This window comes from Heptranchias perlo, chromosome 3 (genome assembly GCF_035084215.1).
Source record: "Heptranchias perlo isolate sHepPer1 chromosome 3, sHepPer1.hap1, whole genome shotgun sequence".
In the NCBI taxonomy this organism is placed as follows: domain Eukaryota; kingdom Metazoa; phylum Chordata; class Chondrichthyes; order Hexanchiformes; family Hexanchidae; genus Heptranchias; species Heptranchias perlo.
This window is the reverse complement of record NC_090327.1, coordinates 134,084,959-134,373,316: the sequence shown is the minus strand read 5'-3', so window position 1 is coordinate 134,373,316 and position 288,358 is coordinate 134,084,959. Positions and strand designations below refer to the sequence as shown.

General features: G+C 42.0%; 3 protein-coding genes and 1 long non-coding RNA gene across 25 annotated transcripts in view; 2 read left to right on the top strand and 2 right to left on the bottom strand.

The window, feature by feature from the left end:
- Positions 1-18,723, top strand: part of LOC137320244 (arf-GAP with SH3 domain, ANK repeat and PH domain-containing protein 1-like) — a 417,474-nt gene extending 398,751 nt beyond the window's left edge. For both annotated transcript variants that reach the window (XM_067982012.1, XM_067982011.1), the window contains 3 exons: positions 4,321-5,012; positions 12,019-12,141; positions 15,958-18,723. In XM_067982012.1, coding sequence (XP_067838113.1) covers positions 4,321-5,012; positions 12,019-12,141; positions 15,958-16,032 — 890 coding nt within the window. In that variant the 3' untranslated portion in view covers positions 16,033-18,723. The remainder of the gene's footprint in view (positions 1-4,320; positions 5,013-12,018; positions 12,142-15,957) is intronic.
- Positions 18,724-43,145: 24,422 nt separating this feature from the next.
- On the bottom strand, positions 43,146-49,956 carry LOC137320243 (elongation factor 1-alpha, somatic form-like). Its single transcript, XM_067982009.1, has 7 exons — positions 49,700-49,956; positions 49,274-49,453; positions 48,503-48,799; positions 47,962-48,112; positions 47,195-47,451; positions 45,855-46,089; positions 43,146-43,407 (listed from the first exon to the last, which is right to left on the bottom strand). Exons 1-7 carry the CDS (start codon positions 49,841-49,843, stop codon positions 43,295-43,297), a joined length of 1,377 nt encoding a protein of 458 aa, XP_067838110.1. The 5' UTR covers positions 49,844-49,956; the 3' UTR covers positions 43,146-43,294.
- A 26,814-nt stretch (positions 49,957-76,770) lies between these two features.
- Positions 76,771-87,338, bottom strand: LOC137307315 (uncharacterized). The gene is made up of 4 exons (XR_010959105.1): positions 86,775-87,338; positions 83,504-83,765; positions 77,155-77,238; positions 76,771-76,829 (listed from the first exon to the last, which is right to left on the bottom strand). It is a non-coding gene; the product is annotated as an uncharacterized lncRNA (long non-coding RNA).
- Positions 87,339-116,204: 28,866 nt separating this feature from the next.
- On the top strand, positions 116,205-281,833 carry fam49bb (family with sequence similarity 49 member Bb). 21 transcript variants are annotated; one of them, XM_067982005.1, is made up of 15 exons: positions 116,205-116,298; positions 150,596-150,738; positions 208,727-208,794; positions 218,464-218,499; positions 239,938-240,050; positions 245,267-245,349; positions 256,599-256,720; positions 260,299-260,404; positions 269,205-269,341; positions 272,168-272,245; positions 274,166-274,282; positions 274,937-275,016; positions 277,525-277,651; positions 277,960-278,030; positions 281,070-281,833. In XM_067982005.1, exons 6-15 carry the CDS (start codon positions 245,277-245,279, stop codon positions 281,131-281,133), a joined length of 975 nt encoding a protein of 324 aa, XP_067838106.1. In that variant the 5' UTR covers positions 116,205-116,298; positions 150,596-150,738; positions 208,727-208,794; positions 218,464-218,499; positions 239,938-240,050; positions 245,267-245,276; the 3' UTR covers positions 281,134-281,833. The 21 variants fall into 21 exon arrangements, with proteins under 21 accessions (XP_067838106.1, XP_067838107.1, XP_067838093.1 ...); XM_067981992.1 differs by lacking the exon at positions 245,267-245,349 and adding an exon at positions 245,916-245,998 and having other exon boundaries at positions 116,206-116,298; XM_067981990.1 differs by lacking the exons at positions 239,938-240,050; positions 245,267-245,349 and adding exons at positions 233,475-233,642; positions 245,916-245,998 and having other exon boundaries at positions 116,206-116,298.
- The last annotated feature ends 6,525 nt before the right edge of the window (positions 281,834-288,358 follow it).

Below are 288,358 nucleotides of genomic sequence, written 5' to 3'. Positions count from 1 at the left end.
AAAAGTTTTGCATCTGGTATGTGTCCAGTGTCTCCATAGGGTACAAAGCATGCCAATTGGCTCACATTTCACACTCATGAAAGAACACATACTCACAAAGTCACAATGCACATCACTATCTCAACAAAAAAAAATCCCATTGGAAAGGAACCAATCACACCCCTGTAAAATTCTTAAATCATTTTAGCACCAGGCTGGTTCCCCACCCACCCACATTGTGCCCCAAAAAATAAAATTTGTAACATAAAAGCACACAAAATTTTAAAATTTGAATTGAAAAAAAACTAAATCATCAACTTGCAGATACCATCTTCTAAAATTTCCAACAAATGTTGCTTGCACAAGCCTCCTCTCTCTTGGGGTGGGGGGGGGGCTTGGCCTTGCATTCTGCTTAGTTCCTTGGGCCAGATATCTATGAAGTGTCCAGGACTACAATTCCCTTGTGGCTCACCAAACACTACAGCACATGCACATGACCCTTAGCGGATCCCCATGCTGCGTAGAGCCCTATGTCTTAGCTTCCCCACTTCCTTCCAGCCCCCTCTCAATCTAGAATGCTGCAGACATTCAAGTGCAGTCAGCCATTTTCTGCGCCGCCTAACCCCAGCCTCTCATTCCTCCCCTGCCTTCTCTAAATGCTGGCAGACCCCGGACTCCTACACCCTAGTTATGGCATCCCTCACTGAATGCTGGCAGATCTCAGGACTCTTTGTTCCCCCCCCATCCCCAGAGTGTTGCCAGACCTCAGATCTCACATTTCATTTTCAAACACTGTCCGTATGCCAGGGTAACCACTGCTATGTTCCTCCTAGCCTGAGACCCCATTCCCAACGTCCCAAGTTAATTTGCTCCAGCTCCCATTAGCCTGTTTCTACCATCCTGATACCGATCTCTGACCATGCACATGGTGTTTTCTGTCATGTAGCGTACCCTGGACTTAAGGAAAGGTAAGATATAGAAATTGAGAACGTCAGGCATATTGGGAAGGAGAGACTTACAGAAAGAGTGATAGAGAGAAAGAAAAGAGACAGAGAATCAGATATGAACAGAGATTCAGACACCACGATAAGAAGTTTCAAGAGCCATATAGAGTGAAAAATAGGTTGGAACACGGACCAAAATAAACTTACATGGAAAGAAGTAGAATGTTAAGAAACGAGGGAAACAGTTACAAGAGAGTTCTTTTTCTGCCCTTATTATAGGAGACCAATTTTTTTTTAAACTTGCATTTATATAGTGCCTTAAAAGCCCTGTCTCAAAGTGCTTCACACATAATTGATTACTTTGAAATGTAGACACTCTTGTGCAAGTGAAAGTAGCAGCCATTTTGCATACAACAAGGCTCCCCAAACAACAGTGAAACAAATGATCAGCAGGGGAGTTCTCCTGGTGTCATGACCAATATTTATCCCTCAAGGGAAGTGAAAAAGGAAATAAGAGGGGCAAAAAGAGAGTATGAGAATTGACTGGCAACTAACATAAAAGGGAATCCAAAAGTCTTCTGTAGGCATTTAAATAGTAAACGGGTAGTAAGAGGAGGGGTGGGGCCAATTAGGGACCAAAAAGGAGACCAACGCATGGAGGCAGAGGGCATGACTGAGGTACTAAACTGAGTTCTTTGCATCTGTCTTTACCAAGGAGGAAGATGCTGCCAAAGACACAGTTAAAGAGGAGGTAGTTGAGATAATGGATGGGCTAAAAATTGATAATGAGGAGGTACCAGAAAGGCTGGCTGTACTTAAAGTAGATAAGTCACCAGGTCCTAATTGGATGCATCCTAGGTTGCTGAGGGAAGTAAGGGTGGAAATTGCGGAGGTACTGGCCATAATCTTCCAATCATCCTTAGATACGGGGGTGGTGCCAGAGGACCGGAGAATTGCAAATGTTACACCCTTATTCAAAAAAGGGTGTCAGGATAAACCCAGCAACTACAGACCAATCAGTTTAACCTCAGCAGCAGGGAAATTTTTAGAAACGATAATCTGGGACAAAATTAACAGTCACTTGGACAAGTGTGGATTAATAAAGGAAAGCCAACACAGATTTGTTAAAGACAAATTGTGTTTAACTAACCTGACTGAGTTTTTTGATGAGGTAACAGAGAGGTTTGATGTGGTATATATGGACTTCCAAAAGGCATTTGATAAAGTGCCACATAATAGGCTTGTCAGCAAAGTTGAAGCCCATGGAATAAAAGGGGCAATGGCAGCATGGATACGAAATTGACTAAGTGACAGGAAACAGAGAGTAGTGGTGAACAGTTGTTTTTTGGACTGGAGGAAAATGTACAGTGGTGTTCCCGAGGACTCGGTACTAGGACCATTGCTTTTCTTGATTTTTATTAATGACTTGGACTTGGGTGTACAGGGCACAATTTCAAAATTTGCAGATGACACAAAACTTGGAAGTGTAGTGAACAGTGAGGAGGATAGTGATAGACTTCAAGAGGACATAGACAGGCTGGTGGAATGGGTGGACAGGTGGAGATGAAATGCAAAGTGATACATTTTGGTAGGATGAATGAGGAGAGGCAATATAAACTAAAGGGTACAATTCTAAATGGGGTGCAGGAACAGAGAGATCTTGGGGTATATGTACACAGGTCGTTGAAGGTGGCAAGACAGGCTGAGAAAGCGGTTAAAAAAGCATACGGGATCCTGGGCTTTATAAATAGAGGCATAGAGTACAAAAGTATGGAAGTCATGATGAACCTTTATAAAACACTGGTTCAGCCACAACTGGAGTATTGTGTCCAGTTCTGGGCACCACACTTTAGGAAAGATGTGAAGGCCTTAGAGAGGGTGCAGAAAAGATTTACTAGAATGGTTCCAGAGATGAGGGACTTTACTTATGTGGATAGTCTGGAGAAGCTGGGGTTGGTCTCCTTGGAACAGAGAAGGTTGAAAGGAGATTTGATAGAGGTATTCAAAATCATGAAGGGTCTCGCCAGAGTAGATAGAGAGAAACTGTTCCCATTGGAGGAAGGGTCAAGAACCAGAGGACACAGATTTAAGGTGATTGGCAAAAGAACCAAGATGACATGAGGAAAAACTTTTTTACACAGTGAGTGGTTAGGATCTGGAAGGAAAATAAATTGCAGGGATAGGGCGAGGGAGTGGGACTAGCTGGATTGCTCTTGCAGAGAGCCGGCTCGGGCTCAACGGGCTGAATGGTCTCCTGTGTTGTAACCATTCTATGATTCTAACCAGCATCACTAAAACAGATTATCTAATGATTTATCTCACTAATGTTCATATGTCCTTGCTATGCTGTCACACTTCCCCACATTACAACAGCGACTGCACTTGAAAAATACTTCATTGAGAGCAGCAGGGATTCCAAAAATTGCATTCAGTCTCCATGGGTTAAGAAGGTGAAAATCAGCCAGAATTCCTGTTTCTAATTATTATCCAATGACTGCTGCTGGAAAGTGCGTGTGTAGATGTTGGATGAGAACGATGCTGGGGTCAGCTGTAATGCCCTCCAGTGGATGAATAGCCTGCCAAGATTCACTGTCTGGGCTCTCACAGGAAGAATGGGCATTTAAATAACATACTTGGGGGGATGTGACACCTATGAAGCTTACCCCAGTATGGGCCAACAACTTTTAAGATAGGAGAAAATTGAAAAAACAAATTTGAAGTTTTGGCAGGGAAGTAGCTGAATATTTGGGAGGAGGGGCTAGCAAAGAGGAAATAGCCTTGTAGTGAGAGTGTCCTGGAGTCCTGCACTGGTCATAAGAACAACGGTTCAAATGCCAACTTCAGTTGACATTCAAATCCTGCTTACCCCAATCATTGAGTGAAGTTTTTGTTTCCCAGTTTTCTGCTAGGTCATTATATTGAGCATCTCTTAGTAGCAGAACATCCCATCTCAGGGAGAGTGAAAATCTGCAGGAGAATGAAGTTTGCTTTCTGTCAGGTGATATGGAGAGACATTAATGGTGGCTTTAGAAAGGTCCACATCCATAAGTTGAAGGAGAGCTAGATAAATTATGGGAAGGGGAGAAATGGTATATATACAAAATATATATATATATACATACATACATAAAATATTTTATTATATATATATTTATATATACACGTTAAAATAAAAGTTTTATATTTTGATCAGAAAATTATTTTCATTTCGAAGCAACCGTTTATTATATTTGTCTCTTATTACATTTCAACTGCTCGTAGAATGTTTTCCATAAGCTCTGTATTTGGTACTCTTTGCTAAAAGGTGGAGGAATGTTTTTAGTGATGCTTAGTTTTATAACTACAGTGAGCACCTTATCAAAAGAACGCTAATCTTTGTACCCATCTTTATTGCTAGTATCCCTGAGAAAGATCGATAGTATCCATCACAGTTCAGTGGATAAATCCAGTCCAGAGACCTTTCAGAAGCCGCCGCATCCCGGAGACTTGCCCCAGAAGCCGCATCCCGGAGACTTGCCCCAGAAGCCGCATCCCGGAGACTTGCCCCAGAAGCCGCATCCCGGAGACTTGCCCCAGAAGCCGCATCCCGGAGACTTACCCCAGAAGCCGCATCCCGGAGACTTGCCCCAGAAGCCACATCCCGGAGACTTGCCCCAGAAGCCGCATCCCGGAGACTTGCCCCAGAAGCCGCAGCCCGGAGACTTGCCCCAGAAGCCGCATCCCGCGGACTTGCCCCAGAAGCCGCATCCCGCGGACTTGCCCCAGAAGCCGCATCCCGCGGACTTGCCCCAGAAGCCGCATCCCGCGGACTTGCCCCAGAAGCCGCATCCCGCAGACTTGCCCCAGAAGCCCAAAGATCTTCCACCAAAGCCACAGCCAGGAGAAATCCCTCAAAAACCCCAGGTGGGAGAAGTCATCCAAAAGCCCCAACCTGGGCTTTTGGATGACTTCCAAAAGCCACAGGCTCAAGAGATTCCTCCAAAACCACAGACAGGAGACACACCACAGAGACAACCATCCGAGGATGCCAATGGTACATCTCCCAGTCTACCCGAGACCCCTGTGCCCCTACCTAGGAAGATAAATACAGTGAGTGTATTTTTTTTTCATGTTGAATTTAATTTGTAGTCATGCATTTAGGGAGGTAACTAAATGGGGCAAGCAAACTCTAATTATTTATGGCTATTATTACAAAAAAAATGCATAATTTTTCCTTATTCAAGCACCATATATAAGTCAGAACTTCGGTCATCCAGGGTGTGGGAAAAAACAATCAGGACACGATACTTTTAAGAACTACACACATGCAGTCTTCTCAATCAGAAACTTGCTCCATTCTGCTGTATATAAAGCCTCAGCTTTTCTCCTGCCAGTCAGCAACCCACTATTGTCTCCAACAACAGAAAAAAAAAATTCACCTTTTCATTGGTTTTGCTTTTTGAACCCACTATTTTCTCTACAGCTTGAGAAAATGTTGAAAATTTTCAGTTCTCTAAATGTTTGGGTAATTTTGTTTCACTCAGCCTTTGCCAGTTTTGATTTACCAGTTCCTGTGTCTCAGTATCAACCCACCAAAAACTATTTTGATCGGTTCCAGTTGAAGGAGAGCTGACCTCGGAATCTGTGTCAATTCTCAGTTTTAAAATCTACAACTAATGTGATTCCTTCTGAGTGATAGACGTGCAAAATATATATCCCATTTCTAAATGTGAAAGCTGGTCCAAATACAGGGTAATCAATTTATTCACTGGAAGGTGACAGATCCTGGCTGTCCTTCAGTCTCAGCGACTAGTCTGGTGCCAGTAGTTTGACCAAAGTATTTAATTCACTGACTGGTGCTCAGGCAATTTTATCACCCTCATTGGCATAATGTTTGGCACTATCTCAAAGCATTGTCACGGACTCACCTCCGACATTGATTTACGTCACTGATAATATTGAGACCTAGCAGAAGAAAGTCTTCAAATCACCATTCGCACCTTCTTTACAATAGGAAATCATTTTCAGCACTATAGAGAATATCCTCAGCTATTGAAAGTTTACGTCACTATATGACTGGTTTTATGACCATGGCTGCTGTAGCACTTCTTCAATTATATATTGACCTTCAAAGCAGCAGTCCCAGGACTGACAGTGGTTTTACCACAAACAGAAGCCACGGCAGCTTTAGCATCACTCCAAGGTATTGGAGATATTTGTATCATCCAAGTCTTCTGCGATCAGTGATATTTTGCTGATCTCCAGGTATATTCTCCAAACTTATCAGAAAGAAGAGGAGGAGGATTAAATGGAGGTGAGGGATTTGCCCTTCAAGGGCTTCCTCGGGCAAAGAGCTCAGGCTCCACAAATCCTTTTCTGCCAACTCAGAGTTCCTTGGTTACTGACCAAGTATATTTTTCTTTGAAGACTACACTTGAATGTTGGAAGTACAAAGTTTTTGCAGGTTTTCATTTGATTCCATGTGAAATGCTAAGAAAAATATTTTGGGACATCTATCACATCACCAGTGACTTTGAAACCAAGTAAAGTTTATAGGATTTCTTTAGTAATGAAGGGTGACCATGTTTACTCAACCGTTTCGCCTATGCAGTTTGAAGCTCTAATGAGTATGGGACGTTTCCTGTTCCAAGAACCTCTTACCCATTCACTATCAATGGAAGAAAATATAACCTACTATTCACAGAACAACCTGATTAACACAAAAATAAATAACTTGCACATGACTTCCCCAACAATACAGAAAGAAGGTGGCTTCTTATGAGGCTCATTGAGTGACATTTTTACATAAGCAAACTTCCCAGATTAATTTTGTCACAGTTTCTACTTCGCCTATAGTTAGAAACAAAGTGCAAGCTAGTGAAGACAATATTGGCTAAACAGTCAGATTTGGATGTACTAGATACTGACCAGCTCAAAGTATTTTCTTCCAGAGATACTGCTATCTGGGGATTTCAGGCTTCCAAAAAGGCTGGAAAAAGTCTTATTTGGAGACCAGGTGGATGCTACTCTAATATATATATATATATATACATACACACACACACACACACACACACACACATGTACACACACACTTATTAAGGGAAGAAGCACCCCTCTTGGATCAGACCGTGTTCAGTCCAGAATTATCCAGAGGGACACAGGAAGAAGAAGCCTTCTTTTCCCTGAATCTTCTCTTATCTAACAGTGTTCCAAGTCACTATCACCCCCGGTATTGGTGAAACTCTTATGGGTTGCTAACTGTCCTAGGTGTTGATCCTGCCAGAACACATTAAAACCTCCATTTTGAAAGCCTGCAGTGAAACAGCCTGCGTTTTGTCAAGACCGTGTTCCTTACCCATTGGGTGCAATGTGACAGCTGCTCTGTTTTTATTTTCTCTTCTCCCCTCTGCTTCTGAAAACACTGACTCTTTGCTGTGGTGCAGTTGAGTACCTCGTCCAAGTGGCCATTATTCATGTGTGAACTTTGACAAAAAGTGTTGGTAGGCTATTCAACTGTAGAGACCAAGCCCAATCCTGTGCTCACTCAACTACTACACACCAACACTTTGTGCAGGAAGCTGGATAATGGTCAGAGCAGGAACCATGGCTCATTTCCCTTCCCTAACCAATAATGCTGAGGCTAATTTTAGGGATGCTACCATCACTCTAGCTGAAGCTAACTAACTCAGCACTGACAGGATTGATCCTATGTACTTCCTGGTCTGTATAGGTCAGCAGCTCACTAAATAAACTTTCTGTATTGTTGGGGAAGTCATGTGCAAGTTATTTATTTTTGTGTTAATCAAGACAAAAGATCTGTAGCGCGGAGGAATAGAACAATTACCATTTCAATCATCCAGTGTCAGCATCAAGTGCTTCCAGGTCACATATGGCAGAGTCTATTTTGCCTCAGCACTTTTTTTTAGCCTTAACTTCAGAAGAACATTCTGCACTGTTATTTCCATTGCCAGAAGAATTCTTCAGTTTTTCTCTGAATGATGTCGCATGCATGCAACAAAGCACTTCACTGCACATTCACGTCATACTGTATGGCAAACAAAGGAAAAAGAATTGCAAAACACTTGATTATAGACGCCATATCTAGTTCATGAAACGTGAATTGGAAGTTACTTCCCTCTTTCTACCCAGCAATTCCTGACTTTGAAAGAGACTTGTATTTTTTCTGTGTCCAGTTCAATTATATGGACAGGATGAAGATTCCTTGAAATTCACATCAGCTATTTTTTAGTTTATGATGTAGATTTTTGCTTCCCAGGTTTCTAAACAACATGCTGCAGTTGGGTTGAAAGATTAAGTACATCTTACTACCAGCTTGTGGGATATTAACACCCTAGAGAGGGTTTTATTCAAATATTCTGCCAGTTTAAGTGGGACTAGGGCACGCAGCACAGAAAACGGGCCAGCGGCCTGTTACGCCACACCTTTGCCCCTTGTTGCCTACATCAAATTTTCTATTGGAATTGACGGCATGTGCCAGAAGTTCTCACACACTTGCATACAGATGTAGTCAAATGACGGGACTGATGTTGTATGCTAACATCTTCAATCATAACCACCATAGGAATGCTGGAAGTATGGCCTGTATACAAGAGGATTGGTCAAGGCCATTGAAAAATTAAATTGCCCACCAGAGGAAGTGCAATCATATTGATTCATTGTTCCCTACCAGCCCATCATGCTCAAACATGGGAGAGACCAGGGGCTCGATTTTACCACCCGCTATCGGGTGCGTTCTCAGCGGGGGGGGCCCCGGAAATCGCGAAATCCAGGAGCGGGACTGGATCCCGCCCACTTCCGGGTTCCCCGCTGACGCGCCGGCGTGCGCGCGCAGCCCCCGCTGGTGGGAATCCCGCAGGCAATTAAAGCCAGCGGGATGCCACTTGACAATATTTAGTTAGGTATTTCAGGTCATTAACTGACCTGATAAAGGGACTATGTGGGATTTTTGAACAATATGGGACTGTTTCCCACACTGGGGGAAACACTCCAAGCTCAAATGGACGTGTTGTAGCTTTCAGCCTGCGGCAGCTGCAAAGGTCCATTTGACAGGTTGGGGGGGAGACCCTCACCCATTGCAGGAGGCCACTCTGTCACTTGGGACAAAGTTTGGCCTCCACCATCCTCCTCCTGACGGTCAAAGTCACCAACCTGCACACTTACCCCGGGGTCCGGAGACATGTACCTACCTTGCGGACCCCCTCAGATGTACATCTTCCGGATGGGGGCCGCCGTAGCTGCAGTCATGACCCCCTCGGAGGGCGAACAGCATCACCACCCTCGCCATCCACGCCGTCCACCTCTGACACGTGGAGCTCCACAACAGAGTGCTGTGCCACATCTACCTGTACAGCAGGAGGGAGGGCTACCGCAGAGAGAGATGCGTCGCGGAGGGCACTACCCTCGCCACAGGTTCCACAGACCGAGGCTCAGCCTCCTAGACCTCTCTGAGCAGCAGTGCACACAGAGGCTCAGAGTCACTCGACATGTAGCCGTGGACATCTGCAGCCTCTTTCATGCCGAGCTGCTCCTGGCTGGCCCGTGCACCATCTTCCTACCTGTCGCTGTCAAAGTCACCACTGCCCTCAACAACTTCTCCTCCGCATCCTTCCAGGGTGCAACCGGGGACATCGCCAATGTCTCTCAGTCATCAGCGCAGAAGAGCCCTGCAAATACACCTACACCCACTCTGCAGTGACACAATGGGTGGCATCAGTGGTGGATCCTCATAGTGATACCCAGGAGCGGGCATTATTGCACAAACCGGACAGGATTCGCGAAGACATGGCAGTAGTGGTGCCAATATAATGTGTGATGTGAGTTGTTCTGAAATTCAATATAAGTAACAACCATGACGAACCCTCAAACACCCTTGTGCATCCCCTTCATGCTCACGACACGTTTGCCTTACGCTGCCTACTGCGCATATGTGATGCATGCCCTGTGGCTGCAGCACAGGTGGTGGCAGGTTGAGTGAGGCTGGCCGTGAGAGAGATGCACGAGAGGGTGAGTATGGGATAGAGCCATGAGATTGTATGAGGATTGGGTTGCGTGGTAGTGGCGGGGTGAGTACTGGCGAGGTGAGTAGGTGCAGGTAAGATGAGGATGAGGTTTGAGTGGGTATGAGGGGTGATGTGACAGAGTAGTGTTGGCAGTGCCGAAGGAGATGTGGGGTGGGGGCAGTGATGTGGCAGACGGAGTGTGGGGGAAAGACTACGTGTACTCACTGTGGCTGACCTACTGAGGTCATTGGACCGCCTCCTGCACTGTGTGCAGGTGGGCGATATGTTGGTGGTGCAGGTGACCTCCTCTGCCACCTCGAGCCAGGCCTTCCTGGTGGCGGAGGCGGGCCGCTTCCTCCCGCCCGCCGGGTGGAAGATCTCTGTCCTCCCCCTCCTCCTCACCCCATGTATTGATACCTGGGGTGAGGCATCATTAAACTGGGAGCAGCCTTCCCCCTGGGCTGCTCCATGCAGTCATCTTTGCTATTGGTTGCAGCATCTGTCAGTGGAAGACTGCCCCTTTAAATAGAGCGCCTCCAGCTGACAGATCTTACTGCGCATGTGCAGCCCGCCCGACGCGCAGATCAGCAGCGGGGAACCTGGAGGAGCAGGTAAGTGAATTCAATTAGTGGGTTGCCTGCTACAATCGCGCGGGAAACCCACTAATTTCACCGGGCGCGTTACCCACGCGACCACTAGCCCATCCGCCGAGAACCCGCAGCCCTGCTAAAATCGGGCCCCAGGGGTTTTTTCTGCACCTTCAAGTTGCTGCAGGTGCTAGAATCTATATTACATTATAGATTCTCTGTTTCCTTAGGAAAATATTGGCATCATGAAAAATGATCTCCCAAACAAAGAAAAATCTAGAAATCCAATTTAATAAAAAAAAGAATTTAAATTATTTGGTCACCTAAAATCAGTCATTCTTGATTATAACTTGTCAGTGCAGAAATTTTGGCACCACACAGTGGCAAAAATAAAGAATTTCAGCACAGTACAAACCTTTCTAAGACATTCCTGTTGCTCTAGGCCAAAACACAGAAGATCTTAGAATAGTATGATTTTTGACTCCTGGTGTAATTTTAGTTCCAAATGTCACTAAACCTGTATCCGGAAGGGCCTGTACCATGAAATTGTTCAATAATTTCAGAATGATATCTGATTGCCCTAAATATACCATTCTCCTATATGGGAGGTGAGGAGAGTTTGTGTAGAAGCAGTACTCATTTTCTTTCATCTTGCATATCTCTGCTATAATTCAGAGCTTATCAAACAACATTGGTTTTCAACATATTCAGCTCTTATAAAATGCCACATAATCATTGCAGTAGAATTTTTTTTATAAGTCATTGATTTTGATAGGTTCCCAGATGATCACTAAATCTGAAATTGGAAATCCCACAATGTCCTGCAGGCAGCTTTCAACCCGAAATTGGCATTGTGGGTAGAGTGCTGCTTCACTGTTTACAGTGGTAGTGAGCTTTGATGAACAGTGAGAGCAGGTGCTTCCATTAAATTGAAAATTAACCTTGACAATTTTGAGCAGTACATCAGCAATTTACTGATGAACTGTTAATATCCTTGATGCACTGTTCAAACTGACAGTATAGAGAACACATCTACAAAGAACACATTTCCACTTCCCTCCACCTTTGAGTCCATCACAAACCAATCAGTACAACCAACTTACTGTGGTTTAATTTAAATGGGCAAACAGGATTTCATACTTGTATCTGCAAGATCCCTACAAATGAATTCCACTGCGTTATGAATAAAAAGTCATTGTTGACATTGTTTTATAGATCATAAAATTACATTGAAAAATGATCTGTTTGCCAACACACACAAGTTACACTATTGTAGTCATAATTTTGTATTCAATATGGGACTCTTACAAAAATTAAGCTTCTATTTTTTTTAACACTTTTTATATTGCAAAGTTGTGTAAGTTATGGCAACATAAATGGTGCTGCAAAACCTTTAAAATCTTTAAATATTTGGTAATAGTGTGTATATATACTATCAAGATATGATGTTGCAGTTGCTGACCATGACAGAAACGCATTCTTAATAAACTTGGCTTCTCTTCAAAGGCAAAGACCAAGATCCGCCGAGTAAAAACCATATATGACTGCCAAGCGGACAACGACGATGAGCTTACATTTATTGAGGGAGAGGTGATTGTTGTGACAGGTGAAGAGGACCTGGAGTGGTGGGTAAGTGCCTAAGAGCAGTAGTTTTGGAATGTTCAACTTTGGCATTTTTCATAGACATTTTATTAGAATAAGGTTTTTACAAGGCAATCCTAAAGGTTTTCTTCATATCAGTCCAAATATAGATGTATATCATTAGAGTGTAGACTAAGAAATTATTTACAAGATCTCTGAAAAGCTTGTCTAACCCAACAACAATTTGCATTTATATAACACCTTTAATGTAGAAAAACGTCCCAATGAGCTTCACAGAAAGCGTAATCAGAAAAAAAGGACACCAAGCCAAAGAAGGAGATATTGGGAGGGGTTACCAAAGGCTTCATCAGAGGTGGGATTTAAGGAGGGTCTTAAAGGAAAAAGGGGTTAAGGAGGAATTCCAGTGTAGGGCCTGGCAGCATATAAACATCCCTACTTTCTCCTTTTTTGTACAAGACACTTTGACCCTTAAGACTGAGTTTATGGTTTCAGATACCAGACAGTCAAGCTGACAAAAACGAATTATCATTCATGACTTTATTAGCAGCACTGCAAAATATAGAAAGAGTATAGTTACTCATTCTGGATAAAAGATGGTTCCAGAGCTCCCTTCTTCCTAGGTCTGTTGTAATAAACGGCGGCTATCCTAGCCAAATTTATACTTAACTAATTTACTGCAATCATGACCTGGCCTTGCTCAGCTATGTCATTGTCTCACACAGGTACTGTACCTTGCAGACCAAGACCATTTATTTACGCTAACCCCTTCTGCACAATATCAACAGATAAAAGTAAAGGCGTTAGGTAATTATAAGACATACACCCAAACATTCCTTATTCCACAACCCAAGCTCTCACTGGTGTAAAATGGTCGCAACAAGTCCAATTTTCGGGATCAACACCCAAAGGACGCCTGAAAGACGTCCGACCCAATATTGGATCAGTCCATTTTTCAGGCGTACCTGGTAGCCGTGTAAAACAGGTGTTAGGCCTCTCATTTGCATAAGAAATTGGAGAAGCCGGGCTTCTCCACTTCACATTCAGTGTCCGCCAACAAAAGCTGAGGTTTTTTTTAATTTAAACGTTCCTCTGGCACCAGGAGGAGCAGAAGTGCTCCCCCCGACTTCACGGTATCCTGTTAAGCCCGGCCATCCATCCAACTCCAGACTTGCCTCAGCCCGACGTTCACCTTTGTAAAATGTGTGAGCTATCTGTGGAGGCTTAACAGGCCCATTCCAACCACTTCTGTTTCTCCATATTAAATACCACTCCTCCTTCTTGGTCTTATTTTGAAAGAGATGAGAAATGCTACCATGCAGGACTATCCCAGCTCCCTTGCAAGGACTATTAAAACTATAGGGAATAAATCAATTTTGCACAGCAGGACAAGCTGGAATAGCACAGCTTTCCAATCATAAGCCTGATTTTCTCACTCTTAAGAGTAGGAGCCAGCAAGATGCAACATGCACATTTAGTAATGGAGATTCAGATATGCATTGGACAAGTAATGAGATTCTGATTTGAAGCCACACTAGGGGTTCCATAGGACACAAGTTGGTTGTGAGCTGTAAAACAGTATAATGTATACCAGATTTTACATTTCCTTTTAATCAACCCAGGTAGGGAAGGAGAATAGATATGGGTTTTAATACGCCTTCAGGTTGTTTCATAAAATCCTTTGACCTATGTCGTACAATACTTGTCATATTCAAACATCGGAAAACATGTCCTATCAAAGAAAAAATACCTCTGCAATAATGACAGAACAAAGTTTAAATGATTTTTTTTTATCTATCATGCATTCTCCATTCTCCTTTATTTAGTAGCACAGATTTGAGAGTTTGCCTTCGATTTCAACTTGGCTTTTATTTAAGTGCTCATAAAAATTTGTAATCAAAATGGGCGACACTGCATTTTGCCATTACTTCTAGTGAAGTGTATTTTTGTGTATATCTATAGCAAAATGAATGTAGTTGAATTTAGTAAAAGAAATGTTGGCAGTTGCAGGTGCTGTATTAAGGTGGTTCTGAAGTTTAGCAGTATTTCTGAAAAGTTGCGGTAGCTATTTTAATATCATTAAAAGTACATACTTAAAGGTGATATATTGGCACGATGCAAGGGAATTCCATCACAATTAAACATGCGGTGTTGAATAGCCACCTGTTGAGCATCATGATGTTGTCCCTGGCTGAAAAACGATGGCTTTGTCCACAAACGTGAACATACAAAAAAATGACAGACAGAAAAAGGCCTACTGGTCCATCCAGCCTGTCCCATGCAGTTGTGATACCTTATGCATTACAATACATGCACTCCCCACCCCACTTAAAAACCTAAGCCAATTAGGGCAAAAAAATCTGGAAAATTCCTCTCCTGCCCCTTCAAAACTAGTCCAGGAGACCACTCTGGCCCAGATTTATGTTACAAAGGTACCTTACCTCTTGTACAAGGTAATGTCCACCCCAGCCAGAAACAGGTCCAACTCTCGCTTGAAGGAATTGAGCGAATCAGCTTTCACCGCACGGGCCAGCAACCTGTTCCACAGGTCCACTATTCTCTGGGGAAAAGAAGAATCTCCTAATATCTAACCTAGTTCTGCCCTTACATAACTTAGAGTGACCCCTGGTCCTCCCTAATCTATTGTTGAAACAACTGGTCTACACAAGCGGATTCTAGTCCCTTCATTATTTTATAAACTTCGATCAAATCACCCCCTCATTCTATGCTTCTCTCAAAGTATGGAGATCCAGTTCTTTGAGCCTATCTAGGTAACTAAGATGCTTTAAACTGGATATTAATATTGTGGCCCTCCTCTGCACCCTTTCCAAAGCCTCACCCACCCTGTGAGACGACCAAAACTGGACACAGTATTCTAACTAAAGTCTTGTACAAGGACAAAATGGTTTACTTTGTTTTATAGTGAAATGTCCTGTAAATACACCCCAGCACCTTATTGACTTCAACTATAACTTCATGGCATTGGTCACGAACCTTTACAGATAAAACGCCCAGATCGCGTTCTTTCACCACTGGCTTTAATTTTTTTCCCTGAAGGGTGTACGTATGTTCGGCATTTGACCTGCCCACATACATAACACTGCACTTTCGTAAGTTAAATGTCATTTGCCAATCACGGGCCCAATCCTCCAGCACATCTAGATCTGCTTGTAGTAGTCGAGCATCATCTATAGTCCTCACTCTCGCATATGTCATGATACCATCTGCAAACTTGCAAATCATTCCCCCAACACCAACACGAAATGCAAATTAGTTGGCTTGTCACCCCGGGCTGAAAATGCACACCTCCTAAAGGTTGTTGAGAGGCTTGGCAGCAACTCTCCAACTGTTTTTGGTTGAGAGCGATGTAGCGCATGAGACCAAAGGGAATAAAATATGGTGCATTAGAGCTCAAGGACACAAATGAAACACATGGCCACTATTGTGCACCTCTTTAATGGCTGGTCTACAGAGCCATTGGTGGAGGAGCGGGCGCAGGTCAACCATAGGTGTGACCTGGGAGAAAAAATGGACTTTACCAACTTTTTTTTTTAAAAGTTGGTTGAAATAACAGTTTATATTCAAATTAGTTTCACTACTTCTAAGTTGCTACAGCAATTTGTCTGTTGTGCTTAGATGCAAAATTACTAGTAGCTATCGCTTGCTGGAAGAGAATTTACACCAAATGATGAAAACTTAACATTGCATGCCAGAACTATAGTTAGTTGTAACACAAGTGTCTAGTGAGGATTAAATAAAAATGTATTTTTTGTGTGCACCATAAATGCAAGAGCAATTATCTGCTGGTTAGATATTAAATCTGTGCGCTCTTTCTAATTTTGACAGATTGGCTACATTGAGGGGCAGCCTGACAGAAGTGGCGTCTTTCCAGTGTCCTTTGTGCACATTTTATCTGATTAACAGCCTATGAACTCCAGCGTCACACGTTCACAGCTGTGGATGCTTCCATTTGATGTTGTAAAGCGGCTGCAGCTTCCTTATTCCTGTGCATATTTTGTACATAGATGATCAAAAAATCATTTAAGGTCCACCTCATGAGGTGACCGTATTGTAAATACTGTGTTACTCGCCTTTGCCAGTATTATAATAGCCTTGGAACCTGGCACGCCTTATTCGGTGTACTGCAGCCATCCATGGCATATAGCACTTACTAATCTTACCTATGCTGTTGATGGGATATATCTCCTGCCTGCTTGTCAGATTATAGGCAGCCTCATTTAGTAATTTAACTATATAAGCTTGACTTTTATTCTTGACATCATCTCAGTATTCTGAATAAAGTAAAAATAGTGGTTTTGTTGAGGATAGGTTCAGGTTTCAGTTTGCACTGATCCTCTTTGTCCTTCTGCTTTTAACATGGATGCTGTGCATACTGTTCTTAATGTACTCATGGGATTATATGTGGTTTTAATTGTAAGTGGTCAGACATAATTACTTGAGAGTGAATGACTGGGGAACTTGTTAAAGTTTCTTTTACCTCATTCTGAGGAGACAGATGTTGAGAATTCTGCACAAGGATTTATTGCCTGTTACAGCAGATAAACAGTTTAACAAACTAAGTTGTTCCAATGGATCCTTTTGGAGGACCGGTTGAGAATAAATGAAAATTAGAGATAGGTCTGCAATTTTTTCAAGTCTGGTGTTAGGATTTTAGAGCAGTGCTTGGGTTACCCTTTTAAGGGTTAGGTTGTTGAGGATGAAAAATGTCCACCTCCTCACCCTCCATTCACTTTTTAAATGTTATTAACCTAAATAAATAGGTTAAGTTCTGTCTTGATCATCAATGCAATTGTGTTAGTTTAATTTGTAACTGTAAGATTAGGAAGTTTCTGAAGAACCTGTATGATTTTACATATAGCTGGCTAATTGAGTTACAGGACTCTAGCAGAAACAAGTCCAGTCTTAACTGTGACAGAAGGAATGTCACTGCCTCCTACAGCAGAGATGGCTGTTCTGGAGTTAACTCTTCGCTGTGGTATCAACACCTGGGAGGGGGGCCCTCAAAAATTGATGTTTAGTCACATGATACTTCAAGCGGTATATAACGCAGGCAGCAGCTGTACACACATTATGAAAGGTGTGCAGTTATCAATTTTAAATATATTGTATTAAATATGTTTACATACTTCATTTGGAATAGTACATCATTGATGCACATAAAACTGTAAGCTGAAGATACTGTTCTACAATCTGCTAATTACTTAATTCTCCCTCCTTTCTCCTGTTATCTGAAGTACATTACCCTTGGACTCTGTAAAGTGTAGTGTTTCACTGCAAGTAAGATGTTGAAAGTTGCTGTTCATAGTACAGCATACATTCACATGAAACAAACTTTGTCTATGAATGTATTAAATTAGTCATCGTATGGATAATTGACCATTTCGGTGGGGGGGGTGGGGGGTGCTGACTTTACATGTTTTTAAACAAAATACCGACGCATTCAACCTGGTTACTTGTGCTCTGTGTCATAGAGAAGAAATTGCATTTTTTGCACAAATCTTGAACTGCTTGGGGAACAAAGTGACACAGTGGATCTTGGGTTGCTTAAGGCTTTAATGACCTTACACCTTCACAATCTTTATTGATATTCAGTTACTCCAACTTATTTTAGGGACCAAAAAATAAAATGCAATTCTGAAAGGAGGTCTGCTTACATTTCATACCTTTCCAAGAAAAAAAAGATAGGTCTTGGTATGATTCTTAAAATGTTCAGTTAATGTGGGGGTTAAGCTTAACTCTAATGATAACTGATTACATTATTCTTTAAAAGGATGTAATTTAATTCTTAATAAAGGTACATATTTCTGCAAGTAGATTTAGATGAAAAGGAATTAAAAACTTAAATTGAGTATCATGTATGAGACAAGACTTCTGGCCTGGTGCTGCAGAGGTCTTGTACGATGCTAAACTGTTGCCAGTACACTTCCTATATTCATTCCTTAAATTTTCATGTCCACAGAAAGTGGCTGGGTCTCAAATTTTTCCTGCAGCAATTTGAAATTTTCAGTTTAATTTTTGTCTTGTTTTTGTCCCAAATGGAGATGTGGACAATTTATTGGATTTTGTGATGAGTTCATTACACGCATCTGCCACAGTTACTGCATCAAATTGGCAGAGTTTGGTTTGCCAGAGCTTTTTATATAAACAGTGTGTATTCATGGACAGCTGAAGATTAATATTTGGTTAAGCATATTCAGAAATTTGAATTCTGTTCGGCTGTGCATTGTGCTTAAAGCCACAATTTTATGCTATTACTTCATTTTAAAATTGTTATAAATGCAAAACTTCTAATCACACAGAATGATGAGCAACTATTGTGGATTTTAGCACTTTGTTCTGGTTCTTTCAATAATGTATCCCTTTTATCCTGGATTAGGCTTCCCTTAAAAATGTATGTATTAAGTAAATCAGGCGGTACTGTCAACCTACTGGATGTAAAGGTGTGTGATATGACCGCAGCTTACCATATCATGTATTTGTAGTCTGTTTTTTTTAATTATGTACAAGATTTGCTATGGGAAGATATTTTAAAAAGCAAAATTGTTTGTGTTCCAATATTGTTATATTGCAACATAAAATCCTGTGACATGTTCTAAGCTGAATGTAGTTATTTTCTCTCAGTCCTTTCTTCCTCCCTCCATCAAAACAAGCAAGAATTTCATATGAATACTGCTACTTTCTATGTGTTTCCCATAGCCAGTGCCATTTACAGCAATCGGTCACAAAAAGCATTGTCTACCAGTTATCACACAAATTTGGTTGATTGCTGGATAATATAGTAGTTGAAATCAATGTCATTGTTCGAATGATTGTTTAAACAAAAGTGGTACAACAGAATTGGCATAAAACTTGTCAACCACGTTAATTTGCATGGTCAGTTTTCAGGTAAGAAGGAAATAACAGTGGTTCTGCTTAAAGTATACAACAAATGCATTTGAATCGCATTGTGGCTGCAATCTAAGTTTACATGCTTAATATTGCAGTTAACGAAGTGTTAATTAGTAGCTGGAACTACTATAGTCAAAATGTATGCTGCAGCTCATGCTGACATTGGACTTTTTCCAATGACAGTAAACTTGTTCTACAAAAATAACTTTGAATGAACTGTTTTCAATTTCAAAATATATACTGAACTGTTAAGTGAAAATTGTAATATCACCTTCTTCCATTGATTTTCCATTGATATTCCTGGTGTAAGGAGAAAAGGGGAGGAAGAGAATACCATAATTCCACACTGACCTCTTATTTTACCTTATATGGCAAACAATGATTGCATTGTCAGCATTAAGAACTAAAGCACAATACTAATATTCAACTTTAACCTGCACATTAACAACAATTAGACAAACTGGATTTAATTTTAAAAGCTACCAAAAACTATGGTCTTGATAGTGAATTTGCATCTTACCTTTATTAAACATTGTTAAATACTTCAGACATCAAAATATTTTGTTAGTTCAAATACATTGATGCCATACAGAAATGTTCCTTTTTTCAGGAGAAAGCTCGACTATAATTTGATCATACGTGTAGCTAGGTAGCTTTGGAAAAATATTCAATTACCCATTGGATTTCTTCTAATCTATACAAAATATTAAAATTTGAGTATATTTAAGGGTTGAATTTATGAATCTGACACCTCAGCAATCCTACCTGATTACATAACAGGAAATCACTGGTGCACTCTGCTCAATTTTCTATTCATTAACTTTAATGGACAGACAATCATGGGGTAATTTCCCAAGATGCACTTCTGACGGGTGAGTCTCAATTGAGGGCATGGATCATAAAATCAGCCCTAGTGTGTAATAATTGAGTAATGCACTTTAAGTGGCGTTTGCCTTATATCAATACTGACTTAACAAGTGTTCTTTGTTAATGCATACCTTATTAATTATTGCTGAATTGCAGCTTAGACTATTTTAAGAGGTAGTATCTAAGTTTACCCAAGCTCTCATTAGATGCCCTTTTGTTTTTAGCTGGTCTGGGAACCAGTTCATTCCACAAGTGAGGGTGATCATAACATTGAATGTGAAAGCTTTTCATTCCATTGCTGTACTTTTTAGGTGGAGGTGCACTTGAACACTCAGTTATCCAAAAATAAATTCTGTAATTTCTAAGATAATTCAAGCAAACTTCAGGAATTTTTTTTTTAGCCAATCACACATGACGCATCATCAAACTACTTTTTCACTTCGTGAAAATTTTCCCAATGCTTTTTTGGAATATTTCAAAAGGGGTGAGCACTTCCAAAATATTAAAACCAAATAGTCTTCTGGCGTGAAGCTGGTTTGGACCCTGGATCTTCCTTTTCCAACGTAAAGTCATAGAGTTCCTAGACTCCGTGCCAATGCCCACAATAAACGCACATTACCACTTCACTCTAACCCTTACACTGATGGCAGATCTGTTTTAGCCATTTGCCCATCCTGCCTGGATGTCATGCAGACGTGAGTTAATTGCCATAGCTACTTTTGATTTTAAAGATCTTCTGTAATGATCGTGGTCATTTTTTGTGATGCTCCACAAGTTGGCGCATTGTTCCAGATGGATTCACACTCATTTTGGATTTAACTTAGTCACCTTGCTAATCAGTATTCTATTTCATTGTGCAGAGAGTATTTTAGCACCAGAGTCCAGACAAATTGGTATGGACTGATGATACAGTAAGGTATATAAATGAGAAATATGGTAAAGGAGTCTTCAGGAACCCTATGGACAGGACACTGGTGTAGGAGACCTCATATTGTTGACAATTCCACAGCTGGTGGACATGAAGAATTCCATAATGGAATCCCTCAAAATAGCATAATTCAAATCAACAGTAGACATGACATGGGTAGAGAAAAAGGATGAGGGTGAACATTGCATTATAGTGACCATAAAAACCGGGTTTCTCTGCATTTCTACCTCTTTTCATTCCTTACAATACTAGCTATCCCAGAAAATTAGTTCAGTGTCAAACTCCAGCCAATCTGTAGTTGACTACCAGATTACAGAAGGGATAAATTGAATTTCCCTGGCATTGCAATTGCAGCCTATTAATTTTTTGCTACTTATGCTCCTGGTGAGGAGCCTCGCCCACTGGAAATTTGAGCATATGCATCACGTGGTTTTCTGGCAGATAAAAATGGTTGGAAAATCATGCATGAGCCTAAATTTCCAATATGTACTTTTGCTTTGTGAGGCTCTTTGCCAGTAGCACGAAGTTGACACTAACTCATGATTAGGACTATGGCAGTAAATGTAGGATAGTGTATAATATATTAGGAAAATTAGCTTAACAATACAGAAGTCAGTATTATTGGCCAAGAATTTGCTGAAGCAGGGTATGCTCCGTTTGTTAGGTTTTTTTTGCTTACCCTTCAGCTCGAACATTTTTTGTGCTGCATATTGCTGAAAGTGCAAGCTGATAACGGTGCGATGAGGTCAACAGGACATCTCAGACCTTGGTGAACGACGGGACCAACAATCTGTCTCCTTAAACAATGAGATTTAAGGATAGAGAACAAAGCAGAGGAGGGATGGAGCAGGAAATAGGGTAGAATTAGAGTAAAATTAGATACAGAAAAAAAAGGGAAAGAAAGATTGGATTAAGAAAGAGACAAAGGAAAAGTAAGAAAAAAAATTTAAGTTTTAAAAACCAAGAACAATTTACTACCTGCAAGATTGAGACTCCAAGGTTTCAATTGTGCCCTTTCTGGGCTGGAGCAGTTGAGTGGCATTGCAGGAATATAAATCTAATTAAAAGGGTCCTTGCTTCGTTGAGCACCAGCCCTAACTTTCTTCGGCAAGTTTAAATCGTTTTAACAATACAAATGCAGCAATTTCTTAACTCATGGAGAGGTTGACAACGAACTGCCATTTTCGCGAGGCTAACTGTGGAGCAGCACAAATGGTCCAGCAATTTGTGGCAATTCACAACTGACAGGGTATCTCTTCCTCGCCACAAATTGCTGGGTTATTTACTCACTAACGGCATGCAAATTAAACTCGGTAATTTTCCCAGCAAACTCTGGGCCAATATCTTTGTATTATGTTGTGGAGATGCCGGTGATGGACTGGGGTTGACAATTGTAAACAATTTTACAACACCAAGTTATAGTCCAGCAATTTTATTTTAAATTCACAAGCTTTCGGAGGCTTCCTCCTTCACATCGTTCACCTGACGAAGGAGGAAGCCTCCGAAAGCTTGTGAATTTAAAATAAAATTGCTGGACTATAACTTGGTGTTGTAAAATTGTTTACATTTGTATTATGTGTGATAGAGGCCAAAACATTGTTTAGATTAGGTCGTTAGGATGCCACAAGGGATTGCTAAGGAAGCAGGTGACAAGTTAATGCAATTTAAGAAACATCAAAGGGTTTGTGTAAGAATTGTAACTAGTTTGGAAACAACATGTCTCGGTTTAAGCAGTTACCAAACTGGTACAGTGTGATGTTTATAAACGTGCAAAATTGTGTTATCTTCTACCTAAATGATACCCCCATTCCAGTGAGTGGTGTGAAAATGAAAATAAGGAAATTTTAGACTTCTTGTCAGTCTTCACAGTAAAGGAAGAGGATAATATACCTGATATTCCAGGGAAACTAATACTGAATCAAGGACTGGAACTCATTAAAGTTAATGTAAGCAAGAAAACAGTATTAGAAAGAAGTAATGACACTAAAGACTGACAAATCCCCGGGACCTGATGATTTCCACTCCAGGTTTGTAAAGGAAGATGGTGAGGAAATTGCAGATGCTTTAGCCATAATCTTCCAAACCTCAACGATTCAGGAAGTGTCCCTTCAGCTTGGAAAATTGCAAATATAACTCCATTATTTAGGAAGGGTGAGAGAGAGAAACCAGGAAATTATAGACCTGTTAAACTAACATCTGTTGTGGGGAAGTTATTAGAATCTTATAACTAAGGACAGTGTGACTGAGCACTCGGAGAAATTTAAGCTGATTAGAGAGAGCCAACATGGATTTGTAAAGGGTAGGTCATGTCTAATGAATCTAATTGAAATTTGAGAAAGTAACTAAAGCAGTATACAGGGGAATATCTAGGCATGTCGTTTATATGGATTCCAGAAGGCATTCGATAAGGTTCCACATAAGAGACTGTTAGCTAAAATTAAAGCTCATGGAATTAAAGGCAAATTATTGACCTGGTTAGGAGATTGGTTAGGCGGTAGAAGACAGAGTGTAGGGATAATGGGTATGTACTTGAATTGGAAGGAAGTGACTAGTGGTGTCCCACAAGGATCTGTGCTGGGACCTCAACTATTCACTATATTTATTAATCACTTAGATAACACAATGGAGAGCCATATATCCAAGTTTACCGATGATGCAAAGATTGGTGGCATAAGTAGTGTAGGCGGGAGATAAAATTACAAAGAGACATTGATAGATTAAGTGAATGGACAAAACTGTGGCAGATGGATTTCAATGCAGGTAAGCATAAGTTCATCCATTTTGGACCAAAAAAGGATTGATCCGAGTATTTTTTAAATGGTGAAAAGCTCAAAACAGTGGGGGTCCAAAGAGATTTAGGGGTCTGTGTAAACAAATGACTAAAATGTAGTGGTCAGGTACAAAAAATAATCCAAAAGGCTAATGGAATGTTAGCCTTTATACCTAGAGGGCTAGAATATAAAGAGGTGGAAGTTTTGCTACAGCTATACAAAGCCCTGGTTAGACCACATCTGGAGTATTGTGTTCTGGGCACCGCACCTTAGAAAAGATATAATGGCCTTGGAAGGAGTGCAGTGCAGATTCAACAGAATGTTTTTTCTTATTTATTCATGGGATGTGGGTGTCGCTGGCAAGGCCAGCATTTATTGCCCTTGAGAAGTTGGTGGTGAGCCGCCGCCTTAAACCGCTGCAGTCCATGTGGTGAATGTTCTCCCACAGTGCTGTTAGGAAGGGAGTTCCAAGATTTTGACCCAGCGATGATGAAGGAATGGCGATATATTTCCAAGCCGGGATGGTGTGTGACTTGGAGGGGAACGTGCAGGTGGTGTTGTTCCCATGTGCCTGCTGCCCTTGTCCTGGGTGGTAGAGATCCCGGGTTTGGGAGGTGCTGTCGAAGAAACCTTGGTGAGTTGCTGCAGTGCATCCTGTGGATGGTACACACTGCAGCCACAGTGCGCCGGTGGTGAAGGGAGTGAATGTTTAGGGTGGTGGATGGGGTGCCAATCAAGTAGGCTGCTTTGTCCTGGATGGTGAAGAGCTTCTTGAGTGTAGTTGGAGCTGCACTCATCTAAGCAAGTGGAGAGTATTCCATCACACCCCTGACTTGTGCCTTGTAGATGGTGGAAAGGCTTTGGGGAGTCAGGAAGTGAGTCACTCATCACAAAATACCCAGCCTCTGACCTGCTCTTATAACCACGGTATTTATGTGGCTGGTCCAGTTAACTTTCTGGTCAATGGTAACCCCCCAGGTTGTTGATGGTGGGGGATTCGGCGATGGTGATGCCGTTGAATGTCAAGGGGAGGTGGTTAGACTCTTGTTGGAGATAGTCATTGCCTGGCGCAAATGTTACTTTTCAGCCCAAGCCTGGATGTTGTCCAGGTCTTGCTGCATGCGGGCAGGGACTCCTTCATTATCTGAGGGGTTGCGAATGGAACTGAACACTGCAATCATCAGCGAACATCCCCATTTCTGACCTTATGATGGAGGGAAGGTCGTTGATGAAGCAGCTAATGATGGCTGGGCCTAGGACACTGTCCTGGGGCTGAGATGATCAGCCTCCAACAACCACTACCATCTTCATTTTTGCTAGGTCTGACTCCAGCCACTGGAGAGTTTTCCCGCTGATTCCCATTGACTTCAATTTTACTAGGGCTCCTTGGTGCCACACTCGGTCAAATGCTGCCTTGATATCAAGGGCAGTCACTCTCACCTCACCTCTGGAATTCAGCTCTTTTGTCCATGTTTGGATCAAGGCTGTAATGAGGTCTGAAGCCGAGTGGTCCTGGCGGAACCCAAACTGAGCATCGGAGAGCAGGTTATTGGTGAGTAAGTGCCACTTGATAGCACTGTCGATGACACATTCCATCACTTTGCTGATGATTGAGAGTAGACTGATGGGGTGGTAATTGGCCGCATTGGACTTGTCCTGCTTTTTGTGGACAGGACATACCTGGGCGATCTTCCACATTGTCGGGTAGATGCCAGTGTTGTAGCTGTACTGTAACAGTTTGGCTAGAGGCGCGGCTAGTTCGAGAGCACAAGTCTTCAGCACTACAGCCGGGATGTTGTCGGCCCATAGCCTTTGCTGCATCCTATGTACTCAGCTGTTTCTTGATATCACGTGGAGTGAATCGAATTGGCTGAAGACTGGCTTCTGTGATGGTGGGGATATCGGGAGGAGGCTGAGATGGATCATCCACTTGGCACTTCTGGCTGAAGATGGTTGCAGATGCCTCAGCTTTGTCTTTTGCACTCACGTGCTGGACTCTGCCATCATTGAGGATGGGGATGTTCATGGAGCCTCCTCCTCCCGTTAGTTGTTTAATTGTCCACCACCATTCACAACTGGATGTGGCAGGACTGCAGAGCTTTGATCTGATCCGTTGGTTGTGGAATCGCTTAGCTCTGTCTATAGCATGTTGCTTCCGCTGTTTAGCATGCATGTGGTCCTGTGTTGTAGCTTCGCCAGGTTGGCACCGCATTTTTAGGTATGCTCTTCGACACTCCTCATTGAACCAGGGTTGATCCCCTGGCTTGTTGGTAATGGTAGAGTGAGGAATATGCCGGGCCATGAGGTTACAGATTGTGCTGGAATACAATTCTGCTGCTGCTGATGGCCCACAGCGCCTCACGGATGCCCAGTTTTGAGCTGCTAGATCTGTTCTGAATCTATCCCATTGAGCACGGTGGTAGTGCCACACATGTTGGATGGTGTCCTCAGTGCGAAGACGGGACTTCGTCTCCCACAAGGGCAAGGGCAGTGGTCACTCCTACCAATACTGTCATGGACAGATGCATTTGTTGCAGGTAGATTGGTGAGGACGAGGTCAAGTAAGTTTTTCCCTCGTGTTGGTTCGCTCACCACCTGTCGCAGGCCCAGTCTGGCAGCTATATCCTTCAGGACTTGGCCAGCTCGGTCAGTAGTGGTGCTACCGAGCCACTCTTGGTGATGGACATTGAAATCCCCCACCCAGAGTACATTCTGTGCCCTTGCTACCCTCAGTGCTTCCTCCAAGTGGTGCTCAATATGGAGGAGGACTGATTCATCAGCTGAGGGAGGGTGGTTGGTGGTAATCAGCAGGAGGTTTCCTTGCCCATGTTTGACCTGATGCCATGAGATTTCATGGGGTCCAGAGTCAATGTTGAGGACTCCCAGGGCCACTCCCTCCTGACTGTATGCCACTGTACTGCCACCTCTGGTGGGTCTGACCTGCTGGTGGGACAGGACAGGGATGGTGATGGAAGAGTCCGGGACATTAACTGAAAGGTATGATTCTGTGAATATGGCAATGTCAGGCTGTTGCTTGACTAGTCTGTGGGACAGCTCTCCCAATTTTGGCACAAGTCCCCAGATGTTAGTGAGGAGGACTTTGCAGGGTTGACTGGGCTTGGTTTGCCTTTGTCGTGTCCGGTGCCTAGTACTCTGTCTGGTTTTATTCTTATTGTGACTTTCTGTAGCGAGATTGTGTTTTTTTATTCGTTCATGGGATGTGGGTGTCGCTGGTGAGGCTGGCATTTATTACCCATCCCTAATTGCCCTTGAGAAGGTGGTGAGTCGCCGTCTTGAACCGCTGCAGTCCGTGTGGTGAAGGTTCTCCCACAGTGCTGTTAGGTAGGGAGTTCCAAGATTTTGACCCAGCGACGATTGTACAACTGAGTGGCTTGCTACGCCATTTCAGAGGGCGATTAAGAATCAACCCCATTGCTGTGGATCTGGAGTCACATATAGGTCAGACCGGGTAAGGCTGTTAGGTTTCCTTCCCTAAAGGACATTAGTGAACCAGATGGGTTTTTACGACATTCTCATGGCCACCATTACTGATAGTAGTTTTTTTTATTCCAGATTTTATTTAATTAATTGAAAAATTCCCCAGCTGCTGTGGATTTGAACTCAAGTCTCTGGATTATTAGTCCAGGCCTCTGGATTACTAGTCCAGTAACATAAACACTATGCTACTGTTACCAGGACTCCACAGGTTAAATTAAGAGAAGCGATTACATCAACTAGGCTTGTATTCCCTGGAATATAGATGGTTAGGGGGTGATTTGATTGAGGTTTTTAGGATTTTGAAAGGGTAGATAGAGAGAAACTTTTTCCCCTGGTGGGGGAAGTCCAGGAAAGGGGACACAACCTTAAAAGAGAAGTTAGGAAACACTTCGTGACACAAGGGGTGGTAGAAGTGTGGAACTCTCTCCCACGAAAAGTAGAGGATGCTAGTTCAATTAATAATTTTAAATTTGAGATTGACAGATTTTTGCTGGCCAGGGGTATTAAGGGATATGGAGCTGGGATACAGATCAGTCATGATCTCACTGAACAGCAGAACAGACTTGAGTGGTTGAATGGCCTATGTCATCATATGCTACTACACCAGGAGATGGCAAAGATCACATCTCAGAATTGCTACAGCAAGTCATGACATTGGTATATAAATAGGCTCACTTTCAGTAATTCTTTGGTATTCTATGCTTGAGCACGTGCCTGGATTAGTTAGTTGTTTGCAAACCCAATGGATAATGTACTAGTAAGTAGAGACATAACTTACTTGTTTTATTAATAGCTAGAAAGTACAAGTTGATGTATTTCTGGTGTCCAAATCTATATAATTAGATTAATCTATTTTGTTGATCTAACACCAGATCAAAAGATCAGCAGAAAAGCCCACAATGCAAAATAAGGAATTGTTCCACACTGCCAGTGGGGAAATTACTGAGTGCGGTATGGAGCATTTGCTCTACAGCATGGTAGCCTTACGTCTAGCCCTCACTCAATACAAGTACTGCTCCCCAGTGCCCTTTGTGCCCATGTCTGATTTGAGGGTAGTTGAATTCAATTTTTTTGACTTTCCATCTCCTTGAGACACACCCCAAAAATCTGTCCATTTTAAAGAAGCACTCTGGCATATCCAGTTATTTTGAACTTGGTTAAGTACAACTTTCCTTCAAATCCATGAGTGTTGTGAGGTTATGTTCCTCAGTTAGAAAACCAGGTTATAATATTTACATTATGAAGCAGCATCCCAAGTTACTGAAGTAGCTTTATTTAGTGACATAAATATAGACAACTAACACACCCAATGTTTGCTGGATTGACTTAGGGATTTCAGTTCTATTTACTACCCTGCCTTTTATAAATATATGCTCCATTGCATGGATACGAGGAGGGCTGCCCATTATGAGCCATATCTATTCATAGGACTATGTCAATGTTTCCTATAGAAAAATGTATATGCTAGTGGGTGGTAGAGTGATCAGCTTTGACATTAAATACAGATTTCTAAACTCACATCTGGCCTGTCAGTAAAAAATCCAGGTCTACAGATGGCTTAGATCTTTCTTTTTGCCATAAGTTACTCAATATGCTTTGAAATGCAATCTTTTAATGCCTTCATTTGTGTTTTACATGAAGGCCTTAGCCTCATCCAGAGAACTAGATTTGCAATTTTTGCACAGAACTGTAATTTTGCTAACTAAATCCAGAGTGATACATCAGTAGCATTGGCTCTTAACTTGAGAATTTTTCTTCAGCTTCAACTGTTATTTTCCTTCAAATAATTAAATAAGAACAGATTTTATGTTCTATGAACTTCACAATGTGCATTATGCTGAGCATTTTAGTTCATATTCCAAACAAAGCATTTGGAAGATAACAGAAGTCTAATTATCTCACTTGTTTTATTGACCATTAAAACAAACATTCTAATTAAACACCTGAGAGTCAGAAACCAAGAGCAATGCATATAGAGTGAAAGAGATTGTCTCTCATTCTAATGTGTTTTTTTTAAAAACTCAATTTGAAAACCATCAAAAAATCTTTGAAGGAAACAGGGTGAGGGGCATCTGGCCTTTTCGCACACTCTTGAGGGGAGCAGATAGAGGGTTAAGGGTGGGTGATTGACAGCAAAATGAGAGGGAGGGAAGGATACAGGGACTGAGCAGGTAGTTCATAATAGAAAAGGTAGGATTAGTTACAGTGGAAGTTAGAGTGTGAAGTCAATGGGGTGGAGGACACGAGGGGACGCACCAGTTGTGGGGTAAGGGAGCCCCTGTGGGCCACATTTTCTCCACAAACCCTACTGAAAATACAGCCTGCAGCCATTGGTGTCTGATTTCCCCTCCACTTCCCACATAAAAAAGGGAGAGAAGTGTACAGAGAAAAGCAAAGAGTTGGGGAAAAGAAAGCTACAAAAGCAGTAGAGGAGATAAACCACATCATAAAGACAGCTAAGAATCTGTATTCTGACAGAAATTACATGGAATTGACACTGAAACATACCATTCAAACTGATGTCCATGTTGGTGTTTCGACTCCACACAAGCAGATAGTTTTAATGCCATTTACCCACACTGCTACCATAACCTTTGAAATTCCTTTTCCTTCATCCACTCTAATCTTGAATGTTGACACAGCTTCTGCTTCAACCACCAACCCTGGAAGTGAATTCCAGAGCCTCAGTTGTAAAGAAATTTCTCATGCCTTCTATTCTAAATCTTACATTTAATCTTTTATCTATGTTCCTGACCCCTCAGTTGCTGGGGATCTGCATCTATTTACCCTATCCCATTGTTGCATAATTTTAAAACACATCACCCCATAATCTGCATTGTTGTAATGAAAAAAAGCCCCACCTTTTTCTAAGTCTTTCCTTGTATTCATATTGTTAAAACTGGATAGCCGTGTGGTGAAGGACAGAATACTGGAGCCTGGTTTTTAAGTTGTTTCCAAGCCTTTATTCAGAGATTCCCCTTACGCACACACCCTCGCTAAGCTTTCCTATGAAAAGGTTCCAAGAGTCTCCAATTGATACAAATCATACAATTAACAAATATTTCCTCGATAGAAACCATCTTAATGAATCTTTTGCCCCCCTCGCTAAAGCCTCAATATCCTTCCAAAGTGTGTAACCCAAAACTGCAGATGGAATTCTGCAGTCTTAAGGTTTTATATAGGCTCATAATTACCTCTTACAGGCTTATGTTTTATACCTCGTGATAAACCTAGAATTCAATTTTTTTTTATATATAAAAGCAGCCTTACCAACCTGTGGTGCTGCGTTTACTGGACGGTCCCAAATCCCTCTGCTCTTCCACAGTCCCAAGCCTACTTCCAGAGTACAATTACTGTTTTTTAAAACCAAAATACATCACCTCACACTTATTGACATTGCATTCCATTCCCCCATCTTATCAATATCCCTTTACAGCTTCCTTTGGTCTTTTTTGAATTAACTATGCTTCCTAGAATCATAGAATGGTTACAGCATGAAGGAGGCCACTCAGGCCATTGAGTCCAGGCTGGCTCACTGCAAGAGCAATCCAGCTAGTCCCACTCCCTCACCCTATCCCCGTAGCCCTGCAACTTTATTCCTTTCAAGTACTTATCCAATTCCCTTTTGAAAGCCACAATTGAATCTGCCTCCACCACCTCCTCAGGCAGTGCATTCCAGCTCATAACCACTTACTGTGTGAAAAAGTTTTTCCTCATGTCACCTTTGGTTCTTTTGCCAATCACCTTAAATCTATGTCCTCTGGTTCTTGACCCTTCTGCCAATGGGAACAGTTTCTCTGTCTGGACCCTTGATGGTTTTGAATACCTCGATCAAATCTCCTCTCAACCTTCTCTAAGAAGAACAACCCCAGTTTCTCCAGTCTATCCAAGTAACTGAAGTCCCTCATCCCTGGAATCATTCTAGTAAATCTCTTTTGCACCCTCTCTAAGGCCTTCACATCTTTCCTAAAGTGCAGTGCCCAGATCTGGACAAAATACTCCAGTTGTAGCCGAACCAGTGTTTTATAAAGGTTCATCATGACATCTTTGCTTTTGTGCTCTATTCCTCTATTTATAAAGGCCAGGATCCTGTAGGCTTTTTAACCTCTTTCTCAACCTATCTTGCCAGAGTCAAAGATTTGTGCACAAATACCCTCCACATCTCTGTTCCTGCACCCATTTTAGAATCGTACCCTTTAGTTTACATTGCCTCACCTCTTTCTTCCTATCAAAATGTATCACTTAACACTCCTCAGCGTTAAATTTTATCTGCCATGTATCCACCCATTCCACCAGTCTGTCTATGTCCTCTTGAAGTCTATCACTATCCTCCTCACTGTTCACTACCCATCCAAGTTTTGTGTCATCTGCAAATTTTGAAATTGTACCATGTACACCCAAGTCCAAGTCATTAATATATCAAGAAAAGCAGTGGTCCGAGTACCAATCCCTGGGGAACACCACTGTACACCTCCCTACAGTCGAAAAAACGACTGTTCATCACTACTCTCTGGTTCCTGTTACTTATCCTTTCGTACCCATGCTGCCACTGCCCCTTTTATTTCATGGGCTTCAACTTTGATGACAAGCCTATTATGCAGCACTTTATCAAATGCCTTTTGGAAGTCCATATACACCACATCAACCACATTGCCCTCATCGACCCACTGTTACCTCATCAAAAACCTATTTTGATATCATCTGCAAATTTCATAATCACTCCCTCTAGGTTTATATCTAAATCATTGTGTATTCACAGTGAACATAAGAAGTGGTCCCAGAACTGAACCCTATGTGACACCACCACCCACTTCCAAGCATTCTGAAAAGCTGCCCTCAACTTTTACAATTTTCTCCCTTCTAAGTAACTTTTAATCCAGTTTGCTATCCTCCATTTCCAAACCCCTTAATGTTCCCTAGTAATCTTTCATGTTACTTTGTGAAAGACTTTCCTAAAGTCCACATACACTAAATCCACTGCCTTTCCACCATCCACATCTGTTGCATCCTCAAAGAATTCTGAGGTTTGTCAAGCACAATCGTCACATTTGAACTCTGTGCTGGCTACTTTTAACTATTTTCTCTATATCTAGATACATGGTAATTTCACTCTTAAAAGATTAGAATTTCCCATACCACAGATGTTAAGGCTGCAATCATCCAGATTAGTTCAGTCTCCCTTTTTAAAAAAGGGTACTACATTAACCATTCCAGACTTTCAGCACACATCCACTCAATGGAGCCCTGAAATATAATTTCTAGGGTCTCAGCCATTTTCTCCCTCAGAATCCTAGGATTATATACCTCATCTCCCTTTAGCTGAACTAACAAAATGTTACTTTATCCATCATAATATTGCTTTGTGCAACACCACAGGAAATGGTACACAGAACCATGTTTATCTCATGAATGATGACTGAGGCAACAAATAGATCATTGTTCAGTCAAGCACATGCTTGCATGTCAACCGGTGTCAGTTATTTTCAGTAGAGCAGCTATGCAACCTTATCTTAAACACTTGCCTTTGTAGAATACGCCATTAGGAAAATATTTAAAAGGAGTGCACAATTGTTTTAAATGAGAAACCAAACTGAAGGTCCAGGCAATAATGGCACCAACAAAAAGAGTAAGAGTGAAGGAGTAAAGAATAATTAAGGGAGGTAAACAGTTTAGAGATTCTGGGAAAGATTGTGGACTGTGCAGTGATTCTTGATTTCATGGAGAGAGGAGGAAGAGGATGGAGACAGTGGATTTTAAAAGGCAGAGAGGAAAGTTGAATAATAGCATAACCGTATGGTTAAATTAGGAAGATAATGAGCAAATATGGAAAGAAGCTGGAACTGCCAAAGACTAGATTTTCCTTGCATTCCGTTCTGAGATACGAGAAAGGTATTAAGAATCATCACTGTTACAGGAACCCAAATCTTGGGCTTTATACAAGAGTGTTAAGAGCTGTTGAAATAAAAGTAAGCATTTGGCATAGAAGAAACTGAACTGAGACAACATTAGCAATGGTGAAAATCAGGGAATAAAAACAAAATTCTGGAAGTATGCAGGTCAGTCAGCATCTATTTTTTAAAAACTGAAGTTTCAGGTGTGTGCTCTTCAATCAGAACTGATGAAGGATGTCCACCTGAAACATCAAAACCTGCCATTTCTTTTTATTGACGCTGACTGACCTGTGTATTCAACATTTACTGTTTTTATAGCAGTTGAGAAAATGTAAGTTTGTTGAAGTCAGAAAAGATGGTGAAAAGGTAACTAGATGGAGCAGAAAGGGCAGAGGCAAAGGTCACAAGTGGTATCTGTTCGACTCACTGTTTTCAGCTCCTTCAACATTCTGCGCTCCATCAGATTGTATTGTAAAAGAATTGGATGTGAACACTCACACTGAATGTAAAGTGGATTAATCTAAATAATTGGATACGATTGATGTGAAAAAGGAACGAAGCAGAGCTGAGTTAAGGGAGAGAAAAGTTACAATGAGATCACCCACAGCACAGATAATTACCCAATTTCCATTCTAATTATTTTATGGGCATAAGGGCTATGGGGAAAGAGCAGGGGAGTGGGACTAATTGGATAGCTCTTTCAAAGATCCAGCACAGGAGCAATGGGCTGAATTCCTACCTTCTTTGCTGTATCATTCTATGATTCTAAGCCATATGGATGGTAACCAGTTTTAGAACTGCACAGGGATAGACCTTGTCCAAGGCAATAATAGATCAAAGTGTAAAGGGCAAAGTTCCAGGGGCATGAAACATGGGTAACAAGGCCACCAGCAGAATGACTATGGCTCAGAACTAAGGTTTCCATCTCTGAACCACTGGGAGAGCAGAGGGCAGTTCTTCAAGATCAAAAATTAAATGTTGGATTCCAAAAAAGGTCAGCTTGCAGAGTTAGTAACTGAATCTTCAGGACAGAAGTGAAGAGACAGTGATGATCACAAATTACAACAGACTGCTTTAGCAAGGGGCCAATTCACCAGCAGCTGAAGGGACAGGAAGATAACAATTTGTAATCTCCCCCCACGGTGAAATAACATTCAGCAGATCAAAGAGTGGATTTACAAATTATAAGCTGAAATAAAGATGGCACAGAATGCCTCAAATTAACAAACACACCAACTTTCCTGCCAACTAGAACACATACTTCACTAACATAGACAGGGGTTCAGTAGAGTGAAGGCAGCAAAAAATTCTTAAAGACTGCCTCAGTGGGCAGACTTCTTCTAAGGGTAGGATGTTCCAGCACTAGTGTTGGGGCTACAGGATGTTTCAAGCTTTGCATCCACATGATCCAGGAATGGTTGACTCCACTGGACCTTCTCGTTTCATATGCATTGCAAGCTTTGGATTGAGCTTCCTGCTGGTTGTACACTGAGGGCAGTGGAATATCTGACCTATTAACATCTCTAAAAGGGCTGCAGCTGAGAATTAAAAGGTAAGGGGCCACATGTGGAGCCAAAGAATTTTTGCACATTTTCCAAAGGCTGTGTTGGCTCAGTAATTTAAGGTGCAGGCAAAACCGATGTGGAGGCAGAAAAAGGAGTCTATGGGCAAGTGAATCCCTAGGTTGCTGGATGATAGGTGCTTCTGCAGGAGATAGGAAGGCTGCCCTGTTAGGCACAGTGACTTTAAAATGCAATTAGCTGCTGGAAGGAACTCCATTGTCTTAGGGCCTAACAGTAGGGGTAAGAGCCCAACTAACCTCCCATAGGGGAATTATTTAATCTATTAACAGCATCAGGAATCATCACAGCTTTTGGTGTGTTGGAATAGCAAACTTGCATACAGACAAGGAATGCAAGTGTTATCTATACTACCTAACCCTGCAGGGAAATCCTAGGTCGTTGGTCTCAAAATGAACACCAGTGTAATTCAGGTGAAAAGTGACCAAAAAGGCTACTAGGATTTAGACTATGAAAGGCAAGGAAGCACCACAACATTTCTATATAGAGGATTGGTCAAAACCTAATTAGAATACTGTATTCAGCTGCAGGTACCCCACTTTTGACAATACTGGCTCAGAGAAAGTCCAGTGACAATTTACAGAATAGCCAAGATGAATGGACAAAGATGATTTAATGAGGAACTGGGTGAATTTGTTTCATGTTCTAGAGTTGAGATTGGGTGTGATCCGATTGTGCTTAATAATGAGAATAATTGACAATAGATAATAACCCTTCCATTTAGTAGGTTGAATCAAACATACGAGCACAAAAATCTTGAATAAGTAAACTGTAAGTAAACTGCTTAAATGTAAATCCAGTAAAAACTTCATCATTTTTTTTTAAAAAGGTTGACAGTGTGGAATACACTGTCCCAGAAGGCCATAGATCCAAAGCCAACTGAGATATTTAAATGCAATAAATAAAAAGGGATATGAAGAAAATGCAGTGAATTAGAATTAAAAGATAGATTTGCAGTCACTAGCAAAACAGCCAAGCACGCTGACTGGGCCAAATCACCTACTCTTCCTAGGACATAAAAATCTTTAGCCTTGTAACTGTCTTCCAGACAGCAACGGGACAACTGTTCACATTCCCATCTACTTAGAATCATAGAAAGTTACAGCACAGAAGGAGGCCATTTGGCCCATCATATCCCTGCAGGCCGAAAAACACCTATCCAGCCTAATCCCACTTTCCACCACTTGGTCCATAGCCCTGTAGGTTACGGCACTTCAAGTGCACATCCAGGTACTTTTTAAATGAGTTGAGGGTTTCTGCCTCTACCACCCTCTCAGGCAGTGAGTTCCAGACCCCCACCACCCTCTGGGTGAAAAACTCTCTCCTCAGCTCCCCTCCAATCCTTCTACCAATTACTTTAAACCTGATAATTAATGACCTCTCTGCTAAGGGAAATGGCTCTTCTCTATCCACACAATCTAGTCCCATCATAATTTTATATACCTCAATTAAATCTCCGCTCAGCCTCCTTTGTTCCAAAGAAAACAACCCCAGACTATCCAATCTTTCCTCATAGCTAAAATTCTCCAGTTCTGGCAACATCCTCGTAAATCTCCTCTGTACAATCACTTTTTCTGTAATGTGGTGACCAGAACTGTACGCAGTACTCAAGCTATGGCCTAATGTTTTATACAGTTCTAGCATAACCTCCCTGCTCTTATATTTTATGCCTCAGCTAATAAAGTATTCCATTTTATCTACCTGTCCTGCTACCTTCAGGGATCTGTGGATATGCACTCCAAGGTCCCTCTGTTCCTTTACACCTCTCAGTCCTCCCATTTACTGTGTATATTCCCTTGCCTTGTTTGCCCTCCCCAAATGCATTACCTCACACTTCTCTGGATTGAATTCCATTTGCCACTTTTCTGCCCACCTGACCAGTCCATTGATACCTTCCTGCAGTCTACAGCTTTCCGCCTATCAACCACGTGGCCAATTTTTGTATCATCTGCAAACTTCTTGATCAAGCCCTCCACATTCAAGTCCAAATCATTAATATATACCACAAAAAGCAAGGGACCTAGTACTGAGCCTTGCGGGACCCCAATGGAAACAGCCTTCCAATCACAAAAACACCATCTACCATTACCCTGTGCTTCCTGCCACTGAGCCAATTTTGGATTCAACTTAACCACTTTCTCTTGGATCCCATGGGCTTGTACTTTTTTGACCAGTCTGCCATGTGGGACCTTGTCAAAAGCCTTGCTAAAATCCATGTACAATACATCAAATGCGTTACCCTCATCGACCCTCCTGGTTACCTCCTCAAAAAATTCAATCAAGTTAGTCAGACATGACCTCCCCTTAACAAATCCATGCTGACTGTCCTGATTAACCCATGCCTTTCTAAATGACGATTTATGCTGTCCCTCAGAATCGATTCCAATAATTTGCCCACAGAGATTAAACTGACTGGCCTGTAATTACTCGGTCTATCTCTCTGTCCCCTTTTTAAACAATGGTACAACGTTGTTTACTTGAGCGATTTATAAATATTTATAATTACTCGCCTGCTATGAAAGAGCCAGGGGTTTCAAAGAAACTTCCCTCCACTTTCAAGTAATTGAAGGGCAAGAGATCTAGGATGTTCATTTCCCCTATATTTTTACATTAATGTGGTGAGAACACTCCATGGGCAGAGGCATACATCCACATAGATCAAAATGATTGTGGGAAAAAAAACTCAGCTTCCAGAACAGTGTTGCTTTAAAGTCAGGAATTAAGTAATGCGAAAGGTAAAAAGTTCTGTTTTGTGCTTTTGCTTTGGAATGAATTTTTGTAATACAAGTTCAATTTATAGTTTTTAACCTTACTATTAAAAGGTCAGGAGCACTCAATGGCTATCTGTTGCAATATTTCTGGCATGAATTATCTCCATTAAAGGATAATTGTTAATCCTGTGGTACTCATCCACTCCACACAAGATTTGGTTCATAGGATCTGCCTATGGAAACTGCCTTGTTACTGTGAGCATGAGCAGAATGAAGAAAGCCTGCATCATAACAGTAATCAGGGTCATTGTTGCAAACAATACCTTCAGGACCTGAACAGATATAGATGGCAGACCTTAAGGTACAGCTATGGAATACTATAAACTAGGTAGATGGCCCAAATATGCATGATGCAAAGTGTTGCCCTTCAATCTGCTACATATTTACTGCTGGCCTATGCCAAGCACTCAAACAATCTTACAACTTTTAGTGCTTACCATGCGTGCCCATACTCTAGCAGGGCATACATTCAAGCTGCAAATTACAACTGCAATCATTAGCACACTGACATCTTATAACTGCTTCACAGTAAACCATTGTAACACAGCCTAGCTTCACTGTGCAAGGTCAGCCACTCATACAGGATGGATTGCAAATTGGGCAAATGTTTCATTATATGTGCCCCCTCAACTTACAACATTGAGATTGCTTCAATGTGTAATACAAGGGTACAGACCCAAACTTAAAGGGGGCAGAAATCAAGCCCTTGATCCCCTCATGACCACCCTCCTCACCTTTGACTTTTAAGCAAGGTGAAGTCTGAAGCCTTCAAGCTCTGGGCTAGTACCAGCCTGCTGTTATGTCTTGGCCTTCAAAAGGCATACACAAGCATCAGACAATATCTTGCAATGCAAAAGATGTATCGTGGAGCCAACATTCTAACATATCTGTCACTAGGCCTGGATCAGCAGCCTGCAGGCAGCCCAGCACAAGAAAGCAGCACAATGCACCCACTCTCACCATATGAAAGTGGACAGGGAAAATAAAAAACAAACAGTTGGCCTGTCCCATACTATTGTGGTGCCCTCCCACCATCCAGTCATGCAATCTGCTGGAGAAGCAAAAATCTTAGACCAATTTGGGACGGGGAACACATTCCTCTGACCCCCACCCAAAAGGCAATGAAACAAGTTCTAGGTGACTATAATGATTGGGAGACATCCCCCAGTACCTTGCCTACCCTCTATCTATAGTGAGGAAGTTACCCAGCTTCCTTCTGAATGTTTGCAGCAAATCCACACTCACCGCACAAGCTGGCAACATGTTCCAAATGTCAACGACTCAAAAGTAGCATCTGCTGATATCTAACCTGGATCTAGGCTTATGAAACTTATACTCATGTCCACTAGTCCTCCCCAACCTAAAACTCGATTCATTGACCAAATCTAATGAACCAACAATTGTAAGTGCAGCTACTCCCATTCCAGAGGCTGCAGTTGGGGAGCTGGAACAGATAGCACCAGGTGGCAGGTGGCTCTCAGGTGTGTAGGTGAGGAAATGCCCATAGCTACCAGTGTAGTTTGGGAAGAACATCAATTTTTCAACTGGGCATCTATAGCACACAGTTGTTACTATTGGTGGAGAAGGAAATTAATGGCACTGATGCACATGAGCTGATGTTGTATATGACCCCTATACAAACCTGGAAGGAGGCAGAAAAATTGAGGCCAATGCCACCCATTGCAGATTGGCTGCAACTATCCCTCCAGCAGATAGCACAGCTCTGCAGCTGGCTGTGTTGACTGAGCCCAACAAGGCAGATGTCCTCATTATCAGGTAGGCATACCACAGTCTGCAGCTACAAATGGTATAGCGGCAGGTGTAGCCATTCTAGCTCAAGTACCAGGTGAACTTTGACACACTTTTTACCCTGTACCACTCACCCAAGATTTGGTGTGCTTTAAAAGCAACAGGCATCATTACTCAATTGACCTGCCAAACAAGCTTGCAGTTAATCAGCATCATTGGAAAGAACAGAATCTGTGAGCATCCTTCTTCAGAACTGAAACAGAAATGGATAGGAACATCAAAAAAAGGCATGAAAATGTAAATTAAAGACAAAAAAAAGTGAAGCATAAGAATTTTACAACAGATCAGTCAAACAGAAGCACTGAATAAAACAAAAGGACATATTGTAGCCGAGTAATGGGAATGCTGCGGAAAATGAAGGGTCAGGCATAAAATTGAAACAGGTTCCTCAAGAGGATTATAGTTCAAGTCTGAAGCTACTGAAGTTAATGATCAAACTAGAGCGTTGCAGGGTTCCTAACAGATAAACTATTATTCCTGAAGCTCATGTAGGCATGTCTTTCACTTCAGTGCCACATTCAGCCACTGCTTCAACAGTCCTATCCACATACGCACTAGGCAGTGCCTCAGTACATCTTCACCAGATGTGTCCTCCATACTAAATCAACCACCATCTTAGATTTTGCATGCACATTTTCTGCACTAGCCACAGTTGCAATAAAGTAGAAGCAACTTTAAACTCCTGACAAGCGAGTATGGTATTATTGTATTTTTGCTACTATTCTCTCCTTTATACAAGACGACTTACTCAACTTGACCTACTGCTCCTTCTAGGTAGTGCTCAAACAAGAACAGGTGGTTGGCTGCTGGGTCTCAGTGGGAACCTCTTGAGATGGAAATGTTCTTCTGCCTCCTTGCCTTGGGTCACAGAATGGCCCTGCAATTGCTTCTGCCACATCCACTGAAGTGGACAGCTGGTCCAGGCTACTTAAGGCAGCGGTGGGGGGACAACTGGGCATGATGGGACAGTGCTGAGACAACAGCCTTCTCCAAGTCAATCCCCTGCTGCTCAGCTAACAGTTATCTACATGGGAACAGACCTCTTGGTCAGCAAAGCACTATATAATACACATGGCTGCAGCTGCAACAACACTTGGAGCTCAACACCATCCAGGACAAAGCAGTCCATGTTATTAAGACCCCATCCATCAGTTTAAACATCCGCTCCCTCCACCACTGGGGGCTGTAGTATGTACTAGCTACATGATGCATTGCAGCAAATTGCCAAGGCTTCTTTTGCAGGACCTTGCAAACCTACGACTTCCACCACCTAGAAGGACATGGGCAGCAGGTGCATGGGCACACCTACAAGTCCCCTCCCAAGTCACACACATCCAGACTTGGACATATATCACCATTCCTTTGTCACTGGGTCAAAATTGAGAGAGTACTTTCGCCACACGGACTGCAGCAGTTCAAGAAGGTGGCCCACCACTACCTTAGAGGGCAGTTAAAGATGGACAATAAATGCTGGCTTTGCTAGTGATGCCCATAAACAGATCTTGCAGAGTGGCCACCTTAGATGGACAAGGGTTTTGTTGTAAGGCCCTCACCTCATGTGTTTACTGTCTAGTTATTTATTTGTTACCCTATTCTACAAGCACAATAATATTGACGATCACACCCAACACCCAAATGTCCACCCTGCATCCTAAAATTCCCTACCTTTTGCCTCTAGGAAGAATGAAACTACCCCTGCCCCATTAAAGTCATTATCGATGACTATGAAGGAATTGAGTGCTGTATATCCAAGTTTGCTAATAAAACCAAATTAGGTGATGCAGTAAGTAGATTAGATGGGAACAGAAAGTTGCAAATAAGTGCTTAAGTGAACAGGGAAAATTGTGGCAGATTGAGTTCAATGTGGGAAAGCATTTTGGACCCAAGATAGACAGATCAGAATATTTTCTAAACAGAGAAGTTAACTATGGAGAGGCAGAGATTTAGGACCCATGTACAGAAATCACAGTCAGCAAACAGGTACAAAAAAATTCAAAAGGCTAATGGAATGTTGGCCTTTATCTCAAGGGGGAATACAAAAAGGGGTGGAAGTTATGTTACAGTTGTATAAAGCTCTGGTTAGACTGTAGCTGGAGTACTACATTCTGGGCACCATATCTCAAGCAGGATATATTGGCCTTGGAGTGAGTGTAGTGCAGAGCAGATGCACAAGAATAATACCAGGACTAAAATATGGAGGACAGGTTACAGACAATCTTGTATACTCAAGGGAATACAAGCCTAAAGAGGTGATTACAATCATAGAATGATGTACATGAGGTGGTCATTCGGCCCATCGTGCCTGCGCCGGCTTTGAACGAGTTATCCAATTAGTCCCATTCCCCTTGCAACTTTTTCCCCCCTTCACTTATTTATCCCATTCCCTTTTGATAATTATTGAATCTGCTTCCACCACCCTTTCAGGCAGTGCATTCCAGATCCTAAACTTGCTGCATAAAAACTCATCTCACCTAATTCTTTTGCCAATTACCTTAAATCTGTGCCAGTAGTTACCAACCCTTCTGCCACTGGAAAGTTTCTCCTTATTTACTCTCAAAACCCTTCATGATTTTGTATACCTCTATTAAATCTCCCCTTAACCTTTTCTGCTCCAAGGAGAACAACCCCAGCTTCTCTAGTCTCTCCACGTAACTGAAGTCTCATCTCTGGCTCAATTTTAGTATATCTCCTTTGCACCCTAAGGCCTTTACATCCTTCCTGAAGTGTGAAGTGTGTTGCACAGAATTGAACACCATACTCCAGCTGAGGCCTAACAAGTGATAAAAAGGTTTATCTAACTTTCTTGCTTTTGTATTCTATGCCTCAGTTTATAAAGTCAAGGATCCCATACACTTTTTTTTTAAATATAAAAAAGCCATCAACTTGTCTTGCCACTTTCACAAATGTGTATATACAGCCCCAGTGTCCTGCACCCCATTTAAAATAGTACCATTGTTTATATCACCTCTCCTCATTCTTCCTTCCAAAATGCATCACCTCATACGTCTCTACATTAAACTACATCTGCCATGTGTCTGCCCATTTCACCAGTATGCCTACATCCTCCTGAAATCTGTTATGAAACTCGTGTAAGCAGTGAGGAGGATAGTATCATCTGCAAACTTTGAAGTTATACCTAGGTCCAGGTCATTAATATATATCTCAAGAGCAGTGATCCTAACACCACTGTATACTTCCCTCCAGTCTGAAAAACAACCATTCACCACTACTCTCTGCTGGCTTAAAAGATTTAATAGTGAAACTATTTCCTCTGGTAGTGTCCAGACCAACAGGGCATAACTTTAAAATTAGAGCTAGGCTGTTCAGGGGTGATTGTAGGAAACACTGCAGACAAAGCTGTGGAAATCAAACTCTTTCTTCCCCCAAAAAGCTGTTGAGGCTCAGTCAATTGAAAATTTAAAAACAGATTATTAAGGGATTATAGAACCAAGACAGAAACAGAGTCAAGATATAGATCAGCCATGATCTAACTGAATGGTAGAACTACTCTTGTTCCTATGCCCCAAATCCCTCACCAATTCATTAACTCCCACCCATCATGGCACCATAGTCAACATTAATCTACTACAACTCCTTCCTGTGTGTTTTCAATGGTCTAATTCCCATTAACCTGTTTTCCCCATTTGAACCACCTTTGCACTCAAGTCCAAAGGATTGTGGATCGATTGTCAAGTATTGCTGCATTTCTCTTTTCATGGTCAAATCCTCCTACTATTCTTGGGAGGATTATGGAGTGCAAGAACAATGCACAGCTCATTTTCATGTGGAAAACTACCTCCTTAAACTTTACCATCACCCCCAACACAAGTGCAAAATGGACAAGTGTGTGTGCCACATACTGACTGGATTACACACTATAGCTGGGCAGTGCCTGAGCACTAAAATTTCCAAGATTGAAGTGCTTTAAACAAAACCCATGTGCCAAATTGCAGTCTTCAAATAGGAATGAGAATGATGTGAATTAGACAACTTTCATTAACCACAACATATCACATGCACAAAAGTTTATTATTGGTTGTAGCAGACAATGAAAGAAAAAACACTTCAACTGCAGTGAATTATAAACCTAAATCATTCCAACCAAAATTAAAAGGATCTGCTACTTGTGTTTTGATTTTAAGTGCCAAAATTGCACTATTTAGAACACCTTAACTGACTTTTGCATCAGCTTCTTAGCACTTGAAGCTTTATCCACAGATTTAATTACCCCAACAGCAACAGTCTGCTTTAAATCACGGGCAGCAAAGCGACCTGAGAAAAAAAATTGGATTGAGTCAGTATATATTTTTTTAAAAACAGGAACACTGGACTATAGATCTAAAGTAGTTAGGCCAACACCTTAAATTGCACTGTTCAGACCACACTTTTCCTTTCTCCCCTCCCCCCATTTGAGTTAGGAAAGAATACAGGCCAAATTATGAAAGTCTCCCATTTGCTTGGAGGAGAGTTTGAGCAGCCTCACTCCAGTTCTTAAGCATGCTTAGATCTACAGCAAAAAATGCCTCTAATTCAGCACTACACAGGACAAGCCCAAGGATAGTTTCTTGATTGCACAGCAACTAAAACTTGGAAAGGGAAGGTAATGGCACAATAATTTGACTACAGGACAATGAAAATTGAAGCATTTAGAAGATACAGGAAAAACAAGCATGATCAGGTGTTAATCAAAAAAGTCATGAAGGCAAACATTGGGTTTATTTAAAACATTTAGAGGTCAATGATGGGAGCATTTAATACACAAGTGAATGGTCTTATCTAACTTTAGTGTTTGTATACTACACAAGACTTTCTAATTAGTAATTGAACCAGAGTGGATAACCCTGAAATACCTTCTAGATGGGGTGAGAAAATGATAAAAGTTCACTCTTCTGACTAACAGCTCCAAGTGCTGCAAGCCAATTCCATGTAGCAAAGACTAGCAATTGATTTGGTAGACTTCAAGAGGATATCGACAGGCTGGTGGAATGGGTGGACACGTGGCCAATGAAATTTAAATGCATGATACATTTTGGTAGGAGGAATGAGGAGAGGCAATATAAATTTAAAGAACAATTCTAAAAGGGGTACATGTACACAAATCATTGAAGGTGGCAGGGCAGGTTGAGAAAGCAATTTAAAAAACAGGATACTGGGCTTAATAGAGGCATAGAGTACAAAAGCAAGGAAGTCATGTTGAACATTTATAAAACACTGGTTCAGCCACACCTGGAGTATTGTGTCCAATTCTGGGCACTGCACTTTGGGAAAGATGTGAAGGCCTTAGAGAGGGTACAGAAGAGATTTACAAGAATGGTTCCAGGGTTTAGGGACTTCAGTTACGTGGATAGACTGGAGAAGCTGGGGTTGTTCTCCATGGAACAGAGAAGGTTGAGAGGAGATTTGATCGAGGTATTCAAAATCATGAGGGGTCTAGACAGAGTAGATAGAGAGAAACTGTTCCCATTGGCGGAAGGTTCAAGAACCAGAGGACATAGATTTAAGGTGATTGGCAAAAGAACCAAAAAAAGGCAGAAAAACTTTTTTAAAAAAACCAACAAGTGGTTGTGATCTGGAATGCACTGCCAGAGGGGGTAGTGGAGGTAGATTCAATCATGGCCAAGGGAGCTGGGTAAGTACTTAAAGGAAAAAAAATTGCAGGGCTACAGGGATAGGGCAGGGGAGTGGGACTAGCTGGATTGCTCTTGCATAGAGCTGGCATGGATTCGATGGGCTGAATGGTGTCCTTCTGTACTGTGACCTATGATTCTATTTCATTCCACCTTGTGGATGAATCAGTTTGTACAAACTGAATAAACATTTGATGAGCCACACAACTTCAGGTTTATAGCGAAGGGATTGTATTCAGATCTATTTCATTCAAACTAGTACAGGGGGAAGTGGTGTCCCCCTCTGGAAATGTGAAGCCATCTTATTCTATTGGCCTTCTAAAAAGGAACTGGTAGAAGTTTGGAACTCATCATCCTCACTTTCTAGAGTCTGGCAGCTTCTGATTAAGATATTTAACTAGAAGAATTCAAGTAAAATGAAGAGAAGTTGAATTCAGTATTCCATTTCAGCAAGAGCTTGTTGTTGAGTGGAGTTAAATACCTGCTGGTCAGTCATGTGGAGCACAGATTGATTCACTTCCAAACTTAGAACCCTCTAATCTGAGTAGTTCTACAATTGTACAAAGGATTAGACACTTTACTCAAAAACATAGGTCATGTCCTTCAGGAGGAGAGGAGAAAGCTATCTTCAAGAGTGTACATTGTTTTCTGAATTAGACAGCATGTGTGGCAGTCTGGTTCCCACATGCCTTTTCCAGCAACCATTACAGACAGGATAGCAATCAGGTGCAGGAAATTGGACCTTTCCCCCATTCCAACCCCGGGGTCATTGAGGCCAGTTCTAGCAACCCAAATGCCACCCCAGCAGGTAGAAAAATTAATCATGACCTTTTCTTCTCTGTTGCATGCCACCTTTCAAAAAAGAGCAATCATCCTTCACCCCCAACCCAACCATTGGTTATTTTGCCTACTTTATAACTACTTACTTAAAAGTACTGAACCAAAAAGGTTTGTTATCCAAACTAGTTGTTCTTCCCTTTAAGCTAGGTACCAAACTTTATATGCTACTGCAAAGCAAGAATAAATAGATGTTAAAGTGTGAAATTTACCAATGCTTATACTTTTGAAGCAATGGAACTGTACAGTACTTACCAAGAGGTGGATATTCAAAAAAGGTTTCAACACATAGTGGTTTGATTGGGACAAATTCCACTGTGGCAGCATCTCCAGATTTCAAGAACATAGGATTATCCTCTAGTTTTTGCCCAGAACGTCTGTCAAGCCTTTCCTTCAGCTCAGAAAGCCTGCAAGTAATGTGGGCAGTATGGCAGTCTACCACTGGAGAATAACCAACCTTGATAAAGCCTGGGTGATTAAGGACAATTATCTGCAATGAAGAAAGAATTATCTGCAAAGATGAAAGGATCTATGATTGAGTATCCTAGTTTATATGCACATCAACTTGCAATTGACATCACTTAATGGGCAGTTATATTGTCCATTAATTTTGAAAGCACACATTCAGCCTGAATTATTGAGGTCTCAGGAGCAGAGTAGTAATTCCTCCAAGTGAAAATGATTAGTCTCCAAGTACATGCCATCCCCCTGAACAGATGGATGCAAGTTTACTTTCAAAAATCTCTCCCCACCCCCACACAGCAGTTTGCACCAGATACTTCAGTCTATTGTGATTATATATAAAGTCAAAACAGATGTGGTAGTACAGATAAGGCAACTAAATGATCCTTCATCAAAGCAGTAAGTGCTTAAAGACTTCAACAAAGTCTGGCACTATACTCATCATATGGCCTCCCACCAGCATTATGCTATCCTGTTTCCTCTTATGTAGTGGATGGCTCAATTTTTCTTCACCCTTCCTCAGCTTCTAATGGAATCATTGACATCTACTTGATGTCACTACAGTTAGCATCCTCCCGACTGCATACCCTTAGTGCAATTGTTGAAACAGTCAACCTCTTGTATGCATTTTGAGGGTGGATGAAATCTTGTGTTTTCAGGTCTTTGCAGTAAAAAGACAGATCCCCTTTATCAAGGCAACATTCTTTGTCTCAATGTTCACAACACCCCCTTCACTTCATTTTCTTCTGAAGATTTTCTCAACTCAAGAGCTCAAATCCATCAAAACTTGAAATGATTCCAACAGCTTTGTTGGACTAAAAAACTAGTAATCTAAATTTATCTAGCTTCCAATTTCAGTTACAATCCCTCATCTCTAGTTTAGTAATGTCAATGCTCCTGTGAACTTCTCATTCTAACCCCCAAACACATCCTTTCCAAGTTCCAAATGCACCATTGTACATGCTTAGTATTGAAGTTAGCCAAGTCAGTCAGATACACTCAAGGTCACTGAAATTTAGGATTTTAAAGAAAGCCCAAGCCCAGTCTACATTTCCCAAATTATTCATTTAACCTCAAGATGTCCTGCACTATGGGGTGATCATTTTGTTTTTCCAGATACTGCAATCACTTACTTGTGCAGTGAAGCGGCTGGTCTCAGTTGGTGGATCATTCCTGCAATTCCCAGCCACGTTACCGCGACGAATAGCCTTCACAGATATATTTTTAATGTTGAAACCCACATTGAAGCCAGGCAAAGCTTCAGCAACAGGTTCGTGGTGCATCTCAATAGATTTCACTTCAGCGGTCAAGTTCACTGGAGCAAAGGTCACCATATTACCAGGCTTCAGGACTCCAGTTTCTACCCTTCCGACAGGAACAGTGCCAATGCCTAATAGGCAAAAAAAAGTCTTCATTATAAATCTTTAAAAATCAAAATTAGAACACTCGTCAGTAACATGCCAATCTTATAGCACAGGAGGCCATTCAGCCTGTATTGCCTGTGCCAGCTCTTTGAAAGCTGTCCAATTTAGCCCCATTCCCCAGCTCCCCAATAACCCTGCAAATTAGTCCTCTTCAAGTATATGTATATAGTTTACATACACGATGTGTACAACCAACACCTAAACGCATATTTGGTCATTATGGCATTGGTCTGCGGGACCTTGCTGCAGGTATTTTGGCTACCACATTTCAACACTTCAAAAAGAACTTAATTGGTGGTAAAGCTTTTTGGGTCGTGAAAGGCACTATATAAATGCAAGATTTTTTTTTCTTTTATATAAATGTTAGCCTTTGGAGCAAGAACGAGCCACAGTGCCATGACCACTATAGGACCAAACTTACGATCAGGAGTTAATGCCTAAAGTCTATCTCCAGATTAAGTCCTGCACGAGGTTACCTCCGATTTTGTAGACGTCCTGCAAAGGCAATCGCAGGGGTTTGTTAAAGGATCGGCCAGGAGGGAGGATAGAGTCTAATACTTCCAGCAGCGTGTGGCCACTCGTATGCCCTTCTCTCCGTTTTATCTTCCACCCTTTGAACCAAGGCATCTACAAATAAAATCAATGTAGGATTACATTTCAAAGACTAATTTAACCAATGGTTGCAAGAAAAAGGGAGCCATTTAAACCAACTGGGCTAATAAAAAGATTGCAACAAATGTATAGAACCGCCTGCGTCAGATGCGAACATCAAGTTTCCAGCCTCTTCTGGATAGTTCACAGTTCAGGAATTATGGTGGATCTCGTGAAAGGTTAACAAGCACACTCTCCACTTGGGCGGCTGTTGGATCAGGGCTCTCGGCTAATCTCACTTTAATCTTAACTGGTAGTCTTGTTTCAGATGCCATTGAGAAAGCTGTTCCTTCGAGTAACCAATCTAAGGGTTGGTTTGCTTAAAACAAATTCCCACCACAGTTGAATTGAAGGTTAGGTCCTTACCTTGGGACTGGGAATCAGCATATTCTCCCCATTCCAACCAGAGACAGGGACAAACGGGGCACTCGCCACATCGTAACCAATCTTCCGGATATAAATAATCACATTCTTCACCACCTCCTCGAACCTTCTCTGGCTGTATGGCGGTTGAGTTACATCCATCTTATTGACACAGACGATGAGTTGTTTCACCCCGAGTGTGAAGGCTAGGAGAGCATGTTCCCGGGTCTGGCCCGACCTAGAGATCCCAGCTTCGAATTCACCCAGGGCGGCAGAAACAACCAGGAGGGCAACGTCAGCCTGCCAAATACAGACATGGTGATGGAGTGAAAAACAGGATAAAAATCCAAAGACAGACCACTAGGTTATTAAAAGGAAGCAACTGGACACACTATCCTATGGGGACAGGAGACAAGTACTTGCAGTAAACTGAGTCTCAATGTCTGACCAAAGCTTTCTTTAATCTGAATGTGAAAAGGATAAAAAAAAACACTGCTAATCTATCTCAAAAGTGGAAAACTTAGTTCTTATGAATTATTACATCTAAAAAGTTAACCTGCTGCACAGGTGCGAGAGATCTGAGCGTCTGTAGCATCTTCCACGCTCTGGTCTATTAGAGAGAATAAATTAGGATTTAGTGGCTCTCTAACTAGCCAGAAACACTTCCATAACCAGTCACCTAATCTGGTTGAAGCATCTTAAAAAGCATTTCACAAGTTTATTTTCTTTTTAAAGTGCAGGGATTTGTTTTGAAGTTTAGCGTTGAGCCTGTACCTGGGATGTCCCGGTGAGCATGTTTTTGATGAAGTCTCGGTGGCCGGGAGCATCTATTATGGTGAAGTAATATTTCTGGGTGTGAAATTTCCAGAGTGAAATATCTATTGTGATACCCCTTTCCCGTTCAGCCTTTAGCTTATCCAAGATCCAGGCGTATTTGAAAGAGCCTTTCCCGATCTGTAGAAGTAATGGGGGAGTGACGTTAGGAAGTTCAGTGTTGAACAGTAAGAGCACTTTCCAGATGTTCTAGGAAGGGGATAACTCCTGTCTAAATTACTGTCTTAGAAGTTTCGTTGTGTTTGTACCAGAAATAACAAGCATCTAAAACAGCTTTGAGACAATACAATTGATTATGCATTAAAAGTATTAAATAAAGAGGAATAATACACGTTAGAATAGCTTTGTTAAAAAAGGACATCGCACCTGAACCGCTGCTTGTTCCAATTTTTCTACAGTTCGCCGCTCAATGCCACCACATTTATAAATAAGGTGGCCTGTAGTGGTGGATTTACCAGAATCCACATGGCCAATGATTACAAGATTGATGTGAATTTTCTCTTTCCCCATCTTCGTTGGTTTTTTAGAAAACAGAAGGGTGTTTTTTTCCGTCGAGTTTTTATAACGGAATCAAACACCAGGGCTCGGCGATGAACGTGAGATTCCACGTGGAGGCATCACAGACTAATCGACATGTCGTGGTAACAGATCTCAGCTAACAGGGAAAACACAACTCATCCAGTTCCTTTATTGAAGCATTTCATTTGAAACTTTATAGCTGATTAACCTGGTCGTTTCAGACCGACCGTGGATTTAATTTTCTTACGGACCTTTTAGGGGAATGATTATAGCTGTTGTGAATTGGTCTTGCCTAGTTGTGCCTATTATTGGTTTGTATGAACCGGCTCACTGTATGAATCAGGATAACCATAGAAAAAAATTGAAGATTTAAACAACGAACATTTTAATGTATTTCAACTGGCTATGGCTTGGTTTAAAATTCTATGCGATTATTTTCTTTTATAGTTATCTTTGTACAATGGAAGTCTTGTGAAGAAAACATCTAAAGTTTTGAAATATATTTAATAAATGTTTTGTTTGCTCTTCTGTTTTGTTTTCTTTTGAAATAATACATTTAATTCAGTTTAAAACAGCTTCGAAAGATTAGAGGTGTGATTATGCTTTTGACCCGTTAGGAACCTAATTTCACCCAAAAGGTTGAAACGGGATTAAACAATCTCTTTGGGGGGGGAATGAGTTTCCTGCAATTTTCTGGGAAGTAAGCACGACCGCAGATCAAAAGGAAATTTTATATAGGGTGTACTGAAGGATATGCTTAATTTTTTTTCTAATGCAAGGAACATTGAGAATAAAGCACTAGAATTAGAGGTATTTGCAACCTTTGAAACTATTGACATTATTTAGCATCACAAACATGGCAGCTTTAATGTAATAGATGAACCAAAATGCATCACAGAGGCAAAGGCAGGTGCTGAGTAGAATTACGGGATGTTAACAAAGGCATGTTCAAATAAATAGGTTTAAAGGAGCTGGTTGAAGGTGGCAAGAGAGGTAAAAAGACCGAGGAGTTTAGAGAGAGAATTCTGATGTAGCACCACACGTGGGAGGGGTGTTACAAAGGAGACCAGAGTTGGAAGAAGGGTGGGCATGTACGAGCACATATAGCTGGAGAAGCTTGCAGGCATAGGTAGAACAAGGCCATGAAGGAAAACAAACTTGCAAAACAAAGATGAGGATTTTGAACTTAATGTGTTGGGGAGCCAATGAAGGTTGACTGGGTATTAGGGAAGTGAGACTTTGAGATAGGATGCAAGCAGTGGCGTTTATGTAAAGTGGAGCACAGTGGGCTGATGAGAAGAATACTGGAGGTGTCGAGGTGGAGGTGAACAAGCCATGGATGAGGCTCTCTGCGCCAGTGGGGCTGAAGTAAATATAGAGGCATGCACTGTTGTGAAGTATTTTGGTGAGAGAGTTAAATTCATAGGTGAAAAGAAGCCTATAGCAGTTACTAAAGAGGTAGAAAATGGCTTAACTTGCGTCAGTTGAAATGTAAATTATTTCCAACTTGAAAATGTCACATTTGCATATTTTCCTAGTGTGAACATTCAGAACAAGGCACTAATATAATGGGATACAAGTATGATTCATAATCATTACACAAACTGCATCACAATAATGTGGAATAAAATTATCAGTTTGATGTCTCCACATACCCCAGTAAAATACATTCATTTTATGTTGTAAATTCTGGCAGATGTTAATTATATTTGTTTAAGTCTGGTAGTGGTAATGCCTGATCCCAATGTAAGTTATACACTACTGCAGTATGACTTTTAAAATTCAGAAGATGTAGCATGATTTATGTTAATTGGATCCACACCCTGGCCCCTCCCCCACTAATTAGCTCAGTTGGTGTTTTAGTCCACTGGTGTAAAATGTTCTTTTGTCATGTTATGCCTACATCAAAACATACAAATTGACAAGCCTGCAGAAATCGAGATGGTCTCCTAAGTCTGTTGTTTTTTAGTCCAATGCAAGCTAAAGCCAACAATAGCCATATGGAACCATTTCATAAAATTGAGTTATGTTCGAGTCAACATTGTAATCAAATGAACCTTGCAGTGGTGGGGCTGCTTTTTATGTTTAATATCAGATTCTAAATCAGAAGAGATAAAGCTTAAAAAAGAAAAAAAGCATTACCCTGTCATGCCATTGCATAAGAATTGTACTTTCTAAACTGTATCAAATTTGGAGGTGTTATCTAACACTTTTTGGCATCAAAAATTACCCTTTTGAATATGTGATTTTAAGCATGGATCTCACTGTCACATGTATTTGGTCACATTCTTAAGATAGGAAGCTTCAAAATATAGACCTATTACTTTGTTAACCCTTGCTATGAGCCAACAATTATATTCATCATTTGCACAATCTTAGAGGAGGCAAAGTACTTGGAATTTTCTGTCAAATTAGAAAGAATTTGGATTTTTTTTAGTGCCTTTCATGACCTTAGGACATCCAAAAACACTTCACTGCCAATTAAATACTTTTGAATGTAAAAACAGAAAATGCTGGAGAAGCTCAGCAAGTCAGGCAGCATCTGTGGAGAAAGAAACAGAGTTAACGTTTCAGGTCGAAGACATTTCGTCAGAACTGGAAGATGTTAAAGAGTTAAAGTTTTTAAGCAAGTACAGAGCTGGGGAGGGGAGGAAAGATCAAAAGGGAAGCTCTGTGATAGGGTGGAGGGCACGAGTGATTAAATGACAAAAGGGATGATGGTGCAAGGCAAGGGAGGTGGTAATGGGACAAGTAAAGGAACAAAAGATTGATCAGGAGTAGCTGTTAATAAACAGCAGCGGAACCATTACCAGCACTTGCTGTCCGAAAAAATAGGAGCAGTGGTTCTGATCTGAAGTTATTGAAATCAGTGTTGAGTCCGGAAGGTTGTAAAATGCCTCGAAAAATGAGATGCTGTTCCTCGAGCTTCCGTTGAGGTTCATTGGAACAGCGTGAGAGGCCGAGGACAGAGAGGTCAGAGTGGGAGTGGGATGGAGAATTAAAATGGCAAGTGACCGGCAGGTCAGGATCACACTTGCGGGCAGAACGGAGGTGTTCAGCAAAGCGATCACCCAGTCTGCGTTTGGTCTCCCCAAAGAGGCGACTGCATTGTGTGCAGCGGATACAATATACTAAATTGAAATAAGTACAAGTAAATCACTGTTTCACCTGGAAGGAGTGTTTGGGGCCCTGGACGGTGGGAAGGGAGGAGGTGAAGGGGCAGGTGTTGCACCTCCTGCGCTCGCACGGGAAGGTGCCATGGGGCGGAGAGCAGGTGTTTAGTATACTGTATTCGCTGCACACATTGAGGAGACCAAATACAGACTGGGTGATCGCTTTGCTGAACGCCTCTGCTCTATCTGCAAGTGTGACCCTGACTTGCCATTTTAATTCCCTTTCCCACTCCCACTCTGACCTCTATCCTTGGCGTCTTACACTGTTCCAATGAAGCTGAAGAGAAGCTCGAGGAACAGCACCTCATCTTTTGATTAGGTACTTTACAACCTTCCGGACTCAACATTGATTTCAATAACTTCAAATCAGAACCACTGCTCCCATTTTTTTGGACAGCAGGTGCTGGTTATGGTTCTGCTGTTGCCATTTACGGCTCCTCTAGACCAATCTTTTGTCATTTAATGACTCCTGCCCTCCACCCTATCACAGATCTTCCCTTTTGTTCTTTCCTCACCCCCCACTCCCTTTCCCAGGCTCTGTACTTGCTTAAAAACTTTAACTCTTTTAACATCTTCCAGTTTTGACGAAATGTCTTCGACCTGAAACGTTAACTCTGTTTCTTTCTCCACAGATGCTGCCTGACTTGCTGAGCTTCTCCAGCATTTTCTGTTTTTATTTCAGATTTCCAGCAGTATTTTGCTTTTGATTAAGTACGTTTGACTTGTTGTCAGTGTTGGAATGTAGGGGGGGATACCTTTGAATGAATTGTGGCACTAAAACAGATTAGCATTGTCTTTCAGAAACTGATTCAGATAGGCAGCTGCAGAGCCAAGTAGATATTGTTCAACCATTGCAGTAGGCTGAGGACCTATGTGCTCCAGGATTTAGCTAAATCAGCCATTCGGAAGTCCAGGATGCTTAAAATAAGTGGGCATGATGTCTCTGATTGTTTAGAGCCTTTGAATACTGCCAGGTGGTGCCTACTGGAAATCTCCTGCGACTAATGAGCAGTACACGGGATTGACTCCCTTCATCCACTCAAACTGATAATTGTAATTTAAGTTACTTTCTCTTTTTTTTAGAATTTCTGTTTTAGTAAATGTTGTGTTAGTGTTGTAGTTGCTTCAAGTGGGATTGATTAAGACCAATCCCACAATCACCAACTTGTACAAAATTGTCCGGAGCCAATATTCCTGTACCAGTATAAACCAGGTCTACAAGGTCAAGGACTGGTCCTAATCCCACTTGAATGGTAATGAGCTATTTGCTGGATTGGCTCATTTGCATTTTCATTACTCGATCCAGGTGCAGATTTGGGCAGGTATGGGAAGCACAAAAATGGTGGGTGAAATTTAAAGGAATCGGAGCAAATAAAGGGAAGTGTCACAGTGTGAGGATAACAACTCTGAAAGGCTCCAAAGGCATCGCTACCCATTAGCAACCTTTGCTAAGGTTGAAGGGACAGGATATTAAGAAGTGAGAGACAAAAATGAAGGGGAAGGAAGCCCCATGTGCAGGCTTGGGACTGTAGCTGACTAGTTGTAGCACTGGCTGGGCCAAACCTGTAGTGCATGTTAGCAGCAGCTTTTCTGACCTTGATCACGTGAAGACACTTCCCCACATTAAGAAAAATACGTTGCTTCAAAAGTACATTTTTTTTTATTCGTTCATGGGATGTGGGCGTTGCTAGCAAGGCCAGCATTTATTGCCCATCCCTAATTGCCCTCGAGAAGGTGGCGGTGAGCCGCCTCCTTGAACCGCTGCAGTCCGTGAGGTGAAGGTTCTCCCACAGCGCTGTTAGGAAGGGAGTTCCAGGATTTTGACCCAGCAACGATGAAGGAATAGCGATATATTTCCAAGTCGGTGTGTGACTTGGAGGTGAAGGTGCAGGTGGTGTTGTTCCCATGTACCCGCTGCCTTTGTCCTTCTAGGTGGTAGAGGTCTTGGGTTTGGGAGGTGCTGTCGAAGAAGCCTTGGCGAGTTGCTGCAGTGCATCCTGTGGATGATACACACTGCAGGCACAGTGCGTGGTGGTGAAGGGAGTGAATGTTTAGGGTGGTGGATGGGTGCCAATCAAGCGGGCTGCTTTGTCCTGGATGGTGTCGAGCTTCTTGAGTGTTGTTGGAGCTGCACTCATCCAGGCAAGTGGAGAGTATTCCATCACACTCCTGACTTGTGCCTTGTAAATGGTGGAAAGGCTTTGAGGAGTCAGGAGGTGAGTCACTCGCTGCAGAATACCCAGCCTCTGACCTGCTCTCGTAGCCACAGTATTTATATGGCTGGTCCAGTTAAGTTTCTGGTCAATGGTGACCCCCAGGATGTTGATGGTGGGGGATTCGGTGATGGTAATGCCGTTGAATGTCAAGGGGAGGTGGTTAGACACTCTCTTGTTGGAGATGGTCATTGCCTGGCACTTGTCTGGCGTGAATGTTACTTGCCACTTATCAGACCAAGCCTGGATGTTGTCCAGGTCTTGCTGAATGCGGGCTCGGCCTGCTTCATTATCTGAATGGTTGCGAATGGAACTGAACACTGTGCAATCATCAGCGAACATCCCCATTTCTGACCTTATGATGGAGGGAAGGTCATTGATGAAGCAGCTGAAGATGGTTGGGCCTAGGACACTTTTACCTCTCCTTCCTTTAAAGGACCGACTCATGTTGGAGTATGGTTCCAGAGCGGTCACCTCTCTGAAGTAGTTCGCCTAGGTGGTCATTCTTTGAGTGTAAATTTAAAGCCAAGTACCAGCAGGCTTTCAACTGTGGAGGGCATCATCGCCATGCCCATCGCCATTCTTCCCCAACATTCATATACATGCAATTCCCAGCAAGGAGCACTGGCTGGCATCAGGTGTAGGAACATTGGTTGATTTTTCCTTTCTCTAGCTCATATCAATCATTTGGAGCAACCCTACTACTACCCCAGCTAACTCGGCATAGTCTGGAGATTATCATAGAAAGGCTCGTTTCTGCCCTGTAACATTCAGCCCATGAAGTCTACAAAAGTGTTTTTCTCCCGATGAGCCACCTAATCTAACCCCAATCTTCTGCTTGTTCCCCATACCCTTTAATATTTCTCTTTTTTTTTCAAGCAAATATCTAATTCCCCTTTTTAAAAAAAATTGGACTCTGCTTCAACAGTCTGTGGCAGAGAATTCCACATTCTAATCAGCCTCTGTATAAACACTTTTTTCATAACCTTCCCTTTAATTTTTTGCATGAATATCTTGAATTTGTGCCCTCTTGCTACTGTTTTGCCAATCAATGGAAACAATTAACAACTTGCATTTATGCAGCATCTTTAACATAGGAAAATGTCCCAAGTGCTTCACAATGGTGTAAGGAGAATTGATACTGATTCAAAGAGTGAGAAGTTAGGAGCGGGTGATCAAAACTTTTGTCACAGAGGAGGGTTTTAAGGAGGATCTTAAAGTGGAAGACGGAAGTGGAGAGACAGCGGGAATTCCAGAGAGTGGGATTTAGGCAGCTGAAGGCACGCCCACTAACGGTGGAGCGATGGGAGAGGGGGATGCACAAGAGAATCAGAGGAAATGAGAATAGAGGTGGTAAGGCTCAAGGGCTGGAGGAGGTTAGAGGTAGGGAGGGGCGAGGCCATAGAGGGATTTAAACACAACAATGAAAATTTTAAACTTGAGGTTTTGGAGGACTAAGAGCCAAAGTAGGTCAATGAGAACAGGTTTGATTGGCGAGCAGGTCTTCGGAGAAGATAGGATACTGGCAGCGTAGTTTTGCATGAGTTCAAACTTGTGGAGGATGGGAGATCAACCAGGAGAACATTACATTAATCCGGTCTAGAGGTGACAAAAGCACAAATGAGTGTTTCAGCAGTAGGTGGGGTGGAGGCCAATGATGTTATAGAGATAGAAGTAAGCAGTCTTTTGATGGAAAGCATATAGGGTTGGAAGCTGAAGTTGGAGTTCAATAGGACACCAAATTTATGAACAAACTGATTCAGCCTGGGACAACAATCAGGGAGGAAGAAGGTAGTCAGTGACGGGGGTATGGTTTTTGAGACGGGGGCTGAAGATGATGGCTTCTGTCTTCCCAGTGTTTATCTGGAGGAAATTACAAGCAGTCTGACAGCACGGAGGCAGTGGAGGGGTTCAGAGAGATGATGGAGAGCTAGAGTTGGGTGTGATCTGTGTACATGTGGAAGCTGACCACGTGTGTGGAAGAGGAGGGAGCCAAAGATGGATCCTTGGGGGATTCTGCAGGTGATAGTGTGGGGGTGGGAAGAGAAGTAATTGACAGAGATGGTCTGGCTATGATTGGATGAGTGGAACCAAGCATGGGCAGTCCCACCCAGGTGGACAGCAGAGTAGAGGTGTTGGAGGAGGATGTAGAGAGGTTGAAGAGGAGGAGGAGGAGAGATAATGTACCATGGTCATAGTCATGTCTTTTCTCACTGTGTTTAGGGACATTTCAGTGCTATTGGAGGGGCAGAAACCTGATTGGAGTAATTTAAATAGGGAATGCGGGAGACATGGGCATGAATCTGGCAGTAATTAGGGAAGACCGAGGGATTGAGGGTTGTTTTTTATTTGAGGTAGGGGGGGGGGGATATGATTGTAGTTTTGAAAGTTAGGGGTCAGTGCCAAAGGAGACAGAGCCATTTACAATATTGCATAATGGAAGGGAAGTCAGATGATCAGGACTTTAATGGGAGTGGGTCACAGGAGCAGGATGGAGGTCTCATTGATGAGATGAGCTTGAAAAGGGTGAAACTAGAGAGAGATAAGTTCAGGCTAGGTGGAATGTTTAGCTTAGTGGGCAAGGAGAAGGCAGAAGCAGCAGAGGGAATTAAACTGATGGTCTCTATCTTGGAGACAAAAAAAAAATCCATGAGATCCTTGCACATAATCTGTCACTATTTACCCTATCATGTCAGCCACAACCTTCTTAGCTTCAATAAAAATAACCCTAACTTCTCGAGTCTCTTCATAACTAACCCCTCATCCATGATAACATCTTAATAAATCTACACTGTACCTTTTCCATTGCTTTGATATCGTTTCTATAACGGGATGCCCAAAACTCTACACAATGCTCCAACTGCAGCCTACCTACAAGTTTAGGATTGCTTCCTTGCTTTGTATTGTGTGCCTCTAGATACACAACAAAAGATTCTGTTTGTCTTTTTTATGATTAAATCTACTTGCGCTGGTCACTTTAAAAAAAATGTTTGCACATCAACATCCCTGTGCTCTATTTAAAATCTCAACTTTTAAGGTGTATTTCCTTTCCTTATTTTTAATTCCATTGGCCCAGAACTTACTTACCTTGGACGCCGCTCCGTAATGGCGTCCATCCCAACCGCCGTCAAATCCATCGAAGCAAGTTCGTGAATGCGCACATGCATGTTAAAACCCGGAAATCACAAACTTGCTCTGATTGATTCAACGGCATTAAAGGGCCAACTATGCCACACTCGTATACAATCAAACATAATCACCAAACAATCGTAAACTTACCCATCTGCCCAGCTGGAACGAAGATACTTACGCCATGAGAAGGTACGCTTGAAAACACCAGCCCTACACTACCTTTTAAAAGCACGGAGACTTAGAATGACTGCAAAACAACAAAAAATTACATTTTAAAAACGTGGAATGTCAAATTATTCCCATTTTGTTTTTTGACCATTAAAAAAAATTATTAAAAAATAAAAATTTTATTTTTTTAACTTTTAATTTCCATATGTTTCAGCACATTATAAATCATTTCCTTGCCTTTTTTAATAAGCTATGTTATTATGTTAAATTTTTATTTAGACTAACATAGGGAATGTCACTTTAAATTTACGAGTTTAACTTGCCGGCTTGTGGGCGAGGCCTGCGGTCCCACAGTGATTCCATGCACACGTGACCGGCACTGATATCTGAACGTGCCACCGAGGAAGTACTCAGAATCCAGCGTGGACCACGCAGTAAGTACATTCGTACTTTTTTTTATCTGCAGGAGGTACGGAGAGCCTTGCCACGCCGGTCGGAGCAGGTTCCGGCACAATATGTATTCCTTCACATTTTTCTACACTGAACTGCATCTGCCACCTATCTGCCCATCCTGCTAATCTACCCAGATTGTCCTGCAGTCTTTTACAATCGTTACAATTTACCATGCCCCCCCCCCCCAGTTAAACCTGGAGACTCCATGATCTATATGGCTCAGGTCTACACTTGGAAATGCACGTATCGCATGAGCTAGCAAGGAGCTTAAAGCTGTATTTATTACTTTTTAATGGTTGCAATACTTATTGAAGGAAAAGTGTGGCTGTGATATAAGTTTCTCCATGGACAGCACAGTATCTATTACATTGTCACCTATCTCTGTAAAAAGGTTTTACAGCATTGGCCAGTTGAAAATTGCAAATGTTTTAAGAGTTAAGTGTGTGTTACATTTTATTATTTTTGGAGGGGGGGGGGAGGGTCATTAATGGTGGCTGCCTACTGTTGGTGTTTAGAGGATAACAGAGGAAAGAAAAAAATGGGATTTTAATGTTACAACTGGTGTTTAGTATATTGAGGATACAAGTACGACTGTCTGACATTGGTGGATCTAAAAATATATACTGTTCTGAGGCCCATTTTCAGGGCAGAATTAGGTAAGCCAACATTCCAAACAACCTGCATTGTACCTGACCTATGAGCACTGAAGACTTTTATTTGACACAAACCCTCCCACTTCTTTAATCCCTTTCCTTAATAAGTAATTACAAGAAAAGAACAATGAGCATGATCTTGTGGAACATGACTTTGCTCCACAAAAAGCAGTGAACCTGGATTTGTTATGTAAACCTACCCTCTTCCCCCCACCAGGCTTTCAGGAGATTGTTATGTTAAATGAAGCTTAATAAGAGTGCATTTTCTCTCTCGGCAACATCCTTACAGGAAGTGTGGTCATAAAATATTTGTCTACATTACCAAATTTATTCATTTTAAGCTAATCATAAAATTTGGCAATGTGACTAAAGCAAATTGGCCTAAGTATCAAAGACAGTAAAAGGAAGCAACAAACCATTAGTGTGTAATTTTAAACAAAACACAGTGCTGCACTGAAGCAGAACAGCAATGCTGCTATGATGTGATATATGCCTGCTGATAGACTAGTATGCTTAATAACATTTGTGGCATATTTTAGTCAATTCACTGCAATAAATTAGATTGCAATCAAGCATTTCAAATATGGGCACCAAAGTATTTTCATTCTAAATATTTTTCTCTGAGGGTCAGACTCCCTCTTTTTCAGATTCTTTCTCTTGGTTTCCCATGCCATGCACCATCCACCAGCAAAAAGGGTCTGTCGCTCTGAAGCCTGCTCCTGGGATGCCTGTGAGACTGTCCTGGAGTGAAGTCCCATGGATATTCCCTCCCTTCCTATAGGGCAGTGCCTGGCCTCTGGTAGCTACTTCCTCACTGCAGAACTACTGAGACCAGTAACTCAGTATGTTGGAAATCATGGGGACATAGAATCATAGAATGGTTATAGCACAGAAAGGAGGCCATTCGACCCATTGAGCCTGTGCCAGCTCTTTGTAAGAGCAATCCAGTTAGTCCCATTCCCCCGCTCTTTCCCTGTAGCCCTGCAAATTTCTTCTCTTCAAATATTTATCCAATTCTTTTTTGAAAGCCTAAATTGAATCTGCCTCCACCACCCTTTCAGACAGTGCATTCCAGATCATAACCACTCGCTGCGTAAAAAAAGTTTTTCCTCATGATGCCTTTGGTTCTTTTGCCAATCACCTTAAATCTGTGTCCTCTGGTCCTCGACCCTTCCGCCAATGGGAACAGTTTCTCTTTATTTATTTAAACCCATCATGATTTTGAACATTTCTTTCAAATCTCTTCTCATCCATCTCTGCTCTAAGGAGAACAACTCCAGCTTCTCCAGTCTATCCATGTAACTGAAGTCTCTCATTCCTGGAACCATTCTAGTAAATCTTTTCTGCACCCTTTTTAAGGCCTTTGCATCCTTCCGAAAGTGCAGAGCCCAGAGTTGGACACAATACTCCAGTTGTGGCTGAAACAGTGTTTCATAAAAGTTCATCATAACTTCCTTGCTTTTGTACTTTATGGGCTCGATTTTTGGACGTTCGAGTGGGTGGGATCGTGGCGGGGGGGCTCCGAAAATCGGGGATTCCCGGGGCGGGTCCGGAGCCCGGCTCCAACTTCCGGGTTCCCCAGTGACGCACTTAGATGCGCGCACAGCCCCCGCGTGCGGGATTCCCGCCTGCAATTAAAGCCAGCGGGATCCCACTTAAACCAATTAATTTGATACTTCAGGTCGTTAGCAGACCTGATTTGTAGGAGGGGTGGGATTTTCATCTAAACTGAGCGTGTTTCCCGTACTGGGGGAAACACTCCCAGTTGAAATGGACGTGTTGCAGCCACCAGCCTGTGGGAGCTGCTAAGGTCCATTTGACAGGTGGGAGGGGGAGACCCTCCCTCATTGCAGGAGGCCATTCTGTTACTTTGGACAAAGTTTGGCCTCCACCACCCTCCTCCCAACAATAAAATTCACAAACTTGCAACCTCAACACCGGTGTGCAAACACATTTACCTACCTTGAGGACCCCTCAAACATACATCTTCCGGATGGGGGCCGCAGTAGCTGCAGTCATGACCTCCTCGGAGGACGAACAGCCTCACCAGCCTCGCCATCCACACCGTCCACCTCTGACACGTGGAGCTCCACAACACAATGCTATGACACATCCACCTGCACAGCAGGAGGGAGAGCAACCGCAGAGAGAGATGCGTTGCAGAAGGCACTACCCTCACCTCAGGGACTACAGACCGAGGCTCAGCTTCCTGGACCTCTCTGAGCAGCAGTGCACACGGAGGCTCAGAGTCACTCGACATGTAGTCGTGGACATCTGCAGCCTCCTTCATGCCGAGCTGCTCCCAGCTGGCCCGAGCACCATCTTCTTACCTGTCGCTGTCACCACTGCCCTCAACAACTTCTCCTCCACATCCTTTCAGTGTGCCACTGGGGACATCGCTGGCGTCTCTCAGTCGTCTGTACAAAAGAGCCCTGCATATACACCTACACCCACTCTGCAGTGACACAATGGGTGGCATCAGGTGTGGGTCTTCATGGTGATCCTCAGGAAAGGGCATTATTGCACAAACCAGACAAGATTTGCAAAGACGTGGCAGTAGTGGTGACAATATAATATGTAATGTGAGTTGATCAGAAATCAAATATAAGTAAAAACCATGACAAACCCTCAAACACCTTGTGCATCCCCTTCATGCTCATGACACGTTTGCCTTACACTTCCTACTACACATATGTGATGCATGCCCTGTGGCTGCAGCACAGGTAGTGGCAGGTTGGGTGAGGCTGACCGTGAAAGAGATGCACGAGAGGGTGAGTATGAGATAGAGCCATGAGATTGTATGAGGATTGGGTTGAGTGGTAGTGGTGGGGTGAGTACTGGCGAGGTGAGTAAGTGCAGGTAAGATGAGGATGAGGTTTGAGTGGGTGTGAGGGGTGATGTGACAGAGTTGTGTTGGCAGTACAGAAGGAGATGTGGGGTGGGGGCGGTGATGTGGCAGACGGAGTGTAGGGGAATGAGTAAGTGTACTCACTTCGGCTGACCTACTTAGGTCATTGAAGCGCCTCCTGCACTGTATGCAGGTGGGTGATATGTTGGTGGTGCAGGTGACCTCCTTGGCCACCTCGAGCCAGGCCTTCGTGGTGGCAGAGGCAGGCCGCTTCCTCCCGCCCGCCGGGGGGGAAGAACTCTGTCCTCCCCCTCCTCCTCACCCCATCCAGTAAGACCTGGAGTGAGGCATCATTAAACCTGGGAGCAGCCTTCCCCCTGGGCTGCTCCATGCTGTAATTTTGCCTATTTTCTGCAGCATCAGTCAGTGGAGGACTGCCCCTTTAAATAGGGCTCCTCCAGCTGACAGCCTATGATGCGGGTGCGCAGTCCGCCCGCTGTGCAGCTTTCCAGCGCGAAACCCGGAAGCCAAGGTCATTGGCTTCATCTCACGACACGTTTGCCTTACACTTCCTACTACACATATGTGATGCATGCCCTGTGGCTGCAGCACAGGTAGTGGCAGGTTGGGTGAGGCTGGCCGTGAAAGAGATGCATCAGAGGGTGAGGGCAACCTTCAATCAGGCTGCGTTCGCATGCGGAGCACCCCGATTTCACTGGGCGCGTTACCCATGTGCCCAGTCGACCCCACGCTGCCAACCCGCCTCCCTCCTAATATCGAGCCCTATGTCTCTATTTATAAAGCCCGGGATCCTTTATGCTTTTTTAACGGCTTTCTCAACATGTCCTGCCACCTTCAATGATTTGTGCACATATAACCCCAGGTCTTTCTGTTCCTGCACCACCCCCCCCCCCCCCGTAAACTTGTACCATTTAGTTTATACTGCCTCTCCTCATTCTTCCTGCCAAAATGTATCACTTCGCACTTCTCTGCATTAAATTTAATCTGGCATGTGTCCGCCCATTCCAGTCTATATCCTCTAGAAGTCTATCACTATCCTCCTCATTGTTTAATACACTTTCAAGTTTTGTGTCATCTGCAAATTTTGTAATTGTGCCCTGTACACCCAAGTCCAAGTCATTAATATATATCAAAAAAGCAGCGGTCCCAGTACCGACCCCTGGGGAACACCACTGTACATCTCCCTCCAGTCTGAGAAACAACCGTACACCGCTTCTCTCTGTTTCCTGTCACTTAGCCAATTTTGTATCCATGCTGCTACTGCCCCTTTTTATTCCATGGGCTTCAACTTTTCTGACAAGCCTGTTATGTGGCACTTTATCAAATGCATTTGAAAGTCCATATACACCACATCAACTGCATTGCCCTCATCTACCCTCTCTGTTACCTCATCAAAAAATGCTATCAAGTTAGTTAAACACGATTTGCCTTTAACAAATCCGAGTTGGCTTACCTTAATTAATCCACACTTGTCCAAGTGACTATTCATTTTGTCCTGGATTATCATTTCTAAAAGTTTCCCCACCACAGAGGTTAAACTGACTGGCCTGTAGTTGCTGGGTTTATCCTTACACCCTTTTTTGAACAAGGGTGTAACATTTGCAATTCTCCGGTCCTCTGGCATCACCCCCATATCTAAGGAGGATTGGAAGATTATGGCCAGCACCTCTGCAATTTCCACCCTTACTTCTCTCAGCAACCTAGGATGCATCCCATCCATACGGGTGACTTAACTGCTTTAAGTACAGCTAGCCTTTCTATTACCGCCTCTTTATCAATTTTCACCCCATCCAGTATCTCAACTATCGCTCCTTTTACGGTGACTCTGTCAGCATCTTCTTCCTTGGTAAAGACAGATGCAAAGTACTCATTTAGTATCTCAGCCATGCCCTCTGCCTCCATGCGTAGATCTCCTTTTTGGTCCCCTAATCGGCCCCACCCCTCCTCTTATTACCCGTTTACAATTTATATGCCTATGGAAGACTTTTGGATTCCCTTTTATGTTGGCCGCCAGTCTATTCTCATACTCTCTTTGCCCCTCTTACTTCATTTATCACTTCTCCTCTGTACTTCCTATATTCAGCCTGGTTCTCACTTGTGTTATCAACCTGACATCTGTCGTACGCCCCCTTTTTCTGCTTCACCTTACTCTCTATCTCTTTCGTGATCCAGGGAGCTCTGGCTTTAGTTGCCCTACCTTTCCCCCTCGTGGGAATGTACCTAAACTGAACCCGAACCATCTTCTCTTTAAAGGCTGTCCATTGTTCAATTACTGTTTTGCCTGCCAATCTTTGATTCCGATTTTCCCGGGCCAGATCTGTTCTCAACCCACTGAAATTAGCCCTCCTTCAATAAAGTATTTTTACTGTAGATTACTCCTTGTCCTTTTCCATAACTAATCTAAACCTTATGAAACTATGATCACTGTTCCTTGACCCACCTCATTCCCCGGAACTAGATCCAGCAATGCCTCCCTCCTCATTGAACCAGAAACATACTGATCAAGAAAGTTCTCCTGAACACACTTCAGAAATTCCTCCCCCTCTTTGCCCTTATATTATCACTATCCCAGTCTATATTAGGATAATTGAAGTCCCCCATTATCACTACTCTATACTTCTTGCACCTCTCTGTAATTTTCCTGCAAATTTCCTCCTCTATCTCCTTCCCACTAGTTGGTGGCCTATAGAATACACCCAGTAGTGCCCTCTATTGCTCCTCTATTGTTCCAAATAGATTCTGTCCTTGACCCCTCCAGACATCTCCTCTCTCCAACACTGCAATATTCTCCTTAATCAATACTGCCACCTCCCCCCCCCCCCCACCTCCTCTCCTTTTTTCCCTTCCCTTTATATCCTGAACACCCTGTATCCAGGAATATTTAGTACCCAATCCTGCCCTTTTTTGAGCCAGGTCTTCGTTATCGCCATTACATCATATTCCCATGTGGCTATTTGCGCCTGCGGCTCACCAACCTTATTCACCACGCTTCGTGTGTTTACACATATGCACTCTAAACCTATCTTAGACCTTCTCATAGTCTGATCCCACCTAATACTGTACTATTTCTTATTCCAGTGCTATCTGTCTCTTCCGATCCTTTGTGCACCTCATTTCTCCGTTCCAATGCTACATCCTGGTGCCCATCCCCCTGCCAAATTAGTTTAAACCCCTCCCACCCCCCCACCCAACAGCACTAGTGAACCCCCGCATAAGCACAATGGTCCCAGCTCTGTTGAGGTGCAACCCATCTGCCTTGAACATAGAATTATAGAAATTTACGGCACAGAAGGAGGCTATTCGGTCCATCGTGTCTATGCTGGCCAGAGAAGAGCTATCCAGCTTAATCCCACTTTCCAGCTCTTGGTCCGTATCCTTGTAGGTCATGGCACTTCAGGTGCACATCCAAGTACTTTTTAAATGCGATGAGTGTTTCTGCCTCTACCAGCCTTTCACGCAGTGAGTTCCAGACCCCCACCATCCTCTAGTTGAAAAAAGTTTTTCTCAGCTCTCCTCTAAACCTTCTACAAATTATTTTAAATCTATGCCCCCTGGTCACTGACCCCTCTGCTAAGTGAAATAGATCCTACCTATCCACTCTTTCTAGGCCCCTCATAATTTTATACACCTCAATTAAATCTCCCCTCAGCCTCCTCTGTTCCAAAGAAAACAACCCCAGCCTATCCAATCTTTCCTCATAGTTAAACTTCTCCAGTCCTGGCAACATCCTCATAAATCTCCTCTGTACCCTCTCCAGTGCAATCACATTAGGTCCCTGATGGATGAACAGGTCCCTCCTGAACCAGAACTGGTCCCAATGCCCCATGAATCTGAAGCCCTCCCTCCTGCACCATGTCTCTAGCCACTCGTTAACCTGCCTTATCTTCCTATTTCTGTACTCACTAGCGCATGGCATTGGGTGTAATCCAGAGATTACTACCTTTTGAGGTCCTGCTTTTTAGCTTCCTCCCTAGCTCCTGAAACTTTAGCTGCAGGACCTCATCCCTTTCCTTTGCTATGTCATTGGTACCCACATGGACCACAACTTCTGGCTGTTCCCCTTCCCCCCGCAGAATGTTCTGCACCCTCTCCGTGATGACCTTTACCCTGGTACCAGGGAGGCAAAACACCATACCTGCATCCACCACTAAATGGTACAGCGCTGCAACATACGTTATCATCCAGTGCCCTCCTTCAATGAAGCTTCAAGAACTGTACACATTATTTTGCTATTAAAACCTTGTCACTGGTAATTCAAATCCTATATTTTAAACTCCAATTTTCTCATTTGTGCATATGGCTATATATACATACGGACATAAGAACATAAGAAATAGGAGCAGGAGTAGGCCAATCAGCCCCTCGAGCCTGCTCCGCCATTCAATTAGATCATGGCTGATCTGATCCTAACCTCAAATCTAAATTCATGTCCAATTTCCTGCCCGCTCCCCGTAACCCCTAATTCCCTTTACTTCTAGGAAACTGTCGATTTCTGTTTTAAATGTATTTAACGATGTAGCTTCCACAGCTTCCTGGGGCAGCAAATTCCACAGACCTACTACCCTCTGAGTGAAGAAGTTTCTCCTCATCTCAGTTTTGAAAGAGCAGCCCCTTATTCTAAGATTATGCCCCCTAGTTCTAGTTTCACCCATCCTTGGGAACATCCTTACCGCATCCACCCGATCAAGCCCCTTCACAATCTTATATGTTTCAATAAGATCGCCTCTCATTCTTCTGAACTCCAATGAGTAGAGTCCCAATCTACTCAACCTCTCCTCATATGTCCACCCCCTCATCCCCGGGATTAACCGAGTGAACCTTCTTTGTACTGCCTCGAGAGCAAGTATGTCTTTTCTTAAGTATGGACACCAAAACTGTATGCAGTATTCCAGGTGCGGTCTCACCAAGACCTTATATAACTGCAGCAATACCTCCCTGTTTTTATATTCTATCCCCCCTAGCAATAAAAGCCAACATTCTGTTGGCCTTCTTGATCACCTGCTGCACCTGCATACTAACTTTTTGATCTTCTTGCACTAGGACCCCCAGATCCCTTTGTACTGCAGTGCTTTCCAGTTTCTCGCCATTAAGATAATAACTTGCTCTCTGATTTTTCCTGCCAAAGTGCATAACCTCACATTTTCCAATATTGTATTGCATCTGCCAAATCTCTGCCCACTCACCCAGCCTGTCTATATCCCCCTGTAGGTTTTTTATGTCCTCCTCACTCTCCACTTCCCCTCCCATCTTTGTATCATCTGCAAACTTTGATATGTTACACTCGGTCCCCTCCTCCAAATCGTTAATATAGATTGTAAAGAGTTGGGGACCCAGCACCGACCCCTGCGGAACACCACTGGCTACTGGTTGCCAGTCCGAGAATGAACCATTTATCCCAACTCTCTGCTTCCTGTTAGATAACCAATCCTCCACCCATGCCAGAATATTACCCCCAATCCAGTGATTCTTTATCTTGAGCAATAATCTTTTATGTGGCACCTTGTCGAATGCCTTCTGGAAGTCCAAATACACTACGTCCACTGGATCCTCTTTATCCACTCTGTACGTTATGTCTTCAAAGAACTCAAGCAAATTTGTCAGACATGACTTCCCCTTCGTAAAGCCATGCTGACTTTGTCCTATTAAATTATGATGTGGAGATGCCGGTGATGGACTGGGGTTGACAATTGTAAACAATTTTACAACACCAAGTTATAGTCCAGCAATTTTATTTTAAATTCACAAGCTTTCGGAGGCTTCCTCCTTCTTCCTCCTTCGACGAAGGAGGAAGCCTCCGAAAGCTTGTGAATTTAAAATAAAATTGCTGGACTATAACTTGGTGTTGTAAAATTGTTTACAACTATTAAATTATGTTTACCCAAATGTTCTGCTACTGTCTCCTTAATAATAGACTCCAAAATTTTACCCACCACAGATGTTAGGCTAACTGGTCTATAATTTCCAGCCTTCTGCCTACTACCCTTTTTAAATAAGGGTGTTACATTAGCAGTTTTCCAATCTGCCGGGACCTTTGCCGAGTCCAGAGAATTTTGGAAAATTATTACCAAAGCATCCACAATCCCTACTGCCACTTCCCTCAAGACTTTCGGATGTAAGCCATCAGGTCCAGGGGATTTATCCGCCTTGAGTCCCATTAATTTACTGAGTACCAATTCCTTAGTGATTTTAATCTTTTCCATATGCCTCTAATATTTTGTATATGATTATCTTTGCTTTAGTGTAGGGTTATTTCTATTTGTTTAGAAAGGAATTTCATCTACCTTAGATGTTATGATTTTAAATAGGATTAAAATTAGAGTGACCACAGTGCAATTAAAGATAAAATGGCAGGTAATGATTTTGCAAAGGGACGATTTGGCACCTTCTCAAGGAAGAAAATAATTGATTGTGTTATTGCTGTGCCCATGACTGCAGATGCCAGTTTAATTGGTTTCTGTAGGCTTACTGTTCATAGGTGGTGCATGTACTGGAAGTTAACACCACAGCCTGCATTGTTAAGCGCATAACACTTATGAACAAATTTTATTGAACTCTATCTATTCCTTGTGATTGAAATGATAAAATATGCTGAATGTTAAAACTTCAACAACCATTTCCCTTTCAGTAAAGTGCTGCAGAAAGCTTGTAATCAGCTAACAAGTCCTTAGCAACCACACAGCTACCAAAGAACAGTAGGTTACACCAATCAGTTCAGTCATTGGCACAATCAATGATAATTTGCACTTACATTGTATCTTTATCAAAGTTATAACATCCCAAGGCATTTTACAAAGTGGTGGTTGGATTGGAGTCGGAGAAGAGTTAAGGGAGTTGGCCAAATGTGTAGTTGAAGAGTTAACTTTTAAGTAGGCTTTTAAGGTGGGGAGAGATGTAGTAAGGTAAAACAACAACATTTATACTGCACCTTTACAGTGAAAAATGTCTCACGGTTCTAACCAAAGGAGTAATCAGAAAAAAAAATGCTGAGTCAAAAAAATCTGACAGCTAGCATGGGGGCCAGGAAGGAAAATTGGGTGGTCAGCAGTTCAGTGGGAATGGGGTCAAGGGAGCAGGAAATGAATTTCATGGACAAGATGAGCTTGGAGAGGGCACGAGGGGAGATAGAAGAGAAACAAGAGAAAGATGTGGATGTGGGTTCAGGGTTAGGCTGGGGGAGGTTTGGCGTGGTGGGGAAGGGGTGAAGCAGCAGAGGCAGTTAAAGTCCATAAGCTCCTCGCACTTGTTAGAGGTGAGAGTGGAGGCAGCAGGGGAAAAGGAATTATGGTTATGGTGGTAGTGGAGATAAGAAGCCAGAGGTTATCTGATCCTCGAGTAGTGGGTGGTTTTGACAGAGGCGAGTGAAGCCACTGGAGCTTGATGTGGTCCAGCCAGATGTGGTGATGGATGGTTAAACCAGCTGTGCAGCAGATATACTCGAATTTTCATCCCTTTGACTTGAGGGAGTGAAGGTGGAGGCCATACAAGGATAGGAGAGAGTAAAGCTTTTGCTGGGGACAAGGGCATCAAAAGTGGAGGTGAGGGATTGGTTGAGCAAATCAATTACTGCAGAAGTGTCACGGCGAATGGAGGGCCAAAAGCTGGGCATTTGGGAGTTTGAAAGTGCAGTTGTAATAAACTTGGGAGAGAGTTTTTTCCAAGGGTAGACACAGAATGAGTGGGGTTGAAAGGGGATGTGGATGGTGAGGGACACAAGAAAGTGGTCGGAGATAACTTTGCCTATGATCAAGACCGTGGCAGTAGAGAGGCCATGGAAAATAGTAAGATTGAAGGGGTGGCCGGTAATAGGCGCAGAAGAGTTTTTATTACCGTATCATAGTCGATACAGCACAGGAGGAGACCATTCGGCCCATCATGCCTGTGCCTGCTCTTTGAAAGAGCTATCCAATTAGTCCCATTCCCCTGCCCTTTCCCCATAGCTCTGTAAATTTTTCCCCTTCAAGTATTTATCCAGTTCCCGTTTGAAAGTTATTATTGAATCTGCTTCTACCGCCCTTTCAGGCAGTGCATTTCAGATCATAACAATTCACTGTGTAATACAATGTTTCCTCATGTCACCCCTGGCTCTTTTGCCGATCACCTTAAATCTGTGTCCGCTGGTTATTGACCATTCGGCCACTGGACACAGTTGCTTCTTATTTACTCTATCAAAACCATTTGTGATTTTCAACACCTCTATCAAATCTCCCCTTAACTTTTTGCTCTAATGAGAACAACTCCAGCTTCTCCAATCTCTCCACATAATTGAAGTCCCTCATACCTGGTATCATTCTAGTAAATCTCTTCTGCACCCTCTCTAAGGTCTTGATGTCCTTCCTAAAGTGTGATGCCCAGAATTGGACACCGTACTCCAGCTGAGACCTAACCAGTGTTTTATAAAGGTTTAGCATAGCCTCCTTGCTTTTGTACTCTATGGCCCCGCTATTAGTGGGGAGGCAGGACGGCAGCGGGGGGGGGGGGTGTGATCGGGCGTGTGGGTAATCCGCCCAATAAAACCTGTCCCTTCCCCACGCGATTGCGGGTAAATTGGAGCCACTTAACGTGGCTTCCGGGTTTGCCGTCCAAAAGCTGCGCAGCGGGCAGACTGCGCGCCCGCATCACAGGTTGTCAGCTGGAGGAGCTCTATTTAAAGGGGCAGCTCCTCCAATGGCTGCTCCTGGAGCAAACACCCAAATAACACAATGGAGCAGCCCAGGGGAAAGGCTGCTCCTAGATTTAGTGATGCCTCACTCTGGCTGCTACTGGATGGGGTGAGGAGGAGGAGGGATATCTTCTACCCGGCGGATGGGAGGAATGGCCTGCCTCTGCCACCAAGGTGACAAAGGAGGTCACCAGCAGCAGCAACATCTCCCGCACCTGGATCCAGTGCAGGAAGCGCTTCAATGACCTAACTAGGTCAGCAAAAGTGAGTACACTTACTCATTCTCCTACATTCCATTTTCCACATCACTGCCCCCACCCCACAACTCATTCTGCACTGCCAACACTACTCTATCACATCGCTCCTCACACCCACTCAAACCTCATCCTCAATTTACCTTCACTTCCTCACCTCCCCATTACTCACCCCACCACTACCACTCAAACCAATCCTCATACAATGTCATGGCTCTGTCTCATACTCACCCTCTGATGCATCTCTTTCATGGTCAGCCTCACCCAAATCCATGCATTCATCGGTTGGCCACGTCACCATCACTCACTCACCCGTCTCTACTTTCTCCCCTTATCGGAGAAGAGAGCCCAGAATGCACGGGAGAGGGTGAGGACCGGATGGGGGCTGCAATGGACAGTCATCCTCACAGACACGGAGCAGGAGGCGCTGGAGCTGAGCCGCACCCTCAAGTGCCTGCCCGTCGGGGATGCCGAGACTGCCACCCGACAAACGTCCAGTAACAGAACTTTAACATTCAGCACACACAATATCAATTGATGTTAACATGCCTTGCCATCTTCAGCACCTCAACATCTGTCATCATGCTTAATATTGCCTTCTGTTCTCTTGCAGGGCCTTCAGCGACCGCTGTGACGGCGGAGGGCGATTCCTCAGAGGAACTGCCGGCCACTAAGGGTGCACCATCACATCTGAGCGAGCCATCCACCAGCGCAGATACAGACACCTCGGTGGGTCCCCGTCCACAGTTAGTTGGGGTCGCACATGGTGAATCACCACACACGTGAACACAAGCAGATACTGGTGGCAGGGGCAGCTGTGGAGAGTCGGTGGGAGCACTCCTCTCCAAGCTCTGCTCAGCTGGACACAGATGCTGAATCCTGGGGGCATCCTTTAAAAGGAGAATGACCGAGGGGCAGCAGCAAATTTGCGAGGTGCTGGAACAGGTGCCAAACGCACTCTCCACAATCGCACAGAGGATAGAAGAGTCCAACTCCTGCATGAGTGGAATGGTGGCAGAGGTACAGGAGGGAATCTCTGAGATACTGTCACAGGGATGTGAGGGCATCTCTGAGATAGTGTTGCGGGTAAGTGCGGGAATGTCTGCGATGGAGGGAAGGCTAGCCTCCATGGAGCTTCAAGCACGGCTCACAAATGAGTCCATTCAGGCCCTGACAACGGTGGGTCGGACTCAGACTGAACAACATTCTGCCGCCTTAAACAGGCAAGCAGATACACTCTGGCCTTCCAAGACTTCACACATGTCCTCCAAACTGTTGTCAAGCAGGGTGGTAGGAGTGGTGTGGGCCTGGCCCAGGGGTGGGATGATGCCAAAAGGGGACATGGAAGTGGGGACGCCACTCAAAGCGTCCCCAGGTCTCACCCATTGCCCTCCTCTCAACCAGTACCCACAATGCTGCCTCCTCTCCAGGTGGCCGAGTCTGCCTCTGCACAGGTGCAAGTGGAGCAGTCTTTGGCATGTCCCTCGTGGGCACCAAAACCCAGAAGGTGTAAGCAGAAAGCATCCAAGCAGTCAGGACATGAACATGAGCAACCTGCCACTATCTCTGCTGCAGTCACAGGGGATGCACCATGTAGAAGTAGTCGGAAGTGAAAGGCGAAGGTTTTGTAAGCAAAAGGGGATGCACAAGGGTGTTTGACGGTTGGCCATGTTTTTTATTTATATTTGCTTTTTGTTAAACGCACATTAAATATTAATATTGTCACCACTACTGCCACGTCTTGGCCATTCTTGACTGGCTTCTGTAATAAGGCCCTTTCATGAGGTTCACCATGAACGCCGACACTTGATGCCACCCATTGGGTCACTCTAGAGTGGGTGTTTGTGTAGTTGCAGGACTGTTTTGTACAGGGAAAGGTGGGGGGGAGGGGGGCTGCTCTATCCAGGTGTTGAGGACTGGACTCTTCACACTGTCTGATGTTAGGAGAACCGTTCACATATCAGTGACTCCCTGGCCTTACGAACAGCCAGGTGAGCTGCTGTTCTGCCCATGGGTTGCTCCTCCTCCTCCTCCGCCTCCTCCTCCTCAATGTGGGTGGTAGATGTGGATGGGCCCTCCTCAAGCGGCACCCCTCTCCGTTGTGCCATGTTGTGCAGGGCACAACAGACGACTATAATGTGTCCCACTCTGTCTGGTGCGTATTGAAGCGCTCCCCCAGAATGATCAAGGCACCTGATGCGCATCTTGAGCAGCCCTATAGCATGCTCAATTGTAGACCTGGTAGCGATGTGGCTGTCATTATATCGACACTGTTGCTCGGTGTTGGGGTTCTTCAGAGGTGTCATGAGCCACATGTGCAGGGGGTATCCCTTGTCCCCGAGGAGCCAGCCCTTAAGGGTGTTCAGTGCGTGGAAGAGGGGCGGGATGTTGGATTCCCGAGGTTGAAGAAATCGTGGCAGCTGCCAGGGTATCTGGTGCACACGTGAATGAATCCTTTGCAGCGGTCACAAATGAGCTGAGTGTTGGTGGAGTGATAGCCCTTCCTGTTGATGAACAGTCCTGGCTCGTGTGGAGGTGCTCGTATTGCTATATGGGTGCAATCGATTACACCCTGCACCCGTGGGAAGCCGGCCACGGCGTGGAATCCCACTGCCCTCTCCGTCTGGCTGAGGTCGTCCATGGGGAAGTTGACGTAGTGCGAGGCCCTGCGAAACAAGCCGTCGGTGACCTGCCTTATGCACTTGTGTGCAGACGACTGAGAGACCCCGGCGATGTCCCCGGCGGCACCCTGGAATGATCCGGAGGTGAACAAGTTGAGGGCAGTGGTGACTTTGACAGCGACAGGTAAGGAGATGCTGCTCAGCCCAGCCGGGAGCAGCTCGGCATGAAGGAGGCTGCAGATGTCCGCGACTACCTGGCGACTGACTCTGAACCTCCGTGTGCACTGCTCCTCAGAGAGGTCCAGGAAGCTGAACCTCAGTCTGTAGACCCTGTTGCGAGGGTAGTGCCTCCTGCGACATCGCTCTCTCTGTAGTTGCCCTCTGTGCTCTTGTGCGGGTGCCTGTGGCGCAGCACTGTGTTGTGGAGCTCCACAAGGCGGAGGTGGACGGCGTGCCTGGCGAGGCTGGTGATGTTGCTCATCCTCGGATGAAGTGGTGAATGCAGCCATGGCGCCCCCAGTACTGACGGTGTGAGTTTGAGGGGGTCCGCAAAGTAGTTAAATATGTTTGCACTGCAGAGTTTTGGGTGGGAAGTAGGAATTTGAGTGAAAACACAAAGGTCTTGCAGCTAAAACTTTGTCTGAAGTGACAGAGTGCCCTGCTGCAATAAATGAGGTTTTCTCCCCACCTGAAAAATAATCATTTGCAATCTCCCATTGGCTGCTGGCTGAAACATGTCTGCTCCAACTGGGAGTGTTACCCACAGCACGGGAAACTCAAAATTGCACCCCTGCCAAAATGTCTACTCAATCAAGTAGTTCAAGTACCTCAACTATCGGAGAAACTATGCAAATTATCATCCCGCTGGCTTTAATTGCCGGTGGGACTCCCGCATTTGGGAGGTGCGCGTGCACCCGAACGCATCACTGGGGAATCTGGAAGTCAGCGGGTTGGAGCCGGGCTCCGAAACCACTCCGGATTTCAGCGATTTTTGGAGCCCCAACGCACCCGCTCCGTCATCCAAAAATCGGCCCCTATGCCTCTATTAATAAAGCCCAGGATCCCATATGCTTGTTTAACAGCCTTCTCAACTTGTCCTGCCACCTTCAAAGATTTGTGTATGTGCATCCTCAGATCTGTCTGTTCCTGCACCCCCTTTAAAATTGTATCATTTAGTTGATATTGCCTCTCCTCATTCTTCCTGCCAAAATGCATCACTTCACACTTCTCGGCGTTAAATTTCATCTGCCATGTGTCTGCCCACTTCACCAGTCTGTCTATGTCCTCCTGAAGTCTGTTACTATTCTCCACATTGTTTACTACATTTCTGAGTTTCGTGTCATCTGCAAACTTTGAAATTATACCCTCTTCTCAAGTCCGGGTCATTAATATATATCAAAAAGAGCAGTGGTCCTAATACTGACCCCTGGGGAACACCTCTGTATACTTCCCTCCAGTCTGATAAACAACCGTTTACCACTACTCTCTGCTTTCTGTCCCCTCGCCAATTTTGTATCCATGCTGCCACTGTACCATTAATCTCATGGGCTTCAATTTTGCTAACAAGTCTTTGGATAGCAGCCTTTAATTTTGCTAACAAGTCTATGAGTAAGCATCCTTTTTAAAATGCAAACTATGTGAGGCCGAGATCGCAGGCCTTTGCAACTGAAGAAGGACACAAGCTGGTTCTTGCTCCTCCATGGCACTTGCCCAATATGTATCACCAGATACACCGATTTCAAACTGAATAAATCACCCAAGGGTGCATGTAGTTGTGCTTGCTTACAAATGGAGTGAGTGAGGCTGAGTCTTGGTTTCATGGGAAACGCTGAGCCTGTAGTTTCTTTAAGGACACTGATAGAAAGAGAAAGATATGTCAGAATGGTGACCGAAAATAACCACTGAGGCAGAGTTCACATAGCTAAAGTGTGTCACAGTGGTTTGATGCAATATACATGCACAAGTGAGTGAGCAAGAGGAGGAAGAATAACAAAAAAAAGATGGTACTAGCACTGAGATTTGGGGAGTCCTCCAGCTTCACTATGGCCAACTCTCACTATATTCTCAAGTGCCACCATCCCCCGTCTCCGCCCCTGCCCCAGCTCGCCTGCTGCTAAAATCCTCGTCCATGTCTTTGTTACCTCTAGACTTAACTATTCCAATGCTCTCCTGACTGGCCTCCCATCTTCCACCCTCTGTAAACTTGAGCTCATCCAAAACACTGCTGCCCGCATTCTAACTCGCACCAAATCCCGTTCACTCATCACCCCTGTGCTCACTGACCTACATTGGCTCCCAGTCCAGGCATGCCTCAATTTTAAAATTCTCATCTTTGTTTTCAAATCTCTCCATGGCCTCGCCCCTCCCTATCTCTGTAACCTCCTCCAGCCCTACAACCCTCCGAGATCTCTGCGCTCCTCCAATTGTTGCCTCTTGCGTATCCCCGATTTCCATCGCTCCACCATTGGTGATCGTACCTTCGGCTGCCTAGGCCCTAAGCTCTGGAATTCCCTCCCTAAACCTCTCCACCCCTCTACCTCTCTCTCCTCCTTTAAGATGTTCCTTAAAACCTACCTCTTTAACCAAGATTTTGGTCTCCTGTCCTAATATTTCCCTATGTGGTTCGGTGTCAGATTTTGTCTGATAACGCTCCTGTGAAGTGCCTAGCAACATTTTACTGTGTTAAAGGCACTATATAAATGCAAGTTGTTGTTGTTCATACTGACCGAGGAGCACTCCCTCTGACTTTGGTTTGCTTTCTCCAGTTATGCGGCACCTTTTCCTGCAAGCAAAAACACAGTCCTGAGACGTTGCAAGTTTGAAGAACAAGTGACTATCAATCGTCCACCCTGCATCCCAGCTTGTGTGTGAGAATGTGGTAAGCTTGCTTTGTGGCTTCACCTTTCCAAATGATAATACAACAATTCCAGTTTTAAATGGCAGTAATAAAGTGTGCCATGTTGCAATATGGGTAATGAATGGAAGCCTAGAAAGAGCTGTTTTCTGCGGCAATCAGCTTCCAGGTGTAATAAGGTGAGTTAAGCACTTTTAGTGGCCTGCATACTTTGTCCGTCTACTGAATGTAACGCGATGTTGGCTCGCCTTACCTTGGAAGACTTCCTCAGGCTGTTAACTTTTTTCCTCATTTGCCTCTGCCTGTTGAAGACTGCATTTACTCTGGTAGCCACCTCCTGTGAAGCAAATATTTATTCTGAGAGAATGGGTACCCTGAGATGCCAAAGAGAGCACCCCACCTCTGCTGCACTTCTGTGACAAGCACCTCCAAAACACATAAGAACATAAGAACATAAGAAATTGGAGCAGGAGTAGGCCAATCGGCCCCTCGAGCCTGCTCCGCCATTCAATAAGATCATGGCTGATCTGATCCCAACCACAAATCTAAAGAACACAAGAAGTCGGAGCAGGACCCGGCCACATAGCCCCTGGGCCCTCTCCGCCACCCACAGGGCATTGACCGATCCGAACTCAGCTTCATGTCCAATTTCCTGCCCGCTCCCCGTAACCCCTAATTCCCTTTACTTCTAGGAAACTGTCTATTTCTGTTTTAAATTTATCTAATGATGTAGCTTCCACAGCTTCCTGGGGCAGCAAATTCCACAGACCTACCACCCTCTGAGTGAAGAAGTTTCTCCTCATCTCAGTTTTGAAAGAGCAGCCCCTTATTCTAAGATTATGCCCCCTAGTTCTAGTTTCACCCATCTTTGGGAACATCCTTACTGCATCCACCCGATCAAGACCCTTCACAATCTTATATGTTTCAATAAGATCGCCTCTCATTCTTCTGAACTCCAATGAGTAGAGTCCCAATCTACTCAACCTCTCCTCATATGTCCGCCCCCTCATCCCCGGGATTAACCGAGTGAACCTTCTTTGTACTGCCTCGAGAGCAAGTATGTCTTTTCTTAAGTATGGAGACCAAAACTGTATGCAGTATTCCAGGTGCGGTCTCACCAATACCTTATATAACTGCAGCAATACCTCCTTGTTTTTATATTCTATCCCCCTAGCAATAAAAGCCAACATTCCGTTGGCTTTCTTGATCACCTGCTGCTCAGAGAATGGAGTAAAAACACAAAATGCGAGACATACTCAGCAAGTCAGGCAACATCTGTGGAGAAAGAAACAGAGTTGATGTTTCAGATTGTTGAGTTTTCGTCAGAACTGGAAGATGTTAAAGATTTAACAGTTTTTAAGCAAGTACAGAGCAAGGGAAAGGGGGAGGGGAGGAAAGAACAAAAGGGAAGGTCTGTGATCGGGTGGAGGGCAGGAGTGATTAAATGACAAAAGGGATGATGGTGCAAGGCAAGGGGGGTGGTAATGGGACAAGTAAGGAAACAAATAATGGGGCTAGAGGAGCTGTAAATGGCAACAGCAGAACCATCACCAGCACCTGCTGTCCGAAAAAATGGGAGCAGTGGTTATGATCTGAAGTTATTGAAATCAGTGTTGAGTCCGTAAGGTTGTAAAGTGCATAGTCAAAAGATGAGGTGCTGTTCCTCGAGCTTCCGTTGGGCTTTACTGGAGCAGTGTAGGAGGCCAAGGACGGAGAGGTCAGAGTGGGAGTGGGACGGAGAATTAAAATGGCAAGTGACTGTAAAGCCAGGGTCACGGTTGTGGACTGATTGGAGGTGCTCAGCAAAGCAATCACCTAATCTGAGTTTGGTCTCCCCAATGTAGAGGAGACCGCATTGTGAGCAGCAAATACAGAATACTAAATTGAAAGAAGTACAAGTAAATCGCTGTTTCACTCCTGGAAGGAGTGTTTGGGGCCCTGGATGGTGGGAAAGGGGGAGGTGAAGGGGCAGGTGTTGGATCTCCTGCGCTTCCACTGGAGGGTGCCGTGGGGAGGAGAGTGGGTGTTGGGGGTGATGGTAGAATGAACCAGGGTGTCGCGGAGGGAGCAGTCCCCTCGGAATGCTGAAAAGGGAGGGGAGGGGAAGATATGTTTGGTGGTGGCATCGCACCGGAGGTGGCGGAAATGGCAGAGGATGATACGTTGAATGTGGAGTCTGGAGGGGTGGTAGATGAGGACAAGGGGGATGGAAAGGGGTGAGGGCACAGAGAATGGAGGTGGCCTGTCCCTTTCTCCTGTCTTTTTATCTTCCTGCCAAGCGACAACAAGCCCTTTCAATAACAGCTGTAGCTGCATGCTATTTCCCACCCCATTGACAATGAGCTCCTGCAGGCCGGACGTGTCTTGGCTGGGAACTTTCTATGAATAGCTAATGATGCTGATCTCAGGAAATCCCATGAGATCAGCCCAGCTCAATTTTGCTGAAGTGAGATCTTACTGCTTCAATGCTTGGACCAGAAGATTTCCTCTTTTGTATGTGACTACTAATCCACAGCAAGCCCACCTCATTTTTATTCCTATTTTCTGACCTAATCTTTGCTGTAAGACTTGAGGTATTTTTGTAGTGTGAAGGTGTTGAAGATCCATATTCTTGAAGCATTTACTGGATCAACACCCAGTGTAAACTCAGGAAGGCAAATCACTCTGATAGTTTTCTGGCAAGGATGATTTTTCACAAATAATTCTTTTTCTAACTGATTCCCTGTGTTCTCTCTAGAAGTTTTCCAGTCTCCTGGGTGAAGGCTGGATTCAGCCTTTCCCACCTTATTTCTACTATCTCTGGTTTTGCTTGACTGCTCTGAAAACAATATCACACTTCAGCTCAGAACTTGAAGGGTTTGATTCCTGATGACTTTGATCTTTTTGGGCAGTAGGCTAATAGTTTGATGGGCTGTGCTGGTCTTGGTCAATTAACTCCTTGAGTAACTAAAGTGTTTTTGGCATGCTGCATAGTTTCCCTTTAACTTTTCATCCTATAAACTTAACGAAAGTTAAATTGGTATGTTTTTGTTTTTTTTCCACAAAATCAAATCGCCCCTTCATCTAATCTGCTTGAAATGTTGTCTGACCTCTGGGGATAAGGTTTGGAAAGTGGTCAGGTTTTAGGATGGCACACTGTCAGTGTACTACGCCAAGGAGGGCTAGGATACAGATTGAACCCTGTGGTTTCCTACATGCCAAGTTCCCAATCTCGGTTGGCATTGTGTAGGGATGAGTGCTGAGCAGAGCAGCTTATAGAGAAGGAAAGAACATTCAGTGAGATGCTTATCGCAGGCAATTTGCAGGCACCTCCTAATGGCTTATTACATAGCAATGCTGGCAAGTCTCCAGGAACAGGTTGCTTATCTGACTTCTTAACCAAATAGTGATGTATGATAGAGAAGAAATTTAAATAAATGTGCGTGTCGGGAGAAACTTTCTTAAAATCATAATTTTCTTACTGTAGTATGTTTTTGCCAATTTATTTCAAATCATTTTACTTTCTAGATGCTTCACATGGCTATAAATATACTGACAAATGCATACTGGTATCATAAAATATTAATTCACATCTGTTATAAATTTGGCAATAGCTGTTAGTATTTAGAACAGATCTCCAAAGATTGTGTAAATTCAAACCTAGTTTATGTTAATGTAGAAAAGATTATTTTCAGCAGAGCTGAAATTGTAGGAGTCTGTAGAGTGTCACTGATCATTTAAGACATTCCTCTATAACAGGGCTGAATAGCAGTTAGCAGTAAAGATGTTAATCACAGTTTACTCATTCAAATATATACTGAATGTTTTTTCCCTTTCTCATTTCCTTCTGTGCAATGTAATAACATTGTTGTCATTGTGAAAATTGGATATAAACACTTTGTTTTTTAGAAATATTGTTTTCACACAAACCATTACTTTGAATGTCTACAGAAAGCAATTCAATTTAGTAACCTTAGTAGTGAGACATGATGGCCATATAGGGAAATTACAACACAGGAACTGCAGTGTGTTGCTATAACACTTCAACGCACCTCTTCCTGCTTGTAGAGAAGGATACCATTAAAGGACGCCCAACCATATACTCTGCAGAGCTCTTCCTGTTCATGTGACCACAACAACATTGAACAACTGTGATGTAGCTTATTGCAATAATTGCAAATAAATATTGCAATATTGCAAAGGCTGCAATAGCAGTGCTGGCATATATGTCTGTGTACTGGTACTTGAACTTATAAATGTGGTAGTGTTACAGAATATAAATGCATGCTTACATTCTGTTTTGTTTGCATTAAAGTCCAATTGAAATTGTATCACAATTTGATTTTTTGCTAGATAATATAGGTAAATATATTTTTACCACTTTGAATAACAATTACAATCATTTAACACACAAAAATAACGTACCCATGAGTTAAATTAGTGCAATTCCAATTCACATTTTTCACTTGCAATATGCTACGCTTGGGAAAAGTGAATTAAGATCTCCTTCCATTAATGACAACTGAATGAGGAGGTCCAGCTCAAAGGCCATCACCATCAGCCCTTTTTAAAAATCAAGCAGTTACAAAGAATTATCATTAACTATAAAACCCTTTTCTTTATTTCTATCTTTCTGTTGGTTTTTACGAACATTTTTTTATAAAGCACTGAGTTGCTAACGTCATAGTTGAGTGGAACTGGTTTGGTGAAGTTACTGAGCCAGAGTATACGAAGCCATTGAATTAACATCAATTAGAGATATACAGGGTGGACTCACCCTGCACCTGTTCTGTGCTATTCCGACTCTGCAAAAAGTTGTTTATTGGATATAAAATTTAGTTTGTGCATTGACTACAGTACAATTACAGGAGTTTTAAGATTTGTACACAAACCGGACATATAAGGATAGATTTTGCAAAGCCCTGTACTGTTGTGATAGCCTCACATGCAGCCAGTGCATATCAGAGACAGGTGAGTCCCTTGTCTGCAATTTTCTATCCGTTACGATCAATAGACAGAAACTCTTTCCAATATCTGCAAAATTATAGACAAGTATTTTGTGTACTATGCTTAAAGGTGCAATATATTATACAGATGGAAATTCTAATCTGGCCAAATATTTTCATCAAATACCCGATACAGGGCAAAGCACCTACTCTCTGCATTCATTAAAGAAATAAAATCCCACAAGATAAAATGTTAACCAATTTTCTGACCAGGGTGAAGGACACAAACAGACAAATAGTGAAAATGTCTTTTCACCTAATGAGTATTTAATTACAAAAGATTACAATTTACATTTTATATAGGTTTTTTCTAAATGTACTCAACTCCACATCTACTTATCTTTGAGAGAAAACTTCTTGCAGTTGAGCTTTGTCAGAGTTATCAGCCCCAAGAACCTTCTATAAATTCTGGCCTGAGATTCTGTGGGTTTCCCTTGGTCTCCCACTGGAACTCCAGCTGGGGACCGGCAGAACTCTCGGGCATAAACAGCCATCTACACCTTTTCCCTCCGGGTTCAGCCAGTCTCCTGCCAGAGTTACAGCTAGCAGGAGACCAGTAGAACCCTGGTGGAATTTCAGAGCCTTGGTCTCAAAGAGCAATGGCACCCAAACCAACTCTTTCACTGGCCTGACCAAAGGAGATATGGCAGATGACCATCTCCAACAAGAGAGAGTCTAACCACCTCCCCTTGACATTCAATAGCATTACCATCACCGAATCCCCCACCATCAACATCCTGGGGGTCACCATTGACCAGAAACTTAACTGGACCAGCCATATAAATACTGTGGCTACGAGCGCAGGTCAGATGCTGGGTATTCTGTGGTGAGTGACTCACCTCCTGACTCCGCAAAGCCTTTCCACCATCTACAAGGCACAAGTCAGGAGTGTGATGGAATACTCTCCACTTGCTTGGATGAGTGCAGCTCCAACAACACTCAAGAAGCTCGACACCATCCAAGATAAAGCAGCCCGCTTGATTGGCACCCCATCCACCACCCTAAACATTCACTTTCTTCACCACCAGCGCACACTGGCTGCAGTGTGTACCATCCACAGGATGCACTGCAGCAACTCGCCAAGGCTTCTTCCACAGCACATCCCAAACCCCCGACCTCTACCACCTAGAAGGACAAGAGCAGCAGGCACATGGGAACAACACCACCTGCATGTTCCCCTCCAAGTCACACACCATCCCGACTTGGAAATATATCGCCGTTCCTTCATCGTCGCTGGGTCAAAATCCTGGAACTCCCTTTCTAACAGCACAGTGGGAGAACCGTCACCACACGGACTGCAGCGGTTCAAGAAGACGGCTCACCACCACCTTCTCAAGGGCAATTAGGGATGGGCAATAAATGCTGGCCTTGCCAGCGACGCCCACATCCCATGAACGAATTTTTAAAAAAAGATGATGGCCAGTGCAGTCAGAAAACTGAACTCATAGCCAACATGTCTGTCAAATTGTGCCCAGTAAACTTGAATAGTGTGAAACAATAATGCAATGTCCCTATGCAGCTGATTGCACAGTAACAAATAGATTTTTCATATTCTCATCCCTTGGGCTGCTCCCTGTCTCAGGGTATGATGTGTAGGGAAGATGGGCAGTTCCTTACCTCTGATGCCCATGTGTCCCATTTTCAGGTGCAAGAATGGCCTGATCTTTTATCAAGAGAGGAACATCCTGCAAGTGCGGCTTTCTCTCTTTTCAGTTGTTACGCCCCTTGGATACTGGATGATCTTCTACAATGCCATTGGTGCCCACTTCCTGCACTTCTTCTCCCCCTCTTCTCTCTCAGTCTTAATTCTGCTTTGTAGACAAAGCAATTATGGCTTCTTCAGAAGCATCAAACATGGATTTCAATGAAGGTGAATTATCTGTAGACATGAAAATATGATTTATGAAAGTTTGATGTTGAAATTTGAACCATCTGAAGAAGTATTTGAAAGATTGCATCATAACACATTGAACTATATGTTTTTTATACAAAATTTATGGAATGCAAATGAAAATGTACAATGAATGTTGTCTTAATGATTTGGGTGTAGTCTGTAATTTTTGCATCCAGATTGTAACTCTGTCAATTACATTGGGGTGAATATTTTAAAAGAGTGAAGGGCAAATTATATCTGATGTAAAGGAAGTCCTGTAATTAGTCAAGAATCAGGGGTCTGGCTCTCCTGTTGCTGATCAAGTGGGACAGTGGCCACTTTTATTTCTGCCATTGAAAATAATTTTGGATGCTGGAACTCCATCTGTTCCCAACCCTTTATTATGGACCATTTTGTGCTTTGCCACCCATTTTACATCACTGAGACACTTCCTACAGTCTTTTGTGCTCCCCTTGGAAATTACTTTTTGGGCAATATCAGCTAAGGTCATTTTGATGCCTCCCTTTTGGCTTTTTTTAAAAATTCCATTATTATTTCTTTTGTTTCCATAAATTCTTCAACTAACATATCAAGCTCATTGTTTATGCCTTCGCAGGATTCTCCACACCATTTTGCTTCTGTTCTCATCAAGAGGAAATAAAGTCTGAGTCATTACCAAAGGCAAATGGTTGATTTCCTGCTGTTAAGCAGTTTAATGTGCATGATTACATCTAATATTAGACTGGATTCTTTAATTTGCTATAAGAGGAAAATTAAGATTTAAAAAAAAAATAATAAATTTTGCATTAGCACTTTGCTGGTAATTGTGAGTAATGACCCTGCACTTACAGGTCCCACACAGGACAGTTCCGCCCACAGTCATTATTTCTGGTGCTTCAGCTTCAACTGTGAATGTTAATTCAGCTCCCTCACATTTTCTGCACGAGTGACTATCAGTAACCCTTTGAAGACCATTTTCTCAATGATGTCAGTAGCACTCAGAGTTTGAACGATAAATATTCAAATAAATCAGCCAAAAGATTAAAAAAATTAACAAAATCGTCTTAAAGTTAATGGTAATTCTTAGTGAATTTTGTGTGTTATTTTTAAAGTGGACTGACGTTATCAGTTCCATCTGTAGTTCTCAGTGGATGTAAATTCACAATAGAAAGATGGCACCTTATTTAGCAACTAAAGCAACACCACAGACCTGACAGGGCCAGTGTGAAGAATGGAAATAGTGAGCTCATGTGTGTGGGACGGCACTGACGGAGTTAAGTGTTATTTTAAACCGAATTGTTAAAGAAATGCAGTTCAAACTGACCACACTTATAATGGCTTGGTGCTTTTTCACTAGATGCAAATATTTAAAGTGTTTTTTGTTCATTGAGCATATCGCTGCTGCTTTTCAGAAGCAGTTCCACCTTCTGAATCCTGCTACTTTAGTCAACATTTTCAGTTTAACCATTTTCTACATTGTTGTCATTTCAATTACATAATTAATTTAGATCAATATCAAGTTTTGTCCCTTATCCTTCTGAGGGAGAGATTTCCCCAGTGCATGGTGTATTAAAAAAAATCATGAACTCATTCTTCATATACACGTATGATATTTTGTTATGCATAACGTACAAAGTGAATCGTCCTCCTCCCTCCCAGGTTGTCAGTAGGGGTATCATTGAACTGGGTTATAGAAATAAATATGCATGAATTAGTGGAACCTAATCTAACTTTGCCAATTAGTGTTAATAATTGTTACGACCATCAGATATTCATGGATATTTGGTTCAAAATCCTTAGAGATTTTGCTCTAAAAGCTGTAGAACTCCTTAGAGCTGATGTGATTGTGAGGTAGGATCTTGGATTCTCAGGGAACGTTTTCTCACTCTCCTCTATCTGTCTCTATTCTCCCTGACTCCAGGCATTGTGATGACATGTTTTTCTTCCTGGAAGTCTGTCCCTCAATCCCAGCCCAAGCCATGTTCAGACTTGTTGGGCTAAAAATAAGTTAGGGCACGTTTCTGAGTGTAGAAAGGCTGGCGGGCTCCCAGCGCGTGCCAGAAGCTGGAAGCTTGCCCAGAATTAGGCCTCGGGCCTCATTTCAATATTACTTATGAACTGTTGGCGCCTGTCTTGCCTTCAGAGGCAGCTCGCTAGTTTGGGAATCTCTAGTTTGGGCCATTCCCCTCTTCGGCAGCGACCCTCAGGTAAGTCTTGAGAGGGAGGCAGACTGGGGAATAGGAGGAGGCTAAAGCGTGCTGGTAGTGACCCGCAGTAGTGCTATGGAGCTGGGAGGAGCACTCCTGCTTCTCCTGGCTCCACATGAAGGCAAGTATAGAAAACATATTTACATTTTCGTTGTGGCCTCCAGTGGTCGCTTTAAGGACCTCTGGTTAAGCCACACGTAGAACCGGTAATCCTGAGCAGAGCAGGCCCAACACCAGATCTGCGCCGGGCAGATGAATTTCAGTGCTACCTCTGAGCCAAGGCTGACACAATAATGCCTAAACTCTTTACATATAGCAGACAACTCTTGCATTCAAAAGACAGTGTCAGCTACCTAAGTATTTGTGTGTGCGATCACTTTTGATTTGTATATGTATACAATATAGACAACAACCTGCTCCTAACTCAACATACTGCAATCTATGACTTTATCAACCCCTGGGCATCCCTTGTGGAACTCCTAGCTTTCAGGGACCCCAATTTGAAAACCTATGTTGAAAACTAAAAGCAAAAACATTATGCAGCATCTCGAAGGCTGGCAACCCTTTCAAAGATTAAGAAAAATATAACTATAAAGATTTATTTTTGAACTTGCGTGTAAAAGGATAAACTGAAGGTGGAGTTCCAAAAAGAATTAATTTTGACATGCAATATGGACAAATTTTTTTTTTAACATGTTGGCTAATTTCATCTTCCTATTGTTCTGTGGAGCTCTGGGTAGAGGCATCAGTACTGAAAAGCTGCTCTGGGGCTCCCTCAGATTAGATATTTTGGGTCAGTGGCACTTACACAACCTTAGCATTCCTTTTAAGCTGGTCAGCTGCTGTCTCATGGGACGTCTGAGTGGCAACAACTGTGAGATGAGGAGAGTGTCTGGAAATTTGTCCATCCAGTGACCAAGATAATCAGCGAGTCAACTTTCCGGAACATTTGTGCTCAGATGGTTGGCATATTTGTATATATCTGTTGCAAAGATATTATCCATCTGGGTAAAGGCAATCGGGATTGCAGCCTGAGATTTCTTTTTGGAGTAATCCAATACTGTATCCTCCTTCTGCTGTCATGGCTTATCGTAGAACGATGTCTCATTATGGGAGGAAGTTGATGATCGGGGTTGGAGGCTGATCTGATCCACATCCTCGTCCATTAAGCTGCCTTTTGTCTTTCATGCTGACTTCTGGCATTTTCTGTTTTTATTTCAGACTTCCACCATTCACTTTTTTTATTTTGGATCTCCACTATGGTGGGCTCCTGTAACTCCGGTGGTTGTGAGATTTGAAAAGGTCTCGCAGCATCTGTATGGATTTCAAAAGACAATTATGGCGGAAATTCATAAGCAGACCATGTACCTTAGCCTGTGCCTTTTTGTCTCTGTCGCACTGAGCTAATGTAGGCCAGATCCAACAATTAACCTTGATCGTGATTAATTGTTTATTGAAGAATACGTACGACACTCACAACATCTCTTGTTAGTTCAGAAGATGGCAAATATGTTGGACAAGTTTGTAAATAAATTCAGAACTGTAGTTTAGCATCTATAAATAAAATGATTTATGAAAGTAAAAAAAGACTTAAGTGAAATACCAAGACTTATACAATCCACCCATTACAGAAAGCTGCTTTTAACAGTTTCTTGGAATGGAACAATTTCTTTGGATGAATTAGCTAAGTCTTCTCTTATTCCTTGGTACACAGTCCATGCCTCAAGGTATGGTCTTTTGGGATGAGATGTCGCATGTAGAATATGTAAACCGTAAGCATCCACAGAGCTTGGTGCATCCTCAGCAGAACTAAAAACTAATAGCCAGATCTGTGATATTTATCTCGTGGAACCTTTTTGATGTATTTTTTAAAGCAGTCAAGCAAACCACAATGTTTACTTTTCTTACATTGACAAAAGGATAATGGCTTGCAACAGTTATGTTTTACAAAAAATGTACAGCATAGAAACAGGCCACTCGGTCCATGCTGGTGTTTATGCTCCGCGTGAGTCTCCTCCCACCCTTCTTCATCTATCCCTATCAACAAACCCTTCTATTTTCTTCTTCCTCATGTGTTTATCTAGCTTCCCCTTAAGTGCATCTACGCTAGTCACCTCAACTACTCCTCGTGGTAACGAGTTCCACATTCTTACCACTCTCTGAGTGAAGACGTTTCTCCTGAATTCTCTATCGGATTTATTAATGACTATCTTACATTTATGGCCCCTAGTTGTGGTCTCCCCACAAGTGGAAACAACGTCACTACGTCTACCCAACAAACCCTTTCATAATCTTAAAGACCTCTATCAGGTTACCACTCTGTCTTTTTTCTAGAGAAAAGAGCTCCAGCCTATTCAATCTTTCCTGATAGGTATAATCTCTCATTTCTGGTATCATCCTAGTAAATCTTTTTTTGCACCTTCTCCAGTGCCTCTTTTTATTGTGTAGAAACAAGAACTGTTGGCAGTAATCCAAGTGTGGTCTGACCAAGGTTCTGTCCAAGTTTGGCATAACTTCTCTGCTTTTCAATTCTATCCCTCGAGAAATGAACCCTAGTGTTTGGATTGCATTTTTTTTAATGGTCTTATTAACCTGCATCACTAGTTTTAGTGATTTGTGTATCTGTACCCCTCCAGCAGGAGCATTTTCCACCGGACTATTTTCACACATGGCCACAACCAGAAATTTCTTACCTGTCTGATAAAAGCTGCATCCATTAACATTTTAAACATGCTTCCCTGTCATTAAAGTGGATCACCTCCCAACTATTTTTTGGATGGTAACCCTGCATGTAAATGGAATGTCTCTGGTCTATCATTTTGTACTGAGCAAAATGAACAATCTCAAGTGTTTCAATAATATAAAACCCAAATACCTATTCCTATTTTTAATCATACCATCCAAATCCTCCAGCCTCCATAACAGATTCTGGAAAATATCAAACAATTTATTTTACTCATAGCAGATGGTATTGTCCAAGGAATAATTCTTAATCAATTGAAAAATCAACTTGCACGAAAGCAGATGTATTTTTACATCTTACCTAGTGCCCACTTACTAAAGTATCTAAGTGCAATTTATTCCTGGTGTGGCATTGAAAGTGACTGTGCTTTTCTTCTTTCTGCAGCTCAATCTGGACCATTTGAAGTTTTGCTTACAATTCATCAATAGCAGTACCAGCTAAGAGTCTATGGGGGAAAAATTCGATAAGGGTCCGTTTTGGGCGGTGTTAGCCCGATGCGCTACCACCCCGCGTCCGACGGACCCTGTGCAGGTAGGACGCAAGTTTGGATCCAACGGAGGACTTGCCTGCAATCAGCGTTCCTTTCCAGGCCTTGCACGTGGAATCAATGCAATTCGTACTTTCCACCACCAGAGGCAGCTCAATCTCTTAAAGGGAGGCTGTTTCTTAGAAATCTTTTAAAGGTAGCTGGTACCTGTTATTTGCTGAAAATAACAGTCTACTGTCTGCATGGAGTCAGAACAGAGATCAGACATCGCACATGTAAAACACAGATGCAGATCCCATCCCTATGTTTACACACTGATGAGTTTGTTAAAACATTGAATAAAGGTTACACACTACTAAATCCCACATCCTCCAATCTGCACATCAGATCTCTCCAATCTGCTGATCTGAGTTGGTACCAGGCCTGCGAGAGTGCATACACCAAGGTTCTCTGTTGATGCACGAGAGACCTTGGGTGCAAAAGGAGGGACATCCTTTATCCGCAGGGTGGGTGGGGTCAAGAGGCCCTCCAGGCATATACTCAAAAGACAGTGGGAGTCAGCAGGGGATGAAGTCAATGCCAGGTGCACAGCATCATGAACATGGATGCAGTGCAGGAAGTGACATGAATGGGCAAGGTGAGTGAGGTCAATTGTCAAGTGGTGTCTCCTACCAACTGCACCACGCACTACACCCCCATCACCCACATATCAAGAATCTCTTTCCATCAGTACTCAACTCTTCCAATCAGATGCTTCCTCTCACCCTTACATATTACCACTGTTTCAAGCCGCCCACCCACAACTTACAGGCCACACACACTGGCAGCTATTCAACCATGACAGGCACAGGTCCTGCTTTCTTGCAGAAGAAGGTGGCGCATTGCAAGAGGCAGGAAATGGCTGTGGCATTTCGCCCCTCGAGCCTGTTCCACCATTGAATGAGATCATGGTGGACCTGTGACCTAACTCCATAGCCCCATATCCCTTAATATCCCTGGTTCACAGAATTCTATCAATCTCAGATTTAATATTCACAAGTGAGCTAGCATCAAGTGCCACCTGCAGAAGAGCGTTCCAAACATCTCCCACCCTTTGCGTGTAGAAGCATTTCCTAACTTCACTCCTGCATGTCCTGGCTCTAAATGTTAGGCTATGTCCCCACGTCCTAGTATTGAAGTCTAGGAGACCTCCAAAAACAGTTAGAAATGTCTCTGCAGCCAGAGGCAATAATCCAGCCACCAACCTGTAAATCCTGCATGGTCCCTTTAAATAGCACCGGTTGTGGAGGGTCCTCCAGGCACTCTATGACACGTATAGATGGTCGGGGTTAAGACTGTGTGTTGAGTTGAGCGTTAAGTCCCAAAATGGCATCTATCACTTTAAATCAGCGTTGCACACTGATTGAAGCAATTTTCTCCCTACTTTACATGATTCCAGCGTTTGTTATCTGCGCCTGCGCAAACTCCTATACCAAGATGGCGTCCGGCGCATGTCACGCAGGAAACATGCGTGCGCATCCAAGACGCCATCTTGGATGTCGGAGAGGCCGTGTAGCGCCGAAACAATGGGCGCTACACGGCCCAATTTAGTGCCCAATGACTTCAGGGGAGATAAGGGAAGGGGAGGAAAATGAAACTCTTAACACAAGATGAAACATTAAAGGTAATTTTCTAACTTTGTGCTTCCGCTAGGGAAGGCTTGCCTGACGCTTGTACATAATGGAAAATGGAACATGCGCTGCACATGATTTTCAACCATTCATTTAAATACTTTGGAAAATCATGTGCAGCATGCAACCAAGTTTCCAGTAGGGGCCCCCGACTGTCAAACCTTCTCCAGCAGAGAAAATTGTCCATATTGATTTCCAACGGTACAAAATGCTTTTGAAATACAGAAAATGTTGGGAACACTCAGCAGGTCAGGCAGCATCTGTGGAGAGAGAAAGAGAGTTAACGGGCATGATTTTAGCATGGAGGTGGGAAGTCAGCAGGTGGGTCAATAATAACATGGGAAACCCGGAAGTAATTTGAGGGCGTCGGATGATGCGATGCCACTCTGAGGAATCGATGCCTCCCATTTCCCCTGATTGTTCTTGAAGTCATGAAGGTCCCGGAAGACAACAGAAAACAATATGAATATTCATCGGAAAGGTGACAATTTTTCCAATGACCATACTGAGGCCTGGCACAGTTCACTCATCGATAAAATCAATTCATTACGTGTGTGAAAGATGTTGAATTTCCGTTACCAGCCATCTGCGGGTTCCCAGTCTCCATCTCCGATGGCGAGTCATGCAACTGTTTCACTTATTTCCATGTCCTCCTCCTCCACACTTGTCAGCTCAACAACAACAACAACTTTCATTTATATAGCGCCTTTAACGTAGTAAAACATCCCAAGGCATTCATATGTGGTGGATCACCTCCAGTTCTGGTTCTCTCCCTTGCGTTTTGTGCTCTCTTCTACAAGGGGAGAAAGAACAGACCTGAGTGACTGACGGTGACATTTTCACCTTATGAATGCATTGCTTTGGGTGAGGCTGACAATGAAACAGATGCATCAGAGGGCGACTATCAGACAGATACGTCACATTGCATCAGGATTGGGGTGAGTGGCAGTGGTGGGTGTATAAATGGGGAGTTGAGGAAGTACATAGAAAGTGAAGGGTGGTTGACGCTGTGAGGAGTTATGTGATGGAGTAGGCTTGCCAAAACAGAGTGAAAGAAGGGGGGGTTCTTGCACAACACAGGATGTGGATGAATCAGCAAATGTACTCACTTTTCCTGACCTGCTTAGGTCACTAAAACACTTCCAGCGCTGCAGCCTAGACCTGGGCACCGTGCTCCTGCTGCTCACCTCTGCTGCCACCTCCAGCCACGCTTTCTAGATTCAATTGAAGGCACTTAATTTTACTTCCGGGTTTTGCGTTTCCAAGCTGTGCAGCGGGCGGACTGCACACCCGCATGACGCAATTTAAAGCCCACTATTTAAACGGTCAATGCAACAATGGATTTTGGAGGAAAAAGCGAATTGGAAGGACAGAAAGAAAAGGCCACACTCAGACACCTCCCTTAAGAAACTATTGGCTGCTGTAGTAGCGGCAGGAAAAGCAGGAGGAAGGTGCTACACCCAGGTGACAGGAGGAAGAAACCTGCTTCTGCCACCAAGGAGGTGTGGCTGGAGGTGGCAGGAAAGGTGAGCAGCGGGATCACGGTGCCTAGGTCTAGGCTGCAGTGCAGGAAATGTTTTAGTGGCCTAACCAGGTCAGGAAAAGTGAGTACATGTGCTGATTCACCCACATCCTGTGGTGTACAACAACCACCCCCCTCCTCTCACTCTGTCTTGGCAAGCCTACTCCATCACATAACTGCTCACACACAGTTAAGTTGCAGCATCAACCACCCTTCACTCTCTATGTATGCAACCCCTCAGATAATGAAGCAGTCCGTGCCCGCATGCAGCAAGACCTGGACAACATCCAGGCTTGGGATGATAAGTGGCAAGTAACATTCGCGCCAGACAAGTGCTAGGCAATGATCATCTCAAACAAGAGAGATTCTAACCACCTCCCCTTGACATTCAATGGCATTACCATCACCGAATCCCCCACCATCAACATCCTGGGGGTCACCATTGACCAGAAACTAAACTGGACCAGCCACATAAATACTGTGACGACAAGAAAAGGTCAGAGGCTGGGAATTCTGCGGCAAGTAACTAATCTCCTGACTCCCCAAAGCCTTTCCACCATCTACAAGGCACTTGCCTGGATGAGTGCAGCTCCAACAACAATCAAGAAGCTTGACACCATCCAGGACAAAGCAGCCTGCTTGATTGGCACCCCATCCACCACCCTAAACATTCACTCCCTTCACCACTGGCGCACCGTGGCTGCAGTGTGTACCATCCACAGGATGCACTGCAGCAACTCGCCAAGGCTTCTTCGACAGCACCTCCCAAACCCGCGACCTCTACCACCTAGAAGGACAAGGGCAGCAGGCACTTGGGAACAACACCACCTGCACGTTCCCCTCCAAGTCACACACCATCCCAACTTGGAAATATATCGCTGTTCCTTCATCGTCGCTGGGTCAAAATCCTGGAATTTCCTTCTTAACAAAACTGTGGGAGAACCTTCACCACACGGACTGCAGCAATTAGGGATGGGCAATAAATGGTGGACACACTAGCGACGCCCACATCCCATGAACGAATAAAAAAAAGCTTCCTCAACTCCCCATTTATGCACCCACCACTGCCACTTACCCCAATCCTGATGCAATGTGATGTATCTGTCTGATAGTCACCCTCTGATGCATCTGTTTCATTGTCAGCCTCACCCAAAGCAATAAGGTGAAAATGTCACCGTCAGTCACTCACAGGTCTGTTCTGTATCCCCTTGTAGAAGAGAGCACAAAACGCAAGGGAGAGAACCAGAACTGGAGGTGATCCACCACATATAAATGCCTTGGGATGTTTTACTACGTTAAAGGCACTATATAAATGAAAGTTGTTGTTGTTGAGCTGACAAGTGTGGAGGAGGAGGCTATGGAAATAAGTGCGACAGTTGCATGACTCGCCATCGGAGGTGGAAACTGGGAACCCGCAGATGGCTGGTGACGGAACTTTCACACACACATGATGAATTGATTTTATCGATGAGTGAACTGTGCCAGGCCTCAGTATGGTCATTGGAAAGTTTGTCACTTTTCCGATGAATATTCATATCGCTTTCTGTTGTCTTCCAGAACCTTCATGACTTCAATAACAATCAGAGGAAATGGAAGGCATTGATTCCTCAGAGGAGCTCATTCCTTCTGAGGGTGCACTGTCACAGGACATACTGCCTTGCACCAGTGCAAATACTCACACTTCGGTGGGTCCTGTTAGACAGATGGTTGGGTTTTCACCTAGTGATTCACCACTCACGTGTGCACGAGCAGACACTGGTGGCAGTGGCAGCTGTGGAGTCTGCGCCAGGGGGCGCACTCCTCTCCGAGCTCTACTCAGCTGGACACAGATGTTGAACCCCGGGGGCCATCGTTGAGAAGGAGAATGATTGAGGTACAGGTGCTGGGAAAAGTGCCATGCTCACTCTCCACAATAGCCGAGAGGATGGAGGAGTCCAATTCCATCGCTAGTGGATGGTTGTTGCAGGTAATTGCGAGAACATCTGCAATGGAGAGAGTGACAGCCTCTATGGAGCTTCAAGCACAGCTCTCAAATGAGTCTATGCAGGCCATGACCATAGCCGTGCAGACTCTGGATGCCCACATGTCTGCCGCCTTAAACAGGCTGCCAGATACCTTATCCGTGACCTTATAATGTGGCACATCTGGTCACCGACCTGCTGTCCAGCAGAGTGGTGGGAGTGATGTGGTGCTGGCTCAGGAGAGGAATGACGGCGAAAGGAGACATGAAAGTGGAAACTCCACACAAAGCACTCCCACAACTCACCGTTGCCTCCCCCTCGATCAGTATCCACAATGCTGCCTCCTCTCTCAATGGCCTCGTCTGCCCCTGCAGAGGTGCAGGTGGAGCAGTCTTTGGCGTGGCCCTCACGGGCTCCAAAACCCAGAGAGCATAGGCCGAGAGCATCTCAGCAGTCAAGGCAGGGATCTGAGCAACCTGCCCCTATCTCTGCTAAAGCCACAGGGGATGCACCATGCAGAAGCAGTCGGAAGAGAAAGGCTAAGAAATTGTAATTCACCAGGGGTATGCACAAAAGTGTTTGATGCAATGTCATGTTGTTCATTTATATATTTTGTTTGTTATGCCACATTAAATTTGATCATTATCACCACTGCACATCTTGGCCGTTATTGTGTCCCGTCTGTGACGTCATCCTTTCATTTGATTCATCATGAATGGCCTCCTTCTGTGACAGAAATTTTCTATGATTCTATGATTCAATGCACATCTCATTATGAGAACCTGTCAAATATGAGGGCGGCCATGTGCGCGGCTGCTCTGGCAATGGATTCCCTGTCTTCATTTTCCTCCTCCGCGTGATCCTCCTCCTCCTCGTCATCCTCATCCTCTTCTTCAATGTTGGCGCCAGCAGAGGATGCTTGATGAGCGCATTCGACCTCTCTACCTGTAACCCTCTCTGCTGCGCTTTGTTGTGCAGGGCGCGGCATGCGACGATTATACTGGAGACCCTCACTGGCGAGTACTGAAGGGCTCCCCCAGATCTATCCAGGCACCTGAAGTGCAACTTCAATGCTCAATGACATACTTGGTGGTGATGTGGCTCTGGTTGTACCATTAATGCACTTCGTTGATGGGATTTCTCACAGGCGTCATGAGCCCTGTCTGCAGGGGGTATCCCTTGCCTCCAAGGAGCCAGCCCTTAAGTTTGTCTCCTGTCTGGAAGTGGTCTGGTGTGTTGGACTCGCGCAAAATGAATGAATCATGACTGCTGCCAGGTATTCTGGTGCACAACTGTAGAAATCTCTTCCAGTGGTCGCAAACCAGCTGTGCATTGATGGAGTGATAGCCCTTTCGGTTTATGAATATTCCTGACTCATGTGGAGGTCCTCGGATTGCTACACGTGTGCAATCGATTGTACCCTGCACCCGTGGGAAGCCAGCCAGAAAGGCAAAACCCACTACCCTCTCATTCTGGCTGATGTCATCGCGGGCGAAGTTTATGTACTCAGATGCCCTGGCAAACAACCCATCCGTCACCTGCCTTATATACTGATGTGCAGACGACTGTCACACCCTGGAGATGTCACCGGTGGTGCCCTGGCAGGATCTGGAGGCAAAGAAATTGAGGACAGTTGTGGGCTCTTCTTGAAGGAGCCTGCAGATGTCTGTGACCACCTGCCGGCTCAATCTGAGCCTGCGTAGGCACTGCTCCTCAGAGAGGTCCGGAAGCTCAGCCTCTGTCTGTAGACCCTCTCACATGGGTAGTGCCTCCTGCGACCTCCGTTAGTCCCCCCTCTGCTCTTCTGCCAATGTCTGCAAATAAGGTCTTAAATGCTTAACACGACTGGATCGTTTCCTGCAGCAACACTTTTGCGGTCCCTTGTTTAAAAAGAAGCACAGGAAATCCATTGTGGCTCTTCTTGAGAGCCCAAGGGGTTAAAAATAACAAACAATTCATTAATTTCTTTCTGTCACCCTTTATCCCGGGACCAGAGAGGACTCCATGCACGTTTCCGCGAATTAATCTAATGACCTCACTCCAGGAGGAATAGTCAGCGAAAGGAGCACAAAAATAACGCCCAAAATTTCCTTCTATCACATGGGGAAATATCCACTTAAATTAAGAAACTTATTTTAAATAACAAGCCAAAGGTTGATGTTCAGTGCATTAAAAACAGATGTTAGTGTCCTCGGAAGAGGTTAACTTCTTTGCAGAAAAATAAACAACTCACACAGCAAGCGTCGTTGCAACTTTCACGTAAATTTTAAAAAATATTCTTGTCCTAGATTTACAAGATAGAGATTCTTTAATTAATCTTTTCATTTTCTCTCGGTCACTTTTTTTTCTGACCACAGTCAATCTAAAGATAAAAGGGGTCCTGATAGTTTGCTAACAGCTATCAAATTTCAGTACAACCAATTAATCCCAATTGAAGAAAAAGTAACACTACACAAACGGGAAATACATACATTGAAAAGGGGGCATAGCCCGCAACAGAGAAAAGAAAGCATTAATACAGGCTTTTAAAGTGACAGTACACTGAAAACAAAAGAATACATGCTGTAGCTAGTAACACTCTCCCTTTCTCCTTCTTGATTCCATCATAGACTACCCTTTTTCACTTAAACCAAATTTCAATTTCTGATGTTTGTGACTTAATCCCATTCTGCACTGATGCAAAGTCTCAAGCTCACAGTCTCAAGCTCTCAGTCTGTGTCCTCACCTCCGATCCCTCCATCTTTCTTTTTGTTCTTCTCTTCTTCCTCATCTTTCAACCTACATTTCAGAATCAAGGGTATACACAACCCTAATGACTTTTCCACGTATGTGTGGATTGTTGAAGATAAACCATCCGGTGCACTCACCATGGTTATGCTTTTATCTGCTTGTGGGGGTGGGGGGGGGGGGGAATGGGTGGCGAGGGTGGGGTGGGGGTTAGTGGCTACCTTCAGCTCACTCGGTCACAATCCCTTTTTCCTGTCTCATCAGAGTTACTCAGTCAATCTCTTAACACTAGTTATTTTTAAATGTTTAATTCTCGTGCCATAAGACCATAAGAGATAGGAGCAGGAGTAGGCCATTCGGCCCCTCAAGCCTGCTCTGCCATTTAATGAGATCATGGCCGATCTGATTTTTATTTCAACTCCACTTTCCTGCACATTCCCCATATCCTTTGACTCCCTTGCTGATCAAAAATTTATCTAACTCAGTCTTGAATGTATTCAATGACTCAGCCTCCACAGCTTTTTGGGGTAAAGAATTCCAAAGATTCACGACCCTCTGGGAGAAGAAATTCCTTCTCATTTCCATCTTAAACGGGCGACCCCTTATTCTGAGACTATGCCCCCTGGTTTTAGATTCCCCCATGAGGGGTAACATCCTCTCAGCATCAACCCTATCGAATCCCATCAGAATCTTATATGTTTCAATAAGATTTTCTCTCATTCTTCTAAACTGCAATGAGTATAGACCCAACCTGTTCAATCTTTCCTCATAAGGCAACCCTTCCATACCCGGAATCAACCTAATGAACCTTCTTTGAACTGCCTCCAATGTAAGTATACCCTCGCCACAGGGTCTACAGACCGAGGCTCAGCTTCCTGGACCTCTCTGAGGAGCAGTGCATACGGAGGCTCAGAGTCAGTCGCCAGGTAGTTGCGGACATCTGCAGCCTCCTTAATGACGAGCTGCTCCCGGATGGACCGAGCAGCATCTTCTTACCCGTCGCTGTCAAAGTCACCACTGCCCTCAACTTCTTCGCCTCCGTATCATTCCAGGGTGCCACCGGGGACATCGCCGGGGTCTCTCAGTCGTCTGCACAGAAGTGCATAAGGCAGGTCACCAACGGCTTGTTTCGTCGGGCCTCACACTACATCAACTTCCCCATGGACGACCTCAGCCAGACAAAGAGGGCAGTGGGATTCCACGCCGTGGCTGGCTTCCCACGGGTGCAGGGTGTAATCGATTGCACCCATATAGCAATACGAGCACCTCCACATTAGCCAGGACTGTTCATCAACAGGAAGGGCTATCACTCCATCAACACTCAGCTCCTCTGTGACCACCGCGAGAGATTCCTTCACCAGGTACCTGTGCACCAGGTACCCTGGCAGCTGCCACGATTCCTTCATCCTCAGGGAGTCCAACGTCCCATCCCTCTTCCATGCACCCAACAAGGGCTGGCTCCTTGGGGACAAGGGATACCCCCCTGCACACGTGGCTTATGATACCCCTGAAGAACCCCACCACTGAGCCACACCGTCGATATAACGACAGCCACATTGCTACCAGTCTACAATTGAGCAGGCTATAGGGCTGCTCAAGATGCGCTTCAGGGGCGTTGATCCTTCTGGGGGAGTGCTTCAATACGCACCAGACAGAGTGGGACGCATTATAGTCGTCTGTTGTGCCCTGCACAACAAGGCACAACGGAGAGGGGTGCTGCTTGAGGAGGCCCCATCCACATCTGCCACCCACATTGAGGAGGAGGAGGAGGAGGAGGAGGAGGCCGAGGAGGAGGAGCAACCCATGGGCAGAACAGCAGCTCACCTGGCTGCTCGTGAGGCCAGGGAGTCACTGATATGTGAACGGTTCTCCTAACATCAGACAGTGTGAAGAGTCCAGTCCTCACCACCCGGACAGAGGAGCGGCCACACCAGCCCCCTCCCCCGCCCCCTGTACAAAACAGTCCTGCAATTACACATACACCCACTGTAGAGTGACCCGATGGGTGGCATCAAGTGTGCGTGTTCATGGTGAACCTCATGAAAGGGACTTATTGCACAAGTCAGTTAAGAATAGGTAAGACGTGACAGTAGTGGTGATAATAATAAGATTTATTGTGAATGTGAAAGAAAACAAATATAAATAAAAAACATGACAAATCGTCAAAACCTTTGTGCTCACAAAACCTTTGGCTTACACTTCCTACTACTCCTACGTGGTGCTTCTCCTGTGGCTGGAGCAGAGGTAGTGGCAGGTTGCTCTTGTTCATGCCCTGACCGATTAGATGCTTTGCACAGACGCCCTCTGGGTTTCGGTGCCCGTGAGGACCCTTCCAAAGACTGCTCCACCTGCAGCTGTGCAGGGGTAGACTCGAGCACCTGGAGAGGAGGTAGCATTGCGGGTACTGGTTGAGAGGGGGGGCAACGGGTGAGACGTGGAAGCGCTATGAGTGGCGTCCCGAATTCCATGTCCCCTTTCGCCATCTTCCCTCTTCTGGGCCTTCTGGCATCTCTTCTCCTATCAAAGCAAAACACAGAGAGGCGTGATTGAGTGATGGTTGCATAGTGACCCGCTGCATGCATTGGTGTGGGTGGGGATGACCGTGAGGGAGATGCATGGGAGGGTGCGTGTGAGACATAGCCATGAGATTGTATGTTGCGTGGCAGTGTTCAAATGGGAACTGGGGCGGTGAGTAAGTGCAGGCAAGGTGAGGATGATGGGTGAGTGGATGTGAGGAGTGATGAGAGAGCGTTGTGGTGGCAGTGCAGAAGGAGTTGTGTGGTGGTGGAGGTGATGTGGAAGACGGAGTGTGGGAGAATGCGTAAGTATACTCATTTTGGCTGACCTGGTTAGGTCATTAAAGCGCTTCCTGCACTGGACCCAGGTTCGGGAGATGTTGCTGCTGCTGCTGACCTCCTTGGCCACCTCGAGCCAGACCTTCTTGGTGGCAGAGGCGAGTTGGCAGCAGCGCGTCGACTGGGCTCGTGGATAACGCGCCCTGTGAAATCGGAGTGTTTCGCACGCGATCCCAGCCTAATTGAAGGTACTTACGCGTGCTTCTGGGTTTCCCGTTCCAGACCTGCGCAGCGGGCGCACTTCTTCCCGTCCGTTGGGAAAAAAAATGTTTCCTTCCTCTTCCTGACCCCATTGAGCAGCAGCTGGTGTGAGGAGTCTGAGAACCTTGGAGCAGCCTTGCCTCTGGGCTGCTCCATGCTGCCAATTTGGTTGTTTGCTGCAGGAGGAGCATTGGAGGACTGCCCCTTTAAATAGGGCTCCTCCTGCTGACAACCTGTGACGCGGGTGCGCAGTGCGCCCGCTGCGCAGGTCTGGAACGGGAAACCCGGAAGCACGCGTAAGTACCTTCAATTAGGCTGGGATCCCGTGCGGAACACTCCGATTTCACAGGGCACGTTATCCATGAGCCCAGTCAACCCCCTGCTGCCAACTCGCCTCCCTTTGTGTCCTCCTCGTAACTTGCTTTTCCATCTATCTTTGTATTATCAGCTAATTTGGCCACAATACACTCTGTTCCTTCATCCAAGTCATTGATATATATTGTAAATAGTTGAGGCCCCAGCACTGATCCCTGTGGCACCCCACTAGTTACAGATTTCCATTTGGAAAATGACCCTTTTATCCTGACTCTTTGTTTTTGTTAGTTAGCCAATCCTCTATCCATGCCAGTATATTAGCTCCAACACCATGAGCTCTTATCTTGTGCAGTAACCTTTTATGTGGCACCTTATTGAATGCCTTTTGGAAATCCAAATATACTGCATCCATTGGTTCCCCTTTATCCATCCTGCCCGCTACTTCCTTAAAGAACTCTAATAAATTTGTCAGACATGATTTCCCCTTCATTAAAACCATGTTGACTCTCCTTGATTGTATTATGAATCTCCAAATGTCCTACTACTACTTCCTTAATAATGGATTCTAGCATTTTCCCAATGACAGATGTTAGGTTAACTGGTCTATAGTTACCTGCTTTCTGTCCCTTCCTGCCTTGTGTGTGCAGTTTTGATCTCCTTACCTAAGAAAGGATATACGTGCCATAGAGGGAGTGCGACGAAGGTTCACAAGACTGATTTCTGGGATGGCAGTACTGTCGTATGAGGAGAGGTTGGGTCGACTCGGCCTGTATTCACTCGAGTTTAGAAGAATGAGAGGGGATCTCATTGAAACATATAAAATTCTGACAGGGCTAGACAGACCGGATGGAGGGAGGATGTTTCCCCTGGCTGGGGGGTCCAGAACGAGGGGTCACAGTCTCAGGATACGGGGTAGGACATTTAGGACTGAGATGAAGAAAAATTTCTTCACTCAGAGGGTGATGAACCTGTAGAATTCTCTACCATGGAAGGCTGTGGAGGCCAAATCACTGAATATATTTAAGAAGGAGCTAGATAGATTTCTAGACACAAAAGGCATCAAGGGGTATGGGGAGAGAGCGGGAACATGGTATTGAGATAGAGGATCAGCCATGATCATATTGAATGGCAGAGCAGGTTCTAAGGGCCGAATGGCCTACTCCTGCTCCTATCTTCTATGTTTCTATGTCTCACTCCCTTTTTGAATAGGGGTGTTACGTTTGTGGTTTTCCAATCCGCTGGGACCTTTCCAGAATCTAGTGAATTCTGGAAGATTACAACCAATGCATCCACTATCTCTGTAGCCACTTCCTTTAAGACCATCGGATGCAAGCCATCAGGTCCATGGGACTTGTCAGCCTTTAGACCCATTAGTTTACCTAGTACTTTTTCTCTAGTGATAGTGATTGTTTTTAGTTCCTCCCTCCCCTTTTCCCCTTGATTATCTACTATTATTGGTATGTTATTAGTGTCTTCTACTGTGAAGACAGATACAAAATATCTGTTCAATTCCTCTGCCATTTCCTTGTTTTCCATTATTATTTCCCCAGTCTCATCCTCTAAGGGACCAATGTTTACTTTAGCTACCCTCTTCCTTTTTATATACTTGTAGATGCTTTTACTGTCAGTTTTTATATTTCTTGCCAGTTTACTCTCATAACTTATTTTCTCCCTCTTTATTATTCTTTTAGTCCTCCTTTGCTGGTTTTTAAAGTTTTCTCAATCTTCGGCTTTACCACTAATCTTTGCCACATTGTATAGAAACATAGAAAATAGGAGCAAGAATAGGCCATTTGGCCCTTCGAGCCTACTCCACCTTTCAATATGATCATGGCTGATCCTCTATCTCAATACCATATTCCTGCTCTCTTCCCATAGTCCTTGATGCCTTTTGTATCTAGAAATCTATCTAGCTCCTTGTTAAATACATTCATTATAGATTCTTTTTCTTTTAACCTGATACCATCCTTGACTTCCTTAGTTAGCTATGGTTGGTTCACCCTATTTGTGGAGTCTTTCCTCCTCACAGGGATATATTTTTGTTGCGATTCATAAAATATCTTTTTAAAGCCCACCCAGGAATGCCAATGTTGGTGGATTTTTCCATTCTTGTTGCAACAAAAGGGTTATTAATCCTTCAACAATGACATCTGTGTGATTCCGGCACAAGTGGTAATTAAACAACAAGCGTTAATATTCTGACTCACAACAGTATTATAATACAACTGACTTCAGATTACATTAAATGACAGGCAAGTAATACAACCTGGTTACCGCGGACCCAAGACGATCAGACTTAGCCTCCATAGACTACCTGTGGCTATGGACTTCCGACTGTCCTCTCGAGAGCTTTAACCTTTGGGAGGGAGTATGCCCTAGCTTTATATTATTTGGCTGCTATGTTCTGTACAAAAGCATCTCTGGCCTTATCTTCTGGTTGTAAGCCATCCCACTGTGCTGACGCCATGTTAGCAACTCAAGATAAGCTGTTTTACGTAACATAACTAATGGCCTCAACCTTCATCTGTGATTACAAGCTGTTTGTTCCTCTGAGGAATGCACAGGTCCTTGGTTACCACACCTCTTGTTTTGGTGTAGACCGCCTTCTGACGTTAACATGTCTCCATAATTCTTATTTGTGTAAGCAATCTCCCAATGTTATCTATTCTATGGAATATTGGCCTCGTGCTCCCTGCTGTTTAGCCTGCCAGCTGTCCTTGTTTTCACAGAGATGCTGAACCATGCCCCCCTCAACATTGCCCTCTTGCTAAATGTCTGGGGAGCTATGCGAGATGGGATACTTAACTATTCCTAGTTTTAAACCATATTCTTACAACGTGTTACATCTGAACAGGCAGGGAGCTAATGAATGAGCAAAACAGGTAAATAGGGAAGTGAAGAGCCATATAAACTAGGAAGGAAGGGACAAAAAAAGAAAATCAATCAGAAAAAGAAATCGATGAGGCAAACAAACAAGAATTTATCAAAATAGATAGCATGAGGAAGAAATAAACGGAGTAGAGGGGGGAAATCGAATTGACTAGTTATAAGCAAGAATAAGATACAGGAATTAGGTGTACCAAAAAAATCCAGGGAAAGGGAAACGCATCAATACAAGCAAAAAAAGATAAAGTGCATATATTGCATTGTTCAGAGAGTGGGAAATAAACTGGGGAAATTAGAAGCAATTATGTCACAGAGAGATGTAAATTTAATAGCACTAACAGAAACTTGGTTGAAAACGGCATAGAATTACATAGAAAGTACAGCACAGAAACAGGTCATTTGGCCCAACAGGTTTTTGCCGGTGTTTATGCTTGACACGAGCCTCCTCCCACCCTACTTCATCGAACCCTATCAACAAAGCCTTCTATTCCTTTCTCCCCCATGTGTTTATCTAGCTTCCCCTTAAAAGCATCTATGCTATTTGCTTCAACTACTCCTTGTAGCGAGTCCCACATTCTGACCACTCTCTGGGTAAAAAGGTTTCTCCTGAATTCCCTATTGGATTTATTAGTGGTTATCTTATATTTATGGCCCATAGTTTTGGTCTCCCCACAAGGGGAAACATCTTCTCTACGTTTACCCTATCAAACCCTTTCATAATTTTAAAAACCTCTGGAGAAAAGAGCTCCAGCCTGTTCAATCTTTCCTGATAGATATAATCTCTCATTTCTGCAATCTTTTTTGCACCTTCTCCAGTGCCTCTATGTCCTTTTTATAACATGGAGACCAGAAATATGCACAATACTCCCATGTGTGGTCCAACTAAGGTTCTATACAAGTTTAACATAACTTCTTTGCTTTTCAATTCTATCCCTCTAGAAATGAACCCAGTGCTTGTTTGCTTTTTTTTATGGCCTTTTTAACCTGTGTCACTATTTTTAGTGATTTGTGTATCTGTATTCCTAGATCCCTTTGCTCTTCTACCCCATTTAGACTCTTACTTTCCAAAGTGTATGTGGCCTCCTTATTCTTCCTACCAAAATGCACCACTTCTCACTTATCTATATTGAAATTCATTTACCAATTACATGCCCATTCTGCAAGTTTATTAATGTCTTCTTGTATTTTGTCATAATCTTCCTCAGTATTAACCACACCCCCCAATTTGGTGTCATCCGCAAATTTTGAAATTGTACTTCCGATCCCCGAGTCCAAGTCGTTTATGTAAATGGTGAACAATAGGGCTCCGATCCGTGTACCCCATCTTTTGCCAATTTAAGTAACTACCTTTAACCCCTAATCTCTGTTTTCTGTTTTGTAGCCAGCTTGCTATCCATTCTGCTACTTGTCCCCTGACTCTACATGCTCTGACCTTAGTCATGACTCTACTCTGTGGTACCTTATCGAAGACCTTTTGAAAATTCAAATATATTACACCTACTGCAATACCCTTGAATGCTCTTTATTGAATTTTTTGAAAAAGTAACAGAAAGTTGATCAAGCATGACCTTCCCTTTTGAAATCCGTGCTGATTACTCTATTATATTTTCAGTTTCTAGATGTTTTTCTATGTATCTTTGAGCAAAAAATTCCATTATCTTACCTATCACCAACGTTAAGCTAACTGGTCTATAGTTCCCTGGACTTGTTCTATCTTGCTTTTTAAATATAGGAATCACATTATCTGTCCGTCAGTCCTCTGGCACTTTGCTAATTATTTTTTATATATATGTAATAGTACTTCTGCTATTCCTTCCCTAACTGCTATTAATAAGTGTGGATGAAATCCATCCGGACCAGGGGCTTTATCCTCTCTAAATCTGATTTTATCAATTATCTCCCCCGTTTCTATCTTAAATGGTTTTATATCTTTTTTGATCTCTTCTTGTAATGCCATGTCCACCCTGTTATATACACCCTGGTAAATACTGAGGCAAAGTAACTATTCAACATTTCTGCCATTTCACTGTCATTACCTGCGAGTTTATCTTGTGCATTCCTTCATGACCCTATCCCTATCCTGATTTTTTCTTTTGTTATTTATGTGTCAGTAGAATACTTTACTATTTATTTTTATATTCTTCGATAATTTAATTCCGTAGTTCCTCTTTGATTTCCTAATTGTTTTTTTGACCTCTATCCTAACCTCTTCATATTCCCTTTTGTCATCCTCTCCTTTATTGGGCAAGAGTGGAAAAAAAACATTTGGGTTATATCTTTAAGAGGGACAGAATCGGTATGAGAGGAGGAGGAATGGCTGTGCTGGTGAAAGACGGAATACTTGCTGTACAGGGGACCGGTGTACACAAAAACAGAAGTTCAGACAATCAATATGGTTAGAGATCAACAATAAAAAAAGGGATTGTTACATTTTTTTCCCACTCTTGCCCAGTAAAGGAGAGGATGACAAAAGGGAATAGTGGGGTTGCACTACAGACCCCCCTAGTTGTAGGGGGGAAATGGAAGAGGAAATATGGAGACACATCAGTGAGATGAGTAGGAATAACAAAAGTATTGTTCCAGGAGATTTTAATCACACACTCACTGATTGGGATAAGGAGAGTAAATAGAATTGCTAAAAAGTGTGCAGGACTCCTTCTTCAAGCAGGATGTTAGTATGCTTACCAGGGGAGAGGCATTGCTGGATCTGGTTATGAGTAACAAAAAAGATCAGGTAGATGAGTTCATTGTGGATGAACACCTTGGGAGTAACAAACACAAATGAGGTCCAAATAGAAAGGGGAAAAGTTAGAAAGGGGAAAAGTTAATACAAAAATCGAGGGCATCAGATTGGAATAGGGCAGCTTCTAGAGGGATGAGAAGTGAGCTGGCTGAGGTGAGGTGGAAAGAGAAATTGGCACGCAGGACTACAAATCAACAATGGGATATTTTTAAAAAGGAGATTGGTAGTTGCAGAATATATAATATATATGTTTTAAAAAAGGAGACAACTTCAAATTTCAGAATTGCATGGCTAAATAAAGAGCTTAGAAACAAGTTAAAGAAGAAAGCATATAGGTATGATAAAAAATGAGAGAATACAAGAAAATAAGGAAAGAGTTTAAGGAAGGGATAAGGAAAGCAAGGAAAGACTTTAATAATTCAAAATCATTAAAGAACAGTGAGGTATTCCACAAATATATCAGTAAAAAGAGACTGGACGAGTAATCCAGAGGCCTGGACTAATAATCCGGAGTCATGAGTTCAAATCCTGCCATGTCAGCTGGGGAATTTAAATTCAATTAATTAAATTCAATTAATTAAATAAAATCTGGAATTAAAATACTAGTATCAGTAATGGTGGCCATGAAACTACCGTATTGTCGTAATGTCCACTGTAATGGTTCACTAATGTCCTTTAGGGAAGGAAACCTGCCGTCCTTACCCGGTCTGGCCTATATGTGACTCCAGACCCACAGCAATGTGGTTGATTCTTAATTGCCCTCTGAAATGGCCAAGCAAGCCACTCAGTTGTACAATCTCGCTAAGAAAAGTCACAATAAGAATAAAACCGGATGGACCACCCGGCATCGGACCACTAGGCACCGGACATGACAAAGGCAAACCATGCCCAGTCGACCCTGCAAAGTCGTTCTCACTAACATCTGGGGACTTGTGCCAAAATTGGGAGAGCTGTCCCACAGACTAGTCAAGCAACAGCCTGACGTAGCCATACTCACAGAATCATATCTTTCAGCCAACATCCCACACTCTTCCATTTCCATCCCTGGGTATGTCCTGTCCCACCGGCAGAACAGACTGACCAGAGGTGGCGGTACAGTGATATACAGTCAGGAGGGAGTGGCCCTGGGAGTCCTCAACATTGACTCTGGACCCCATGAAATCTCATGGCATCAGGTCAAACATGGGCAAGGAAACCTCCTGCTGATTACACCTACCGCCCTCCCTCAGCTGATGAATCAGTCCTCCTCCATGTTGAACACCACTTGGAGGAAGCACTGAGGGTAGCAAGGGCACAGAATGTACTCTGGGTGGGGGACTTCAATGTCCATCACCAAGAGTGGCTCGGTAGCACCACTACTGACCGAGCTGGCTTGAGTCCTGAAGGACATAGCTGCCAGACTGGGCCTGCGGCAGGTGGTGAGTGAACCAACACGAGGGGAAAACTTACTTGACCTCGTCCTCACCAATCTACCTGTCGCAAATGCATCTGTCCATGACAGTATTGGTAGGAGTGACCACCGCACAGTCCTTGTGGAGACGAAGCCCCGTCTTCGCACTGAGGACACCATCCAACGTGTTGTGTGGCACTACCACTATGCTAAATGGGATAGATTCAGAACAGATCTAGCAGCTCAAAACTGAGCATCCATGAGGCGCTGTGGGCCATCATCAGCAGCATTGTATTCCAGCACAATCTGTAACCTCATGGCCCGGAATATTCCTCACTCTACCATTACCAACAAGCCAGGGGATCAACCCTGGTTCAATAAGGAGTGTAGAAGAGCATGCCAGGAACAGCACCGGGCGTACCAAAAAATGAGGTGCCAACCTGGTGAAGCTACAACTCAGGACTACATGGATGCTAAGCAGCGGAAGCAACATGCTATAGACAGAACTAAGCGATTCCACAACCAACGGATCAGATCAAAGCTCTGCAGTCCTGCCACATCCAGTCGTGAATGGTGGTGGACAATTAAACAACTAATGGGAGGAGGAGGCTCTGCAAACATCCCCATCCTCAATGATGGTAGAGTACTGCACGTGAGTGCAAAAGACAAGGCTGAAGCGTTTGCAACCATCTTCAGCCAGAAGTGCCGAGTGGACGATCCATCTTGGCCTCCTCCCGATATCCCCAGCATCACAGAAGCCAGTCTTCAGCCAATTCGATTCACTCCACGTGATAGCAAGAAACAGCTGAGTGCACTGGATACAGCAAAGGCTATGGGTCCCGACAACATCCCAGCTGTAGTACTGAAGACTTGTGCTCCAGAACTAGCTGCGCCTCTAGCCAAGCTGTTCCAGTACAGCTACAACACTGGCATCTACCCGACAATGTGGAAAATTGCCCAGGTATGTCCTGTCCACAAAAAGCAGGACAAATCCAATCCGGCCAACTACCGCCCCATCAGTCTACTCTCAATCATCAGCAAAGTGATGGAAGGTGTCATCGACAGTGCTATCAAACGGCACTTACTCACCAATAACCTGCTCACCGATGCTCAGTTTGGGTTCCGCCAGGACCACTCGGCTCCAGACCTCATTACAGCCTTGGTCCAAACATGGACAAAAGAGCTGAATTCCAGAGGTGAGGTGAGAGTGACTGCTCTTGACATCAAGGCAGCATTTAACCGAGTGTGGCACCAAGGAGCCCTAGTAAAATTGAAGTCAATGGGAATCAGGGGGAAAACTCTCCAGTGGCTGGAATCATACCTAGCACAAAGGAAGATGGTAGTGGTTGTTGGAGGCCAATCATCTCAACCCCAGGGCATTGCTGCAGGAGTTCCTCAGGGCAGTGTCCTCGGCCCAACCATCTTCAGCTGCTTCATCAATGACCTTCCTTCCATCATAAGGTCAGAAATGGGGATGTTCGCTGATGATTGCACAGTGTTCAGTTCCATTCGCAACCCCTCAAATAATGAAGCAGTCTGAGCCTGCGTGCAGCAAGACCTGGACAACATCCAGGCTTGGGCTCATAAGTGGCAAGTAACATTCGCACCAGACAAGTGCCAGGCAATGACCATCTCCAACAAGAGAGTGTCTAATCACCTCCCCTTGACATTCAACGGCATTACCATCGCCGAATCCCCCACCATCAACATCCTGGGGGTCACCATTGACCAGAAACTTAACTGGACCAGCCACATAAATACTGTGGCTGCAAGAGCAGGTCAGAGGCTGGGTATTCTGTGGCGAGTGACTCACCTCCTGACTCCCCAAAGCCTTTCCACCATCTACAAGGCACAAGTCAGGAGTGTGATGGAATACTCTCCACTTGCCTGGATGAGTGCAGCTCCAACAACACTCAAGAAGCTCGACACCATCCAGGACAAAGCAGCCCGCTTGATTGGCACCCATCCACCACCCTAAACATTCACTCCCTTCACCACCGGCGCACTGTGGCTGCAGAGTGTACCATCCACAGGATGCACTGCATCAACTCGCCAAGGCTTCTTCGACAGCACCTCCCAAACCCGCGATCTCTACCACCTAGAAGGACAAGAGCAGCAGGTACATGGGAACAACACCACCTGCACATTCCCCTCCAAGTCACACACCATCCCAACTTGGAAATATATCGCCATTCCTTCATCGTTGCTGGGTCAAAATCCTGGAACTCCCTTTCTAACAGCATTGTGGGAGAACCTTCACCACACGGACTGCAGCGGTTCAAGAAGGCGGCTCATCACTACCTTCTCAAGGGCAATTAGGGATGGGCAATAAATGCTGGCCTCGCCAGCAACGCCCACATCCCATGAACGAATAAAAAAAAATTGTTAAATGTGAGATGGGACCCCTGACAAGAGAGGATAGTGAGTTAGTAGAGGATAAGTGAAAATTGGCAGGGATACTTAATAAATACTTCACTTCAGTGTTTACAAAGGGGAAGGATTTTAGGGAGGAGGTAAATTCTAAATTGCTTAGATGCAAGATGAGGTATTATAATAAATAAAAGGAAAGTATTAGAGATGTTAGTTAAACTAAAGGGAGACAAAGTGGCAGGACGTAATAGGATACACCCAAGGATCCTGAGGGAAATGAGGCAAAAATGATCATAAGTCCTAGAAATTATATTTGAGTGTTCTGTTAAGAGTGGGTGTGTGCTGGAGAATTGGAGAGTGGCTGATGAATAATACTCATTTTCAAAAAGAGACAGAGCTAACCCTTGTAATTACAAGCCAGTTAGTTTAACTTCTGTGGGAGGGAACATTTTGGAATCTTCAATTAAAGAAGTTATGAAGTATTTAGATGAAGAAAAATAATTGTAAGCAGCCAAAATGAATTTCAGAAAGGAAGGTAGTACTTGACAAACCTAATGACCTTTGAGCAGACCACACTGTGGAGGACATGCAGCCAGAGACATCTCCCAAGTTGAAGGTGAGTATTGTCCTTGTCTTGTCATCTCTTGCCCTTGAAGCAGATAACATGGCAATATGTTGAGTGTCATGGCATCTTTAAGTGCTCCTTTCTCAATGTTGCTGGCCTTTAATGCCCATTTCAAATGGAATTGCATGTTAAACATGAAAAAAAATTGAGAGTTGCATCAAAGTACCCTCATTAATGTGAAATATGAATGTCAAATGAGGCTCGCTCTCATTCTGTGCAACAGCCAATATTGCTGGTTGGAAACCAGGAGTGGAACATTGCACAAAATGAGCACACTGCACTAAATGAGCAGGGATCCTGCAGGATCTGGTCGGATCCTGGAGAATCCGGTAAGATTGCCTCTTTATTGGCGTCAGCTGTGGCTCAGTGGTAGCACTCTCGCCTCTGAGTCAGAAGGTTGTGTGTTCAAATCTCACTCCAGAGACTTAAACACATAACCTAGGCTGACACTCCAGAACAGTACTGAGGGAATGTTGCACTGTTGGAGTTGTGGTCTTTTGGATGAGATGTTAAACTGATGATCCAGCTACCCTCCCAGACTGACGTAAAAGATCTCATGGCACTATATCAAAGAAGAGTGGGGGAGGTCTTCCCAGTGTCCTGACCAATATTTATCCCTCAACCAACATCATTAAAAAATAGATTATCTGATCATTATCATATTGCTGTTTGGACCTTGCTGTGCGCAAATTGGCTGTCGCTGCCGAAGTGACTACACTTCAAAAGTACTTCATTGGCTGTAAAGCACTTTGGGACATCCTGAGGTCGTGAAAGGCACTATATAAATGCAAGTCTTTCTTTTTCTTTTACAGTTCCTGTCTGCACAGTTACCACTGGTGGAATCATTTCTGCAGAACGGAATACCTCTGCCTTTTGCAAGTACTCTGTCTCCTATCAGCTTCTTATGCAGTCCCATATTCTAGATAATTGGCCAAGTAGATGAGGATAATGGACAAGTCTCTGTCCGGTGATTAGTGACTTTTGTAGTTCCATATAGTTCTGTTCTGGGTCCATTTTTGTTTTTACTGCTTATGAATGATGTGGAACTAAGTACTGTGTTTCTCTCTCCACAAATGCTGCCTGACCTGCTGAGTGTTTCCAGCATTTTCTGTTTTTATTAACTGTTCTACTAATGTTATGAGATTTGCTGATTACACCAAGCTGCGTGTTCAGATGCCCAGTGTAGGGTAGAACAAAAGTATTGAAAGAACTGAGACAAATTCAGTAAATGGGCCGAGGAATGGCAAATAGAATTCAATGTGAGATAATGAGTATTGGCTCAGGAAACAAATGTCATGGGTTTATAATGGATGGGTCCCATTTTGTGATAGGCTAGTGAAACTGTGCAACTGCCAAAACTCAATCCTTATGTGGTTAGATCAAGCACTTCCGCTTAAAGAAAGGGCACCGCTAAAGCTTCAGGGAGAAGTGGCCCACCCAAAATGATCTTTGAAACAAAAATAACCGGGTTAAATTAAAATGGTAACATTGTAGGAAAATCAAAACAACAGTACTACATGAGGCCTACCAGTCACAGAAGGATACAATAGATGGATCCCATTTTAGATAGCTATCAGGAACTGTAGGATTGGGTTTGCCCAACCCCACTGGAATACAACAAGTACTTCTTATTGAAGGGGTAACGCCATTAAAATTCCTCTGAAAAGCAAGAACAAACTAGCCAATAATGAAACACCATGGATGAATAAAGAGATAAGAGACAACAAAGGAGAGGATGACAAGAGAGAAAACGAAGAGGTTAGGAAAGACGACAAAAAAACAATTAGGAAGGCAAAGACGAACTACAAGATTAAATTATCAAGGAATATAAAAAGAAATAGTAAAGTATTCTTCAGGCAAATAAATGACAAAAGATAATCAGAATAGGGATAGGGCCAGTAAGTGATGCACACGATAAACTCGCAGGTAATAATAGTGAAATGACAGAACTAGATAATTTGCCTCCGTATTTACTAGGGAGACTAACAAGATGGGCAGGACATTAGAAGAAGAGATCGAAAAAGATTTAAAATATTTAAAATAGAAAGAGGGGAGATAATTCATAAACTAATCAAACTTAGGGAGGATAATCTGGATGGATTGCATTTGCGAATATTAAAAGAAGTTAGTGAGGAGATAGCAGAGGCACTATTACATATATATAAAAATTCACTAGAAAGGGGAATAGTGTCAGAGGACTGCTAATGTGATTCCTATATTTAAAAAGGGAGATAGAACAAGTCCAGGGAACTTTTGACCAGTTAGCTTAACATCGGTGGTTGGAAAGATAATGGAAAATCTTTACTCAAAGACGTAATAGAAAGACATCTAGAGAACGAAAATATAATCAAGAATAGTTAGCACGGATTTCAGAAGGGAAGGTTATGCTTGACCAACCTTATTGAATTCTTAGAATCAAAGAAAGGTTACAGCACGGAAGGAGGCCATTTGGCCCATCGAGTCGGCACTGGCTCTTTGCAAGAGCAATCCAGCTAGTCCCATTCCCCCGCCCTTTCCCCGTAGCCCTGCAATTTTTTTCCTTTCAAGTACTTATCCAGTTCCCTTTTGAAGGCCATGATTGAATCTGCCTCCACCACCACCTTGGGCAGTGCATTCCAGATCCTAACCACTCGCTGCGTAAAAAATTTTTTCCTCATGTCACCTTTGGTTCTTTTGCCAATCACCTTAAATCTATGTCCTCTGGTCCTTGACCCTTCCGCCAATGGGAACAGTTTCTCTCTATCTATTGAATTCTTTGAAGAAGTAACAGAAAGGGTAGACAAGGGTGATGCAGTAAATGTAATATATTTGGATTTTCAAAAGGCCTTCGATAAGGTACCGCATTGTAGACTCATGACTAAGGTCAGAGCATGTGGAGTCAGGGAACAGGTAGCAGAATGGATAGCAAGTTGGCTACAAAACAGAAAACAGAGAGTAGTGGTTAAGAGTAGCTACTCAGACAGGCAAAGGGTGAGAAGTGGTGTTCCACAGGGATCGGTGCTGGGACCACTGTTGTTCATAATTTACATTAACAATTTGGATTTGGGAATCGGAAGTACAATTTCAAAATTTGCGAACAACACCAAATTGGGGGGTGTAGTTAACACAAAGGAAGAGTGCATCAAAATGCAAGAGGAAATTAATAAATTTGCAGAATGGGCGAGTAATTGGCAAATAAATTTCAATATAGATAAGTGTGAGTTGGTGTATTTTGGTAGGAAAAATAAGGGGGCCACATACTGCTTGGATAATAAGAGTCTAAGTGGGGTAGAGGAGCAAAGGGATCTAGTGGTACAGATACACAAATCACTAAAAGGCCATAAAAAAGGCAAATCAAGCACTAGGGTTAATTTCTAGAGGGATAGAATTGAAAAGAAAAGAAGTTATGTTAAACTTGTATAGATTGTTGGCTAGACCACATTTAGAGTATTGTGCACAGTTCTGGTCTCCATATTATAGAAAGGGTATAGAAGCATCGGAGAGGGTGCAGAAAAGATTCACAAGGATGATACCAGAACGAAGAGGATATCCTTATCAGGAAAGGCTGAACAGCCAGGGGTTCTTTTCTCTAGAAAAGAGGTGACCTGATAGAGATCTTTCAGATAACGATACGGTAGACGTAGAGAAAATGTTTCCACCTGTGGGGGAGTCCAAAACTATAGATCATAAACATAAAATAGTCACTAATAAATCCAATAGGGAATTCAGGAGAAACTTCTTTACCAAAAGAGTGGTAAGAATGTGGAAGACGCTATCTCTAGGAGTAGTTGAGGCAAATAGCATAGATGCATTTAGGGGGAAGCTAGATAAGCACATGAAGGAGAAAGGAATAGAAGGGTATCCTGATAGGGTTGGACGAAGTAGGTAGGGAGGAGGGTCGTGTGGAGCATAAATGCCGGCACAGACCAGTTAGGCCGAATGGCCTGCTTCTGTGCTGTAGTTTCTATGTAACTCAATGTAATACTGCTGTTAACAAGGCAAATCTGATTCTTGGATACATTTAATTACAAATCTAAACAAGTTACTTTATAACTCATTGGTAAGTGTACATTTCCAGTACAGTTTCAAGTTTTAGTTACCCTATCTTTCAAAATACATACATGGATTGGTTAGACTTCATAGATAAATGAGAATAATTCTGAGATTCAAAACAATACATTATAATGATAAACCAATAGAATGATACATTGGAGAAAACAAGGTTGAGAGGCAACACTTCTTTAATATTGATGTAAATACTTTTCTTTTCATTTAAAATGTGACTGCAAAACAGAAGGACTGGGATTGTGATTCCCAAATCCACTTCTGAAACAAGCAGTTCCCTGGATCCCTGACTGAAGCACAGCACACATCAGGTCTACAAGGCTGCCAGAGAGCTGAAGGGAGTCATCTGTGGCTGGGTGGGTGGGTAATTGGCTTTTTTCTCAATGTTATCATGATGATTAAAATTTATAAATGTTTGCAACTTCCCAAAATGTCATCTTCCCAACAACGTCTGGTGGAACTGGGAAACACAGACTGAAGAGATGAGAGCTGGTTGGTATGATGAGCCAAAGTACTTAGGTGGATTATTTTTTAACCTCATATCCCATTATTGATATTGTCCTAGATTGCTAGTTCAATAGCCCACAGGACCTGAGAAGCAAAGATAAAATAAGCGTTCTCAAAACAATCATTTTATGTTGTTTGTGGGAGGAGCTAAAAAACCTTCATGTTTTTGGGTGTGCAACTGACTCATAACTGAAAATCTCAATCCACCAAATTCTACAAAATTGATAGCTAACCTGCATTCCAGTTCCCATCTCACTTTACCTAGCTGCATCCTGGTAATCTGAATTGTGCTGTCTTTCTCACCCTCGCATTATGTTAGGAAAACTTGGTGATAGCTACAAAGGATGGGAATCTCAATGTCAAAGCCAGGCATTCAAGGTGACAGCACGCCTTTAAAGGGGCACTGTCATTGTGTAAGCTGTTGTGCAAGACATTTTACCAGGTTTGTAATCAGAGCAATGCCCAATTATATGACGCCATTCTGGAATTGTATCATGCCTGCTGGTGGAAAAAAAACGTTTATCAAAAGTGTAATTGCAGCCTGGAAAAGCGAGCAGGAAGCAACATTGCAAAACGTTATACTGCAGCAAATATAGCATTTGCCCAGTGTCGTCACACCCGTCATGGCGCAATTGCAATTTGAGCTTTCAGATCTAAGACTGCCCCCACCTCAAAAAAAATTCCAATGCACTGACAACGCCCCTTGAAAAGAGTCGTCTTAAACAGCTCACGTTTGTCCCACGGATGAACAAGACCTTATTCTACTACCATACTCCCCAGTGGTGCCAGGAATTTCCTCTTTTTTAAAACACACATAGAATGATTTTCCAATTTACTAGGTCCTCAGAGTGGGAACTGGTTCGATATCTGGCAATGCAATTTCGTTATTTCGCTAAATCATGTTCCCTTTTCTCACTCGAGGGAGAGACCTACGTGATTGTGAAAGCTTGTCTGGATTAGCTCCTATGTTGGTCGGACAAGATTTCATTTTTTTATCCACCTTTTCCTCCACAGAACAGTCAACATTTCTGTTTTTAATGTAGGTCGTGATTTTATACATGTACGAACTGTAAGTATTAGTAAAAAAAAAACCCTCCCTTTTGGCAGCTAATTTTTTAGTTATTTTGTGACCTAAATGGTGTTACAAACCTGAAGCAAATGACGTACAATTGACCAACCCGGAAGTAACAGTTCTTGCACTTTCAGCCTGAAACTGCCTTCACTTGAAGATTACTTCCCGTTTTAACAAACTGTACGCTTTTTTCTCTCCTCCTCCTCCCTGCAAGGTACAGTGCGATCGTTTTATTTTCCAATAATGAAAACAAGAAAATCGTACATATTCATGTGTTTTTAAGTGATTGTACTTGTTAGAATGTGATGCTTGGTTGGATCCGATATGAGATGGAAATCCTCGCACCTGGGGAGGAAATTAAATTAGAATCGTGCAAAGCATCGTGAAGGAGACCAATTTGTCGAAACATTCGTGTAGTCTTTTAAGCAATGCAAGATATGACTTATCTAGCTTGGGTTGTTGCAAACGTTGATGTAGATATATTTCAGCGTGGTCCTGATTTTTCAAATATATTTCTTTCTTGCTGATAGTAATTCGGATCTCAGTGAATGAGAAGCATTCATAGACTAAAGGTTGGAGGAGGGTAGTGCAGCTGTAGAAGGTGACATTTCCTCTAGGTCCAAAAGCCCGCCTTTCAACAGCTATTCCTTCTATTTTTGTGTGCTTGCTCCTTTTTCTGTAGTGTAGGCCTGCTTTGTAACATTTTTGAAAAAAATGTTTATTAGCCAATATATACAAACTGTTAGTGCAATAACATTCTACACAGTATATACGTTTTGGTAATCTTCACTTTCCATTTTTTACACGCTAACATTTAAAAAAAATGCTATACTGCATAGTTATTCATTTATTTTGGCAAGTGGAAAGACTGTATTTTTAATCTATTTTCATGAGTGGAGTCAGATTTAGGTAAAAGTATAAATCTGTAATACTTTTTTATGGGCTTGCTTTTTTACACTTATGGATCACATGAACTGACATGTAGTGTTTGTAATCTATGGCAAAACAACATGCAATTCAGAGTGTTTCCTATTGTCTTGTTTGCAAAATGTGTCACCAATTTGACATTTTTATTTAATCCTTTAAATCCATGTCAGTGTCAAAACTGAAGTGTACAAATCAGAAATATGCATTTGATTGGTTACAAGATCAAACCTGCCTGAACCTGCACATAATCATAGTGATTAAATGATCTTGGCAGGTTTATCAAGGAGACAGAAAAGTGGCACGTTCCTGTATAAAGGAGGGAAGGAAAGCATGAAAAATTGATGGATGAGATATCTGAAGTTGCACTTTTGGGACTTCGCATGGCCACTTCCAAAGTAATTTTGGTAGAGATCCCAGAGTAGGTCACCAGTCTTGTCTTGGGGATAAGACTAGGATATCTAAATGAACATAGTATTATATACTATTGGATCTCCTGTCACATTGCTCACAGTAAGTCATGGCATGCAGTCAAACATGATGGCTAAAGTGTGACTGGAAGTAAGTGACACAGGAAGTGCACACTATATGCAATACTATTATCTTTATATTACCAGTTGATATTCTGTGGTATTTCACACAGTAAGTTGAAGAATATGGTCACTCTATGTCTGTGCTGCTGATTCTCTGTCCTCTCCTGTTTCAGTCTCTCTTCTCTCTTTAACTTTTTACTTCTCCTCTCCCTTTCCTTCTTCATTCCTTTAGGGTGAGAGGTAGTGGTTGGTATGGCATTTGAGGTAGTGTTTAAGGGAAAATGTAGTCCTCGGAGATTCCTTTCTCAGCCCTACACCAATCACTTGTACTTCTTCTGCCTCAATCTCATCACATTCCTTAACCGTTCCTCTGCCTGAAACCACCACTATACCTATGTCTTCCTCTTTGAATGACCTATTGAACCCTTGTATCTTCCCCTTCCTCTAGTCACTCACCTCACTCTTAACATTGTGCATTGCATATAAGACAATGTCTTATTCTGCTGTTGAAGGGGAGCTGTATGTAAACTGAGCTACTTCTTTAAGGCCACAAGCATTAATTGCTATAAATAAGCAGGTGCTGAGATCAATTAGAGCATAATTATTTTTCTGTAGACATGTGAGTCTCCAGCTGCTCACCAACACCAAAAAAGGATAGATCGTTTGGCTATGGCAACTTTTTATCTTTTTAATCCTAATTCCAAGCCATTTCTCCAAATCCCTTAGTTGCCCTCATTTCTTAAATAAGCATTTATCTCCCTTTTAAACACCTCAGTTGATTCTCTAAAGCCTTCTGGGGCTGTGGATCCTACATTCTCAAACCCCCTTGAGAAAAGATTTTTTTTTCCTGGCTTCCCCCTATTAGAGGGAAGAGTCTTTTCCTATCTGCTCTAGTGGTTCACTTCATTATTTTAATACCATAATCCGATAACCTCCTCAAAGGTAGGAAATGTAACCCAAGCTTACCTGATATAGCTAAATCCCTTCATCTCACATCTCATCCTGGTGAATCATCACTGGACTTTCTCCAAGGCCAGTATACCCTTCCTAAGATAGGCACCCAAAACTAAAAACAATATTCCAAATGAGGTCTGACTAGTGCAGTAGTATTTTCTTGCTTATATATTCTATACTTCTTATGATGAAGCCCAGTATCCCATTGGTTTTTTGCACTTGTGAATTAGCTTTTAAATGGTTTTATTCACTCAATCCACGACTCTCCCATTTAGACAGTATTGCCATCTACCATTCTTACATTGCAAGTGTACTGCTTTGTACTTTGGTACAACAACTTGCATTTATATAGTGCCTTTAACATAGAACTGAAGGGATTTAAACATGGGGATGATCGTTTTAAACTTGAGGTATTAGGGGACCGGAAGCTAGGACAAACAAGTTTTGGTGCAGGATAGGATATGGGCAGCAGAGTTTTGGATGAGCTGAAGTTTATGGAGGAGCAGATAGTCTGAGATGGATGATGTTACAGAGGAGGAAGTGGGTAGTCTTTGTAATGGAGAGGATATGGAGTCAGAAACTCAGCTCAGGGTCGAATTAGACCCTGAGGTTGTGAAGTCCGGTTCAGTCTGAGATGGTGGCCAGGGAGGGGATGGAGTCAGTGGTGAGGGTACAGAGTTTGTGGCAGGGTTCGAAGACCATGGCTTTTATCTTCCCAATGATTAACTACATTAAACTGCATCTGCCCATTGCTTAATGTATCTATGACCTTTTGTAATTTTTTGCTGCTTTCAAAGTTGACTATGCCTCCTAGCTTAGCATCATCTCCAAACTTGGATATATTTCCCTCTATTCCCAAACCCAGGCCATTTATGTATATCATGAAAGTTGGGGGGGTCTCAGCACCAATCTTTGATGGACGTCATTCGTTAACTGCTTGTGAATCTGAAAATGTCCCTTTCGCCCAACTCTTTGCTTCTGTCTTCCAACCAATTTCCTATGAGGGTACAGCTAATTCCATGTGCCTAAATTCTAGCAAGCAATCTATTGTGCATAACCATATTAAATGCCTTCTGAAAATCCACCTCAATGGCTGTCAAAGAACTCTTAGGTTAGTTAAACATGATCTCCCTTTCACAAAATAATTCTGACTCTCCCTAATCATCTTATAAGTGCTCACTTACCCTATCCCTAATGATGGATTCTAACAATTTTCCTGCTACTGACATTAAACTCACTGATGTGTAGTTACTTTATTTGTGTCTTCCTTTTTTTGATTAACTGTGTAGCATTTGCTATCATCCAATTCTCCAATATCTTTGTGAGCTTTGAAAAATTCCAATTTTCCTCATTTCATCTTTTTTGATAACCTTGAGTAATAACAAAAAACCAGTACCTGAATATTAGTTTAGCTTCAATCCTATTAGTTTATCCAATACAATTTTTCTGTACCGTGCTACTTTCTGTGCGTTCCTCCCATTCACTAATCTCGAATTTTCCCTCTACCTCTGTTATCATAGTCCTCTCTTCCATTATAAGGACTGAAGCTAAATATTCAAATAACTTTTCCATCACGTCCTTATCCTCTATTGTTGCAATACCTAACTTTGCTTCACCACTTTTTTTGAAGTTTAAAAAAAATTTGCAGTTATCCTTGATGAAGTCTGAAAGGTTTTTTTTAAAAAAAATTTCCCGCTTTACTTTCCATATTCATTCCTTGGTCATCTTCTGTTGCTTTCTACAACCTTCCAGCCTACATTCACAATATTATTCTTTACCTTTTTAAATGAGTGTTCTGCTTGTGTTTAATACTGTTTCTAACCATTCTAGTAGATCAATCTGCATCATCCTAGAATTACCTCTTTTTTGCTTGTCACGATTTATAAATTGTGGATTATAAATTGTTTTATAATCTACTGAAAAAAATCTGAGATGTATTTTCGGGTGATGTAAACATGGTCTATTAGACTAGTTAGAACAAGTACTAAACAAAGAAGAAATTAGAACAAATGTCTGGCTTTCTTTCTCCTTTTTCATGTACTGGTAATATTCTGAAGTGTAAGAAACTCATAGTAAAATCAAGACTGAGGAGTGCCTAAGGCCTTCAAGTAAAAGCTTTAATGAAGGTACTCAAAAACACAAGACAATTTAATAGTTAGGTTTATGCATGTTATTGAGAAATAAGTTTTTCTAAAAAAATGTTTTTGTTATGTTAGAAATCTTATTTTTAGCCTGTACTTATCAAGGTAAGGGGGAAAATAAGTCTGATGAAAAAATAAAATCAAAGTGATTTGATGGGTTCACATTCTCCTTTCTTTGATTAATAAGCTTTCTTGACTGGTAGTTTTCCAGCTGCTTTCCGCACTTATGAATTGTATGTTCGTTGCTGCTGAAATGCGATGGTCACTTGACAGGAAGTGAGCACAGATACACCATTTTTATAATTGTGTGTGTGTGTGTGTGTGTATATATACATATAGAGCTATTAGGTTGGGAAGAACGAGATGCTTTGATCAACACATTTTTCTTTGATCCTTAAGAGTGTTCAGAGAAAAATGACTACCAATTATACCAGCTCCCAGAATTAAAAAGGTTGTATTCTAATATAAGTGGCCTAGTTCTAATTTCCATCTGCTGGTTTTATAATCTAATGAAATAATTAAAATGTAAAATAGAAAGGAAAGAGAGGAAGGTCATATATTCGGAAGCAAGGCTTCAAGGTGTGATATCACCTTTTAGGTCCTTTTCTTGAAACATTTCTTAGCATCACTGCTGTGATGTAAGAGCATAAGAAATAGGAGCAGGAGTAGGCCATCTGGCCCCTCGAGCCTGCTCCACCATTCAACAAGATCATGGCTGATCTTCTACTTCAACGCCATTTTCCTGCACCATCTCCATATCCCTTGATACAGGAACTCGATAAAATTAACATAAGTAAAGCAACAGTAATGAAGAAAATAATAGCACTAAAGAGTGACAAATCCCCAGGACCAGATGGTTTCCATCCCAGGGTTTTAAAGGAAGTAGGTGAGCACATTGCGGATGCCCTAACTATAATCTTTCAAAGTTCTCTAGATTGGAAAATTGCACATATCACTCCGCTTTGTAAGAAAGGAGAGAGAGCGAAACCGGGGAATTATAGACCAGTTTGCCGAACATCTGTTGTGGGGAAAATGCTGGAGTCTATAATTAAGGATAGGGTGACTGAACACCTCGAGAATTTTCAGTTAATCAGAGAGAGCTAGCATGGATTTGTGAAAGGTAGGTCGTGCCTGACAAACCTGATTGAATTTTTTGAAGAGGTGACTAAAGTAGTGGACAGGGGAATGTCAATGGATGTTATTTATATGGACTTCCAGAAGGCATTTGATAAGGTCCCACATAAGAGACTGTTAGCTAAGATAGAAGCCCATGGAATCGAGGGAAAAGTACGGACTTGGTTAGGAAGTTGGCTGAGCGAAAGGCGACAGAGAGTAGGGATAATGGGAAGGTACTCACATTGGCAGGATGTGACTAGTGGAGTCCCGCAGGGATCTGTCTTGGGGCCTCAATTATTCACAATATTTATTAACGACTTAGATGAAGGCATGGAAAGTCTCATATCTAAGTTTGCCGATGACACAAAGATTGGTGGCATTGTAAGCAGTGTAGATGAAAACATAAAATTACAAAGCGATATTGATAGATTAGGTGAATGGGCAAAACTGTGGCAAATGGAATTCAATGTAAACAAATGTGAGGTCATCCACTTTGGATCAAAAAAGGATAGAACAGGGTACTTTCTAAATGGTAAAAAGTTAAAAACACTGGATGTCCAAAGGGACTTAGGGGTTCAGGTACATATAATCATTGAAGTGTCATGAACAGGTGCAGAAAATAATCAAGAAGGCTAATGGAATGCTGGCCTTTATATCTAGAGGACTAGAGAACAAGGGGGCAGAAGTTATGCTGCAGCTATACAAAACCCTGGTTAGACCGCACCTGGAGTACTGTGAGCAGTTCTGGGCACCGCACCTTCGGAAGGACATATTGGCCTTGGAGGGAGTGCAGCGTAGGTTTACTAGAATGATACCCGGACTTCAAGGGTTAAGTTACGAGGAGAGATTACACAAATTGGGGTTGTATTCTCTCGAGTTTAGAAGGTTAAGGGGTGACCTGATCGAAGTTTATAAGTTATTAAGGGGAACGGATAGGGTGGATAGAGAGAAACTATTTCCGCTGGTTGGGGATTTTAGGAGTAGGGGGCACAGTCTAAAAATTAGAGCCAGACCTTTCAGGAGCGAGATTAGAAAACATTTCTACACACAAAGGGTTGTAGAAGTTTGGAACTCTCTTCCGCAAACGGCAATTGGTACTAGCTCAACTGCTAAATTTAAATGTGAGATAGATAGCTTTTTGGCAACCAAAGGTATTAAGGGATATGGGCCAAAGGCAGGTATATGGAGTTAGATCACAGATCAGCCATGATCTTATCAAATGGCGGAGCAGGCACGAAGGGCTGAATGGCCTACTCCTGTTCCTATGTTCCTATCTGGACATCTATCGATCTTTGTTTTGAATGTACTCAATGACTGAGCATCCGCAGCCCTCTGGGGTAGAGAATTCCAATGATTCACCACCCTCCTGAGTGAAGAAATTTCTCCTCATCTCAGTCCTAAATGGCCTACCCTTTATTCTGAGACTGTGGAACACCTCCAAATTATTCTTACCGTGTTAACAGAGCATTTTCATAAATTCTTGTTTTGTTAATCATGTGTGTCCAATAAGGTTGTTCTCTTCCCTCTAGGGAAAAAAAAAGCTTGGTTGGGAATTTTAAATAAAAACTGGCTCAGCTTGGAATTCTCATGACTTTTGAAAGAATTTTGTAGTGAAACTACCCTTTATTAGGTAGGTTTTCAGATAGTTCTTTCTTTCATTGCCCCAGCACAGTCATTTACATAGTGCCTTTCACATCCTCAGGATGTCCCAACATGCTTACAGCCAATTAATTACCTTTGCAGTGTATTGTTGTTCAGTAAATTCACAGCCAATTTGTGCACAGCAAGATCATACAAACAGCAATTAGATAAATGACCAGTTAATTTGTTGTTGGTTGAAGGATAAATGTTGGCCAAGATACTGGGAGAACTCCCTGCTTTGTTACTGGAACAGGGCCATGGATCTTTTACATTCACCTGAATAGGCAGACAGGGCTTGGTTTAACGTCTCATTTATAAGATGGCACCTCCAATAATGCAGCATCCTTTAGTATTGCACTGAAATTTCAGTCTAGATTATGTGCTCAAATTCAGGTATGGGACTTGCGCTCATGAACTTTTGACCCAGAGGCAAAAATGCTACCCCAAGCCAAGTTGACACTTAAATCTTAGCTTTGCAAGAGGTTAATACAACGTTTGGGAACACACAGGAACAATTTGAATTAGCAGGGGATAGAACTAATGAAAATACCAAGGCTTGTTAGCATATACTAGTTCTACTTCTCTGAGCTGGAGGCCTACTGAGATTCTCTGACATAGTGGCAGCATACCTAGAACTCTCAACATTATTCAGAACCTCAAGCAATAGTTCTCAGGTTATTAAAGCTTTGTGAATCCCTTTATTCTGTCATACAAATAAGAGGCAGGAGTTTTTACATCACTGAGAAACCCTAGTTTCATTGCCAAATAACTGGGTAGGTAGCATAGGAAATGGAGGACCTTTATCTCAACTAGCATGATGGAAAATTCAAGCTCCACGACTGTCTACATCAACTGAGACTGAATGACACCATTCTTGGTTCTTCTGCCAGATGTAATCCATTGTTGTGGCATAATATGCCCTCTTAAGAGTATGTTTAAAAACTAATGTGGTCTTGCCCTACTAGAAATGCATCTGCTGCTAAATAATCACAGACTGATATTGAGATTGACGCTGGTGCTGTCTATGGCTTAGACTTTCCTGCAGTGTGAATTAAAAAATATATAGACATTATAGACTTCTCCAAAATAAAATAAAAGCATTAGGAGATGCCCTGATGTAGTTGTATGTATTGTAATGGTCTCCAGATCATTTAGAAACCTCATGGTGTATTAGTATCCTTGAGAACCACTTTCGTAGGAACAAACGGAAGATTGTGGTGATTCTTCTGTAATACAACATGACTCCACACTGAATTGAAATTTATGACTGTGTATCAGTATTCTAACAGATAATTGGACCACTTTAATACCTAGTTCCTGAACCAGTAGCAGGATTCCTTGGAATTCCTAAGAATTCTTGAGGTCCTCTAACTTGAATGTAAGGACCTCTGTGAAATGTTTCAATAGCTGGAAGGTGTTTTTGAAGATGGGATTGCCAAAATTAATCTCTGATTTAATGGAGGTGCTCCTGTGGTGATTAGGACTATTTGGACATTCATAGGCTTTTTGCAATTCTGGGGATCATTTGAAATTGCCTTAGTTGGATTCAGATATTGAGATTATAGTGAACATTATTTGACCTGTCTGCAGAAATCCTGTATGTTTGAGTTCCACCACTTAGCCAGAGAGATCTTCTGAACTTAAGAAACCTCTTTGAATGAGCTTAGAGAAACTTGGAGGTTTCTAGACTGCTGTAAATTATGTTTTCTCAAGGGTCGTAATCCTGCGATTGAAAAGACTATTGGTAAATTCTCAGATCTGCAAAAGAAATGTTAGACCTTTTTTGGAACCTGCATTACACAGTAGTAAAAACTGCTGATGAACCTACTGCTGGCTGAGATATCGCAATACCGCTCAGATACCTTGTACTAGGAGATGTGGAGGAATATACAGCATTAGAGTTATTAGTCATGAGACATACTAATATACTGCAACAGGAGTGATAGGATATGGGTTCACACCAGCAATTCTCCACAGTGAGTTCTACATCCTACCTGGGTTGTCGGGTGGAGATGGCAATCAGTGGCAAGCACCTCCCGATAGAGAGAGATAATTGGAGGTAAGTCAACCACAGCTTTCACAATTTCTTGAGAGCAGAACTTGAGCATCAATTGAGGCATGTGCTTTTGGTCAGAGAATAATGTATAGCTCAGGGTACATAAAGCAGGAAGACTAATACAAAGCTTAGAAATTTCCATCATGACAAGGTGAGTAAGTTGAGAAATACAACCATGGCAAGTCCCTGTGGTAAGAAGACTGCAGGTATAAGGCTGGGCAGCATGACGTATTAGATTGTAAAGACTGCTTGAGTTCTTGGGCTTGCCTAAGATGTGAGGGACATGTAAGAGGTAATTTATGGTAAGCCACTGCACTCCCAGCAGAGTTGCAGGAATGCGCTTGTTGTTAGTACTTGATGTTTGTCTGCTTGCTTTACAAACCAATTGCTGGTGTCACTGGCAGAATATGGTGCATGTGAAGATTATTCAGAATCCCTGCTTTGTGTGGATGGCAAGATTAACCTTGTATTAGTAGAGGTGGGGAAATAGGGCAGGTTAAGGACTGCTCGAAATCCAGGACTTTTGAAACAATGGGGACAATGTGAATGTTAGGGCTCATTGGAAGCTGAGTGCTGCTTGGTCACATGGTGGGCTATGGTGTGTTTTTTAAAAAACCTCATGAGGATTTTTAGGTTAGAACATTGACATTCTGAATTAAGAATGGGCATGAGATTTAATATAGAGTATTGACACAGCCATCCTGCACCACACTATTGACGCTGTAACTTGGGTTATGGTTGGGGGGGGGGAGGGGTGGATTATTGTTACGGGTTAGGGTTAGAGTTTTGGGGATATGGGAATTGTTGGCATTGTGCAAGATCTGAGCAGTTACCTCTGTGTTGCCTGCAGAAACCACTATTGACAACTACTAAATTTGTCTGAAATATAGGGTTAACCTCTCAAAATAGTGGACAGGAATGTCCTATAAACACATTATGCATTTGTGCATGAATATCACCAATTTTGATTTGTAATTTATGGTGTTGGTACAATTCTGCTTGCATGGTTTACCTATTCCTACTTGTATACTGAAAAATTATTGCAAAAAAAAAAAATCACTTTTTAATTTAAAAAAAGGTGCTAAAGGCTCATGACGTTTCAAGCGTGAATATTGGTGGTGTGAGACACAGGATTCAAACCACTGAGTTCCATAACAAATTAGCATTTTTGAAAAAAGGAACATATAACCTTCATGTGGCGACTGTACATTTGTTGCATAGCAACATGCAGATGCTGACTCAACAATGAGGGATTCAAATATGGAAGATGAATTTATTTTTAATCCCATGTGAGTGTGTTTGCAGGCAGTGGCAGCACTTAGAATTTTGGAGTTGAGCAGAATATGCCAAATATCTGCATATTTACTGTCAATTTTTTGTTGAACAGTTCATTAAATCTTGCGTGTCGGTTAGGATTTTGCTTGCGCGGTTTTTATAAAGTAAACGGATGCATTTCATTGTTACACTTTTTAACACAATCAAATCTTGTCATTGCCTCTGAGTCAGAAGGCTGTGGGTTCAAGCCCCACTCCAGGATTTGAGCACATAATCCAAGATGACACTTCAATGCAGTTCTGAGGGAGTGCTGCACTGTTGGAGATGTCGTTTTTTGGATGAGACATTAAACTGAGGTCCCATCTACCCCCTCAGGTGGATGTGAAAGATCCCATGGCACTATTCAAAGAAAAGATGGGGTGTTCTCATGGTGTCCTGGCCAATATTTATCCCTCAACCAACACCACTGAAAACAGATTATCTGGTTATATATCTCATTCCTGGGTGCAGTGCTGGGTGTTTGTGCAGGAGTCTGCAGGGTTGGGTAGTTGGAAAGACTAAAGTGAGGGGAGGGAATAAAGGTGGTGATAATTCTTTGGGGTGAAGCTCATGAGTGGGAGGTTAGGATATGGGAGGTGAGTTATTACAGAAGAGCAGCTGTGGGCCTGTAGTATAGATGGGGAATGTAAGAGGGCAAGTTGTGAACTTGTAAGGAAGCGGGCAAAGACAAGAGATTGTTGGGGCTGTCGGGAAGACTGAGGTCCAGCTGTGGAAGAGGAGCAGAGGGAGTGGAGATTACAGTGTTGAAGGTCAGAGGCAGGCTGAGGTATATGGGAGCAGTCAGTAAGAGCATGAGGAGGGAATTAGCAGCTGTGTAAAATTAAAATGAATAGGTCCTCTTTGTAATGAAAGGGAAAAGGGCAAACTTCATCCCAAAGCTCGGGATGGCAATGAACAAAGTCGAGGCTTCAGAACGGAATCAAGAAGGCTAAAGTGGCAAGTAAATAGAAAATAATGATATATAAATAAAGGAACTTTAATGGAGGTTTTTGAAGAAGTGGTGCATTGGTTCAGAGGAAATTGTAAGGTTTGTTACAAAAATTTAGGCATATGGTATAAAAGGAAATGTAGCAACAGGGAAAGAAAGTTGTTTGATGAGACAAAAAATATAATTAAGGTTGCTCTGATTGGAGAAGAGTTGGGAGTGGTGTATATGCTTTGGACTTTGCATAGAGAGCACAATACATAATATTGAAATTTGCTGCCGACATAAAATTAGAAGGTTTGGCAAACATTTAATGCATTTTGGGAGGAAAAATGAGGAATGGGAACATGCACCCAATAGAAAGGCACTGAAGGGTGTGGATGAACAGAGACACCTAGGAGTTCAAATACATAATTCTGCAAAGCCATAAAAAGTCCAATAGCATTTTGGACTTCATAAATAAGGGCATAGATTACAAGAGCAAAAAGCAAGAACATTTGTACAAGGAAATAGTCAGGCCATAGTTAGAGTACTGTGTGCCGTTTTGGGCACTCCATTACAGAAAGACATTAAAGCCATTCACTGAGATGATACATGGGAGAAAAAACTGTGGCTATAAGGAGAGACTACATATATTGGGATGATTTCCACTGGAGCAGAGAAGGCTAAGAGATTTAATCAAGGTTATTAAAATTATGAAGGGCTTTGATAGGATAAATAGGGAAAGGTAATTTCCTTTGATTACAGAGTCATCAATTTACAATTATTGCTGAGTGTGAGGAGAGAGGTAGGAGAAATTTCTGTATGGAGAGAATTATTGGAGCCTGGAATACTTTGCCACATGGTGTAGTTGAGGCAGACACCACTGCATCTTTTAAGGGAAAAGTGGATAAATATTCCAAATAGAGGAAAATATGGGATGAGAGCAGGGCAGGATTAGTGTCTAACAAAGAGCTAGCACAGGCACGATTGGCCAAATGATGTAAACTTCTATGGAATAAAATAGGGTAGTGTAAGTTTACTTGTAATATTTCAACTTTCTGCTATTCAGTTCTGATGGCATGCTGCTTCATGAAAATTAATAAACTTGAATATGAATAAATCCCATTCAATTGGAATTGGGCGGAAGAAATTTGAATATGAGTGAATCTTTTGTAAGTTACACAGATTTTGAATATTTTTGACTATGATGCAGTTGACAGAAGTGTGGTGTGATCGACAGGACGTATATGCTTCCTGAACTGTGTTTATTGTATAATTGTGGACCTTGCATGGTGTTGCTCGCAGTGAGTCAGCAATTACGTTGTAGTTAGGGGGGTTCATGTTGGGATTTGGAAGTAGGTGCATAGTGCACAACTTCAGTGAAATATTTTGGAAAGAAGTTTGTAAGACTTCTATTCAGCGATAATGAGCCAAATGTTTATTGATTGGTTTCTGGAAAATAAATAATGTTTCCTCTATCCCACTGCAGTGTGTTATATAAATAACAAACACTGCTGCTTAATTAAATATTTCTGTAGAAAAACTAATTTTGAATTCTCAGTATAAACAAAACACAGGTGTTATAATCGCCTTGTTTGTCTTTCTCTATAAAGTATAAAAAGCACACACTTGATAATTTTCATCTTCCAGCTTGTTTTCAAATCATTTGGGGAAAACAAGCAAACTCAAATGCTGTTACAAGCAGAACAAAAACATACTTGGACACTTGAGACAAATCAGTACATTTTTTGTAACCATCATTGTTTTCAAATTCTCGGTTTAATTAAAGATTCTGCAATCACACATGCTATAATCATACCCTTTCTCTTGCTCTGAGCTAGGCTCTCTATCAAGTGAAAATTAAACACTTAATAGCTTAAAATTCTGAAATCCTGTTATTTCAAGTTTTGCACATGCTCAGATTGCAGCACTTTGGGAATTGCAAGGGCGGATGTACTTGTTAAGTCCTTTCAGTTGACAGGTAGTTCTGAGAAAATTAACAACAACAACTACTTGCATTTATATAGCATTATTTAATGTAGTAGAACATCCCAAAGCGCTTCACGGGAGTGTTATCAAACAAAATTTGACACTAAGCCACGTAAGGATTTTAGGACAGGTGACCAAAAGCTTGGTCAAATAGGTAGGTTTTAAGGAGTGTCTTGAAGGAGGCGAGAGAGAGAGAGGCAAAGAGGTTTTGGGAGGGAATTCCAGAGCTTAGGGCATAGGCAGCTGAAGGCACGGCTGCCAATGATGGAATGATTAAAATCGGGGATGCGCAAAAGGCCAGAATGTGAGGAGTGCAAAGATCTTGGAGAGTTGTAAGCCTGGAGGAGGTTAGGGAGAGGGAGGGGTGAGTCCATGGAGGGATTTGAAAGCAAGGATGAGAATTTTAAAATCGAGGCGTTCCCGGACCGGGAGCCAATGTAGATCAGTGAGCATAGGGGTGATGAGTGAACGGGACTTTGTGCAAGTTAGGATATGGGCAGCAGAGTTTTGGATGAGCTCAAATTTATGGAAGGTGGATGAGGTCAAGTTTATGGAGGGTGGAAGATGCAAACTAGGCTTTTAAGAGAGGTTGGGTTGTCCAAGTTAAAATATTACGGTACTCAAAGACAATCTTATAAGTAAGATTAATCATATTATTGTGATATAGTTTTTAATGTTTTTATTTTATTACAAACCTTTTTGAATCTTAGTACTTATGTTTGTGGGGAAAAAAATAGCAAAAGCAAGATATATGAAAAACCATTTTGAGTGATTTGATTGGTTCAATTTTTGTCATTTCCCCCATAGTTAATAGACTTCCAATTTTTGTGGTCAAAAAGATTTAGGTTTCTTGAGTAATTTGATTGGTTCAGTTTCTGCCTCCTTGATAGATTTTGCTGACCCCTGATAGTTATAGGATTCAGTTTTTTTTGCTGTTTTAAGACTGACTTAGGTGCAATTTACACACATGTATAATGCCTGCAGTATGATAAAACGTATGCTAGATATAACATTTTTAAAGAATATTATTAGTAGATCTTTATGGTATTTCTTATGGAGAATCAGAGGATATGTTGTTTTGGTACTTAGAAACATAGAAAATAGGAGCAGGAGTAGGCCATTTGGCCCTTCTAGCCTGCTCCGCCATTCAGTATGATCATGGCTGATCCTCTATCTCAATACCATAGTCCCGCTCTCTCCCCATGCCCCTTGATGCCTTTTATGTCTAGAAATCTGTCTAGCTCCTTCTTAAATATATTTAGTGACTTGGCCTTCACAGCCTTCTGTGGTAGAGAATTCCACAGGTTCACCACCCTGAGTGAAGAAATTTCTCCTCATCTCAGTCCCAAATGTCCTACCCCGTATCCTGAGTCTGTGACCCCTCGTTCTGGACCCCCCAGCCAGGGGAAACATCTTCCCTGCATCCAGTTTGTCTAGCTCTGTCAGAATTTTATATGTTTCAATGAGCTCCTCTTTCATTCTTCTAAACGTGAGTGAATACAGGCCGAGTCAACCCGATCTCTCCTCATACGACAATCCTGCCATCCCAGGAATCAGTCTGGTGAACCTTCGCTGCACTCCCTCTATGGCAAGTATATCCTTCCTTAGGTAAGGAGACCAAAACTGCACACAGTACTGCAGGTGTGGTCTCATCAAGGCCCTGTATAACTGCAGTAAGACATTCTTGCTGCTGTACTCAAATCCTCTTGCAATGAAGGCCAACATACCATTTGCCTTCCTAACTGCTTGCTGTACCTGCATGTTTGCTTTCAGTGACTGGTGTACAAGGACACCCAGGTCCCTTTGTACATCAACATTTCCCAATCTATCACCATTTAAATAATACTCTGCCTTTCTGTTTCTCCTTCCGAAATGGATAACTTCACATTTATCCACATTATACTGCATTTGCCATAGTTTACATAGAATTTACAGCACAGAAACAGGCTATTCGGCCCAACTGATCTGTGCCAATATTTATGTCCACACAAACCTCCCCTCACTCTACTTCATCTATCCCCAATCAGCATATCCTTTTATTCATTTCTCCATCATGTGCTTATCTAGCTTTCCCTTCAATGCATCTATGCTATTTGTCTCAAATATTCCATGTAGTAGCAAGTTCCACATTCTGACCACTCTTTGGATAAAGAGGTTTCTCCTGAATTCCTTATTGGATTTATTAGTGACTATCTTATATTTATGATTCCTAGTTTTGGACTCCCCTACAAGTGGAAACATCTTCTCTACGTCTACCCTATCAAACCCCTTTATAATTTTAATGACTTCAATCAGGTTACCCCTCAGCCTTCTCTTTCCTAGAGAAAAGAGCCTCAGCTTGTTCAGTCTTTCCTGATAGTTATAACCTCTCAGTTCTGGTATCATCCTTATAAATCTTCTTTGTACCTTCTCCAGTGCCTCTATATCCTTTTTGTAATATGGAAACTAGAACTGTGCAAAGTACTCAGTGTGGTCTAACCAAGATTCTATACAGGTTTAACATAACTTCTCTACTTTTCAATTCTACTTCTCTAGAAATGAATCCCAGTGCTTAGTTTGTATTTTTATAGCCTTGTTAACCTGCATTGCTGCACAGATTTGTGAACCTGTATCCCTAGATCCCTTTGCCCCTCTGCCCCGTTTAGACACTTCTTTTCCAAGGAGTATGTGGCCTCCTTATTCCTCCCACCAAAATGCACCACCTTACACTTATCTATATTGAAGTTCATTTGCCATTTACAAGCCCATTCTGCAAGTTTATTAACGTTGTCTTGTATTTTGTCGCAGACTTCCTCAGTACTAACTATTCTCTTTCCCACCCCCAATTTGGTGTCATCCGCAAATTTTGAAATTGTACTTTCAATTCCCGAGTCCAAATCGTTTATGTAAATAGTGAACAACAGTGGTCCCAGCAGCGATCCCCGTGGAACACCACTTCCCACCTTCCACCAGTCTGAGTAAATACCTTTAACCCCCACTCTCTGTATTCTGTTTTGTAGCCAGCTTGCTATCCATTCTGCTATTTGCCCCCGACTCCACATGTTCTGACCTTAGTCATGAGTCTGCTATGTGGTATCTTATCAAAGGCCTTTTGATAATCCTAGTATATTACATCTACTACATTACCCTTATCTACTCTTTCTGTTACTTCTTCAAAGAATTCAATAAGGTTGGTCAAGCATGACTTTCCCTTTTGAAATTCATGCTGACTATTCTTTATTATATTTTCGGTTTCTAAATGTTTTTCTGTTACATCTTAGAGTAAAGAGTCCAATATCTTTCCTACCACCGACATTAAGCTAATTGATCTATAGAACAAATCTCTAGGAATAACATTAATTGTCTGACACTATTCTCTTTTCTATTGAATTTTATATGTATATAATGGTGCCTCTGCTATCTCTTCCCTAACTCCTTTTAATATGTGCAAATGCAATCCAGGGGTTTTATCCTCTCTAAGTTTGATTGGTTTCTTAATTATCTCTCCCCCTTTCGATATTAAATGTCTTGATATCTTTTTTGATCTCTTCTAATGTCATGGCCACCCTGTTTGCCTCAGTATTTACCAGGGACACTAAGTAATTATTTAAAATTTCTGCCATTTCGCTATCATTACCCGTGAGTTTATCTTGTGCATCCCTTGCGGCCCTATACCTATCCTGATTTTCCTTTTGTTATTTGTGTCTGTAGAATACTTTACTATTTTTATATTCCTCGATAATTTCATATTATATTTCCATTTTACTTTCCTAAATGTTTTTTGACTTCTTTCCTAACTTGTTCATATTCCCTTTTGTCTTCCTTTACTTAATTGTGTATGTATTTAGTGTATGCCTTTTTCTTCAGTTTCAATTTTGCTCATCTCTTTATTCATCCATGGTGTTTCATTATTGGCTAGTTTGTTCTTGTTTTTTAGCTGAATAGATTCATCATGAACTGCTGTTCTACCTCCTTGTCAGTATTTTTTTCCAGTTTATCTTCCCGAGTTCCATTCTCATCCCCTCAAAATTAGCTTTTTACCCAGTCTATTACTTTTGGTCTTTGTCTTATTTATGTCTTTCTCAATCATTATCTTATTATGTTGTGATCGCTATTGCCTAGATGTTCCCAAATGCTTACTTCTTCTATCTGCTCTGGTTCATTTCCCATTACTAGATCCAGCAGTGATTCCTCTCGTTGGGCTTCTTACATACTCAGTAAGAAAGTAGACCTGTACACAATTTTTAAAAACTCCATTCCTTTTTCCCCTTTCTCTACTTCTTGCCAGTTTATTTAGGGGCAGTTGCGCAGTGTTCAGTTCCATTCGCAACCCCTCAGATAATGAAGCAGACCATGCCCGCATGCAGTAAGACCTGGACAACATCCAGGCTTGGGCTGATAAGTGGCAAGTAACATTCGTGCCAGACAAGTGCCAGGCAATGACCATCTCCAACAAGAGAGTGTTTAACCACCTTCCCTTGACATTCAACGGCATTACCATCACCGAATCCCCCACCATCAATATCCTGGGGGTCACCATTGACCAGAAACATAACTGGACCAGCCATATAAATACTGTGGCTACAAGAGCAGATCAGAGGCTGGGTATTCTGCAGTGATGACTCACCTCCTGACTCCCCAAAGCCTTTCCACCATCTACAAGGCACAAGTCAGGAGTGTGATGGAATACTCTCCACTTGCCTGGATGAGTGCAGCTCCAACAACACTCAAGAAGCTTGACACCATCCAGGACAAAGCAGCCCGCTTGATTGGCACCCCATCCACCACCTTAAACATTCACTCCCTTCACCACCGGCGCACTGTGGCTGCAGTGTGTACCATCCACAGGATGCACTGCAGCAACTCGCCAAGGCTTCTTCGACAGCCCCTCCCAAACCCGTGACCTCTACCATCTAGAAGGACAAGAGCAGCAGGCACATGGGAACAACTCCACCTGCACATTCCCCTCCAAGTCACACACCATCCCAACTTGGAAATATATCGCCGTTCCTTCATCGTTGCTGTGTCAAAATCCTGGAACTCCCTTCCTAACAGCACTGTGGGGGAACCTTCACCACACGGACTGCAGCGGTTCAAGAAGGCGGCTCACCACCACCTTCTCAAGGGCAATTCGGGATGGGCAATAAATGCTGGCCTTGCCAGCGACGCCCACATCCCATGAACGAATAAAAAAAGTTAAAATCTCCCAAGATTATCATTGTGTCTTTTGCTCATTCCATAGATTTACTTACTTATTTCTTCCTGCACTTCTCTTCCACTATTAGATGGTCTTTCGAATACACTTATTGGCATGATCGATCCCTTCTTATCCTTTATCTCAATCCATATGGATTCTGTTTCTATCTTAACGTTAGTTATGTCCCTTTTTTCTACTGCCATTATGTTATCCCTAATTAGTACAACTACTCCATTCCCTTTCTTCCTTCCCTATCCATTCTAAATATGTTATATCTTGCAATATTTAACCGCCAGTCCTGTTCTTTATGCAGCCATGTTTTGGTTATCCCAACTACATCAGTTTCCTTGCTACGAATTATTGCCTCCAGAAGTTCCCCCGTTCTGTTTCAGATGCTGTGTACATTGCTGTACAGGCAATTTAATTTGTTTTTAATTAACTGTTCTTCTTTCTTTATTTCGAACAGTCATTTTATACTTATGTTCTACAATTGTATTTGTTCCCAGACCATTTGTTATCCTTATTCCTTACCTTGGTTTGACCTTTACTCTCGTCTCCTATTTCTTTTATCTTCAGGCTCATGTTATTTCCCCCAGATCCCTCGCCCGCCCTGTCTTACTAGTTTAAAGTCTTATCCAGAGCCCTATTTATCCTTTCCGCTGGGACTTTGGTCCCATTCCAATTCAGATGGGGCCTGTCCCAGTGGTATAGCTCCTTCCTGTCCCAGTACTGGTGATAGTGTCCCATGAAATGGAACCCCTCCTTCCCACACCAGTCTTTCAGCCCCGCATTCACCTTCCTGATCTGCTTATCCTTATGCTAATCAGCACGTGGCTCGGGTAGTAATCCTGAGGTTACCACCTGTGGGGCCCTGCTTCTTAATTTCGTTCCGAGCTTCTGATACTCCCTTAGCAGGACTTCATGCCTGTTCTTCCCAATATCATGGGTCCCGACATGAACCACGACAACTGGATCTTCCCCCTCCCTTTCCAAGGTCCTCTCCAGTTTCTCCTAGATATCCTTTACCCTTGCACCAGGAAGGCAACATACTCTCCTGGACCCTCAGTTGCGACTGCAGAGGATGCTATCTATCCCCCTAAATTATCAAATCCCCTATGACTCCAACCGTTCTATTCTGCTCCTCCCCCCATCCCCCTTTTTGGACTGCCTCCTTCTCTCCCCTTCCCCGCCCCCCCCACTTCTTGGGCTACTTCCTTCTCTCCCTCCCCCCCCCCTCCCCTCCTTCTTGGGCTACTTCCTTCTCTTCCCCCCCCCCCTTTCCATTTGGTTTGCCTACTTCTCTACCGTGCCATGGTTAGCATTCTGCCCAACCCCCCTGCAGTCTTCATCCTTATTCTCACAGGTAGCAAGTACATTATAAATGTTGGATTGGACTAGAGTCTTATTATTCATTGATTTATTAATTATTTATGTATACCAGATATTTATTTAATGCAAATTGGATCCCTTTAATGTTGGTATCCTCTACTTAGGTTATTTTATCTCCTTAGATCTATTTAAGCTATTTAGCCTCTTAGGTCTATTTGTTTACCTAAAGATATTATCCTCTTAATACTTCAGATAAATGATAAATTGAGCACTTAGCTCTAATTCCGCTACTCACTCTGCACTATGATGTCACTTTTTGAGTTTTTCCTTCTTTTAGTATCTGCCTCTCTCTGCCGCTGCACCTTTTTAAATCACTGGTGCTGGGGATTCCCGTGCTTTTTATGGGCTGCTGATCTCGACCGCTGCTCCTTTTAAATCGGAACTCTAGGGGTGTGATGCTTTGTACTAGCAGACCAATAATACACTGCACAAGCTGGATAGTTCTAGAGTGTGGCTGCACTGGGCAGAGAGGTCCTGGGGTCTGAGAACATGGAGAGCACTTTGTCAATGGAGAACTGGGGGGTGTCACAAGATCTAGGAGCACTGGAGGTTCTGTGTCTGGCAGCAGTGGGTCGAGGAGCACTGGGGAGGAAGGTCAAGGCTTCTAGGAACACTTGGGGGGGGGTTGGGAGAGTCCTACTATTTGTTAGCATTTATGGGATTGACAGGATGAGGAGAATCTGCCCTTGACCATTACCCACAGTCAGGCCTCATGCTCCGGACATGTTCGCGGCTGCAAGGTATTCCGTCAGCATGTTCCTGGTTGGTTCTCAGTGCTATAAATGTTCAAAATTGACTGACAGGCCAAGGATGCCAGGTTGGGGATGGGTGGGGCACCTGATGCCTGGGAATGGATCGGGGTTGTGTGGCTTGGGACTGTGATACCGACAGGTTATGGCAGAGCAGTGTGATCAGGGTAGGGGGGTCACAGCAGTTTGGGTAGGCCAACAAGTAAAAAGTCAGAGTAGCTTTTTTTTAAAAAAAAGCCAACCCATGGTGTTGCTCAGTGCTGCACTAGGAGAACAAATAGCAGTCTTAGAGCCAAACTCAAGCGCTATCCTCCAGAACTGAGTGACAAGCAGAAGGGTGTTGGATAACTGCTGAATGCTAGGATGGCATGGATTTGGTGGGGCCTAGTTTGTTTGAACCAGTAAAATGGCATCAGGTTCCCCCATTGCCACAAAATAACCGTCAGTTACTTTACCCAGAGAGTGGTTACAATGTGGAACTTGCTACCACAAGGAGCGGTTGAGGTGAATAGAATAGATTCATTTAAGGGGAAGCTAGATAAGTACATGAGGGAGAAAGGAATAGAAGGATTTGCTGATTGGAGGCTCCTGTGCAGCATAAACAAATAGGCCAGTTGGGCCGAATGGCCTGTTTCTGTGCTGTAAATTCTATGTTACTGACAAGTGCCCACTTCTACAAGCAGGGCACCACTAAAACAATTGGTTCAAGACAAACTAAGAGTGTGTGATTAATTAAAATGTACTCTTTTTTTATATATATATATATAAATCCTGTTTGGGTTATCAGTATGTCACAGTAAGTGCCCACCGGTCACGAAACGCTTGAAGCGAACGGGCGGATACCGTGTGGTCCCACTCCAGGGGACCCGGTGGGCGAACGTGTCAGTCACTCCATGCAGCCGCTTACTCACCCACCAGGTCCCCCTGCTGTATCTGGCCAGCATTGGGAGTGGACTGGCGTGTACAAGACTGGCACTAGGGACAGCGTGGAGCAGGCAGGTGTGTGTGTGTGTGGGAGGGGGGGTATGTATGCCTTTTCTTTAATTAACTATAAAAGAGAGACACTGGCCGGGGGGGGGGGGTTGCCTCAGTGTCATCAAACGAAACACGTAAGAAAAAACTAACCAAAGGGGCACAACTAATAGAAAACCAAAGGAAACTTATCAAATTGAAATAATAATAATAATATTGGGCGGGTATGTATGTGATCGGCACAAGGCCGGCGTGGGGCTAGTGAGTGAGTGTGCAGCAGGCACTTACGGTGCAGTTGACGGTCACTAGGACGGCGCGGCCCCGTGCGTGTACCTGACGGGCGCGGACGAGCGCTTGGGCAGAGCGCGAGCCGAGCGGGCTTTTAAAATTGAGGAGCGAGAGCGGCTCGAGACCCGACTGCACGGAGGCGGGAGGCGGGAGGCGCGCGCGCTGGTAACGGCTTGTTGCTCGCGGGGCGGGAGGAATGAGGCGTTCGCTCTCGAGCTGGGGCCGCAGGTAAGAGCGAGCGAGCGAGTGAGCGCGCGCGCGCGTGTGGGTTATCCGCACAGGGCGCGGGAGCCTCGCACCGCATCGGTCAGTGCGGCCTCGGCTCACGTTAAGCAAGGGCGGGCGGGCGGGCGGGCGGGCAGGCAGAGTTTTTGCTGCCTGCCTGCCGGCCGGCCGGTTGGTCGGCCTCCATCCCGCTGTTGCCGGGATTTCGCGCAAAAGGTGATTTGTAAACGCCAATCGGCTGCGGCTTCATTGTGAACACTTCCTGGTCAAATCATCCGGGGTGACGGCTCCGCTCTTGTCTCCGCTGCACCCGAGGGGAGGGGAGGGGAGGAGAGGGATCCTGTGTTTGGGGGAGGGGAAGGATAGGGATCCCGTGTTTGGGGGAGGGGAGGAGAGGGATCCTGTGTTTGGGGGAGGGGAAGGATAGGGATCCCGTGTTTGGGGGAGGGGAGGAGAGGGATCCTGTGTTTGGGGGAGGGGAAGGATAGGGATCCCGTGTTTGGGGGAGGGTGGGGGGGGGGGGAAAGGATAGGGATCCCGTGTTTGGGGGAGGGATTCTCTGTTTGGGGGAGGGTGGGTGGGGAGGAGAGGGATCCTGTGTTTGGGGGAGAGTGGGGGGGACCCGTGTTTGGGGGAGGGTGGGTGGGGAGGAGAGGGATCCTGTGTTTTTGGGGCGGGGAGGAGAGGGATCCTGTGTTTGGGGGGTGGGGGAGGAGGGATCCTGGGTTTGAAGGGGGTGGGGGAGGAGGCAATCCCGCGTTTGGGGGTAGGTGGGGGGGGGGGAGGGAAGGGATCCCGCGTTTGGGGGGGAGGGAAGGGATCCCGCGTTTGGGGGGAGGGGGCTTGCAGGGTGGGGTGTACATGTGGGTGCAGGGAAGGGGTGGCACGGGGAGGGTTCTTGTGTTTGGGGGCGGTGATGTGGCGAGGGATCCTGTGTTTGGGGGCGGGCAGTGTGAGAGGAGAGTAATTTCCCCCCCTCCAACACAGGAAGAGGTGTGAGAAAGGATCCTGTGTTGCGGGGGTGAGGACAGTGATCCTGTGTTGGAGGTGTGTGAGAGGAGAGGGACTCTATGTTGAAGATCCCTAAATCTCTCTGCTGCTCCACAAGTTCCTAGCTTCTCACCATTTGGAGGATACTCTGATCTATCTTTCTTGGGTCCAAAGTGGCGATCTCGTACGTCCACACGTTGAACTTTTATCTGCCACAGTTTTGCACTCACTTAATTTATCAGTGTCCTGTTGAAACTTTCTGCTCCCATCTACACTACTTATTGAGCCACCTAACTTTAATATCGTCAGAAAACTTCGATATATGGCTCCCTATTCCTTCATCTAAGACATTTATGATGACCCTGTCTTTGCAGGGGAGAGAGGAGGGACCCTCTCTGAAGTCGGGAGAGGAGGGGAGGGGTGGAGAGAGAGTTGGTGTGTCAGGAGAGAGGGGCCTTGTCGTTTGGGGACGGGGTGAGAGGAGGGGCCCTGTCGTTTGGGGAAGGGCCCTGACATTTAGGGGGTGAGTGGGGGGCTGGGGTGAGACCATGTCAGGGTCAGGGGGCTGGAAGACGACAGTTAGTGGGACATGAGAAGGATCCTGCCTTGGGGTGGAGGGGTGGCTGAGGGGAGAGATCGTATCTTTTGTGGGGCGGGGCTGGTGGTGAGGAGAATGACTTTGTTTACGTGGGGGCTGGGGAGAGAGACCTTGGCATTGGAAGGGGTGGGGGGCAGGCTGAGGAGAGACCCCGTCTTTTCGGTGGGGGGTGGTTTGCTGAGGAGAGAGTGAGACGGTTGAAGATGGCAGAAGAGAAGAGGAGGTGGGGAGCAACCTTGTTTAAAGTGAAGGGGGTGGGGGAAGAAATGAGACATCATGTCCGGGAAGGGAAGAGAAGCAACCTTGGTTGCTGGGGGGAGGAATAAAGGGAGATTCTGACTGAGGAGTGTGGCAGGGGGACCCAGCATCGAGGAAGGATAGAGACGTGTTTCGGTGAATGGGGGAGAGGAAAACAAGACCCTGTATAAGGCTGTTGGAGAGAGACCCTGACTGGCAGGAAGGAAGGGGTAAAACATCCTTTCTGAGGAGGGGGTAGGGTGGAAAGGAGATGCTGCCTGAGGGGAAAGGGGTGAGACCCCCTGATGGGAGAGGGAGACCCTTTTCTGAGCGAGAGAAGGAAAAATATAAAGGGATTAGACTTCTCTGCACATTGATAGGGTATTGAAAATACACATGTTCTTTAATAAATATTGCTAAGCAGAAAATGGTTGAACGGTGCAGATGTAACATTGGTCAGACCAATCTATCAATTACTGCTTGATAGATATAAAAAATATACTATGGGGTTTGTGGTAGGAGGATACTTATTTCATTTTTATTCTTTACACTGTTGGATGTTGGCAATTAGGACATCCTCACAAAAGGTTTAGTAACTGTGATGCAATCGCTGCAAGTATATTGAGTGATATTTTTGGGTAGTCAGCTGTACATTAGCCAGCATATAAGTGATTACCCTTTTCCATTGACTCTTGCAACATCAATTGATTTAGTTTTTGTAACTGTCGTTCCTTTGCACCTAGATTCAAGATGTTTTTGGGAGTGTCGTGGCTTCTATATTTAACTTCCTTGTATCCATTTTTCAGTTGGAAATGTTTTGAGGTTTGACCATAATGATGTCTCTCGGATCAGTAATGATTGACTACTAGTGTCATCATCAAAGATGTTATTATGAGGTGGGGGAGGGGTGCGGGATGCTGTCTTTGTAGGTGGATCTTTTTTATTTGGTTTGTGGACAAATTTTTATCTGTTAAGTCAGAAAGGTGAGTCAAAAAGGTAGTCAGCTATGATTATTATTTACAGATTGCTTTTGGCTAAGATGAAATGTATTTTTGTAGGGCAAGCTAAGTCTTTGATTTATTTACATAGCTCAGATGCTGGAAAAACCATCCCATTTATATTAGAGGATTCCAGAGCAATTGGAACAATATTTAAAACATCTGATTCACAAGCCTGTGACTGCAAATTTTCAAAGTCACAGTTTGCAATTGCGCACCTAACCAATTGTTGAGGATGCACGTACAGACCAGTAATCACAAAACTGCCTAGCTTATATTATTGTAAACCATTTTACAACACCAAGTTATAGTCCAGCAATTTTATTTGAAATTCACAAGCTTTCGGAGGCTTCCTCCTTCCTCAGGTGAATGCTGTGGAAATGAAATCCTCGAACCTCTCGCATTTATAAATCACAGAACAATACCTGTTGATTACAGACATTCTTTCCAACTGCCCGTTGCCAAGGCAATCAGTGTGAAGACAGACAGGTGTTACCTACAAGGTCTCCGAATATACAAACCACCAAAAAAAAGAGATAGAGAGGCAGAAACATGGAAAAGACAGCAAATGACCCGTTATATTAAAGACAGATAACATTTGTTCGCTGGTGGGGTAACGTGTAGCGTGACATGAACCTAAGATCCCGGTTGAGGCCGTCCTCATGGGTGCGGAACTTGGCTATCAATTTCTGCTCGACGATTCAAACCAGTGGACAAAGGAGGAGCCATCGTCATACAGAACAGAACGGACTATTGCAAAGAAGCATACCGACAACTGGACAACCAGGAACACTACAGACGGTTAACCGCAGATCCGACCGAAGAACATACCCACCAGCTCAACAAACTGATCAAGACCTTCGATCAAGACCTTCAAAGCGTCCTACACACTCTCATCCCACGTACTCCCCGCGTGGGAGACTTCTACTGCCTCCCAAAGATACACAAAGCCAACACACCCGGACGTCCTATCGTATCAGGCAACGGAACCCTGTGTGAGAACCTCTCTGGATACATCGAGGGCATCCTGAAACCCATCGTACAGGGAACCCCCAGCTTCTGTCACGACACTACAAACTTCCTACAAAAACTCAGTACCCACGGATCAGTTGAACCAGGAACACTTCTCACCACGATGGAAGTCTCGGCACTCTACACCAGTATCCCCCACGATGACTGCATCGCTGCGACAGCATCAATACTCAACACCAACAACAGCCAATCTCCAGACGCCATCCTACAACTCATCCGCTTCATCCTGGATCACAATGTCTTCACCTTCGATAACCAGTTCTTTACCCAAACACACGGAACAGCCATGGTGACCAAATTCGCACCCCAATACGCCAACATTTTCATGCACAAGTTCGAGCAGGACTTCTTCACTGCACAGGACCTCCAACCAACACTATACACCAGATACATCGACAACATTTTCTTTCTATGGACCCACGGCGAGGAATCACTAAAGAGACTACACGATAACATCAACAAGTTCCATCCCACCATCAAGCTCACCATGGACTACTCCTCAGAATCAGTTTCTTTCTTGGACACACGAATCTTCATCAAAGACGGGCACCTCAGCACCTCACTCTACTGCAAGCCCACGGACAACCTCACGATGCTCCACTTTTCCAGCTTCCACCCTAACCACGTCAAAGAGGCCATCCCCTATGGACAGGCCCTGCGAATACACAGGGTCTGCTCAGACGAGGAGGAATGCGATGGACACCTACAGACGCTGAAAGACGCCCGAGTAAGAACGGGATATGACGCTCGACTCATCGATCGACAGTTCCGACGGGCCACAGCGAAAAATTGCATAGGCCTCCTCAGGAGACTAACACGGGACGCAACCAACAGAGTACCCTTTGTCGTCCAGTACTTCCCCGGAGCGGAGAAACTACGCCATGTTCTCCGCAGCCTTCAACATGTCATCAATGACGACGAACACCTCGCTATGGCCATCCCCACACCTCCACTACTCGCCTTTAAACAGCCACCCAACCTCAAACAGACCATCGTTCGCAGCAAATTACCTAGCTTTCAGGAGAACAGCGTCCACGACACCACACAACCCTGCCACGGTAACCTCTGCAAGACATGCCAGATCATCGACACAGATACCACCATCACACGAGAGGACACCACCCACCAGGTGCATGGTTCATACTCCTGTGACTCGGCCAATGTTGTCTACCTCATACGTTGCAGGAAAGGATGCCCCAGAGCATGGTACATTGACGAGACCATGCAGACGCTGCGACAACGGATGAACGGACACCGCGCAACAATCGCCAGACAGGAGGGTTCCCTCCCAGTCGGGGAACACTTCAGCAGTCAAGGACATTCAGCCACCGACCTTCAGGTAAGCGTACTCAAAGGCGGCCTTCGACGCACGACAACGCAAAATCGTCGAGCAGAAATTGATAGCCAAGTTCCGCACCCATGAGGACGGCCTCAACCGGGATCTTGGGTTCATGTCACGCTACACGTTACCCCACCAGCGAACAAATGTTATCTGTTTTTAATATAACGGGTCATTTGCTGTCTTTTCCATGTTTCTGCCTCTCTATCTTTTTTTTGGTGGTTTGTATATACGGAGACCTTGCAGGTAACACCTGTCTGTCTGCACACTGATTGCCTTGGTAACGGGCAGTTGGAAAGAATGTCTGTAATCACCAGGTATTGTTCTGTGATTTATAAATGCGAGAGGTTCGAGGATTTCATTTCCACAGCATTCACCTGAGGAAGGAGGAAGCCTCCGAAAGCTTGTGAATTTCAAATAAAATTACTGGACTATAACTTGGTGTTGTAAAATTGTTTACAATTGTCAACCCCAGTCCATCACCGGCATCTCCACATCATAGCTTATATTAGTGGGCCATCAGTCGTCAGTATACAACACTGTCTCTATTTCAACAATAAGGTTGAATCTATTTACTTTGCCTTCGGGGCAGTCATGGGTCACCTGTGGAAACATGTTTTTTTTGAGGGTTGGGTGGCTTCTGGGGGCAACAGGGCTACCTCGTTATTATGTTCTCTGCAAGCACTTATTTCTAAAATCAACGAGCATCTGGCTGAAGTACTAAGACTGAAACTGATGCCTGCAACAGTGTGAAGGGCTGGGCTGATTTCAATAATGTCTGGTCACAAGTACTTTTCAGGGTGAGTCCGTTTATGTTGTACTTGTTCTTGGAACAAGTGTCTTAGTTCACTTATCTGAAGGTTAGCATGGACTTATCTGAAGGTTTCTTAATGTTAGAATGTGGTAGGACAGCAAGAAATGTTTGATTTTTTTTGAGGGGGGGAATCAAGTTGGCTCAAGGTGTTTAGTAAGCTGTCTCGCAGGCTTGTTACAAAAATTCAGGTATATGGATGAAGAGGCAATGCAGCAGCATGGATAGAATGTTGGTTGACAGGAAAGAAAGGGTTATGGTCAATGACTGTTGCTTGGATTGGAGAAAGGTTGGAAGTGGTGTAGCCCAGGGTTCAGTGTGGGTTCATGTTTGTTCTTAGTGTGTATCTATAGGTGATTTAGACTTGGGCATAGGGAATTCAATTTCAAAATGTGCTGAATACACAAATAGAGGGTGTGGCCGACAGTAAGGAGGAACGTAAAATACTTCAGGTGGACACAGACAGGTGAGTAGAATGAGCAGATAGCTGTCAAATGTCATTTAATGTAGAGATGGGTGAGGTAATATATTTTGGGAGAAAAAACAAGGAATCTGAGTATCCACTCAATGGAATATGCTGAAGAATATGGATGGACAGAGATCGGAGGATTCAAATAATGAGCTCACTGAAGGTGTGAGTGCAGGTAGATAACACTTTTTTTTTTAAAAAAAGCAAATAGCATTTTAGGTTGTATAAATAGGGGCATGGAGTACAAGAGTAAAGAAGTAATACATTTTGTACAAAACATTGGTTAGAGTATTGTGTGCTGTTTAAGGTGCCCCGTTAGAGAAAGGATATTAAAGCTGTAGAGGTTGTACAGAGTAGATTCACCAGGATGATTCCAGGGATAGGAAACTGTAGTTAGGAGGAGAGATTCAAGATCCTGGAAATATTTTCACTGCAGCTGAGAAGACTTGGAGGAAATTTAAGAGTTTTTAAAATTATATGAAGTGTTTTATAAGGCAAATAGGGAAAGATGATTTCCTCTGGTGAGGGAGTCAGTGATGAAGAGGTTATCAATTTAAAATTGCCATTAATTATGAGAGTAGAGGTTAGGAGAAATTTGTTCAGAGGGTTGTTGGTGCATGAAATGCTTTGCCACAGAGAGTGGTTGAAGTAGAAACCATTGCATCTTCTAAGGGAAAATTGGATAAATATTTGAAGCAGAGGACGTGACGACGGGGAGTGAGAGAAGGGCAGTGGCTATTGTTTTGGATTGCTCTAGCAAAGAACCGGCACAGAGATGATTGGCCGAATGGCCTCCTCCTGTGTTGTAAACTTTCATGGTTCTAGGTGTATCTCTGTTTTCCCCTTACTACATCGAAGAATACTCACCTTTTGGAGAAATTGGTTCAGTGGCTTAATTGTTTATAATTTGAGCATTCCGAAAGCCCATTAAACCACATCACTGTGTTGGAATGACTGGCTTGATGCATTCTACTTAGACTGACTCTTACAATAGATAACTATTATGGCATTGTTCCTTTAGCTCTAGTGGAAGTTTGAGAAATGTATTATCCTCTTTTCAGTTTGAATTTACCATGAAGGTGAATCCTTTTTAAGTGTGAGTGGAAAATCCACAGTTAAGCCAAAATGTGTGAGAAAAGGACCAGCAGGACATATGGGCAGGGTGGGGACAGTTACGCAAATAAGAGTTCTATATACGAATGCACGTAGCATAAGAAATGAAACAAGTGATATAGAAACAGAAATTCAGCTTAAAGGGTCTGATGTAGTAGCCATTACAGAGACCTAGCTACAAGCTGGATGTGATTGGGAACTAAATATTCCAGTCTATATAGGATCTTTAGAAAGGACAGGGAAATTGGGAAAGAAGGAGTAGAAAGAAGGGATTTCAGTAAGGGTGATCAGGCAGTAGGAACACTGGGTATAATTAAGGAACAGCAAAGGATTCAAGACTCTGGTAGGAGTTGTCTGCCGACCCCCTGGTAGTAGTGATGTAGCGGTGGGGTGTATAAATATGGAAACTAGGGAAGCATGTAGCAAAGAAAAATGCGGTTATATTGGGAGATTTAAATTTTCATAGACTGGGAGAAACAGAACAGCTCAAGTAGCAAAGGCAGTGAATTTCTAAAATGTATCTGGGATAATTTTCCAGAATAATATGTTTTAGAATGGACAATGGAACAGGCCATACTAGATCTAGTGATGAGTAATGAGCCAGAATTAGTAAACAATCTAACAGTAAGAAAACATCTTGCGAATAGTGACGATAATATGATTGAATTTGATATTAGGGTTGAGGGGGTGAAGGGAGAGTCACAAACCAAGTAAGGTAAACTTTGAAGGGATGAGAAATAAATTGACCACAGTAAACTAAGCTGAACTGTTAACGGGTAAACCTACAGACAAACCGAAGTATTCAAAGAAGTATTTGGTGCAATACAGAACCAGTACATGCCCCTAAAATGCAAAGCTCCACTTGTGTAGTTAAGCAACCATGGTCAACAAATGAGAGACAGTATCAAACTAAAAGAAAAGGCATACACAGATGTAAGGAAGTGTGGAAATCCAGCAGACTGGAAGAGCTATAAAAAGCAACAAAGGGATACAAAGAGGTAAAAGGAGATGTGGATCCATAAAAGACAGATGCAGGTGAGACTATAATGACAATAAGGAAATGTTACTCTTGTTAAATTAATACCTTGTATCTGTTTTCACAGTGGAGCAAGAGGACAAAATACCAGTGGTACAAGTAAACCTAAAAATAAGTCAAGGGGAGGAATTTAGTATATTTAATATGAGTTTAAAAATGATAATGGAGAAAATAATATGACTTAAGATAGATAAATCCTCAGGACCTGATGGTTTCCACCCCAGAGGATTAAAAGAAATAGGCAAATAGGTGAGGAAATTAGTCATAATTTTCCAAAGCGCTCTAGATTTGAATTTTGGATTGGAAAATTGCAAATGTCACTTGTAATCTAAGAAGGGAGGGAAAGAGAAATCAGGTAACTGCATACCTGTCAGTTGTGGGAGATTACTGGAATCTATCAGGGACAGAGTAACTGAGCACTTGGACAACAATGAGCTGATCAGAGTCAGCATGGATCTGTGAAGGGAAGATCATGTCTTAACTAATCTAATCTAGTTGAATTTTTTGATGAGGCCACTAACATGATGGCTAGGGGAGTGTCCATGATTGTGGTCTATATAGACTTCCAGAAAGCGTGTGACGATTCTACATAAGAGATTATTAGCAAAAAAGATAATACACTGAATTGGAGGTAACCTTGCAACATGGGTTGGTAATTCGTTGGGAAGTAGGAGACAGTGTGGGGATAAAGTGAACATGCTCTGATTTGGCATGATAAGTAGTGTTTCCCAGGGATCTGTACTGGGGCCTCAGCTTTTCATCATATATATTAATGACTTGGATGAAGGTGTTTCCAAGTTTGCAGATGACACTAAGTTAGGATGCACGGTAAGTTGTGTAGATGGGAAGATTGAATGGGCAAAACTGTGGCAGATGGAGTTCAGTGTGGGGTAGTGCGAGGTCATCCACTTTGGATCTAAGAAAGACAAATCTGAATATTTTCTTAGTGGTGAGAGCAAAGGTATTTAGGTGTCCTTATACACAAATCACTAAAGGCTAGTGCACAGGTATAAAAATGATCAAAAGGCCAACAGCCTTTATCTCAAAGGGGTTGGAACATAAAAATGAGGAAGTTATGCTTCGGTTGTTTAGAGCCTCAGTCAGTCCTCATCTGGAGCACTGAGTTCAGTTTTGGGCACCACCCCTCAGGAAAGATATATTGGCCCTGGAGGGGCCTGGACCCTGGACTAGATAAAGTAGTGTGGGAGGAGGCTCGTGTAGAGCATAAACACTGGCATAGACCTGTTGGGCTGAATGGCCTGTTTCTGTGCTGTAAATTCTATGTAATGTTATGTAATACATTTGGTTTGTATTCTCTTAAATTTAGAAGATTGAAGAGTGATCTAATCGAGGTGCTTAAAATAGTAAGAGATTTGATAGGATAGATACGGAGAAATTATTTCCTTGGGGCATTACTGTATAAATTTTTTTGTAATGGCTCCAAAATTCTCCATCTTTACCTTACCTGCCAGCAATGTTGCCACCTCCTCGGCTGGTGAAACGTGACTTTCCTCAGACAATCTGCTGCTTGTAAGCCACTGTAGTCGTGATTTTGGTGAATTTAGTGAAAAGTAGACGAACGTGGTTTTTGACTACTGCACGGAAGAATCTTACCACTTCTGACTTGGTTTTATTCTGAACTCTCAATTCCTTTTTGCATGCAGTTTTAGTTTGATACTCTATTAATAATTTCAGTTTAAAATTGTAAAAATACAAAATGTTTCTATAGTGGCCATTTTGTCATCGTCTTATCCAGGAGTGTCCAAGCTTTTGTTTTCATGGGCTGCTTAGGTACAGAACATGGAGTCTTGTGGGTCACATAAAGTTTAAATCTGTGTTTCAGTTAATTTGCACATACCGCAAGCTCCAAATACTAACCAATCTGATTTAGGATTTACAGTCTATTGAAAGTTTGTTTTTGTGCTAAAATTTTGACTTTGAATTAAGCAATGTAAATAAAATTTGCTAAAAAAAATTAAATTGGTGTAATCATAGAATGATGCTGAACAATAAGTAAAACTTCAAACCGAAGTTAAAGCACCCGATGGCTCAACCAAGAGTGAACAACACATCGTGGTTTCTTTACCTACTTGCTCTATAGTCTTTCCACATCTGACGGTGGCTCATCCTGGATTGGTCACCCTGTCTCAAAAGCTTGGGTTTCACTGGGGACAGCTTCCAAACACATCTGTGCAGTCTGAGCATATACAGCTTTTAGAATTTCCCAGCGCGCAATCTGTGCATTAGAATGACTTGAGATAGAAGGGTGTCCATCTCTCATGCAATGAGTATTTGAGAGTTTCTCTGGTTTCCCCAAAACATTTGGAAACATTTGAGATTAAATTCTCAAAACTTTGTTTCAGATAATCTGACTTTACCTGTGACCTTGCTCACAACTGGAAGAAATGGCATATTTAGCTATCGTAGTTGTAACAGGCCGAGAAATACTGCAGCACTGAGAAGTAAGAACAGATGTTAATGTTACCATTGATTTCAATGGACTGAGATGGGACTGTGTTTACCAACTCATGGAGATATATATTATATATCCTTGCTCATGGTTAGTTGGAGGAAATTACCTATTTTGTTGTGACCAGCATTTAACTCAGATGGCCATTTTCCAGTCTGGCTGACTGTCTACAGCTGCAATAACTAAGAGGTGGCATTTAAGCACTTCATAAACAAGAATTTCCATTTATTGAAAGTCTTTAAGGTTTAAGAAAAGCTCCAAGGCATTTCACATATGGGTGTATGGAAAATGGATATCTAGCCAGGAAAAGAGAGATTTGGAGGGATAGCTAAAAGTTTAGCCAAAAAGATGGGGTTTTGAGGTTTTTAAGAGGCAGAGAGGTATTAGGAGGAATTCCAGAGAGTGAGACCCATGGCTGAAAACTCTGCTGCCATTGTTAAGGCAAAGAAGCGGAGAATGTTGGAGAGGTAGGTGGAGCAAGACCATGGAGGGATTTAAAGACGAGCGGGGATTTTAAATTTGAGGCACGGGGAACAGGGAGTCAAAATAGGTCAGCAAGAAAGAGAGTTAAGGATGGGTGAGACTTAGTCCACCTTAGTCTCCCTCTGACCCTGGTGTAACCATCAGGCCCCCTCAGCAACATTTTTTAAGAAAAACTGCAAAAAAAAACACTTCCCCAAACACTGTTAGCTCAAAGTTTTTATTTAGCAGCTTAAGCTGTATAAAATTAAATCTTTACATTTTTTCACCTCCTGTGCCTAACAGTTGTTTGTAAATTTTATGCCTGGTTTGTCACACTTTTGGCATCAAATTCCACAGGAGCAGGGTGGAAACTACAACTCCCATGATGGAACTCTTTTTTTTCTTTCACACACAATTTCTCTACAACAGCTAGAAGTTTCTGATTCTTTTCTGCCTGATTATCATGTGATGTGGGATATTGAAGTGTACAATGGATATTGTAGTTCCACGGGAGCAGGGTAAAAACTATAACTTCCATGATTCATTTCTCCCCATGCTCAGAATTGTAAGCAGTAGCTGGAAAACACCAGTCTCTGGACCAAGTGAAATTTGTAACTCGAGGCCCAGGCTCCCTGCAGAAGGCTTGACCTATGTGGGAAAGACTTCTTCTGAGCAACTTATACAGCAAATAACCAAATTCACAGGTAAATTTAGTGATTTTTTTTTTCAGAATTGTATAATTTTTATGTTCTTAATGTTTCTAGCTGTATAGACTCAGGGCTGCTGAGCATGAGGGACCTGGGTGTTGCAGTGCATGAATCATAGAAGGTCCATGACTAGTGTTCGAGGCTATTGCAAAAACAAATAGAATGTTGGGATATATTGCCTGGATGATTAAATAAAAAAACAAGAGATACTATACTGTCTCTGTATCCAGTTTTGGTCCCCTCACTAGGTGGGCAATATAGAGGCGTTGGAAAAGGTTTAAAGGAGGGCCATTAGATTGATGTCTAGTTTAAAGGCCCTCAATTATCATGATGAGCTTAAGGAGCTGGTGCTTTTACTCTATAAAAGCGTAGACTTTGAGGAAATTTGATTGAGAGCTTTAAAATAATAAAAGGATTAGAATTGATCCATGTGGCTAGAGTATTTGAATTAGATAGACTTGGGAGGATCGGGGATGAGTATAAGATATATAAGCTTAGAACTAGATTAGATGTTGGGTATTTCTTGTCACGGAGAGTTGTCGGCTTCTAGAACATGTCACCAGTGTGTGCAGATTCGGTGCAACCATTCAAAAGGAAACTGGACGAGTTCCTGAGTGTGTCCAACATCACTACGAATAGAAGATAGGTAGGCATTGTGGGCTGTGTTTCTTAGTCACTGGTTTCCTAGAACTTGTTTGATCACATTTAGGGGGTCAAGAGAATTTTTTTCTAAACTGGCCTAAGGTTTTTTCTCTTTTATTGCCTCTTACAGGGGATTGCTTGGCTGGCAGCTTTGGGAAAAGAAATTGGGATTTGATTTAATTTCTGTTGGTTACTCGTTCCACATTTGCTACATTTTCATTTGTTCAAGCTTAGTCAATCGTACATTTTATTGACTGAAATATGCAATTATCTGTTACCAGTCACTAATATCTAAGATAAATACTCTTTAAGGTCAGCATCCTCTTCAATGTCAATTTTTTTGGCAGGTACATTCATACTGAAAGAGATTGTAAAATGATTAAACTGTATCCATTTGTACCCACCTTACAAGATTTCCTAGTAATTTAGTCAGCAATGCAGTGAAATCCTGTTATGGATCCTGGGTCAGAACAAACAAAATAAGCTTTTATAAAGAAATGCAAATAAAATAGCCTTTAGAAGGTAAGATTGGGATTTGTTAATTAGCATGAATTGGAAAATGGTGTGAATGTAATGGTGGCAAATGACCATCCAGCTGATATTTTTTAGTGGGTTTATAAAACAGAAGCATGTGGTGAATGTTGAAATAGGATACAATAGTCTTTTGTGTAGTTCAGAGTTGGGCAACATTTTTACTATTTGGGACCACATTCTAAGTTGAAACTAAAATGAGCCGATAACCAAAAGAAAACCAGTTGGTGAACAAGGATATTAAAGTATGTTGTGCAGGTTTTATTTTTTTTCTTGAAAGATCAAGTAGGGGAGTAAGGTACTGTGTCTTTGTCGTGGGTTGATATGAGGTAATGTGACAAGGTTTCTTCCTCTGATTCAGTAGGTCAATTGGATTGAGATTGTAGTGTGAACTACCCATTCATAAAGCAGCATTCCTAGCTTTTTAAAACGTGTATTTTAAAACAATGTATACAGTGTTCAAAAATATGCAAATTGTTCTTGTATCACATACTCAGTCTATAGTAGGACCATTCTGCTTAAGCATATATAGATTCATCATACTCCATGTTATTCAAGTCAGCTTTTTATATATCTACAGTCTATAACCTCATTTAGAGTCTCAGAAGGATGAAATGTGTTGATTGAAGAGATTTTAAATTGCCAAGTTCACTGGAAAAGAAATACAGCTTTCAGCCACTGCATCTACATTTTTTAATACATACCCTACTGGCAGGTTTTAAATGAAATCACGATACAAGGTTCATTTCAACGTAGGTATTTACAGAGGAGTAGTTTTATTGAACGGTTATGTTAAACTAACAGATTTACATGTTAGTATAACTTTCATTTTTTGATTATCGTTCAAAAGTTTCAGATTTAAATATCTCTTTTCCTCATTGCTATTACTAGAAACTACTGGGCACATGTGTAGCTCGCCAGCACTATCTAGTGGTAAATGCAGAGCAACTGAATGGTCTTAGGACTAATATTTTAATGGCATTATATCTACAACTACGTAAGATTACCTCTTACCCTCTGTTTTAGGCATTTGCTTACTGTGAAAAGGGATGAATTTGGTAAAGCCTTTATCTTTGGTGGTTTTGCACTCTGGACAGCAGCACAGTGTTAAGTTAAGTATTCAGAGCTCAAGATGATGCTGCATTCAGCTTGGTAGGGATGGATTTTCTAGGTTGAGGATCCCTAGATTATTATCTAGTATATGGTAACATTTTGTGATTAAGTTGGTTTTCAGTTAAAAGAAAAAAAAGAGACTTGCATTTATATAGTGCCATTCATGACCTCATAATGTCCCAAAGTGCTTTACAGCCAATTAAGTACTTTTGCTGTGTCGTCACTGTTGTAATTATTCAGTTGATCAGAGCAGTGCTTACATGTTGACCAATATGGCATTGCAACAAGTGTAATATACATGAAATCAGGTCTTCCGGTTATATTTTGGATAGTTGCATGTGAAAAACCTTGTTCAATTTTGTAGTTGGTAAATATCAGTACCTCAGTCATTGGAAGCAGGATAAGAAATTGTTTTGGCTGGTGTGTCTAACTTTCATCAGGTGCCTTAAGCCAATGTTGAATTAGTACTCATACTGAATTTTTTTTTTTAAAAGTAAAAATGTATTCTTGAGGAAACATAGAACTTGTCTATACATTTCTGTGGGAGACTTTACAAATTCTAAAAGTGTACAGTGTAAACTTAAATTATGCTGGTACAACTCTTGTATAAAAACTCTCAGTTTCCATAATGCTCTGAGTTTATCCATTGACTAGATAAACTCAGAGCATTATGGACCAGACAGAAGAAAAGTCCCTGGTCAGTGATAAATTTGCAAACTCAGATGTAGGTGGGGGAAGGGAGACAGTGATGGGGCTGCTACAGTTGGCTTAAGTGCCCCTGGATTACAGAGAGAAATAATTAGATAGTGTTCCTGATCCTGATTTTATTCTGTGAACACTGCTGGAAGTGCATGTATAGATGTTGGATGAGGATAGAACTCAGTTTGGCTTTGATGCACTCTTTCTTCCTCACTCTTGTCCATCCTCTTCCCCCTCCCCCCCAAATAAAGTGCTTCTGTTCCTTGTTGGGACTTGCATATGAATAATGGTCACTTATGCAAAGTACTTGAAGGTGGGAAAATGTGAAGTCATCCACTTTGGGAGGAAAAATAAAAATGCAAAACATTATTTGAATGGAGAAATACCACAAAATGCTGTGGTACAGAGGGATCTGGGTGTCCTCGTACATGAAACACAAAAAGTCAACATACAGGTGTAGCAGCAGGTAATCCAGAAGGCAAATGGAATATTGGCCTTTATTTCTAGGGGGTTGGAGTATATAAAAGCAGGGAAGTCATGCTACTACTGTGCAGGGTGCTGCGTACAGTTCTGGTGCCCTTATTTAAGGAAGGCTATACTTGCATTGGAGGCAGTTCATAGAAGGTTGGCTAGGTTGATTCCGGGTATGGAAGGGTTGTCTTATGAGGAGGGATTGAACAGGTTGGGTCTATATTCATTGGAGTTTAGAAGAATGAGAGGAGATCTTATTGAAACATACAAGATTCTGAGGGGACACGATAGGGTAGAAGCTGAGAGGATGTTACCCCTCATAGGGGAATCTAAAACCAGGGGGCATAGTCTCAGAATAAGGGGTCGCCATTTTAAGATGGAAATTCTTCTCCCAGAGGGTCGTGAATCTTTGGAATTCTTTACCCCAAAAATACATTCAAGGCTGAGTTAGACAAATTTTTGATCAGCAAGGGAGTCAAAGGATATGAGGAAAAGGCAGGAAAGTGGAATTGAGGTAAAAATCAGATCAGCCATGATCTCGTTAAATGGCGGAGCAGGCTCGAAGGACCAAATGACTTACTCCTGCTCCTATCTCTTATGGTCTTCTGGTGCCTGCTACCAATGGGACTTTAACCCAGGAAGAGGTCAACATCTTGGAAGGGTCACGATGGCATGGTTCAACATCACTTTTGTTGGGGGGTGGGGGAGGCGGTAGGGGTAATGTTTATTTTGTATTTTTCTCTGTTGCAGTTTCACCATTTTTCTAACACTTGTCAAAGTTTGAAGGTAGTTTCCATTAGGACCCAAAATATCCTATGACCCAAATCCTTCACTCTGTGGGTCAGCAGGCTCAGGTTTAACAGTTAACCACTAATTGTGGTACATGGCTCACTGGAATTATGCGAGATGCCTACCATGTTCTTCTGCCTCTTCCAAAAGCTGTCAAATCAGTATGTTTGTCCAAAGATAGAATCTTTTGGCATCAGTAGAAATTTGACAAGATGGATTAGGACTAATCCCGCAGCCAAAAAGTTGTAGTTAACGGATGTGGTTCAGCTTGGAGACATGTTAATAGTGGTGTCCCCTGGGGATCGGGTCTAGGCCCGCTACTCTTCACGATCTTTATTAGTGACCTAGACAGTGGTATTGGGAGTATGGTCAGTAAATTTGCAGATGACACCAAAATCTGTAGCAAAATACTACGGATGTTGGAAATCTGAAATAAAAATAGAAAATGCTGGAAAACTCAGCAAGTCAGGCAGCATTTGTGGAGAAAGAAACGGAGTTAACGTTTCAGGTCGAAGACCTTTCATCAGAATTTCGTAGACGAGTGCAATCAAATCCATAAAGATTTAGATGTGCTGGGGGAATGGGCCACACATTGGCAAATGACGTTTAATTTAGATAAATGTAGCGTCATGCACATTGGTAGGGCCAACACAGAATACTCGTATCGTTTGCAGGGAACAATACTGAAAGAGGTTGAGTGACAAAAAGATCTTGGTGTTATTGTGCACAGATCACTAAAGGTTCATGACCAATGTAGAGAAACTGTAGCTAAAGCTGACAAGGTATTGGATTGTCTTATTGGAACCCTTCAGTATAAATCAAAGGACACCGTTTTGACACCATACAGGCCACTGGTCAGACCGCATCTGGAGCACTGTGCCCAGTTTTGGTCCCCCCACGTGGTGGGTGACATAGCCGCTTTGGAAAAGGTTCAGAGGAGAGCTACAAGAATGATTCCTAGCTTAAAGAACCTCAGCTATTCGGATAGGCTCAAGGACCTTGGTCTATTTACTTTAGAACAGCGTAGACTTTGAGGTGACCTGATAGAGGCCTATAAAATAATTAAAGGGCTATATAACGTCCCTATTGATAGATTATTCCAGTTTAACAGATTGGGGAGGACTAGGAGACATGAGTTTAAACTATGGAGGAGTTGGAATAGACTGGATGTTAAGCGGTTCTTCTTTCCCAAGAGAATTTTGAGCCTTTGGAATACATTGCCGGCTGATGTGGTGGGTGCTGACTCTGCACACCTTCAAGAGGGAGCTGAACCGGTTCCAGACTGGGGCAGAGATCACATTATATAGAAGGTAAGTGTCTTTATAGATAACAAGTGTTATCTATAAAGACACTTACCTTCTATATAATGTGATCTCCCGGACTGGTTTTGATCGTCTGAGGATGTAGGAGAGGAATTTGAGTATTTTTTCCCTTATTGACCCTGGGTTTTTTTCTGTGTTTTGCCTCTCCCGGGAGATTACATGGTTGTGGGGGGTGGGTGTGAGGTCAGGAGAGGGAAGAAGTGTTTAGCCATGATGGTCTGGCCATGATGGTGTGGGGCAGGCTTGATGGGCCAGCTGGTTTTTTCTTGCCCGTCAGTTTCGTATGTTCGTAAATTAATTAGGTGGGTTTATTTACAGGTTCAATAATGCATAGAAGCAATGAGAGACAGCAAGATACAGAATCAGTATATTTAAAACAGTAAAAAATAGAATCAGTACACAAGGGGTTAAGATTCTCTTTTTTTTATTATGTACTTCTTACAAAATCACCAGGATTTTGAATGAAGTAGGTTTGTCTCTCGGTATACATCGCGGATATGATGTGTGTACATGACATCCATTCCAGTTCAACTAAGGAGTTCGGATTTTCTACAAGAACTGAAGTTGAGCAAAGAGAGCTGTCATTTAGACCATGGGACATCTTTGTTACAGCCAGTTTCTTGACATAAACAGAGTTTTGCATCTCACACCTTGTCGGTTGAGGCGATGATATTTGAATCCTTGCTGCTTCCTCCATACGTTTCCTTTAATGGTTTATTCCATTGCCTGTCAATCTGCGTATGTTAACATTTCAAATAAGTTGCTGCAGCCATACAGTAACATTTAGATTCAATTATAAAAGAGAGCGACGGAGAGAGAGAGGGAAGAGGTGGACAAAGGCATTGAAACAAACAAAACCCATTTAGGACAGAAGTTTCTCATTAAATAAGCTGACAAGATTTGATTGCATGCATACAGTTATGTATATTGATCATGTCTGCCACAAAACAATGGGATCCTCCCAGAGATGTAGCTAGTTAAAGCCAATTTTTACATAAAAGCAAAATACAGAAATATCGCTATTAGCACACTTCCTTTCTGTGACAGGTGATCAATTCTGATCTTTTCCAATGGCATTCCATGTAACCGGCTACTTGGAAGTTTGTGAGTAGTTGAGGATTACTTGTCCTTGCCATTGGGTTTGACGCTTTCCTCTCGTGCATGGTTGGAGAATGGTCCACAGCTTAGAGATAAGAATTGATTGTACATAAACAAATGAAAGAAATTATTTTTCTGGTCAGAAACTAATGTGGAGGACCAAGACCTGCAGTGTAGGACACCACCAGAGTTGGAGAGCAAAAAGAGAAAACCAGGTGAAACAGAAAGTAATGATTTGATAAAGCCTGAAGATTGTAGGAAGAAGACTGAAGGAGCTAAGAAGTTCCACAGTTTTGAGGTTCAATGGATAAAATGAGTTGGAGTAAGAAACTCTGCTGTAGTCTTCAGTTGGACGTATGGAAGATAATTATTGTACGGAGTGTTGTGTTTGAAGCTTAGGAAGAACAAAAGGGGAAGTTTAGAGGAGTGTTGGTGTCAAGTGCTAGACTTGCTGCTGTGCAAAGATCCCCGTCTGATATTAGCAGAGCTTGTCCCCTTCACTTCAGTCTGATTGATCTTTTTGGGCTCGACCAAGGAACCTTTCAATGAGAATTTCTTTCTGCTCTCTAATTGTTCTGACTGTTCTAAAATTATATTAAGGTGCTTTTAGATATGCAGAAATCACTCCCAGGGTGATGGGACACATGAAGTTCCCATGAAGACTCAAGTCAGATAAATGCAGAGCCTGGCATGAGATTTATCAGATTAGGCAAGCTCCTCCTTGAGGGCCAGATAATGACTCTCTACCAGCTCGCTGACAAATTTCACCTTGCCCAACATGACACATATCACTATCTTCAGATGAAACAGTACCTCCACTACTCTGCAATACTTTGGAAACTTCAGTGTGCGCCAACATTCTTGGAACTTTTCCTCCATTCCCCAACAGCGTCTCATAGATGCTTCACCACCCTGTGCGCCATTCTTGCCTTCTGGACCAAATACGGAACAGAAAGCCTGGAGATTGCCTGGGACATGACTAGGCCGATTGTTAAGGGTGGAGGAATGACGGAGGTATGGAGTTAGACTTTAAAACACCACCATCTGCACCAAAATGCAGGAAGGCCTGTTCAAAATCATACATTGCACTTACTGCACCACGCACGTGCTCCACGATTTCTGCCCATTCACTGTGGGGTCCGATCTTGGGGACACGGATTATCTCCTGAGTGCCACAACCCACCCACTGGCCATGCACGTACCAACGCAACTAGCATGATCACCACTATTTAGGACCCCTCCCCAACCCTAACTAACAACTGATGAGGGCCTGCAGCCTGAAGGGCACCCACCTCCACATATTCTGGACAGGACTTCAGGAGATCAGCAGGAATATGACTGGTTGAACGATCCCACACAACCCACCTCAGTCATTGCTTGGCCCGCACACTGGAGAGAAAGGGCCCCCCCTACAACAAGCAGGCTGCCAATTGATACGAGTGATTTTTGACCTCTCCCCTGGAGTTGAGAAACACCAGGCACTCTGGGGCCCATTCCCGGGGACACAGATTACCTCCCGAGTGCCGCAACCCAACCACTGGCCACGTGCGTACCAACGCAACTAGCATGTTCACCACTTATAAGGACCCCTCCCCAACCCTAACTAAACCCAGAATCCAGGATCAAACAAGCTGTTTAGCCCCTCAACACTCATTACTTCCAGTGCAAGCAGTCTGATGTGGTGATAGATTCCTCTGTGTCATCAACCAAAATTTGACACCGAGCCACATAAGGAGATATTAAGACAGGTGACAAAGCTTGGTCAAAGAGGTAGGTTTTTAAGGAGCGTCTTAAAGGGAGAGAGAGGCAAAGAGGTTTAGGGAGAGAATTCCAGAGCTTAGGACCTAGGCAGCTGAAGGCATGGCCGCCAACGGTGGAGCAATGAAAATTGGGATGTGCAAGAGGCCAGAAATGGAGGAGCGCAGAGATCTTGAGGGTTGTAGGGCTGGAGGAGGTTACAGAGCTAGGGAGGGGTGAGGCTATGGAGGGATTTGAAAACCAAGATGAGAATTTTAAAGTCAAAGCACTGCTGGACCGGGAGCTAATGTAGGTCACTGAGCACAGGGGTGCTGGATGAGCGGGACTTGGTGTGGTTCATAAAATGGGAACTGCTTCATAAAATGTAAAAGTAAATTCTTGAATGCAATAAAAAAGTGGGAAAGATTTCTCTGAAAAGGTGCTGTTAATCAATGTTTTTCTTTTGTAAGTTTGAAATTGTATTAACTTTAATTTTGCTGTTACTGAGAATGTTTTATGCTCACAGTTGCTCTTAGTTGTATTATTTAGAACCAATATATTTGTTATGTAAATAGGCAACTTAATTGAACAAATGCTCAAATGTTGACAAAACCACATTAATCCACAAGAGATTGTCTTTTTTAAAAATAAAATCATGCTGACTGATGCAGTTCCTGCCAGTAATACAAGAATAACATTGGCATTCAAAGTAATACAGATTTCAATTCAAATGTTTTATCTTTCTACCTTTTGGCAAAGTTTTAGCTTTTAATAAATTATGTAGTATTTATGTTGCATTGATCAGTTTTCATTACAGCTAAAGTGACCTACAAATTGGATTATTTTTCCCTGTGTGAAATTTGAAGTGCTGTTAGTTCACATTTCAACTGGACTAGCATGTAAGCATTTAAAATGATATAATCAGTAGATTTTATGAAAGAATTAGTGTAATTTGGTCACTACTTTTCTAGCTAGTATTGCTAGTTAATGTGCTTGGTACCTGGATCAGCTTGAAATGGAACAGTTGCAGATGCTGGTATAAATGAGGCTGTAGACTCCCGATACTCCAGAGCCCTTCCTGTTTCTCTTTTACAGCTTTGACTATTTCTCTGTTTTTAAACAGAATATTTCCTTTTTCTATGCTGTACAGTTCCTTTTTCTACATAAAATACTTAGAAATGTTGTCTCAGTATGTGTTATACTGTCGTCATGAAAATAACTATGAATATTTTTTAGTTGGTAATGGTTGTTCTACTTGCAAGTAATTTATACTATATAGAGTATCTTTGCAAGCCTTAAGAGTTTTAAGGCCAAAATCTAGATTCTTAGGAGTCCCTGTGAGAAATGTTCGAGTTTATTATTGCCAAGCTGACTTTTTTTCTGAAACAAATTTGTCCAGTGCATCTTCATAGCACTGTACTTGTGTTTGAACGTCTCTATTATGAGCAGTTAAAATTTTCGAATCTGAACTCCAAGTTATCTGAAGCTCTGCTGCCTGACTTGTTTTCACAGAAACCTTTGTAGGCAAGTTGGGAATAGTGCGAATATCAGAAACAATGGCTGCAGTCATCAATTGGCTGTTAAGATATAATAGGCAGGGAGAGTAGATCCACACAATGTATTTACATTATTCAACCAGATACCATGGGCATGATTTTTACCTGGACCCGGGAAGAGAGCGGGTGAGTAGATTTTTGTGTGGGAAACTTGGAAGTGAAGTGAGTGCGTCGAAATCTGTGATCGCAACCCAATTGAAGGCAATAAATTTTACTTCCAGGTTTCACGCCTGATTGACAGGCTGGCTGCCTGTCGGGTGGGAAATCAGCCTGCGATTGCGGGGGCGAGGCGATGGGAAGTCGGCGATCGCGGGGGGCTGGGGGGGTGTGGGAAGTCGGCGGGGGCGGGGAGGTGGGAAGTTGGCGATCGCGAGGGCGGGGGGAGGTGGGAAGCCAGCGATCGCGGGGGTGGGGAGATGGGAAGTCTGCGGGGGGGCGGAAAGTCGGCGATCCCAGGCGCGGGGGTGGCAAGTTGGTGATCGCGAGGGCGGGGGGAGGTGGGAAGTCGGCTGTCTGGTTGTGGGGGGAGTTGGGAACTTGCTTATTTGCGGGAGTAGTGGTGCCGGCTGTTCGTGGGGGACTGATGGTGGCAGATAAGCTTGTTGGGCCTGGTGGAAACATTTCTGCTGCTCCTGGTTGGGAAGCTGTGCAATAAAGGCGCTTACCTGAATTAACTGGTCCTCTCACCACCACCTCACCTGGTGAGATTCATGTGCCCTGGGAAAGCTGTTCTGGAGGTGTTAATTTTAAAGCTAATTCTCAATCAGTTTTTAAAAAAAAAAATATTCTTAATGATGTTAAGCATCATGCCCTCAGATAATGAAGCAGTCCGTGCCTGCATGCAGCAAGACCTGGACAACATCCAGGCTTGGGCTGATAAGTGGCAAGTAACATTCACGCCAGACAATGACCATCTTCAACAAGAGAGAGTCCAACCATCTCCCCTTGACATTCAATGGCATTACCATCGCCGAATCCCCCACCATCAGCACCCTTGGGGTCACCATTGACCAGAAACTTAACTGGACCAGCCACATAAATACTGTGGCTACTAGAGCAGGTCGGAGGCTGGGTATTCTGCGGCGAATGACTCACTTCCTGACTCCCCAAAGCCTTTCCAATATCTACAAGGCACAAGTCAGGACTGTGATGAAATATTCTCCACTTGCCTGGATGAGTGCAGCTCGAACTACACTCAAGAAGCTCGACACCATCCAGGACAAAGCAACCCGCTTGATTGGCACCCCATCCACCACCCTAAACATTCACTCCCTTCACCACCGGTGCACCGTGGCTGCAGTGTGTACCATCTACAGGATGCACTGCAGCAACTCGCCAAAGCATCTTCGTCAGCAACTCCCAAACCCACGACCTCTACCACCTAGAAGGACAAGGGCAGCAGGCACGTGGGAACAACACCACCTGCACATTCCCCTGCACGTCACACACCATCTCGACTTGGAAATATATCGCCGTTCCTTCATTGTCGCTAGGTCAAAATCCTGGAACTCCCTACCTAACAGCACTGTGGGAGAACCTTCACCACCCGGACTGCAGCAGTTCAAGAAGGCAGCTCACCACCACCTTCTCGAGGGTAATTAGGGATGGGCAATAAATGCTGGCCTTGCCAGTGACGCCCACATCCCATGAATGAATTTTTAAAAAATATGCTAAATACTTGCCCGCCGGCACTAAACCCAGAAATGGGCACGTTGGAGCTAGGTTGCGATTTTAAAAATCTGCAATCTTGAATTCCCACCTGCCCCAACCCACCCGATCGTGGGGGTTAAAATCCCCCCACAATGAGTCTTTATTTCTTGGTGATTTGACCGTGTTATTTTTAATCTTTTTACCTGTACATATTCTAGGATACTAAAGCCATAAATATCCATTCATAAACCATGATAAAGGACTAGTTTAAGAATTCTTCGGTTAGCGAATACATGATTTTTAAACTAAAATTTAGGGTCTCTTTTGGCTGCTGAGTTCTCAGTTTATTCTGCTGGTAAAAAGCTAAATAATCTAGTTGCTTTTGGAACTGGCCTGGAACTATTCCAGTTCTAAAGTGTAGTTGTCTCTATACTTTGGGACTGCCCAATGTCAACAGCAGCGGCTTGTATTTATATAGCGTCCTTGACATAGAAAAATATCCCAAGGCACTTCACAGAATGCAATGAAAAATGGAGGCCTAACAAATGCCATTTAAGGATAAGCACTGCCACTCATCGGGGGGGGGGGGGTGCGGGTGGAAGGGTGGGCAGGTGGCAGGTAAAATTCAGCTTGGGTGGGAGGGCGCTAAAGGGATGGTAGTGGATCAGCTGCCCGTTATACACCCAACTGGATTAAAGTCAATGGGAAGGCTGGGTATTCTGTGGCGAGTGACTCATCTCCTCACTCCTTAAAGCCTTTCCACCATCTACAAGGCACAAGTCAGAAGTGTGATGGAATGCTCTCCACTTGCCTGGATGAGTGCAGCTCCAACAACACTCAAGAAGCACAACACCAACAAAGCAGCCTGCTTGATTGGGACCCCATCCACCACCTTAAACATTCACTCCCTCCACCACCAGTGCACCATGGCTGCAGTGTGTACCATCTACAAGATGCACTGCAGCAACTTGCCAAGGCTGCTTCAACAGCACCTCCCAAACCCACGACCTGGGAGTGAGCTATCGACCTCCAAACAGTCAGAGAGAGTTGGAAGAGCAAATATGTAGGCAAATTTCTGACAAGTGCAAAAACAGTAGGGCAGTAATAGTAGGGGATTTCAACTACCCTAATATTAACTGGGACACAAACAGTGTGAAGGGGATAGAGGGCGCAAAATTCTTAAATTGCATTCAGGAGAACTTTTTTAGCCGGTATGTAGCAAGCCCAACAAGAGAGGGGGCAATTCTGGATTTAGTTTTAGGAAATGAGGCTGGGCAGGTGGAAGGAGTATCAGTGGGAGAGCATTTTGGTGGCAGTGATCATAATTCAGTTTTAGCATGGTTATGGAAAAGGACAAAGATAGAACATGAGTTAAAATTCTCAATTGGGGAAAGGCCAATTTTACTAAGCTAAGGAGTGATTTTGCAAAAGTGGACTGGAAACAGCTAGTTGAAGGTAAATCAATGTCAGAGCAGTGGTAGGCATTCAAGGGGAAGATTCAAGAGGTTCAGAGTAAACATGTTCCCACAAAGAAAAAGGGTGGGACTGCCAAATCTAGAGCCCCCTGGATGTTAAGGAGCATACAGGGTAAGATAAGGCAGAAAAGGAAAGCTTATGTCAGATACCAAGAACTCAATACTACAGAAAGCCTAGAGGGGTATAGAAAGTGCAGAGGTGAAATTAAAAAGGAAATTAGGAAAGCAAAGAGAGGGCATGAAAAAATATTGGCAAGTAAAATCCAGGGAAACCCAAAGATGTTTTATAACTACATTTAAAGCAAGAGGATAACTAAGGAAAGAGTAGGGCCTATTAAAGACCAAAAAGGTAACCTATGTGTGGAGGCGGAAGATGTTGGTATGGTTCTTAATGAATACTTTGCGTCTATCTTCACAAAAGAGAGGGATGATGCTGACATTGTAGTTAAGGAGGAGGAGTGTGAAATATTGGATGGGATAAACATAGTGAGAGAGGAAGTATTAAGGGGATTATTATCTTTGAAAGTAGATAAATCACCAGGGCCGGATGAAATGTATCTCAGGCAGTTAAAAGAAGCAAGGGAGGAAATAGCGGAGGCTCTGACCATAATTTTCCAATACTCGCTGGACACAGGCATGGTGCCGGAGGATTGGAGGACTGCTAATGTTGTACCATTGTTTAAAAAGGGAGCGAGGGATAGACCTAGTAATTACAGGCCAGTCAGTCTCACCTTGGTGGTGGGCAAATTATTGGAATCAATTCTGAGGGACAGGGTAAACAGTCACTTAGAAAGGCATGGAGTAATCGAGGACAGTCAGCATGGATTTGTCAAGGGACGGTCGTGTCTGACTAACTTGATTGAATTTTTTGAGGATGTAACAAGGAGGGTTGATGAGGGTAGTGCATTTAATCTAGGCTACATGGGTTTTAGCAAGGCTTTTGACAAGGTCCCACATGGCAGACTGGTGAAAAAATTACAAGCCCATGGGATCCAAGGGAGACTGGCAAGTTGGATCCAAAATTGGCTCAGTGGCAGGAAGCAAAAGGTAATGGTCGACGGGTGTTTTTGTGACTGGAAGGCTGTTTCCAGTGGGATTCCACAGGGCTCAGTACTTGCTTTTTGTGATATATATTCATGATTTGGACTTAATCATGCCCCCTACACTTAAGTTTGCAGATGATACAAAAATAGCCCTATGGTTGATCGTGAGGAGGAAAGCTGTAGACTGCAGGAAAATATCAATGGACTGGTCAGGTGGGCAGATAAGTGGCAAATGGAATTCAATCTGGAGAAGTGTGAGGTAATGCATTTGGGGAGGGCAAACAAGGCAAGGGAGTACGTAATAAATGGGAGGATACTGAAAGGTGTAGAGGAAGTGGGGACATTGGAGTGCATGTCCATAGATCCCTGAAGGTAGCAGGACAGGTAGATAAGGTGGTTAAGAAGGCATATGGAATACTTTCCTTTATTAGCCGAGGCATAGAGCAGGGAAGTTATGCTGGAACTGTATAAAACACTGGTTAGGCTACAGCTTGAGTACTGTGTGCAGTTCTGGTCACCACATTATAGGAAGGATGTGATTGCATCAGAGAGGGTCCAGAGGAGATTTGTGAGGATGTTGCCAGGACTGGAGAATTTTAGCCAAGAGGAAAGATTAGATAGGCTGGGGTTGTTCTCTTTGGATCAGAGGAGGCTGAGGGGTGATTTAATTGAGGTGTACAAAATTGAGGGGCCTAGATAGAGTGGATAGGAAGGAACTATTTCCCTTGGGAGAGAGGTCAATAACCAGGGGGCATAGATTTAAAGTGATTGGTTGAAGGATTAGAGGGGTGCTGAGGAAAAATTTTTCACCCAGTGTGTCTGGAACTCACCGCCTGAAAGGGTGGTAGAGGCAGAAACCCTTAACTCATTTAAAAAGTATTTGGATGTGCACCTGAAGTGCCATGACCTACAAGGCTACGGACCAGGTGCTGGAAAGTGGGATTAAGCTGGGTGGCTCATTCTCGGCCGGTGCGGACACGATGGACCGAATGGCCTCCTTCTGTGCCGTAAATTTTCTAAGACCTCTACCACATGGAAGGACAAGGGCAGCAGGCACATGGGAACACCACCACCTGCACGTTCCCCTGCAAGTCACACACCATCCTGTCTTGGAAATATATCGCCATTCCATCATTGTCACTGGGTCAAAATCTTGGAACTCCCTACCTAACAGCACTGTGGGAGGACCTTCACCACACGCACTGCAGCTGTTCAAGGTGGCGGCTCACCACCACCTTCTCAAGGGCAATTAGGGATGGGCAATAAATGCTGGCCTTGCCAGTGACTGCCACGTCCTATGAACGAATAAAAAAAAATCAGGCAGGCCGTATAATGGGTGGCTGATCCACTACCACCCATTTTGCGCTCCCACTGAATTTGAATTTAGCAGTTGAATAAGTTGCAGTGCTTATCCTTACATGGTACTCATTAATGACTGACAGCATACGGGAAATAGAAGGGTCAACCCTGAGAATGAGTGAGTAAGAAATTGGCTGGGGGCAGTACTGAGTGAGGTGCCCCAGTGTTAGGAAGATTACTGGATACTCAATGCAAATGGGCAAATTTGCAGATGATACCAAACTAGTAGGGACAGCTCGGAAATTGCAGAATGCGTTGCTAATATATGTAAGTGGGCAGAGCAGTGGCAGAAGAAATTTAAGGTAGACAAATGTGAGGTATTGCACATAGGAAGAAAAATAAATAATACTCATAATCTCTGAATGGTGTTGAAATAGCTAAGGATGAAGTCAAAAGAGAGTTGGTAGTCTCTGTAGGCTCGATGCAGAACAGCAATCAGAAAAGCCAATAGAATGCCGAACTGTATTTCCAAACTGTGTAGTGCAATGATTTCTGAGTTACTCAAGTATTGTGTCCAATTCTGACACCGAGACACAAGGGAGATATTCAGAAGCTGGAGACCGTGCAGAAAAGAGACACAAAGTTGATTCCCATTGTTGGGAGTCTTGAGATATGAGAAAAGACTGAAATAGAAAAGGTTAATATTGCTTTAAATTAAATTGTGCGGATAGGACATGGATTCAAATTAGTGAAAAATTAATTTGGGATTGATGTCAGGAAATTCTTTACATGGTCAACACATGGAATAGATTTCCACAGAGAGTAGTAGAGGCAAAAACCCTGCAATCTTTTAAGAAGCATTTGGATTCTGAAATGGATGGATGACCTAAGATGGGCTGAATGGTCTTCCTTATCTATAACTATCTTGTGATATAGTAGGGCACCAAGTGTGTCTTGTGCCGAGAAAGCACGAAGGAGTATTTACTGTCATGGAGGAATCTGTAAACTGTTCATATGTTTCATCTGATGGGAGATATATGAACTAAAAGCTAGTGACAGGCCCACGGCAGCTTTGAACCTTGTTGGCCCAATGATTGAACTTTGTGCTGCGATATGTTTCTAGAACAAGTAGATACCTTTTAAGCAGGATTTTTTGCCCTTCTGAATCTGAAATAATTCCATGTGAGCCTGTATTGAAAATGTATACATGAATAAATATTGCTTTAGTTTGACCAAAAACAATCCATCAGTTCTATAAACGAGTGCTTTGTAAAAAGATGTGTTTATTTGCATACATTCTTCATTAATTTTATTATTCAAACTTGCATTATATCCCCTTTCCAGCAAACAGTAAACATTATGGGGGTAAAATTGGGCCACGTAGTGCCTGAAAAACAGGTCCATGTGGCCTCCTAAGGCCCCAAAATGGCGGGCAGGATGCGTGCGCACACTTCCGATTAGAAGTGCGCCACCCGCCATATTGGGAAAGGACAAACGAGGCATCTGTTACCCCTGCCTGAAGCAGGAGTTATGCAAATAAGGGACCTAAAGCCAGCTTCAGGTCCCTGCAGCAACATTGGTTTCTCTCGAGGCAACCAGCACGCTCGACCCCCGAGGCCCACGATCTCCTTCCCAGAACCCTGACTGCACTGCTGAGACCCCCGATCTATTTACCTGTGAGCTGCTGTGCCCCAAACTTGGAGGACTTACCTGCTGCTCCTACTGCAATGCCAACTTCATGATGATGAAGTCCCAGGCCCAATATCCGGGGCTCCTCGGCCCTCACCATTTGTGCGGGGGGAATGACACTCTGCGGGGGCTCCCAAAGTGGGCGCTCCCGAATTTAACACTGTATTTCTTTCTGACCTTTCTACTATTCACCAACTGTGGCTATGAGGTGGGTCACTTCCTAAGCCTCCACCAATGTTGCTCTGCACCGGCTGTTAGGAGGTGCACCCAGAGAGGAGACTTTGTTCTTTCTCTTCCGCACCCTCTGCTGGGGAAGTGGCTGGCCTTGGCTCAATATTTTGCCCCAGGAACATTGCTAAGGTTGGGGACTCTGAAATGTGGATGATTCAACCAGTGTTCCACCAATGCCATTGCACCCTTCGTTGCAGTATATCCTGTGATGCCACTTATTCATTCAAATTGTTATTCTGGGGTTGAAATTCCGATGAGTTGAATAAATTGTGGCTTCCCTAAAATAAAGTCATGAACCAATCCTCCAAAGGCAGATTCTTGATTGGCTACAATAACTTTCCTCTGTTTCTGTTATAGCTAAAAGAGTGTGCAATATTTACTCTGGCTACTCATACAGCATCAATATTCAGTATTGGGTTATACTGTCTACCTCCTACCTCAATTGGCACAGTTGGAGGATATAGATATTTTCGATAGGCTTGTGTGACAAAAATTTTGAACATGGAGTGGCATTGTCAGTTCAGATATCTGTAATTGAAAGATAAATTCCCTTCTTTAATAAAGGCATGTTGCAGGTTTAGCCACAGTTTTCTTTTTTTAAAGCACTGCATATGCTAAAATAGAAGTGCCGCATTTTCTATTGGGTTTTTCTTGCTTCCTCTTCTGAAACTCGAAGCTTCCTTTTTTTTTGTGAGACAGGCTTATAGTGAGGTCACTTTTACAGAAATGAGGAAGTTGAGGAGAGCTGCAAAGCAACATCCCGCCCACACTATAGTAACAGAAAGTGTTAGCAGAGTCGGGTCTTTGTGATCTGTGTCAAAAGAATAACTGATATCATTTAAAAGTTTTTGTCAGTGCTGAATTTCTTCTGCCGATTTCAGAAGGTCAGTAATAAATAATATGAAACTTTGACAGATTAATGTAGGTTGAGAATTGTAATTTCGCTATTGTCCACATTAAATTTCTTTAAAATCATTTAGCCGGTACTGGTTGCTCTGCGTTTGAAGGTTTCTTTATCTTTCTCTTTCTCTTTAAGGTTGCTTTATCAATATTCCACTGTAACTCTTTGTGGACAATTAATGGCATTTCTGCACAAAAATATCAAATAGAAAAGATAGAATCATAGAAGTTTATAACATGGAAACAGGCCCTTCGGCCCAACATGTCCATGTCGCCCAGTTTATACCATTAAGCTAGTCCCAATTGCCTGCACTTGGCCCATATCCCTCTATACCCATCTTACCCATGTAACTGTCCAAATGCTTTTTAAAAGACAAAATTGTACCCGCCTCTACTACTGCCTCTGGCAGCTCGTTCCAGATACTCACCACCCTTTGAGTGAAAAAATTGCCCCTCTGGACCCTTTTGTATCTCTCCCCTCTCACCTTAAATCTATGCCCCCTCGTTATAGACTCCCCTACCTTTGGGAAAAGATTTTGACTATCTACCTTATTTATGCCCCTCATTATTTTATAGACTTCTATAAGATCACCCCTTAACCTCCTACTCTCCAGGGAAAAAAGTCCCAGTCTATCTAACCTCTCCCTATAAGTCAAACCATCAAGTCCCGGTAGCATCCTAGTAAATCTTTTTTGCACTCTTTCTAGTTTAATAATATCCTTTCTATAATAGGGTGACCAGAACTGTACTCAGTATTCCAAGTGTGGCCTTGCTAATGTCTTGTACAACTTCAACAAGACATCCCAACTCCTGTATTCAATGTTCTGACCAATGAAACCAAGCATGCTGAATGCCTTCTTCACCACCCTATCCACCTGTGACTCCACTTTCAAGGAGCTATGAACCTGTACTCCTAGATCTCTTTGTTCTATAACTCTCCCCAACGCCCTACCATTAACGGAGTAGGTCCTGGCCCGATTCGATCTACCAAAATGCATCACCTCACATTTATCTAAATTAAACTCCATCTGCCATTCATCGGCCCACTGGCCCAATTTATCAAGATCCCGTTGCAATCCTAGATAACCTTCTTCACTGTCCACAATGCCACCAATCTTGGTGTCATCTGCAAACTTACTAACCATGCCTCCTAAATTCTCATCCAAATCATTAATATAAATAACAAATAACAGCGGACCCAGCACCGATCCCTGAGGCACACTGCTGGTCACAGGCCTCCAGTTTGAAAAACAACCCTCAAATGATCAGATGATCAAATGTTGTGAATCAAACATGATCTGTTGTGATTCAGATTGCTTTAAGACTCCACTGTTTTTTAATTGCATACTGTTTATTGTATGCATCACTAAAAGTAGACATTTGCTGCTATCTTACCTGTGTTACCAGATGTCTCTGAATAAACAAGTTCTCTCAATGTTGTAATATTTAGTCAAATTCTCAGCAAACTTTGTAATCTAAATGACTTCCTCTTAGTGGGCTCTGGGTTGCTTTTAGAAAATGACAGGATGAGAACTTTCTTTCTCTGTAAACAATTATGTGAAAAATATAATTGGAAATTGGAGACATAATTGAAAGTCTGAGCATACATGACTCATAGTAAAATATCACTTACAGAAATGTGTACGGAATATAGGTAAATGCACGTGTTATGTATTACAATGAAATTCATAAAATATGTTTTTGTTCAAGACTGAACGTTAGTCCTTCTACTTACTGATCTAACAGTGCGATTTTGTTACGTTTACTTTGAAGCTGGCACCATTTTCGGTGCAGCGATTTGTGGAGTCATACTGCATGCTAACAATATTTTTCAATCTGGAAAAATGAAAGTTTCTATATGTGTACTTGAACGTATGCGCAATGCTCTGCTCCCTTGCCTCAACTGAATTTGATAACTTTTTTTAAGTCAGAATAGTTAACTGTCCCATCAGAAAAGTTTCAAAAGTCAGTTTCGAGAAGGCTTCTCAATGGTTGAACAAGTTTACGCAGTGAGTAGCTGAGCAGTTTAGATCAGGAAGGTCCCAAGTTTGATCTGTGTTTGGTATCTCAGCTGGGTTGTGAAATGGTGGAAAATTGTACAGGGCACCTGCTGCTGATTACTGTCCAGTTGGAAGTGTGTGTATGTAGATGTCTGATGAGGGCAAGATTGGGCTTACATGCGATAACATCAGATCCCTCCAAGTGAAATGGTGTGCAGAAAGTCAGCTCTCCATGTTTTCAACAATAATTTGCATTTAAGAAGCACGTTTAACATAAAAAAATGTATTCCAGCCTTCTATAGGGGTGTAATTAAAAAAACATGGATGCCGAGCCAAAGAAGGGATTATTAGAGGTTGCAAAATCTTGGTGAAAGAGGTGGATTTTAAGCAGAGTCTTAAAGGAGATGGAGGGTTTTAGGGAGGCTGTCAATGGGGAGGGGAGAGCACAAGCCCACAATCAGAGCAACTGAGTTCGGGGGATGGGAGGACTAGTAGGGCTGAAAGAGGCTACAGAAATAGGAAAGGGCAAGGTGATGAAGGGATTTGAACACGAGGATAAGAATTTTAAACTTGAGGCATTGAGAGACCAGGAACCAATGCAGACCAGCGAGGATGCAGATGATGGTAGGGGCGGGGGGGTGGTGCAGGTGCGGTAGAACTTGGTGCTGGATAAGCTAGTGGGCCATAGAGGTTTGGGGTGGGTGGAGTCTGGGAGGCCAACGAGGAGAGTTGGAATAGTCAAGTCTGGAGGTGACAAGGGCATGGATGTGGGTTTTAGCAGCAGATGGGCTGAGGCAGGGGCAGAGTCAGGTGATGTTTTGGAGGTGGATGTAGGCGGTCTTTGTGCTGTAGCAGGAGCGGAAACCTGATTGGAGAGATTCAAATAGGGAGTTGCGAGAAAGATGGGTACGTATTTTGGAGGTGACAAAATGTTCAAGGACTTTAAAAAGGAAGGTTGGAGATGGGATGGTAGTTTGCAAAGACAAAGGGGTCAAGGATGAGAAGTTGCTAAGGGCAGATAACTTGGTGAGCAACCTGGGGTATGGTTTGGGGCAATTTTAGAGAGATGAGAGGAAAGAAGGGTAGGTGCTCAAAAGAGAAGGTGCCAAGGGGGTAAGGGGAGAGACTAATGTGACTTGTTGATGAGCACACCAGTACCATGGCAGTTTGGACAGGGTGGGTGGTGGAAAGTATAGCCAGGTGAAGAGGCTTTGGTAAGGGGCAAGTTTCAGTATCTATGCAATCACCTACAATAAGGTCATAGATGACAAGGACCTTATTTGCGAGGGAACTGACATTCTGGAGGGAGATGTGGTGAGGGACAGTGATTGATCCATTGGTGGAGTCCAAGGGGGTAATGGATGGGGTGAGTGGGGCAGGAAGGATGTTGCTGAGATTATCCACCTGTGGCCACGCTGGGTGGGAAGATAGGTAAGAGAAGAGGATGGGGCAGCTGGGGTTGCTGCTTGTAAGGAGGCAGTGATGGGTGCATCAATAGACCCTTTGGAGAATGCTAGGAGAGAGATAGGAGGCAGCTTCAGGCTCATTGAAAGGGGATTCAAGCCTGGGATGGTGGCAGGAGAGTAGGGAGGCAGAGGAGCAGTGATGGGTTGGGGTTTGGGATGAGGGGTGGGGGGGGGGCGGTGATGGTGTACTTATGAGGGGAGAAATAAAAGGCATGTCTAGGCAACAGGAAGGGGAATAGACAGGAGAGAAAGGCCCAGGAGGGGCCAAGAGGAAAACAAATCGAGAGGTAGAAGTAATGCAGTTGGTTCTGAGCGGTAGCCAAAATGTGATGCACAAAGCTTATTTAATTACAACTTTCTAAACTACACCAGAGACAAGGCTATTCCTTTGTGCTTCATTTTGAAGAATAGTTATTTCCAATTTAAAATTAGTGTTTGTTGGGATTTTAGTTGCTTATTGTGGAACTTTCAAGGGTATTTGTTAAATTCCATGTGCTTGTTTCATTCAATCCTGGAATGAAATTTCCCACAAAGTACCTCAGAAATTACCCATCCCAGCATTCAGAAGTTATTAGTGACATCTAGCAGCAAATCCTACTTATTTTTTACACTTGCACAACATGGCTTACTGCCCTGTAGTGTAATTTTGTATTGTCCCGTTTGAGTGATTTAAAATAAAATCACTAGCTTTGACCATCAGGACCAACGTATATTTCATGAACAAGCAGTTTCAGAAATGCATGCATTTTCCTATCTTCCTATGTGATGTATATAATGCAGTATACAACATGCCTGATTTTTATTTTATATTTCTGTATGGTACAAAGTTTGAAATGATCCATATTAAAATAATTCTGAATACATTGTAACTTGAACTCAAAAAAAAAGTAATAAATTGGGTGGAATTCAAATTTGTGATATATCTAGCTATCTGCAATCAATTATATAATGTCTTCTATGTAATGCATATCTGTAATATCCAACCATAGAAAGGTATCACAACTTAGTATGGCACTTGAGCCCTTAGACTTCAAATGTGTTAGCATCTGTAGAGCAAAGAGTGCATAATTGGCTCAGGTAACCACTATCTGTTAAGTAATTGATTAAATACAAAACACTCAACAAACAATTCTATTTTGAGACAAGTTGGAACGCTTTCAATCAGTAATGAACAAGTACCACAAAACCACCGAATCATATTATTTCCATTTCTTTCCAACTCACCAATCAGGTGCCAGCAACTACCATAAAACAAACTAGTTAAATCACTCAAATAATTTCTTCTCTTTTTGGTTGCCATTTCCCTTCACTGAAATCTGTGGCTCCCTGCTTCCCTACTGTCTTCTGCTCCTCTTCTGGCTCCCTGCTTCCCTACTGTCTTCTGCTCCTCTTCTGGCTCCCTGCTTCCCTACTGTCTTCTGCTCCTCTTCTGGCTCCCTGCTTCCCTACTGTCTTCTGCTCCTCTTCTGGCTCCCTGCTTCCCTACTGTCTTCTGCTCCTCTTCTGGCTCCCTGCTTCCCTACTGTTTTCAGCTCCTCACCAGGCTCCATTGGAGATACAACTTAGACTGGAAGTACAAGTTATAAACAAGCAATTTTCCTTAACTTCAGGATCAGCATCAGCTGTGAGTGCTGCTGCTCTGTTTAAAAACGAAAGTGAAAATGAAACGTGAAAAGCACTTGGGTAATCAGCTGATCTACCTGTCGTTATGCTGACATGTCTATCCTCTTAAACCTTCTGGTCTACAATAGTGCCTTGTTGTGCCCTTGACTCAGGGGCATGACACTGGATCTATTGAAACATCAACTTGAAGACTATTTGGCCTTTGGGACAAGCCTGTGGCTCTAAATCCACCACTCTGTCTAGGCCAGACCCCAGTGTTCCTAGTCTCTCTTACCCAAGCCATAACTCCTACTTTGACTTACATCCACACGTCAGCATCACTCTGGATGTTGCCTTCTCACCCAGCCCAGATCCCCACGTTGCCAGGCACAGTTTGGTGCTCATGTTGCATTTCCTCGTCTTTAGTAGCGAAATATGAAAAAGACGTGAACATTTTGCTGTAACATGTCTTGGACCAGCATGTCTGTAAAATAATGTTCAACCATGTATAACTACATAATTGATTTTTTTTAAAACTTGGGAATTGCAGAGTAAAGACAGTTGACTGACTGGAAAGCTGGTAATCATCTGGTTTGCCTTACTTGAATTGTGACTTCTGCTGGTATATTACATACAAGCAATGCTGACAGACATGGTTGAGACTCCCACCCTCGTAAATAGAGTAGATAAATAGGGGCAGGTGGACTTTGAATTGAAAGAAACAAGTTATTTTTAAAAGGAAGAGTTTTCTAATGAAAAAGACAAGTTTACTGTCCACCGTACTAGTTAGTGTACAGTTTCATTGGGATTGATTTTGATATTGGAGATATTTGTTCCTAGAACTGACATTTAAAATTTATTACTTATTCAGAAAAAGACATTTGATTTAATGCATTCAGCGTTAGAGATTATGCGGATGTACTCAAGATGAAAGATTATGCAATTTTTATAATGTATCCTGAATTGCAACTGCTTAACACTGCTCGCTAAGGGGGCGATTCACCATCAACAACTGCTTTTATTTATATATTAAGTTGAACGTAGAAAAAACATCCCAAAGCACATCAGAGGTGCAAGGAAGAAATGAGCACTGAATGAAGAAAGAGATATTTGGAGGGGTGATAAAAAGCTTGAGCAAAGGGGTGGGTATTAAGAAGGGTCTTAAAAGAGAAGAGAAAGGTGGAAGGGTGGAGGGATTTAGGAATTCCATAGCATGGGGCCTAGCCAGCTGAAGGAACAGTCTCCAGTGGTGGGGTAGAGGGAGGATGAATGCACAAGAGGCCAAAGCCAGAGGAACGGAGAGTTTGGGAGGTGGGTTGTAGACTGGAGGAGGCTAAAGAGATAGGAAGGGACGAGGCCGGGAAGGGATGTAAACACAAGGATGAGTATTTTAAATTTCAGGCTTTGGGGGCCAAGGAGCCAATGTAGGTCACTGAAAACTGGGGTGATGGGTCAGCTGGACTTGGTGCTGAATAGGATAGGGTAACAGAGTTTAGGATGAGCTGAAATTTATAGAGAGTGGAAGGTTGGCTAGGAGAGTATTAGAATTGTCAAGTCTGGTGGTGGCGAAGGCACATTGTGGGTTTTAGCTGAGGCAGGGGTGGAGGCAGGCAATAGGCTGAGGCAGGCAATGTTATGGAAGTGGAAGTAGGCGGTCTTTGTGATGGAGGGGATATGGGAACAGAAACTCGGCTCTGGGTTGATTAGGATGCTGAGGTTGCAAAGTTTAGTTGAGCCTGAGACAGTGATGGACGGGGATGGAATGGATGGCAAAGAATCGTCGAGATCCTGCGTACTGGGAGAGATATAAAGAATAACAAAGAGATACAAACAAAGTAAGAGCTGCAAAAAGGGAATACGAGAAATATCTTGCGAGGGATATCAAGGATAACACTAAAAGTTTTTACAAGAATACTAAGAGAAAGAGGTAGCTAAGGGTAGTGTTGGCCCCTTAAGGACAGATACAGATGATACTGTAATTGAAAATAAGGAAATGGCAGACTTGCCAAATACTTTTTGTATCAGTCTTCACAGTAGAGGATGAGGTTAATGTGCCAGAGATGCAAGGAAAACTAAAAATAAATCAAGGGGAGGAACTTATTAAAAAAATGATAATGGAGAAAATAATGAGACTGAAGGATGACAAATCTCCAGGTCCTGATGGTTTCCACCCCAGGATATTAAAAAGTAAATGAGGAAATTGCAGATGCTATAGTCATGATCTTACAAAACACTCATTTCAGGAATTGTCTCCTTGGACTGGAAAATTGTCTGTGTCACTCCATTATTTAAGAAGGCTGGGAGAGAGAAATCAAGAAATTATAGACCTATTAGTCTCATGTCTGTCTGGGGGGAAGTTACTAGAATCTGTCATTTAGGGACAAAAAGTGACTGAGCACTTGAACAAATTATGAACTGATCAGAGAGAGCCAGCATGGATTTGTAAAGAGTAGCTTTGTCTAACTAACCAAGTTGAAGTTTTTGAGGATGTTACTAATGTGGTAGATAAGGGAGTGTCTATGGATGTTGTTTAATTGCACTTCCAGAAGGTATTCAGTAAGGTTCCACACAAGATACTGTTAGCAGAAATGAAAGCTGGCAAGAAATATAAAAACTGACAGAAAAAGCTTCTATAAGTATATAAAAAGGAAGAGGGTAGCTAAAGTAAACATTGGTCCCTTAGAGGTTGAGACTGGGGAAATAATAATGGAAAACAAGGAAATGGCAGAGGAATTGAACAGATATTTTGTATCTGTCTTCACAGTAGAAGACACTAATAACATACCAATAATAGTAGATAATCAAGGGGCAAAGGGGAGGGAGGATCTCAAAACAATCACTATCACTAGAGAAAAAGTACTAGGTAAACTAATGGATCTAAAGGCTGACAAGTCCCCTGGACCTGATGGCTTGCATCCAAGGGTCTTAAAGGAAGTGGCTACAGAGATAGTGGATGCATTGGTTGTAATCTTCCAGAATTCACTAGATTCTGGAAAGGTCCCAGCGGATTGGAAAACCGCAAACTTAACACCCCTATTCAAGAAGGGAGTGAGGCAGAAAGCAGGTAACTATAGACCAGTTAGCCTAACATCTGTCATTGGGAAAATGCTAGAATCCATTATTAAGGAAGTAGTAGTAGGACATTTGGAGACTCATAATACAATCAAGGAGAGACAACATGATTTTATGAAAGGGAAATCATATTTGACAAATTTATTAGAGTTCTTTGAGGAAGTAACTGGCAGGGTGGTGTGGAAAACCATAAAGAAATGCCTGACCAAATTAATTTTCTAATACACCTAAAGCATAAAGCTGACCATATTAATGAAAAATAGGGAACCCACCCTCTAGTTTCCCATGCCTGTCTCATGATGTTGAACACTGTCCTGGAAAAATGCCTTTCCCCTAAAAAACTGTCTTTATTATCAGTTCTGTACTCAGTCTCAAGGCTATATGGTCATTTATTTCTGTTAGTTAGACAGTTATCTCATAAGCAGACAATAGCTCTTCTGTGTGTCTTTGGTGAGAACTTAAAACATAAGCTTTCTATTATATTCAGCTGGTCAGCTAACATGGTCAACTTATCCATCATGCTTTGCTTCTTTTATGGTCAAGTAACTGTTCAGTATTTCTACATTAATATGGTCAGCTTTATGGTTTAGGTGTATTAGAAAGTTTATTTGGTCAGGCATTTCTTTATGGTTTTCCACAGTGGATAAAGGGGAACCAATGGATGCAGTATATTTAGATTTCCAAAAGGCATTTGATAAGGTGCTACATAAAAGATTACTGCACAAGATAAGAGCTCATGGTGTTGGGGCCAATATACTGGCATGGATAGAGGATTGGCTAACCAACAGAAAACAAAGAGTTGGGATAAAAGGTTCATTTTCAAAATGGCAATCTGTTACTAATGGGGTGCCGCAGGGCTCAGTGCTGGGGCCTCAACTGTTTACAATATATATCAATGACTTGGATGACGGAGCAGAGTGTCTTGTGGCCATATTTGCTGATAATACAAAGATAGGTGGAAAAACAAGTTGCGATGAGGACACAAAGTGTCTGCAAAGGGATGTTGACAGGTTAAGTGAATGGGCAAAAATTTGGCAGATGGAATATAATGTGGGAAAATGAGAAGTCATCCACTTTGAGAGGAAAAATAAAAAAGCAAAATATTATTTGAATGGAGAAATACTACAAAATGCTGCGGTACAGAGGGATCTGGGTGTCCTCGTACATGAAACAAAAAAAGTCAACATACATATGCAGCAGGTAATCCGGAAGGCAAACGGAATATTGGACTTTATTTCTAGGGGGATGGAGTATAAAAGCAGGGAAGTCATGCTACAACTGTACAGGGTGCTGGTGAGACCACACCTGGAGTACTGCGTACAGTTCTGGTGCCCTTATTTAAGGAAGGACATGCTTGCATTGGGGGCAGTTCACAGAAGGTTCACTAGGTTGATTCCAGGTATGGAAGGGTTGTCTTATGAGGAGGGATTGAACAGGTTGGGTCTATACTCATTGGAGTTTAGAAGAATGAGAGGAGATCTTATTGAAACATACAAGATTCTGAGGGGACTTGATAGGGTAGATGCTGAGAGGATGTTTACCCCAAAAAGCTGTGGAGGCTGTGTCATTGAATACATTCAAGGCTGAGTTAGACAAATTTTTGATCAGCAAGGGAGTCAAAGGATATGGGGAAAAGGCGGGAAAGTGGAGTTGAGGTAAAAATCAGATCAGCCATGATCTCATTGAATGGCGGAACAGGCTCGAGGGGCCGAATGGCCTACTCCTGCTCCGATCTCTTATGGTCTTATGGAAAGCGCATGTAATCGGAGGCAACCTATTGACATCATAGTAGGTACAGCACAGGAGGAGACCATTTGGCCCATTATGCCTGTGCTGGCTCCTTTTGAAAGAGCTATCCAATTAGTCCCATTTCCCTGCTCTTTCCCCACAGCGCTGTAATTTTTTTCCCTTCAAGTATTTATCCAATTCCCATTTGAAAGTTACTACTGAGTCCGCTTTCACCACCCTTTCAGGCAGTGCATTCCAGATCATTACAACTCACTGCGTTAAAAAAAAATGTTTCCTCACGTCGCCTTTGGCTCTTTTGCCGATCACCTTAAATCTGTATCCTCTGGTTACTGACCCTTTTGCCACTGGAAACAATTTTCAATTTCTCCTTATTTACTTTTATCAAAACCAACATGATTTTGAACATGTCTATCAAATCTCCCCTTAACTTCTCTGTTCTAAGGAGAACAACCGCAGCCTCTCCACATAACTGAAGTCCCTCATCCCTGGCACCATTCTAGTAAATCTCTTCTGCACCATCTCTTAAGGCCTTGACATCCTTCCTAAAGTGTGTGCCCAGAATTGAACACAATACTCCAGCTGGGGCCTAACCAGTGTTTTGTAAAGGTTTAGCATAACTTCCTTGCTTTTGTACTCTATGCCTCTATTAACAAATGTAAGGAGTCATACAATACCAGGTTATAGTCCAACAGCTTTATTTGAAATCACAAGCTTTCGGAGCTTTTCTCCTTCGTCAGGTTCACTAGGTTGATTCCGGGTATGGAAGGGTTGTCTTATGAGGAGGGATTGAACAGGTTGGGTCTATACTCATTGGAGTTTAGAAGAATGAGAGGAGATCTTATTGAAGCATACAAGATTCTGAGGGGACTCAGGTCTACCCCATCGAGTCCCCTCAGAATCTTGTATATTTCAATAAGATCTCCTCTCATTCTTCTAAAGTCCAATGAGTATAGACCCAACCTGTTCAATCCCTCCTCATAAGACAACCCTTCCATACCCGGAATCAACCTAGTGAACCTGACGAAGGAGCAAAGCTCCGAAAGCTTGTGATTTCAAATAAAGTTGTTGGACTATGACCTGATGTTGTACGACTCCTTACATTTGTCCACCTCAGTCCATCACCGGCATCTCCACATCATGTCTATTAACAAAGCCCAGGATCTCGCATGTTTTTTTAACAGCTTGCTCAACTTGTCCTGCCACCTTCAAAGATTTGTGTACATACGCCCCCAGGTCTCTCTGTTCCTGCACCCCCTTTAAAATTGAACCATTTAGTTTATATTGCCTCTCCTCATTCTTCCTATCAAAATGCATCACTTCACACTTTAATTTCATCTGCCATGCGTCTGCCCATTTCACCAGTCTGTCTATGTCCTCCTGAAGTCTGTTACTATACTTCACATTGCTTATTACATTTCCAAGTTTCGTGTCATCTGCAAACTTTGAAATTATACCCTCTATTCCCAAGTCCAGGTCATTAATATATATCAAAAAGAGCAGTGGTCCTAATACTGACCCCTGAGGAACACCACTGTATACTTCCCTCCAGTCTGGAAAACAACCATTCAGCGCTACTCTCTGCTTTCTGTTCCTTAGCCAATTTTGTATCCACGCTGCCATTGTCACTTTTATCCCATGGGCTTTAATTTTGCTAACAAGTCTATTATGTGGTAGTTTATCAAATGCCTTTTGAAAGTCCATATACACATCAGCTGCACTACCCTCATCAATCCTCTCTGTTTCTTCATCAAAGAACTCAATGAAGTTAGTCAAACACTATTTTCCTTTATCAAATCTGTGCTGACTTTCATTTGTTAGCCCATACTTTCCAAGTGTCAATTAATTTTGTCCCAGATTATTGTCTCTGAAAGTTTCCCCACCACTGACATTAGACTGACTCGGCTGTAATTGCCGGGTTTATCCCTCTCCCCTTTTTTGTACACGGGTGTAACATTTACATAGGTAGGGAATTGAGTCGGAGATAGGAGACAGAGAGTAAGGATAATGGATATGTACTCCAATTGGCAGGATGTGACTAGTGGTGCCCCTCAAAGATCTGTACTGGGGCTTCAGCTTTTCACTGTTTATCAATATCTTAGATGAAGGAATAGAGAGCCGTATATCCAAGTTTGCTGACGACACTAAGTCAGGTGGCACAGTAAGTAGTGTAGATGGGAGCAGAAAGTTGCAAAGGGACATTGATGGATTAAATGAGTGGGCAAAACTGTGGCAGATGGAGTTCAATGTGGGGAAGTATGAGGAAATCCACTTTGGACCTAAGAAAGATAGATCAGAGCAATTTTTAAATGGTGAGAAGCTAGGAACTGTGGAAGAGCAGAGAAATTTAGAGGGCCCATGTATAAAAATTTCTAAAAATTAGTAGATAGCTACAAAAAATAATTAAAAAGAATAATGGAATGTTAGCTTTTATCTCAAGTGGGCTGGAAGTAATGCTACGGCTGTATAAAGCTCTAGAGTACAACATTCAGTTCTGGGCACCGCACCTCGGGAAGGATATGTTGGCCTTGGATGGAGTGCAGTGCAAATTCACCAGAATTATATCTATTACTTGCTGTTTGTGGGATGTTGCTGTGGGGAAATTGGTTGTCGTGTTTGCAGCAGTGACAATCCTTCAAAAGGAATTCAAGCTTTGGGATATCCTCTCTTTGAATTACATGCAACGGTAATCTTAATTAGATGAGACTCATTGCAAGGAAAATAAATGTTTATCAGTTTCAACATTAATGATGTTAGACAGATGCATAGGAGATTGTTGAACTATTGCAGTAGAATATCATGAATCAAGGTATGCTACAGTTCTAAGTATGGAGAACTGGAACTTCATTCTAGGTCCTAATAAATTGTACAGATTTTGATTTTGATAAACCCTGACTTGAGTACTGAATCGTGTCTTTAATTCACCATACCATGGGTAGAATTCAAGGCGTCTCCATGAGCGCAATATGTTCCTGTTAGTTTGCTTTGTTGATTGTTGTGACTATCTTTATTATACTTTATTATGCTTGTGAAGCTATGTTGACTCACAGGTGCTATTGTTAATGTGATATAGGCAAGGTACAAAAGGATGAATTGCCTGCAGTGTAATTCAGTCAATTAATTTATACTTTTGAAATGATTCATTGTAAATTTTATGCCCTCAAGACCTGAGAGATTTTTGCTTTAGCACAAATTACAGGGTTTTCTATACTTCCAAATTATAGGGTGGAACCATTGGGATTTTGTGCCCAAGATACTTTACATCCGCCACTGTTTCATGTAGTTTTGTTACCTTTTAAAAGTTATTGACCTTTTTCTGTGATTTATTTTATCTTTCTATTTCTGTTATTTCTTGTTCACCCCGACCTCCCATACACATCATGAACTGAAATGGGGGCTTGGGATGCGTAGTGATGAGTGAAAAGTCCAGGTTTGAATTGAGGCTTACCAGCAATTCCTGCTGTCTGACCTGATTCATCATGATCTTAGAGCTCTTCTGAATTTGCTATCAGGGATTTTAAAAGAACTAGCAATGTATTTAAAAAAAAACACATTCTGTACTCGTGAGAAAGGGGGAGGAGATGTACTGGCTGTTTTTTCAAGTGGTAGTTGGTGATGTGCAACAGTTTTTTTGAAGGACATGGAGTGCATTTTTACTCTATTCTCACCAGTTCATTTGAGCAAACCATAAAATTACACAAAAATTTCAGTGTTCAGCATAATGTAATGTTTGCTGAATATTACTATACTGTATCTCCAATAATATCCTATCCAACCTGAATTTATTTCCCCTTCTGTTGAAATCTGTGTGGCATACTTATTAAATTAAAGCATTTTTTAAAACCACTTCTGTGAAAGCAAAGTCTGTTATAGTAGATGATTATTTCCAGTGAGTATTATACCTTTCAAAAATAAAATTGGCGGGCTCCCCGATGGTTCAGCAAGTTTGAGTTGCTAGGTAGATCAGGAAGATAGCTGATCTCAGTGGGAGCAGTGGTAGGATGCTACAGATTTGGACCCAGCAGCTCTGAGCTAGAAAGGGAAAAGTTAACTAGGTATTTGCTTTATCTCTCTGGTGCTTTCTGGGTGTAGGTGTGGACAGAATTAGGCTAGGCTGTGATGTGGGTGAATAGCCCACTGATGTTTGCTTTCCAACCCCACACATGAACGTTTGGTTTGGGTGAGGTAGTAGAGGGTAACCCATCCACTGTAGAACGGTATCCCAACAAGGAGTCAATGCCTTCAGGAGGGAGGAGAGAAAATTGAAGCTAGAATACTATTTAAAGTGAGTTTATTTATAATGTAAGGTTTCTCCATTACTTTACTCCTCCCCCCACCCCCTTAATTTTCTTTCATTGAGTGAAATCCATTGACTGCTTCAAGCTATGCCAGACCAGGTATAACAAGGGTTACATGCAGAGTAAAGTTTACTTTTTACTGACTCAATAATGCAAGTCTTAAAGTTTTTAAAAGAAATAGTTCGTCAGTGGGAGTTTTCAACTTTTTCTTACTGTTTATGCTTTTTTTTGGCCCATTCACGAGGCACCTGCAGTGCTGAAAATCCTCTTTTATTCCTGTATGTCGTATAATTTTACATATCCCTCTTCAAACATTATACTATCTTCATTCACATTTTTTATCATCAAATTCAACGTGGAAAACAGCAGGTTTCATGTAGGCCTCAACAGGGTGAACATTTTCAGCTGTTTTTTAGAAAAATTCTGAAAGACACTGGGAATCAGTGAGAGAGCTGCTCTAATGACACACACCAACTTAGTGAAGGCAACCTGTGGGAAGGAACCTTTTTCTTCACCCTGATAGCAGCTGCGTTTAGATTTAGCTTCTCAGCCTATAAGTATCGTCAGTGAACAAAAACAGAAAGCTCTTTTATATTCTGCTGGACAATGTATCCAGTTTCAGAAAAGCGACATTTGTGCATAACACTCATACTGGGGATCTGGTCTCGCTATGTGTACTTTGCTGTGCTTCTCTTCAAAGGCTCTCTACAACATTCTGCACAACCAATAATGTGTCATCTCCCCGCTTCGTCTTTTTCAATTCTTCTGTTCAATTTTTATTCTGCAATGTCAATATTATGCGGATCAGACTCCCTGAATTGATCAGGTAATACTGTGGCATCCATGTTCCATGCATTCTCTTAAATCTTCTTTATGGAACCCAACAGAGAACCAATGCAAAGGAAAAATTCACTTGGTTTACATTATTAAAACTGGCCTTTTCACTGTGGTCACAGTCTTACCTCTGTGGTTCTGACAGTGTGTAGATCTAGACTGTAGAATTCACTCTTGCGTGTTGATGACTCATAGTGCAACCTAATCAAGGTGTTTTACTCTGGGTGCATTTAAACTGCAGCTAAATACAGTGGTAGCTGCAGTTTGAGTTCCAGTCAGGCAGAACCCTGTTTACATTGCTTAACTCCTTCCTGGTTGGAACTTGAACTGTCTTGCTTAATAGAGGGCTTTCTACATGCCTGGTCGAATACGTGTGTGTGTACAGAGCTGCCTCCCAAAAGTTAGAAGTTTAAGAGATTGAGAGTAGCGGGGGCATCTCTGCTCTATAAGTTTTTGTATTAAGGTCAGGTAAGTTCATTGAATGTTCAGGGGTCTACTTAAAGTCCACTGTTTAAATCTCTGTGAGTGGGTGCTAATTACTTCAGTGCTAGCATTGCTCTGTTAATCAGCCAGCAGAAACTAGTTTCTGTGGAACAAACTAGATGTAATTTTAGCTTCCTGTCTGAGCAGCAGCTGCTTTGTAATCTAAGCCCAAACTGTTGAAGTCTTTTACACATGTTGGTTGTCATGTCAGAATATTTGTGTGTGTGTGTGTGTGTAATCTTTTTTAAGTGTATATAATGTGTGTGTGTGTGTGTGTGTGTGTGTGTGTGTGTGTGTGTATATATTCGCATATATGAATACATCAACTGATATGTTAAGAGATTCTGCTGGTTTTATTTGAGCCCTTCTTTGGATGTGTGGAATGAAAATGGTTTAGGTAATGACTGTGTCTCCTGAACTTGTGTTCGTAAATATAATTACAATCTTAAAACCTTGAAGTTCATTAAAGTGGGCTTTTAATCAAATTATTTGCCAAAACCTGATGAATAATATTGTGCTGAAGAAGCTTCCAGTTGGTTGTCTTAAAGGAGTTGTATACCATAATTTGACCAATTGTTCTTAGAATCATGTTGCAATTCTGCCACCAGCAGTCTACCAAGTAAAATGTATAATTTAACAAAACTAAAAATGGAATTGCACATCTGTCCCCAAACCAGTGCTGGCATTTTGCATGTGAGTGGGCTACGCAGCATGCAGGTGTGCATTTTTGCTTTTCGCAGACACATTGATGGATGTAGTAGGCTCACTATGATCTGTCATTCCAGTTGTAACATAACAAATGCTTGGAAATGAGGGAGGAGGAATAAAGGTAGGAAGATTGTCTGTTGTTGGTCTGTAAGCAGATCAGTTGCATTGATAGAAATGTTAAATGGATGGAGATCCTTTGGCTTACTTTGCTGTAGCACTTCTGTTCTAATGAAATGAATGGGTTGAGACTTGTAATTGGGATTTCATCATTAGTAACTTTTTTTTGTGTAGGGTTAAGTACTTAATATGGGTGGGGGGGTGGTATTAACCCTCACTTCCCAAACTATTGGTCTCCTTTAATGACCATGTCAAGAGTTGTTGAAGTGAGTGCCTGTTATTTGCCCAGAATGTGGTACATTGGGGGTAAAAACTTTTAATCACTTTTTTAAGCAATCTAACTTATAAAATGCCCTAGCGCTTGGATAACTGATTACGCAAGGATATTTAATTACAATAACCCTTCAGCTTTCCTTTTTTGAGTAAGTCTATTAATGTATTCAAGGTGTTCATTGAGCAACTATGAAAAATGAATGGTTGATTAATATAGCATACATGGGCAGAAGAGATGTACGGTCACAGATTACTGGGAGCTCAGTGCAGTTGAACCAAATGTGCTTATAAGGGGAAAAGCCAGCACTTAATCAGCGAATTACCGGCATAGAAAATAATAAGTAAAGTTATCTGTGAACAAAACTTGCTTATGCTGACTATTCATTGGAATAACCTGTTTGCAGACCTCACAGCATTTCTCCACTGATGGTCTGTAAATATATTTTTTCACATTAATTTTTGCAGTAATGCTACAGATCTCAAAGGCATTTACTGTTTAATTCTGTGAGCTGTTTAAACTAGCAAAATAATGTCACTAAAGGTTGAAAGATGGTGATGGGGGGTGGTGTGGGGGAAATGGATCATATTATATTTGATTCATTGTAGTTGGTAATACTGTTGCTTACTCTGCGGAGTACACTCAACTGCTCACGAGGTGGTCCGGAACTATGCATTGTCACTGCATGTTAAATCAAATTTTCTGTTGTTGGGGGGTCGCAGTAATTCATAGGGCATCTTATGCATGGGCCGTAGAATTTTTTTTCAGGTTTTTGGCTGGAAAGTGGAGGGGGATTTTGTGTTGTATGTTGCAATATGCATGAGTATGTAAGGTAAATTGTGGGAATGCAGTTTATGTCAAATATGTAGCTTACAAAAGGCTGATGATTATGGTGCTTTTTGAGAAGTCTCTTGTGGAAATGTGTATCTTTGGGGATGCAGGTGGTTAGGAATTAGAAACTTAGTTTTGTGCTGCTGTTAAGTTCCATTTTGTGTAAGTGATTAAAATTTGGATAAAATGCCAAATTTTTGTTACTCCTGCTTTTGGAACTGGAACAGTTATTAATTGTAATAAAAACTGCACAAATCTGTTTATTGGTTGCCATGCAATAGAAAATTCGAGCCTGCTATGCCATTCAGTATGATCATGGCTGATCCTCTATCTCAATACCATATTCCCGCTCTCTCCCCATACCCCTTGATGCCTTTTGTGTCTAGAAATCTATCTAGCTCCTTCTTAAATATATTCAGTGACTTGGCCTCCATTCTTCTGTGGTAGAGAATTCCACAGGTTCACCACCCTCTGAGTGAAGAAATTTCTCCTCATCTCAGTCCTGAATGTCCTCCCTGTATCCTGAGACTGTGACTCCTCGTTCTGGACCCCTCAGCCAGAGGAAACATCGTCCCTGCATCCAGTCTGTCTAGCCCTGTCAGAATTTTGTATGTTTCAGTGATATCCCCTCTCATTCTTCTAAACTCGAGTGAATACAGGCCGAGTCGACCCAACCTCTCCTCATATCACAGTCCTGCCATCCCAGGAATCAGTTTGGCGAACCTTCGCTACACTCCCTCTGTGGCAAGTATATCCTTTCTTAGGTAAGGAGACCAAAACTGCACACAATACTCCAGGTGTGGTCTCACCAAGGCCCTGTATAACTGCAGTAAGACATCCTTGCTGCTGTACTCAAATCCTCTTGCAATGAAGGCCACCATAACATTTGCCTTCCTAACTGCTTGCTGCACCTGCATGTTTGCTTTCAGTGACTGGTATTTAAGGACACCCAGGTCCCTTTGTACATCAACATTTCCCAATCTATCACCATTTAAATAATACTCTGCCTTTCTGTTTTTTCTTCCGAAGTGGATAACTTCACATTTATCCATGTTATACTGCATCTGCCATGTATTTGCCCACTCACTCAACTTGTCTAAATCGCCTTGAAGCCTCTTTGCATCCTCCTCACAACTCATGATCCCACCTTGTTTTGTGTCATCTGCAAATTTGGAAATAATACATTTGGTTCCCTCATCCAAATCATTGATATATATTGTGAATAGCTGGGGCCCAAGCACTGATCCCTGTGGTACCCCACTAGTCACTGCCTGCCACCCCGAAAAGACCCATTTATTCCTACTCTCTGTTTCCTGTCTGTTAACCAATTTTTAATCCATGCCAGTATATGGTTAAGAAGGCATATGGAATGCTTTCCTTTATTAGCCGAAGCATAGAATATAAAAGCAGGGATGTTATGCTGGAACTGTATAAAACATTAGTTAGGCCACAGCTTGAGTACTGCGCACAGTTCTGGTCACCACATTACAGGAAGGATGTAATTACACTAGAAGGGTGCAGAGGAGATTTACGAGGATGTTGCAGGGCTGGAGAATTTTAGCTATGATGATAGATTGGATAGGCTGGGGTTGTTTTCCTTGGAACAGAGGAGGCTGAGGGGTGATTTGATTGAGGTGTACAAAATTATGAGGGGCCTAGTTAGAGTGGATAGGAAGGACCTATTTCCCTTAGCAGAGGGGTCAATAACCGGGGGCATAGATTTAAAGTGATTGATAGAAGGATTAGAGTGGAAATGAGGAAAATTTTTTTCACCCAGAGGGTGGTGGGGGTCTGGAACTCGCTGCCTGAGAGGGTGGTAGAGGCAGATACCCTCAACTCATTAAAAAAAATACCTGGATGTGCACCTGAAGAACCGTGGCCTGCAGGGCTATGGACTAAATGCGGGAATGTGAGATTAGGCCAAGTGGCTTGTTTATGGGCCGAATGGCCTCCTTCTGTGCCGTAAATTTTCTATGATTCTATTACCCCCAATCCTATGTGCTTTAATTTTGCTCACTAACCTCTTTTGTGGGACTTCATCAAAAGCCTTCTGAAAATCCAAATAAACCACATCCACTGGTTCTCCCTTATCTATTCTACCAGTTACATCCTCAAAAACTCCAGTAGGTTTGTCAAACACTATTTCCCTTTCATAAATCCATATTGACTTTGTCTAATCCTGTTGATATTTTCTAAGTGTCCTGTTATCACAATGTTAAAAGATTTTGAGGAAAAACTATGACTTTCCTTATCTCGGGACCTTTAATAACTTGTATGACAAATTGTTTCTGACTAGGATGTCTGAAATCACTGAGACTTAACTTGGTGTGAAATATTCCTCCATCCCATTGTGTGCTTCCCCTTCTTATTTCTTTGAAATGTAAGTCATAAAATAATTCATATTAACTGTCTGGCTTCTTAAAATTGTCAAAAAGGAACTATTATTAATTTTATTGGTTAGTCTCTTTGTATGTGAAATATTTTGCTCATGTGTTCTTCTGTCACAACACTAATTTCCAATTCCATTTTATTTGTTTCTAATAAATTCATATCTTTGAGACCATCCTTGTTGATCCTGAGACCTTCAGTTTTATTAATTTTTTCTGTAATTTGATTTTGTTCTTCTTTACTATTTATCTGACAGCATATCAGTTGTAGTGTACTTTAAATGTTGAGTAAATTTTTCCCATCACACTTCAGAATTAGTTCCATTTTTGAATTTAAGTGGCACTTGGTACTCTAGGGTGTGTTTCATAATTGCTACCACAAATACTTTTGCGTTCATAGCTGTAGAAGTTGAGCAATTTGATTCAGGAGTACGAACATGTAAAACTGATGGACAGGAAAGACCAGCTAGTCCATTGAGTCTCTCATAGTCACATTGCAACTAAGCACCATGACCCCCAGTGCACTCCACCTACCTTGTAATCTCCTGCACGAGGCAAAAAACAGATTTAAAAAAAAATCCTTACCTAATTCAGGGAAGAAAGAATTCTGGGAAATTACACACTGACCCCAAAGATGATCAAACTGAGTTCTAGGAGACCACAGTGACTATGGTCAAATCACACAACATCCCATCGGAAATTGGGGAAACTTGAATTCAAATTCTGACTTTCTGTTTCAAAATCTGCTGGAATCCCCATAATCTGTTTTTTGAACTTAGTCTGTGCTTGCGTTTAGAGGGTGGGAGCTTAGATTGGTGCAGTGAAGAGTACTAGAACATTGTTCTCTTGCCCTCAAAGAAAGGCAAATGCACTCCAGATTGAGGTTGAGTACTACAGTTGCAGATTGTACTTGTAATACTGAAGCACAAATCAATCCTTGGGAAGACAAGGGAATTTGAACTGATCTATTTTCCAAAAACAATCTCCTATTTGCAGATTTCTGATGATCATCAAATTAATAATGATCATAGCATCATACAGGATAGAAGGAGGCTATTTGGCCCATCATGTCTGTGCCAGCTCTTTGGAAGAGCAATCCAGTTAGTCCCACTCCATTGCTCTTTCCCCATGGCCCTGCAAATGTCTCCTTTTCAAGTATTTATCCAATTCCCCTTTGAAATTTACAATTGAATCTGCTTCCCGCACCCTTTCAGGCAGTGCATTCCAGATCATAACAACTCGCTGCATAAAAAAAATTCTCCTCATTTTCCCCCCTGAATTTTTTGCCAATTATCTTAAATCTGTGTCCTCTGGTTACCAATCCTCCTGCCAGTGGAAACAGTTTTTCCCCATCTACCCTATCAAAAACCCTCATAATTTTGAACATCTCTATCAAATCTCTCCTTAACCTTCTCTACTCTACTCTAAGGAGAACAGTACCAACTTATCTCATCTCTCCACAAGACTTAAGTCCCTCATCCCTTGTACCATTCTGATAAATCTCCTCTGCACCTTCTCCCACGGCCTTGACATCCTAACTGAAGTGTGGTGCCCAGAATTGGGACACAGTATTCTAGCTGAGGCCCAACCAGTGACTTATAAAGGTTTAGCATAACTTCCTTGCTTTTATACTCTATGCCTCCATTTATAAAGCCAAGGATCCCGTATGCTTTTTTAACAGCCTTATCAACCTGTCCTGTCACCTTCAAAGATTTGTGTATGTTAACCCTCAGGCCTCTCTGTTCCTGCACCCCCTTTAAAATTGTTGCATTTAATTTATATTGCCTCTCTCCATTTTTCCTTCCAAAATGCATCACTTCACACTTCTCTGCATTAAATTTCATCTGCCATGAATAGTATATATACACATATCGTGTAAATTGAGTGGCTAATTCAACCGTATTCTATAGTGCCAGACTTTTCATTGCAAAGTGTTATTGAAATAATGCTAGTTCTTTATTTGACGAGAAATCACCTGTGTGACTGTTCTTTTCCTGTGCATTTAAAAGCATTGCCAACTTGTTCCCCCTTCCTCGTCGGTTCATTTTGCTCATTATTGGTGATGAACACTCTGCTGTGTTTCAGTGTCCGATCTACTGAAGGAACTGTTGTACTAAAATTTACTTCTCCAAAGAAAGGAAGAATCACTTCAATTGTCATTCGAAGTATAGTTAAAACTGCAGTGACGGATGGACACAAATTTGAGGTGTTTGCTTTCCAAATACAACAGGGCATCATGTAGTGTATGTTACAGATTTTCAGTGAGAGATTATAAAAATCAAATGTGTGATCTGCCGGAGTTGTTCCACTGCAGGTCTGTTGACCCCAGTGTAGTGTCATTGGTGTTATAGACCTCACTCCGTTCGTTGCTGGATTGTTCTGAAAAAAATGGACCAGTGGGTCAGCTCTGTTGGCTCTACCAGAGTGTCGTCATTCTGAGAATTGGCTTTGTTGGTGCTCCTAACTCTTAAAGTACCTGGAACAAAATATCATTTATGAAACATATGCTTATGTTAAATCCTCTGTGATTCTGTCTTTAAGAGCTAAAGTCTGCTATGCTGAGAGGGGCAGAGCATGCCCCTTTCACACTGAGGGGTTGTATCTGAAGGTGAGTGCATGGAAGCAACCTTGGTCCAACTGGAGCCACCAAAACCCTCCTGCATCAGAGTTTTACCCGGTGCCTCCAACTAAGTAGTGCTAGTCATGGCAAAGCTAAATAACTGCACTTTTTCCACGATTTGCCTGCACAGATCGTCCCGGATATTGGGGAAGCTCTTAGCTACGCTGTTGGAATTGCCAGTGCATCTTCAAATTAATTGCACATGCACAGTTGCTTTGAAAATGTTTTGCAACTTCTGAGCAACTGCGCATGTACAGATCTTGTGCAAACGTGGTTATCCGGTTGTTGCCAAATATCTGATATCGAAGAACAGCAAATGGGTGTTCAACTCTGATTCTTAAGACGATCTTGGGTTGTGTAAACGTCATAGCATGCAGAATGTCTAATTGCATGGCTTAGACCAATTAAGCATAGTGAGCAGTAAGTTAGCAGTGTTGAAATCTGATTTAGTATGCTCAGCAAAAGAATGTGGCAGCAGCCAAGTACAGTACTGTACTTATAATCTGCCCATTAATAGGTTGAGCAGTTGATTCTTCAGCAAAACGAGTGGTGAAATCATATGGTTTTAAGCACAGTGGGAGGCCATTTTGGCTTATTGTGCCTGTGCCACTGCTACTGTCACACCAGAGCTATCTACTGTAGTCCTAATTTTCTGCTCTTTCCCTGTAACCTAATATTTTTCTTCAAGTATTTAGAACCACTTTTTTTTCCTAAAAAAAAAAGAGGGAGTTAGATAATGACTTCAATAGCCACTTGTGGTAATGTATTTAATAACCTTCCACATGGAAACTTTTTTCTCATCTCCCTCATTGTGTTTCTAAGACTATTAAGTTTATGTTTCCGTGTTTCTGATTCACTAACCAATGGTAGAAATCTTTTACTCCATTTCAACTTTGATCATTTCTATTGTATCTCCCTATAATCTTCTCTACTCCAGAGAATAATTTCTAATTTTTTAAGTCTCCCCTCATAACTATACTGTCTTTTCCTGGTATAATCCTAATGAATTTATGTTGACTCCTTCCACGACTCCAATGTCCTTTCTATTGAATGGCCAAAGTTGCATACAGTGCTCCAAATGCAAATATATATGTTGCATATTGTTTTAGTCTGACTTCTTGTGCACTTCGAATTGCAAAATTCCAAAGTATGTCAAAAATTCTCAAAATAGCACACTCACAATGACATCCAATTAATGCCACGTGATTAATTCCTTTCTCTGTTCCTAAATATCACTATAATAATTCATGAGACTTGCAATTTTTTTTGTGTGCCTAAAATCAAACATTCACCACTAAAAGTTTTGACATTGCAGATTCAGTCTTGATGCAGTACTTCCTACTTTCTATCAGTTGGTTTCTGCATCACATCAGCCACTTCATGTTACTTACTTTGCCAAAAGGGCTCAGAAGACTGAGATCGGCCTATGCCATTCTTATTTATAGTCCTTGTGATTCCAATATCAACAATGTCTTGACTTAAAATAATGCACCTGTTCCTTATTTTTTTTTCTATTACCCTCTTGTTGGTAATCTTTGTGGCTCTTTTGAGAACTTCTTATGACCCCCTATTTCATGCCTGAACCAACTCAGTCGTTTCCCCTTTTCTTTGTTCTCATTTGGTTTTTCAGTTTTGTTAATATTTTTACGATAGCGATGCTATCTCATCACCTTGTTCCCAGTATGTTTTAACTATTTTTCATCAAAGGAGTCTAAATATTTTTGGTGACTGTTAGTTCAATGTCTGTTTTTTGTACTGAAAAATAATTTGAATCAAGCAGTTGGAATAAAAATAGAAGGATATGTTGTTAGGGTTAAATGAAGTAGAGTGGTTGGAGGCTCCTGTGGAGCATAAACACTGGCATAGGCCAGTTGGGCTGAGTGGTCTGATTCTGTGCTGTAAATTCTATTCTATCTATGCAATTCTATGTAAAATAACTAGAAACTTTTTGCGTTCTTCAAATGATCTGTTAATTCAAATTAAGTGAGTTTTAATGAACAAGAGTAGACTGTAGTTCCATGTATAATTTCAGCATTTACACAGGCATTCTACAGTCTCATGTTAGTAGTTCAAAGTTCTTATTCTTTCAAGTTTTCTATATCATCAAAGCCCCTTCTGCTATTCTAACTCTAGTGTGGATTTCTTCATGTTGTTGTCATCTGTGACAACATTGCCTAAATTTCTAAATTCAACTTACCAAAATCTTTTTACTACTTGATGTATATGTTACCTAGATCACTTCCTATAATTGCAGCCTTAGTTCCAGTCACTGATCGAATGCTCCTTCCTGCCTCAACGTTGTCCAGTTTATTTTTGTACCGACATATTTAGCATTGTAACAATTTAATGGAATTCTGAATTTCTCTTTTATAGATTTCAACAGAAACTTTTTGTAGTCTGACCAGAGGGTTATTATAGAAAATAGTTTAAACTGGGTTTTTCTTTGTTTTGCCTCCCCCAGGAGATTACATGGTTGGAGGGGAATGGGGAGTGAGGGGTGGGGGGGGTGGTGGAAAGGGGTGTGTGTAGGTCAGACCTGATAGACCAGCCGGTCTTTTCCTGTCCGTCAATTTTGTATGTTCGTACCAATCTGTAGGATGTTGAAAAAAGTGCTTAACTTGGAGGAAAGGTGTTCATGAGAAGTCATAGTGCCCACTAGCCATTGGAAAACTGATCTGAGGTCAACACTAGATTTAGATGGGGTATATTTGCTCATTGCTTCTGTTAAGTCTTTTATAGTAAGTTATGAGTAAGTTTATGGATGGGCATGACAGAGGAAGATTAATAGGGTAAAATTAAGGAGAGTGTTGGTAGAAGGATTGGATTTCACAGACGACGTAACATTAACAGAGAGCAGCATCACCGAACTGTATCCTAATTTTGATACGAATTTTCCTTTCCCTGCATCACTAATCTGGAGAATTTAAATGATAAAGTTTGTATGATATACAAGAAAGTTTTCAGATATGTGAGAGCTTTGTATATTTAGAAATCCTAAATGTTGCACTTTATCTTGGCTAAATGCTGTTGAATTAAAAGAATAAATAAGTTAGTTACCTAATTTTGATGTGCAGCAATTTTTGATTAACCAGTAGGGTTTTGAGCCAGATCTCTGAAGGCCTTCAATCAGACAAGTAATTTGCAACTGTACAGTGTGTTGAAATATATTGGTAAATCAATGATCCAGATTTTGCTGTAGCAGGGCATCTAACGGCGCCTGCCATTAATTAGACTTGTTGAGGTTTTAAAATTTTTTGCATGGCAACTTGCTGATGATGTCGCAGCAAGGCAAACGGGGCATCTGGGATCTGAGTGAACAAAGCAAGCAGCAGTGTATCTCCGTAACCAATCATATTGAAGGATTATGAAATAATCAGCGCAAGGACTGAGACAAAAGTGTAAATTAGAATGGGTGAATTCAATGTCAAATCAGGTACAGAGAGAAATAAAGAGACGAGAAAAAACATTGGATTGAGAGGAAAAAAAAGAGACAAATGAAAAGTTTAAAAAAAGTAAAGATTTTAAATTTGACATTTTTGAAGTCTCCAACAACAATTAATATCTGAAGGAATGAGACTCCACACTTGTAATAGTTAATTTTCAGTGCTGGAGCGGTTAATTGGCAGTAATTAACACTTAACTTGTTGTTAAAAGGGTACTTAGACTTGAAATGACAAGACTTAACTTTCTGTGGTGAGTTTAGTTCGTATTTACTGTGCAAATACAGCAACTTCACGCCTTTCAATGGTGAGATGCCGTTTTCGTGAAGAAAATGGCGAAGCAGTGCATCTCGGACACCAACTTTTGGACATTCACGTTTAACCGCGCAACTGCCCCTTGCCTGATGTTGCTGTACCATTTGCGCATAAATCATGGCTAGCACCATTAGCCTCACCGTTATTTTGACAGCAAAATCTGGCCCATTATAATAAGGTTGTGGTAACATGAATTGTTGTGTTGTGTAAATTGCTTATTATTTTAATGCCTTGAAATATAATGGCAGCTGATGAACAAATTACTTTTTCGTTTTACTAATTCAAATTCTAACCACTGCAAAGTTTGCCAGTAGGTGTGCTGAGTTTGTGCCATAATGTTTGATCTTAGGATGCTCCTCATGGGGTTTCACAATTATTGTGGGGAGGCTAAGCATTTCAGAGAAATCTCACGCCTCCTCGCCCGCCCCTCCCCCTCCTCACCTGCTCCTCCTCCTCCCCTCCCCCCCCTTTTCCCACCCTTCAACCCATTTTGTTTTGCTCAGTCAGGCAGTTTAAAAAAAAATTAATCAGGAATTCAGCTGGCTGGTTTGTGCATCCGTTTGAGGTCTCAGGAGGCCTCTAAATGTTGACAGTCAGCTAGCCAGTTTCTGTATGCATTGGATCTCTGGTTGTATGAGAAATCCTGGTTTGGGACTCCTCCAGACATGATGGCTCAGGTGCATGTTGTGCTATTTCTGGAGTTGGAGTGGGGTGGATAAAGAGATGTTCCTGCAATGTGGACAATACTGGCAAGGGTATTGTCCACCACATAGTGTGGAACTGGAGTCATTTATAGGCCAGACCAGTGATGGTAGGTTCCCGTCCCCGAAGGATATTGGTGAACCAATTGGCTTTTTACAACAATCCAGCAGCTTTTGTGGTCCAGATTTCTTGAATTTAATTTTACAACTTTTCATGGTAGGATTGGAACTCATGATCTCCAGTACCATAACCACTAGGTTACCATAGAGTCATAGAGTTATACAGCACGGATAGAGGCCCTTCGGCCCATCGTGTCCGCGCCGGCCATCAGCCCTGTCTACTCTAATCCCATATTCCAGCATTTGGTCCGTAGCCTTGTATGCTATGGCATTTCAAGTGCTCATCCAAATGCTTCTTGAATGTTGTGAGGGTTCCTGCCTCCACAACCCTTTCAGGCAGTGAGTTCCAGACTCCAACCACCCTCTGGGTGAAAAAGTTCTTTCTCAAATCCCCTCTAAACCTCCCGCCTTTTACCTTGAATCTATGTCCCCTTGTTATAGAACCCTCAACGAAGGGAAAAAGCTCCTTAATATCCATCCTATCTGTGCCCCTCATAATTTTGTACACCTCAATCATGTCCCCCCTCAGCCTCCTCTGCTCCAAGGAAAACAAACCCAATCTTCCCAGTCTCTCTTCATAGCTGAAGCACTCCAGCCCTGGTAACATCCTGGTGAATCTCCTCTGCACCCTCTCCAAAGCGATCACATCCTTCCTGTAGTGTGGCGACCAGAACTGCACACAGTACTCCAGCTGTGGCCTAACCAGTGTTTTATACAGCTCCATCATAACCTCCTTGCTCTTATATTCTATGCCTCGGCTAATAAAGGCAAGTATCCCATATGCCTTCTTTACCACCGTATCTACCTGTTCCGCTGCCTTCAGGGATCTGTGAACTTGCACACCAAGATCCCTCTGACCCTCTGTCTTGCCTAGGGTCCTCCCATTCATTGTGTATTCCCTTGCCTTGTTAGTCCCTCCAAAGTGCATCACCTCGCACTTTTCCGGGTTAAATTCCATTTGCCACTGTTCCGCCCATCTGACCAACCCATCTATATCGTCCTGCAGACTGAGGCTATCCTCCTCGCTATTTACCACCCTACCAATTTTTGTATCATCAGCGAACTTACTGATCATACCTTTTACATTCATATCCAAGTCATTAATGTAGACCACAAACAGCAAGGGACCCAGCACCGATCCCTGTGGTACCCCACTGGCCACAGGCTTCCAGTCACAAAAACAACCTTCGACCATCACCCTCTGCCTTCTGCCACTAAGCCAGTTTTGTATCCAAAGTGCCAAGGCACCCTGGATTCCATGGGCTCGTACCTTCTTGACCAGTCTCCTGTGGGGGACTTTATCGAAGGCCTTACTGAAATCCATGTATACCACATCCACTGCGTTACCCTCATCCACACACCTAGTCACCCCCTCAAAAAATTCAATCAAATTAGTCAGACATGATCTTCCCTTGACAAAGCCATGTTGACTATCCCTGATTAATCCTTGCTTCTCCAAGTGGAGACTAATTTTGTCCTTCAGAATTTTTTCCAATAATTTTCCTACCACTGATGTTAGGCTCACTGGCCTGTAGTTCCCCGGTTTTTCCCTACTCCCCTTCTTGATAATCTGGATAAATTTGTGATTTTTAAAAAATATATTGTGTGGTGAATTTTATTTTTGGGAGTTATAAAGCGATGGGTGCCATGGTGGTGCTGGAGAATGTTTCGCTGGATTGTGATTGGGTATAGTTTTTTTGGTAGAATATTAGAAAATTTGGAGAGAAAGATTTTTCATAATGTGATTGGGGATTATTGAAATTATAATGGAAGTAGAAATAACCAAATAGAAGGGAGGAAATCAGACTTAGTAAGTAGCGAGAAAGAAGAAGATAGTCTTAATATAGACAGGTTTTATGGCTTGGTGGTTAAACTGCTGTATTGTAACCTACTGCCAGATTGGAGCTCCAGTAGATTTAAATAGAAATCTTATAGTTAAAAAGTCACATATTTCTCATTGGCGTAAGAAAAAGCTTATTTTCAAATCTGAAAGTAATTCTTTTAAGATAAATATACTTTGCAGTGCTACTGTATAAATGTTCACCATTAGAATATAAATAAGTTGCTATTTAAAATCAACATTTTCCATTCAAATTCTACAATGATACTAGCAAAGAGGGCTTGAGCAAACCATCCGGAAGTCTCACCCACATGCAGGCGTGGTGGTGCATGACGCGGCACTTTGGGAGGAAGTGTGGCCTGGTTCTTTGTCAGGCACCCAAGCTTTGCTAATAAACCTGTCCAAATAAGGACATAGATGGGAACTATAGAGTGCGACATCAGTTGCGTTTCATTTGAAAGTTAATGTTGGCCTTTTAACACTGATGGATACAGCAATTGTAAGTATTTTAAAGCGTAATGCTCCCATTTTGCATACGGTTTAGGTAAAAGTTAAGAAATTAATCATCTGGATAGAAATTTTCATTCAGAAGTTAATAACCAAAATTATGCATTATGGTAGACCATGATTGAGGAATATTCTTTCCTTCTGTTAAGATTAGCCTTTTATCAGAACTATGCAAACATCTTTGTCTTTAATTAGGTTCTATTCCAAACAACCTCTCTTTCATAGTAAATAATTAAGATTTCAACATGACTTCTAGTCTGTTACAAGTGTCTTTAGTTAACAGTGGTTAGCAATTGGTGTTTCAGTTTGTATCTTTAAACAGTGGAGAGTAAATGTATTTGTGTATGAAAGCATTTCTCTGTTTTAAAATGTGTAGTGGCTTACTAGTTGCATACGCATGTACATATTTTGCTTTGCAGAGTTTGCTGCATTTATTTTAAGTCTACTGCATGTTTTGTATCATCTCACTTGTTCCAGTTGCATTTTGCCTCCAGTGGAAACCAGCTTTGGAATGAGCTAGAAATTGTATTCAAGAATACCCCTTTAAAAAGATTATTTTAACCAATTTGTTTAAGTAGTAAAAGGATTCTTTAGACATTTTGTTGTGATCTGTTACATGGCACAATGGCAGTTTTATTTTCCTATGGAAATGTGCTTTTTCTCATTCACTGTATATTGGGCAAGGACCAATTCTGTGTGATGAACATTTGAAAAAGGACAGTAAAAGACCAGCTGCTCAATTGAGCCCATCCCACCCCAGCACGATGCAACCTTTACACACCATCACCTCCATTTTCCTTCTCTCCACCCCCCCCTCTTTTTTTCCACACTGCAGTAATAGATTATCCTGGGAGAGGCAATGTAAAAAAACATTGACCAATTTAAGAAAGAAGACTGGGAAATTTCTCTCTGATTCCTGATGGTGATCAAGAAAGCTCCAGGAGACTATGGTGACTGGATGATGCAACCCCCAATGACCCACCTACATTCTATATGTAGAGATGTTTGTTGTTCTCAACAACTCGTCCAGCTGTCTTTGGAAAGCTTGCAATGAATTTGCAATCTCCACGTGTCAGCAACCTATTCCAGAGGTCCTCAACTCTACAAAAAGAAGTACCTTGCAGCATCTAACCTAGTTTTAAACTTTTGTAACATACTTGTTCCCAGTTGTCCTCCCTAACTTTTTTTAGCCCGAAGCTTATCCACTTGGACTGAATCAAACTCTATTATTATTTTAAAGACTTCAGTCATATCCCTTGGAAGTCTTGGCTTTTCCAAAGTAAAAATCTCCAGCTCTCTAAGCCTGTCCTGGTTACTAACGGCCCTTAAACTAGATATTTAGGCCCTTCTCTGAACCTGGGCTTCTATATCCCTCAACATGTGAGAGTACCAAAACTGGATACAGTATTATAGATGTGGCCTGATCGAGGCTTTGTACAAAGAAAGGACAGTACTTCTAGTTTTAAACTTAAATGCATCCTAATGCCCTATTTGTTTTTTTACAAAGCCTAGCTATTGTGTACTGGCTGTAGACCTTCAGTGAATCATACAGTAAAGCCCTCGGTCCATCTCCTGCTCAGCAGCCTTCAGCATGCAACCCTGCATTGTGTACACATGCTTCGCGTTGCCCCATCCAAGATCATCATGCTATATTATTAAAAGACATCTGGAGGACACGTGCCTATTCCCCCATCGCATCAAGTTTCCCATGCCATTATTTTTTCATCCATGGTCGTTACACCAGTGCACATCTTTGTGTCATCTGCAAACTTGCAGATAGTTCTTCCTCTGTCTTCATCCAGGTTGTTGATAAAGATGGTGATGGGCAATGACCTGATTCCTGTGGGACACCACAGGATTCCTGATGGTGATCAAGCAAGCTCCAGGAGACTATGGTGACTGGATGATGCAACCCCCAATGACCCACCTACATTCTATATGTAGAGATGTTTGTTGTTCTCAACAACTCGTCCAGCTGTCTTTGGAAAGCTCGCAATGAATTTGCAATCTCCACGTGTCAGCAACCTATTCCAGAGGTCCTCAACTCTACAAGTGACTGGCCCCCATCCACAAATGGTGCCAATAATAACTATCTTACAGTTTGGAACCAAAACACACATGCATCCAGTTCCTTATCCAACCCAAAAACTGACCAGTAATCCTACAAGTCACAATCTAGTTTAATAGCCTTTTGTGTGGCACTTTTACAAAGACTTTTTGAAAGTCTATGTTACATGATGTTGACTCTTTTTTCAACATCCACCAGCTTTGCAACTTCCTTTTATTTAAAAAAAACAAGTTGGTGAGACAGGCCCACCTTTTCTCACAGCCATGCTGAGTCTCCCTAATAACCCCATCTTTTTCCAAGTGATTGTACAGTGCATCTTTAATGATCCTTTCTAGAAACTTGCCTATAAAGTAATGGGCTGACTTATTGCCCTTTTAAAATATTGGCCTCTCTCCAGTCCATTAAAAACATCCCAGACCCCAACGAGCTAATAAATACATGAGCAAGTGGCTCACGGAGCACAGTCCCCATTCCTTGAGCACTTGAATGCCGAATTAGTTTTAAGAGCACTAATTCTAGGAAGGATTAAATCTGCATCTACTTTGACACATTTCATTTTTAGCATTAACCCTCCATTATTATTGGCAACCCAGTGTCAATAGTGAAGAGTGATACCAAGTACCCATTCAAAATCCCAGTCATGTGCTGGGACTTCATCTGAATCTGCCCTTCACTGACCCTCTGACTCCTACAAGGCCACATTAGCTCCTGAAAAATGTAAATGTACTGATTAGTTCACATATCAAGTTTATTTTTAAGTATTTGCATTAAATGCTTACACAGTGTAGCATATTAAATTTGAGATTTTTGACAAATTTACAGTGTTTTACAACAGGACTTGTTTCTTGCACTACTGTTCCAGATATTTAGTAAGTGGAATTAAAACTGCTGTAGGGGTTGGGTGATGCAGTGTGTTAGCATCCTGTTTTTCCTTATCAGAACCTAGGTTCAGACTGATGGGATGAAAGCTTCTCTCTGTGGTTGTATGGGTCTTTTGTGAAATGAATTTGAGAAGTCTCGACCCAGCTCTAGCGTGTTTGGGCTCACAACACACAATTGACCCAAAGTAGAACTAAGTTGTCAAACTCAGGAATGGCTGCTTTAGGATATCGAAATGTCATACTGGAACATAAGGGAATGCTTTTTAGATGTTCAGGTTCAGACACATTGTTAGGTCAGAGTAAGAAAGCTTTAATTTGCATCGGCCTGTGCTATAACTGCGGTGGTTAATGCTGACGCTGGGTGCCTGAAATAGAAAAATGTTCCATTCCACAGTACTAACATCCCATGTCATCTTCAATATGAACATTCACTTTAAAAAAAAGCTTAGAAAAAAGTCTGATTACAGTAAATGATTCAGCTCTAATGGGTGCTACATTATGTCGACTATGGCATAGTTCAAGCTATGTAATGGACTGTAGATTTTTTTTTAACCTGGAGATGTAATATTTTGTTGGATCATTGGGTAAGAAAGCTTAATGGCACCAGGTTAAGTTGGTGTGGTGGTGATGCCGAAGAATTTATTTCCAACTGCATTTTATCTACTCTGCAAAACATTTTCAAGTTAATTTTGTAGACATTATTTGTCAAAAGTAAATTTTTTTTTATTAACTTGCTTTTGAAATAGTAGGTTTTGTTGGTTCTAATTGTAAATTATTAAGGGAAATTGCAAAGCAGGAAGAACACATTACAGCAGAATTCTCCAGTTTATAAAGCTCCATTTCAGCATTTTAGAATTGCTGGCCCTGATTCTTAAATTGCTATGCAAAAAATAACCCCTCAAACTTAGTCAGCCTATTGTTCAATGCTAAGTAGTGTTTGTCACTGTAATCATAGACCTACAGTATATTGTGAACGTAAGCTCAAGATGGGACAGCATTCCTAGTACATAAAGCATGAATCTACTCGAGGCATGTTAGTACAGTAATTAATAAACTTGAATGAATTAGATTCAAATAAGGTGTAAAAATGCTAGAAACAGCAAATAAAGAATTAAATCATTTAATTGAAATATAGCTTTTAGAACCTGAGTTCTTAAAATTAAAACACAATTTGTTTCATTTAAACAGCTTGCCACATCCTGTTCTGTCTTTACTTCCTGCTTCTAACTTATTGTAACATTTGTGGCAACTTCACAAGTTCAAAGGCCATTATTTGTAAAGAGAGTAAAAAGATAATAAGTTATGAATTACTGATTTATTTTGTATTAAAATGCCTTAATGTTAAATTACCATTGAATCATTTAAATCTCTCCGTACTTTATTGTAGTTTTCCAAAATAGGCTACAATGTTGTTAACGTAGCAGTCTGGAAAGTAATTTCCCCTATCCTTTGCCTCGAGCTTACACAATTACTGATTTTTTTTTATTAATCCAATTTGAATGCAGCAAGATTTCAGCCTGAATCATTGAAGATTTAGGTACAGTGCTACAGAATTGCAAAGATAAATTGTCTTTACTAGCTGACACTATTCTAGGGTGGTGTATGAACTATAAAGCTAAAAACTGGTTTGTTCTTTTTGATAGCGAAAGGCCTTTCTGGCTTTTTTTTGCTGGAGGTGGGTATATGAGGGGTATGAGGTTACCAAGTTATCGTCACCACAAATCACCCAAAGAACATTTTTATATTGGTCTTTTAAGTTGGATTCTGAGAGTCTGAGATACCAGGCTTCCAGAATCCAATTTACAAGAAGACCAATATGAAAGGCCCTATAAGCTGGTTTGAAGGCAGCTGTCATCCACTGGTGCTGTTTTGCACGACATTCTCCCAGATCTTATTTACATTAATGTAAGATTTCAGCTTTCTGGTGGGATCCCAGGAGTAAGAACGCACCTCACCTCACTGGTGCAGCATAATAACACTCGGCACACTGCTATCACGTTGGTGTCTATTTTTTTCAGTTCTCAGTACATATATGCAACAAAAATCTTTCAACAACCATCGATTTAAAAAAAAACATTTCTGTACATTTCCATTGCTGTATGTTATAAAATAGAAATAGGAAAATGAAGCTGAAGGCAAATTTCTTAATTCAGTAGTGTTTTTGGAATAAGAAAACCTTATTTTATAAAATCTGCAATTTTAGATTCTTTTGCAGCAATATTACTGGCCTCAAATGTTTAATCAAAAATGAACCCTTGAATCCATATAGTACAAAGTTCTCCACTACTTATGTTTGACATTTTCACCAAACACCAGTCTAAAATGAATTTTGAACATCATTCTAGATAATGCTGTTGGGCACAAAGAAATGTACATATTTTCTTGCTACTTTTGAACCTGATTCAGTTCAAAATAATATTTCTACCTCAAGTAATATTTTACCATTCTATACGGTGGCTATGTAATCTCCCAATGTTATGTTGTGTTTGGGCCTTTCGGTCATGTAGGGTGATGTATCCCAAGACATTTTGTTGGAGCTTCTAAGCCCCTTATTCAATCACATGACATGGCCAAGAATATGGCCACTACTTCTCCTGTAGAGGGAAATTGGGTTGTGATTAGACAAGCTTTTCTCATTAAAACGTTATAGCTGACACATTGAATCCAGCCCAGATTCTTAGGATGACAAACTTGGGTCCCAGAGGTTTAAGGAAACTGGAAGCCAGTGTGTTCATTTAGTTTGGCAATCTATCTTGACAGTGTAAAGTTAGAGACAGGTTGGAGCTGTGAATCCACTTGGAGGTCAGGGTGGAAGGATCCATTTGAGTTTAGCGTCATTGGCTGCTATCAACCTCTCTGTTTCTCTTCCCCCAAGGAGGAGTATGCAGGGAACATGAACCCATTTACTGCATCAGAGATGGAATTGAATTGAGATATAAATGCTGTGAAATATTTTTCTCCAGTTGATTGAAGATCATTTCTGGATCATTTGTGCTGTGTAACAATTAAGGTTGCTTCTGCAAAAATCTTCAGTGTGCTGTGAAAGTGGCCTTTGGCTATTTTCCTGTTTCCTGTAGGTTTTTTTTTGGCCGCTATATTTGTAATGAACCAAATTTGCATAACAGATGTTCACAAACACAGGGAGTGTAAGTGTCAGAAACTGCCAAAGTGCAAACCACCACTGCGCATTCCAGGTTTTACTGCACAAATTACATTGGCTTTACTAGTTGGTTTGGTAAAACTACTCTTTGGCTGTCACTTACTGTTTTTACATGGTACTTTATTTGTATCACCTGTACTAGAGGAAATATATTCCACCAAACTTGCCCACAATCCTGCCTGTTACCAAGATAGTTTTTATTTACTGTTATTGGTGTCTCCTGTTCATAGTACTTTATGTTTAGAAGTGTTGGTTGTGAGAAATCTAAAAGAAGACATTTTTCCTAGAACTAGAAATATTTGATTGTTTCAGATTGACATCCAGGAATGAAAACTGTGCTGATCCCTTTTTTTCAGTAAGGCATTTGACTGATAGCTGAATGCTTTTACTGGACCCGAGTAGCTGGTTGGTGTGTTGGCTCTCCAAATGCTGATAGATGAAGGACCTTTACCTAGTTTCACATTACGCCTGTATCAACTATATAACCTATACGGATTAGGGCTGCTATATGCTGGACTTTTGTGCAGATGGAATTGGTGTCTTTTATTGGGCAGGTTAGTTTCCTTCCACTGCTGTTGGGTGTCCCAGCAACTTGGCTGAGCACTGCTAAGCTTTGCCCATATAGGATAGCAGAGTTCAAACCTAAGAAGCTGGTGTTCAGTATTCTTTACAGTGGCCTGTTGCCTCATAGAAATCTGTCTTTACCTCTTGTTTTTGTACTCTGTGTCCCTATTTATAAACACTCTTTAGATGAAGGAATATAGAGCCGTATATCCAAGTTTGCTGACGACACCAAGTTAGTAAGCAGTGTGGATGGGAGCAGAAAGTTGCAAAGGGGCATTGATAATTAAGTGAGTTGGCAAAACTGTGGCAGGTGGAGTTCAGTGTGGGGAAGTGTGAGGTCATCCCACTTTGGATCTAAGAAAGATAGATCAGAGTACTTTCTAAGAAGCTAGGAACTGTGGAGGAATAGAGAGATTTAGGGGTCCATGTACAGAAATCACTAAAAGCCAGTGGATAGGTACAGAAAATAATTTAAAAAGCTAATGGAAAGTTAGCCTTTAACTCAAGGGGACTGGAATACAAAGGGGTGGAAGCTATGCTACAGTTGTATAAAGCTCTAGTTAGACTCCATCTGGAGTACTGCATTCAGTTCTGGGTACCGTACCTCAGGAAGGATATATTGGCCATGGAGGGGGTGCAGCGCAGATTCAGCAGAATGATACTGGGGCTAAAAGGGTTAAATTATGAGGACAAGTTGCATAGACTAGGCGGTATTCCTTTTGAGTATAGAAGATTAAGGGGTGATCTAATTGAGGTGTTTAAGATGAAAGGATTTGATGGGGTTGATAGAAAGAAACTATTTCCTCTGGTGGGAGAATCCAGAACAAGGGGGCATAACCTTAAAATTGGAGCTAGGCTGTTCAGGGTGATGTCAGGAAGCACTTCTTCACAAAAAGGCTGGTGGAAATCTGGTACTCTCGCCCTCAAAAAGGCTAGGTCAATTGAAAAATTAAAAACTTGTGATTGATTTTTGTTGGATAAGGGTATTAAGGGATATGGAGCAAAGCTGGGGAGATGGAGTTGAGATATAGATCAGCCATGATCTAATTGAATGGTGGAACAGGTTCGAAGGGCTGAATGGCCTACTCAAGTTCCTATGTTCCTAACCCAAAATGCTATTGATTTTTTTTCCATGGCTTTGACTAACTGCACTTGCACTTTGAAGGAATTATGTATGTACATCCCCAGGACTCAATGTTTCATTGTTCATGCCAGAGGGTGTCTTTAAGATACCAGCAAGAGTGATGGAATGTTGACTCTTTTTATCCTTTATCAATTTTTTATTTGCCTTTTTCAAATAATTCTGCAACTAACAGTATATGTCCATTTTAATGTCTCTTTTGAATAATAACACATGTAGAATGGTATGATGGTGCATGGTATTCAGGAATGTGACACATTATGCCGTGGTGGTTGTGTCTTTCCACATGACAAACTCCTATTTACCACCATATAGCTGTAGAGTCCAGCTGAGTGGGACTCCTCTTGCCTGGTTCCATTCTTATCAATCCAGTAGTAGCCCTCAATCCCACACTGTTACCTCTGGAATCCCCCAAGGATCTATCCTTGACCCTATTTCTCATCTACATGCTGCCCCTCGGCAACATCATCCGAAAACATAATGTCAAATTCCACATGTTTGCTGATGACACCCAGCTCTACCTTACCACTACCTCTCTCGACCCATTCATGGCCTCTGATTTGTCACGCTGCTTGTCCCACATCCAATATTAGATGAGCAGAAATTTCCTCCAATTAAATATTGGGAAGACCGAAGCCATTGCCTTAGACCCTAGCCATCCCCTTCCCTAGCCACTGTCTGAGGCTGAACCTGACAATTTGCAACCTTGGAATCATATTTGACCCTGAGCTGATCTTCCAACTCCATATCCTTTCCATCACCAAGACCGCCTAATTCCACCTCCATAATATCGCCCGTCTCCACCCGTGCCTCAGCCCATCTATTACTGAAACCCTCATCCATGCTTTTGTTACCTCCAGACTGGATTATTCCAATGCTGTCCTGGCCAGCCTCCCATCTTCCTCTATCTGTAAATTTCAGCTCATCCAAAACTCTGCTGCCCGTATGCTAACTTGCACTGTCCAGTTCACCCATCACCACTGTGCTCGCTGACCTACATTGGCTCTCAGTCCAGCAACGCCTCAAATTTAAAATTCTCATCCTTGCCTTAAATCTATCCATGGCATCGCCCTTCCCTAGCTCTGTAACCTCCTACAACCATCCAAGAGCTCTGCGTTCCTCCAATTCTGGCCTCTTGTGCTTCCCCGATTTCCTTCGCCCCACCATTGGCGGCCATGCCTTCAGCTGTCTAGGCCCTAAGCTCTGGAAATCCCTCCCTAAACCTACTTGCCTCTCTACCTCTCCTCCTTTTAAGACACTCCTTAAAACCTACCTCTGTGGTCATCTGTCCCAATATCTCCTTGTGTGACTCGGTTTCAAATTTTGTCTGACAATGCTCCTGTGAAGCTCCTTGGGATGTTTTACTACGTTAAAGTCGCTATATAAATGCAAGTTGTTGTTGGAGATAACATGTGGTTTCTCAATAGGGAAAGAAGGAAAATTTTGGAGGATTTGATAGGGTAGATACAGAGAAACTTTCCTGGTGGGGAATCCAGAACATGAGGCCCTATTAAAATTAGATCCAGGTCATTTAGGAGTGAAATCTGGAAGCACTTTTTCACACAAAGGATCGTGGAAATCTGGTACTCTCTTTCTCACAAAAGGCTGTGGATGTTGGATCAATTGAAATTTTCAAGACTGAGATCCATGGATTTTTGTTGGATAAGGGTTTCAAGGGATATGGAACAAAGCCAGGATCTAATTGAATGGCGAAAGAGGCTTGAGGGGCTAAATGGCCTACTCCTATTCCTAGGTGCTGTAACGTAGCTCCTGTTGGTCTGCAATGGAGCAGAATGGGTGGAGGCCTGGGAGCTGGTCTCCAACTGTTCCTCTTACCCAGGAAAGATGCATTGTGCAGGGAAACTGAGATGCGAAAATTAATCCTTAAAAAAGAAATTGTCGGAAGATTTAAAAAAAAACATTTTCACTGGTGTACCACCACAATGACAAATATTTTGTAAAAATATTTAATGTTTCTCTGTTGAAAGCTTATTACAAGTCTTTATAAGTAGAATATATACTATATGATAATGTGTGATAAGTATCTTTACTCTTGAGGTGACAATAAGTCACTCAGAACTAGGTCATTCTCCCTTGCATAGATATTCATCCTACTTTCTTGCTGGCCCTCGCTAAACCTATTTACGACCTTTTTTTTATCAAGTTTTCATTTGAAAGCCTGGGCATGTATTGTATGTACAAGTGCTGGTTGCTGGAATCATTCCAGTAAAAATGGTCTTGGTCCAGGAGATAACGAATGTCGGATATTGGTTTTCCGAACAGCAAATTTTATCTGAGTTTACACAGTGCTGCAAAAAAGCTTTGTGCTAAATCAGAACAATATCCAGAAAAGTAATTTGGGATTTAATATTTTGTTTTAAACTAACTGTGTCCTTCTGATTTAGAATCAGCTTTGTTTTTTAAAAAAAACTTATTTTTAGATAGATTGTATGTCTTTTAGTGTGGTCTGGTAATTTAGTGTCTAAATAAAATGATGAGCACAATAGTTGTGTGACATAGGTATGGAAAAGTACTAGTTCATTTAGTTTGTACTTCTTTAAACTCCAGATTCTGACCTCAATACTTCAACAGTGTGTGACCGTCCAACTGTAATAGTAAGAAGATCTCACCTACTGGTAAATATTTGCCCAGCTCTTACTGTATAGCTACTCATTATTTTCATATACTGTCCTCTTGGGACACTATTTAGTTGAGCGTTTCAGCTTTAAAAAGTCATTTAAAAATATGATTTGAACACTTAAGTATTGACTTGACATCATTTAGACCTTATTTTCAAATGTTAACTACAACAAAAAAAATGATTGCTGTTATATTGCTTTTTCTTTGTCAGTGTTGTTTGTGACAGACAGCTGAAAAATCTCAACCTGGTTTCATTTTAATCCTTATTGGAAATTTATATTTTGGTCCCATCCATCTGTCCAAGAAGAGTCGAGCAATTATCTGGATAAGCTAAAAGTCCTTCACCAAAGTTCATCAGTATCTTCCCCTTTCCCCAGCAGTTGAAAATCAAACAGTTGGGAATTCTGTTTTGTGTTACAGAAGCATGTTGGGTTGTTTTTTTTAAGGCTGAGGCATGTTGAGCCTTCCTTTTTGGATTTCCCTCCACTGTGTACCATCTAATCTCCAGTTGCGGAGGAAGACTGGAGCTCTTTCCAGTGACATGCTAGATCTTGGCCACTGAATGGTTTGTGAAATGACCGAAGGTAACTCTTCCTTTATTTTTTTTTCCTTTTATGTGGAAGCATCTGGCTTTTGCTTGGTGCCTCCCCATGAGGTTGTTGGCACCACTTAGACAGAGGACTCAACCTATGGAGGAACATGGCTGCTAACCAACATCTCTTACCCAGGCACAGGATTTTGGGCATCAGTGCACAGCCAAAAGAGTTAATTTTCAAAAATGGTTCCTTTTACTTGATGCAGTTTGTGTGCATATGTACTTTTCATAGCATTTTGTCTACTTTTCAAATATTCTACGCAGCTTTCACAAGATACTTGTGGATGACAAAGGCAGTTCAGCCCATTTTGTTTCATTCATCCAAAAAGACTTTATGGTCCCTTCATTGCAGCATCTGATTGTTTGTTTCTTAAATTAATTTATTTGTGAGTGCTCCTCATATTTCGGTTTTGAAAACAACCTAAATGTCAAAACATTTTATTTTTATATGTGCTGCTGTAAATTTGAAGTTGCAGGTGCCAGTTTATTTCATCACTTAACGGGAAAGAGGGAGAGAGATTTGATGTATTTGTGACTTATTACTTCATTTAAAGGAATACTGCTGGTTTAGATGAGATCTAGTAAACATTCTGATATTATACGAGAAAAACTACTGGCCATCCAGGTTTAGAGGTCAGGAGGTCATTGTGGCATTGTGCTATTATGCAGTGAGTGCCACTGCATTTCATAGTGCTGCGATAAACACTCAATTAACATTGTAAAATGACCCTTGCTGAAAGAGGCTAAATTATTGACTGAAGTAATTGAAATTGTTAACTTAGCTGAAGTAATGCAGTATTTGTGGTTAGTAGATATGTATGTATAAGAAGATAACTCTTATGTGCAGAGACTTAAATCTCTGAGCTTGACCTCTATTGGAAATTTCACAGGGATTGCTAAGAGGTGGTGGAAGACTTTAGTGCATAAAAACTCAGCATGGATTTGAAAGATATGAACTTTCATAACACAGAAGTATAAAATGAGAGAAAATCAAAAGAAAAAAAATTCTTACAACTTTTGTCCTATCCTGAACTTTACTCAGTCTTCTGAGGGAGGTGAATTATCATGGGCAAAACCTCCAAGATGTTAATCCATGCAACATCCATTTACCCTAACTCATTGTTTCCTGTCTGCAAACCAACTTTCTATTCATGTTGCTGCATTTCCTTTTATATAGCTGAATCTTTGACGAGCTTCCTATGAGACATATTATCAAATCCCTTGTGAAAATCCATTTACACTACTTCTACATTGATCTATCCATTGACCACCTCAAAAGAAATTACCAAATTTACTTAATCCAGCTTTCCTTTAACATCCATGGTGGTTGTCCTTAATTATCCCATACCTCTCCTAAATGATTTAACAATTTGATCGAATTATGGATTCTAAAAGTTTGTACACAACTGACGTTAGACTAACCAGTTTATAGTTACCGGATTATCCTCCTTTCCCTTCTTGAACAGAGGTGTTACATTGGCTACCCTCCAGCCCTGTGGCATCATTTGCATATTTAAGAATGATTGAAAAATTGTGATCAGGGCTCTGCTATCTCCTCTGACTTCCTTCAATAGCCTGGGATGTTATCTCATCAGGAGCCTAGTTGTCTACCCACCTTGATTTTTTTTTTGTGAACAAGTTCATTTTTTTTACAGTTATCTCTAACAATTGTTTTAAATCCTCCTCTAGGACACCTTCATTTTCATTTTCATTTTCACTTCCTTAATTAAAAAAAATTGGTGCAAAATATTTATTTAATATTTCCGCCATACTTTCATACACCACAACTGGATTTCCCCTTCATCCCTAAGTAGTCCTATCCTTTCTATATTTTCTTTTTGCTTAAAAGGTTTATAAATATCCTTACAAGCCTTTCTATATTCCTTATTATTTTCTTCAGTAATGGCCCTAGTTTTATAATATGCTTCCCTGTTAAGTCAGTTTAGTTTTAATATCTCTATTTATCCATGGAACTCTATTCCCTTTTGCCTTGTATTCCATGCATCTCATATTTGAAGATTCCTAATGCTGATCAGTTGTCCTGTTTGCTAACTTTTCTGCCCAGTTAATTTGGGCCGGATCCATGTTTATCTCAGTGAACTTTGCCTTTGTTTGGCCCAGCACCAATATCTTTGACACTTCATTATCCTTTCTATTTTCACACTGAACCTGACCCCACTTCACCTCTCTGAACCAAATCAACAAATGCTGCTTTCCTTGTTGGACTGGGGAGCAGGTTGGTATGTTTCTTGTCCAACAAACATATCAAAAGGTGTTTCCCACCTTGACCACGTACATTATCTTTATCTTTATCTTTATCCCAGTCTATCTGGAGATAGTTAAAATCGCCCAATTTTATTGTTTTGTTCTTGCATATCTCCTTCAGCTGTCTATAAGTGATCGCTTCCTCTGTCTGACCTTCACTGTTCGGTAGCCTGTAATGAATTGTACCATTTGCTTCCTATTCTTTAACTCTGTCCACATGGATTCTGTCTCAGTGCAACCACCTAGAACTTGCTTGCATTCCAGTGATGTGATAGGATCCTTTATTAATACTGCCACCCCACCAGAAATATTATGTTCCCAGTCCTGTCCAAACTCAAACCATGCTTCCATTATAGCTACTATATCATATTCTTCTATAGTTATCAATCCTCCTGACACTCCAGCTTTGTTTCAAATGCTTTGTGCATTCATATACATATCATTCAATTATGACTTTCAAAAGGTATTTGATAAAGTACCACATAACAGACTTATTTGGAAAACAGAAGCACACGGAATTAAAGGGAGGTTGGTAACTTGGGTACGTAATTGGTTAAGGGATAGGAGGCAGAGAGTAGTGGTGAACAGATGTTTTTCTGACTGAAGAGAAGTATGCAGTGGGGCTTTTCTTATATATAAATTACCTGAACTTGGGTATAGGGAATGCAATTTTGAAGTTTGTGGATGATGCAAAATGTGGCAATGTAATAAATAGTGAAGAGGACAGTAGCAGACTTCAGGAGGACATAGACAGACTGGTGAAATGGACAGACAGATGGCAGATGCAATTTAATGCGGGTAAGTGTGAAGTGACGCACTTTGGGAGGAACAACATGGAGAGGCAATATAATCTAAATGAGTGGGGTGCAAGAGCAGGGGGGCCTGGGGGTGCATATTCACAAATCTTTGAAGGTGGCAGGGCGAGTTGATAAGGCAATTAAGAAAGCGTATGGGATACTTGGCTTTGTAAATAGGGGCATTGAATACAAGAACAGGGAAGTCATGCTAAACCTTTACAAATCACTGACTAGGCCTCAGCTGCTGGAGTATTGTGTACAATTCTGGGCACCACACTTCAGGAAGGATGTTTAATGTTAAAACTAAATTATATAAAATCACTGCTCAAACCTTTTTCCTTTGGCAACAATTTTTATTAGTGGCTTTAACTCAGCAACTTAGGTGTTGTTTGTTCTTGGTAAACAGTAAATCATGGTTGATACTTATTGCATAAAATAAGTATAGACTGATCCCTCAACTTCCTCATCACCACTTTCATAAAGGGTTATGATTGACTCAGTATATAATTAATGTGGGCACATTTTATCTAATTAAGTCCATGCTATACTAACCTGGATTAAATAAAGAAAAAAAGCTTGCATTTATATTACATCTACATCATTTATATGATTATATTGCATTTATATTACAATAACTTATATTGCATTTATATTATATCTACATCATTTATATTACATCTTCAGGATGTTCCAAAATACTTTACAACCAATTGATTCGTACTTATTATGTAGGCAAAAGCAGCAGCCAGTGTGCATACAGGGAGATCCCACAGATAGCAAACAAACTAACGAATGAATGAGTGTTTTTGGTGAGGTTGATTGAGGCAAGAATGTTGGCAAGACACCAGAAGAACTCTCTCCGCCTCTCCGAATAGTAGGGTGGAATCTTTACATCCATTTGAAGTTGGTGCCATTCTGGGAAACAATGGTATGGTGCTTGGTACTGGTCATATTCATTTTAAGTACCTGAGTCTGATCAAATAAATCTGTTGCCCCCTCAATCAACTTTTATAATCCCAAGCAAGATAGAATATACCAATTCTTAATTTTACGTCCTTGCCCTTTATTGATTCCAATAGCATCTGAAAATTGAAAATAAGGAATATAGTCCATCTCCTTCTCCACCCCCTCCCTCCTCAATTTTGCAATCTTTCCTGTGGCCTGGAATTTTATAAATTGCATAAACAAGGTTCGAACAATGAGTTTACATTTGTGTCACCATAGATCAGCTGTATATTAATGGTAGATTATTACTACCCAATAATAATAATGGTTTCACTGCTACGTAGTAGTCTGGTCCAAGGTGTGTGTGTGTGTGTGTGTGTGTGTGTGTGTGTGTACACATTTGATTAACCGCAGGATATTTGGAAAATTCCGTTGAGGGTAACTGGAGTTAACCTGCTGTTGTTGTGCAGTTCAAAGGAAAATTGGTAAAAGTACCCATTCTAACGAAAACAATTGATGCCCTACACATTCTGCAGATAGTGTCAGGCAAGTTGACTGCACATATTTCAGATGCCTACACAAAACAAGTCAGCATGAAAAAGATCAGCACAGAGCAGCATAAAGCTCCCTATCTACAATATTTGCTACCCTGTACAATGGGAAACATATTCTATGAATGTGGAGGCAGCTAGGCCAACCTACTTTCCAGGTCTCTATCTAGACTGGTTATAACATGCCCTTGAGGTGGCGACTGAGCTTTGCTCAGATCATAATTTTGCCTTGAGAAATGGTGGATATGGATTTTGTATATTCCTGTACTACAGTGGAAACTTTGAGCACTAATGTGCTGCACTGCCCTCAAGTGTTTATATTGTGCTGCAGGAAATTAAGTTTATGTGAAAAAAAAAGTTGATTTGCTGCAATATGTATAATATATAAAAGAAAAAGTAGTTACTCTGAAATCTTAAACTGTAACTTAATATCTGCCCAGAACTAAGTTACAAATCAGCAGAACTAGGAAGAATCACCTTCAGCCTTACCTCTGCAAGTAAATGAGCCGATATCATTGTCTATTTAAATTTTTTTCCCAATTCGTTTAAACCTTTAGTATTCAAACATAGTCTTGTGTAACATCATCTTCTGGGGCTTAAGGTATATGTACCTATATGGACAGCATTTGAACCCTGCAAATTAATTTGAGAAAAAATATCCATGATTTTACATAGGAACATCGGAATTTCTAGACGATATAAGACCATTGTCAATCTAGTTCGCCTTCTACCATCCTGGTAGTCGCATGATACAATGACAGTTCAATTGTTGACTAATCATAGCAATCAATCTCTGTCAATTCTACAACAGACCCAGACATGACACTAGGAAAACTCCAGTGGTGGAGAGCTTTGGAAACCATACATCGAAAGTCACCTGTTCCATCCAAGTTATCTACGCTTACTGTGTGTCGTGTCTCAAATTACTCGTTCTTAATTGAAAAATGTTATTTTCAAAACAAAATCTATCTAATTTGCATTTGAATTAATAAATGCTAACTGCTTCCACCATCCTCCTATGGAGCCTATTCCATGGATTGGCCACTCGCTCACAGAAATATTGTTTCCGCAGATTTGAATTTATCCCCCTTCGAGCGCAGGCCGTGTCCTCTGGTTCTTCTGAACAAAGTGAAGTAGCTTGTCATGGTCTACATTATCTAGTCCTTTTAAAATCCTAAAAACAGCAATCACATCACCTCTCAAACTTCTCTTTTTCTAGTGAGAACATGCCCAAATTACATAATCACTCCTCATAATCCAATCCTTCCCTCCCCTCAATCATTCTGGCTGCTCTCTTCTGTATCCTTTTGAATAGCTGCAATATCCTTTGTATATTGCAACAACCAGTACACTGTATTCTATGTGTGGTCGCACCAATGATTTATAAAGTGGCAGGATTACCTCACTATTTCAGATCAATATTGACCTTGATCCCAACATCTGATTTGCTTTACTCACTGCCACCGAGCACATTGTTACGATAGTTTCAGTTTATTGAAAGAAAGAAAGAACTTGCATTCATATAGCTCCTCTCGTGACCTCAGGATGTCCCAAAGTGCTTTACATCCAATAAAGCAATTTTTGACGTGTAGTCACTGTTGTGATGTGGGAAACAAGGCAGCCAATTTGTACACAGCAAGGACCCACAGTGTGATAATGACCAGATAATCTGTTTGTGATGATTGGTTGAGGAATAAATATTGACTGGGACACTGGGGCGAACTTCACTGATCTTTGATTAGTGCCATGGGATCTTTTATGTCTACCTGCAGACAGGGCCTTCATTTAACGTCTCATCCGAAAGACGGCACATCCAACAGTGCAGCACTCCCTCAATACTGCACTGAAGTGTCAGCTTAGAAAATGTGCTCGAGTCTCTGGAGTGGGATTTGAACTCATAACCTTCTGACTCGGAGGCGAGAGTGCTACCAACTGAGCCACAGATGACACCTGTAATATACCCCCATTCGTTTTCATTTTCCATGCACATTATTTTCTTTCCATTTAAGGAATAGTCCCTTTCTGGATTTTTTTTGTCCCCATGTGAAGCACTTTGCATTTCTCTACATTGAATTTCATCTGCCATCTTTCTACCCAGTTCCCAAATATATTCAAATCCTTGTCTTGTTGAGCTTTGGAGTCTACCACCTTCATTAGCTTTGTATTTTCTATTTTCACTCCATTATTGCTCAGTGTAATTCTTGGTGTAACTTTGTTTTCTTGTCTAAAACCCTATATTGATGGCTGAAAAGGTCAGGCATTCATTAGGGGAAGGGTATTTAATGATGGAACTGTGGAATGGGGCCTAGTATGTCATTCCTTTAATCTGAAACGTTCACACCCAGAATAGTGAAGAGTAGAAAGAGTGCTTAAACAACCGTCGCTGTACTCAAGCTGAGGCAGGAGTCGGATTGGTGGGCTGATAATATTGACTGAAGAAAGATCTCTAATATATAATACTTGTATAATAGTAAACAGTATTTAGCTTGCTTTGCTTTATTTTAACAAGTCACAATTTTTCACCTGTTTTGGGGTTTGTAATTTGTAGGAATAAATGGATCATTTTTGCGTTGGCAGGCTGTGTGGTGCTGCAAAGACCGGTGCTTGGGCCTCAGCTGTTAACAATATATATCAATGACTTAGGTGAGGGGATCAAATGTAATGTATCCAAGTTTGCTGACGATACCAAGCTAGGTGGGAAAGTAAGCTGTGAGGAAGATGCAAAGGGATATAGATAGGTTAAGTGAGTGGGCGAGAAGGTGGTAGATGGACTGTAATGTGAGGAAATGTGAGGCTATCTACTTTGGTAGGAAGAATAAAAAAGCAGAATATTTTTTAAAAGGTGAGAGACTAGGAAATGTTGGTAATCAGAGGGACATGGGTGTTCTTGTACATGAATCACAAAAAGTTAACATGCAGGTACAGCAGGCAATTAGGAAGGCAAATGGTATGTTCGCCTTTATTGCAAGCAGATTAGAGTGTAAGAGTATGGAGGTCTTGCTGCAATTATATAGGGCTCTGGTGAGACCATACCTGGAGTACTGTGTACAGTTTTGGTGTCCTTACCTAAGGAAGGATATACTTGTCTTGGAGGGGGTGCAATGAAGGTTCTCTAAATTGACTCCTGGGATGAGAGAGTTGTCCTATGAGGAGAGATTGAGTAGAATGGGCCTATACTCTCTGGCGTTTAGAAGAATGAGAGGTGATCTCATTGAAACGTATAAAATTCTGAGGGGGCTTGACAGGGTGGATGCTGAGAGGCTGTTTCCTCTGGCTGGAGAGTTTAGAACTAGGGGTCATAGTCCCATGACAAGTGGTCGGCCATTTAGAACAGAGATGAGGAGGAATTTCTTCACTCAGAGTGTTCTGAATCTTTGAAATTCTCTACCCAAGAGGGCAGTTGGTGCTCAGTCGTTGAGTGTATTCAAGGCTGAGAAAAATAAGTTTTTGGACACTAAGGGATATGGAGATTGGGCGGGAAAGTAGAGTTGAGGTAGATGATCAGCCATGATCTTATTGAATGGGCTCAAGGGGCCGTATGGCCTACTCCTGCTCCTATTTCTGCCTGTATCTGCCTGTACCTCCTGAAAGCCTTGCCTAGCAGCACAGTCACACTTCCTTCCTTTCATTAGATGTTGAATCCCTTCCTCCATTCCTCTGCTTTATATAAAACATTGAAGTGCCTCTGTGCTGTTGGTTTTGGAAGGGAAGTGTGTCAGGGAATACTGTACCGGGGGAGGGGTGGGGGGGAGCTATTCTGGCTGCTCCATAGACCACTCTGTTTCTTGCTGTGAGAATAGAGCAATCTCTTTCACAGAAGCGGCAAGGATATTCCTTCCTCACAGTAGCATTCCATAATATGTTCTCATTGTGAGAGTGGCAGCAGGTAGATAACGGATTGGAAAAGCAGAGGAGAGTGTATCTGGCAGCACACCAATTGGGAAAAGACAGACTATTTATTTTAACTGAATGGAGGTTTTCTTCAGTTGCTGAGGTGTTTCTGTAGAACAATTGCCAAAATTTAAATTGCCAGATATATAAAACGAAAGTAATACTCTGTGCACAATGACATACAAGTCTAAAGGTATAAAAAAAATTGCTACGCTTCTTCATAAACCTGGCGGCCAAAGGTCTTAAGAGACAGGTAGGTGGAGGAGTTTAAGGAGGGAATTCCAGAGCGTGGGGCCTCGGCGGCTGAAGGCACGGCTGCCAATAATAGGCGAAGGGAAGGGGGATACCCAAGAGTAAGTGGTTGTCTGCCTCTTGTTCAATAGTGTATGGTGTGAAGGTTGAAAAAGAAAAGGGAATTTGAAGTGAGAAATGGACAGTAATGTTTGAACACTGAAATAATATGCTGCAGTAACCTAAATTAAAGATTATTGAGGTCTAGACCAGCAAATAATAATGCTTGTGTTTAGGAATATGAAGGAACCGCATAAATTATTTGATTTGCAAAATTGCAGACGTGAACGTGCAAACTGAAATAACACTGCCTGTTTTTTATAATTCCAGACTGGGAGTCAACAGATAAAGCAGCAAAAGTTGTAGGTAAGTGCTGTGTTTTTAAAAAAAAAAAATTATTCTAAGTTGTATATGATCCCAAAAGAAATTAAAGGCTGGTGCTGCTTATTAGCATAAAACATCAGCAATAATGGGGAAACTGCACGTCAATAATTATTATAAATATTTCTTAAGCCTTCCGTAAAGCATGTAAATGCAGCCTATGTGATGACATTAGGTTTTACTGAGAAATAGGGAAGAATTTTTCCAATAAACAAGAGTACTTGTGACCAGACTGTACAGGTAGTCACAGTATCTTTGATTAAAAATAATGGATTGTATGTCAGTTGAAAGTTAAAATTACATGTTTACTATGCATGATATTTTTATATTTGAACCTCAAAGCAGAAATTTGATTCTTTCCCTCCACTGTCCCTGGGCCTGCAGTGTTGAAATAAGATGGTTCATTGAGAGGGTTATTTGACACTACTCTTTCTCCTACCCTCCCCCCTCCCCCCCCCCCCCCGTCCCTTTCCAATCAAAAAAAGAGCATTTTTAGCAATTGATCTTCAATAACCACTTGTAGCATATTAGAATGTCGACTATTTCTGAGTTAGACAAATGGGGGAGAAAAATGGAACTCGCATAACCAGCAATGTATTCAACTTAACAATGCACTATGCAATGGGCCTATATTTCATGAAATCTTATTGAATGGCAGAGCAGGCTTGAGGGGCTGTATGGCCTACTCCTGATCCTATTTCTTATGTTCTTATGTATTTACTGGGAAAACTCTTTTCATATGATTAGAAAATGTAAAAATAAACTAGGTGAGTATTTTTATTCTTAGTCTTTTTTTAAAAGAAGTATTTGAGAAACTCAACTTTTTAATTCATTCATGGGATGTGGTCGTCGCTGGCAAGGCCAGCATTTATTGCCCATCCCTAATTGCCCTTAATGTTTTAAGAAACTTGTTGACAGTGTCACCCAATATAATTAATAGCATCATCACCTGCAAATTCCCCTCCTAGTCATACACATCCTGACTTGGACAATATCATCGTTCAATCATGGCTACTGGGTCAAAATCGTGGAATACCCTACATAACACCATTGTGGGAGCACCATCACTACAAGGACTGCAGTGGTTCAAGAAGACGGCCCACCACTATCTCTCGGCAACTAGGGAGGGGAAATAAATGAGGCTTTGCCAGTGTTGCCCACATTCATGAAGAAATAATAAAAAAAACACATTGAGATTCAGGATGTCATTACAAAATGTGTTGAGGGTACAAAGTTTGGATTAGCTAGATCTGAAGTTTAAATAGCGAGACCAGTTGTATGAGTGAGGAAATCTGTTAAATTGCCAAATGTCTTGAATGCCAACCACCAGGAAACTTGAAATGCTTTCTGGCCATTTATGAAAATGTGCACATCTCCTGTTCCTCTTTGCTCTATGCAATTTGAGGCTGAAGAGAAGCACATACAAATGTTTCCTTCTTCCCAAGCTACATAGCCAGGGAATATGAAGACACACCTCGGCCCCCCCCCCCCCCCCCCAAATAAAGCAGAAAAAGGAGACACATCTATTCTTGCCTCCTCCCACCCCAAACTAAATAGCCAAGAAATGTAGATATTACCCGCCCCACCTCCCCAAACCTAGACCAAAAGAAAATTATGTATTCATTCTCTTACCCAAATTAAAAGTAAGTACCCAGAGAAAGCAGATGAATAGGCAACACATCCACCTGTATTTTACTGAAGTTGTAAGGAAAAATGCCATCCGTTAAGGAGCTGCTTACTGTTAGCATTCTGCCATGTATGTGATTGGATAATGTTGCACATGTGCAAGGGGATGCAAATAACTAAATCTTGCAAAACAAATGGATGCATCTAAATTTCAATAGATTCTGAAATTGTTGATTCAGTTTAGACCAATAAAGTTCCTCCTTGAGGTTCGTTGGTCTTATTACATATGCTTTGGAACCCTTTTACTGTGAAATTTGGTCAAAATGCCAGGTGATCAGAGGATTTGAGTGTTACTAAAATACACTTCAGAATGGAGAAAGCAACAATTTTATATTCGTGTAAAATAGTTTGTGCTACATCAAATTGCAACAGTCTCCCAACATTTCCGTTTCTTGTTTTGTGACGCTATCACAGAACCATAGAAGTTTACGCCACAGAAGGCGGCAATTCGGCCTATCGTGTCTGTGCTGGCTTTTTGCTAGAGCAAACCAAAACTAATCGCACTGCCACACACTCTCCCCACATCCCTGTATCATCTTCTGCTTCAAATATTTATCCAATTTTCCCTTAAAAGATGTAATGGTCTCTGCCTCAACCACTCCCTATGGCAAAACATTCTATGTTCCAACAAACCTCTGTGTAAAGATATTTTTCTTAACCCCTCTCCTCACTCTTAGTGCCAATTTTAAGTTGTTAACCTCTTGTCACTGACTACCAAACCAGAGGAAATAGTCTTTCCAGGTCCTCCTCCAGTATACCTATGTTCTCGCTTCCACTGCCATTTGCAAAAAATACAAAATAGTTATTTAATATCCACCATACATTCTTCCACAAAAATTAGAAATTTCCTTCTTTCCTCTGGTCCTATGCTCTCTACCTATTTTATAGATGCTTATAAAATTCCCTAAAATTTCCTTTAATATTATCAATTACTCTGTTTTCATATTCCATTTTTAGTATTTCTAATCTCATTTTTCACTTCCCTACTATACCTTCTATATTCATATGATATTCTTTAGCATTATCAGCCCTAAGTTTATCATAAAACTTTCTTTTAAAAGTTTGTTTAGTTTTAATCTCTCAATTTGTCCATGGATCTCTATACTTTGCACCCACTTTTCACCAGATAGGAGTATATTTATTTGGGTACTCTGTGCATCTCATATTTGAAGATTTCCCACTGCTGATATGTCTACATGTTTGCTAACTTCTCTGGCTATTTAATTTGGGCTAGATCCCCTTTTTATTTTGCTGAATGTGCCTTATTCCAGTCCCGCACCCTAATATTTAACTCTTCATTATCCTTTTCTGTTCTTAGATTGAACCCTACTCACGCAACCAGTTATTTGATCACTTAAATTCCCAGAATTAAATCAAGCTATGCTTCTTGTTAGACTAGAAACATACAGCTCTAGAAAACAATCTAAGCGGCATTCCTCACCTTGACCATATGCATTACCTGTACACCAATCTATCTTGGGATAGTTAAAATCATACAAACATTATTGTCCTCTTGTACTTGCATATCTTTTTCTGTCTGCAGATCTCCACTGTTTGGTGGGCTGTAATGCACACCAAGAATTGCAACATTTCACTTTATCTTTGTTAACTCTACCCATATGGATATTGCCAATTCCAGTAACTTTGTTTCCCTGCACCTATGATCCTGTGTCTTTCTGCAGCCTCAGTGGATGATCATTCACTTCTCTTTCTACACTATCCCTGTTTCCTGAACTATCTAACACTGCCTTTTGGGTGTCCACATTCCAGAGAGTATGATCCAGAAACTCTTCCTCCTCTTTGATGCTGTAGAGTGAGGCCAATTGCTGCAGAGCATAGAGATCCTCTGGTCCAGAGATTCAAATTTATGACACTTCATGTCAGTGTTGATACGCTGAGGATCGCTGATGGTTCATGTATCTCTTACTACACACGTCACGAGGAATCCCTGCACTACCCACCCCTTTGTGCTTAGCTTAATTTACACAATAGCCCAACTAACATGGAACGGTGGGGGTGGGGGGTGGAGCTGCCAATCAGAGAACAGCTAATCACACCTCTTTTGTAGCCAATTAATTATGTATTACTGCCTCAAACCACCTCACTAATAAGGTATCAAATAAACAACATTAAACCTAGACTCTCCATTTTCCATGGGCAAACCTCGAGCAATGTGCACCCACTGTCCCTCGAACAGTTCCAGGACTCACGTGCCCTCCACACCTATCTCCGAACCTGGTCATTTTGTGGGTGCTCCAAGCTGACTCCACCCTATCTACAAGTCAACTTCATCCCACCATTGGACCTCTGAACTTTAACTTTGGACTCTCTTATCTACTCTCTATTTTCCATTTACAACCAAGACATATCTATCCTAATCTTTGCCATGCCTATTGCCTGAATTTCCTCTGCATCCATTTGCATGCAAATTTTGGCTGATGCTTGGTCCTGATCCCATTGCTTCTGTCTCCCTTTTTCTTTCTCTTCTCTTTACCGCTCTTGGGCTCTTCTACCCTGTCTCCTTCCCCTCTTGTTATCCAGTCATAACCTTTCACATCTCCCCTCTCGGGTACTTGGCCCCGGCAATTCCTCTAGCTTCCTACTCTCCTGTCATCGTCCCAGGCTTGACTCCTCCTTGGATGAGCCCACTGCTTCCCTCTGTGCCTCTCTTTGCATTTTCCGAAGGGCCCATCCAAGACATTCGTTGCTGCTCCTTACTAGCTGCAATCCCAGCTGCCCCATCCTGCTCTCTCACTAACCATCCCACCCAGCTCGCTAATAGGGGGCTAATTTTGCCAATATCTTTCCTGCCCCAAACACCACTGACAGCGTTGACTCTGCCAGTGGATCAACAATCAAAGCCCCTCTTCACATCTTCCTCTAGAATATCTGTTCATTTGCAAACAAGGCCATTGCCATCCATCACCTTATTGTTAATAATTGCATTAATGTCATGGTCTTGACAGAAACTTGGTTTATGGATGATGACACCTTTCCCCGTACTGAAGCCTCCCGCCTGGCTATACTTTCCATCACCTACACCACCCAAATCGCCGTGGTAGCGGTGTGGCCCTTATCACCAAATATCACCTTGGTCTGTCCCCCTACTCCTCTGGCACCTTCTCCTCCTTTTGAGCACCTCGCCTTATTCTACCCCTCTCGCTTCTCTTTTAAAATCCTCATTCTCAACTGTCCACACAAATCCCACCCCAAGTTTTTCACCACGATCCTCGCTCATTTCCTCTCTCAGCGTTTGTAAAAATCTACAGTATAAGTACAAAGAAGATTCCTCACTTGGCTGGAATATCAGGTTCTCAAAGACAACTAGCTTTAATAGCCATTCAAAAAAGTTTTGTAATCAGAATTTTAAAAAAATGATTTCTTAGTTGGTAAGAAATGAAGTAGTTTAATGTCCGAGATTATGCGATTTTAGACCTGTGTTTTTTTTTCTGGGCCTACTGCATATGCTTGAGGAAATTTAAGGAAAAAGTTATGGAAAATTTTGCCTTGGGCAGCCATGTGCAAAATGTAACATCTGTGGTTCGAAAGATAGGCTGATCTGTTCGCCACAGATTGTTTATGTAAATGTATGCATCAGTGTCTTCCTCCTTCATTTAGTGACCATATTTTTTTAAAAGAAGAATCATTTTCTGAATGCCTGTTCATGTGTGCTCATGATATGCAGAAAAATCCACCAAGAAAAAAACACATAGATATCTTTTTGAAAAAAAATCCTCTTGATTGCAGTAAGCATTGCTTTTAATAGAAATACTTGAGGATGCTTTATGGAATGCAGTACACATCACTTGACTGAATGTTCTGGTAATCTTGTCATTTGTAATGTAACCGTTTTAGTTTGTTTTTCTTAACGCTTGAATTTCAAGTCTATAACCGGTTCCTGAAAAGTCCTTTTTATATGCTCTACTGAAGTACCTCTTCCTTCTCTTGGTGTGAATTTTCTTTTCTCCTCTCCTGAAGGCAATAAATCCTTGTTGGTTATGGTTTCACAGTTGGCAGGCAGCTTTCAGTATCTTGCCCAAATGACCATTCTTTATTCATAAACCCAAACAATGGATGTTGGTAGGCTATTTTTCTATGCCACTATCGCATCTGACCCTTGTCCTCACCTGACATCCACAGAGAGGATAGTGATCAGGAGTAGAAGCCATAGCCAATTTTCCTTTCCCTAACCCTGGATACTGGGGCCAATTGTAACACTCATACGGTGACTGTAGCTGAGATCAGCTAACCCAGCAAAGACTGATTTGAATCTGGGACCTTTTCTGGTCTGTGTGACTTAGCAATTACTCCATTTAAAGTACTTTATTTAAAGCAGCAGTAAGAGTTGTAAGTCAGATGTGACTCCAGGATGGTATGTTGCCTCCCTGGTGCTAGGGTCAAGGATGTCATGGAGTGGCTGCAGGACATTCTGAAGGGGGAAGGTGAACAGCCAGAGGTCGTGGTCCATATCTGTACCAATGACATCGGTAAAAAAAGAGGGATGAGGTCCTGCAAGCAGAATATAGGGAGTTAGGAAATAAATTAAAAAGCAGGACCTCTAAGGTAGTAATCTCAGGATTACTCCCCGTGTCACGTGCTAGCGAGAGCAGAAATAGGAGAACAGACCAGATGAATGCGTGGCTTGAGAGATGGTGTAGGAGGGAGGGGTTTAAATTCCTGAGGCATTGGGACCGATTCTGGGACAGGCGGGACCTGGACGGGTTACACCCAAGCAGAACCGGGACCAATATCCTCGCATTTGCTAGTTCTGTTGGGGAGGGTTTAAACTAGTATGGCAGGGGGATGGGAACCAAAGGGCAGGTACAGATAGGACAAAGTCACACCAGGAAACAGGAAGTAGAAAAGCAATCAGTGATGTAGTTAGCGACTCAGAAAGGCAAAAGAAGCAAATGTTAGATAGTGTTCAGCACAGGAATTTGACTGGGTTAAAGGGGATATACTTCAATGCAAGGAGTATTACAAACAAAGCAGATGAGCTAAGGGCACAGATAGACACATGGCAGCATGATATCAATGCTATAATGGAAACCTGGCTTAAAGAGGGGGATAATTAGCAGCTCAATATCCCTGGACATAGATTTTTCAGGCAGGATAGAGTGGGTGATTAAAAAAAGGAGGGGTGGGGGGTAGCATTATTGGTTAAAGAATCAATTACAGTTGTGAGAAGGGATGATATGCTAAATGGATCATCAGTCGAGGCCATATGGGTTGAGCTAAGAAATAGAAAACGGGTAGTCAGACTACTAGGAGTGTACTATAGACTCCCGAATAGCAATAGGGAGATAGAAGAACAAATATGTAGGCAAATTTCTGAGTGCAAAAATAAGAGGGCAATAATAGTAGGGGACTTCAACTACCCTAACATCATTTGGGATTCAAACAGTGTGAAGGACACAGAGGGCACAAAATTCTTGATCGGTGTCCAGGAGAACTTTTTTAGCCAGTACGTGACAAGCCCAACAAGAGAGGATGCAATTCTAGATTTAGTCCTGGGAAATGAAGATGGGCAAGTGGGTGAAGTGACAGTGGGTGACCATATTGGGGATAGTGACCACAATTCAGTTGGTTTTAGCATTATTATGGAAAAGGACAGAGTTAAATCAGGAGTAAACGTTTTAAATTGGGGGAAGGCAAATTTTACAGAACTAAGTGGACTGGACACAACTACTTGAGGAGAAATCAGTGGCAAGCCAGTGGGAGGCACTAAAAAGTAAAATTCTACGGGTACAATGCAGACACGTCCCCTCAAAGAAAAAGGGTGGCACTGCCAAATTTAGAGCCCCCTGGTTGTCTAGAAGTATATGGGGCAAGATAAAGCAGAAAAAGAAAGCTTATGACTGTCACAGAAAACTAAATACTGCAGAAAGCCTAGAGGAGCATAGAATGTACAGGGATGATGTAAAAAAGGAAATAAGGAAAGCAAAGAGAGGGTATGAAAAAATATTAGCTAGTAAGATTAAAGAAAACTCAAAGATGTTTTTAGTTCATTAAGAACACGAGGATAGCTAAGGAAAAGGTGGGACCTATCAGGAATGATGAGGGTAATTTGTGTGTAGAAGCAGAGGATGTGGGTAGGGTTTTAAATGAATATTTTGTCTCCGTATTCACAAGGGAAAGGGATGATCTGGACGTAGTAGTTAAAGAGGAGAGGTGTGAAATATTGGATAAGGTAAACATAATGAGAGAGGAAGTACTAGAAGGACTGGAATCCTCGAAAGTTGATAAGTCACCAGGGCCGGATGGATTGTTTCCTAGGCTATTGAAGGAAGCCAGGGAGGAAATAGCGGATGCTCTGAGGATCATTTTCCAATCCTCAGTAGATACAGGGGAGGTACCGGAGGACTGGAAAACTGCAAATGTAGTACCGTTGTTTAAAAAGGGTATGAGGGAAAGGCCGAACAATTATAGGCCGGTCAGTCTTACCTCGGTGGTGGGCAAACTATTAGTTTATCCTATCTCTCAGTATTGATTCTGTCACTTGGAAAGGCATGATTTAATCAGGGATAGTCAGCATGGATTTGTGCAGGGATGGTCATGCCGTACAAATCTGATTGAATTCTTTGAGGAAGTGACAAGGAGGATTGATGAGGGTAGTGCAGTGGATGTTGTCTACATGGATTTTAGTAAGGCATTTGACAAGGTCCCACATGGCAGACTGGTCAGAAAGGTAAAAGCCTATGGGATACAGGGAAATGTGGCAAATTGGATCCAAAATTGGCTCAGTAACAGGAAACAAAGGGTAAAAGTCGATGGATGGCTTTGCGAATGGAAATCCATTTCCAGTGGTATGCCACAGGACTCAGTGTTGGGTCCCTTTCTGTTTGGGGTATACATTAATGATTTGGACTTAAATGTAGGGGGCATGATTGGCAAATTTGCAGACGACACAAAAATTAGTTGTGTAGTTGATAGTTAAGAGGCTGGCTGTAGACTCCAAGAAGATATCAATGGGTTGGTGGAGTGGGTGGGAAAGTGGCAAATGGAGTTCAACCCGGAGAAGTGTGAGGTAATGCACTTAGGGAGGGCAAACAGTAAAAGCGAATACGCAATAAACGGTAATTTATTGAGAGGGGTAGAGGAAGTGAGAGACCTTGGAGTGCATGTGCACAGGTCCCTGAAGGTGGCAGTACAGGTAGATAAGGTTGTGAAGAAGACATACGGAATGCTGTCCGTTATTAACCGAGGTATAGAATACAAAAGCAGGGATGTAATGATGGAACTGTATAAAACGCTGGTAAGGCCACAGCTGGAGAATTGTGTGCAGTTCGGGTCACCACATTACAGGAAGGACGTAATTGGTCTGGAGAGAGTGCAGAGAAGATTTACAAGAATGTTGCCGGGCTTGAAAATTGCAGCTACGAGGAGAGATTGGATAGGCTGGGATTGTTTTCTTTGGAGCAGAGGAGGCTGAGGGGTGACTTGATTGAGGTGTACAAAATTATGTGGGGCCTAGATCGAGTAGACAGGAAGTACCTGTTTCCCCTAGTGGAGAGTTCAAGAACTAGAGAACGTAGATTTAAGCTGATTGGCGGAAGGATTAGAGGGGACATGAGGAAAAACTTTTTACCCAGAGGGTGGTGGGTGTATGGAATTCGCTGCCCGAATTGGTGGTAGAGGCAGGGACCCTCAACTCTTTTTAAAAAGTACCTGGACCTGCACCTAAAGTGCTGTAAGCTGCAGGACAACGGACCGGGTGCTGGAAGATGGAATTAGAATGGCCACCTCGTTGTTCTTCGAGCCGGCACGGACACAATGAGCCAAATGGCCCCCTTCTGTGCTGTATCTTTTCTATGGTTCTTTGGTCATTTTATGAAAGGTAAGATTATGTTGCTGTTTAAGATGCATTTGTTGTAAATGGGATAACGCAGTAGACATTTTTCCATTTAAATATTTGCTGAGTTATAAAAGTAAGCATTTCTATGCTATAATTATTGCGCCTACAATTGAACCTTGTTGCATAAATAAAATAATGAAAAATAGTATTGCAGTGAAATCTTGATTTTTCGAACTTTGACATATCAAATGGCTTTGATGTCCAATCATTGGAGTAAATTTAGGGAAATTAACTGACTTATTGATGAATCGAAGCTATTGTGCCAAGCAGAGACAGCACAAATGTGAAGCAGCAGGCGTAGAGTTAGCAATAGAGCTGATGTATTAAAATCAGCTACCCGCAGTAACTAAAGGTCGGCTCCCCAGAGTCTGGGAAATTCATAAATAAATAACATTTTAATATCCTGCATGGCTGCTAATAAGTCCTCTTCCAGATTGGAACTCTTTATTAGCAGCAATGCGCATATTAAAATTAACTGAAATTTCTGGAGCCAGAGGACTCCTTTTTCAGAGCAGGATTCTCCTGTTAGCGACAGTGTATGTGTAAAATCAACTGTTTAAAATTTCATGAGGTGTGGGATTCGTCTTAGTGTGGGATTGCTCTGTTAGCGGTAGTGTTGGTGCAATAAAATCAGTAGATTTTGAATTTCCCAGGCTCTAGGGAGCTGCGGAACCAGTCACTGCAGCTTCCCATGTGGAAATTAGACGCGGCCGGTTCTGGCAGATCACTCTGGGAAATTTCATGCAGCTGATTGTAATGTGCAGAACTCCTCTTCCAGTTTACCTGTTTCCAGTGTCTCTTTTTGGGACACCACCTTGAGGGAACCTACAGCCCGGTCAACCTTAGCTGGGCTCTCTGCTTCCTCCCTAGTCCAAAGCCTGGAGTCGGGCTTCAGTGGAGAATCCCACCTTCGGGTTGATCCTACCTCTATGGCACCTTAAAGGTAAGAAATAGGATCAATGCTACAGTGATTTTAGTGCATATTAAAATTGGGTTATTTCACACAAATACTACGCTATTATTGTATTGTATACTAAAATTGGATTGAGTTCTGCATTTTACAGAAATGAGGGCCATTTTTGGATCAAATGATTCGGAAATCATTAAGCTTTGATATATTTAAGTCCGATATGTTGATGTTTTTGGCTGGCCCGTTCAACTTTGATATCTGGAGACTCCACTGTACTCTAGGTCCCAAATATTTTGTCACCCTAAGCTTTACTTTGTTCATGTTTCCAGAATAAATACATAAAGGCACACAAAATAAAATAAAACGTATTGGGTTAGAAATGTGGTTACAAACGACTCAGTAAATGTTGGTGCTGCTGATCTGTAAGCTCAGGAGTGCCACCAACAGACAGACAATGCAGCTGTTTTGAAAGTGCATATTAAAATTTAGGAAACGTAATTGTGTTTTGTTTTAAATATGAAATTTCGGATAGAGATGAAACCCAGTGCTTATTTTGCACTTTTTGTGGCTTTGTTAACCTGCTTTGCTACTTTTAATGATTTGTGAATCTGTATCCCTAGATCCCTTTGCTCCTGTACCCAATTCAGACACTTATTTTCCAAGGAGTATGTGGCCTCCTTATTCCTCCTACCAAAATGCACCACCGCACACTTATCTATATTGAAATTCATTTGCCATTCACACACCCATTCTGCAAGTTTATTAACATCATCTTGTATTTTGTAGAAGTCTTCCTCAGTATTAACTATACCCCCCAATTTGGTGTCATCCACAAATTTTGAAATTGTACTTCCGATTCCCGAGTCCAAATCGTTTATGTAAATAGTGAACAACAGTGGCCTTAGCATCGATCCTTGTGGAACACCACTTCCCACCTTACTCCAATCTGACTAAATACCCTTAACCCCTACTCTCTTTTATGATTCATATCCATTCTGCTATTTGCCCCCGACTCCACATGCTCTGACCTTAGTCACGAGTCTACTATGTGGTACATTATCGAAGGCCTTTTGAAAATCCAAATATATTGCATCTATCGCATACTCTTGTCTACCCAATTTCAGACGGACTTGGGCCTCCGGCATCTGCTGCACGTTAAGAACGCGCCAATCATTTTGGGCCCGAAACCGGACTTAAACAAATTTCTCTCGCGCACTCACTTCCGTCAATGGCGTGTGCTAGCACTTCAGTGCCCTACACTGTGCGCACACATATACCCTGAACCTAACATGCAATGACGAAGTAGTGTTTTGATGGGTTTTAGCTAACAATTAAATATATCAAAGATGAGCAGAGACTTTATTTAATTTTAATCATTCATCTGTGCCATTATTTTTCAGTTTAAGTGGCTGCGGCAGGAAAATTAGTGTAATTCAGGAAACTCGCGACCGCCATTAACTTGACTTGGTTGGGGGTGGGGGGCAGAGGAGATATCAACTTTTCATGGTTTCGGCGAGAGTATTGGAGCAGCGTAAAAGTCCCAGGAAATTATGACATGGGGTGAGAGTAATGGGATAACTCAATTATGCCATAATTTCCTGGGACTTTTACACTGGGAAACAAACTCAACATTACAATGGTGCATCAAAGCAAAACACTGCAGATGCTGCAAATCTAAAATAAAAACAGAAAATGCTGTAAAACACTCAGCAGTTCAGGCAGAATCTGTGGAGAGAGAAACATAGTTAACGCTTCAGGTCGAAGATGAAAGGACTGACCTGCTGAGTTTCCAACATTTTCTGTTTTTTATTACAATGGTGCAAGTGTCCAGGAAATCTGGGCCAATGTTTCTTTTGTGTTCAGTAAACATAACCACTAGGTGTCACTTTGGTATAGGGTTGGCAAGGCTACTACTATTTTTAGTTTTCAGTGTTGTAACAAATACGAATCATCAAGTGTTCATTTGAAAACAGATTTATTTACAGAACTAAATATTCACATTGGCCTGTTTATGATGTACAAGGTGTGCTAATTGCACAAGTCTGTTTTGCAATATGCTGCTTGTTTTTCAAGCACCATGTTCACGTAAAAAGAGCACACATTTCTGGTATTGGTTGTACTTGACATCATTAAAGTACATTTAATAGAGAATCATAGGTTTCACACAAATGGTTTCAGATAACAGTAGATGCTGAAAGAAACGTAATCAAATTAATAGTGGCTGTAAAGATCCAGATTTTTTTTTAAAAAAAGCTCATTCAAATTGAACATTAAGATCTGATAAGCCTCCTAGTATTTAGTCTTATTTATTTAAAGTGTTGTTCTCTCCTCCACCCCACACCCCCCTCCCCACATTTCTGCCAATAGATTTAATTTTCAGTTTGACAGTCTGGTGCAGCAGAATGACCATAGTAGTTGGCATTCAAACTGGATAGCTTTTCTGGTAGAGGCTACTTGGCCACTGAAAGAATGGCCCCGATATTAACGGGCAGGCAGTGAAGGGTGCGGGGGAGCCCGGTAGCAGGCGAAGAACCCGGCAAGGCTGAGGACGTGTATGTCAGGGCTTCATTTGAATAATTTTGGGCTGACTTCCACCTGATAGTTGGCTAGATTGATGGCCAGAGATGGGGGTCGGTCCCTGGCAGTCAGGCATGGGGGAGGCTGAGTGATCGGGATTATCATTGTGAGGGGAGGTGGGGAGGCTGCAAGATGGGGCTGTCATCGGGCGGGCGGGGAGGCTGGTGGATGGCTGCAAGATCATGCCCACGATTGGATCTGGGAGAGGCCGACGGCTCCCTTGAGAGGCCTGGGGGGAGCAGTCTTGTACAGATCTTGTACTTACTTTAGGCAGTCAGCACCTCGCGCTTCGGATCTGCTGCTGGGCATTCCCCTGATATGCAGCTAAGTTTATGTGGCAGCGCCGATGATGTTAATTGGCGCCATCTGCTTTTCGTGGCAGCCTTGTCAATGGTCTGATTTGGGTTTTTAAAATTTTAAACTGCCAAGAATGGGACGGGTTGCTCAATCCCGATATTTTAACTCCCCAATCCCCCTCCCACCATTCGGGAGGGTTTAAATCGAGGCCACTATTTCCATACAGTTGTATGTATTTTGATTATTGTCGTCCTGCAGAAATGTGTAAATTGATCTAACACATATAAAACAAAGAGTGTTTATACAATGCTTAGATGCAAAGTTAGAGTTATGAACATAAGAAATAGGAGCAGGAGTAGGCTATACAGCCCCTCAAGCTGATCTTCGACCTCAACTTTACTTTCCCGCCCGATCCCCATATCCCTTGATAAGAACGTATGGGATTGTATAGCTGTAATGCTGTTACATTGTTGGTTGTCTTCACATTAGTGTATTCAACCTGAAAAATGTCATCATTTGTGCTATCTCCAGTCAATGTGCGTTAAATCAGCTTTGAAAAGAACCAAATATACAACTAACTGCATAATAAACATCCAAAGTGCATCTAATATTTGATGCTTAGAGTGATAAATGTATACCACATTATAAATGCCCATTAATAGATTAAGAAATGGGCAAAACTGTGGCAAATGGATTTCAATTTAGGCAAGTGAGGTCATCCACTTTGGATCTAAAAAGGATAGATCAGATTACTTTCTAAATGGTGAAAAGCTTGAAACAGTGGAGGTCCAAAGAGACTTAGGGGTTCATGAACATAGATAAAATGTCATGGACACGTACAGAAAATAATCAAAAAAGCTAATGGAATGCTGGCCTTTATATCTAGAGGACTAGAATACAAGGGGGTAGAAGTTATGCTACAGTTATCCAAAGCCCTGTTTAGACCACACCTGGAGTACTGTGTTCAGTTCTGGGCATCGTACCTTAGGAAGGATATATTGGCCTTGGAGGGAGTGCAGCGTAGATTACTAGAATGATACCTGGATTCCAAGGGTTAAATTATGAGGAGAGATTACACAAACTAGGGTTGTATTGCCTGGAATTTGGAAGATTATGGGTGATTTGATCGACGTCTTCAAGATACTAAGAGGAACTGATAGGGTAGATAGAGAGAAACTATTTCCGCTGGTTGGGGAGTCTTGGTCTAGGGGACATAGCCTAAAAATTAGAGCCAGGACTTTCAGGAGTGAAGTTAGGAAACACTTCTACACGCAAAGGGTGGTAGAAGTTTGGAACTTTCTTCTGCAAACAGCAGTTGATGCTAGCTCAATTGTTAATTTTAAATCTGAGATTGATAGATTTTTATTAACGAAAGGTATTAAGGGATATGGGGCTAAGGCGGGTATATGGAGTTAGGTCACAGATTAGCCATGATCTCATTTAATGGCAGAACAGGCTTGAGGGGCTAAATGGCCTAATCCTGTTCCTATATTCCTGTTCCTATATTCCTGTTTTCTAATCCAGTGAGGATGAATCCTGATCATTCACTTGCACCTGCGTAGTTGAGAATTCTGCTTCAGATATTTCTAATACATACACTTGCAGAAACTAATACTAATCTTCATGTTTTGACAGATGACCATTACACTGTTACGTTTTCAGCTTAGCAAAACTGAACCCCTTTGGTATTAAAGTAGTGAAAATACTTTTCTTCTGAAATTGGAGCACCTCAAACTAGATGAGTGTATCAAAGCAAGTGGAATATAAGTCTCAAACATCATTTCATGTTCTAAGTTAGTGTATGTAAGTATCCAGTTCCACCTCTTAACTCACACTTTAGAACTTAGCCTGACCTGTACAACCTACTTTTGTTATATTAGGCATTAAACTTTATACTAGTTGAACTTATTATTGGAAAATGTACCGAGTTTCTGTTCCTACAATTTGCGGTTACTCTGATGTACCTGGCTTAATGTTCACAGACGACATTGCATTTAAATAAAGTATTAGTATTTTGATGCTACTTCTAAAATCGGAAATCTTGATGTGATCTAATTTTCTTGCAGATTCCGTTGCTAATGTATGTTAAGCAGGGTCCTGTGGATGAATGTGCCTATCTATATGCACAATAGTGGTACAGGTTGCCTGTATCCTGCCAAATGAACAGACCTCCTTTATAAAAGTTAGGACAAATGGTCTTGGTTGTTTTGTGTGCGGGCACATGGTGGCGCTAAATCTCAGTTTACTTTACTGTGTTGCCAATGTTCTATATGCAACCTGATTTTTTTTTATGCTCATGCTTAAATAATATTTCTTCCATTAGTGCAAGATTTGGTTGAGTGTTCCTTCTTAACTGTTTGAGGTATATTTAAAACTAATTTCAAATAAATTACCAAACTAAGTAAAAGTTCTTTGATCAAAATTGATCATATTTCAGGAAAGCCTAATGTTGTCATTAATACACTGCAGTAGTCTGGGAGACCTATGGTCAGTTTCAGTTTGATTCCATATTCAAACAAAGGCTTCCTCTGAATGTGGAATTGTTGATCTTATCTGGATTGTCAATAGTTATGGACAATGCTGATGCTTAAAAAGGGTAGAGAGTGTGGGTTCAACCTGCACCGTAACAGCACTTCCTAGTGGCCAATCAAAATATGCACTAATGGCTGAAGCAGGTTGCACCATTATTCGTCAGGAAATCACGCCTAACTACATGAACCATTTTTTTGAGAAACTTAGGTGACAGGTCAACACTGATAGTGAAGGACACTATTAAGATTGAGAAGACTAAGTGAAATAACTAGGGAATTAGGTAGTAATGAGTAGGTAACATCAAGCTTGAGTTTTAAAAGCCTGTATGCTGCAGGAGGAAGCTAAAGAGTTCTGTCGTTTTGAAGTCCTGGGAAAGAATGAAATAGAGTAGGAAATGGTTTTGGTAACTTTCTGTTTCAACAGTAAGGATTCAGAGAGGACAGTTTGGAATGTAGGAGAACAAGGAAAATTCAATGGGGTAATCGATAAAATAGAAACAAGAAAGGTTGTAAAAGGTAAGGAGGGGAGATTACAAAAATTGAGACGGCTAATTTGTATTCCTTTGGAAATGGATTTGGAACAATGCACAGTTACATTGAGAATTATTCACATTTTCTGGGTATATTCCTACTCTTGCATGCTTGCCCCATCTTGTGTATCTATACTCTAATTTGATGCTTTCTTAAGCCTATCCTTTTCCTTCCAACTTGTTTTTTTTTCTTGCCCTGACATGCCGTTTCTTGTAGTTGTGATCTTCCTTTTCCAATTCTGCCAGTTTGAATCTTTCACTCTGGGATGTCGAACCTCACTCAGCAGCTTTCTGCTTTCTTGTAGCTTCTCTTCCTCCAAATTTTCATTTGTTTCGTTGCTTTTTTTTTTCATCCTCTTTGCTTTCAGTACCGCTCCTCACTGTTGGGCCTGAACATTCTGTTGTATGGATCGGGATCACATAGTTTGATTAAAGTACCATCATCTTTGTATTTCAAATATATAAAACACATACTTCAAAACATAAAAAACTCCTCTCTACTGTTGTAGTCAAAATGGTGAGGCAAATCTGTTGAGATTGTTAAAATTCAAAACTCAATTTGTTGCCATAGTAGGAAGGCAATGCTGAAGTGAACTGAATATTCACTTTAAAGGACTGTTCAGAAGAGTAGCAATCTACAGTGGCAATCAAGTATTTGTTCAAAAAAAGGAATTTTTACTTCAAATCTTTCATTAGTTACATACCATGCTCCATCAATTGCAATTTTTTAATTTCTCTGAACAAAATTGTGATCCTTTCCTAGCTTATTTTGGTTCAGTGTTGTCAATCGCTCCCTTAAGTGACCATCTTCCTATTATGGGAGTTGACTCATGCCACTTTGTTTCTACTTGTATGATAGCATAATCCAGGGATGTCGCCATAGCATCCCCTTGTGATCTGAATCACAAAGTGCACTGAGTTAATATTAGGTGAGGTGAGGCAAGGAAGGCTTGGTTTGAATCATTTATAAAAAAAAGGAAAGAACTTGTATTTATATAGCGTCTTTCACAACCTGAGGATGTTCCTCTGCAGCCAGTGAAGTATTTTTGATGTGTAGTCACTGTTTTAATGTAAAGAATGTGGCAGCCAATTTGTGCACAGCATAGTCCCATAAACTGTAATGAATTAAATGATCTGTTTTAAATTATGTTGGTTGAGGGACAAATATTGGTCAGGACACCAGGAAAACTCTCCTGCTCCTCTTCAAATAATGCCATGGGATATTTTTACGTAAACCTGAGAAGGCTGACTGTTTCTCTGTTTAACATCTCATCCGAAAGACCTCTAACTGTGCTTGAAGCGGCTTTATTCCACAGTGAAGTGAATTTACAAAGCAATAGTTATGATTAGGTTCACTTGGTTCAAACGGTACAACTTTTGTCAGTGTAGTTATACAAAATAAAGAACCCGCCATGCTTTCCTTTTTCAGTGGGTTATCTTATTTAAACAAGCAGTCTCCTAACTATCCTGCAGCATACATAACCTCTTTGCCTCAGTGCAAGCCCTCGGTTTCCCCCAAACGAACCAGACAGTCTCACCCCAAAAGCCTGTCTGTCTCTGCCTTTTTAAAAGCCTAACTCCAGTGTCAGCTAACATGAAGCTCTTGAGGTTTTATTTCACCACACTGTGTAATTGGATTTGTCATCGCCTGCATTCTGGGCCTAGAAACTGAGTCAAGTTTAAAACTCTATCTCTGCATGGCTTGTTATTCCCATAATTTCACTGTGATCCAGGTGAGTTACACAGTTGCCTTTCATAGAGCACTGGAAGATTTAGTGAAAGGGTAGAATTTGGTCATGCATGTGATCAAGTGCTGCTCAGGTTATTGTTTAGTGGTCTACTGGCACCATTGGTTCAAGTCCAAATCTTTTTAAGAGTACATTATGCAACTTTGTTGTAGCTGCTGCATATCAGTCATATTTTTTAAAATTTATTTCATGCAAAGCTCAATCGTTAAAACGAGTTAACCTGTACTTGCTTCGTTATACAGATAATTACAGAATACACATTTGATATATATCTTTCAAAATGTTGTATGCAGTAGCCCAAAAGCTACTAAATTCAACGAGGCTTGATAGCTATTTGCACGGTGACATCTGAGTTTGAGTAATCTTCGGCAAAGGGCCTTGAGGGATGGAAATTGGCTTGGTGGAGGTCGCTTGCCAAGTCACAAGAATTATATATTTGACATGTTTGGAGATGCCATTGGTTGGCTGAGGTGTCCTGCACTTGTGATGTAGGGTAGAATGGATGAGGGAAATATTAAAAAATCAAGTTTATAAGCTACAGTGAAGTATTCTTTCACATCAACGAATCATATTAGTGAGGAACATTAAATTGGATTATGAATGAAATATCTTGTTTAGGTTGCGATTACCTGAATTTGGCCTAGTTGGAACATTTCAAGATGATTTACCTCATTCCAATTTTTAAAAAATTCCATCTCTGCGTACACAATTATTTTGCATAACCTTCCATCATTATGGCAGAAAGACTTGAAAGAAAATATAAAAAAAGATTTGGTATGTAAAGAACATAAAAATTTAAGGACAGGAAAAGGCATTACACCCAGTAAATTTTTACTTTTTGTTAGGTTCCATGTCCCTCAATACCGTCTGTTTCTACAGAAACACATCTGGTTGCTTCTTGAATCCATTTATATGGTCACTTCAATAGACTTGCCAAGAATTCCATATGTCGATTGCTCTTTGTGCGTTTTAAAAAGTTCCACAAAAGTTTTTTTCTTATTCCTAACTTTTGGATTTTTTAACTTGTGTCTGTGATATGCAAATCCTTTGACATAATGAACAATTTGCCAGGATCAAATTGTCAATCTCTTCCTAACATGAATCAAGAATACATCACGGAGTGAGCTGGTTATGGAGTAACGTGAGAATAGAGGGAGAATAAGGACTGCTAAAATTGGAATTTGGTGACGGTGGGAATCCGTGGTGTGTAGGAAATAAGCTGTGGGAAAGTAATATAGAAATTGTGCTTTTTATTGAACTGAAATTTAAGCTTAGATTTCAACTTGTGTAACTGCAAGTCATTTGGTAGTTAACTGTTGGTCAACTGTAAATGGGTCACTAGCCAGGTGTGTTTATTAGATACTATGTAGGTGGAGGCTGACTGACCAGTTGAAACTGATTTGAAAGGCATATAAAGGGAGATAATTGCAAGAGTCCAGCTAGAGCCAAGAACACATCATGGAGTGAGTTAGTAATGGAGTAAGTTGGGAACAGATCAAGAGTAAGGACTTCTAAAACGGGAATTTGGTGAAAGTGGGAATTCTGTCTGGTTTGCACGGAATTCTATCTAAACCAAATAATCGAATTGGCCAATAGCACAACTTGTCTGCTACCTTTCCTGTTTTTCCCTCCTTCCCCCGAGGGGTTGTTAGATTGCCTCAGTGCATGCCTGTTGCAGCTAACTCTCGAGTTATCACATCATCTCTGTCCAGAGGAGAGAAACTGTTAGAGAGTACCAGGGATGATTGCTCCTGCCCCACTACTCAACCATGATTTCTGGCCCCCTTTCGAACAGAGGCCCACCCTCTTCCTCTAGGTACCTGGATCTCCTCGCCTACTCTGACCCCCAGCTTGGTCTTCTCTAATAACTCTAAAAACTTCTCCCTCCCTAATATTTTGATGCCTGGCCAGATGTTCACTAAGGCTGACCACTTCAGCCTTGAGTGCATTGGCCAGCTTTCAGTTGTTGCAGATGAAACCTTCCAAAATCTGGGCCTGGAAGGCAAACATCTCAAAACTTCTACAATGCACAAAATATTGCATTCTTGTGCAACTTTGAAGTTTTAAGCTTGTTTGAGCAGAAAATAAAATAAGCTTAAGGAGGAAAAAAAGACAGACAAAGCCTCTTCAATTAAAATTCTTGAATTCCCATTTCTTCTTTTTTGCTTTTGTTCCTTGATTAATTTACTTAGCAACTGCTTCCCCCTCTACACCTAATTCCACTTTCATTCAATCCCCGTTTTGGAAGTCCTCATTCTGTTCCCAGCTCACTCCGTTACCAGCTCGTTCTTCTGCGCTCTCGCAAGTACACTGTCTTACTTCTGACGAGTATAAATCCTATTCTGGAAAGCTCGTCAAATTATAATGCTTTGTGATGGTAATGCATCTGTCCTGTCCCATGTAGCTTAATAACTAGAGTAATAGGCTGCCTTATGATAGTTTTGAGAAACACTGGAAAAATTACTGACTGACATACTTTGCATTTTGAAAATTAAACTGCATTTATCATGGATTCATATTGGAAATGATACATTTAATAAAAGTTTTTACTACATATAATGCTGTGAATATTTTTAACACTTTGCCATCTGCATTGTGCTATATATATAAGAGAATTCTTTTTTGGTGAAGGAAGTAGTTGGGCAGTGGAGTAAGCTCTCTGATGCTGGAGTTCTGGATCTTTCTATAAAGATGTTTCTTTAAACATAGTCTCTATAGCTGTATACTATTGTTGCCTTGTTCATAAGATATAAAGTGAGCTTTCCTAATGAGTCAGTGAGGAAGTATACTACCTGGGATGGGTATTGAGTCATATGGGCCAACAAGGTTCTAGTTTCAATCCTTGTTCAATGCAGAGTTGACCAGTGGTCCCAGCTAGGGAAGGGAGAAAAAAAATCACCCATCATTCCACTCCGAAAAGTTTGTTTGACTGGATAAAAATGGAAGGGGGCTTGCTTGACTGTGACTCTTCCCATAGTCAAATTGCCTATGATATGTTACTACCAAGACACTGACATAAAATGGCAATTTGAGCAAGGTTTTATGATGAGAGAGGCCCACTTGGAACAGACCTCAACATGAATTCACTGCCTTCAGGGTAGAAGGAAAGGAAAGGGGAGAAATTGGAAGAGGTGAGGAAAGGGAAGCTGTTAGCCCTTTATCCAAAACAACTTAGTTTAAGGAAGGTACTTAATCTTGTGAGGTCATAGCTTAATTATTCAAATTATGTATGAGGAATATTTTTTCTTGCCCCAGTTTTCCCTAATTTTTTTCTCCTTCATTACCTTAGATGGCATTTCATGCTGGGGGCAGCCCTCTGGTACCTTGCTGAAGTGGGCAAGTAGTGACTGGATGCAGTTGACATTATTTGCAACTCAAACATAACTGTACCCTTCCCTCTTGGTAAGAAAATTACAAAATATTACACTACAGGTATATAATCTATCTTTTGTGATGTTGTGAATTTTAATTGCTGAAGTTTTTTTTGCATCACTTTGAATTAGCTGCAGTTATACCAAAAACAATGTGAAATCAAGGTGGTGTGAGATGACTTCCTTGAAATCGATTTGCACTGCCTAAATTTGATTGTCAACTTGAAACCAAATAACACTACACAGTTTATATCAATGTAGAGTGAAAATCTCTTTTGCATTGATGTATGTTGTATAAATGTCCTCCCTCTCTCGTGTTTCTTGCGCCCCCTCGCCCGCGCCCCCACTTTCTCTCACGCTTTCATTCCCGCTTTCCACATTAAATATATCTATTAGAGCTGTCACGAGGACTTAAGTTAAACAGTTGTTTGCAATTAATCCTGTACATGACAATGAACTTGGATACCTACAATAAGGTGGCTGGCTTATCACAAAAGTCCTGTGTAGGTCCTTCCACCATAACTAATAAAAGCTTATATGAAACAGGCTTGTTTATCAAGGGTTCAATTTCCATCTTGATGCTGCTGGTTCTGAATCTGTATCATCAACCAGTGGAACCGCTCTATTCATTGTGATGTAGTGAGTCCATGCTGTGGTCAGGAGGAAGCTGGCAATGCAGCAATACTTTTATGGTAAGCTATGCTGCTCCTGCAATTGGTGGTATCTGCTGTTAGAATATTTATTGGTTATTTAGAGCTGCTGCTTTAGATTTAGCGGTTATCTAGAGCAGAGGATCGGGTGATTCTGGATGGACAAGCAGTGGAAAACATAATAGTCCTCTGTGCTGGTAAGTCACAGGGTTTTAGCTGGTTAAATGCCAGCAGTATCCCTGCACACATTTAGGGTTTCTAAACCTTGGCCCTTGCCAGCCTGAAGACTTATGTAATCAGCAAACACAAATTTGTTTTGGATACTCTTGAGCTTGATTGGTTTCCACATATCAGACCCAAAACAACCTACCTCTTGGTTTTCTTTCTGACTTAAATAACCTTGAAGCTTATTCAGTTTGTTTTAAACTCCTTGTTGTGTAACTCAAACGTCTTTGTTGCCTCCTCTGGTCAAGAATTAGGGTATGATTCAGAATGAGTATTTCATATTCAGTGATGCTGGGGAAAACCACTGGACTCAGAAGGCCTCTCTTCGGCACCAAGCTCTTAACGTTAGAGTCCCAAGTGGATTTCCCTTGCTTTATGGTATAATGTTTATTTGTACGTGAAGATTGGACTTCATTCAAATTGCAGATAATTGCTAATCTAACAATCCATCAACCATTTAATCAAAATATATTCAGATATCTAAAAATGCACATATATATCACAAAGAAGATGGATTTCATTCTAATCTATGTACATCTTCATAATTGCAATAATTGGCAATCAATCAATATATATATATATATAATATATATATATATATATATATATATATATATATATGAGAAATAAGGGCATCCCAATTGGATCTAGTTTACATATGTAGATTAGATGAGTTACAAATTTGAATTTTCCTTAACTCAAATATTGTAAATGTACACTATATAAATACATATTGGTGATCGTTTTCCCAATAATTTTTCCAACTAAGTATTGGGAAGACCGAAGCCATTGTCTTCGGACCCCGCCACAAGCTCCGTTCCCTAGCTACCGACTCCATTCCTCTCCCTGGCCACTGTCTGAGGCTGAACGTGACCAAGCGCAACCTTGGCCTTCTGTTTGACCCTGAGATGAGCTTCCAACCACATAGCCACTCCATCACCAAGATCGCCTACTTCCACCTCCGTAACATCGCCAGTCTCCGCCACTACCTCAGCAAATCTGCTGCTGAAACCCTCATCCATGCCTTTGTTACCTCTAGACTTGACTGTTCCAATGCTCTCTGGCTGGCCTCCCATCTTTCATCCTCCATAAACTTGAGCTCATCCTAAACTCTGCTGCCCATATCCTAACTCGCAACAAGTGCCGTTCACCCATCATCCCTGTGCTCACTGTTCTACATTGGCTCCTGGTGCGGGAACGCCTCGATTTTAAAATTCTCATCCTTGTTTTCAAATTCCTCCATGGCCTCGCCCCTCCCTATCTCTGTAACTTCCTCCAGCCCTGTAACCCTCTGAGATCTCTTGCGCATCCTGAATTTTAATTGCGCCTTCAGCTGCCTAGGCCCTAAGCTCTGGAATTCCCTCCCTAAACCTCTCCGCCTCTCTCCTCCTTTAAGACGCTCCTTAAAACCTGCCTCTTTGACCATGTTTTTATATGGACCACCTGTCCTAATATCTCCTTTTGTGGTTTGGTGTCAAATTTTGTTTGATAATGCTCTAGTGAAGCACACCTTGGGACATTTTACTACATTAAAGGTGCTATATAAATGCAAGTTGTTGTTGCAACTTATATTGCCTATTGTACGATTTTTACGCAGACTTTGCGGTTTATTGTTCTTTCTTGATGGGCATTAGGTGCAATGTTTGTAGTTTCTCGTAAGCGGTTTATGTTGTCCCAATCTTTGCAACATGACTGTGGCAGTTACTGTCCAAAGTGACATTGCAGAATGATTGAGATGGAAATCCTGTTGCCGATCAGTTTGTGATTATTGTCATTTGTTGGGTTAGCAAATAAGTGACAGAAACTAGCATCCATTAAGCAATTTCAGGAAAGGCCTCGAGCTTTGACTACAACAAAGTTTCAAGGAAAATGAAGATAGCGAATAATTTAAATCTGTACCGTTTCGTAGTTCAGAGACATCCTCCAATTGTACATCTTTTCACATTGTGTGTTTTGAGATGATGCTATCTTCAATATCAATAGAAATGCTACCAGGAAAGATTTTTATTATATTAACTGGTTAAATCTTCTTCACCTATTTATGGTGGATGAATATTTCTCAATAAAAATGTAATGATTTGAGATAACGTGGGGGATGGTGGTATAACTGTTTATGTATTGATTTGTGACTCAATTATGTGCATCTTTAAATGCTCAGATACTTATTTGAGAGTTCAGCAGACTGCAGTGTGTTAAGCCGGAGGATTTAAATCTCCTACAGGGGTTATTTGGAAACAGTTCAGAAGAGCTGATCTATAACTGCTCTTGAGGCAGTATGTATATTATAAAAGTTCTGTTTTTCTTGGTATCTGTTGAACAGTTATTCATTGCTTATATATTCATATATCACGTGTGACCACATTCTTTTTGTGACAGTTTTACACAAGTCCAAATGACATGTTATTACAGCTCCTTTTTTAAAAAAAAGTGTCTAATTTTTCTCAGTTTTATTATTCATCGTGATATTAAGGGAATATGGGAGCATCTCACTTGTGCTGATCCTTTTGCGCTGTGAACTATCAAGTCAGTCACTTGTAGGATACAAGCTGTAACTTGGGGCTTATGTTGTCTCTGTTAAAAGTTGCTTTACTAATACTGTGATTTAAATATTTTTCTGGATTTTCTTGTAATTAGGTTAACTTTAAGTCACCATATAATTGTAACAATACACGGCAAGACCATTTTAGGAACAGGTTTTCACTTTATTAAACCTGTGCCTGTATATAAATAGGATAGTATTGAAGGCAACTAATCACTGCTTTTAAACTTTTAACATCTGTGCTTTAAACTATGTGTGCCTTATATGCATTTGTTCTTCTACCTTTATGGGGTATTGGGCCAATTGTTAAACATCAAGTGAATACAAATTTATTTTTAAAAAATCCTTAAATGCACACTTGGTGTGGTATCGCACCGCATAGACTGGAATGGTTTTGGGTATAGTCCCTGGCCAGTAATATCAACCTGGCAGTGATAGGATACTACAGTTGGTCTCAGTGTCCCTGGGCTAGTGAGAGATAAAAGTCAACGTTCACTGTTCTGACTTACATGTGAATAAGGGCTGCGCAGGCTTGGTGTCTGGAATTGTATCCCAGAATGAATTACTTCCTTCAGGAGAGGAGAGAAAGGGGAAATAAAATCCCTGGTATATTTTGTAATGTTTAAACATTTAAAAGTTATTTGATTTGTTTTGTTCTGTCAATATTTGCAAAGTACATGGGTGGTTCATTTAAAATGTTTAAAATCACCAAAGCTATAAATTTAAACATTTAAAAAAAAAACTTCTGAGAGGGTTTTTTTTGGTGGGACATGGGAAACCCTTCTTGGTCCTGGCTATCATGTTTCTTCAGAGTCAGATCTGTATGCAGACTGGTTGCATTGTTGGCTTTGGGAAGTTGTTCTTAGTTGGGTATGTGTTTGTTTTTTTTGTTCAGTAGTTATCTTTCTATTTTCAGCACCAACTGCATTATGTTACAAAATTTGTTGTTATATGTTGAAGAAAGTAACTTTTTTTTTACATTTTCAAATGGTGCACATTTGTACGGAGTAATGATTTTATTCATGTACATTTTGTCCACTTTAAGTGTGGAATGTCAGACCTAAAATGGGAATAACATTATTCCTAAACTGAGAGGATGGAGAGGTGACCTATGACCTCTGCTAAAGCTGCTTTTGAATAGAATACTAAAGGGTGTACAAAAGTAATTAAATGTTCTCAGATTTGTGTATTTATTCCTTCCCTTTGTGTGTGAGCTAAAACATTGCCCTAAAGACATGGCTGGCATTCAGAAGTTGCCAAGTGGCAAATAGTAAGCAAAAAAACCCTGCATCTCAACACTGGCACATTACTTTGGAAGATCAACTGCGCAATGTCACACAAACATACATGTTTTGTGTGTTTAAGATGCTGCCGATATATTCATTGCCCATGTTCAGTTAAAAATGTAACAAGACGACAATCCTGAATTTGAATGGTTGGGGAGAATTTGCGTTAGCTGCTTTAACAAAAATGGCATTCCCTCAACAGCTGTTTTCTATTTCATGTTAAACTGTCTAAACCCTTTTTTCTGATCCGGTGAGTGAACTTGTGCTGTGCTGTTGTACATCAGCTGAAATCAACTTCTGTATTGACAGTTAAATGAAGTAACTTCAGTGAAAGATATTTTTCATCTCGCCAGTGTGGCTCAACTGCAACATTTTAAGAAGAACAATGATCATACTGAGACTTTGTTTCTAGGAAAAGTGCCTCAGCAGCATCAAATCTCTGCCAAACCACACACAATGGGTGGAACCCCAAAGAAGCCAGCTTTAACTGAACCCAGGGCCCTGCTGAGAATTGTTGGAACTAAATGATTTGCCATTTTATTTTTAGGTTTGCTGACATGGGTAATCTGATTAAGGTGCTAACCAGGGACATAGACCACAATGCTTCACATTTTTTCTTGGATTTTGAAAGTAAGTTTGATCCTTCACAGCTGGTGTATACAAAATATGTTCTGTCTCACCGGAGTGAAGGCCGGTGCAGGTATTTGAAACGCACGCAACAGCAGGATACTATCACTTAACAATGGTTGCATGACCTCTCCATTGTGGCTGCAAACTTCATCCCATGATTTAATTTTTTAAAAACGTTTTTTTAATTTGTTATTATTTTAAAAGCTTTTTAATTTCCATTCACTGATTCTCAGGTCCTTTTGGTCAGGGTGGCTGTTATGCCTGCAAACAGTTTTAACTACTTCAGTTCCTCTGTGTCTTTGGGGAAGGGGATAAACGTTAGTGACATCTGGCACATGCCGCTGCTTACAATGTAACCAAGAAAACCACGCAGCATTTTTAGTTTAAACAGTTGGCACAGCTGGTACAATGCTTTACCTGTAGATGGTATAAACCATGTGAGATGACAGTGGATTTCTATCACATGCCTTATAGTCTTTTAAAGGCTATTTTTGCATTGCTCCTTACTTTGGGCTGTTTTACATTTAAGGGGAAAAACTTTTTTTTCTTCCTTCTTGTCTTGGCAGGTACCTTAACATGGGGAACCTTCTTAAAGTTTTGACATGCACAGATCTTGAGCAGGGGCCAAATTTTTTCCTTGACTTTGAAAGTGAGAATGCTCTTTATTTTATGTTCTTTTTCTGCCTGCAGTAGACTGCATCTGTTTTACATTGCACTTGTGTTTGAAGCATGTTTAAATTGCTTTGCATGGTAAAGCTGAAAGGACCAGAAATGTTTTGTTTTATTTCAATCTGGCTCAGTCACTAAATTCTTGTAATTGCATGATGGGCATTGAAATACATTGCATAATAGCTGTGAGCTCAGATGTGGCTGACTGGTGAATGTGGAAGGGTAAAACTTTTTTTAATAAAAGGTTCTGTACTGTATATTTCCACATCAGAACTGATGTTCTGTACACAGTTAACTTTTCCACCAACCTGTTTGATTTGCAAGTCTTTCCTTTGTGCAGATTTCTGATTACTTTTACCGTTGAATGTTTTATTTAACTGATAATTTGTCTCATTTTGTTAATATGTAATAGGTTTAAACTTTCATTTGCTACACTACTGTATAGAATGTTGTTGACTAATTTAAATCATCGAGCACTTTATTCAAACCTACGTACTAGATTTATGCTTGTGAAAAAGTTAAATTTTTCAAATCTTTTATGCATGTTATACATGCTTCCATATATTTTGGGATGGTTAAATATCCATGTAAGAACTTAGAGAAGAAAGCCTTGGAATGTAATATTTTTTGGGACATAAGTAGGTCTTAACATATTACCCAGTCAGTCTCATCTGCCCATCTCCATTTGAATTAGTTTGGCTGGAATCTTTTACTGCTTCAGTTGCCTGGCTTGCAGAAATGTACAAAGCATGCTGTATAAGGGTCTGAAATAAACTATTGTATAGTAGCTTGGAGCTCCCTGCCTCCTTTTCCTGCTATATGCTGATGTTTCTGAATATTAATTATTTCTTTGTGGTGTTTCTGAACATAGAGTGTATATTGGTGGCTGCATCTGCATGGCCATTGCATCTACGTTAGAATATCACTATTAAATCTATTGCAAACTGTCACTTCAGTACAGGCACCATGCAGTATACTTTGTAAAAATAGTTTTATATACTTTCACTGCCCCCACCCCCCCCAACCTTTGAGTCCCTAGTCTGTCAATGAACCTGCCTCTGTAAAAGCTACCTTTTTTGCTAAGTGAGAAAATTAAGCAAAAGACTTTCCCACTATTCTGTGCCAGCACAGTTTTGTTTAGTTGCGGACAAAGCAGCCCGCTTGATTGGCACCCCATCCACAACCCTAAACATTCACTCCCTTCACCACCAGCACACTGTGGCTGCAGTGTGTACCATCCACAGGATGCACTGCAGCAACTCGCCAAGGCTTCTTCAACAGCACCTCCCAAACCCATGACCTCAACCACTTAGAAGGACAAGTGCAGCAGGCACATGGGAACAACACCACCTGCACGTTCCCATCCCGACTTGGAAATATATCGCCGTTCCTTCATCGTCGCTGGGTCAAAATCCTGGAACTCCCTTCCTAACAGCACTGTGGGAGAACCTTCACCACATGGACTACAGCAGTTCAAGAAGGCAGCTCACCTTCTCAAGGGCAATTAGGGATGGGCAATAAATGCTGGCCTCGCCAGCGACGCCCACATCCCATGAACGAATAATAATAAAAAATTGTACTTGCTGTCTGGATCAATTTTGTTTTTGTCCTTTGTTGCTATACGGTGCGCTGCAACACCTTAAAGCCTTGGTGATAACTTATTAAATCTCATCACAGATGTGGCTGGCAACACTAGTATGTAACCCCTCACCTGTATGGGACAGCTTACATGTATGGGATGCAAAAATACTGTGGGTGGGCTGTTTTGGAGTTATTTAGCTGACAACATTTTATGACTGAAGCAATCGAGCAACATTTTTCTGTGATGTGTCAGGTCCCAATATGTGTACAAGAAAACTTCATTTTTAAGACACTCCCTTCAATGCATTAACTTAAATAAGATACTGTTTTGCCAGAGTGTGTTAGCTTGTAATTTATAGTGAAAAAGAGCAATTTGTCAGAGGCCAAGATGGGACACAGTCTTTAACTGCATGGTGCTTGTACTTCCCTTTGTTTTACTTCCTCTGTGATTCTCTCAAAGTTATTATATAATAATTTTGCGAACTGTAACCACCACATTGCATGCTGTCTATGAATTTGTATCATCTTTATTTGTTGGTGTGTTTAGGATTGGGATGAAGGAAAATTATGTTTATCTGTGCTTTAAAAAGTTATGAAAATAATTGTGAATCGATTGACATCACAATGAGCTGTATTTTCTACTCTGGTTACTGTTTTCTTCTGGCCTAAAACTGACGAAAAAAGGTCAGATTCTGTTTTTTCCCTGCTGACAGTACCTACCAAATTTAAACATTATTTACCAATGGAACCTAAAGTGCTTTGCCAGCTATTTAGTGCAGTGTGTAGAAAGTCTGAAGAAATAGTGGCTTTTCATTCTCTTCTCCCCATACCCTTCCCCAAGGATCCCATTCTCAAGACACGCAGCTGATATTGCCCCACTGAGTAGGGGCCTCTAGTTGAATAAGTTTTGAGGGCACCTCGCATAAAATACCACAGCAGTGATAAACCTAGTCAAGTTTATCTCTTCTACGTTGTCGTTGGTGCCTCTGGACTGCTTCCTTCCCTGACCCTTTTGCTGATGCTAATAGATAAAATTGCATGTCACATTTATAATACAGGTTTACTTCAGGTAGAAGCATTGCTGTAAAATGCACGCCATTAATAATGCAGGACAGATTCTATAGCAATGATGGCAATAGACAATGTGTAGTTGTTCAGAAACACAATTCTTGACAATTTCGCTACCCTTCAGTCCTTCATTGGCTGGGGCAGTTTTATACAGGCCAGCAATTTGAAAACTACATTGGCCCTGTATGGGCAAACCACTCAGCCTGCCTGTGGCCAGAAAAATAGGCAGCTGATACTAACTACCAGGGAGAGTGTTTAAATTGCTTCTCTGGCTCTATTAGCTTTGGAGATACAAGGAAGCACTACCTCTGGAGGCAATAGTGTCCCCCACTTGCCTCACAACACTGCCCCTACCAGGACTGCTATAGACAGGTATGCTGTAAGATAAATGCACCAAAAGACTTTTTACTGTTACTGGCAGGTTAAACCAACAGTTAAGTCCCATGATTAAATGGTGTCAATTATGTCATCAATTTGAGATTTCCAGAGACTGAGTAACTTTAAAAAGTTGATCTGACACATGCAAAAAATGAAATACAGCTCTGGGAGGCAAAATTGTCACCTTTTTTATTTTACTGGTTTGAAATGTAATTATTTGTTTTGAGTGTTAAAATTCCCATTGGGTAAGACTCATTTAAAATATTTGTCATCTTATTATAAGCAGCTGATTCTATCTATACGTCAAAAGGGGCAAATGTGGTTGCTGTAAGATTAAGCCCTATTAGAAAAATAGTACTCACCAAACCGTTGGAGTTTGGAGATTCATCTCATCCCTAACTAAGATCCATTATATATAAATGTGTGTATATATGCTTTCAGTGTTTGTGAGCAAATGCTATTAAGTCATTGTATTGTTGTACCGTGCTATTCGCTGCACTTCAGTAGATGGGGCTGGCTCATTAATCTACTGAGTTTGCATTGTTTAAATAAGATTCCTCCATGTCAACCAGTGAATAAGGAAGACAAAGTGATGCCCATAAATCTCTGACCTTTTTGCCCTTGTTCAGTGGAGATGAGAAATTCTATTTACTTAATAGCTTTGTGCTTATAGCAGATTGAAGCTTCACTGTTGTTGTGGTCATAAGTGCTTATAGCCTTTCTGCATGCTAAATGTATACTTAAGGTGCTTTATGCAATGATTGTTCTTGCTTGCAGTAACCTGAAACCATCCATATTTACATTTTATACAACAAATTCAAACCGTATATATGATTGTTCTGTTTTTGTAGTAAAATAAATTATATGGGTCAATATCTGCTGCTACTCAGTGTTCTGTGTGCATCTATTCTACAGTCTTCCGCAGTATTTCTGATCCGGCATTTTCAGTGAAAATGCCAAAGACTGTTGATTATACTTACGTATTTTAGTGTTCACGAATCCAACATTTTTTGGCAACATTTTTCATAGCACTGAAAAACATGAAGCCTGCTGTTCCAATGGAGTTAACGTTTCCCCACATTAATAAATACAAGCCAGTTGTTACTAACCTTGGTCAACAGCCCTATTGATTGTCCATGTTTTTGCCATTCATGTTACTTGTGTCCTTTTGTCTGCAACATTTGTTGTGTTTTTTTTAAATTACAGGTAAATGCATTTGACTATCTCATTGACTGTGGGTTATAACTGATCCTTAATCCATATGGTTTTCTACATTTTGTTCTGGATAAAGTATTTGTCATAATTATAATCTGTGTCTAAGGTTATCAATGTGCCAGTTCCAAGTATGCATTATTGACCTCTGATAAATGTTTGATTCTGGGGTCTTATTTACAGATAAAATGATTGTTAAATAATGAATCATTGAAAAGCCATAAGAATATTGTTTTTACAGCTCTGACTGGTCATCGCTGATGTAGATGTTCTTTGAAGAAGAAAAATCTAATCTGTTCTAATACAGTTGGTGGTGTAATTCTGCAGTAACTGCTAATGGTCCAGTAGAATTCTTCAGAATGACAGAAATTACTAGATAGTATGTAAGAATTATATTTATGCACATTGCAAAATTTAAACCAGGTTAAGCCACTAGAATATTTACATCAATAACTGGTTTGCTCAGTCCTACAGCAATTTTGTTTGTGAAAAGTACACTTTTTAAAATTTGATTTCACTTTTTATGCCAATTCATAAGGGGAAAACAGTGAATGGTTTCTGCAATATATAGCAGCTTTAACTTTAAAAGTAGTGATTATCTTAAATCAAGTATTTTGGACGGAGCACAGAAACCTGGAAGATGACATCTTTGATACAGTCTTCGAGGCATGCAACATTTACCTGTTAGAGTTGACATGTTTATAGAAGTGATATTAATAAACAATAGAATCAAAGATATTTAACAGTAAATATGTAAAGAACCAAATGTGTGAGAAAGTCAACAATTAAAGGTGGAGGCCCAAAAGTTCTTGCATCATTCTTACAATATATGAATCATAGAAAATTTACGGCACAGAAGGAGTCTCATCGTGTCCGCACCGGCTGAGAAACGAGCCACTCAGCCTAATCGCACTTTCCCGCATTTGGTCCGTAGCCCTGCAGGTCACGGCTCTTCAGGTGCACATCTAGGTATTTTTTAAATGAGTTGAGAGTTTCTGGCAGTAAGTTCCAGACCCCCATCACCCTCTGGGTGAAAAAGTTTTTCCTCAGTCCCGCTCTAATCCTTCTACCAATCACTTTAAATCTATGCCCTCTGATTATTGCCCCTTCCACTAAGGGAAATAGGTCCTCCCTATCCACTCTATCTAGGCCCCTCAGAAGTTTGTACACCTCAATCAAATCACCCCTCAGCCTCCTCTGTTCCAAGGAAAACAACCCCAGGCTATCCAATCTGTCATCATAGCTAAAATTCTCCAGTCCTGGCAACAACCTTGTAAATCTCCTCTGCACCCTCTCTAGTGCAAATACATCCTTCCTGTAATGTGGTGACCAGAACTGTACGCAGTACTCAAGCATGGCATCCCTGCTTTTATATTCTATGCCTCGGCTAATAAAGGAAAGCATTCCATATGCCTTCTTAACTACCTTATCTACCTGTCCTGCTACCTTCAGGGATCTGTGGACATGCACTCTAAGGTCCCTTTGTTCCTCTACACCTCTCAGTATCCTCCCATTTATTGTGTATTCTCTTGCCTTGTTTGCTCTCCCCAAATGCATGACCTCACACTTCTCCGGATTGAACTCCATCTGCCACATTTCTGCCCATCTGACCAGTCCATTGATATCTTCCTGCAGTCTACAGCTTTCCTCCTCACTATCAATTACACGGCCTAACTTTGTGTCATCCGCAAATTTCTTAATCGTGCCCCCTATGTTTAAGTCCAAATCGTTAATGTATACCACAAAAAGCAAATAACCTAGTACCGAGCCCTGCAGCCGCCACCCCCCCCCCCCCACCACCACCACCACCACCACTGGAAACAGCCTTCCCGTCACAAAAACACCCGTTGACCATTACTCTTTGCTTCCTGCCACTGAGCCAATTTTGGATCCAATTTGCCACAGTCCCTTGGATCCCATGGGCCTTTACTTTTTTGACCAATCTGCCATGTGGTGCTTGTCAAAAGCCTTGCGAAAATCCATGAAGACTACATCAATTGTGCTACCCTCATCGATCCTCCTTGTCCCCTCCATAATTTTGAAAACATCTATCAAATCTCCTCTCAACCATCTCTGCTCTAAGGAGAATAACCCCAGCTTCTCCGGACTATCCACGTAATTGAAGTCCCACATCCCTGGCACCATTCTAGTAAATCTTTTCTGCACCCTCTCTAAGGCCTTCATATCCTTCCTAAAGTGTAGTGCCCAGAATTGGACACAATACTCCAGTTGGAAATAGATAAACGGGATAGATTCAGAACAGATGCTATAGACAACCAACAGATCAGATCAAAGCTCTGCAGTCCTGCCACATCCAGTTGTGAATGGGGGTGGACAATTAAACAACTAACGGGAAGAGGAGGCTCCATGCCCCATCCTCAATGATGGTAGAGCCCAGCACGTGAGTGCAAAAAAACAAGGCTGAAGCATTTGCAACAATCTTCAACCATAAGTGCCAAGTGGATGATCCATCTCGGCCACCTCCTGAGATCATCACAGAAGCCAGTCTTCAGCCAATTCGATTCACTCCATGTGATATCAAGAAACGGCTGACTGCACTGGATACAGCAAAGGCTATGAGCCCCGATAACATCCCGGCTGTAGTGCTGAAGGCTTGTGCTCCATAACTAGCTGCGTCTCTATCCTGGCTGTTCCAGTACAGCTGCAACACTGACATCTACTTGACAAAGTGGAAAATTGCCCAGGTATGTCCTGTCTGCAAAAAGCAGGACAAATCCAATCCAGCCGATTACCACCCCATCAGTCTAGTCTCAATCATCAACAAAGTGATGAATGGTGTTGTTAAAAGTGCATTTAGGCAGCACTTACTCACCAATAACCTGCTCACCGATGCTCAGTTTGGGTTCCGCCAGGACCACTCGGCTCCAGACCTCATTACAGCCTTGGTCCAAACATGGACAAAAGAGCTGAATTCCAGAGGTGAGGTGCGAGTGACTGCCCTTGACATCAAGGCAGCATTTGACCGAGTGTGGCACCAAGGAGCCCTAGTAAAATTGAAGTCAATGGGAATCAGGGGGAAAACTCTCCAGTGGCTGGAGTCATACCTAGCACAAAGGAAGATGGTAGTGGTTGTTGGAGGCCAATCATCTCAGCTCCAGGACATCGCTGCAGGAGTTCCTCAGGGCAGTATCCTAGGCCCAACCATCTTCAGCTGCTTCATCAATGACCTTCCCTCCATCATAAGGTCAGAAGTGGGGATGTTCACAGATGACTGCACAGTGTTCAGTTCCATTCGCAACCCCTCAGATAGTGAAGCAGTCCATGCTCTTATGCAGCAAGACCTGGATAACAACCAGGCTTGGGCTGATAAGTGGCAAGTAACATTCACTTCTTCGACAGCACCTCCCAAACCCGTGACCTCTATTACCTAGAAGGACAAGGGCAGCAGACGCGTGGAACACCACCACCTGCATGTTCCCCTCCAAGTCACACACCATCCTGACTTTGAAATATTGCCGTTCCTTCATCGTTGCTGGGTAAACATCCTGGAACTCCCTACCTAACAGCACTGTGGGAGAACCTTCATTGCACGAACTGCAGCAGTTCAAGAAGGCAGCTCACCACCACTTTCTCGAGGGCAATTATGGATGGGCAATAAATGCTGGCCTTGCCAGCGACGCCCACAATCCTATGAATGAATAAAAAAAAAGTTGTGGCGAACCAGTGTTTTATAAAGGTTCAGCATAACTTCCTTGCTTTTGAACTCTATGCCTCTATTTATAAAGCCCAGGATCCCATATGCTTTTTAACTGCTTTCTCAGCATGTCCTGCCACCTTCAAAGATTTGTGCACATATACCCCCAGGTCTCTCTGTTCCTGCACCCCTACCTCCACAAAATGCAAAAAGCTGCTCAGAGCAATGGAGTTTTGAACTTTGGCAGCTGTAGTGATATGAACCCTGTTGTATTTCTACTGGACCACCTGATGCTGCAGAAAATGAAAGATAGCATCAAATATTGGAAGGAAAGAGTAAGTTTTAAAAAAAAACTTGGGATGTGGAATGCAATTCTTCCAAGTTGCACATAATTTAAAAAAATTGTAAAAATTTGTCTTTAATGTATTAAACGTACCGAGGAACTGAAGAAGACCTAATCCGTTCTTAAAACCTGTTAAGTCCCAGATTTATCAAACATTTATGACATAGTATATTTTAAAGTCACATAAAAATAACTGCAAGTTACAAATATTTTATAATTGCATTTATGGCGTTAGTCTTTCTAACATTGGTTACAGTATTTACAAGGTTTGTATTTAAGAGAGGTTTTTTTAGTGCTGCATTACGCCAAAGATTTTTTTTTAAAGAATAGCCATAATTAAATTATTTGGAAGAGATGTTTTCTCCAAAAATGTGCCTTAGCCTCAAACCTGGCCCTACTGCATCATTGAGGCTTTTTTTTTCAGTTCCTTCTCCAGCCATTCTTACTGAGGCTGTAATTTTACTGTATGATGAGCAGCTTTGTGCTGTGGACCTGCTTCACCTGAGGAACTGGATGGTGACTGCCAAGTGCACTTCATATAGAGAGAGAGAGAGTTATACAGCACGGATAGAGGCCCTTCGGCCCATCGTGTCCGCGCCGGCCATCAGCCCTGTCTACTCTAATCCCATATTCCAGCATTTGGTCCGTAGCCTTGTATGCTATGGCATTTCAAGTGCTCATCCAAATGCTTCTTGAATGTTGTGAGGGTTCCTGCCTCCACAACCCTTTCAGACAGTGAGTTCCAGACTCCAACCACCCTCTGGGTGAAAAAGTTCTTTCTCAAATCCCCTCTACACCTCCCGCCTTTTACCTTGAATCTATGTCCCCTTGTTATAGAACCCTCAACGAAGGGAAAAAGCTCCTTAGTATCCATCCTATCTGTGCCCCTCATAATTTTGTACACCTCAATCATGTCCCCCCTCAGCCTCCTCTGCTCCAAGGAAAACAAACCCAATCTTCCCAGTCTCTCTTCATAGCTGAAGCGCTCCAGCCCTGGTAACATCCTGGTGAATCTCCTCTGCACCCTCTCCAAAGCGATCACATCCTTCCTGTAGTGTGGCGACCAGAACTGCACACAGTACTCCAGCTGTGGCCTAACCAGTGTTTTATACAGCTCCATCATAACCTCCTTGCTCTTATATTCTATGCCTCGGCTAATAAAGGCAAGTATCCCATATGCCTTCTTTACCACCTTATCTACCTGTTCCGCCGCCTTCAGGGATCTGTGAACTTGCACACCAAGATCCCTCTGACCCTCTGTCTTGCCTAGGGTCCTCCCATTCATTGTGTATTCCCTTGCCTTGTTAGTCCCTCCAAAGTGCATCACCTCGCACTTTTCCGGGTTAAATTCCATTTGCCACTGTTCCGCCCATCTGACCAACCCATCTATATCGTCCTGCAGACTGAGGCTATCCTCCTCGCTATTTACCACCCTACCAATCTTTGTATCATCAGTGAACTTACTGATCATACCTTTTACATTCATATCCAAGTCATTAATGTAGACCACAAACAGCAAGGGACCCAGCACCGATCCCTGTGGTACCCCACTGGCCACAGGCTTCCAGTCACAAATGGATCTCTACATTAATTTGAACTGGATTTGGAACCAGCTCTAAAGTTAAAAAGATACTATGTTAACCCATTGTACTAGCTGGGCCCTTTTGAGAGTGTCTTCATATAAGCAAAGTTGTTGGTATGAAATATTTTGGGCAAAATTTAACGTGGTTGCCCACAAGCCGAGGAAGGTGAAATTAGCGTTGCTATATTTGTTCAGTAAATTTACTGTTCTTTAAGTATTCCTATAATTTGTGCTTAAACAAAAGTGTAGTTCCAAATGAAAATTACACATCATAACTCAGTCAATACCAATCTCTACATAGTGATCTTTTTTGCTGTCCAGTTTAATAAAATGTACAAGCATAATTATCTCTTTTTAATTGTAGTTTTTCTTATTTAGAGTTGAACATATGGGATGGAGATCAATCATTTATCCCACAACAATCTAGGATAATCTGTTTGTTAATTTAACCTAGAATTGTAATTTTAAATACCATAAAATCTGGTGTCTAAATCACATTCTGTATGTTTGCAATCTACAGAACAACTTGCAAACCAGATTTTGGCAGTGATTAAAAAAAAGTTGTTTGAAATTTGTAGAAATTTGCAGTTGAAATACAAAACCCCAGGAACCAAATGCAAAATGCATACATTTTTATGTGACCTTAACTTCTAAATTAATGTAGTATTCATGTTAATGCCTAATGTTCTTTAATCAGCTTTGTTTATTGAATTACTATATTGAATTCTGCTTATACTGAATACTTATACACTACTGTTCAGACGCACAGCCTACAGAAGCTGAAAGAGAAGTATTTAATCAGGCGAATGTAGTGTTAAAGGATGCAGAGGGAATTCTGGATGATCTACAATCGTACAGAGGGGCAGGACATGAAATAAGAGAGGTATTGATTTTGATTTTTTAAAAGTTTCTTGCTTTGATCAGTAAATAAATTACAGAAAAAAAAACAATTAGCTGTATGGTGTATGAAGGACCCATTAAAGAAGATCTGTGGAAGAAATTAATATTCTAATTTTAAATGGCGGGTGAAAGGCAGATTTGCAATCACAATTGCCTTCTCAGCAGGGTCATTAGGGAAGATGCCGAGCCAGTGGCCAGGTACTTCCACACATAAAAGGGAGAGTAATATACGGACAAGTCACCCATGGTACACTTGTGCATCTTATTCAGCAACTTACATATTCAGTAAGAAAGAACTTACATTTATATAGTGCCTTTCACATCTTCAGCTTTACAGCCAACCAAATAACTTTTGAAGTGTAGCCACTGTTGTTTTATACAGCAATGTCCCACCAACAACAGTGAGATGAATGACCAGTTGACCTTTTTTTGGTTGAGAGATAATTGTTGACCAGGACATAGGGCGAACTCCCCTGCCCTTCGAATAATGACATGGGATCTTTTATATCCAGCTGAGAGGTGTTGGACAGGGCCTTGGTTTAATGCCTCAACATACAATACAGTACTCCCTCAGTACTGCACTCAAGTGTCAGCCTAGATTATATTCCTTAAACCAGACCTTCTGAGTCAGTTGTGAGTGCTAAAACAGAGCCAAGGCTGATACCAAGAATGCAGAGCTGCTATGGACATTTTTGGTAACAATCGGTTGAATGCTAATAGCAGGTTTATTTTTGTATGCCTGCACCATCCAGTGGATTGTGTTCAAACTGGGCTCACAAGTAAAATTTATTCCCTGATTGTTCCAAAAGTCCTTTTTTAAGCTAATCAGGTGATTGATGTTGACCCATTCATGTCATTTAATTGACTAGGTCAAACTTGTTCATACCATCATTCAGAAGTCCAAACTATTTGTGTATTGGATGCCATCATCCATTAGTGGGGACCCTGACCTCGGGACCACAGTCTATTAAGAAGTTTACACTCTTGCCTAAGTAATGAATATTTTTAGTCAATGAACATTTTTATTTGTAGATTTTCAAAATATAAACATTTTGGGTAGTACCGTGAACACATATTCTCTCTCCCCACCACCCCCCCCCCCCAAGCTTTTCTTCCATTCTGATGATCGCATAGGCTTTAGAGTACTCCCCTTTTCTAACATCAAACAGATTGAGAAGAATCAAAAGCAAAATACTATGGATACTGAAAATCTGAAATAAAAACAGAAAATACTGGAAAAGCTCAGCAAGTCAGGCAGCTGTGGGGAAAGAAACAGTTAACGTTTCAGGTCGAAGACCTTTTGTCAGAACTGGAAGTTGTTAAAGAGTTAACAGTTTTTAAGCAAGTACAGAGCTGGGGAGGGGAGGAAAGAACAAAAAGGAAGGTCTGTGATAGGGTAGAGGGCAAGAGTGATTAAATGACAAAAGAGATGATGGTGCAAGGCAAGGAGGGTGGTAATGGAACAAGTTAAGAAACAAAAGATGGGTCTAGAGGAGCTGTAAATGACACAGCAGAACCATAACCAGCAGCTGCAGTCTCAAAGGGAAAAAAAATGGGAGCAGTGGTTATGGTCTGAAGTTATTGAAATCAATGTTGAGTCTGGAAGGCTGTAAAGTGCCTAAATGAAAGATGAGGTGCTGTTCTTCGAGCTTCTGTTGAGCTTCATTGGAACAGTGTAAGAGGCTGAGGACAGAGGGGCCAGAGTGGGATGAGGAATTAAAATGGCAAGTGACCGGCAGGTCAGAGTCACACTTGCAGACTGACCAGAGGTGTTCAGCAAAGCGATCACTCAATCTGCGTTTGGTTTCCCTAATGTAGAGGAAACCGCATTGTGAGCAGTGAATACAATATACTGAATTGAAAGAAGTACAAGTAAACCGCTGCTTCACCTGGAAGGAGTGTTTGGGGCCCTGGATGGTGGGAAGGGAGGAGTTGAAAGGGCAGGTGTTGGATCTCCTGCGCTCGCATGGGAAGGTGCCATGGGGAGGAGAGCGGGTGTAGGAAGAGTGGACCAGGGTGTCGCGGAAGAAGCTATCCCTTCGGGATGCTGAAAGGGGAGGGAAGGGGAAGATGTGTTTGGTGGTGGGATCGCGTTGGAGATGACAGAAATGGCGGAGGATGATACGTTGAATGTGGAGGCTGGTGGGGCAGAGGGTGAGGACAGCGGTTCTGGGAGGGAGGGGAAGGGGTGAGGGCAGAATTGCGGGAAATAGGATGGATATGGTGGAGGGTCCTGTCAACTACATGGAGGAGAATCCTTGGTTGAGGAAAAAGGAAGACATATCGGAAGCACTGGCGTGGAAGGTGGCATCGTCAGAACAGATGCGACATAGAAACTGGGAGAAGGGAATAGAGTCCTTACAGGAAGTGGGGTGGTAGTAAGTGTAATCAAGGTAGCTGTGGGAGTCGGTGGACTTATAATAGATATTGGTTGACAGGCTATCCCCAGAAATGGAGATAGAGAGGTCGAGGAAGGGAAGAGTCGGAGATGGACCATGTGAAGGCGAGGGAAGGGTGGAAATTGGAAGCAAATTTGATGAAATTGAGGAGGGTAACTGGAATTTTTTGGAGATGCTGACAATCTAATCATTTAAAAGTGTTTATTTTCACATGTCAGTGTGTGCCACTTCAGGTTATTTGTAGCAAGAACTTTGTACCTTGTAGAATGAAGCCCTTTTCCCTAGCCTTGTCTCCCAGAATGGTTTACCAAGTGTCATTCAATGGTGGAACTCTGTAGTTATCAGGTCTAAACATGATGATTAGCTAGTGAGGACTAAAAATTGTATGTGAAAAAGTGTTGGTGTTTAAGATATTTAGCCGATGAGTGTTCTTGATGAATTTGGCTATGGCAATATTTGGAAGTTGATACCTTCCCAGGAACTTCATATGGACCAACATTCTAGTTTTAGCATTGGTATATTTTTTGAGTATAGGTACTTTTTATCCTGGGAAGGAAAGAAGATTCCAGCAAGTTTAGAACTAACAATCTTAATGCTTGTAGTACACCATGCCAGCACAATAGTCACCAAAACCTTCTCCTTTGTAATAAATAGTGAGCTTTGATTGCCGAGCACGCACAGTTTTCCACTTTGCATACTCAAATCCCAGAGGCAGCCTCCAAATGTGAATCTGATAACAAATGCATCACTTTTATGGCTTGGATTCCATTGCGAGTCAAGTTGGTCCAGGTGGAAATTAATATGGACGTGAGCCTATTGGATTGAGTAGCTTCATGCCATTTGCAAAAGCTTGTAAATATAAATTTACTACAATGGTAAAGTGCATTAGCTGACGAGCTAAAAATGCCACCTGACATAAGAACCGGGAGATTAGAATTTTCCACCTGGAAACTCTGTTGGAGCACAGTGCATTCATAAAATTCCGTTTAAGCATGGTGCATCCTCAGAAGTGGAGATATCCAGGAATAAATCCTTTTAAGATAGCCCAGGATTTCATCTCAACTCATATATATCTGTTTCACTGTTGTGCTTTTGTTCTGTTTTGAGATGATATATGTGATATGTTTCTTTAGTCTGAAAATAATAACTCTTTATTTTAAAGGCAATACAACATCCAAGTGATGAAAATTTGCAAGAAAAAGCATGGAGTGCAGTGTGTCCACTAGTAGGAAAACTAAAGAAGTTCTATGAGTTCTCCCAGAGATTAGGTGCATAATTTTTCTTTAGATCATAAATGAGATATGATAAGACTTCTTGTTAGTTTTCTTTTGCTCTTTCTATTTCCTTGTTGAATGGTGCCTATTTGTCACAAATCATTGAGGATGATAGTTAGAAATGCTGTGATGTGAACCAAAAGATAATGTTGTAAATGAATACTGTTGATATGTGGCAAAATGGTTAATAAATATTGCCAGGAAAAAAGTCTTTAAGTTTCAAGACATACATGGGTTAGCATCTTTTTCTGACAGATACCATGGCAGCAGCCAAAATTAGAAGAGTTTGCATTGAGCCCTTTGATTAATAATTCTTCTTGACATTAAAATGGATTTACTGTATCTTATCAAACATAATTTTTATTCTTAAAAATGTTGAAATCTGAAGTTATTATTTTGAAGTTGTCATTTTAAAGCCGTACAGGTCTGTTGAGAAATAATGGATCTGCATAAACAGCTTGGTGTATGATTGGTGAAGCTTCATACACCAATGAAGGAGTAAGGCACTGAAATCTAAATTCTCGACTGAATTAATTAAGGAATATGATTTTTTCAAAATCATTTACAATTCGTGCATCATAATATACTGATAGTTACACGTCGATCAGTTGTTATTTATTACAGCTAAATGAAACTGGTGGTAGTTCAGGATTTTCGCATGAAATTATAGTCTGCTTGGTGGGGAAATAATATTTTAAATGAGCACCTTAAACAGTTTTCGGTAAATGATCATTCAACTAAAAGAAATTTGGGTGCTCACTGCGTGGATTTGAATGAATCAAATCTTAATTGAACAATTCCAGTTTAGTTTCTCAATAACTCAATTGACTGTCCCTATCCATTGCTTTTTCAATTCCAGGTCAAGATGAAGTAGTAATGTTGATCTTGCCCATCCTTCATTGCTAATCGCACTGTAATACTTTAATGCAGGAGTAATTTAGTTATCTGAACTGCTGATACTTTTGTGACTCGGGGAAGTGCCCTTGGTTGACTGACCACTTTTTAACCTCACTAAAACTGCTTTTAAGCACGTTTAGCTCTGATTTTGGGAGACCATGCTAATCCTGGCCCCTTATCCAGGTGGCAAATTATAGACCAATGATTCTGCCACCAGAGTAAAGGAGCCAGATTTGGCAGTCTAAACGCAGGAGTTGGCACATTTCAGTGATCTCCTAGAGTCTGAACTAAAGAAGTGTCAGTGTAAAAGCAGCTTGAAACAAATGGATGACTTTGTGCCTTGTTATAGATCTATTTTAATTACAGGTTTGCAGTGGTATCCTAAGGTGTTGCATCATGCCATGATTAAATTAACAATCTGTTCACTGGTTACTGCCAAAAGTCAATGTGATCATAGAACTCTCCAGTTTCAGGTTTAGCATCCAGCGTAGTGTTGGCTTTGAGACTATAAGATTGAGGAATAAATAGAACACGTGGATCAAATATGTGATTTTGCATTGCTACAAAATAATTTGTTCATCAAGGATTCTTTACTAATTAAAACCACTTGTCTCTGTACTTGGTGATATAGTGAAGTCACCAGTGAAATTTCATTTTTTTTTCAAAAACCAACCACTACAATGTTGTCATTCTGTGACCTGTACTCACACAATGGAACCTTGCAATATCTCCACTGATCAACTTTAATTGCTCTGATCTTCCCTGTGTTGTTGCTTAAACTAATTTTAAAAATATGTTTTGTTTACAATGCTGAAAAGAATCTGTACCATGATGCATAGTTTTAAAAAAAGCAAAATTTGGCACAAAATCTCTCCCACTAAATAAACAGGCTGAAATGAAAAGCCTTTCTGTTATCAAGATTTAAAATGCAAATTACATTAAATAGATCTAATCTAAGGATAAATGATTCACCATCAAATTTACTCAGACATATTTACGTAAAAGTGTGGAAAGAAAGGCTGCACATAATTTTCTTGATCAATTCTTAAGTGACCAATCTTTCCACAGAGCAACATAAATATGGTGACTCCAACTCTGTCTTAGACTGTTTATTACTAATGAGATTTCCATAGCTTTGCTCAAGCTATGTCATTTACATCTAATTACATAGAAATGCACTTGTATATGCAATTGTATATACAAATATATTTAGATTTTTATTTTGTTTTATGTATATATTTATATATATATATATGTGGCATATTTTGTGCACTTAAATAATTGTGAAAACAAAAAGGATTTATTGGACGATTTTCTTAATAGCTGATCCAAAGGAAATTTCAAATGGCTTAATGGACAGCAGGTAGGTTTAAAAACCCGAGGAGTAGCGAGGTTGGAAATAAATGAGGAATATTGGCGAGGTGAAATAAACAAGTTAGAAAGGCCATACCGTAAATAAATGTGGAGGATGAGCTGAGCTGGAAATAAAGGTGGAGGAGCGGCTGGGGTGGAAATGAAGGGCAGTGGCAAGTTGGCCTGTATTTGGTTATAGTTCTGAGTCGAATTGTAGAAATAGTCACTGTTTGGGGAGGTCAACTGCTGCTGCATCAGATACTGGCAATCTAGGCCATTGAGTTTAGCATTTGGAGCTTGCAAGTGGAAGTCTAGGTCATAGTGCAAACATCATGCATTGATGTGACTATTGGCTAGGCTCATGCTGTAAGGAGTTGATTTGAGAGCCAGTAGAGTCTGGGCTGCTCACTTTGCTGTTGGAGGAATTGGGCTGCCAGAGCTGTCTGCATGTCACGGGGTGTGAAGTGACTGAAAGATGGGCGTGGAACTGCAGGCAGTGGGTGAGCAAAGGGTGGTTACTGTCAGCAAGTGAGCAGCATCTAGTGATTTTTTTTTGAGTATTTAAAAACAGCAGAAGAGAAGTTCTAATACTTTTTTAAAGGCCACTAGAGCTTGTAATGGAGCCAGGAGATGGACTTGGGTGGACTAGGGCTGAGTCAATTCTATATTTGAATCAGCCAATCACAGATAAGTAAAAGAAATTTGGCTAGATTAGAATAAATTTGATTAGTGTGTGTGACATGGCATTAAAGGGAAGTGTAACAGGAAGAGTGTGATGGAGCATGCTATACGCATTCTTTTTAATACTATTTGATATCCCATGGCTTTCCACATCGAGTTGAGACCAATTGCAGTATTGAAATCAAGACGGGTTAGAGGCTGGGGAATAATTAGACCAAGTGGGGGAGGGGGTGGGTGTCAAATGGAGAGAGGGGGAGAATGAGAAGAGGGGCAGGGGGACGGGAAAGGGGAGCAAAAGCAGGGGAACAATTTTGTACGGGGTGGGGGGAAGGAAGGCCAGAAAACAATCTAAATGGGGTGGGGGAGGGGCATAGAAGAAAAGCATGAAAGCAATCTCGGTTTGGGAGAGGGTGGGTTTCTGTGAAGAAAAATTGGCACCTTCACCTTTACGTTACACAGTGCTCCAGTAAGAGTCCTGGGGGAAATGTCATTGTACATCCTTCAAAGGGTATTTCATGGGAGCCCAGGAGAACTATTACAGTGGGCTGAAATGTATCCACCCAGCATCCTAACGGCAAATACATAACTACAGAAGAGGAGTATGAAACCTTCCAATCAGGGAAGGTCTGTTTTGGAAGGAACAACCAAAACTAAATGAGTTTATACATAATTAAAACTGTAAACATAGTTTGTCCTCATACTAAGCCATAGGGGGGCTTGAGAGCATCTGTAGAGCCACCTGGTGCCCATGGTGTAAAAGAACATGCAGACCTCAAATCAGCAAAATTCAATAGCTGCTATTGTTATAGCGAACATTACATGACATCTAATATTGAAAGTTGTTAGAAAGTTTCCAACAACGTTCACCTGAGGAAGGAGGAAGCCTCCGAAAGCTTGTGAATTTAAAATAAAATTGCTGGACTATAACTTGGTGTTGTAAAATTGTTTACAATTGTCAACCCCAGTCCATCACCGGCATCTCCACATCTAATATTGAAAACACTCATTGTAGTGCCACCTACAGGCAAACAAGTATTGAATGGAATTTAGTAATTTGCCTACTGATTTTAACATTTAATAGGATTTATATTCAGAGGCACAAATTGCATGTATAGTTACATCATAGGATACTAGCAGCAAAAAAGCTAGTATTTGACAAGTTTGTCTTAAAATTTGCTGCTTTTTTAGGCATTAACAAATATAATATAATTGTTAATTATTTAGAACATTGTATCAGGAAAATATCATATTTCAGTCAGATCCCTTGTCTCTCCAGTGAAAACAGAAGACCATCTTTATAATTAATAAAAGCAAAGTATAATAAAGTATTTATAAATATTATCTAGTTAATTTGTTTATATTTTAAAAATATAGATAATACAACAGGCTAATGGGTCTTAGAGAAACAAATTCTCGTGAAATAAATTCTGGAGACTAACTTTGAAGTCAAAATTGTATTAAAATTTTATTAAAATAATATCCTGTCACTATAAAATAGTTAAAATTTATAAGAGGCATAAGCTGTAATACATTATTTGTAGAATAACAGGATGATATGTATGCAGCCTCAAGTTGATTTGCCTCAATTATGTATAGAAGTGGCAAAGCCTTGTTTACACAGACAAGCCTCAATATAACACAGGACCCCATACACATTTTTTATCCTTTGTCAGTACATTAACATTTTTTTTTGCATTTTCATTTCTTGAAACCCAAGTATCATTGCATTAATGAGCTGATGATCCAAACAATAAGTAGATAATGGCCATGAGTGAAAAGCGATCAGGCTGGAGGAATAACATTTACAGACATCTGCACATTCTGATAAGCTACTCTGCAAATTAGAGAGATGCTGTTCAAAAATTATGCAAGGCAAAGTGTCTAGTATATGTTGCATTATTTTGTCCAGTTCTTTAAGGGTGTTTTCATCCTGCACCTTTAGCAGTGCTGCAAAGCAGTTTTCACTTTACAACAATGCTAAAGCTGCTCAATATGTTTCCAGAGTCGGTGGCTGATCCAACTTTGGAGCCCAATGGTGTGAGATCCCTGAGAAAACAGTCTTGTACCAGTTGCTTATTTATGCATGGGGTGTAACTTCAGTGCGTTGTTAAAAGCCTAGTTTTAAAAAGTTGCTTGGGTTCCTTGGATCTCCCAGTCTGGACCTGGGAGCTGCAGTATTTGATCCAGCCAGGTAGCACCTTGTTTATACTGCCTGGCTCCAACTGGAATTCTGCCCAGGAAAAAAGCTTACAAGTCTTCCTGGCTGCTGGTCTTATCTAATCCAGTGATTCAGATAACTCCATCAGATAGCTCTGTATTAATGCTCTTTAAGAGATGCAGTGAGTTAAATATGTGCGTGATATTGCATAATTAAGCAATGAATTCCACAGCAGATACGATTTTGGTGTTTCTTCCCGTCGTGCTTATTGGAATGTTCTTGTAACCAGGCTTCGCTATGGAACGAGCATAAAGTGAAATACTACTACTTTTTCCACAACAAAACTTAACATGATTTTCATTTGTGGGTCACACAAATTTGGATTTAAAACACAGAATACATATATATTTATTATACACTGTATTGTAAATGGGGCAGTAGTTCTAAGCACAAACATTAAGTATTAAGCAAGTTGATCAAAGAATCAGATCTTAACCCAAGTGTTTTAATTAGTTTAAAAATCATATATTGCTCACTAATGGTATTTGCAGACTTCAGCACAGAGGGGAATCTTTTAAAATTCAGCTAATGACTTCAGCAGGTATTAATCATCAGGATGTAGCATTGGAAAGAAGAAACAAGGTGCACAAGGGATTGGGAGAGAAAGATAGCACTAGAATAAGAAATAGTACATTATTAGGTGGGATCAGACTAAGAGAGAATACAAGAAAGTCTAAGATAGGTTTACAGTGCCTGTGTGTAAATGCGCGAAGCGTGGTAAACAAAGTTGGTGAGCTGTAGGCGCAATTAGCCACATGGGAATATGATGTCGTGGCGATAACTGAGACCTGGCTCAAAAAAGGGCAGGATTGGGTACTAAATATTCCTGGATACAAGGTGTTCAGAAAAGATAGGGAAGGAAAGAAAGGGAAGGGGTGGTAGTATTGATTAAGGAGAATATTGCAGTGCTGGAGAGAAAGGATGTCCTGGAGGGGTCAAGGACAAGAATCTATTTGGTAGAGTTAAGAAACAATAACGGTGCCGTTACACTTCTGGGTGTATTCTATAGGGCACCAACTAGTGGGAAGGATATAGAGGAGCAAATTTGCAGGGAAATTACAGAGAGGTGCAAGAGCCATAGAATAGTGATAACGGGGGATTTCAACTATCCTAATATAGATTGGGACAGTAATATAAGGGGCAAAGAGGGGGAGGAATTTTTAAAGTATGTTCAGGGGAACTTTCTTGACTAGTCCGTTTCCAACCCAACAAGGAAGGAGGCATTGCTGGATTTGGTTCTGGGAAATGAGGTGGGCCAAGTGGAGCAAGTGTCAGTGGGGGAACATTTAGGGAACAGCGATCATAGTATCATACGGTTTAGAATAGCTATGGAAAAGGAAATGGACCACTCAAGTAAAAATACTCAATTAGAGGAGGGCCAATTTCAGTGGGATGAGAACAGATCTGGCCCGGATAAATTGGAATCAAAGATTGGCAGGCAAATCTGTAATTGAACAATGGGTGGCCTTTATGGAGGAGATGGTTCGGATACAGTCTAGGTATATTTTCATGAGGGAGAAAGGTAGGGCAACTAAAGCCAGAGCTCCCTGGATGACAAAAGAGATAGAGAATAAGATGAAGCAAAAAAAAGGGGTGTATGACAGATGTCAGGTTGATAACACAAGTGAGAACCAGACTGAATGTAGAAAGTTCAGAGGGGAAGTGAAAAAGAAAATAAGAGGGGCAAAGAGAGAGTATGAGAGTAGACTGATGGCCAACATAAAAGGGAATCCAAAAGTCTTCTATGGGCATGTAAACAGTAAACGGGTAGTAAGAGGAGGAGTGGGATCGATTAGGGACCAAAAAAGATATCTACTCACTGAGGCAAAGGGCATGGCCGAGGTACTAAATGAATACTTTGCATCTGTCTTTACCAAGGAAGAAGATGCTGCCTTGGTCTCAGAAAAGGAAGATGTAGTTGAGATACTGGATGGGCTAAAAATTGATTAGGAGGAGGTACTAGAAAGGCTAACTGCACTTAAAGTAGATAAGTCACCTGGTCCGGATGGGATGCATCCTAGGTTGCTGAGGGAAGTAAGGGTGGAAATTGCACAGGTACTGGCCATAATCTTCCAAAAATCCTTAGATACAGGGGTGGTGCCAGAGGACTGGTGAATTGCAACTATTACACCCTTGTTCAAAAAAGGGTGTAAGGATAAACCCAGCAGCTACAGGCCAGTCAGTTTAACTTCGGTGGTGGGGAAACTTTTAGAAACGATAATCCGGGACAGAATTAACAGTCACTTGGACAAGTGTGGATTGATTAGGGAAAGCCAGCACGGATTTGTTAAAGGCAAATCGTGTTTAACTAACTTGGTAGAGTTTGTTGATAAGGCAACAGAGAGGGTTGATGAGGCCGATGCAATTGATGTGGTGTATATGGACTTTCACAAGGCGTTTGATAAAGTGCTGCATAATAGGTTTGTCATCAAGATTGAAGCCCATGGAATAAAGGGGGCAGTAGCAGCATGGATACAGAATTGACTAAGGGACAGGAAACAGAGAGTAGTGGTGAACAGTTGTTTTTCGGACTGAAAGGAGGTGTACAGTGGGGTTCTCCAGGGGTCGTTACTAGGACCACTGCTTTTCTTGATATATATTAATGACTTGGACCTGGATGTCCAGGGCACAATTTCCAAATTTGCAGATGACAAAAACTTGGAAGTGTAGTGAGCAGTGAGTAGGGTAGTGAGTGACTTCAAGAGGACATAGACAGGCCGGTGGCATAGGTGGACATGTCGCAGATGAAATTTAACACAGAAAAATGCGAAGTGATACATTTCGGTAGGAAGAATGAGGAGAGGCAATATAAACTAAAGGACACAATTCTAAAAGGGGTACAGGAACAGAGAGATCTGGGGGTATATGTACACAAATCATTGAAGGTGGCAGGGCAGATTTTGAGAAAGCGGTTAAAAAAGCATACGGAACCCTGGACTTTATAAATAGAGTCATAAGAGTATAAAAGCAAGGAAGTCATGTTGAACCTTTATAAAACACTGGTTTGGCCACAACTGGAGTATTGTGTCCAGTTCTGGGCACTGCACTTTAGGGAAGATGTGAAGGCCTTAGAGAGGGTGCAGAAGAGATTCACTAGAATGATTCCAGGGTGAGGGACTTTAGTTACATGGATAGACTGGAGAAGCTGGAGTTGTTCTCCTTGGAACAGAGAAGGTTGAGAGGAGATTTGATAGAGGTATTCAAAATCATGAAGGGCCTAGACAGAGTAGATAGAGAGAAACTGTTCCCATTGACAGAAGGGTCAAGAACCAGAGGACATAGATTTAAGGTGATTGACAAAAGAACCAAAGGTGACAGGAGGAAAAACTTTTTTACACAGCGAATAGTTAGGATCTGTAATGCACTGCCAGAGAGGGCGGTGGAGGCAGATTCAATCGTGGCTTTCAAAAGAGAATTGGATAAGTACTTGCAAGGAAGAAATTTGCAGGGCTAAAGGGATAGGGCGGGGGAGTAGGACTAGCTCGATTGCTCTTGCGTAGAGCCGGCACAAATTCAATGGGCCAAATGGCTTCCTTCCGTGCTATAACAATCCTATGATGCTAATCCTGCCCAGCGTGCCATTTGATTTGTATAATTTAGGTAATCCTTGTATTAACGTAAAATAATCCAAACTTTCTTTGATAGAAGCAGCGTTGCATGGCCTGTTGGGAGCGCTGACGAGCACACCATACAGTCCCACACAACATCTTGAGCGAGAGCAGGCTCTTGCCAAGCAGTTTGCTGAGATCCTCCACTTCACTCTACGATTTGACGAACTTAAGGTAAGCAAATGAGATTGTACAGTGATATGCTGACAAGAAACACTGAAGCAATAATGTGAGTGGGTGGGCTCAGGTTTGTTTTATTTTCTTACTTCCTCCCCCCACCCCTACTCATCCCACTTGATTCTTGATCTGAGGTTACAGGGTCTCCCTGCATAGGGAAGGGAAAAATCAGCAGGTTTCTATCACCTTCAAGTTGTTGGTCATGGGATCTAGTAAAAGCTAAAATACAATGGGGAAGGAACAGATGGTGCATGCCCTTAATTAGAGAGTAAATATTCTCAACTTTCTGGCACATTAAAGTAACAATGTGCTAACTTTCACAGCTGCTCAGACTCAGCTTGGTCAGTCTGATAACTTATTTTTTTTACAGTACTAGAGTGTACTAGAGCTAACTCACTGCTATTAAATGAACAGAAAAACAATTTTTTTGTTATGTAAGCTTTGAATAATCCAAATTTTGTGCGACTCAACATTGTTGGCACTTTCTTGAAGTGTGTCTGTATTGGGTGGGTTGGAGAAATCCGTTATTCTAAGTATACCCAAGATAGCTGCTGTGTTCTATTTGTCCTTGTGTGGAGCAGTGAGTTCAGATACAAACTAGAAAATGTTGAATTCAGCCACGCTGTCCTCCGTGTGTGTGTGTGTGTGTGTGTGTGTGTGTATGCTTGCACACGTATGTATAATAAAACTGGACAAATATAAACATGTGGGGAGAGGGACAAAAGAGGAGGAAGCCTTTAGAATGCTATTCAAGTTAATGGAATTTCATAGATCAATGCAGATATTATAAAGTGCATTTATTTTTCATAATTCCACCGTGGGATTTTGCAAAGCATTAGTGATATCAACCAAGAGTTTCCAATAGTTTTTAAGGTTTTTTTTGGCATAAAAAATACATAACATTAGTTCTTGAAGTTATAAGGCACGTATGTGATAAAATTAACGGGAGGAGGAGGCTCTGTAAATATCCCCATCCTCAATGATGGCGGAGTCCAGCACGTGAGTGCAAAAGACAAGGCTGAAGCGTTTGCAACCATCCTTAACCAGAAGTGCTGAGTGGATGATCCATCTCGGCCTCCTCCCGATATCCCCACCATCACAGAAGCCAGTCTTCAGCCAATTCGATTCACTCCACGTGATATCAAGAAACGGCTGAGTGCACTGGATACAGCAAAGGCTATGGGCCCCGACAACATCCTGGCTGTAGAGCTAGCCGCGCCTCTAGCCAAACTGTTCCAGTACAGCTACAACACTGGCATCTATCCGACAATGTGGAAAATTGCCCAGGTATGTCCTGTCCACAAAAAGCAGGACAAATCCAATCCGGCCAGTTACCGCCCCATCAGTCTACTCTCAATCATCAGCAAAGTGATGGAAGGTGTCGTTGTCAGTGCTATCAAGCGGCACTTACTCACCAATAACCTGCTCACCGATGCTCAGTTTGGGTTCCGCCAGGACCACTCGGCTCCAGACCTCATTACAGCCTTGGTCCTAACGTGGACAAAAGAGCTGAATTCCAGAGGTGAGGTGAGAGTGACTGCCCTTGACATCAAGGCAGCATTTGACCGAGTATGGCACCAAGGAGCCCTAGTAAAATTGAAGTCAAAGGGAATCAGGGGGAAAACTCTCCAGTGGCTAGAGTCATACCTAGCACAAAGGAAGATGGTAGTGGTTGTTGGAGGCCAATCATCTCAGCCCCAGGGCATTGCTGCAGGAGTTCCTCAGGGCAGTGTCCTAGGCCCAACCATCTTCAGCTGCTTCATTAATGAACTTCCCTCCATCATAAGGTCAGAAATGGGGATGTTCGCTGATGATTGCACAGTGTTCAGTTCCATTTGCAACCCCTCAGATAATGAAGCAGTCCGTGCCCGCATGCAGCAAGACCTGGACAACATCCAGGCTTGGGCTGACAAGTGGCAAATAACATTCGCGCCAGACAAGGGCTAGGCAATGACCATCCCCAACAAGAGAGAGTCTAACCACCTCCCCTTGACATTCAATGGCATTACCATCGCCGAATCCCCCACCATCAAATTCCGGGGGGTTCACCATTGACCAGAAACTTAACTGGACCAGCCATATAAATACTGTGGCTACAAGAGCAGGTCAGAGGCTGGGTATTCTGCGGCGAGTGACTCACCTCCTGACTCCCCTAAGCCTTTCCACCATCTACAAGGCACAAGTCAGGAGTGTGATGGAATGCTCTCCACTTGCCTGGATGAGTGCAGCTCCAACAACACTCAAGAAGCTCGACACTATCCAGGACAAAGCAGCCCGCTTGATTGGCACCCCATCCACCACCCTAAACATTCACTCCCTTCACCACTGGCGCACCCGGGCTGCAGTGTGTACCATCCACAGGATGCACTGCAGCAACTCGCCAAGGCTTCTTCGACAGCACCTCCCAAACCCGCGATCTCTACCACCTAGAAGGACAAGAGCAGCAGGCACATGGGATCAACACCACCTGCACGTTCCCCTCCATGTCACACACCATCCCGACTTGGAAATATATCGCTGTTCCTTTATCGGTTCAAGAAGGCGGCTCACCACCACCTTCTCGAGGTCAATTAGGGATGGGCAATAAATGCTGGCCTTGCCAGCGACGCCCACATCCCATGAACGAATAAAAAAAATTAATACTTGTTCTGTGTAAAATATGTCCTTCCTTGATGCTGACTGTGACCATTCACTATTTAGACATTCTTGGAAATAACAATCATATTTCATTGGAGACATTCAGTAACATCTCTTGTATTACTTTTGGACCTTAACCTTTATTAATTTAAAATAAACTCAAAGCTAATTTCATTTATTCTGCAGATGACAAATCCTGCTATACAGAATGACTTCAGCTACTACAGGAGAACTTTAAGTCGTATGAGGATCAATAATGTTCCAGTATGTCAATTATTTTTTTCCCTATGAAGCTCACTCTTATTTAGTAATTGTTTCAATTATTTATACATCGCTTTGAAGAATGGAAGTAGCTCATAATGTGGTCTGAAAATGTACTGAATATTTTGCTATCAAGTTATAATTTACTGAACTGCATAGTTAGCAAGTTGACATGTTCTGCCAAGGCAATGTTTATTTTTGTAACATGTATATGTTTTGTAAATGGTGACGTTACTTTCACTGTCAACTTGGCATCCAATTAGTACCCATTTGAATTTAGGTGCTTTTTTTAAAGCCCAGGTTGGGACCTATATGTTGAGAATAGTGCTAAGATTGCAACTTGAAATGCAAAACATGTGTAAACAAAATGTTAAACACTCTAGGGTTTGCACTGTATGATGGTACAGTAGTGTCATGCTCAACCTGCATGATTATTTAATCAAGCCATTGTGCCCTTTTAAATTGTTCATTAGTACCATCCTTCTGAGGCTCTCTCTAGATCTATTAAACGATGCAATCCTATGTGGCAAATCTACATGTTCCACCAGTTTAAGCACACTGCAGTTATCATCCAATTTGCTACTATGGCCTGAGTGGTTTTCTCTGGAGGATAAATCTGGTTCTGTCCCTGTTCCTCCTGAAGTGATTTACATCATTCACAGCAATATTCGTATTTGTCATTCTGACAGATTTAGGACAAGCACCTCAAGCTTGCTTTCACTTTTGCTGTATGGCCTTTAAGTCTAAGAGCAGTGCACATGCACCATAGCATACACACTATTCATCTAATTGGAAACGTTATCATCTTTCAAATCGATAAAGGCAGACTTGCTCAGAATAACGCGAAAGAAAAGTCACTCTTACACTACACTAGCAGTTGTATCAGTATAACCATGATACATTGTTGGACTGCAGCTTGCAGCTGTTGTAGAAGACACAGGTATAATTGTGAATTATAGTAGGAGTGTGTTTTTAAAACAGCAAATCCTCCCCTTTTTTGTCTAGTGTGTGAAAAATACAGTGGTAATTCTGTGAATGATTTATAAATGCTGATTTTCAGTTCCTCTCTTGCATAATCCTTTTAATTATTAAGTTAATTTAGTATTCATTTTCTTCAGTATGCCTCACTCCCACACCTCAGTTGTTAGTTAAATTATTGCTTAGCTTTCTCTGGTAATCATTACATGACGCCAGATGTGCAAGGCTGTAATGGGCCCATTCAGTATCAATTTAATAAGCATGATAAATATTCACAGTAGCATTGGTGGTTCTAACAGGTGCAGGTCAAGCACCAACTTGCTTTCATTTTTTTGTTATGTTTAACACACTGTTTATGTACTGCAACATTAGACATGCACCAAACCATAGGCTCCATTTCTATTGTAATCAACTAGTTGGAAATGTGTTATTACCTTTCAACTAGATGATCAGATGTTAAACTTTTAGCTAACCGGAGCAAAACTACTTGGAGAGAAATATTCTAATTTCTTAATAGTTTGTAATTTTATTTGTCTTGGTACAAATTTTAGGAGCACACCTCAGATTTGAGAAATGGGTACATTTGCTCCATCTTTATTTTGCATAGAATAGTCCTAGTGTTTTTAAGGAGAAATGCTACTTAACAAAGACACATTTCAGAATTTATTTTTAGATTATTCGAGTGGCCTCAGTAAGCACTGCCTGAAAGACTGATCTCTTTAGTGGGAGCCAGGTGCACAAGTTTGTATGAATTCTGTAAATGGAGGAGGTTTAGAGAATAAATAAATGTTGCATTATAATTGTTTATTTCTTATGTTTTATAACAAAACTTTGCAAGCAATAGCTCATTGGTGCTTTCACGTAAAACTCAGTTTATAGCATAACAAGGATTAAGAAGTAATATTACTGAAATGTTAATATCAGATTCCTGTTCTTTATAAATAGGCAGAAGGAGAAAATGAAGTAAATAATGAATTGGCCAATAGAATGTCCCTGTTTTATGCTGAAGCAACTCCAATGCTGAAAACCTTGAGTGATGCCACAACAAAATTTGTTTCGGATGTAAGTATAATGATGTACCCTGATGTGCCCACCGTCCAAGTAGAGAATAAAGCTTTCTGTTCTATGTTCTGTTCATTGGTTGAAAGACTGAAATTCATTAAATTATATTCTGTACTTTAAAGGATTTCACAAATATGAGTAGAATGAGCCTATACTCTGTGGAGTTTAGAAGAATGAGAGGTGATCTCGTTGAAACATAGAAGATTCTGAGGGGGCTTGACAGGGTCGATGCGTAGAGATTGTTTCCCCTGGGTAGAGAGTGTAGAACTAGGGGATATGGTCGCAGGATAAGGAATCGTCCATTCAAGACTGAGATGAGGAGGCATTTCTTCACGCAGAGGGTTGTGAATTTTTGGAATTCCCTACCCCAGAGGGCTGTGGATGCTGAGTCATTGAATATATTCAAGGCTGAGATAGATAGATAGATTTTTGGACTCTAGGGGAATCAAGGGACATGGGGATCAGGCGGGAAAGTGGATTTGAGCTCGAAGATCAGCCATGATCTGATTGAATGGCGGAGCAGGCTTGAGGGGCTGTATGGCCTACTCCTGCTCCTATTTCTTATGTTCTTATGTAGTTTAAACCTAGTTCAATGTAGCATTTATTAATACAAATGACCAGTAATGCTTCTCCCTCTCTTTATCCCTTTTGTAGAACAAGTCTCTACCCATAGAAAACACCACTGACTGCTTAAGCACTATGGCAAGTGTATGCAGAGTTATGCTGGAGACACCGTGAGTAGGACATAATATTTCCTATTGGTAGTTGTTTCAGAAGGGTAAAGTATTAAAGATATGGGGCCAAATCTTGCTGGAACGGGGCATCTTGTGATATGCGGCATTAGTTAGACTTTTTCCTGCACCCTTCAGTTTGAATGTAATTTGCGCCATAACTTGCTGGAAGGGCGAGCTGATAACGGCACGGTGAGGGCATCTGGGACCGAAGTGAATGACGGGACCAACAGTCTATCTCCTTAACCAATGAGGTTTAAGGATTGAGAAAGAAACAGAGGAACAACGGAGAAGGAGGGTGAATTAGAGTCGAAATCAAGTACAGAAAGAGAAATAAAGAGTGGGAAAGAAAGGTTGGATTAGGAGAGAGAAAAAAAGAGGCAAAGGCAAAATAAGAAAAAAAAAATTAAGAGATTTTTAAAATTTAAAATTTCAACAACAATTTACTACTTGAAACTCAACAGTTTAAATTGTTCCCTTTCTGGGCCAAAGAAGTTGATTGGCATTGTATTAACAATCATTGCGTCATTAAAAGAGTGCTTAGGCTTATGAGCCCTAACTTTTTGTGGTAAGCTTAATGGACAACTAACGTGCAAACCCAGCAAGTTGTTAAAAATAATGGGAGGGGAGCGGCGTAAATTGACCAGCAAGTTGTGGAGAATCGTAACTCGCTGCATATCTCTTCATCCCCTGAACTTGCTGGCCGATTTGCTCATTACAAACGGTGTGTGTCGTTAACACGCCGTTATTTTTCCAGGGCGATTTGGTCCATTATATCCATATTTTTAAGGGATACTATATAGGGATGTTGCAAATTGGCTGCTGCCTTTCCTACATTACAGCAGTGACTACACTTCAAAGGTACTTCATTGGCTGTAAAGCGCTTTGGGACGTCTTGAGGTCATGAAAGGCGCCATATAAATGCAAGTCTTTTTTTTAACATGGCAGGAATGTAACAAGGTTGTGAGTGAAGAGATACAAATGAAGATTTGACCTAATCCTTTATAACCACATAAGGAAGTAGTTAATATATTACATTTTTTGGGACTGATTTGTGCATATGAAAATCTAAACTGTTAAAAACGTGGCAAATATGACATCAATGTACAGGGCAGAACTCCATTGAGAAACATTCCTTAATTGAAGAGATTTAATATCCAGGCTGTCATTCACTGGTGTGGGCTGCTTGTCTCTTTGCAGATAAATTTTAAATAGTTAAATTACTACCAGGAGCAGAAAGGAGCTATGATAGAGGCTTACTTGTCAACGATGAGCCCAACTAGCCTCCAGTCAGAAAATTACCTCATACCTTTTACCTTCTAGCATTGACCCACAAATTATAATTTTCTCGTTATCAAATGATCGTGTTCAAAGGAAGGTTCTTTCCAACCATTTTGCCTTTAATAGTTACTTTTGGCACGCTTGTTACATTTAGTGAATAAATCTAAGCAAATTCTTGATATAGTCAAACTTTACCACACTCAGACCTTGCATGATGAAAATTATAATGCTTTAGAAATTCTTACATACCTACCTTTGATTTTGTATACTTACTGCCTGGTCCAGTCCAGCCCCACCCAACCCAGTAAGATAATTGGCCAGATTTTGCTGTGAAAATAACAGTGAGGCTAACCATGCTCACCGTTATTTCTGTGCAAATCAGATAGCAACTTCCGGTGACCGCATACGTGCAGTTAAACGCGGAAATCTGGAAGTTGCTGTACCAGATGCCCTGCTCCTCCAAAAGCTTTGCAAAGGTGGCATCTTGCCATCTGGCTTCCCAATCAAATGAATAGAACATCGTGAAGTTCCTGCACTGACATCGTAGTTATGGACTAACCGCGCCAGAAAATGTTAGGGCTTGTCCATTCTGACGTAAGTACCCTTTTAACAGCATGATAAGTCTTAATGACTGCCAATCAACCTCTCTGGCACTGACTATTAACTTTAACAAGTGTGGAGTCTCATTCCTTCAGATTTTAATTGTTATTGGAGATTTTTTTTTAATTTAAATTTTTTATTTTTTTTGCTTTTTCTTTGTCTGTTTTATCTCTGTCCCTTAATGCAATCTTTCTTACCCTCTCTTTATTTCGCTTTCTGTACTTTATTTGATATTGAATTCACTATTCTAATTTACACTTCCTGGTTCAGTCTCTGCATGGCTTAGTTACATGCTTCAATCTGATTGGTTAAGGGGATAGACATTTGCTTGCCCTGCTCACATAGGTCCCAGAAGCCCCTGTAGAGGGGACCATGCTTTTTGGCTGTCTAATTTAGAGGAAATTGACTTGCAAAAGCTCAGAGAAAGTCCATGGGCAAGTGCAAGTGCTGCTCACAGCAAAATCCAGCCCAATGTAATTGGATGTGCAAGCTGAAAAGATTTCTATAATTACTGATAAGTTGCTACACGGTAATATGGCAACTTTAAAAAATATATTTTTTATATATATATGTGAAATTGAACACTGCAATCATGGAAATTAATGTGTGGTTTATTTCTTTCCTGTGTAGGGAATACAGGAGCAGATTTGCAAGTGAAGAAACAGTATCATTTTGTCTGAGGGTGATGGTGGGTGTCATCATTCTTTATGACCATGTGCATCCAGTTGGGGCATTTGCGAAAACGTCCAAAATTGATGTGAGTTTATCCTACATTGCATCTGACTGTCCTGCAATTATGCCTTGACGCGGTTATTTTCAAGTATTGATAAAGCATTTGTATTGGGGAATGCGCTGTACAGTATGAGTGCCAGCTCAGCAGGTAAATTATTCCTTCTCAGCTATATTTTCCACTAATAAAAGATACATTTCAAATAACTTAAAATAACGGAACAAGGCTTGAACATTTGCAAATATATATGTGAATTTACACCAAGCTGCTTGAAATATTAATAGATTGCGAGACAGTGTAAATTAATATTACTCCGATTCAATTTTTTTCTACAGATGAAAGGTTGCATAAAAGTCCTAAAGGATCAGCCTCCAAACAGTGTAGAAGGCCTTCTGAATGCTCTCAGGTAATTAGAAACATTCATGGCCGTGTTGGAACTTACAGGTTCAGAAGTAAACGATGTGATTTGCAGATTGGCCCACTGAGTAAGGGGTTTGAATATCTCATAATGAAAGTGGCACTCTAGCTACCACGCTCAATTTTTCCATGTTAGAAGTCTTCATATTGAAAATATTTTGTATCTGGACTTAAAAAAATATGTATTTTAAAAGCAGTATTTTCAAACAATCAAATTGCAGAATAATATTGATAATTTGCAATTTAATACATTTTTATAAATCATAGCGCTTCACAGGTTGTAATTATGTATTACACATTCAAAATGACTTTTATTACACAACGTTTAGTTCCACATGTACACTGACGACACCCAGCCATACCTCCCCGCCACCCCTCTCGATCCCTCCATTGCCTTTGATTTCTCAGGCTGCTTGTACGACATCCAGTATTGGATGAGTGGAAATTTCCTCCAATTAAATATTGGGAAGACCGAAGCCATTGTCTTCGGCCCCAGCCACAAACTCTGTTCGCTAGCCACCGATTTCATCCTCCTCCTTGGCCACTGTCTCGGCTGAACCGTTGTTGGCAACCTTGGCACCCTATTTGAGCTGAACTTCCGACCCCGTGTCCTCTCCATCACCAAGACCGCATGCTTCCACCTCTGGAATATCGCTCATCTCCACCCCTGCCTTAGCCCATCTGCTGCGGAAACCTTCATTCATGCTTTTATCACCTGAGACTCGACTATTCCAATGTTCTCATGGCCGGCCTCCAATCTTCTACTCTCCATAAACTTGAGCTCACCCAAACTTCTGCTGCCCATATCCTAACTCTCACCTAGTCCCGTTCACCCATCACCCGGCCCACCAGTGCCTTGAATTTAAATACCCATCCTTGTGTTCAAATCCCTTCATGGAATTGCCCCTCCCTGTCTGTGTAACCTCTTCCATTTAGAGAATTGCGTTCCTCCAATTCTTGACTCGTGCATCCCCGACTTTCTTTGCCTCAACATTGGTGGCCGTTCCTTTAGCTGTCTAGGCCCTAAGCTCTGGAATTCCGTCCCTAAATCTCCCCGCCTCTCCAATTCTCTCCTCCTTCAAGACACTCCTTAAAACCTACCTCTTTGACCAAGCTTTTGGTCACCTGTTTTGTCTGTTTATGTTCCTGTGAAGCATCTTGCGATGTTTTACTATGTTAAAGGCACTCTTTTTAAATGCAAGTTGTTGTTAATGGCTGTCTTGCATGTTTGGCCATTGTTTTTGCAATAGGGATACTGTGTGCAATAAAGTTTATTTTGACATGCTTCTTCTTTTAAAGAAATATGAATTATCATTAAATACAGGATGTACTTGCATGTCATTATAGTAAGGACCAACTGTATCTAATTACGGCCGAAAGGAAGTTAGCTGATGAACAACAACTTGCGTTTATATAGTGCCGCTAATAGAAAAATCTCTCAAAGTGCTTTGCAGAGGCACAATCCAACAAAAATCGATGCTGAACCAAAGAAGGAGATATTAGGAAGGGTGACTAAAAGCTTGGTCAAAGAAGTGGGTTTTAAGAAGGGTTTTAAAGGAGTAGAGGGAGGTGGAGAGGCAGAGGTGTTTAGGGAGGGAATTCCAGAGCTTGTACCTATGTGGCTGAAGGAACAAATGGTGGCTGATGGTGGGGTGAGGAGGTTTTTGGTTTGGGGGGTGGGGGGAGGGGAAAGAGTCCACAAGAGGACAGGGTCTGTGGCACAGAACATTGTGGTGGGGTGGGGGAGTCCACAAGAGGACATGGTCAGAGGCACAGAGCATTGGGTGGGATGGGGTTTAGGGCTGGAAAAGGGCGAGGCCATGAAGGGATTTAAACTTGAGGATAAGAATTTTAAATTGGGGGGCATTGGGGGACCAGAAGCCAATGTAGGTCAGCGAGATGGGTGAGGGGGACTTGGTGCAGGATAGGATACGAACCGCAGAGTTTTGGACGAGCTGAAGTTTATGGAGGGTGAAGGAAGGCAGGCTGGCCGGGAGAGCATTGAAACTGAGTCTGGCAATGAAAAAGGCATGGATGAGGTACGGGTGGAGGCAGGTTATGTTATGTAGGTGGAAGTAGACGGTCTTTGTGATGGAGAGCATACAGGTTCAGAAGCTCAATTTGTAGTAAAATAGGATGCAGCCAGTCTGGTTCAGCCTTAAACAGTGGATGCGAGGGAGATGGAATCGATGGCAAGAGCACAGAACTTGTGGTGGAGGCCAATGATGATGACTTTGGTCTTGCCAGTGTTTAAAACTGGAGGAAATTGCGGGTCATCCGAGACTGGATATCAGATAAGCAGCCTGATAGTACAGAGGCAGTGGAGGGGCCAAGAGAGGTGGTGGACAGGTAGAGCTGGGTGTCTTCAGCGCCGGTGCAGGTAGAGGAGGGGGCCAAGGATAGATCCTTGGGAGATTCTGTAGGTAACGATGTGGAGCGAGAAGCGAAGCCATTGCTGGAGATGCTATAACTACGATTGGATAGGCAAAGGTGGGATTATGTATGGGCAGTCCTAGTGAGCTGAACAGTGGGGGAGAAGTGTTTGAGGAGGATGGTATGGTCGATCATGTCAAAGGCTGCAAAGAAGTTGAGGAGGACAAGGCGGGTTAATACACCATGGCCACAATCACAGAGGATGTGGCAGGAGCAGAATCATACTTGAAGAGATTCAAACATGGAGATGCGCACAGATTTAGGAGGTGACAACACGTTCAAAGACTTTTTGAAAGTAAAGGGAGGTTGGAGATGGAGCCGTAGTTTGCAACCTCCAAGATCAAGGGTAGGATTTTTTTTTAAAAAGAGATGGGTGATGACAACGGCCTTGCATCTTTTATGTGTTGGTCCTGGAGAAGCAATCTGATAGTGTAAATGCATTCTTTTATTATGTGAAAGGATATTATTTTATTAAATGGTGTTTACTTTGCCCATGTAAGATTGTATAATACCTCCATGCAAAACATGTCCTTATGTCTGAGGTTGTCAGTTAATCTGAGGCATTGTTTCAGAGATGTAACATTCTGCTTTCCAGGTACACCACCAAGCATTTGAATGATGAGACTACCTCCAAGCAAATTAAAACAATGTTGCAGTAAAGCATAGCAACAGAGCTGGCTGCAGAGGACAGTATTCTGCAATGATTGAGATGCACAGATATGTTTTTAATGTTTAAAGAATGCACCTGCTTTTTTCTTTGTTTTTTAAAATGTGTTCCTGCTCTTAAAAATAGCTAAACTTATTTTCTGTGCCAAACTCTCTTAAAAGACTTGATACATAAACAGTGCAAAAAGTGTTTACTTTGTTTCACATTTGAATGAATGGATGGTCATGGAGCACATTGGCAGCTACTATTCACAAGTTGGGTGTCTTTGTATGTGTAAGGAAATTCAGTAACTTGGCCTAAAAGACAAAGAAAATCTCTGTTCCGTTTCTATTGATTAATATTTAATACAGCTTCTGCATGATAAAGCCTTTTCATGCTGTGTAAAACTTCAAAAAGTCATTTTCTATCGCAGCTTCATCATGTGCAGCCATTAAAAAAATTGAACAGATGTTAAATTAACTATATATGTTTTATTGTACAAAAAGGTACCTAGCTCAACAGACTACAAATTATAGTACAAGTCTGTTTTGTTAATACTTCAGTTTGCATTGACTCATTTTGTATGAGTGTATGTAAGTTTAACATTCATTAAACTAACGTTAAACTGTGATGTGTGCGTAACAGATGCGTATGCATGTACATGTAAAATGGACAGCTGTTGGTCAAATAAAATGAGCTTTTGTTTTTCTAAACCCTGACTGTTGAGATTTGGAATATTTACATTTTTTATGATCATCACCTCGCACTTTACTCATTAAATGACTACAAACTTTTCCTTTTGAATTCTAAATCTGCTTTATATCTGACTATTTACAGTATCCATCACATTATCCTTCACAAATGTTACGCTATTCAACAAAAATAAAAATGTATTCATTTAAAATGACTAGTACTTTCTCCTTAAAAGAATAGATGAAAATCTGAACACAAATATTTGGTACAGTGGCTCACTTAGAACGTGATCCATGTAAAAACGTATTACAAAACATTCTGCAGAAATCCACTTAACAATAGCATTAGTGACATTTGGTTGACCGTGGTCTTCTGCAAACAAGTCGACAACACAGCAGCTATCATAGTTCACTATTATAAAAAGGAATGAGATGAGCTGATTAAAATAATAAAGACTAGAATTGAGTTTTACAGTTTATGAAGAAAGAAAGGTAGATCTTGCATTTATGTAGTACCTTTCAACACGTCAGGACATCCCAAAGCATTTCACAGCCAATTAAGTAGTTTTAGTGTTTAGTCACTCTGTAATGTAGCCAAACATGGCAACCAATTTGCACACAGCAGAGTCCCACATACAGCAATAAGATAAATGACCAGATGATCTGTTTTGGTGGTGTTGGTTACGTACGAATTAAGAGCAGGAGTAGGCCATTCGGCTGATCTGATTGTGACCTCAACCCTACTTTTCCATCTACCTACTATAATCTTTGACTCCCTTGTAATCAGGAATCTATCTAACTCAGTCTTAAAAATATTCAATGACCCTGCCTGCACTGCTCTCTGGGGAAGGAAGTTCCACAGACTCACGATCCTCTGAGAAAAAATTTCTCCTCATCTCCATCTTAAATGGGAGACCCCTTATTTTTAACCTGTGGCCCCTAGTTCTAGTCTCTCCCACAAGGGGAAATATCCTCTCAGCATCTACCCCTTCTAGTCCCCTCAGGAGCTTACATGTTTCAAAAAGATCACCTCTCATTCTTCTAAAGTCCAGTGTATACAAGCCCAACTTTTTAAAAATTCTTTCATGGGATGTGGGCGTCGCTGGCCAGGCCGGCATTTATTGCCCATCCCTAATTGCCCTTGAGAAGGTGGTGGTGAGCCGCCTTCTTGAACCGCTGCAGTCCGTGTGGTGTCAGTTCTCCCACAATGCTGTTAGGAAGGCTGTTCCAGGATTTTGACCCAGCCACGATGAAGGAACGGCAATATATTTCCAAGTCAGGATGGTGTGTGACTTGGAGGGGAACTTGCAGGTGGTGTTGTTCCCATGTGCCTGCTGCTCTTGTCCTTCTAGGTGGTAGAGGTCGCTGGTTTGGGAGGTGCTGTCGAAGAAGCCTTGGTGAGTTGCTGCAGTGCATCCTGTGGATGGTACACACTGCAGCCACTGTGCGCCGGTGGTGAAGGAAGTGAACATTTCGGGTGGTGGATGGGGTGCCAATCAAGCGAGCTGCTTTGTCCTGGATGGTGTCGAGCTTCTTGAGTGTTGTTGGAGCTGCACTCATCCAAGCAAGTGGAGAGTATTCCATCACACTCCTGACTTGTGCCTTGTAGATGGTGTAAAGGCTTTGAGGAGTCAGGAGGTGAGTCACTCGCCGCAGAACACCCAGCCTCTGACCTGCTCTCGTAGCCACAGTATTTATGTGGCTGGTCCAGTTAAGTCTCTGGTCAATGGTGACCTCCAGGATGTTGATGGTGGGGGATTCGGCGATGGTAATGCCGTTGGATGTCAAGATGTGGAGATGCTGGTGATGGACTGGGGTGGACAAATGTAAGGAATCTTACAACACCAGGTTATAGTCCAACAATTTTATTTTAAAATCACAAGCTTTCGGAGATTATCTCCTTCGTCAGGTGAGTGAGGATAATCTCCGAAAGCTTGTGATTTTAAAATAAAATTGTTGGACTATAACCTGGTGTTGTAAGATTCCTTACAGTTGAATGTCAAGGGGAGGTGGTTAGACTCTCTCTTGTTGGAGATGGTCATTGCCTGGCACTTGTCGGGCGCGAATGTTACTTGCCACTTATGAGCACAAGCCTGGATGTTGTCCAGGTCTTGCTGCATGCGGGCATGGACTGCTTCATTATTTGAGGGGTTGTGAATGGAACTGAACACTGTGCAATCATCAGCGAACATCCCCATTTCTGTCCTTATGATGGAGGGAAGGTCATTGATGAAGTAGCTGAAGATGGTTGGGCCTAGGACACTGCCCTGAGGAACTCCTGCAGCAATGCCCTGGGGCTGAGATGATTGGCCCCCAACAACTACTACCATCTTCCTTTGTGCTAGGTATGACTCCAGCCACTGGAGAGTTTTCCCCCTGATTCCCATTGACTTCAGTTTTACTAGGGCTCCCTGGTGCCACACTCGGTCAAATGCTGCCTTGATGTCAAGTGCAGTCACTCTCACTGGTTGAGGGATAAATGTTAGCCTCGACACTGGGAGAACTCATCTGCTCCTTCTCGAATAGCACCATTGAATCTTTAACATCCATCTGAGCAGGCAGTTGAGGTCTCAGTTTAATATCCCATCCAAAAGACAGCACCTCCGACAGTGCAGCACCCCCTCAGTACTGCGCTAAAGCGTCAGCCTAGACTGTGTTCAAGTCTCTGGAATAGTACCTGAACCCACAACAAGGTGATAGGGTGATGCAGTGAGTTAAGACAATTCCATGTCTCGTACTACTTTAAATTTAGTGTACTGTGTTCACTCTTCACGATGCTTTGGGGAGACCAAACTCAAATTGGGTGATCGCTTTGCTGAACACCTCCGTTCAGTCCTCAAGCGTGACCCTGAGCTTCTGGTCGCTTGCCATTTTAATTCTCCGTTCTACTCCCACTCTGACCTCGGTCTCTTCCACTTTTCCAATGAAGCTCAATCGAAGCTCGAGGAACAACATCTCATCTTTTGATTAGGCACTTTACAACCTTCCGGCTCAACATTTATTTCAGTAAGTTCAGATCATAACCACAGCTCCCATTTTTTCGGACAGCAGTTGCTGGTAATGGTTCTACTGTTGCTATTTACAGCTCCTCTAGACCCATCTTTTGATTCTTTACTTGTCCCATTACCACCTTCCTTGCCTTGCACCACCATCCCTTTTGTCATTTAATCACTCCTGCCCTTCTCCCTGTCACAGACCTTCCCTTTTGTTCTTTCCTCCCCTCCCCTTCCACCCCCAACCTTTGCCTGGATCTGTACTTGCTTAAAAAACGATAAATTTTCAACTTCTTCCAGTTCTGGCAAAAGTTCATTGATCTGAAATGTTAAATCTGTTTCTTTCTCCACAGATGCTGACTGACTTGCCGAGTACTTCCAGCATTTTTTGTTTATGTTCCACGTCTTGGACTGAGTTTGAATGCATCCATTAGTGATGAAATGAAACACCCCTGCTTCACGCCTATAAGACTCCCAAGTGAAATGTTTGGGCAAACTCAACTCATTTCCTTTAGGCAGGAGTCAGGAACGTAGATTTCCCCCTTGCCCAGTATGGTTATTACACTGTGGATGTGCAGGTGGCCAAACTTTCAAAAGTGCTCCGTGGAGCATTAAGAGCCTGAAGACATAAAATATGGAACAAGGCAAGTTGTTTTTTTTTTATTCGTCCATGGGATGTGGGCATTGTTGGCAAGGCCAACATTTATTGCCCATCCCTAATTGCCCTTGAGAAGGTGGTGGTGAGCTGCCTTCTTGAACCGCTGCAGTCCGTGTAGTGAAGGTTCTCCCATAGTGCTATTAGGTAGGGAGTTCCAGGATTTGGACCCAGGAACGGTGATATATTTCCAAGTCGGGGTGTGTGTGAATTGGAGGGGAACGTGCAGGTGGTGTTGTTCCCATGTGCCTGCTGCCCTTTCCTTCTAGGTGGTAGAGGTCGCGGGTTTGGGAGGTGCTGTCGAAGAAGCCTTGGCGAGTTGCTGCAGTGCATCTCGTGGATGGTACACACCGCAGCCACGGTGCGCCGGTGGTGAAGGGGGTGAATGTTTAGGGTGGTGGATGGGGTGCCAATCAAGCGGGCTGCTTTGTCCTGGATGGTGCCGAGTTTCTTGAGCGTTGTTGGAGCTGCACTCATCCAGGCAAGTGGAGAGTATTCCATCACACTCCTGACTTGTGCCTTGTAGATGGTGGAAAGGCTTTGGGGAGTCAGGAGGTGAGTCACTTGCCGCAGAATACCCAGCCTTTCACCTGCTCGTGTAGCCACAGTATTTATATGGCTGGTTCAGTTAAGTTTCTGGTCAATGGTGACCCCTAGGATGTTGATGGTGGGGGATTCGACGATGGTAATGCCGTTGAATGTCAAGGGGAGGTGTTTAGACTCTCTCTTTTTGGAGATGGTCATTGCCTGGCCCTTGTCTGGCGCGAATGTTACTTGCCACTTACCAGCCCAAGCCTGGATGTTGTCCAGGTCTTCCTGCATGTGGGCATGGAATGCTTCATTATCTGAGGAGTTGCGAATGGAACTGAACACTGTGCAATCATCAGCGGACATCCCCATTTCTGACCTTATGATGGAGGGAAGGTCATTGATGAAGCAGCTGAAGATGGTTGGGCCTAGGACACTGCCCCGAGGAACTCCTGTATCAATGTCCTGTGGCTGAGATGATTGGCCTCCAACAACCACTACCATCTTCCTTTGTGCTAGGTATGACTCCAGCCACTGGAGAGTTTTCCCCCTGATTCCCATTGACTTCAATTTTATTAGGGCTCCTTGGTGCCACACTCGGACAGATGCCTTGATATCAAGGGCAGTCACTCTCACCTCACCTCTGGAATTCAGCTCTTTTGTCCATGTTTGGACCAAGGCTGTAATGAGGTCTGGAGCCGTGTGGTCCTGGCGGAACCCAAACTGAGCATCGGTGAGCACTTTGCTGATGATTGAGAGTAGACTGATGGGGCAGTAATTGGCCGGATTGGATTTGTCCTGCTTTTTGTGGACAGGACATACCTGGGCAATTTTCCACATTGTCGGGTAGATGCCAGTGTTGTAGCTGTACTGGAACAGTTTGGCTAGAGGCGCGGCTAGTTCTACAGCACAAGTCTTCAGCACTACAGCCGGGATGTTGTCGGGGCCCATAGCCTTTGCTGTATCCAGTGCACTCAGCTGTTCCTTGATATCACGTGGAGTGATTCGAATTGGCTGAAGACTGGCTTCTGGGATTGTGGGGGTATTGGGAGGAGGCCGAGATGGATCATCCACTTGGCACTTCTGGCTGAAGATGGTTGCAAACGCTTCAGCCTTGTCTTTTGCTGGACTCCACCATCATTGAGGATGGGGATGTTTACAGAGCCTCCTCCTCCCGTTGGTTGTTTAATTATCCACCATCATTCACGACTGGATGTGGCAGGACTGCAGAGCTTTGATCTGATCCATTGGTTGTGGAATCGCTTAGCTCTGTCTATAGCATGTTGCTTCTACTATTTAGCATGCATGTAGTCCTGTGTTGTAGCTTCACCAGGATGGCACCTCATTTTTAGGTATGCCTGGTGCTGCTCCTGGCATGCTCTTCTACATTCCTCATTGAACCAGGGTTATTCCTCTGGCCTGTTGGTAATGGTAGTGTGAGGAATATGCCGGGCTATGAGATTACAGCTTATACTGGAATACAATTCTGCTGCTGCTGATGGCCCACAGCGCTTCATTGATGCCCAATTTTGAGCTGCTAGATCTATTCTGAATCTATCCCATTTAGCATGGTGATGGTGCCACACAACACGTTGGATGGTGTCCTCAGTGCGAAGACGGGATTTCGTCTCCACGAGGACTGTGCGGTGGTCACTCCTACCAATACTGTCATGGACAGATGCATCTGTGACAGGTAGATTGGTGAGGACGAGGTCAAGTAGGTTTTTCCATCATGTTGGTTCGCTCACCACTTGCCGTAGGCCCAGTCTGGCAGCTATGTCCTTCAGGACTCGGCCAGCTCAGTCAGTAGTGGTGCTACCGAGCCACTCTTAGCGATGGACATTGAAGTCCCCCACTCAGAGTACATTCTGTGCCCTTGCCACTCTCAGTGCTTCCTCCAAGTGGTGCTCAACATGGAGAAGGACTGATTCAACAGCTGAGGGAGGTCGGTAGGTGGTAATCAGCAGGAGGTTTCCTTGCTCATGTTTGACCTGATGCCATGAGATTTCATGGGGTCCAGAGTCAATGTTGAGGATTCCCAGGGCCACTCCCTCCTGACTGTATATCACTGTACCGCCACCTCTGGTCAGTCTGTCCTGCCGGTGGGACAGATGGTGATGGAAGAGTCTGGGATGTTGGCTGAAGGGTATGATTCTGAATATGGCTATGTCTGGCTGTTGCTTGACAAGTCTGTGGGACAGCTCTCCCAATTTTGGCACAAGTCCCCAGATGTTAGTGAGGAGGACTTTGCAGGGTCGACTGGGCTTGGTTTAACTTTGCCGTGTCCAGTGCCTAGTGGTGCGATGGTCTGTCTGGTTTTATTCTTATTATGACTTTTTGTAGCGAAATTGTACAACTGAGTGGCTTGCT

Excerpts from the sequence above, each read along its gene's own strand:
- fam49bb (XM_067981986.1), top strand. The coding sequence starts at position 138,451 with ATGAGGCGTTCGCTCTCGAGCTGGGGCCGCAG. Across the intron at positions 138,483-150,595 it reads CTCTCGAGCTGGGGCCGCAG|AATTGTAAGCAGTAGCTGGA; the intron begins GTAAGAGCGAGC and ends CCCCATGCTCAG. Across the intron at positions 272,246-274,165 it reads TGAGGATCAATAATGTTCCA|GCAGAAGGAGAAAATGAAGT; the intron begins GTATGTCAATTA and ends CTTTATAAATAG.
- LOC137320243 (XM_067982009.1), bottom strand. The coding sequence starts at position 49,843 with ATGGGGAAAGAGAAAATTCACATCAATCTTGTAATCATTGGCCATGTG. Across the intron at positions 48,113-48,502 it reads TGCTGATTCCCAGTCCCAAG|ATGCCTTGGTTCAAAGGGTG; the intron begins GTAAGGACCTAA and ends TTTTATTTGTAG. Across the intron at positions 43,408-45,854 it reads TTTTGAATATCCACCTCTTG|GTCGCTTTGCTGCCCGTGAT; the intron begins GTAAGTACTGTA and ends TTTTTTTCTCAG.